Source organism: Drosophila willistoni, chromosome 3R (assembly GCF_018902025.1).
Source record: "Drosophila willistoni isolate 14030-0811.24 chromosome 3R, UCI_dwil_1.1, whole genome shotgun sequence".
Classification (NCBI taxonomy): domain Eukaryota; kingdom Metazoa; phylum Arthropoda; class Insecta; order Diptera; family Drosophilidae; genus Drosophila; species Drosophila willistoni.
Genome location: NC_061086.1, coordinates 22,378,004 through 22,592,256, shown reverse-complemented (window position 1 = coordinate 22,592,256; position 214,253 = coordinate 22,378,004). Strand labels below are relative to the sequence as shown.

General features: G+C 37.3%; 27 protein-coding genes and 1 long non-coding RNA gene across 54 annotated transcripts; 15 read left to right on the top strand and 13 right to left on the bottom strand.

The window, feature by feature from the left end:
- Positions 1-1,750: 1,750 nt before the first annotated feature.
- On the top strand, positions 1,751-18,965 carry LOC6647036 (probable serine/threonine-protein kinase tsuA). 2 transcript variants are annotated; one of them, XM_023178393.2, is made up of 6 exons: positions 1,751-1,952; positions 14,871-15,050; positions 15,117-15,628; positions 15,702-15,924; positions 15,983-16,181; positions 16,254-18,965. In XM_023178393.2, the coding sequence occupies exons 1-6, from the start codon at positions 1,808-1,810 to the stop codon at positions 18,631-18,633; spliced, it is 3,639 nt and encodes a 1,212-aa protein (XP_023034161.1). In that variant the 5' UTR covers positions 1,751-1,807; the 3' UTR covers positions 18,634-18,965. The 2 variants fall into 2 exon arrangements, with proteins under 2 accessions (XP_023034161.1, XP_023034162.1); XM_023178394.2 differs by lacking the exon at positions 1,751-1,952 and adding an exon at positions 7,740-8,387.
- Positions 18,966-23,509: 4,544 nt separating this feature from the next.
- Positions 23,510-28,234, bottom strand: LOC6647037 (chloride channel protein 2). Its single transcript, XM_002070265.4, has 12 exons — positions 27,946-28,234; positions 27,057-27,164; positions 26,822-26,987; positions 26,633-26,761; positions 26,336-26,469; positions 26,112-26,268; positions 25,802-26,012; positions 25,629-25,730; positions 25,327-25,561; positions 24,272-25,264; positions 23,970-24,209; positions 23,510-23,899 (listed from the first exon to the last, which is right to left on the bottom strand). The coding sequence occupies exons 1-12, from the start codon at positions 28,084-28,086 to the stop codon at positions 23,657-23,659; spliced, it is 2,859 nt and encodes a 952-aa protein (XP_002070301.2). The 5' UTR covers positions 28,087-28,234; the 3' UTR covers positions 23,510-23,656.
- A 3,281-nt stretch (positions 28,235-31,515) lies between these two features.
- LOC6647038 (chloride channel protein 2) lies at positions 31,516-57,487 on the bottom strand. 9 transcript variants are annotated; one of them, XM_023178373.2, is made up of 17 exons: positions 57,148-57,487; positions 48,444-49,371; positions 38,218-38,325; positions 37,619-37,784; positions 37,421-37,549; positions 36,896-37,029; positions 36,643-36,799; positions 36,360-36,570; positions 35,100-35,201; positions 34,804-35,038; positions 33,623-34,744; positions 33,481-33,525; positions 33,346-33,390; positions 32,572-32,907; positions 32,466-32,495; positions 32,124-32,357; positions 31,517-32,039 (listed from the first exon to the last, which is right to left on the bottom strand). In XM_023178373.2, the coding sequence occupies exons 2-17, from the start codon at positions 48,660-48,662 to the stop codon at positions 31,749-31,751; spliced, it is 3,564 nt and encodes a 1,187-aa protein (XP_023034141.1). In that variant the 5' UTR covers positions 48,663-49,371; positions 57,148-57,487; the 3' UTR covers positions 31,517-31,748. The 9 variants fall into 9 exon arrangements, with proteins under 9 accessions (XP_023034139.1, XP_023034140.1, XP_023034141.1 ...); XM_023178371.2 differs by lacking the exons at positions 48,444-49,371; positions 57,148-57,487 and adding an exon at positions 42,090-42,446 and having other exon boundaries at positions 31,516-32,039; XM_023178372.2 differs by lacking the exons at positions 48,444-49,371; positions 57,148-57,487 and adding an exon at positions 39,513-39,802 and having other exon boundaries at positions 31,516-32,039.
- Positions 36,134-36,849, top strand: LOC124462119. 4 transcript variants are annotated; one of them, XR_006955393.1, is made up of 3 exons: positions 36,134-36,196; positions 36,369-36,574; positions 36,652-36,849. It is a non-coding gene; the product is annotated as an uncharacterized LOC124462119 (long non-coding RNA). The 4 variants fall into 4 exon arrangements; XR_006955390.1 differs by lacking the exon at positions 36,134-36,196 and adding an exon at positions 36,217-36,278; XR_006955392.1 differs by lacking the exon at positions 36,134-36,196 and adding an exon at positions 36,227-36,286.
- Positions 51,137-52,364, top strand: LOC111519178 (trypsin-1-like). Of its 6 annotated transcripts, none has more exons than XM_047013558.1 (3): positions 51,137-51,586; positions 51,658-51,899; positions 52,009-52,364. In XM_047013558.1, the coding sequence occupies exons 1-3, from the start codon at positions 51,204-51,206 to the stop codon at positions 52,347-52,349; spliced, it is 966 nt and encodes a 321-aa protein (XP_046869514.1). In that variant the 5' UTR covers positions 51,137-51,203; the 3' UTR covers positions 52,350-52,364. The 6 variants fall into 6 exon arrangements, with proteins under 6 accessions (XP_046869514.1, XP_023034347.2, XP_046869512.1 ...); XM_023178579.2 differs by having other exon boundaries at positions 51,658-51,940; positions 52,005-52,364; XM_047013556.1 differs by having other exon boundaries at positions 51,658-51,944.
- Positions 57,488-61,028: 3,541 nt separating the features above from the next.
- Positions 61,029-65,197, bottom strand: LOC26529089 (heterogeneous nuclear ribonucleoprotein H3). The gene is made up of 7 exons (XM_023178848.2): positions 65,176-65,197; positions 64,533-64,927; positions 64,338-64,469; positions 63,494-63,638; positions 62,745-62,896; positions 61,876-62,681; positions 61,029-61,811 (listed from the first exon to the last, which is right to left on the bottom strand). The coding sequence occupies exons 2-7, from the start codon at positions 64,915-64,917 to the stop codon at positions 61,503-61,505; spliced, it is 1,929 nt and encodes a 642-aa protein (XP_023034616.1). The 5' UTR covers positions 64,918-64,927; positions 65,176-65,197; the 3' UTR covers positions 61,029-61,502.
- A 922-nt stretch (positions 65,198-66,119) lies between these two features.
- Positions 66,120-100,097, top strand: LOC6647304 (dynein axonemal heavy chain 5). Of its 6 annotated transcripts, XM_023178435.2 has the most exons (33): positions 66,120-66,230; positions 67,155-67,292; positions 67,355-68,410; positions 71,588-71,798; positions 71,870-72,738; positions 72,816-72,935; positions 72,995-73,151; positions 73,250-73,304; positions 75,206-75,339; positions 75,413-75,615; positions 75,675-75,971; positions 76,035-76,488; positions 79,303-79,502; positions 79,567-81,441; positions 81,550-81,722; positions 83,347-83,502; positions 83,595-83,805; positions 85,994-86,380; positions 86,450-87,035; positions 87,094-87,327; positions 87,474-87,545; positions 87,866-90,543; positions 90,605-90,853; positions 90,923-92,660; positions 92,713-92,767; positions 92,835-92,932; positions 92,987-93,279; positions 93,377-93,869; positions 95,148-95,494; positions 97,106-97,201; positions 97,308-97,364; positions 97,924-98,056; positions 99,492-100,097. In XM_023178435.2, the coding sequence occupies exons 1-33, from the start codon at positions 66,120-66,122 to the stop codon at positions 99,743-99,745; spliced, it is 14,190 nt and encodes a 4,729-aa protein (XP_023034203.1). In that variant the 3' UTR covers positions 99,746-100,097. The 6 variants fall into 6 exon arrangements, with proteins under 6 accessions (XP_023034203.1, XP_015032893.1, XP_023034200.1 ...); XM_015177407.3 differs by lacking the exon at positions 87,474-87,545; XM_023178432.2 differs by lacking the exon at positions 66,120-66,230 and having other exon boundaries at positions 67,109-67,292.
- LOC111519163 lies at positions 68,444-69,962 on the bottom strand. The gene is made up of 4 exons (XM_023178436.2): positions 69,789-69,962; positions 69,228-69,356; positions 68,876-69,165; positions 68,444-68,817 (listed from the first exon to the last, which is right to left on the bottom strand). Exons 1-4 carry the CDS (start codon positions 69,805-69,807, stop codon positions 68,482-68,484), a joined length of 774 nt encoding a protein of 257 aa, XP_023034204.1. The 5' UTR covers positions 69,808-69,962; the 3' UTR covers positions 68,444-68,481.
- A 1,338-nt stretch (positions 100,098-101,435) lies between the features above and the next one.
- Positions 101,436-114,912, bottom strand: LOC6647402. Its single transcript, XM_002070272.4, has 5 exons — positions 114,801-114,912; positions 114,327-114,464; positions 110,925-111,093; positions 106,139-106,264; positions 101,436-102,683 (listed from the first exon to the last, which is right to left on the bottom strand). Exons 3-5 carry the CDS (start codon positions 111,090-111,092, stop codon positions 102,066-102,068), a joined length of 912 nt encoding a protein of 303 aa, XP_002070308.1. The 5' UTR covers position 111,093; positions 114,327-114,464; positions 114,801-114,912; the 3' UTR covers positions 101,436-102,065.
- On the top strand, positions 103,447-104,212 carry LOC111519187 (early nodulin-75-like). Its single transcript, XM_023178624.2, has 2 exons — positions 103,447-103,710; positions 103,771-104,212. The coding sequence occupies exons 1-2, from the start codon at positions 103,455-103,457 to the stop codon at positions 104,103-104,105; spliced, it is 591 nt and encodes a 196-aa protein (XP_023034392.1). The 5' UTR covers positions 103,447-103,454; the 3' UTR covers positions 104,106-104,212.
- On the top strand, positions 107,227-108,521 carry LOC6647404 (proteoglycan 4). The gene has a single exon (XM_002070274.4). It carries the CDS (start codon positions 107,242-107,244, stop codon positions 108,352-108,354), a length of 1,113 nt encoding a protein of 370 aa, XP_002070310.1. The 5' UTR covers positions 107,227-107,241; the 3' UTR covers positions 108,355-108,521.
- Positions 114,913-118,502: 3,590 nt separating the features above from the next.
- LOC6647405 (polycomb protein Scm) lies at positions 118,503-122,296 on the top strand. Its single transcript, XM_002070275.4, has 4 exons — positions 118,503-119,482; positions 119,550-120,467; positions 120,529-121,617; positions 121,681-122,296. Exons 1-4 carry the CDS (start codon positions 118,967-118,969, stop codon positions 121,816-121,818), a joined length of 2,661 nt encoding a protein of 886 aa, XP_002070311.1. The 5' UTR covers positions 118,503-118,966; the 3' UTR covers positions 121,819-122,296.
- Positions 122,297-129,590: 7,294 nt separating this feature from the next.
- On the bottom strand, positions 129,591-142,902 carry LOC6647407. Its single transcript, XM_002070277.4, has 8 exons — positions 142,638-142,902; positions 133,761-134,556; positions 133,392-133,645; positions 132,054-132,635; positions 131,746-131,990; positions 131,504-131,676; positions 130,742-130,865; positions 129,591-130,052 (listed from the first exon to the last, which is right to left on the bottom strand). Exons 2-8 carry the CDS (start codon positions 134,306-134,308, stop codon positions 129,921-129,923), a joined length of 2,058 nt encoding a protein of 685 aa, XP_002070313.2. The 5' UTR covers positions 134,309-134,556; positions 142,638-142,902; the 3' UTR covers positions 129,591-129,920.
- On the top strand, positions 136,580-137,503 carry LOC6647408. The gene is made up of 2 exons (XM_002070278.4): positions 136,580-136,645; positions 136,708-137,503. Exon 2 carries the CDS (start codon positions 136,708-136,710, stop codon positions 137,368-137,370), a length of 663 nt encoding a protein of 220 aa, XP_002070314.2. The 5' UTR covers positions 136,580-136,645; the 3' UTR covers positions 137,371-137,503.
- An 11,056-nt stretch (positions 142,903-153,958) lies between the features above and the next one.
- On the bottom strand, positions 153,959-154,615 carry LOC6647409. The gene has a single exon (XM_002070279.3). The coding sequence runs from the start codon at positions 154,613-154,615 to the stop codon at positions 153,959-153,961; it is 657 nt and encodes a 218-aa protein (XP_002070315.2).
- An 8,656-nt stretch (positions 154,616-163,271) lies between these two features.
- Positions 163,272-169,519, bottom strand: LOC111519184. Of its 2 annotated transcripts, none has more exons than XM_047013553.1 (8): positions 169,348-169,519; positions 169,185-169,195; positions 169,078-169,120; positions 168,949-169,016; positions 168,864-168,891; positions 168,561-168,794; positions 163,693-163,883; positions 163,272-163,623 (listed from the first exon to the last, which is right to left on the bottom strand). In XM_047013553.1, the coding sequence occupies exons 1-8, from the start codon at positions 169,361-169,363 to the stop codon at positions 163,549-163,551; spliced, it is 666 nt and encodes a 221-aa protein (XP_046869509.1). In that variant the 5' UTR covers positions 169,364-169,519; the 3' UTR covers positions 163,272-163,548. The 2 variants fall into 2 exon arrangements, with proteins under 2 accessions (XP_046869509.1, XP_023034364.2); XM_023178596.2 differs by having other exon boundaries at positions 168,949-169,013.
- LOC124462117 (transcription initiation factor TFIID subunit 15) lies at positions 165,481-167,176 on the bottom strand. Its single transcript, XM_047013552.1, has 2 exons — positions 167,022-167,176; positions 165,481-166,940 (listed from the first exon to the last, which is right to left on the bottom strand). Exons 1-2 carry the CDS (start codon positions 167,042-167,044, stop codon positions 165,743-165,745), a joined length of 1,221 nt encoding a protein of 406 aa, XP_046869508.1. The 5' UTR covers positions 167,045-167,176; the 3' UTR covers positions 165,481-165,742.
- A 4,507-nt stretch (positions 169,520-174,026) lies between the features above and the next one.
- LOC6647132 (protein Fer3) lies at positions 174,027-174,777 on the top strand. Its single transcript, XM_047009401.1, has 2 exons — positions 174,027-174,162; positions 174,220-174,777. Exons 1-2 carry the CDS (start codon positions 174,027-174,029, stop codon positions 174,678-174,680), a joined length of 597 nt encoding a protein of 198 aa, XP_046865357.1. The 3' UTR covers positions 174,681-174,777.
- A 2,050-nt stretch (positions 174,778-176,827) lies between these two features.
- Positions 176,828-178,355, top strand: LOC6647133. The gene is made up of 4 exons (XM_002070283.4): positions 176,828-177,063; positions 177,128-177,615; positions 177,678-178,032; positions 178,104-178,355. The coding sequence occupies exons 1-4, from the start codon at positions 176,883-176,885 to the stop codon at positions 178,253-178,255; spliced, it is 1,176 nt and encodes a 391-aa protein (XP_002070319.1). The 5' UTR covers positions 176,828-176,882; the 3' UTR covers positions 178,256-178,355.
- Positions 178,356-179,350: 995 nt separating this feature from the next.
- On the top strand, positions 179,351-185,801 carry LOC6647135. Its single transcript, XM_047010481.1, has 10 exons — positions 179,351-179,571; positions 179,625-180,112; positions 180,170-180,727; positions 182,276-182,690; positions 183,018-183,532; positions 183,592-184,151; positions 184,213-184,445; positions 184,504-184,994; positions 185,068-185,434; positions 185,497-185,801. The coding sequence occupies exons 1-10, from the start codon at positions 179,379-179,381 to the stop codon at positions 185,712-185,714; spliced, it is 4,038 nt and encodes a 1,345-aa protein (XP_046866437.1). The 5' UTR covers positions 179,351-179,378; the 3' UTR covers positions 185,715-185,801.
- A 279-nt stretch (positions 185,802-186,080) lies between these two features.
- Positions 186,081-187,470, bottom strand: LOC6647136 (heme oxygenase 1). Its single transcript, XM_002070286.4, has 3 exons — positions 187,217-187,470; positions 186,619-187,139; positions 186,081-186,557 (listed from the first exon to the last, which is right to left on the bottom strand). The coding sequence occupies exons 1-3, from the start codon at positions 187,362-187,364 to the stop codon at positions 186,330-186,332; spliced, it is 897 nt and encodes a 298-aa protein (XP_002070322.1). The 5' UTR covers positions 187,365-187,470; the 3' UTR covers positions 186,081-186,329.
- Positions 187,471-187,732: 262 nt separating this feature from the next.
- LOC6647137 (transcription initiation factor TFIID subunit 12) lies at positions 187,733-189,000 on the top strand. Of its 2 annotated transcripts, XM_015177408.3 has the most exons (3): positions 187,733-187,809; positions 188,201-188,408; positions 188,473-189,000. In XM_015177408.3, exons 2-3 carry the CDS (start codon positions 188,238-188,240, stop codon positions 188,791-188,793), a joined length of 492 nt encoding a protein of 163 aa, XP_015032894.1. In that variant the 5' UTR covers positions 187,733-187,809; positions 188,201-188,237; the 3' UTR covers positions 188,794-189,000. The 2 variants fall into 2 exon arrangements, with proteins under 2 accessions (XP_015032894.1, XP_002070323.1); XM_002070287.4 differs by lacking the exon at positions 187,733-187,809 and having other exon boundaries at positions 187,816-188,408.
- A 10-nt stretch (positions 189,001-189,010) lies between these two features.
- Positions 189,011-189,851, top strand: LOC6647138 (general odorant-binding protein 68). The gene is made up of 4 exons (XM_002070288.4): positions 189,011-189,228; positions 189,284-189,388; positions 189,445-189,601; positions 189,664-189,851. The coding sequence occupies exons 1-4, from the start codon at positions 189,124-189,126 to the stop codon at positions 189,849-189,851; spliced, it is 555 nt and encodes a 184-aa protein (XP_002070324.1). The 5' UTR covers positions 189,011-189,123.
- A 30-nt stretch (positions 189,852-189,881) lies between these two features.
- Positions 189,882-190,980, bottom strand: LOC6647139 (acylpyruvase FAHD1, mitochondrial). Of its 2 annotated transcripts, none has more exons than XM_002070289.3 (5): positions 190,866-190,980; positions 190,676-190,787; positions 190,513-190,609; positions 190,303-190,453; positions 189,882-190,240 (listed from the first exon to the last, which is right to left on the bottom strand). In XM_002070289.3, coding segments are annotated over exons 1-5 (699 nt in total). In that variant the 5' UTR covers positions 190,867-190,980; the 3' UTR covers positions 189,882-189,902. The 2 variants fall into 2 exon arrangements, with proteins under 2 accessions (XP_002070325.2, XP_023034465.1); XM_023178697.2 differs by having other exon boundaries at positions 190,085-190,240; positions 190,307-190,453; positions 190,866-190,977.
- Positions 190,981-191,483: 503 nt separating this feature from the next.
- LOC6647591 (transcriptional regulator ATRX homolog) lies at positions 191,484-196,843 on the top strand. Of its 2 annotated transcripts, none has more exons than XM_023178312.2 (3): positions 191,484-191,665; positions 192,105-195,166; positions 195,231-196,843. In XM_023178312.2, the coding sequence occupies exons 2-3, from the start codon at positions 192,157-192,159 to the stop codon at positions 196,346-196,348; spliced, it is 4,128 nt and encodes a 1,375-aa protein (XP_023034080.1). In that variant the 5' UTR covers positions 191,484-191,665; positions 192,105-192,156; the 3' UTR covers positions 196,349-196,843. The 2 variants fall into 2 exon arrangements, with proteins under 2 accessions (XP_023034080.1, XP_023034081.1); XM_023178313.2 differs by lacking the exon at positions 191,484-191,665 and adding an exon at positions 191,715-191,865.
- A 319-nt stretch (positions 196,844-197,162) lies between these two features.
- LOC6647592 (mediator of RNA polymerase II transcription subunit 28) lies at positions 197,163-197,851 on the bottom strand. Its single transcript, XM_002070291.4, has one exon. It carries the CDS (start codon positions 197,792-197,794, stop codon positions 197,258-197,260), a length of 537 nt encoding a protein of 178 aa, XP_002070327.1. The 5' UTR covers positions 197,795-197,851; the 3' UTR covers positions 197,163-197,257.
- A 103-nt stretch (positions 197,852-197,954) lies between these two features.
- On the top strand, positions 197,955-199,140 carry LOC6647593. Its single transcript, XM_002070292.3, has one exon. It carries the CDS (start codon positions 197,978-197,980, stop codon positions 199,109-199,111), a length of 1,134 nt encoding a protein of 377 aa, XP_002070328.3. The 5' UTR covers positions 197,955-197,977; the 3' UTR covers positions 199,112-199,140.
- A 22-nt stretch (positions 199,141-199,162) lies between these two features.
- On the bottom strand, positions 199,163-201,408 carry LOC6647594 (vacuolar protein sorting-associated protein 33B). The gene is made up of 3 exons (XM_002070293.4): positions 201,234-201,408; positions 201,070-201,170; positions 199,163-201,013 (listed from the first exon to the last, which is right to left on the bottom strand). The coding sequence occupies exons 1-3, from the start codon at positions 201,282-201,284 to the stop codon at positions 199,207-199,209; spliced, it is 1,959 nt and encodes a 652-aa protein (XP_002070329.3). The 5' UTR covers positions 201,285-201,408; the 3' UTR covers positions 199,163-199,206.
- Positions 201,409-214,253: the final 12,845 nt, after the last annotated feature.

The window sequence follows — 214,253 nt, the reverse complement described above, 5'->3', positions numbered from 1 at the left end:
GATGGTGTGATTACTGTTTAGGCGAATATTCAATTTTTTATGGCGAATGTTCAATGACGATGTTGCTTTTGTTGCAAGAAGTTCGGTGAGGTTCGATATATCGTCATCGAAAAATTCCCATCGACTTATCGCACTCCATCGGTGCCATCGATAATATCGACGGTTCCATCGATAATATCGACGGTGCCATCGACGGATTTCCCAGCTCTATTGCCCACCTATCGATGGTTTTCCCATCTCTACTGAGAGGCGTTTGTGCTCTTTCTATCTCTTGTCGTTCTCTTTTGGTCGACGGACTTACTCTTTTGCTGCATGTTCGACTCGATGGTCGGAGTCTGACTCCTTTGTCGGAGTCTGACTCTTTTGCTCGACACGATGGTCGGAGTTTGACTCTTTTACCTGATGTTGGTACTATTTTTCACGAGATTTACTCTTTTGTTCGAAGTTGGCGACTCTTTTGCATGAACTGCGCTCTTTTGTTGCATGTTGGACAGACATGCAGTGCTGGCAAAATTTCGTTGCATCAAAACGCTAAATCAGCCTTTGAAAAAAGCTAGAGCTAAAAAATATTTTGTATGATTTTCATTGGTCCCTATCTTTCTGAACAATTTTGTAAAAAAAGCATATGTAAAATGACGTTCAAAGTTGTATTAGCCGTACTATTTCTTTGCTTCGTTTTGACCATATTCATTTGACTAAAACCCTTTTGCTCGCGCTTTCAAAATTGTGAAACTGAAATTAACATTTAGTTTCGCTTATCGATGTTTTTTTGGCATTCAAATGAAAAAATACATACTATACTATGTATACTATTCGTAAAAATACACGAAGTTACTAGATATTTCAAAATATAAAGTAAAGTTAGTTTTTTCAGAAAAATAGCTATATTGGCAGCACTGCAGACATGACAACATGTTGGACAGAGCCACTGGCTATAAATAGACCCGCCGTTTTTTTTTTTTTTTCTGTCGGAAATCATCTGCGAAGAAAAATGGATCGGTAGCTGAAAGATATTGGAAAAAGCGAAAAACGCAAAGAAAACGGCTTTTGTCCGCTATTTCAGCGATTTTTTTTGTGTTGTAACCAGCAGAAAAATTATTAACAACAACTAAGCAATAGAAGCAACAACAACATCAGTAACACCACCCATCAGCAATTTTGCAATAAGAATATCTGCACTATAATAACAACCACAGCAACCAGACTCACACAGCCAAGCCTGAAGAGAGCGATACACCTACACACATATATATATATATGTAGATTTAAAAGAAAAGGTGAAACGCAGTCAAAAGGAATAAATCCAGATTAGATTTTTTGTTAGTTTTTTCGCCTATGTGATGAGAAATCCAAGCAGCAGCAGCAACAGCAACAACAACAACCATTCGACCATAAACCGACCGACGGCAGCAGCGCAGCCAAAAAAGTGAATGAAATTAGCCCAAAAAAATAAGAAACAAATGAAAAGCGAAAAAATAAAAAGCAACAACCATTCTCTGCTCTGCTTCGCAATTTGCATACTGTCCGACCCGAGAACACCTACACATACAGTAAGCACTGCAATAGAAGAACACCAACTTAAATTACAACAACTAAAACTTGGCAATTGGATTTAACGCAGAAGAAGGCGAAACACACACACAACTAAGAAAACCAAAAAAAAAAGAAAAAGAAGAAGAAAATAGCAGCCACCATTTTGAATGAGCGCAGGCAAAGAGCGAGAGAGACCAGCAAGACCCAGCGAGAGCAGCAGCAGCAGGCATTTCTTGTTGTCAGCACAGCAGCTGCTGCAGCAGAGGAGTTTAACATGACTTCGCTGCGACGCGGCAGAGATGTTAGTAATGGTAACAACAACAACCATCATGCTAGCAGCGGCTCTGGGGATAGCGGCGTAGGCGGCAGCGGCGTTTCCTGCAGCAATACGGACAACAGCTGCAGTCAGAGTCAATCAGGTGAGTGTGTATGTGTGTTTAAGTGAATGTGTTGAATATCAAGTTTATCCTACACTCTTTCTCTCTGTCTCTCTCTATCTCTTATTGTGTGTGCTCTCTTGTTGATTTTTAGTTTCTTAATTTTAAAGCTGTACAAAAGTCAATTTGTTTGGAAAGTTCTCGGCAGCTGCCGCAAACACAAAAGCACACACACATACATACGTATTCTTCAACCCCCTTTTGTCAACTTAACCCTTTAAGCTGTTAACCTCATTTCCTAACAAATTTATTTAGCATATGTGTTTGAATTTCGATCACCTGACTGATTTAACTAGAAACTTCTTTTCGGATTTCCGTTATGATTTTAAGCCCAAAGTGCATTGTACTTGCCACTATGCTACATACATATGTATGTATTTATGTAAATGCAAATGCAAATGTGTGTGTGTGTTTGTGATTGTATGTTCAAATGTATTTTTAGTGGCAAAGCAAACAGCTGAGCAACATTCTGCCTACTGCAGCAGCAGCACCTAGAATGCAAAAGGTCTTTGACATTATGAAATACATTAGATATTCACAGCTACTGTGAAAACTTAGTTGGACGGACAGCAACTGTTGATACAAAATTTGCGACTCAATTATCTAAGGGTATCTTATTCTAATTCGCCATTATTGTTTGTCCACGTCAGCAATATTATCAGATGTTAGGCATAATTTCCTCTTTTCCTATCACCCACTTTTTTGTGGCGTGTTGTTACCGTTATATGTATGTATGTATGTATATGTAATTATCGATCCCATCGATGAACACGTGTTGTTGTGTTGTTGCATTTCATCAACTTTCTAACAATACTATTGCATCACAAGTCAATTGATATATACATAATATACATGTATATACATATATAATAAAATGTCATCTCTGTGGTATGGGAAATTGTAAGTGATATTGTTTATTATAATAAAAAAAAAAACAAAGGAAATACTTTAACTCATACATATGAACATGTATGTACATATGTGTAATTTTTGTTAGACTAAGCATTTGCAATGAAAATAGACAAAGGCATACACATACATACATATATACTCAGTTATTTATTTATTTACAAACGTCTCCAATAACTGTAAATACAATTGACAAATGTGCACAAATAATTGTTCTAATAACAAGTTTATAAAAACTGCTGACACATCTGTTAGGTGAAAATGATAATATTTTCGCCTTAAATTATGTATAGATAAGCCGCAAGTATTCAATTTTCTACTCTTATTGTCACGATCATGTTCACAGAATTTACAAGTCAAAAATTCCTTACGCAAAGCTCGATTAAAAACACCATCAATATCCGTTTAATAGGAAGAAATAAGGTTTACTCTCTCTCCCTCTTTCTCTCTCTCTCTTCCTTTTTCTACCGTTAAAAACTTTTCCCTCACAAAAAAATACACAAAATAAACGTTCTTTAAATTGCCAAATTTTATCTGATGAATGACTTTTATGATATGTTTTGTTGTTGACTAAATTGAGGTCGCATATGTTACAAATACCCTCACATGTTTTGACACCATAAAAATAAAATTTGTTTAGTTAAAAAGTCCACCAAATATCAAATGATCTTCTTTAAATTAGACATGATGCTGTAATATAAGTTAAAGACTTGAAATCGTCCTTAAAAATTAGAATATTATCATCTCTTGTGGTATGAATTGCCCCACATAATAAAAAAAAATGTTTGTTAAGTCCTTTTTTTGTTCAATTTGGATATAAAAGCAAATTGATAAAAGTGTCTGTATAATTTATTAGAAATTGTTTTGGAATTCAATTATTTCTAGAATATTCTTTAATCGTACTCATTGGTTTGGTTCGATTGTTGTTGTCTATTATTTATCTTTTAATAACCCCTTTGTCAGTGGCAACAAGCAGCTGGCCCAAAGCTGATATACCCAGTAACTATATGTGATGAAAGGTATATACAAATTCTTGTAAAATAAGGATGATTATATTGGATAATTATACGATTTTGCACTTATTTAAAGTTGTTGGTTGCCTTTGCCTTGTGAGTAAAGTAAACTTTTACTTTAATTAGTGATAGGGTATTATGCAATCGACCCTTTAAGTTAATTAACAAAAATTTCTTATCTACATACAATGGTGGACGAGTTTTCGTTTGAGTAGTGGGTTGTTGCTGCTGTTGTTGTTGTTGGGGCTCTTGCTCTCTAGATATAGATACAATTTTTGTTGAAAATGTTAATGGGCAAACAGCTGCTGCTGCTGGTGTGCTGCCCAGACCCAGAAAAAACTTTCCCCAGAAAATGTCGAAGACGTCGCAGGCAAAACGTAGACAGGCGTGAAATGATATATTGGTGGGATGAATGTACTAAGTAAATTTATATGTATATCTATGTATATGTCTGCTGAACTGTTTGTTGTTGTTGTTGCTGTGCGCGACCAAGCTTATTTCCGGAATTGACAAATTGATGAAATCCATTTGCATGTGCAAGCGAGATAGCTAGCTACTATCTGTAGTTCCAAAGTTGTTGAATGTGTCAGAGCTATAAAAAAAAAACAAAAACAAAAATAATTAAATTCACAAAAATGATTCACTCATAGTCGTGCAGCAACTACAACAAAAACAGCAGCAGCAACAGATCGATACAAGTTGTTTAAACAAAAGCCAATGGCAAAGCTAGAAACTGCAACACACAACAGCAGTGGGGGCAACCTTGATGACGTTTATTGCACTTTGGTTGAGGCGCTTTGCTTGCAACTAAAAAACAAAAAAAGAAAGAAAATAGAACGCCAAAGTTGACAGCGACTGCAACGTCAGCAGAGACTGCAACAGAGAGACGACAGCGACTGCAACTGCAACCGAGCGCAGTGCATGATGATGATAATAGCAATATTTAACAGCAAAAACAACAAGAAACAAAAAAAAAAAAAACGATAAAAAGCACGTTTACTGAGGTGAATGTTTAAATTGAACTTCAGCGGGTGTGTGTTGGGGGGAGGGAGGCAGGCAGTGAGAGGGGGTGATCAATATATTTCGCCAGCAATTTGCAGCTGTCGCTTGACTGCACGCGCCAGTCGGGCCAAAAAAAGAAAATGGGGGCGTCATGATGCTAATAATTTATTTTGAAATTTTTCGCAAAAAAAAAAAGAGTTTAAAAAGAGAAAGAAAGAGAGCGATAGATGCATGTACAGATTGCGTATGAGTCTGTGTGTGTGTGTGTGTGGTGTTCCTGTTATTTTGATGTGACAAGAGCCCACGGGCTACATTGTGGGTGGTTCACTTGGCTAATTGCCACTCCGCGTTGGTCAACTGAATGAGCCCAGAGGCTGAGAGATAGCAAAAGAGAGAGAGAGAGAGTGAGCAAGATGTCAGTGCTGTTGGCTACGTCAGCAATTGAGCCCTCCCCCTCACCTCCACTCCTCTAAATGATGAGTGTTTGTCATGTAGACATGCAGGCTAACCTCAAAGCACAGTGGTTCCTAATATGCTTAAATTTAAAATTACAAGAAAAACGAAAACAAAATGAATAAAATTTATGTTTTGGCCCAGTAGTCCTTGGGTTATTTTATATTTTTCCTGAAGGTTTTCATAAACAAAACTAATCCTAATCTGGAGGACATTTGATGACTGTGTTTGTGTGCGTACGTGCCCAGCGTCATGTACGTTTGTAGTTACATCTCTGCAGCGCATGCTTTCCATCTCTTTTTCACCCGCATAAATATGTATGTTTATGTAAATGTTTAACAGAGGGCCAGGCCAATAAAGTTGTTTGTTTTCTACTTTTATTGCATATGGCAACTCTGTTAGTGCATATGTATGCGTGTGTGTGTGTCCATACAGTTAAACAATTTGTTAATCTTAATTGTTGTTGCTGTTTTTTTGTTGTGCCCTTTTTTTCATAGTTGTTTGTTTTCGCAGACAATTCGCGCATATCAGGCGATTTTACAAACACATACATATGCACACACATACATTTATAATGCACACGTATGTACATGTGAGAGTATGTGTTTGCTAACCTCGATTTTTTCTCTTGTCAGCTGTCCCCCCCGCCTCCAACAAAAGCACTTCAGCCATACGGCCTACGTGATAATTTGCATGTGTGTGTGTGTACGTGTTTGTTTCTCCCTCACACGTTCATATCGACTCTGAGAGAGAGAGCGAGAGAGTATCTTACGAATGTCGTTGTGTTGGAGTATGAACTAAAGGGGGGCCACTCTCGCTCTATTGCTCGCTCTCTCTCTCTCTCTCTACATATGCTGCTGACTCTCTTATGCTGTGTTGCGTGCGTGGTCATACCGGTCTTTTTATTTTTCAATGCGCAGCCATGACTGTGTTTTTTTCCCTTTTGCCTGCTCCACCCCCCCGCTTTTTACTTGACAAAGGGGGGCGGCCACCACTTGTCGCTTTTGTTGTTATTTTTGTTTTGGGCTACACATCAGCAGCAGAGTAGCGACAAAGCGGCTGTTTGTCGCCCAGCTGGTTTGCTTGCAGGCTTGAGGCTTTCTCTGTTTCTTTCTCTCTTTTTGTTGTGCTGGGGGATCCTACTCTCTCTCTCCCTCAGTATTTGGCTCTCTTTTCAGGCTAAGCTAAAAAACAAAAACAAACAACAAGAAAACAACGTGTTCGTTCTGTGATTATGTCAGTCCGAGTCTCTGTTATCGCCTATTCCCCTACACTCCTCCACCATCTCTCCTTTTCACACTCATCAACATTTTGCCAGTTGTTGTTTTTGGCAAACCCATTCCTATGTAATTGTATGCATGTGTAAGTGTGCTGTCTGTCTTTCTATCGGTGTGTGTGTAGAATCATTTTTAATAGAACGCAATTTAAATTCGTTAAACTTTAATAGCAGTTGCCAAATTTCACTTGTTTGTGCAGACTTTTGCTGATATTAATTGAATCAAATTGATTGTAAAGAAGGAAAAACTTTCCTATAACCCATATAAAGGTTCTAGTTATAAATAATATGTAATTGATATAATGAAAATACATACATATATATGGATGATATTTTTTGTTTGAAGTGATAAGCAAGATGCATTATCTTGATTATGGCTGGACACGATATTAGTATGCTGTATACAGACGTATACTTAATTTTAGGACAAATGAATTTACTTTTGCCCCTGCTTAATTTATTTCAATTGCAGGGTATAATTTGTTCTGATATCAGATTTGCTATTTGCGAAACCGGCTTTTTTGAGTATCCAATAAATTTTTCTGTCGTTTCCGCTTTTGTTTTTAATAATTGTAATAAAATTAAATTCTCATCAATATTTGCATTTGCATTTATTGTGTACTGAAACAGTCACGTAAGCCCTCAACAGGGCAATTACGCACAAACATTTTATGTTACGTTTTGCTTTACGTGTCCATAATTTGCCGCCCGCGCTCCATCTTCTGCTCCTCTGCTCCAACTTTGCTCTTACTTTGCACATAGCGAAGAGCGTGAGCCGGGGCCCAACATAAATTCATTATTACAACGTCATGGCGGGGTGACCCCCCCAACCATACCAAAAATACCACCCTAACATATCGTAAGAGATACATAGCGACAGAGAGAGAGAGCAAGTTTCCGCTCTTATTCTCTAATGCGGCTCTTCTCTCACACTCGCATAGCTCTCAATTTTTGTTGACTATGTATGTAGTTTGTCTTTTGGGGCTGCTGCTGCTGCTGCTGGGGCCACGGCATGCCTGAGGTTTGTTTCTTTCCTCGTTTGCGCCGAGCGACGACGGTCCGCTATTAAATTTTTTGTCCGTGTTTTATTTTCTTAATTTCTTATTTTGTAAAGTTTATTCCAAAAAATCAAAAATTAACTATCGAAAAATTTCCAATCTCGGTACCGTTTTAATATACATATTTACCCCGCCGATCGCCTGCCCATATTATATGCAATTATTACCAAAACTACAACAACAACTACTAGTCGTCGGCTCTCCACCACCCTCCATTTAATGCAAATTTGCCTTTTCCGCGTGTTTTTCTTTTAATCGAAGTGGAGGAGGAGGAGGAGGAAAAGTCATGAAAGCATGTGGTCCGGTCGATTCTGCCCATTCTGCGTATTAACTTAAACATTTAGTGAAAATTGGTTTAATAATAGCCAAGAACAAGAACACAACTAGAGAAGTACAGCAACAACAACAACAACAATAACAGCGGCAGCCATCAGCAGCGGGAGCATACAACATACGTATAGAAGATATACTCTTGGGGAAGCAGTTTTATCTACGCATTGCAGAAACAGAAAAAAAAAACCAAAAAAACAACGTGTCGGCGGAACGGAACCGAGCCGAGCCGCGAACCGGGCGTGTGTGTTTGTTATTTGTGTGTTTGTTGTTATTGCTTAGACAAATTGCGTTTTGGCTAAAAAAGCGAATACACCACACAACACACTCACTCACTCACACGCACACATAGGCAAATACAGAGCAAACATGTTGGGTAAATAAATTTCTACTAATACTTTAACAAATCACTCTCAATCTCTTGCTTGTGTGTATGTCTATGTGAGAATAGATTCAAAATGCCGGTTTTTTATTTTTTTGCTATTTGTTATTGTTATTACACATACGTACGTATGTATGTATGTATATTTCCTATTCTCTCAGGTGGTGGTTGCGGGGGGAGGGGATATGCATACATATGCATTAGAAGTAGAAAACGATAAAATGTCTAAACGAACGGTAGATTTTTGCAATTCCAATTAGTAGAACTCAAACACACACAAAAAGAAACCTCCAGCAAACACAGTTTTTATTGTCTTCAATGTGCAAGGACTTTGATGTACTCTTTAATAGGAAATTGCGTTGTAGCTAAAACAACATACGAAGGATATAAAAGGTACAAACAAGGAGAGGGGAGAGAGCAAAGCAATCTCTGTTTGCTCTCTCTCTCTCCATCTCTTTGACGTTGCAGCTGTCACTTAAAGAACCCTTGCACCTGACCCATCTCACAGGCAGAAGCTTTGTGACCTTGAGAGGCTTTGCCGGGAGGCCTAGTAAGCAGCAGCAACACACTCATACATACACACACATGCATTTATGTATAATATAATTATGCATTTTGTGTGTTTGCCATCATTTTGCGGCATTAATGTCTTTCTTTCTCCCCTTTTATCGCTAGTTTTATTCAAGTTTTGCTTTTACAATTTTATTCGGCGGCGCAATAATTTTTGCTTCTGCTTCTTTACAACAAAACAACTCTGAGAGACCTCTCATACATACATACATACATGCATATGTATGCTTTTGTTTGAGCTGTTTGTGTGTGTGTGTGCTGCTTGTGAAGTAATATCGCCAAAATGTAAGAGCGAGCAAAATTTACTCTTAAAAGACTGGCGCTCATCGCTCTTTTACGTCAAAGCAGCAGCAGCTCCCCATCTGTATCCCTCTCTCTCTCTCTTTGTAACCTCAAACAAGAAGAAAAAAAAACCGCATGTTTTTCTTTTCTTTCATTCACACATTTCCTTCTTTCGTTTTTCGTATTACTGCTTTTTACACGCTTTCAATTTTAATTAAATTTAATACAAATTTGCTAAAAAGACTTTGTTTTTGTCGCTTTTACTGTGTTTACCATCTTATCTGGGACGTTTGACGGGTTCTTTTCTTCTTCTCTTCTTTCTATTCAACTTTAATATTGATAATACTTTTTTTTGTTTTTGTTTTACGGCCTTCTACCTACCATCTGTGTGTGTATTATGATAACAATGTTTCTTTGACTTTGTTTTGTTAAAGTTAAAAAAAATACTATACTATTTCAATGTTTCAATTCGCCAACTATTTGAGTTCATTCGTTTTGGCCAAAAGTTTTATAGTCTATTGATATTTTATCACAATATCAAAATTTACTAAGAAATATCAATTTTTTGTATTAACTAACTTTATGAACTAAACCTATTTTTATAACATTTGTATTGATATATGTACGTACTATAATTGTCTGGATATTTGGATTAGTTATAGAAATGACGCTGTAGTCGATGTTTAAGTTGGTTTCCTCAAGGTTATTCTTTTGTTGTTCAAGTTTGTTGTTTATAGATTTGATAATGTTTCTAATTTGATTGTTGTTTTGTTATCGCCTTTCGGTTGGTTCCTTTTTTTTTTTAATACTTGATAAGAACTTTCTGCTTCTTTCATTTTCTTAGTTTCGCTTTCGTTAAAAAAAAAAGAAAGATTAAAAAAAATCTATATATATCATTTAGACTCAACAAGTTTGTCAAGAGTTTGGGGTTTGCAACATGTCTACGAGTTATAGATCAGCAATATATAATTTATGTAATATGTATTTATATACATATAATTTGACTAGCTTATTTATTTGCAATGTAAATTTTATAAAAAAAGTAACAAAGTTGGTTCCTCTAAACTTTAAACATTTGATTTCATGTTTAATTGTTAATAGTAGATAAAATTGTGCAAAAACTGACCTTACCTAACCTTACTTAAGTAGTTGCGGGGGGTTTCCTTGCAATTTTTGAATTCAACCAATCTGATGAACTACTATCTACTACTATGTACATATGCATGTTGATTGAGTTGTATGAAAGCTTTAAGACTTTAAATAAATAAAGTGTTATTTCTATATTTAGATTTTCGAACTCCATATACACTTTATATATAGCCATTCTTTCTTTCACTTCATTTAAGAAGTGATGAGACCTATTTTTTTCCATAGTTTGTTTAGTTTTTGGCCTTGTGGTAGGGCCAGAAAGTTGTTTATCCAATTGTGACATAGAATTAGAGCAAAACAAATATGTTTATTGTGGAGAGAAAAAATGGAATTTATAGCAGTAAATATTAATGCAGTGACTGACGGAACACTATTTAACACATTCACTTTTCCCCTGTCTCGGTGTCTATACTTCCTGTTCTTTAATTTTGTTGATATTTTTATTATTATACCTATCAACTACATAAATGTATGTATATGTATAGTGTAAATATTTGCAAAAATTAAACGGCTGACTGACTTTGTTGTGTTGACCATTTAAGGTAGTTGCTGTTGTTTTTGTTTGTGCCTTGTCAGTGTCAGTTAAACCAAAAGTATATACATCTACATATACCTATATATAATTAAATTCAAGTTTTTGTTTACTTGAGAAAACAAAAATGCTTTAGAACTTAAATAAGTTCTCTACGGCGCAATAGCAGCAATTCGCAATGGGGCAACAAATTAAATCGATCGATCGTCAGCCGGCCGGCAAAACTTGGAAATTACTAGATACACACAGAGACACACACACACGCGTGTGGGGCCTGTTGTTTGTGAGTGGATAAAATAGTTCGCCATAGTTTTGCTATACCCTATGCATAGGTTAATTGGGTTATATTGTGGCACCAGAAAGTTCAAGTATTTCCAGTAAAAATTTCTCGATAATTGCAATTCCATTTCGTTTTCCATATTAGAAGGTAATTTCCATTCGCGTCACTGTCATCTTGAGAGAGTAAAAACTTATTATTTTCCAGCTTTGCTAAGGTTTCTGTTTGTTTGGAATGAACAGATCACACCGCATTGGGTAATGGGGTGTAACCAGAGATTAAAGCCAAAATGTGGCAACTTTAGCAGGCGGCCTCCTACCTACCGCCCCGCTCTCTAACCAAGTAAAAAAAACACTTTTGCCCCATTCACTTAATCGCTGGTTCTCTCTCATCATCTATTCTTGTCAACACAATGTTATAGACCAAAGAGGTTAAAGGTGAAAATAAGCTGATGAAATGAGCACTAAACTTGTTTGTTTGCATTGTCGTCATTATCATAATCAAGGGAAGGAGGGATTGGGATTTCAAAGGGAGTGCTGATCAGGTGATGATGCAAATAAAGACAATTTGTAATATTAAAAGATTTCTTTTTTATATTTATGTCTTTTTGTCACACCCATTTCCCTTAAGCAATTAATCATAATTAGATCGTTTTGGTGAAATAAACAAAATGATTTTGCACAAAATTTGTTTAATACTAAAATGCGCAAAAGCTGACACGAGAGGCGCCAAAATAAGAACAACAACAACAAAGAGGACAAACATTCAAAAATAAAATTCTGTTTATTTTTTCTGTTTCATTCTTTGTTTCTCTCAAAAAAAAAAAAAAACAAAAAACAGTCGATTTACGTAATTGATAAGAATGAAAAACTGATGGCTGACTGGTCGACGACGCGCCACCTTCTCATTTAAATAGGCCAAATTTAAATTTAGATAACAAAGCAACAACAAGCAACAAAAGAAGGTGCAAAGAGGAAGGAGGAGGAGAGGTCGGAAGGTGGTGATGCGTATTGCCGGCATTTATTGCATTGGCAGACAAGAATCTTGGGCGCGCGATGATGCCAAAATTTTCATCCATCAAAGATGTGGGCGGGCAGGCGGCACAACCACCGAATGACGTCTGTTCGCATGGGTTTAAACCACACACAGTATGAGTGCTTTGAGTATGTGTGTGTGTGTGTGGGGAAATGTTCATCCGGAACTAAGAAAATCCCCTTCTCATATATAAAAATTGAAATAATGAAAACTTGTCTAAATGTTTACAAAAATTTTGTGTTTATAGTTAAAAGAAGAATTTCTTCATTCGAAAGTTTATAGAGAACACACACACATATATATATATGTATATGTATGTATATACTGCGTATCAGCAGATTTATGTGTGTATATTTTCACAATTCCAAATCCAAAAAGGGAAAGGGAAATAAGACTTTTTCAATGGAAACTTTTGTCATTTGATTGAAGGACTCTTTTGGCTTAAACCTTATGTTTTTCCGACTGTTTCTCTCTTCTTCTGACAACATCTTTTAATTATAAATAACAAACTGAAGAAAGAGTTTAACAAAGTTGGAGTTTCTTACTCTTATAGTTCCTATGTTCTTTTGCATTGTGTTTGTGTAGAGTTTATTTTATTATTATTCGATTAGTTGACTTTAGCAAAAGGGCAATTACCTCGCTGAAAGTCCAGTCAACCATCGAGCGAGCCGCCAACCAACATATGCAACGATGCATGGCATCAACATTAGATTCTATAAACTCCACCGATACTCCTCCATCACCACACAACCACTCACCCTCTTGGCCGCTCAACTATCTAATCAAGAAACCACTCAACTATATAGTTGCGGCGGCGATCGTGCGTTCGCTTCTTGTGGGCTTCTATTGACTGATTACGCGCCTTGTAGAATATTTGCACAAAAAAGGGGGCCAGCTAGACCGACCAGTCCAGCCGATCGCCTCTTAAAAGTCCAATATGATTTGCTATAAATAGATTGAATGACCAACCAATCGACCGACAGAGCGACTGACATGTCGTTAGGCCTTCTTAGTGGATGTGTTTTATGACAACAATTAAAGATACACACGCCGATCGGACGGCCAGAAGGAGGGGGAGGAAGGTCTTACACACATTCCACTCAATTCGGCCTACCACATCGTATTCTTTTTTCTCCTCCACCTCCATCTCCTCCCCCTCCTCCACTCATTCCTTTGTATATGCATAAGTTTTGCATATAATTTATTTTTACATATTTTATACTTATTTACTGTTTTTTTTTTGCCTTTCTTGTTTACGACACGCGATTTGCTTTCTACGCAGTTGGTGCAAAAAAAAGTCTCTTAATAATAATAAAAAAAAATTATTATTAACGATAAATATGTGTAAACATTTGCTCTGTTTGCTTTTGCTACATTTGTTGTTGCTGTCGCAGCTGATAATAGTTTGTTGAATTAACATTTATCATAGGCATATGAAAAAATGTCTGTTGCCAAAAGTTGCCAAAAAAAAAAAAGGAAAAGAGTTTAACAACAAACAAAAGACTTGTGAGATTAGACAACCAGCTGGGTTTTTTTTTTATTAGTCAGGCTATTCTTCCTTTAGAAATTGTCATTGCAACTAAATCTTTTTATTAACTTCTTTAGTTTCTTGTTAAAAACTGATTTTTAGCATTTTTTGCCTCAAAAAGTCCTTTTAAATGTCGTGTCTTTAGAAGAAGGAACAGAAGAAGACGCAAAGTATTTCAAGTCTTAACCCCAAATGAATTATGAAATATTTTCATACACTTTGTTATTCCAGTCTAAATCGCAATACGTTAATATATTAGTTTCCAATTCTGATGAAGTCCTTCAGGGCAGTATTTCCTATTCTTCCTAATAAGTAAAAAAAAAAAAAATAAATGAAATTGTTTCTAAATTTTACTTTAAATTTACCCTTCTATCTGAGAATATTGATAATGTTTTAGTCTCATTTTTATGATTTTGTATAATGCATTGTGTAATAAATATAATTGGTTTGGTTTGTAAACATTTACTTAACCTTTTGTTTACATTTCAATATGTATTATTAATGACGATGCCACCGAAACGTTATTATTTTCTCATTTTAATCCCCTTCTTTTCAGTAATGTTTGAAATTGTCTCTACCATTTCATTATTAATCAGCATATTTCAATTTTTATTTGAAATTTCATCATAGATGGTAAAAATTAAGTTAAGATCCTCTCAGAGAGTAAAACACAAAGATAAAGAGCATGTGGAAATGACTCAATTACTGGTCTCTGGTCACAAATTTCGAGCAGATGGGAGAGAAAAGAAAAGGGAGGGAGGGGATTCATTTTTAACTATTTCCGTGGTTGATTTCTAGTTTAGTTGGCTTTCAAACGTTGTCCAAGACGGTGGCATTTTTTCTGCATTTTTTGGGCCAACTTTTCTGAATAAATTTCATCACTTCCTATTGCAATTTCATCAGATATTTTCTATATGCAATGTGTTTTCTGTAGGTTTTGTGCTGTGTGAGAAGAGAGAGAGAGAGAAAGAGAGAAAGATTGAGAATGAAACTGAGAACTTTTTCTTTTTGTGATTATTGTTTTTTTTTTAGTTTAGTTTAATTCCCAAATTACGAAATCAAAATTAATGAAAATTCAATTTTATGTTTCAATTGCATTTGCAGACGGTCAGAATGAGCTGACGCGCTATAGCAGCGAGGATGTGTCGGGTAATGAGTCAAGTGAAGCGCCCAACATGACCGAAGTGGAACGCCAGGCGGAGCTTAATCGGCACAAGGAAGAGATGCAGAAGAAGCGACGCAAGAAACGTATAAGCTCCTCGTTGCATTCCTCAACGTTTCAGGGTAAGTTATCTCTTAATCCCAATCGTTTGTTCGTTTTTTGGTTAATCAAAGATCTCTTTTAATTAGAACTGTATAAGCTCACTGGCGAAATACTTGGCGAGGGAGCATACGCTTCGGTTCAAACTTGCGTTAACATTTACACCGATCTGGAATATGCTGTGAAGGTTATCGATAAGATACCGGGACATGCGCGTGCGCGTGTCTTTCGGGAAGTGGAGACATTCCATCACTGTCAGGGACATCCGGGCATCTTGCAATTAATCGAATTCTTCGAGGATGATGAGAAATTCTATTTGGTGTTTGAGAAAATCAATGGAGGACCACTATTGACCCGCATCCAGGAGCATATTTGTTTCTCCGAGCATGAGGCGGCGCAGATTATTAAGGAAATTGCCTCCGGATTGGATTTCCTGCATAAGAAGGGCATTGCTCATCGTGATCTCAAGCCGGAGAATATATTATGTGTGAAAACGGACTCTCTGTGTCCGATTAAAATTTGTGATTTTGATTTGGGTTCGGGTATTAAGTTCACCACGGATATCTCGTCGCCAGCAGCCACGCCCCAATTATTAACACCAGTGAGTAGTCGTAGTTGGAAAAATTAAAATAAAATCTAAAATCGTAATTAATTTATCTATCTTATTTTTATAGGTGGGCAGTGCCGAGTTTATGGCTCCCGAAGTAGTCGATTTATTTGTAGGTGAAGCCAACTATTATGATAAGCGTTGCGATTTATGGTCTCTGGGTGTTATTGCCTATATTCTGCTTTGTGGTTATCCACCATTTTCGGGCAACTGTGGCGAAGATTGCGGCTGGAATCGCGGTGAGAATTGTCGCACCTGCCAGGAGTTGCTCTTTGAGTCCATTCAAGAGGGTAAGTCCAAGTCAAAATGCTGACAACTATGACTCTATAATTTGTATTTGTTGTTTAGGACGTTTTTCATTTCCGGAAGCGGAATGGCATGATGTTAGCGATGAGGCCAAAGATTTGATATGCCGTCTGCTGGTCAAGCAGGCATCGACTCGTCTCAGTGCCGAGGCTGTTTTGAAGCATAAATGGATAATTATGTGCGAAAAAGATCAGGCAGCCGGACGCCAAAAGGTCCTACGTACCCCTGGCAACATACGCCGGTAAGTCATAAAATATTACTGGACTTCTGAACTCTATGATTTGTATTAATTATTATTTTTTGTTTCTTTTAGCAATCATCAATCGGCCAGGGAAATTTCACAGTTTGCCGAATCCGCCATGGCGGTGGATCGTGTAATTTTACAGCACTTTTCTTTGCATTATGATTACATGAAGGAGCGTCCGAATATCTATCAGCCATCGCAGGCCTACATGGACGCGTATAGTGATGAGAACTATAATCCCAAGCCGCCGGCTCAGTACACGCGTAATCGATCCAACCAGCTGAGACATCCAGCAGGAGCATCTGCTCATTACTCCTCCTCGGCGACATATGGAGGACGTTTGTCAGCCGCACAGCAAAATCATCGGCACAGCAATCCGGTTAGTCGTCATTCCTCTAAGAATGCCTCACGAAATGGCTCATCGGCCATATATCCGATCAGTGGTGGATTCAAGACTCTTAATATCCATGAGGAGGATGATGATGATGAGGCTTTGGAGGCATTTGGCCGTTTGGATGATGATGATGATGAGTGGGCACAGACAACGCGACGATTTGAACAGGAACGAGAGCAGCAGCTGCAAAGAAGGCACAGCATTAGCGAAGAGGATGAGGAGGAGGATGAGCATGAGCAGCAGCTTGAGGTGGATGAGGCATATGAAGAGGAGGGGGAGAGAAAGGACTATCAGCACCAAAAGCATTATTGGCGTGAGCTAGATAAGGATGAAGGCGATGATTATTTATATGAGCAACAACAGCAGCGTGTTGATGACATTGCCGAAGAAGATGAGGAGGATGAGAGGGAGGAGGAGGAGAAGAAGAATGAGAAGTCTCATTTTGATCATTATGAAGATTATGATGATGTGTATGAGAAAGAAGATCTTATTATTGATAATATGAATAAATCGAAGCAAAACGAATTTGCTAAAATAATAACAACAACAACAATTGTGCGCAAAGATGCGCATGAGGAGGATGAAGAGAAGCAAGAGCAAGATAATGTTGATGGAGCCATTGAGCAGAGACCATCATCAAGTGATATTAGTGCTACTACAATCACCAACAACAACAACAACACCAAGCCAACACCAGTTACAACTACAACACACACCAACAACATCAGCAGCAACAGTAGCAGCAGCAGCAACAACGTAAAGAACAGCAGCAGCGATTATAATAACGATAACGATAACGATGATGACAAGGATAACGATAATGATGATGATGATGATGATAATGATACAGATGTTAAACTATTGGATAGTATTAGTGATTTAAATGAAAAGCTACCTGAAATTTATGAGACTGCAAATATTGTTGTCAACTCAGCGGCGGCAGTGCAACCAGCAGCAGCAACAACAACAGCAGCAGCGACAGCAGCAGCATCAGCACCAGCAACATGCCCACCAACCGATAACGATAACAAACAAAATGATAATATGAAAGCGCCAACGATGACTACTGCAGCTGAGAAGACAACAATGCGAACGACTTTTGGCAAACAACAGCAGCAACAGCAACAGCAACAAAAGCAGCAGCAGGATAACTGCAGCAACAACAAGACCCAGCGCAATGTTTACTTCCCCTTAAATGCATATCAAAACGACGATGATGCCGACATTGATGAGGAGGAAGAGTATGAGGAAGACGATGACTATGATGATGATGAAGAAGAGGAGGAGGAGGAAGAGGGCGGTGGTAAAGCTATACCCGTATTCAAGCAACCATTGCCAGCCATTTGTAATGCTTACACACGCAAACAGCGTCAACGGCAACAACAACGCTATATTGTGCCACAAAATGGAATGATGGGACAGCGACAGACCGAAAATTGGCGGTATCGTAGCCACCATTCGGAGCAACAGCAACCAACCGACGGATATCGCAAGTATCGTCCACCATTCAATACTGGAGGAGGCGGTGGCCATCATGGCAATCAGCAGCGCAACTATTTGGGAAGCTTCTCCCACAGTGGCGGTGCAGCTGGCTATAAGGTAACACTACCACCACCAGCAGCACTAAAAGTTGCCCCAGCACCAGTGCTGATGCCGCCACCAGCACCGCCAAGGCGTCACAATAGTGCCGGAAGCAGCAGCAGTGGCAGTGGCGGATCACCGCCCTCTGATGAGCAGTCCACCGCCACAGAGATACGTAATTGGCGGCAGGATTGTGTCGTTCCACCCATGCGCAATCAACAACAACATCAGCAGCAGCAGCAGCAACTTTACTCCAAACGTTCGTATCAGCAACAACAGCCAAGAATTGGCAGTGGACGATTCATGCACTCGACGGTTGCCCAACAGATGTTGATTGAGGAGCCGCGCATCGGTTTATCGCCACCAAGCGAGAGTTTGCTACTGCAGCGTCGAATGCGTCAACAGCAGCGTCATCCAGGTGGTGTCGGCAACGATCTGAACGAATATTGTGAGCCGGCAACAGCAAGTGGCTAAGCAGGCGACAACGACGACGATAATATAAACATTGCGCCCTTCTCATTTCCCGTCTCCTCCCATACAACATTGTGCAACAGTTTATTTGTTTTTTTTTGTTTACTAAATCCGTTTAACCAGATTACTTTAAATTCCGTGGCAAAAGAAAGAAAATGACGGACAAACAAAAAAAAAAAGAAATCTGTTTTTCCTTTTGTAATTTCAATTGAATTTACCTAAAACGTAAACGTCTTTTCTGCAACATCCAAAAATCCAATCGAAACCAAACAGTCGTTCGATAAAACAACAACAACAACTACAAAAAAATAATAAACTTTTTTTATAAAAAAGAATCAAACACAATTTGTAATTAAAAAATATTGCGCTATCATTTTTATTATGAAAAATAAAACAAACAAAAAAAAAAAATCAAGGAATACATACAAAACAACAAAAAAGAAACAAGTTTTTAAGCAAACAAAACAATTTGCATAGATTATTATTATACATGATATATTATTATTACAACAATTTCATCTGCTTTTTGGTTGAATTATTATTATATATATATATATATATATAATATGTATATATATATATATGTAAATGTAAAATCATCAAATGAAACATAAGAACAACAAAGACAAAACAAAAAATGATAAGAAAATCAATTGTAAAGTACCTATTTGTTGGCATCCGCTGCTATATACATATATAGGTTATCATTCATTTGATGATCAAATTGTTGCATATATTATATATTTTTCTTGTTTTCCATATCAATACCAAAAAACAAAAAAATGAAAGAAAAAAAAAACAACAACTGTTAGGCAAAAAATACAAAAAAACGAAATCTGTTGAAATTTGTTTGAAAGTAAAGAAAATCTTATTTCCTTTATGGTTATTTTTTTACAACTTTGTTTCCAAAATTTCGATAAACCAAAATTGTAAAAACAATTGCAAAAATGATTTTTTTTGTTAGAGAAAATGAGAAACAAGATAGAAAGACAGCAAAAGAGAGAGAGAGAGAGAGAGAGAGAGAGAGGGAGGAGGGAAATCAGTTGGGTCTGCCAAATAGAATGATGATGGCCCAAATTTACTCTTTACACACACACTTTACACACACACTTTACATATAAAAATTTTCTCCAGTTAGCGAGGCTTTATTTCTAAGATATTTTCTTAAAAATTTCCAAAAAAGTATATTTTATAAATTTTCTTGTCTTTCTGCTCTTGTGTTTAAGCATTCTCATATTGAATTTTCTCTTTAAACAATTTCTAAAATCCATTTTTATACACAACAACAACAACCAATCAGCGAAAGAGAATTCATGAGTTAACTTTAGGTATTAAGTATTTAGTTAACAATTAAAAGGGAATTATGTACAGATTTAGTGCTTAGATAGGCTGGCATTATCAATTTATGCACCACCACCTCCTGGATCCCTTGATATTGAAGCTAAATATTATCTACCTAAAAGTTTATCCATTACATATGTCTACTATATACACACACACACACACATACATGCATACATGACATTTGCTCAACAGTTTTCCGCTGGGCGTTACATACACAGAAAGAAAGAAGAACTATCTATATATGTATAAAAACAACAAACAAATGTGTTAATTACAACAAAAACTAATACTAATAATATAAAAAAAGAAATATAATAAAAAAAAAAACAAAAAAAATGTGATATAAAAACTAAATGTAAAAAACGAAAAAGAAAAAAAAATGCACCTGAAGATAAACTATCAACTTGAGAAGCGCTGTGCCATCATTAATAACAACAACAACAACAACAACCAATCAACTAACTACGTAAACTACAGTGTATAGTAGTAGCCAGAGACCAAGACCAAAACGCAGCTAATTTCGGCAAGCCGAATTTTTTCCTATACCCTTGCAAAAATGATCAAGAAAATATCAGTCCGACAGAAACTTTTAAGAAGTTTTTCATATTGTGATGGAAAAATGAAATTCCGTATACCAATTTAAAATTCCAATTCCTTCAGACATCTTCAACAATTCCCAATTGCCTTCTGTTCTCTGCAATGGTATATATAAGACTTTTCATGGGAAAACTATTTATTTCCATTTCCCTTTTTCCATCTATTTCTTTTTTGCAATTCTCTTTTCGTTTATGCTCGCCGCCTCCTCTCAAGAAAATCAATGTCAGAATGCTTTACGCCTCAAAACTAAAAAAAAACAAAACAAAAAAAAATATACTACAAATACTTCCACAACAAATTGAAACGTAATGATCATTCATAAATATTCACAGAACATAATCATTGAAGATTATTATTTTCAATTACGGAAACAATATTATATTTTTTTCCTAAAGAAAAACTCTAATAACAAAAACCATTTGCCATTTTTTTGTTGTTTAAAATTAGTTTAAACAATTTCCAATGAAAATGTGTCCTTAAACTCTTTTTTGATTCAATATGATTAAGAGATTTTTTTATTTGTTTTGGAACTTGGCTTAAAAATTCAGTTTTTAGTGAATAAGACACGACAAACATTTCTTTTCAATTTAAGCATTCAAACAATTACCAAAAGGAAAACAACAACAATAATAATTACAGCGCCCACACATTGAAACAAAAAAAAATGTAATTATTTTGCGATGATTCCTAAAAATTAAAAATAAAATTGACAAAGAATACAATCAAATTTGCATTCAACTGGAACTGGAGAATAATCAGTTAAAAGCTCTTAGGTTTTTTTTCTTTAAATGATAAAACGAAGAGCAAAAAAAAAAAAAAATAAAAAAATAATAAAAATTAATAAACAGCAAACAACAAATGAAAAACTGTGAGAAATGTTTCGCAACGAAACAAAAAATTTATTTAACTAAGGCAAGTTCAACAAGCAGCTCTCCAACAACAACAATTAACACACAGATACACACACACACAAACACATACACATCTAAATACTATTACTACTACTATTACTTATACTACTTAAGATATAAGTCAAAACTTTAATTTTTACTATTTTCGCAAAACAAAATGTCCGTTAAGATGAAAAAAAAAAAAAAAACAATGATTCGTTGAGTTTAAAAAACATTTGCCAAGCGGCGCTGCATGAAAGTGTGTGAAAGAGGAAATTAAATAAAGGAGACTCAGAAAATAAAGAACGAATGTGCGAGAATGAATGAATTTTAAAACAAAAACAAAAAAAAAAAATGAAAATACAATAAAAAAAAAGAAACCCCCCCCAGACAAAAGCAAAATCCAAGTAAAAAGTTTGTATGAGAAATTGTTTTTAAGTTATCACAAAACGAGAAAAAAAAATTAAAGAAGAAAAAAACAAGGAAAAAGCAAACGATGTGGAGTAGAAGATATTGTTTTATACATAAAAAAGAAAAAACGAAAGAAAAAAAAAGTCAATAAAAATGCAAAATATACGAAAAATGTTAAAGAAAATTTGGTTTTCATTTCCGGGTATTCGATAAATATTGGCATGTGTCAAGGTGTAAACTCGTGGCCGAGATACTTTTGGCAACAACTCGTCAATATCTAAAGTAGAAAGCATTTTGACCAAGCTGTAAGATATGTTTGATTTTGACAACAAATGATTAATCGCCTGATAAAAAAACGTTAACAAAATTCAAACTGCAGTCATTTTGATTGAAACTTCCCGGAAGCTAAAAGAACTAAGGAGGAGGAAGAAGGAACAAAGGAATTCCCAAAATATCTCTTGAGAGGAGTGAAACCCATTTTAAGCAATTTCTGGCCAACAAAGATAGAATCATAATAATTACATTTGTTTTTCGAGGTTAAAGGAAAACCCTTGTAAAGGGTATTCTAATCATTGTCAGATGTTTGTAACGCAGAGAAGTTGTTGTTTCCGGCCCAAAACCCAAGTGGTTAAAGCGATGAGCGACTTTGAAAATTTCTGAGTAGGAATATTAACATATATAAGTCTTCTTAAAGAAGGCACCTGTGAGATACTTTTCATAGTATAGGAAAATTTGCCGAAACACACCAAAAACATTTGGAAAACAAAACTTTATAGAGCCAAATTAATGGAAGAAATTAAACGATTTTGTTCACTGAATGCAGAAAAAGCGTTCTAATTCAGGATGTAATGAAAATAATATGAAAACTGTCGAAACAGCAGGACAAAGTATTTGCAATTCATTCAATTATGTACACTTATGTTTTCCAACATTACATATTATAAAATTAAATTCCGCTTTGAATTAGATATTGTGGCATATTTTATTTTTAGAATTTTGCATGGAAATATATTCTGAAAGTTGCCCACGAGGTGGAAGAATAAGAGAGTTGAAAGATATTCTCTAGTGATTTCAATATTTTATACCATATTTTACCGTAAAAGTAAATCGTTATATTGCTATATTTCTTTTCTCCCGTCAATATTCAAAAGAGAATCAAAGCAAAAGGCTAAGCCAGAGGATCAAAGCCGTTGCCCACATGAGAATAATGAAATCCATTCTAACAAACATCAGGTCGGCTCTATTGAATGCCCCTTCCGAAGACAGATGAATGGCTGTTATGGCAGCCCTAAAATTATGTGATTTACCCAGACATTTGGTAATCAACTTCTCTGTAAAATTCCAACGATAGTTCACACAACTAATTGAGGTTGCATAATGATACAATTTTGTTATATTCTGATAGATATCACCATATTCATTCAGGTAGAACCAATCCAGATTAAGTAGATGACTTTCGCCTAGGGTTATGAAATATGTATCGGTATTATTCTCTACATTGAAAATGGCATAGGAAAAATCGGCATAATGGCCATAGCCAATTGTTGGTAGTGAATCGCAGATATCCCTTTGGCATTTACCACGACAAAAGAGTTTTAGAAATTTCTCACCAAAATTGCGGCATACTACATTTAGACCCATTTAAATAATTGACAGCAAATGCATGACGTCCTTTGATCTGAATATATATTTCGAATAAAAATAATCGTTAGATAGACGATATTATTGAGTCCAGCTCTACAAATTTCTCTTAACTTTTAACTTAAAGTCTAACTTAATTTTAGTCATTTTGCATTTTGTTTAGCAGAACTCTCTTCAAGGGCTTCAATTAGACCGACTTTAACTTCGGTTACGGTTGGATGAATGGCGAAATCCTCATCGCTGGTTGGGTGATCATCTAGCAAAGGTTTCACCTCAGCCGATTGCGAAATATCGAGTGGTTCCAAATTCTGCTCTTGTTGTTGTTGCTGTTGTTGTTCCTCTTCATTGAAATTTTGATTGTTCAGATCTTCGATAGTTTTACGTAGCTACAGCAATTAAAAGGGATTAAAATTAAAAAAAGTTAGTCAAAATTATTGCTATTAAAGTTCTTCTTACCTCTTTGAGACTAACCACGCCCACAAGGCGTCCAATTTTCGTTACATATGCATGATTGACGCCCATCATGGAGAAAAGTGAATGCACCTTAAGCAAAGAAGTACGTTCGACCAATTGAAAGGGCGACGGATCAATCCGAATGCCAACGCGTGAATGACTAAAGTTAATCAATTGGGCCATTTGTTCGGCTTCCCAATGTTGTTGTGCCTCTGGTGACATATCCACCACACGATCAGCTGGCTAAAATATTATAAGAAATCATATTCTCACTCATATGACTACGAATCTTTATTCTGACTTACCAAATGCACTCGTTTGCCATAGTTTTCACCCGATTCCACATCATTGTCCAGTTCTGAGGACTTTTTGAATATTGACTGTAAGGCAGAACGTAGACGAGATTCGGAATTACTATTATTCGATAAATAGCCCGATGTGCTAGGACTTTGGGGACTACTTTGATTATCCGTTTTCAAATTCAATGAATTTGTCTTCTTAAGAATAGGTTTACTTGAATCTATTAGCTCGGCACGTTTATTGGCTGGCAACATGGCCTCATTGGCTCTCTGACGTAATGCCAATACATCCGATGCTGTTGGGGTCACCTCGAATCTTGAGTGACGACGTTCTTGCTCCAATTGCTCATCATTGTGATGCCATTGCTCGGCCACTTCCAGGCGCCTGTCACGTCCAATATGTCGCTCAATCAATTTAATTAGTTCACTACGCTGAACAGAACCCAAAAGTATCATATTATCGGGACTATCAACCAATGGCAGGGAACGCAACATTTTGTTAGCTTTAAGCAAATCCTTAAGTCTCTGATATGAGATGCCATGCCAAATGTATTTCACTTCTCGCACCATGAAATCCTCGACATACTTGACATAGGAATCTTCCGAACCAATGGACAGTAAATCGGGCAAATATGGCAACTTCTTGATCATTATAACACTCTCGTACATGGATGGCTGAAGCCAAGAAGCCACCGCATTGGCAATAAGTACAGCCAATAATACTGGCACCACAAAAGCAATTTGGCCCGTAATCTCAAAGACAACCACAGCCACGGAAATTGAATGTGTTACCGAACCAGAAAATGCAGCAGCACCCACAATGGCATAGGCTCCAGGCATAATGGCTGAAACGCAGCCACCGCCATACCGGATGCCCTGTGGAAAAGACCAGGCCACAAATTCACCCACCAGGCGACCGAAACCACTGCCAATCTTAAGTGCTGGAATGAACATACCGTGCGGCACGGCCATGGTCGAGGCAATGATCGAGAAAAAGAACTACAAAGAAAACCCCATTTCAATTTCAATGAGCAAAACGAATAAAATGAACTAAAACTCACATGGAAAAGTGTATAACAGGTGAGATTTACAAAAACACTTGAGTATTTTGTCGACCAATGGGATACTATTTCAGCCTGTTTCAAGCTGAGATCAGCTGAAGTCCAAGTGAAATTACTAAATAGATCCGATAGTTGTTCATCCGAACTGAGTTGACCACCAAGAAATTGTCCCGTGCCCAAGGGAAAGGTCAGAGTTGAAATGATGAGTGCTATAAAACCGGGATATATAAACCGACTAGACCCAAAAAAGTTAAAAAGAAAAGGGTTAAGACAAAATACATACATTTGGTTAGGGTACTTACTTCTTTTGTAGAAACATATTTAAAGTTTTGCTAGAACGCATGAAGAGCACATAATGACGATGGACCCAGACGAAAGCAGCTCCCATCAGGCCACAAAGTACTCTGTAAATGTAAGAGGAAACCATCTACCTAAATACAAAGCCGAGACATGGCAAAACTATTTACAATCCTACCCCGTTAAGCCAAAGAACATCAATTCCTGAGTATCATAGGGAAACTCTGTTGTTATCGTCGTGGGAAAGAGAGCATGAACCGTCTCCTGACTCTGAAACCAAACGGCCAAAAGCCGAACAAATGAAGCACCAACCACACAAGCAAAAAAACCACGCCAATAATTGCGTACAGCAAAATATGTAGTAGTCACTTCAATGCTAAATAAAACAGCTAATGACAGAAATTGATGGTAAATGAATTTGATTGTTGATAGTTACAGTTAAGAGCGTGGCCAGGTATGGTCAAGGGAGAACTTTTTTTCATACTAACCTCCAATTGGGGCAGCAAAACAGGCACCCAGACCCAAGGCACAGGCAGCGGCCAGCATTTCCGAATTACGTGACTCATTCTCATAGATGCCACGGAATGGTGTAGCCATTTTGCTTAGCAATTGAGCTACTATGCTGGCAATATGCACGAACGGTCCCTAAAGTTGGCAAGAAATACGAAATCGAGACAAGCTTAAGAAAAACAAATACATCACAGAAACTTACCTCTTTGCCCAAAGGCATGCCACTGCCTAGGACGGCTGTTAGGCCAACAACCTTGGCCACAAGTGTCTTAAATGTAAGAAAATCCTTAATAAGAACACCACGCAAAATGGTTTTCATTTCCGGTATGCCAGATCCTACGAAAATGCATTAAATTGTAAGTTATTATACATCTAGAGATGTGAAAGTTGCCCCCTGAAGCATGCAACAGGTTGCCTCAAAGTAACTTTTGTTTATATTTATAATTTAGGAGGCGAAATTCCCTAGATTTAATATGCTTTTAGAAATTAACTAACTTACCTCCGCTTTGCGGTGCCACCAAATAGACAAAACCAGCGGCAAATAGTATTAGGCAAATGGGCAAGGATATCCAAGCTAGATACTGAATATAGGGATCAGAACTCACATCTCTATAGAGCCAGAAGCGAGCTAAGAAAAAGGAACAATAAATGCAAATTTTTTTAATTTCTGCAGCGAATTTCTTATTACCTTTTAGACAAATATTAATACTCTCATCAATGGCAAATGCTAGAAAGGCCATTATGATGCCCAAAATTGTTAGAAATATCCAATCCTTGCCAAGATGATTGGAACATTTTTGCCATAGCCATGTTGTGAATCTCCTAAAATGTGATGGTTGATAGCCCAGCAATTCCTTAAGGAATAGAAAACAATCAAAAGCATTTAATTATCTCGGTATTCTCTCCTCTCCCTCACTTATTACCTTACTCCTCTGTTTATCCTCCTGTTTGCGTAACTTGGCCAATTGTCTCAATTTTCTTGCCTCTTCGCCAGCGAATTCTTGCAAATCCTTAGAGTAACGTCCATACATCTGAATCATAGATTCTCTTGCATTAAGTATTGTAATTTTTATTATATTTATGCTAATTTCTTTGACAAACTTAGTCACACTTTAGATTTATTTTGATGGCTTTCAATATAATCCAGAGTTTATCACAGCATGTTTGTCACATGTCTTACACCCAGACAGATGAGAGACACAAGAGGACAGGTACGCAGGTGGTATTAAAAATTAACATATTTAGACACTCGTTCAATCCGTGTCACCTTACCCATTGCAAAAAAAAATAAAAAAAAAACCCTGAACTTGGTATACCAAAACCAAAAAAAAAGTATAATCGAAAGAAAAGAATTGTAAACAAAAATCTGATGCTAATTGACTTTAATTAACGCAAACTTTCCGGAAAATGTGTCTAATCGACATGTGATCGTTTTCATTTTAGGTGAGAATGAAATTGTTTTTTTTTTTAGCTTTATCAAAAAATTAATTAAATTAAATTGTATAAAAAAAATTATTTCGAATTGGGCAATTTCGTCATAAATTAGAGCTTATTGTTAAGAGATGATTGTGAGTTGTTGGTTAACAATATTATAGTGTTATTTAAAAGTTATTTAAGAGCTAACCCATTTAATATAAAAAGGCTTATTAACAATTTGCAATTCATATTTAAATTAATTTGAATTAATTTGATTAGTCAGAAGCTTTGACCATATTCGCATTTGGGTTTGTGTCTTGGCTGAGCTTCTCTTGGGGAAACCTCAATTCGAACACTTCAAACACAAAGAATTCTTAATATTCGCTCAATACTTACTAGAGTATGGGTATATCCTAAACCCTCATCAGGCTGATTGCCTGATTCCTGATGGTTATCCTTGCCATTTGGCTGCGCTGATTGTATGCGAGGCCGCAACGCAGACGACGATGAGGACGAGACAATAGGCTCAGATTCCATGTCCTTGTATTACGAGAGAACTAATGGATCGAACCGAGCACAGACGCCGCTGTTACCCCACTGATTGTTAAATTTAATGCCAATGTAGCCAAAGCCGGTGTCAATCAGTCGCCAACGCAGTCACGGCATCTGCCGCTGTTGACGTTGTCACAAAAACCCAGGTGATAACTGGCAGATAAAGTCCACTATTATATGTACCCCCAACCCTCCTCCCTGTGTGTGTGTGTGTGTGTGTATGCCTTTCATAATGTCGCATGGTAGAGCAATTAACAATTTGGCTAACGATCAAGGCAGTTCATTCTGCATCTATTTACGCCAACAATAAATTAGAATATGCAAAAATACTATAAGTACGATCAAAGGCCATGAATATGAATTTGCCCCAAGTGAGCCAGTATCCTGTTTATTATCGAGAGCATTTTTTATATATTCTTCAGCTTCTGGATAATTCAACGCTGTGTACATTGCCTCTGGCTCAGCCGTGCCCTTGCATTCCGCCACCAATTCTTCAGTCATATGGAATCTATATGGCAGACAGCCCATATATATGATTTTTTCGATTAGCTTACCAGAGGCAGCCACCAACGTTTTTTGTGATGATATTTTCACTTCATCGGAATGTAATACAGCACTATTGCCAAAGGAAATAAAAAACTTCTTCATATCTATATGGAAGATAGTATAATTCTGATTTTCCATTGACAAATAACTATTGTATCTATGTAATATCGTTTTTGAAAGAAGACCACTGCACAATTTCGTCCAAACTTCATCGATCACTGCATTGCAGGACTGCGTATAAAGTTCGTAAATATTATAACTCATAACGTATAAATTAAATCACGAAAAACCAAATCTATGTAATACTTAAGAATTTGTGAATGTGAAAGCAAACAATGAATATTCAAAGTTTGAACCCCAGACTACTTGGACTAACAAAATATATCCATAATACACACATATGCAGTGGTAGTCGGTTACCGCAAGAGTGCTTTTGAGAGTTTCTTTCAGAAAAATGATTAAAGATGAAGTGTCAAAACTAATAGGCATCTTTCATGTGGTTGTCTATTGCCCCAATCAGTAGCCCAAGCATCCAATTACCAATGTTTTCCATCCTCTAGGGTTCGCAAAGAATTGTTAATTGGGGAGTTAAATTTCTTAGGTACTTTACTAGAGCTGTGGTCATCCAGGCACAGTCAGGATTTGCACCCAAATATATTATATTAACTAGATGAATAGTACAAATTTATTTAGTTCCAGAGCCGCCAAGGAAATGTTTGACAATTTCTTTCACCGGATGATTTGAACCAGTGAAGACGACGAAAGGGACTGCAGCGAATAGGTGAAGCTGCTCAAGGGAAATGTGGAAACTTGAGAAAAGCTAAGCTTATCTCAGGCGCTAAGATTCTCGAGTAAAGATGCAGAAGGCCAGAGGTAATCACCACAGCATCCGCTACGGCCATTAAACTACGAGCTCTCCAAGAGGGCAAGAACTATAATAGACACCCTGCAGAGACACTACTAGTACTGGCAATCCGAAAAAAAACATTTAAAACACATTCTGAGCACAGGATAATCATTTTCTTTAGATTTTACGCTTGGTTCCGGAGGGAAAAACAAAACGCAACTGCACTGTGGGTTTGTGTGTTACGATCTAGGCAGTTTATTCCGCATCTATTTACGCCAGCAATGAATGAGAATATACAAAAATACTATAATGATGATCAAAGGCCATGAATAAAAGTTCATCGAAGAGTTTGAAGAAGCACCGGTTCCAGCCTGTTGCAAAGCATCTGCAAACTTGATCTGCTTTTCTGCTTCCGGAAAATTGATCGCTGTGTACATTGCCTCTGGCTCAGCCGTGCCCTTGCATTCCGCCACCAATTCTTCAGTCATATGGAATCTATATGGTAGGCACACCATATACTTGATTTTTTCGATTAGTTTATCGGAGCCATCCATTAACGTTTTTTGTGACGATATTTTCACTGCTTCGGCATTTAATAAAGTACTGTTTCCTATGGTAAGAAGAAACTTCTTCATATCTATATGGAAAATAGTATAATTTTGCATTGCTAATGTTAATGGACTGTGATATCGCATATCGATCTTTTCTGGAATAAGACCACTGCATAATTTTATAAACTTTTCACCGATCACTGCATTGCAGGTCTTCGTATAAAGCTGATACTTATTATAAGACATTAGAAAATTTTGTGAAGAAAAACCAAATCTAATAATTTGTGATGTTATTTGTTTCAGAAGTGAAAATTGAATGTGGCAATACGTTCAAAAGCAAACAATCAATTTTCGGGCGATGAAATTCAGACTACTTGGATCAAAAAATATATACTTAGGTATAATACATAATTCAGTAGTGTACCGTTATATGGAGGTGTTACCAAGAGAATTTCTTTCCGAAGATCGCTAAAGATTAATAGACAAGACGAATTATAACCAGAAGTCCGAGGATAACTTCGACTAGCCGTCAAAGTAGAAAAACATTTTATCTAAAAAGTCGAACGTTTGCGAAAGAACTGCCTACCATCTTAGCATAGGAAAAAATTATGTTATTGATCGAAGTCACTGTTTTCGACCAATCGTTCCTATGTGAGCTATATGATATATTCACCCGATCTTGATCGAATTTGGCATAGTCGTTTATAGGTACAAAAAACTCACCAATATTAAATATCACGACACTAGCCATTTGTCATTTGTATGGGAGCTATATGATACATCGGTCCAATCCGGCTGAATCCGAGACATAGAACCCGTACGTACATACATGCAAATATTAAAAACCAGTAGCTCTTACGGTCTAGGAGGAGTTTGTGTTGATTCAGACGGACGGACATGGCTATATGAACTTGCCTAGTTCTGCTGATCAAGAATATATATACACCTTATATGGTCGTTTATATGGCGTTGCACACTTCTGACGAAAATTAATAAACCCTTTTGCCCCTTTTGCTCTTTTTATAAAAAGTAAGGGTGTTCCCGTGTATGATTACAAATATGACTCTAAAAAGAGTTAAAACTTAAAATAAAGGATCATATCTAACAAATCAAGAGAAGTCGTGTCTAATAAAGCAGTCATTTATGATCAAAAAAATGAGGTCATTTAAAACTACTTTAATCAGAAAGAGCACTCGAACAAGATTCGTTTATTATCTAAAATTGTATAAGATGGTATAAATGAACGGCTAACAATATTTTTTTTGATATCTCAATATTATTTTCGATTATAACGTAATTGAGCAGAGTTCGTTTCCTTGTGAATTAGTTTCAAGACTTTTCTGGCTACATATGATACTTACCCCGCAAGGAGATGACCGTTTTTGTATTCATTTTTATATTAAATATACATATAGACTGTCATTCTTTTCATATATATCTTATAATTTTTGTAATTCGCATTTAGTTGCAACTTAAAATATAGATCACGATATCTTTGACTTTTAGGCACTAACGAGATGTATGTATATATATATATATATTTATATGTAGATAGGTAGATATATAGATAGATAGAACTATATAAATACACAACAATTTGATTTTCTAATTATGAATTAGCTTAAAATCATTAAAAACTTATTTTAATTATTGATCATTTTTTAAATTAATGTAATTACAGCTTTTATCCCTTCGAAATGAATTTATAATTTCTCTTTTTGTGTGTCTATTGTTGTTGTCTCTAGCGGCAATGACGGCGTCTTTTCGATGGACTTGGAAATGGATTCCATTTCAATGTCCGAACAATTATCTGAATTCGATAGAGCTGAGTCCATTGAGGTAATGGTCATGTCGACAGCTTTATCACTTCCCCCAATCGATGTTGGTGATAACAGAGGTTTCTCAACAGTTGGCTTGGCATCAAGATCCTCGACTTCATCTCGATTTGGAGGCACAAAACTATTACTATTAATATCTTCGATGGCCTTGCGTAACTGCAGAATAACGGAATAGCATAAAAATAACATTTTTTAGATATTTGCGACTTGAAAAAGATTTATATCCACTTTATTATTTACCTCTTTGAGACCCACCACACCCACAAGTCTGCCAATTTTCGTCACATAGGCATGATTAATGCCCACCATTGAAAATAGTGAATGCACTTTCAGGATGGATGTGCGTTCAACCAGTTGAAAGGGTGAGGGATCTATGTGAACTTGAGCTTTTTCCAGGTCAATCGGTTTCATCATCTCTTCCATTTCCCATTTCTTTTGATCCTCGTGTGACATATCTATGACACGTTCTCTAGGCTATGAAAAAAACAAAATATAGAAATAACCATTAATTGTAATTTTAAATAAATTTTAGTAAATGTAGATCTAGTATTTTAAATATATATACATATTATGTATACATACCAACTGTACAGATTTCTTAACTTTGCTTGACTTTATAAGAAAATTAGTATAAAGAAAAAATTTTCACGTTTTTGTTTTAGTATAGTTTTGATTTTTCTATTCTTACCTCATCGCTTGTATTTTCAGTTATATTATCCTCATTTTCACATTTAACAGATTTCTCATCGATATCCTCTATCGTATAACCCAAAGTTTCACTTTCTATATTATTGCTCAACTTATCTTGCATGTCCATATCCAGTGTATAGCTATTATTTGGTGAATTATTCACCTTGACTTCATTAGCAAATTGAATTTTTCTTGTTTTTTTCTGCTCAATTCTATTGATATCGGAAACTTTATTCGATTTACATTTTATACTGGCAGTAGTTGGTTGGTCCAAGTTTTGTTCAATGTATTTGAAAGAATCTTTATTTTCCGTTTCTAAAATATTTTTTATATCCTTCTCGAGCGGCGTGTATTTGAATAAGAATAATTTAGAATTAAAGTTAAGCATCTAACGTGAATGACTCTTTTGTTTGATATTTCTATATACATATGTATGCATGTATATGAGAGATCTAGAATAATAAAAATGGAGTTCTAGAAAATGTTCAGAAAGCTTAGAGAACACGAAATTGACACACCGAATACTAATGAATTTCATTCTAATTGTAGTTGGGGAAAAAATGGAGGAAATTCTCACCTAAAATATGCAAGAGTATTGCAATTGTTTATAAACAATCTTTGTATAGAGAATTAATTTTTTGCTTTCAGAACGTCTTAGAAGTCTTAATTTGCTATAAAAAGCCACTATTTTACACTATTGCATACTTTAAGGCGCAAATGGGCCCAACAAATACGATTTTGGTATTAATGGGCTTCTCTAACATAGTCATACCTTTTGAACTGTGGTATCGCTTCCTTTTGTATTAGGATTTACTTGCTTGCAAATATGGAATAAAGTTAATCACAAAAACCATGAAATAAATGGATATACATAGATGAAATATTGATATCAATGGATTATACTTACCAGCATTATCTGATCGGTCACAAAATCCCAATTGTTAAGTGCTTGCTTATATATAACAAAAAAGTTGACACAAACATATATTTCTATAACAAACCTTCCCATTTCACTAAAACTAAATTAATGCTTGACTACCAGTACTTACCAGTTGAACCTTTTTGGATATGCCCGGAGTGCTAGGAGCACGCTGCACCTGCACTTCATTATTGCTGGCAGCTGGGGAAATTGTTATCGATCCTGTCTCTGGATCAGGTTGAACATCCTGAAGAGTTGTTGACTTCTTAAATATGGCCTCGAAGGCAGAGCGTATACGGAATTCTGAATTGCCGGTGATTGTGGTGTACGGCGTAAGGCTGGGACTGTGCGGTGAGGCTGAGGTTGGAGCATAGGTCTTTAAATTGAATGAATTGGTTTTCTTGAGAATGGATTTGCGCGGAGCCAGAGAGCTGTTCATAGTCTCGGCTCGTTTTTTCGGTGGCAGCATCTCATCGTTGGCAATCTGACGTAAGCTAAGTATATCCGGAGCCGGCAATACCTCAAAGCGTGAGGGTCGACGCATTTTCAGTTGCTCTTCTACCTTGGCAGCGGCCGCCACCTGTTCCTCTTCGTGAGCACGTTGTTCAGCCTCCTTTTGCCATTTTTGTGCCACATCCATGCGTTTCTCACGACCAATATGCTTCTCGATCATTTTGATTAACTCATAACGTTGTACAGATCCCAAAAGAATCATATTATCGGGACTATCTACCAGCGGAAGTGATCGCAGTGTCTTATTGATCTTTAGAACCTCTTTCAGTTTTTGATAGGAGATGCCATGCCAAATGTATTTCACCTCTCGCACCATGAAATCCTCCACAAATATGCTATACATTCCGGAACTAGATGGCAATAAGTCGGGCAGGTATGGCAACTTCTTAATCAGTATAATACTGTCATAAATGGAGGGCTGCAGCAGAGCGGCCACGGCATTGGCCACCAATACGGCAATCATAACGGGCACCACATGTGTGATCTGACCAGTCATTTCGAAGATGATCACAGCCACGGAAACGGTGTGCGTTACTGACCCAGAGAAGGCAGCCGCACCCACAACGGCATAACCGCCGGGCATAATGGGTGACAGTCGACCACCATAGCGTACTCCATGGGGAAATGTTACGGCCATAAATTCACCCACTAGGCGACCAAAACCGGCACCGATCTTAAAAACTGGAATAAACATTCCCGATGGCACAGGAATCGTCGAGGCAATAATGGAGAACATAAACTGAATTTAAATTTAAAATTAGTCATGTGAAGGCATTAAAAAGAAATAATTCTAAATACCGTAAAAAGCGTGTAGATAACAAGATTGCTAAAGACACTCGTATAGCCGGTCATCCAATTGGTTACCACAGCAGCCTGCTCCACGGTCAGATCATCGCGGGACCAGGTGAAATTGCTAAACAACTGCGTCACTTGCTCATGAGTGCTCAGTTCGCCGGCCAAAAATTGGCCGGTGCCCAATGGAAACGAAATGCTGGATACTAAAAGTGCCAGAAATCCAGGATATAGAAAGCGACTGAGCGCAAGGAAAAGAAACTTTAGTATGTCATTGGTTTGGCAGGAATTAACTGGCTTACTTCTTTTGCAGGAACTTGTTCATGCGTTTGTTGGAACGCATAAATAGTACGTAGCGACGATGTACCCAAACATAGGAGGCGCCACCTAGGCCGCAGACAAAACTAAAAATAAAGAATATAAAAAATAATTATCTTCAATTGTGGAATTTAAATTTTGCAAAAGTCGTTGTTTTTTAAATATTCTTATATAATCCGAACAAATTTTAATAGCAAGAAATAAAACATACCAACATGCAATGTACATATATACGTACATATATCGAATTTATTTGGAAACAAGTTATTATTGTTTATTTTTGAAAAAAATTAAAATTTTAAAAATTATTTTTGTATTTCATTTAAATTTGTGTAATTATTTTCATTATAATGAATAATATTAGTTTAACTGGTACGCTATGCGTATACGCAGTTTTGTAATATCTCAATATATCCTGATCCTAATTCCCAATGATAATTATGAAGAAGATTAGGAAAACTTTGCATTCGTAGCTGCTGGCGCAGTCGATACCAAGCTAAAGACTCTTATCTGCCTATGCAAAGCAGAGAGAACCAAAGAGAGAGAAAGATAACGGCTTGTCGTCTTCGCCGGCAAGTTAAAGTTTTTTTCCCACGCCTTAAATGTTCTTAGCTTTGGTAAATATATTTATGTATTTCTACAAAAAGGTTTTTAAAATTATCTTTTAAATGGTTACATATATTTGCTTTCACTTTCGTTTCGTATTACGTTTCACCATCATAAATAGGCAGTGCAAGAAGAGCGGGAACAAAAACTTAAACCGCATGCGCGTGTATGTGTAAGTGACATCGTGAGAGTGATCAATCTCCCATTTTTTTCGCTGCCTGGACCTCTGCCACGGTGATCGATGTAAAAAAAAATAGGCAAAAAGAACAGATAGGCAGAGGGAGAACAATGAGTCTGGTGCGCGTGGGTGTGAGTCAGCGAGAGAGAGAGAGAGCGAGAGAGCGGTCAAGCTCCATTTTATGTTGTTTTGTTTTTAATGTGCACGTGTGTACGTGAAATGCTAGCCAAGCAAGCTGGTGAAAGCAAAATAAAGATGGATGAAGAGAAACCACATTTACATAGCTGTAATAGTACAGTAAGCTGGCTTTTTCTGATCTTTTTCCTTTTTATTTTTAATCAAATTATATCAAATGTTTTGATATCGGCATCAAAACTGGGTATAAAGGTATAAAATTGGTAATAAGCTTTTGAAAACTGTTTCTTTTTTTTTTTTTTTTGGTTTTCTTTAATGCACTCACCCAATTAAGGCAAAGACAAACAGCTCCTGCGGATCGAAGGGAAACTCGGTGGTGAAATTCGTAAGAAATAGAGCTCGCACAGTGTCGGCATTTTGAAACCAAACGGCCAGTAGACGAAATACTGTGGCTCCGCATACAGCCGCAAAGAAACCACGCCAATAATTGCGTACAGCAAAATATGTTGTGGTTACCTCAATGCTGAAAAGGACACCTAAGTATATAGGATATAATTAAGCCAGGCATTAATCGTGTGTGTGTTAACCATTTAAACCAATCTACTTACCGCCAACAGGTGCCGCAAAACAGGCACCAACGCCAACAGCACAGGCAGCCGCTAACATTTCCGAATTGCGCGACTCATTCTCATAGATGCCTTGGAATGATGTGACAAGTTTACTTAATAATTGTGCTACAATACTTGCTATGTGTACGAAAGGACCCTAAGATACAGGATGCAATTGATGATATACATTTTAGATTTTCCAATCGATATTGTTTACTTCTTTTTTTGGTTTTCTTTCAATTTTTATACTTACTTCCTTTCCTAATGGCATACCGCTGCCCAGAGTTGCCGTCAAACCAATTACCTTGGCCACTAATGTCTTAAATGTGAGATACTCTTTCAATTGAACGCCACGCAATATGGTCTTCATTTCAGGTATACCGGAACCTACACACACACGCACACACACACATACACAGTATTGTTAAAAGTTTTAATTGGTTAGAGCATTTGACATAAAAGACATTGCATAAGCAAAAATCGTTTGAGACAGCTACCAGTTAGTTAGTGCAGTGGTACTATCAATTTTTTCTTTAATAACTGTTTTAAACTCTATAACATTTTATTATTGTATTCCATTCTTCGACAAAGTCCAAACAAATTCAGGCTAACATGTATTTTTATTGCCCTATTGAACCATAGAAGTAAAGTAAGTAAGTAAAAAAATTCCATTCAAGAGTTTGGAAAATCCAACAAATAAAATATTTATAAAAAATTTGATAATACCAAGCACAACTACACTGGGTTTATATAGCTCAATTCTACAATGATAACTTACCGATACTTTGCGGTGCGATGAGATGTACAAAACCGGCTGAGAATAGGATTAAACAGACCGGTAATGATACCCAAGCAATGTACTGGATAAATGGCTGAGATGTTAGATCGCGATATAGCCAAATTCGGGCTAAAAAGGAAGGAAGTGTCAATAAAAGAAAAATCAATTTCCGTTTCTCTCTCTCTCTCTCTCCCTTACCATTTGTGCAAACTGCAATTCCTCTGTCCATGATAAATGAGAGTAGAGCCATTATTATGCCCAACAGGGCCAAAAAGACCCAATCCTCGCCCAGACGGGCCAATGTATGACGCCATATCCATGATGAGATGCGTTTCACTCGCGTTGTTTGTTTGCCTAGCAGTTCCTGAAAATATTTCCCAGCACTGCTGCTTTATAATCCGCTGCCGTTCAACATTATCATCATAATCAATGATGGGGGGGGGGGACACTATATACTATATATGAATGTATGTACATATGTAGCTACTTTTCAGCTGTTTCAATACGATGTGAGAGGATTGACAGTGGGATCTTTGCCAAAAAAAGCAAAAACAAAACAAAAATCTATTGTACTATGCACTAAGGAAGGCACTGACAAGGCAAGCTCTCATAAATTTGGTTGTCAAGTGAATTGTATTGAAAATATGTATATAAGAGTTTTTCATATACCTTAAATATTTAGGTTTTTGATTTTCTCATTATGTTTTGAAGCATGGCAAATAGATTATCATCACATGATTACAATTAAATTTTTCACATTTTTTCACCTGTCTTAGTGGTATTTTTCTGGTTCTTACCTTATTCCTTTGTTTATCCTCTTGCTTTCGTCGCTTTTCAAGTAATTTGAGTTTTCTGGCTTCATCTTTAGCGAATTCTCCTAGATCTTTGGTATATCGACCATACATCTGAGAAGAAAATATAATTGAATAATATATTAGGATTTATAAAACACTCGAGCATAAAAAATGTTGGCTGCTTCACTTAGTTTCCTATAGATTACTAAATATTTTTGGACTGACAAGTTAGCATTGGCCAGAGAACAAAAAACAATGTCTTATACTTTGTCTTCTACTACACAAAATATATTTATATATATACATAGAAAAAAACAAAAAAATATTACACTCATCGTTTCAAAAAAACAAATTTGCTCTTGCCAGAAAATTTTTCGTCATAGAGCGTTTTGGTTATTTGTTGTTAGGAAATTCCCAAGATCAATAGGAAATTAGATCGAAATTATGTTTACCCTGGCTGATATAATCATTCATTACCAATCGATTAATTAATATGATTAAGATAAAAACTAAGCGATGCATTGAAAGTTGAAAGGAAAGGACCCATATGAAATGTAACAAAATTAAGTTAAATTAAGATTGTCTAAGGTCAGGAATATTGAAAAATGTTTCAGGACACTACTAGAAAATAAAACCCAAAAAAAGGGTAAGCTTTTAGATGATTATTTTGCTATTGCGAGAGGGAAATAGGACAACTTATTATGTTGAACTAATCAAGAAGGTTTGTTATATAGAGCAGCGGCGGAAATAAGTAAATTTTAGGGGAAAACCAGGCTAGGAGATCATAATTTCTCTTATTTTGCCCTTAGTAGATCAGTCACTAACATAGTTTCCTACTATATAAAGTTATTCCTCCTATGCCTCTTTAGTTTCTATTTGGAATATATTTATTTTAAAAGACCATAAGTCACGTACTTATTCAAATATATGTACGCTATTCCAATAATTTTCCATTTTGATATATTTATTTTCGTTAATTAAAAAATAAAATTACAAATTTTATATGATTTGATAAAAATGCATAATTATTTTTGTTACAATGTCACAAATATTTCAACAGTTGCAAAAGTTTGCGCCTAAACTAAGGTTCCTCATCTACAAGAACATGCCATGGTCAAAGCAAAGAAACTGATATATACATAAAGAAAAATAAATGAAAATTTATGGTAACAAGCAAAGCAAAAGAAGGAAACGAATACATAGAGAAACGAGAAAGAGCAGACAAAAGGTTAGATAGGTTTTCTTGGTGAAGGTTTTAAGGTAATAGTAGAAAGGTTTTTTGTTTGCCAATATCTTACATAGTAGAAAGCCTCGATTTCAATCTCAATTTGATTCTTATCATCGTTGGCTTCAATATCAACGCTCGCCTTGCGATTGTGCTCCTTCTGCTTGGCAATTGCCTCATCCCAACGCAATCGGACCGGAGTCGATGGTATTTTGTGGGCACGCTGTTCTTCACGTAGATATTCCTCACGATTGATTAGCAATTCCGGTTCGAAGGCATATTCACGAATGTACTCATCCCGGTGGGTGTGACTGTTGTTGAACATGAATGAATTGAAGTGAACCTTAACTGTTTAACAGTATCTTAACACACAATATTGAGATATGTTCACTTTCTAAAGACACAAAATATTTATTTAAACGCGTCTTTCGATCAAATCAGTCACATAAATCTGTATTGCGGCCTTTGACATGCCTGCGGCTGCTGCAGTTGGCCGTATTTGAATTTCTATGTTGCATTTTGTTGGCCAATTATTTTTAGTTTTCAGTTTTCTGTTTGCATTCTATATAGTTGATTTTACATGTGCCACGGTCGCTGCCCTTGAATTTAGTTGATGTCGTTGTTCTTGATATAGCTGCTGGTCCGTCAGGGCATAGATTATTGTAAAATTCATTGCAACATTTCATTAGATATATTTTTTCACAATTTTGATTGGATTTTTACATTGAGTTCATGTATTTTGTTGTATGATGTGTCTTTTTCTGTTTTTATTTATTGATTTTCAAACATCTCTGTCCGTCCGTTCGAGAGAATGCCTTCGATTTTTTGTTGGTCTTATGTTTGCGAAAATCGTTTTCAAACTAAAACTGTAAAATGGCTTTGACGATGAGCTTTTCTTCTTTGCCGTGTGTGGAAAATTATTGAAATTTTCTTTACCTCTCTTTCTCTCTTTTTCTCTCAATGTCCGTTTGTCTAGACAGGGTAACCAGCTGTGCCAAAATTTCAATAATAAAGTATCGAAATTTTTTTTGAAAACCAGAAAAAAACGAGCCAAGCAAAGTAAACAAAGCCATCCAAAAAAAAATTATTCAAATTTTTTCGTTTACTTTTTCAGTGTTTTTTTTTTGTTTTGTGGATATTTCAAAATCAATTTGAATGAATGTTCTATCTGCTCTAAAGGGGGTAATTAAAGTTGAGTGTTTCAACATAAGAATTTAAGATTTAAATTGCAATAAATTAGATTTGAATGGATTTCGTTTGCTGAGTATTCCAAGTGGGGGCAAAAAGATATTGAAAATGAACTAGCTAATAAATTGTATTTCTCAATATTTTGATTCTTCTGGTTGGCCTTTGGTCACCCTATACCATTATACTATTTACCTTTTTTGCAATGAAATAATTTGTCTAACTTATAATAAACACTAAACACTATGCATTATAATCCGATTAAAAATAGCAAAATGTTTTTTGCTTGTCTTCACATATAGTATATATATATATATATATATATATATATATATATATTGCTTTTACAAAGACCCAGACCCAGACCCAGACCCAGACACATACAAGAACAAAAACAGATCCGACCCAGATGTGATGCATAAAGACAAGAAATACATGAGAATGGTCAATAGAGGAAAATGTTAACATTTTAAAAGTTAAGTACTATGAAAAGTAAATGCTCTATGCTAAGATAAAAAAAGGTATTACATTTTTAAAAGACCAAATCATCGGGCTAACTTCTATCAAGCCGAAATCCATATACCCTTGCAGATATTAATATTCCTCTTGACCTTTTAAAAATTGTGAAAGTCATGAACTTTTTACCAAAAATGTTAAATTTATGTTATAGAATTAGTTAATGATATCATTTGGTAAGGCATTTTATTTAATATTTGTATGACTGATTTGTGATAAAGTCTTCTAATATTGATGAAAACTTGCAAAATGAGTTTTGTAATAATTGAAATCAAACAAATATTATTTTTTACACCCATCGTTCGTATATATGATAAAGTCATACGATCTTGATGAAATTTGTGACAGTCAAAATAAATACATTAAATATATTATTTATAAAATCACTATTTTTAACCAATTGTTCCTATAAACTGTATAATATAGTTGAATCCAAAACATATAAGAAATTTCAGCACTATAGCTTTATAGCAGTCTAGGATTAATCCGGACAAAAGGACGAATATGACTATATAAAATGGTCGTGCAGATCAAGAATTTTTATACTTTATTTAATCTGAAATGCTTCCTTTTAAGCGTTGCAGTTCTTATAGCCAAAATACTCTTTTTGCTGGGGTATAACATAAGTCAATGTCTTAATGATATAGTGTCTACGTTTGTTCAGATAGCGATTTGTATTATAAAGATAACTATATTGACTTTAAAGCGTCACCAATTTGAACGTGATACAATATAAATCAGAAATATTTTGGGAAAACTTCTTTCGGGGGCCCATAAGAAATGCAATTCTTTTGAGACTTTATAATTTGAGTGCCTAACAAAAAACATTTATAAGCGTCAGATAGACGTCTATAAAGATAAGAAATATAGATTCTCAAAACGTTCTTATCGGTAGGGAAAGTTTTTTTTGGTTTGAGATTATGAAAAACATTTTGATTTGATTGCTTACTAGTGTATCGATATATCCAAATGGATCCTCATCATCCGATGAGTCCGAATCACGTCCATTTTCCGATGCTGGCGGTGGACATGGATAGAAGGCTTGCGATTTGACTTTCGGATGCCGTTGGGCATGCCGGAGTTCCTCCTCCATAGTCATGGACATGGACATATTACTGGCCCGTCGCCTACGCAACTGACAAATGAACTTCTCGAAATCAGCCCACTCCGAGTCGACCAGCTCGACATTCTCTTCGCCAAACTCTTCATCGCGATTACGTTCACGATTATCGTCCCGATCGCGACCACGGTCACGATCACGATCGCGATCCCGATTGCCAAAGTACACCATACTTGATATATAGATTCTTAATTGGTTTTTAATGATAGATTATGTCGAGTGGAATGCGTCACTTGGCAGTTATTTCCATGGCTAGTAACGCAAAATCTATATAGACTATATAGATTTTGTTTCTTTTTTTCGGTATCTTAATTATGCAATTGAGTTAATTAAGTGTTTCCCGTCTTTGTCTTTGTTTCAAGTCTGGTGACGTTGACGGTGACGTTGACGTTTGGCGATTGCTTCTGTTCTGTTTTGTATCTGCGAGATACTTTTTCGTTGGGGCATGCGAACTGCACAAAGTTTTGAGCTCAACTGAAATAGTAGTGCCATGTACATAGGCCGATATCGTCTTGTTTAAGCTCAAGATTTTCATTAAATTTAACCCACAAATACATATGAAAATATTAGTCAAGTCAGAGTCTCAAGTATTATACATACATAGCACACATATATGTATATATGTATATCCATCGCCTCTCGAGCGGTCAAAGTTTATGTGTGTAAAAAACATCAATAGAATTTCATAAATTTAATAATTTGCCGCCTGATCTAGATCAAAAGTGAAAATACTCAATGCACTGTGGGGCAATTATAATTTGCCAAGCTAACGCATTTAGGAACTGGATATTTTATTCATTATAAACTATTTTGCCACACTGTGGCAAATCACTTAAGCTCACTCAGAGTGAGCGTAGTCATCATCAACATCATCATCACCATCATCTTGCTTTAAATCTTTTCAAGTGTGTGGATTATGGACATGGGTCACATGTCGTCTTCAAGCGGCATTTCTCACATTCAGATATACCTAAAGTATATAGATACTACGTAAGAAGAGATTTATATATGCATAAATATCTGCTTATATATGTTAAAGTGTCGTGCAAAGTTTAGCTCTGAATTGAATTGTTCCATTTAAGCTTTCAGCTGGGGCGACAGTCCCTGAGACCATCCATTCAGGTAAATGCAAACGGGGTGAATACACTGTGACAAAGCTAGAAAATATATTCCCACCTATTAATTGTCCACTTGCTGAAGATTTCTCACAGTGCATGGGTTTTATGTATATGAAGATAAAGTGCCTTACAATTGATTAGCCTGTCATTTTCATTAGCCTAAATGAATAGATTTTCGTCATGGCTAAGAATCTATGACGATAAAGGAGTAAAAACTACTTTAAAATTATTTCTTTAAATTCTTGACAACTATTTTCATTCACACAAAAAATATTTTTGGAAATTTTATTTGCAATAGAATCGGTTTTCTTGAACAATCATGGAGTTGTTAGAAAATTGCTTTAAACCGCTTTTATAAAAACCTCTAAACAGAGTCTTTTTAATACTATCAGAAGAAGACTAGTTTAAATTTATCTGTGGGCTTAAGGAAAATATTATAAAACAGTCAGAAAATACATAAGTTTGCTAGAAATATTAAAAAATTACGGAAGAAGCTAATGATAGAAAGAGATGGGAGATCTATTAAAATGCTAGTTAGAAGTCCTTAAATTTTTATCTAACTTCAAACTAATCTTCAAAGTGAAATTCAAATTACTTTCTGTTGACGTAGGTACCATCAAAATGTGTTCAAAATTAATAGTGATATAAAACGACTTTCGAATTGAAGGACTGGGAACTATTAACGAATTTTTCTCGCAGTTTTTGACACTTGTAAAGCAGTATTTTCCGATTGTGACAGTCAAATTGTATGTTTCCATAGATTTTATATACATGGGTCTAGCCAGAGCCGATGCGATAAATTTAAGATATAACTTGTAAACTCCCTTTTTCGGTCCTTTTTCAGGTCCTTTAGACATGTCATAAAACGATATATTTGTTATAAGTAAAACGACAAATTATAGCATTTTTATACCCACCCAATTGAATCCATAAGGGGTATTCTAATCAACATTCTCATTCGCATATATAAATTAAGAGAGCGCTATCAAAAGAGAGAGAGAGACAGAGGTTCACTCTCTGTCTCGATGTGAGTGATAGACAAAGCTGGTGAGTGGACAAAAAAAAAGCTTTGACAAGCTAAATGTGAGAATTAACTTGCTGTTAGTTAACATTTTGCACTGCTTAAACATTATCATTATCACTGTTAAAATGGGCAACATTCATAGCTGTTAACCCTTTTACCATATCCTATCATACATCATTAATCATACGAACTGATGCCAATCATTTTCTTTAACAGTTTCAAAATAATATCCTTATAAACGACAAATGTTGTACACACCTTATGTCCATTTTTATGCATATTCACAACGTTATCGATGTTTTCGATTTATATTTTTATTTTAGAAATTAGCAAGTTGGCGACAAAACAACGCGATCAAGACAAAAACTTTACTCTAACTGAGCTTCACAGCATCGGATAATACCCAGTTCCCCTCAAAAAACAAAAAATTCAGAAAGAAACCTAACCAAGATAAAGGCGTTAACAACACCTTACGACCGCCCAACTGTGCGAAATTCCACAAAGGGTAAGACAACAAAACAAAACAAAATTAATTAAAAATAATACTCTATTGAAAATCAGTGTGCAAATAACGCATTGCTTTCATATCTAGAACAGAATCCCATAAAGATCTACTAAGTAAATAGAGCGATTATGCTTTTTTTTTTGGAATTGAATTGAATTGAATCTGAATTACGTTTACAAGCCGCTAAGCAGACGGTAGGCCATAATAAAACCCATTGTTAATTGTATTAAACAATAAATTGAGAGCCATAAACATTCATAATCAATGAATGGGGGCGAACGAATTGAAATTGCCTTTGGCAGTTAAGTGGAAAATCAAAACGATTTGGAAAGGGGGAGTGGTAATACACACACACGCACACACTCACGCCTAAATATATGCCTTAAAAGGCTTATCAGTTGGAGCACCCAGTGGTAAATCAAAAATGATGGATGATGATGATGATTGGGTTTTCATATACACACAGGTGATACGATCAGTATAAAGCAATTGGCTTTTCGATAACAACTGTTAAACAGATCTGGAATCAAATATTGACTTTCTCTGTGTCTGTGTGTGTGTGTGTGCGTGTGCGTGAACTGGATTGTGCCGTAGGTGTTAATTATAAAATGCCTTCAACTCGTTTCTTTGTTCATTTTTCGGTTTTGAGTGGATATAACTGGCCTAATTTAATGCTGAAATGTCGTTTCATTTTGGGTTACTTTAAGGACACTTAGAAAAAAACTATTGAGCTTGTAATGAATGTCATCAAATTACCATAGTACAAAATACTTTTATTGAATAAAATAGCTTACCTACTTCTGTTTATAATTACGTCTTGCTATCAAAACTCGGGGACGGTTTAGTAGAAATGTTCGTAGAACAGTGTTTAACCTCCAAACAAATTTCAAAAGCGATGGGCTTGGTTGACGAAGCAATGGAGAATTTTGATATAAAACGATCCTGACAATGACAGAAGTTTTAAGGTATCCCAGGCGGTAGCTGCAAACATCAACTGCTACCAAGAAATTTATTTAAATTTACAAAAAAAAGTTATTCACCAAACTCTGGACAAATTTTTGGTGAACGAAGCCACTAAAAACTCATAAAGATAAAATAATTGAATAGGTTCTTTTGATTTAATGGAAGCAGTTTTTTTTTAATGAATGAATGCAATAACATTTTTGTTTTTAAATGTTTACTTTGTTCAAATTTTCATTCTAGAAATTAGTATTTTCATAGCCCGGGAACCTATCTTTGATCTTTCCATGGTTGCCTATAGAAAATCTTAATTCACTTTGCGTCGTGTTTTTTTGGAACGTATCCCCAACGCAAAGCGAGGTCTAGGTGTATTAAGTCATCGTAGATTTTAAATATATCTCTTATTGTTTAAAATAAATGCCAGTCCCTTAAAACTTCAGTTCAGCTGTCGCTAAATTTCCGTTAACGAAAAAAAAAACTCAAAATAAAAAATATTTAGTCTGCTAAATACACATACATATGTCACATGACCGGGAAATTCAACATTGTTGATGTTGGCCTTCAATTCAAGCAGTTGTCGGCATGGCTCAAAAGCAAAAGACCAGCTGATCCTCCAAGTTAATGACACCCACCCAAGCCAAAAGAAGTACAAAATATCGGGAACATAGCTTAAATTATTTGTATTTGTAAACCAAAGAATTAAAACTTAATGCAAAACGAACAATTGAATATCAATTGTGGATTTTCCCCCACTTACTTAATAACAAATTGCCAACGTTATCTACAATTATACATATGCAAACAAATTATGGTTTTATGGCATTTTCCGTTCTAAAATGAAAAAGTGGCAATCAATCAAATTAAAATCAACAAAATGGTGATTACAAATTTCTCTCGAATTCCTTAAAGAGGGCCCTCTGAGAGGGAACCTTGTGCTGAACATGATCTTGAAATACCATGTGAAATAACAAAAAAAAACAAAATAATTTCTGTGTAAATATTTGGCATAAGAATCACTTGAGAAGCATATGACAAAGGTAAATTGTCGCATCTTATCTACAGATGTGGGGCGCACACTTCTGGAATTTTTGGACAAACAAGTTATAAACCCCAAAAGAGAACCGCAAAAACGATGATCCATAAAGGTCGTGCAACTTCAAAAGCGGCAAAAATAATAACAGAATCAAAATTAAATTCACATTATCTTTATCTATTAGTTCGTCTGTGGCGCCCTGGCCAAATGACGCAAATTTGAATAAACATGAAAGAGAATTTAATTATGTCCGAGAGAGATATCTACTACAGGGTAGACTATCTTAAATTTAAACCTCGACACATACATATACACAAATGAATGAGAAATAGCTACCGGTAATGGAGACACAGCTAAACAAACACCAAAAGACACACAAACATCAGACGAGTGGAGAGTGGGCGTTGGGGGAGGGACGGCAGCCGGTCAAAGCCGGTTGTCTGCTTCGATGACACATCGACTCGAAATCACATAAATACTTACAAACATTCATACATATGTACATATATGTAAATCTCCACAGCATTCATGAGGGGGATTCCCTTGTAAAACGAAATTCCCCAAATTTGTATACATATACATATCTCAATTAATTAATTGACGTCTAACCATGTGATAAGCATGCTGAACAGGTGTTGCAATTTTAAGAGACGAAATGATACCCTATAAAATGTTGGCTATTTATAATTCTTTGGTAGCATCTTCGACAATGATATTTTTATTATTATTCTTGATTATTATAGATAACTTGTTGAAACTAAAAGCGAAGCCAAAAGATTATGCTTTTGCAAAGTATTTAAGATCCATGAATCCATAGGGCTATACTACTAGAACCAGTTGGGAATTACAAGCAGATGAACCAACAAAAAGCAAAAAAAATGGTAAACAGCTTCTGCGTAGAGCTTTGTTACAAGAACTACTCATCAATATTTCATTACTAGAACTAGTTGCCAACTGCAAATGCTTTCTACAAGCATTGAATAAAAGGTATCATGGGCATGAATAAGATATACAAACCAGACAGACTAACCACACCACACCCGTCGAATAGGCCAATATTTGCGGCTTACAGGGCGACAACTATGTATGAATGGGGGGCAATACATAGGCGATGTAAATCATGTGCACAACTGATGCATTTATATATATGTATATGTATGTATATAAAAAAGTGAAGTCTGTCTTGTTGTGGTGCGGTGGGTCATGTGATAGTCAGAGAGTATTAGATGAAAACCACTAGAAAAATATCCAAATGTTTGTTTTATAATAAAAAATCTAAACTGACAGGCCATAAATCTGAACCACATTTAAATATAATTATATTGTCTATATATTTTAAACAAATTTTTATAATTTATTTACTCTATAATAAATCTGTTTACCTAGTTAGATATTTGTAGTGTGTGTTGTTTGTACACGCTTTGTTTTTCATTTCATTTGTCGGCAAACACTAGAAAACCTTGCAATGAGATAAACTTTCTTTATCTTGTTGTTGCCGTGAGTTTGGGTTTGGGCGTAAAAGACACTTGAAGGACTTACTTACCAGTGTGTGTGTATAGCCCAGGCCCTCCTCGATGTCTCCTCCTCCGCCATGATATGGATGATGTGACTGCTGACCCAGACCCATATTGATACGCAATGAAGAGGCATTGGAATATGTTCGAACTGGATGATTATTATTATTCATTTGCTGTATCATTGGCGTTGTGGCCGCTGGCACAATTAGCAGGGCCTCCGTTTGTCCGTTTTTGTTTAATTTCATTTTGCAAGTAATTAAATATTTACGTAGATAACACAAAATAAATGAAATTGCTATTTAATTGCACTTCAATTTATGATTTTTGTAAATAATTTTCGCGCGCGCACTCTCACTTTTCCGCATTGGCGTGCGAATGCAACTTGCGGATGTCAGTCACATGCGTGATGAAAGCGAATTCCTGGAGTGAATCTCTCTTATATTTATTACTTTTTTTCTTTTTTTTTATGCGTGCATTAAATTCAATTAGCTGCACTTTAGTGGGCACCCGATTCAAACCAAGACGAGTCACAACCGACTTCCTTTACACCGACTATGCAAATGTACAGCAGATATCACATCTGAGAACCAAGGGCTGCCTCTGCCTCCGCCTCCGGTCTTCGGACTTCGTCTCCGTCTTTCGTTATAAAGAAATGATTATTCAAGTTGTTGATGATTGCGATAGTGTGAAGCGTCTATGTCGGATAGAGGTAAGTGTACTACATGTGTACATTTCAAGTGCCTCACTTGACTGCCGTGCGAAAGCTTAATTAACAGGAGCAATAACAACCAAATGTATCACAGTATTTCATTATCTGGTTATCTATGCGCGCTCGTTTTTGGCCCAATGCCGAATGGGAATTATCACCTTAATTTTTGGCCAATAGTAGAATAGACTGTGAAACTAATTATCCCGTTTTCGCTACGACAGCTCAATTAGCTGTTCTATGCCGATCTGAAATGGAATGCAACAAATATAAGTAAGTACAAATGTATATAATAAGAATGCATAGAATTATTGTAGATATACATATATACATACATACTATGTAGCTATATATAATTGCTTATTATTATTATAATTTTTATGAATTTTATCAGTTAATTAATTAATGCCCCACCTACACATAAGTGTATTGAATTTGTTTACTCGGTATATAATATAACATACATATATAGAGGGAATAGTCATTCTAATCGTAAAATGGAAGTCTATGCATGAGTAATTATTATTAATTATAGCAGTACTCAACAAAATATTGGGTTATGAGTAAGCTCAAAAGTATAAAGAACTATGTGATACAAAAGTAATATAATATACATAAAACCTTAATAGCTATATATACATACAATTAGAATTCTTTTTACTCCTATTTAAAAGTCTAATTATGTTTTTAAGTAATTGGAAAGTGGCAAAACTCGCAGGACTAATTAAAATTTAGAATCAATCACCAAAGCACATTTTTAATAGAAGCAAATGCTACATAATGGACAAAAAAAAAAAAAAAAACAATACAAAATCTTGTCTTAACCTACAGAAAGGGATTTAGATCCCTTTAAAGCTAATTGAAACAATTCGAAATAACAGTTGGAAAATTGCTAAAATGCTCCAAATATTATCAGATCATAAGTCCTAAGGCCAGAAAACTCGATCAAACAATAGCAATTCGAAAAAAATACATATATTCCTGGAATAAAGCTATGTTTGGTCCAAATAAATCTTACTTGGCATTAACGATGTTCAACTTGCTTGCTTCGATGCTTATATCTCATACATATATCTTCTTTTGGAGAAGAGAAATATCAAAACAGAACTATAATGGATTCTGCCTACATGAGAGGTTGAAACCTTTAAAAATCCAACTTTAGTTGATAAAGCAATATTTAAGAATACGTTACCCAACATCTTAAGCAAAATTTCCCAAGGGCGCTTTATAATTGGCTTAAAAAATGTTTTTCAAAACTATTAAACCATCCTGGGTAATCGTTAACGGACCATTTGTTCTAAATCTAAATGTCCACTAACAACACCTCAATAAAATTGAGTGGCTTGACAAAAAAATGATATTAATAAAAGACTACCAAATTAGACTGTATTTAAAGTTTTTTGATTAGTTTTTCGGTACCCCAGTTTAAATGTACACAAATTAAAAATAAAAACATCCCAAAATACTATTTTGTTTTGAATAAGAGTTAATCTTACAGCCGCTGATCAGCACTATAGTTGGTGCTAAAGTCTAATTTGAGCAAGCCATTAGTTTAAAGAAAATTATTAAGAAATGCGGTAAAACTCAAATCCAATGGTAGCCAACGGATTTCGATCGAGGATCCACGCCAGAAGCAGGAGTTGCTCCTGTGCTGAAAATGCCAATCATTTAATCAAACCGTATAATGGTCAAATTCGGAATCAGATTCTGAGCTCGCCACTCCATCCTGTCCCCTTGGTCAGCCAAACAGCGCTGTTTGCAAGGAAAACCTACTTACATATCCAAGTAAGTGCCATTTACTGGTTACTTTAAGGATCGATGACAGGGCAGCCTCTTGCGACATCATTGAGCAAGCTTAAGCCAAGTAACAAGCAATAAGTTTTAGAGGATAATAAAACGCGTCGTCCATTTCGGCATAAATTGCATAAGTACTGCGATGCACAGCCAAATTGACAAATTGATCGGCGTTCCCCACAGGCTGCTCTATACCTGGTTAGTCAAAGTTGTAAAGGGCTTAGATTTGCTAATCAATCACTAATTTTCGACACGATAACATCAAATATATAATGTTCAAGCGAGAATGTATTTATCCAAATTTTTCGTAAGCTTTATTTTGCTATTGCAATTGAGTATCAATTCGATTGCTGTCCAATGGAACAATGAAAATAATGACTTTAAAAATAAAACGGAATTGTCTTTGGTGGAACTGAAACCCTTTAAAAGCACATCTTTGACGAGCTACAAAACATTAGATCGAAGGCAAGGCAAACGAAATGCCACAGAGGATGATGATTTTGAATTTCTTATCTCTGGTGGCTATAGGCCAGAAAGTAATCCTTTGAGTAAATTCCTGGTATCCATTCGCACGACAAAGGAACAGATGTCATTTGGTGATAATCATTATTGCGGTGGTTCCATTATCTCAAGAAAGGCCATACTAACAGTGGCCCATTGTATTGTTTTGTAATATCGAATAGAACCATAGATCGGTTTTTTCTTCCATTTATCTAGGTGTTTTTTTTCTTTTTTTTTAGTCCAAGTGGCAAAGTACGAAATCCCGAATCAATACTAATTGTGGCCGGAACGCCACGTCGTCTCTTGCGCACTGAGAATACTCAGGTTATGGCTGTGGACGAGGTTATACCACATCCAGATTTCAGCCAAATAAATAATATACTTAAAAATGATGTTGGTATTATGAAGCTAAAGCATAAACTAAAACTTGACGAGGAATTTGTGGACATTGTACCATTGGCAGATACAGAACCAAAAACTGGTACGAAATGCACTGTTCTTGGTTGGGGGGACGTTTTTCGCGTGGGTATAGAATGATCTCCTGTCCAAGCGAATAACTAAACTAACATAAATTGTATTCCGCCAGAAAGGTCCTATGCCCGATGAAGTTCTTAATGGCGATGTTAATATTTTAGCTGAATGGGAATGCAAATACCAAGGGATTTCAAAAGGTGGCATATGCGCGGGAAATCGCGATTCAGAGACAGATTCGCGTGAAGGCGATTCAGGAGGACCAATGATCTGTAATAACAAACAAGTAGGCATTGTGTCTGGAGGAGGAGAATCCAAATCCTACGATCCTTCCATTTATTCAGACGTCTATTATTATCGCAAATGGATTGCCCAGAATGGGGCGAACTATATCAGCCGATCGATCTATAAGCTAATGCTGTTGCTTTTGGCAATTATTAAGCTGGCAATAAATACATAGTTAAAGCTTTAAAAATGTAGTTATAAAAAAAACTTCGCTACCACGGGGGTGTGGCAAAAAATTCAACAAAAAAACTTTAAATTTGCACACTACTCAATTCTATGGTATGCGAACTATAATCCTTGAATGGCACAATTATTTTTCTCAATACACTGCACATTCTGAAACGACATAATTTTGCGCGGAGATATGTCGTTCCGCAGATCACCGGCGATGATATGTCGTTTTACAACGACATATGTCGCTATGCCGCAGAAATATGGGTCTTATAAGCAATCAAGCACGAAGGCGGATGTGGGCATGGCTAAACTTTTAAAACAATAAATATCTGATGGGTTTAGCTGTTGTTTGTTTCAACTAAATCCTGGGGCGAAAAGAGGCTTACCAAACTAGGTGTTCATACGAAAAGACGAACATTGCTATATCGACTCAGCTGTTGATGCAGATTAGGAAAATACACATATGTATATATAGTTTTCCTTCTGCCTGTTACATACATTTTGACGACTTGAATATACCATTTCCTCCTTTGTTTATTTGGGTAGAAATTTTCTTAATCACCCTTCTATGTAACCGTCCACCATTGCTCCCACATTTCTCCCACTGTATGTGTAGGTATACATTTTTTTGATCCAAGTAGTTTGGAGCTCACACCCTGAATATTCATTGTATTTTTGTTTAACGTACTGCCACATTCAGTATTCACTTCTGATACAAATAATATCACAAATTATTAAGTATTACATTCATTTGATTTTTTTAAGTATATTAAATTTATACCAATGGTGGAAGTTCATTTCAAACTTTTTTCGAAAGCCTGCAGTGAAGTGCGCGGTGAAATTTGGAAGAAATTATGCACTGGTGTTTTTTCAAAACGGATGCTCCTTAGATATCAGGAAGGCTTAGCTAAAGTAGGTCAAAAATATGCTATTTTCCATATAGATATGAAGAAGTTTCTTATATCTTTTGGAAAAAGTAATTTATTAAATATCGATGAAGTGAAAATATATTCAACATCTACGAATAATTCGTTGGTGGATCGCTCTAATAAACTAATCGAAGAAATCGTATATATGGGCTGTCTACCATATAGATTCCATATGACTGAAGAATTGGTGGCGGAATGCAAGGGAACGGCTGAGCCAGAGTCCATATTCACTGTGCTATATTATCCGGAAGCTGTTTTGACAAATTTCTCGGTTAAGCCCGAAAAACATAAATCATTTTCCGAAAACTCTTCGAACATGATAAACTTTTATTCATGGCCTTTGATCATCCTTATAGTATTTTTGTATATTCTTATTCATTGTTGGCGTAAATAGAGGCGAAGCTTACAGAGTGATGGATATACAAATGGATGTGAACCTAAATCAATGAAGTCGAGTATCTTTCAACTGTTTAAAGTGTGGGGAAGTGATAAAGCTCTCGACATTGCATGACATTGAAACGGAATCCATTTCCAAGTCCATCGAGAAGACGCTGTCAACAACAATGGGCACCCAAAAATAGAAATTATGAATTCATATGAAACAAAAATAAATAATTGAACTAAGTTTTGAACAGTTTAAGCTAATTCATAATTAGAAATTTAGAAATTAATGTGTAGGTAACCAGAAAAGATTTGAAACTAATTTAAAGAAAATTTGAAAATTTAATTTGAAGAAAAAGAATTCCGCTCATTTTCGTTATGATAAAAAATGACTCTTTGAGCCGAGAGGATATCAGCCAGATATTAATGCGCATCGTAAGCAGTTAAATGGAAAAGTTTCAAAAAATTTCTTTTCTAAAACAATCCCAAAACAAATGTCTATACAGACATAAGATGATGAACTTTGTTTTGTTTGCTAATTATACTATTCATAAATCTATAAATTTCCAAGTGATAGCACTGTTGCTGCTAGTTAGTACTAAAGGGAGTGAAAATTAGTAGAATTTCCCCTCTGAAATTGGTCTAATTTCCATATCGAACGATTTTCCTTCCAACTCGGCCAAATTCCTCCATCAAACTAATAAGCTAGATACTAATAGAAATACATACATAATTCTTTATTGCTAAGCTTTTGCTAGTCAGTGTAAAATCTATTAGTGTTATAATCTGATCAATCGTCTTAGTTTTAGTTTCATGTGTTTGTGTTTTGCAATATGTTTTGATTTTATTCATTTATCTTTAGGTTTTTTTTTTTTTCAAAATATATAAGAATTGTTTTTTTTTTGTGTCGATTGTTATTAACCGCTTCCGACTATATACGCGATTAGACCTTATCAACAGAGAGCTGACACTGAAAACGTAACACAAATGCTTAACCCAGAGGCAGTGGCTGCTATTCCCTGTGCCCCAAGTGCCTTAAGACGGAATAATTTATGCTTTTATGATTATTATTATTTATAAACACCTTTACCTATACATTTAACTAACTTTAGATTTTAGCCAGAGAAGATTTATTATATTATTTTAATCTTTGGTCAGAATTATGGCGCCGGGGTTCGCTGGGAAATTTATGAGCTTTGCCATTTCTAAAGAATTGAAAACGCGAAAGGAATTCCCTCAATTTTTTTTCGCTTAATGAAATTTTCTATGAATATTACAATGAGTATTTAAATCAGGCCAAAAGCGGTTTAAGCGGGTTTTGGTTTATTTTCTCCGATCATCCATCCGTCCGTTTGCCCGTCCAATACTGATAATGAGAGATTCGAGACGCCAATTCAGATTTTTTTCGCATTTTTTTTTTTCGTTTTATTTTGGAGTTCATATTATACATAAGTATGAGACGGCGTTCGACTTTTGTTTATATACTTGCCCTATATAGTATATATAAACGAATTCTCGATTTTAATTAATTTTTATTATTATTCGCTCATAAATGAGCATTTATATATATATGTACATACATAAGTATATATCATAACGGACGAAAAACGATAATTAAATTTTGAGACGCATGTTTTAACTTAAGTTTTGCTTCACTTGAGTTTTAGATACTTGAAATTTTCAAAAAATATAAGAAAAATACAATAGTTTTGAAGTATTTATTAGGGAATGAGTACCGGGCTATTTTTCCACTTGTTGTATTGAAAAAAACCTCTTCAACTAGCTCAGTAAAATGATTTTATTTGCAGTATTAACTGTTATAGTATGCCAGTTTATACTGGTATGATCAGGTAAACATTTATATACATACTTATGTATGTGGTTACATATATATATATATTTATATGTATGTATCTATAACTTAACAAATTCTGTGCACTCTTTTCATGATACCCTATAATATTGATTTAATTAACCATAACGTATACGCACAGTGTAACGGCTAAGCTATTGACACTCGGAATAAGATATAAATTGATATTATAAATGATAATGAAAATTAAAGAATTATATACTTTAAGCAGGTCTAGCGGACAGTGTGTTTTGTTTTGTCTGTTTTTAAACATTAACTCTTATCGTACTTACTACCAAGTACGTTAATAAAGAATTTGTTTAGTAATTTGTTGGTTATTGAGTTTTATTGAGGCCGTAAGTGATTTTTTTACAGGTTAATTTTAAACAAATATTGTCGGCTGGTCAAATGTTTAGCACTTTGTTTCTAAGATTTTTAATCTGAGACGAAGTTTTAGATCTATGAATTCAAGTTGTTAAGTTAATCCCAACATTAATAAACACATTTTTTTGTAACTTTTTGGGTACTTTCGCCTGACGATATTTTACTACACATATTTATACTAAAATACATTTTTATTCAAATATGGATAAAACTGAATCGAATTTCCCGTCGAATGATACATACTTTGGTAATATACGATAAAAAATTTAATGATTTTGAAGCCAATTTTTTTCCTCTTTACGCAAAATGCATATGAAAGCCATTTAACCCACAGTTAGAACGTCTAAATTTATATAGAACAAGTTTGATCTTAACTCGATTATGAAACTTTACACAATCCAACTTCAAAATCGCAATTGGAACCGAGACGATGCTTTTATCCCAAAAATTCTGGGTTTTTGTTGCCATATTTGGAATATTTAACCAATTTTTTTTAATATCAAACATTTGTAAGCTTTACAATTAAAATAATTTGACTTTGCTTTTGGTTTTTTTGTGACATTTCCGCCTTTCCGAACTAGTCCCGAAACCCAAACTTGTAGACTTAGAGCAAATCCGTTGTTAAATATTGCACAAGTTATTAAAAAAAGAGTAAAACAAAAAGATTTGTTTCAAATCCGACATTCCAAGCATTTTTGATTTATAACTTTAAGTTCTATTTGGGACTTGGATTACTTGACATTCAACTTGTTTATTTATTAGACACTTTTGTTGATTAATTTTCACAATTATATCCATTGTGTATACCCGTTTATTAACAGCAGACTACAGGGTATAGACCAAAAATAAAAATAAAAAAACCATTATCCAGCAAAAATACAAAGCTTGCCAAAAAAAATAAATATACGACACTTTGCCAAAATTGCTTTCGGTAGGTATTACAATGTTGTTACTGTTTTTTTTCCTTTTTTTCTTTACAATGATTACAGGTGTACTCGTATGTAAAGTAGATACAATTTAAGTTAATTTCACTCACTGAAATTGTTGTTGCATGTTTGATCAATTTTGTATTTTTTGTTTTTCGTTTTTTCAAATTGTAATTACACAAAACTAATTTACTCATTTGGAAAATCAATTAGATTCGCAACAGAAAGCACTTCAATATAATAAAAAAAAAAACAATGAGAACAAACAAGAAACGTTTCACACCGATCCCCCATTCATTTAATTCCTCTTCTTCTGCCGCTTCTCACCTTTTTGTTTGGGGACAGCTTTTGCGGTAGTTGAATCACTGTCTGTCCACCTGTCTGTCTGTTCACCTGCCGCCGCTTGGCCTCTGCTGGTTGCTCACACTTTGAGCGCGTGTTTTTATTTTGCTGGGGATCGCCGGTGGTTGTTATTTATGATTGATTCGTATTTGATTGATGACGTTGACGAAATGACGAAAATATCGATTTATATATTTATATTAATTTTGGTTTCTGTTTTTTTTTTTTGCATTTTATCACGGATCGTTGTGGAGGCTAGGTATTCTTTTTAAAGTTAATTGGCAACGGGTACTCCCGGTCCGTCCGTTCAGTTCCGTTGTCAACGCGGCCGCTTCGCGTTCCGTTCTGTCATTGACTGGCAGCGTATATTCTCGCCAGGCAGGTTGATGTTTGGTTGGTTTTGGTATTGGTATTGACTGGGGCTTGCTGCTTATCACCTTCGGTCAGCGACAGCTTCGCTCCACAGTTGATGACGTCGCGACGTATGTACGTCTATAACGGTAGCCATCGGTAGGGTATTGCCGATCAGCTGATTGGATTTATTATCAAAAAAAATTTGCATTGCGTTTGCCATCCAAAAACCTTTTAACCCAACAAAATACTTGGATGAATTTGTCAATCTATATGCTTATCTCGTTGTTTGATTTTTATAGACCTTCAATTTATATAAAAAATCACAAACAAATTCAATGAAAAGAAAGTGGAGATTTCTATATACATATAGCCATATGATGGTACTTCAGTTTGGCATACATTTCCAATTGAAAATAATTATTTTTTTATTTTTTTTTGTAGAATCTTCACCCGACACCTTCACGCTTGTTGCGTAAAATTTAAACAATTTATGACTTTTCCGTGGTTTCATAATAGATACAATAAATTTTTACGTGCCAATTTGAATCATTAGCACATTTCGTTCATCATTATACACAACAAAATACATGTGATGATGAGACAGGTATAAACAATATCTTCTATGCATTTAGAGAATTTTTCCTTACATTTGTTATATAAATGTAAATGGCTGGAAATTTTGATTATTAATTTGTATACTCTTGCAATGAAACCAAAAGTTTGCATATCTACGATATTTTTATTAATAACTTGTATGTAAGCAAATGTTTTGCCTATGTACAGGTCCAAATTTGCTAAGAGTGTTGATCTATGGGCAGCTTTATTATGGCTGTCTTTCTCCCTCTCTCACTAAAACACTGTACAATGTTCTCTATCTTATTTTCTCCTACGTTAAAACTTGTGAATTTATGTGTCTATCTGTTTTTGTTACAACGCGTTTCAAATTACAACAATCCCAAAAAAAGTAAAAAAATAGAAAATTTCCATTTCATTTAAGTAAAATTTTTTGCCCCTCAAAAGTATATGCCTATATTGCCCTTACTGCAAATTCAGGTATACCTACGTATCTATATAAAGAGTCAATATATTGTTTATATCCTCTATGTGTATTCCTTATCTGAATATATCTTCTTCAAAGTAAACTGTTTTACCAAATTGACATTTGCGAATATAAAGCATGGTGATTGTTGAAGTTTTTTGCATGAACCTGAATACAGGGAGACTAATACTTAGTCAAATTCAATCAGATGTCTCTTTGTTGTCTGGATTTCTATTTTTAAATTGTCATTGAAATGTGTAACACTAAATTTTGACTTCATGTCGGTCTGTTTTCGTTACTGAGGCGTTTTTAAACGTTATGGATTTGAAAAGTAAAATATTTCTAAGATAATGACTTAAAGGCTAACAAGGAAAAGCAAGCTAAGGGGACAATCTATTAGGAAACGAAGGCAAAGGAGAATTTTCATTTCGATTGTCACGAAAACAGAATCAAAACAGTTTGAAAATGATTTTTTTTAGGGTAATAATGTAAAATAAAGAGAGATATCAAGGTTTATTAGACTGATTAACAAATACAGAGTTTAATTAAAGGAATTTTTGATTAATATGAACAATAAATTTGCATTATTAGTATTCGAAATAAAGATTTAGCTAAACTAATTATTACATTTTTTCACAGACATATGCAGGTACTACAAACATTTTTTGTTTTGTTTTCCCATTCAGTTGAGAGATAATGATATTTTTTATTTGATTTATACGCTTATTGTTGTTATTTTTGGATATTTTTCTCGTGTCGTGAGTTAAAAATTTTCTGAAATAAATAGACCCAAGTGATTAGCGCAATTGATACAATTTCGCTCATTCATTTATCGAAACTCGACAAAAAAAAAACTCCTACGAATGTAAATTTATTATGTACACGCCCTGTATGTCGGTCCGTCTGGCCGAATGTCTGGCTGTACGTGCGTCTGAAGGGTGTGCAAATGTGAAAATCGTAAAGAAATTTACCATTATTGTTCATACAATATAAAAGTATCTTTACGTGTGTTGATAATTTATGACGGGGATAAGAGTAGAGAAGAGAAGAGAAGAGAGACAAGGTCCCATGACACCTGCAAAACGAAGAGATTCTTTAGGTTTTTTGTCAGATGTTTATCTATTTTTGGCTATTTCATACATTTTATTGGCATAATTATATGGAATTATTGTGGAAAAACTCAAGAAAAAATTTATTGACAAGTCAAATGCTTATCTTTTGTCATACAAAAAATAAACGACGCAGAAAGAGATACAAATGTGTCTTGACAGAAAGTGAAATGTTAGAGGCCTGTCAATGGATGTTCTTACTGGAAATATATATAGCATATATATGTACATATAGTACTTTGCTATACGATATTGACACTGTCGATTTATGTAATCATAAATTGAACAATAAGTTTACACTAATTTGTCAAACAAACGCAAAAGTTATAAATAACTATTGGGAAAACAAACGATAATTACAATAGAATTTAAAAGATCTCGTAATATAAATAGACAAAAATAAGTAGTCAATTGCATAAATATATAAGTACGATAGAGAATGTTGATAATATCTAACCCTTTGCTTAGCTGCGATTTTTTAGTTTATTAATTTACTTACTTTTTAATTCGAATCGAAAAAGATTTATATTTATTGCTTTAAATAAATATAATAAATTTTCAATTCAATAAAAATGTAATATAATTTCCTTATTATTGTTCTTTGCTAAATAGAAATTGTGATTGTATTGAAATTCGTTTAGTCAAAGTTATAAATATTTTGAATGTATTCGCTGATAAATACTGTGAACTTTTTGATTTTTATCTTGATTGTTTTAAGATTGTTAGGACAGTATTTAAAAAACATTTATCCGAAACTCTAATAGTCCATATGAGAATTGTATAACAAAGTTCTAGTTGCTAACTTTTTTCCAAGTGATGAAAGTTTTTGCCTTGTTCTCATTTTCATGCACCATTTGGTGGTCAATCAAAAAGGTGTCATTTCTCACAGACCCTCTCTATGTGGAATTGGAATGAGTACGAAAAGGTTTCACACTTCATACAACTAACAAAAACATTCACACATACATATATACATTAAATATTCAATAATCTTCTAAAATTCTTTATATAAATTAAAGGCATTACAACGCATTTAAGTGGAAGCCGTGTCAGCCTGTCACCTTTCAAAAGCTATTTAGTTAACTAGAACACCCAAGAAGAAAACAATAACAAAAAAAAAAAACTGTGCTTAGAATGTGTACAATTGCAACAATGATAATTGCGATAGATAATAACAGTGTATGTCAGTATTTTGTTGGCCAAGTCCAGGGCTAGTCGACAACAGTTCCGCATTTTTAGTATACATATATTGTAATTATCTAGCTAGTTTATCATTGTTATGGTAAATGTTTGCCAAATGCAGCTGTTTAATGTTGATTCTGATCTACTCTCTAACATTATCTGCCCCAACCAAGATCGTTTCATTTTTTATCGGTTTACGTTCTTTATTTTGCCGTAGTGAGTTTACAGATTGTATTTGTGTGTGTAGGTTTTTTCTTCTCATATTTGTGTGTCATCTCAAAAGTTTTTTCTGCCGAAAAATGCTTAAAATTAATTTTACAATTGCTCAACTTATGTATTAAGATTGAAGTTCATGTTAAAGGAGATGCGCGAGGGGTGTTTTACTTTTTGCTCTTAAATAAAATATGTTATCTGGTTAAATACCATAAGTATTAAGCGAGTGGGGGGAAAATCTACCCAGCAGTTGTCCAAATTGGTTTTTTTTAGTAGACTTCAATGCGCAGTAGTTGATGATGGGTCCTACAATTGGATGGAGGAGGATTCCATGGTGTGCGAGTGTGTGTGTGGGGGGTATGTGGTATTACTTATGAAATACTTTCTTTTACATTTTAATATCAAAATGTAAGGAATTGTTACTGTGCCATGGAAGAGTCATCTTAAATGCGGCGTGAAAAGTTACCACCGCCGCCTCCATTGTTGCCACCGAAATTACCGCCTCCATTGTTGCCAAAGTTGCCGCCACCGCCATTGCCATCACCACCATTGCCTCCGCCAGAATTAATGCCACCTCGCGATTTGCCATCGTAAAAGAGTTCGATGTAACGCGAGCCCATCTGCTCTCGATGGCGTTTCATGGCCAGCTGGGAATCTTCATAGGTATCGAAATAGGCATCAGCAGTGCCGCTGTGCAAGCCCTTTTTATTGTAATTGATGCGCACATTGGCTGGCCTAATTGGCTCAAAGAACTAGAAGGAAAGTGAAATCAGTTAGAACAAGCGATATGGGGGATAATGGAGGATTCGAGCTTACCTTGAAGACATCGTTTTCGAATGAAGTATAGGGCAGGCCGCGCATGTGTATGGTATAATACTCAATATCATTGCCACGACCTCCTCCAATGGGACCAAAATTACCACCACCCATATTGGAGTTGTAGTTGTTGCCATTATTGAAGCCACCACCGCCTCCACCGACACCACCACCACCATTGTTGCCAAAGTTTCCACCACCAAAGTTGCCACTGTTATTGCGACCACCTCCAATGGGGCCAAAGTTGCCACCACCAGATCCAGAGCCAAAGTTGTTGCCCGAATTGTTATCATTGAAACCACCGCCTCCTCCTACATTGTTACCGCCAAAGTTGGAGTTGCCATTATTGAAGCCACCTCCACCATTGTTGCCACCGAAATTGGAGCCACTGTTATTGAAGCCACCGCCTCCTCCACCATTGTTGTTACCGAAATTGGAACCACCACCGCTGCCAGATGAACCGAAATTGTTGCCATTATTGAAGCCACCGCCTCCACTGCCTGGTGATCCAAAGTTTCCGCTGTTGCTGTAGCCACCACCACCACCGCCATTGTTGCCACCTCCTCCAGCGCTGTTGCCAAAATTGCCGAAATTGCTGGGACCCGAATTTTGGCCACCACCATTACCACCGCCGCCATAGTTGCCGCCTCCAAAGTTGCCACCGCCATTGTTGCCACCATTACCGCCACCACCGCCGCCTCCTCCAGAGTTGTTGCCGAAATTGCCCGAGTTCATCAAACTGGGTAAATTATTAAAGCCCAACATGTTGTTGGCACCAACGCCAAAGTTGTTGTTGTTGCCCCAATCTAGAAATCGGAAACAGAGAGACGTGAATAAAAGACTTATTTCGAATGGTATTTAGAACTTACCATTGCGTCCACCGCCGAAATCATTGCCACCACGATTGGCGCCACGATCGCGTATATCATAGGGTCCAGGGCGTCCACCCATGCCGCCAGGTCCACCGCCGCCAGTAGCACGTTTCATCTCAGCAATCGAGCTGCGGAATATTTCAATGTACCTAAACGGGGGAAAAGAGATATTTGACAGATAAAATTCATGGCCATAATAAATCCTGAACAAAGCTATGGTGGTCTTTGGTGGTGTTGGCTTTATTTATTTATTTTTTTTTCATATATCTATAATGTTTTTGCTTGTATTTTTTATTATTTTCTTTTTTATTTTTGTGGGTTAAAATTGGTTAGCAAGTCAAAACAACAAATGCAAAATCATGAGGCATATATACATATATATTTAGAATATAAGAGAGTCCAAGACTTCTGATCAATAACAATCAAATGACTAACGACTCTCTCCAACTCTCTCTGGGATTAGGTTAATATTATTGATGCGCGTGTTCATTTTCACCATGGTCAAACCAAAAACTCAAGCACCCAACCAGACCCATAGCCTAATTGCTCATTAACTGAAAGAGGAGTTAGGATTATTCTATATTTTTTTGTTTTAATTTAAATTTTTGTTTTGCTTCTTTTTTTTTTTGTTTTGTTTTTATATCTGCAAAAAGGTTTTACCATTTTTTTATGTTGTTTTGCTGTTGTTGTAGATATATATGATTGATGATATTGTTGTGTTTTCTTTTTCAAAGAAGGAGACCCACCTGTGCCCAATTTTTTCCCGATTTCGGCCCAAGGCTTGCTCAGTGTCATCCTGGCTTTCGAACTGAACAAAAGCTTCCCCAGTTGCACGACCCCTTCTGTCCGTAACAAAAAGTATGCCCTCCCGATCCGTTTTGATTTCCAACCCTGCCCAATGACGATAACCAACAAAGATTTATACATATATATATAGATATTTCTGTTTTGGTTTTTTGTTTTTTTCAAATAAATTGAATATATAAACTATTTAAAAAGTCAAATTTAAAGCATAGAGAGATAAATAGATGATAGAGATAGTGAGAGAGATATAGAAAGTAAAATATGTATGTAAAGAAAACAGTTTTTGATAGTTTAACGAGCTCGTTTCGAATTCAACTCGTATTTCCAATCAAAAATTTAAATACCAACCACAAACGAAAAGGAAATACGTATTAATTACTACCAAAACTAAAGTTTTGATTGGGATTGAAAACAATTTCGACAATCAAAGTATATACTTATTATTTTTCTGTCCCAATCATATTTCGATTCCACAAGGATAGGGGAACCGCAAGATGATGGATTTTATGGTTGGTTAGTGTTAAAAAATAGTTTTTGATGATGACAATGACATAACATGTTTTTTGCTCCCTGCCAAGCCTTTCCGAGGCCCAAGGATAGAAAAACAAATAGGAAGATAAAACTATAAACCAGTGGGCACCCCATGACGAATCTGTGGGGGGTCCTGGGATCTCTGTATGTGTGTGTGTGTTGGTTCTAACAATCAATCTCACACTCGAGGAAAATCTCAAAAAACTAATTCGCATGCACAATTTCCCTCATTTCGTCAACGACGAGGAAACTCACCAGTGAAAAACTCTTCAATCTGTTGCTCCGTCACGGCATAGGGCAGACCGCGTAGCTTCACTACAAAGGCATTGGCATGACCGCCAATCTTTCGCATGGCTTCTTTGGCTTCTTTTGGCGTGGCGGTAAAAACTAAATGACAAGTCTAATGTAAGCAAATCTCTACGATTAAATTTTCCTATTGCTAACACTTACCTTCAATGTAACGATGACCCATGCTGGCTTTGTTTAACTTGCGTGCCTCTTCGACATCTTCCTGGCTGGCCACTTCAACATAAGCTTCGCCAGTATTTTTGCCATCCACACGACTGGTAACCAGATGAATGCCCTGCGATCCATTTGTCACATTTACATTTTCAAGAAAATCAAGAATCTCCTTATGGGTAGCCGACCACGGCAAACCACGGAGTCTTATAAATTTGGGACTTTCGCCGACATTTTCGATTTTCACTCGCGCACCATCATCGCCAATGTTGTCGTATTGATCGTCTTCATCCTGCTGGTTGCTGTCGTCATTGTAGTTGTCGTCATCGCCATTGTTTTGCTGGCCATAATTGTATTGGACATCAGCGTTTGCCATTTGATTGAAACTGTGCGTGGGAGTCATAAAAAAATGAACAGAAACGTCGTTATTAGCCACTACATGTGGGTGAATTTATTGTTGTTGCTTTTGTTTCCCAGCCGGCCGCATTTTTTTTGCAATCGCCATTTTGATTTTTTTTTTTTTTGCCCCTTGAAGACTTTGTGGTGCGTATGATGCGACTCTTAGGCGCACACCCACACAAGTCGCATTAGCAACAATATTAGCACCGATTTGCACAAATAATTATATACTTGCCTATATTTTTGCACGTTTTGAATTTAAAAACTTCTGTCTGTAACTCTCTCTGTCTCTCTCTGTTTTTGTCAACACTTTTTTCACGGGTTTTTTTTTTGGGCACGCGATAGGCAGTAACATCGATTAAAAATATCGATAGTACCATCTACTATTTTTGCAGCCCTACATTGTACGGTGGCGCCTATTGCCACAAAAGTATCGAGTATGCATAGAGGGCGCCACTTAAAATGACTCGCGTTGTTAGAGACGGGAGAAAGTAACGATAATAGCCCAGTGCTTGGGCTGAGTCGAAGTGCTAAGGGCTGTGTCGAAGTGCTAATAAGTATGGAGGTAGGGCATCGTGGCGGGCTTTCGTATTTTAAAGCATTTCAGCTCTAGTTATTAATGTTGTTATTTATTAGTGTTATATCAATAATGCAATTTAATCAAATATCTTAGATACTTGCCAAATTGTCGAAGAATTCGAAACATTTAAGTTCAAAAACATCTTGATTGCCTTCAATTTAGTTTCCAAACAGAAAATTAAAATTTCATCGGCAAACTAACTCTTTCGTTTACCTTAATTAATTTTATAAGCTGAATCACTAAAATATATGTAAATTGAACAAGTTGGCAGGTCTTTTATTTCTTTAAACAGGTGGTTCCCCTAATAACTAGAATGCGCATGCATTGCAAGTGATCACATGTTGCTATTTGCGCCCAAAATAACAACACAATTTACTGAAAAAGGGTTATAAGGCGAAACGCGGGAAAATATAAATAAATATGTTGCTGCGCAACCATTGTTTGTTCAATAAATAACCATAATCAGAAACTATTTCGCAGTTTGCAACTTAAGTCTGCGGAGTTAATACCTAGTAAATGTTTAATTCTTGTTTTTACAAATAAAGTAAATACATTTTTGTGGTGAATTTTTGAGTTTTATATCACAATCGGTTGTCAGAATGTTTGTACAGAAAAAGAAACTGGTCGAACATGTCCTGGCAATGCGTGCCGAAGGCAGTGGCAGTAGCGATGAAGATGAAGAAGAGGAGGACGAGGGAGACATATTGCAGGTGCTGCCCGTCAAAAATGTCCCCTTCCAAAGGGCTCATTGTATAGTTCCAAATCAAAATGCAACATTATTATTATAAATAATTATGGCTTTAGTAAAGCAAAGTTAGTTAAGAGTAAATGTTGTTACATACATATTTATATCCGTAGCTCCCCTCAAGTACCCGTTGTTGGCTCAATATTTACCATAATATTATGCAATCGCAATTGTGATGTAAAGCAAATAGAAATAAGCCTAAAGAAAATTGTATAATCATTTTACTAATCCATATCTTGTAATTTCGTTTTAGCTGAGCAAAATCAAAAACAAATACACTTTATATAACTATTAAATTCTATATAAATACATATGTAGATAGATACGCCCTATTTATAGAGTAAACAATCAATAATTGTTTATCATAAATTTCAAGACTTTTGTATTTTGAATTTAATTTTTCTATACCCTTTCTCACCATCAATTGTCGTTTTGTCTTTTTTATTGTAGCCGCACACGTAATACTCTTCAATATGGTAAAGTTGTTGTAGTTGTAAATGTAGAAATCTAGTGCAATAATTTTTATATATACATTTTTGTTTATTTGCAAAACTTAGCATACATTTTTAGATATACATATTGTGCTTGATTCTTTTGATTTTTGTGTGCTTTGAGAATGAGACTTGGATATTTTTGAAACTAATCAATTTTTGGTCTTTCCCTGTTTTTGAATTTTGGAAACAAAAACCAACAAAAAAACAAAAAAAAAATGTATTTGCACCCAAAACAAAACCAAAAAAAAATCAATAATTTTTGCTCCGATTATGTAAAAAATAATTCTCTTCGGGTGACCACGAAAAAACGGTTACGAATATCAAATATTCTATAATACATAAATTGCAAAAATAAAAAAAAAAAAATTGGTCAAATGGACCCGGACGAAGCGCAGCGACGACGCGAAGAATGCGAACGCAAGGCACGCAGGGGGGAGATGGATCCCCGGCTGGAGTTCACATTCCAGCTACTGATCGATGCCACACAATTGCCGAGACATCAGCTCATGGATTACATATTCGAAGGGGATATGGTATGGGGGTCATAGGCCATGGATGGATAATCTAATCTCATGTCATGTTTTTTCCCCCGTAGCTCGATGAGATCAATCAACTCTTTCTGCCCAATATGAAGAACAAGCTCTTGTGGTTCTATCAGGAGGTAGATGAGCCAGAACCCACCCAGGTGGCAGATGCCAATAAACCGGGACCCTCACGTACGGGCATGGCATCGAGCAGCTCAAAGACACCACAAGGTGGTGCTTCGCCCAGTGGGTTGCAGCCACCGAAGCACAAGAAACTCTTTCTAACCGATGGCTGGACTTGCGCCTTCACCGGCGTTTGTATCTATATCTTTCGTGTGAATACATCGAAGCAATTGCCCGAAGAGGGTTTCCAAAAGGATTTGTATTGCGGTGTCATCGATGCCAAGAACATTGGCCTGGTCACCTCGATTGAACGTATTGTGGAATTCGTTTTCATGCAGGCCTTGGCCTTTCCCAGTCTCGAAACGGATGAGGAGGATGTCAGTTGTGGCCTCATCAAGGGGCAACTGTTGCCCGGCTTGCGTTCGTTTTGCAGTGCTTTACGTGTCTGCGAACAGGTCTGCGATCATTACAATGTCTTTGCCGATGGGTGTGACATGTTTGAGAAAATCGATCTGGTCGATGAGGTCAAGGATATGTCCAAGAATCAAGAGTTTTGCACACAACTCGAAGAGCGTGTCAACAATTGGACAAAGGGCATATTGAAAATCCTGGGCGAGAGTGAACAGTTGCGCAAGGAGAATGATCATAGTGGGCCGCAGGATGAATTGGAATACTGGAAGAAACGTGGTGCCCAATTCTCACAGCTGCTGGCCCATTTGCAGGATAAAGAAGTGCAGTTCACTTTGCATTGTCTCTTCTTGGCTGGTTCGCGTATTATGCGTCAGTGGAAGGAAACCGATCGCAAGATTACATTCTGCTACAATGAGGCCAGAGATAATTCGAAATTTATTCAAGCCATGGAGACATGTTGCCATTCCTTATATCTCGATGATCCGGTCAGCATGAAAGAGTCCATACTGAGTCTATTGCAAACGGTGCGGCTGATCTACAGTGTTTCTCAGTTCTATAATACATCCGAAAGAACCTCAGCGTTGATGGTAAAGGTAAGTCAAGGAAAACACACACCACATCACTTTTTACGAGTATTTTCAGTTTTAGTTCTAAGTAAGAGTATTTAACAATTCAATTTCATTTTTTTGGTTTGATCTAATTGATGCTTGAGTCGCCGTTTTGTATTGAAATAACCATTATGAAGCATGCCCCGGGGATTGGCTGGTCCCTTACGTGGCACATAATATGTGTCCAGATGTTCGTTGGGAAATATTTCAACCAATTGCTGGGCAAGATTGAGAAAACCATCTGGCGGCATTTGTATATTTTGCTCAATGATGGCATTCGAAATGGCCTGGACACAGAAACGTCTACTATGACCATCTAGATAGTTATTTTTCTCATAGAAACGTTTGCCTTGTTGTCCTTCAGGAGATTTCATAAGAATATCCGCAATATTCTACAAAGAAAACTTGGTTGAAATGCCATCATGAGTAATCGTTATCTTTTTCTCTTACCAAGTGTTGCCATTCCGTTTCAGTTTCACTTAAATCTTTTAGATCATCCTCTTCTATTTCGTCTGCTTCGGTTTCGCTTAGAATTGCTTCGGTATCCGTATCCTCGAACTCTTCTTTAATCACAGGTGAAAAATTAAACAATGATGTACTGCTTATGACTTTAGTTGGTCCTTGGGTCTTCCATTTTTCCAATTGACTGCGAAATATGGCACGTGGTCCGACTTTGGGTATAAGCTCTCGGATCTCTGCTGCATTCAGACATCTAAGTGCCTCCTCATTGATTTCCTCCTCTATTTTGTGCATGAGCTATTTTAGTAGTTTCTTTCTTTTTCCCTTACTACGCGATACTGACCTTGAAATTTCTGACAAAGCTGCTTCAGATTCCAGGATATTAACAAGTCAATTACCTTTTTGACCTCATCACTAGGATGTTGTGGTTGTGCTTGTTGTTGAGTCTCCACACGGAAGAGTTCATTGTCCACTGTTGAAGGGACAAATGGAATAATAAAACATTAGAATTTGTTTGCCCAATCGAGCATATTTAATCTTAATTGAAAGTCGCTCATTCTTTAATATTTGCTGGGGCTTATCAATTTAATATTTGTTTTCTTGTCTTGTTATCATTTTGAAATCCGTCATAAATAAATAATAATAACAATAAATAGCCATACACAATAGCCGCTTGACAAGTTCAGAGATAAACTCATACAAATATTTGTGGCAATGTTTTACCATGACAGCTACCATTTCCCTTCCCCCTCCATGGCCCCAACCAACGCGACTTAAAGGCCCTTCAGGCGTCTTCCAAATTGTGTCGAACACAGAAGTGCGCATGTCTCTAAGCTCCCAGCAATTGAATCGAATATGTATACAGAAAAATGTATTTTTATAATATTTAAATTATTTCACTCACTCGGACGGCAAGTGTACATAGTTGTTGCTATTTTTTGATTTCCTCTAGCTACAACTGGGGCCAGCCCTTTTAAAGCAATTGAATTTAATTTTAATCAGGCAGACGATAATGCACTCCCGACAGCGACGACGAATCAACCACGACAACGGCAACTACAATGACCACGACAATGGGGGAGAATTCTTGTTGTCGCTCTTGCTCTCATTCTGCCGTGGCTATGGGCTCTCTTAGTGCCTCCAGAAGAGATTAGCTGTGCCTAGAGTTGTCAGACTTCTTATACCGAACATAAACTTTGCCATCGATTTTCATGCGAGTGATGATAAAGGGGGGTGGATTCGTTGGTTGCTTGGTTCCTCATTTCGCTTGTGAGACAGCTGCATCCATTATACATATTCTCTTGTACTTTGCGAAGCCGTTATATGTACATATTTTGTTCTTTTTTGCTCATCGATCTTTGTGACGTTTATGCCGATTTAGAGTTTGCGTATTTTATTATGCTCCTGTGATGGAAATTTTGGATTGAGATATTAAAATTCATTGATTTTTTAGAAACTCTTGGAATCTTTAGGACTCTGCTTTATGTGACTACGAAATTTGCATTAATTTTATGTCTTTTTGAAGCTCTATAGTTTTTTCATAATGGAATTTGTTGTCTTTTCAATTATACTACTTACTGATTTTTAATAATTTTTGCGTGCCCAAAATGAGTAGTTTAGAGTAACGACTTTAGGATTATTTCAAAATTTTAATCCATAGATTTTGACAACTTAAAAAATGTATAATATTTCTGTTTGGCATTGACATATAACAATTCTTAAAAAAAGGCTCAATATTTAGTTTCTAAGTGTTAGTTTTTTTAGTTTAGTTTTTTCATAATGGAATTTGTTGTCTTTTCAATTATACTACTTACTGATTTTTAATAATTTTTGCGTGCCCAAAATGAGTAGTTTAGAGTAACGACTTTAGGATTATTTCAAAATTTTAATCCATAGATTTTGACAACTTAAAAAATGTATAATATTTCTGTTTGGCATTGACATATAACAATTCTTAAAAAAAGGCTCAATATTTAGTTTCTAAAGTATTATTGGCCTTAATCATGACATCTATTATAAATTTTATTCCTGAAAAGTCTTCAAAATTTTATAACAAAAATAAATACTTACACATATCATTCGTTTTTAGAAGCTGTTTTGATTGGATGTTGGAAATGGATTGAATTAGATATGTTTCGAATGATATATCAGGCATTTTAAAGAAATATTTAATATCATGAAAAGTCTACTGTTGATCTACTAATGATTGTTACTAAATAATTAACCATAGATAATTCAAAAAAAAAGATAATTAAAAACTAACGGCTACTAACCAATATACATATTTTTAAATTGATAAGAATAATATACATTATATAGATATTTTATGATGTTTCTCTTTTCATTTAACACTCAATCATTATAAATCTGCAGCTTACTGATCTCCAAAGAATTTCCTTTTAACATTTTCAAACCTCATGTTTAAAATGTTAAATTTAAATTTAATTGCTTAACTACCACATTTCAATTGATTTTAAACTAAGTAAAACCATGCAAAGTCAACTGCTCTTTACATCATTTCTTATCTGGTCTGGACTTATCTTATTTGTAGTTATCAAGATTTGACTATGTAGTTTTTTTTTTTATTATGGGTGTCAAGTAACTGTGCTAAGACTAACACATTGGAGGCAATTGCTTCTTATCTCCGATCTGTGGTCTCTCTTAAATGTAGATAAACTATTTTCTCTTTCTCTTTTGCGGTAGATTACCAATCAAATGATTGAAACCTGCAAATCCTATATCACTTGTCGCTGCAAGGAGACCATTTGGTCACAGGATCGTAATCTGATACGTACAAAACTGAGTAATTGCATCAAGTTGAATCACATTTACCATGAAACCTATTACACGGTGAGGGAGCAGCCATTTCTGCCCAATCAGACGCCATTTGGTTTCTCGGAGAACTTTGTTTTTGGTAATTTAAAGAGATTATTTAAAGATTGATGTCATTTTAATGCTTTTCTGATGTTTTTCAATGTAATGCAGGTAAATTTGATACATTCTGCGAACGCCTCTCGAAAATTATTAGCATGTTTAATTTGATTGACGATTACAATCATTTGTTTGAACGTCGTCTGGAGGGACTTTTGTTGGGCGAAGCTTTGGAAGATGCCTCCAATCATTTTGAGGAGGCCAAAAAGGAGGTTACCTCAAAGAAATATGATTATCTGGATCATCGGAATTCCGATTTTAATGATGATTTCGAGAGATTTATACATAAAACCGATTCCCTCAAGGATACCATAGCCACATTGATTGAAAGAGATTTTGATACGGTTTGGGAGACACCGCAATGCATACGATTTCTGGTGCGCTTCGAGAAGGTCAGCGAGAAAATCCCTCTGACCAAAATGGATGAGAAATATACACGAATTCTGCGCTATGTGGAAAAGGAAGTGGATCGCATATTGAAGACCTTTCGCAAGCAACGTGATGATCCGCCTTTGGCTAGAAATTTTCCACCAATTGCTGGTCGAATACATTGGTGTCGCGCCTTGAGTTTGCATCTTGCCGAACTAATGGATGCAGTGATGGACCATGCAGTATTGAGCACTCTACCCATGGCCAAGGATCTGGATGTACGTTTTCATAATGTCCTTGGTATCCTCAAGGAGTATGAGGATGAAATTGTTTCCATATGGTTGGATCAGGATGTCAGTGTGGCGGATGCTTGCTTGCTGCAACCGTTGCTGTGTCTACAGGGAGATCGATTATTTGTTAATTTGCATCCAACTATTCCGTTACTCATCAGAGAAGCCAAGATGCTGGCCAAGCTGCACATTGAGTTGCCCATTGTGGCTGCCACACTGATGAGTCGCCAGCAATACTTCATTACCATACAGGATTCCTTGAATGTTCGTCCATCCTATCTCACTCTCTGTCTGTCTCTTTCACTTTCTTTAGTCTTGGCAATCTTTTTGTGTCCTTGCAGTGCCTTATCAAAATGTTCCTGTCAACGGTGCGTACCGTCAAGCTAGAGGTGCGTCCTTTGTTCTTGCCCCAGTTAGTTCGTTTGACAGCCATGCTGAAGCCCGGTCTTCATACCATAAATGTGAGTGAAGTCAAGTCTCCTTACCGTGCATTAATTTGACTTGCCTCTCTTCCAATCAGTGGACTAACCAAAACTGGACAGACTTCTATGAACGCTGCAAGCAGGCCATTGAAACCTTTGAGGTTCTGGTTGCTCGCGTTCACGACATCTATTCCAATCGCATACTCAATGTTCTTATGTGGATGCAGGATGTGTCCTTGCAGATATTGCCACAAGGTAGGTCTATCTCCCTCTCTCTTGACTTTTATCCCATGTTTAATTTTATGCACTTGAAAAACTTTTCACATTTGTTTTTTTTTTTATTTCTGGGGCAGACGATGAAATTTGGACCGTTGATGAGTTTCTAGAACGTAGCGAAGAGGCTTGCCGGTGAGTGAAAATCCATACATACACACACACATACCCACACACATACACACACTCTTCTCACTCCATTTCTCGGTCTGTCACCTGAATGTGGCATGTGGTTGTAAAATTCATTTAAAATTTGGAGCCCCCAGCAGTTGGTAAGAAGTGGTTGTGGGGATATACATACATACATGTGGAGTGTATGTGTGTGTGGGTGTGAGAGAGGGTGTGTGTAGGTGAAATTTTTGTTTCACAGTTTTTGTGATTTATTGAATTTATCATTTTAACGTAAAGTTGAATATATCTTTATAAATTATTTGTCAGCTTCTAGACAAATTGTGTGTCAACTTTCAGCTTTTTTATGACCCCTTTGTGAATTTAAGCAATTATTTGTTTCAATTGCCAGGTCAAGGTCTCATTGAAATAGATTTAAACATAAAAAGAATTCACTATTTTATTTATTTTTAAAAAGGTTAAAGTGCTTATACCTGGCATGAACTTATTTGTTTACTTTTATTGTTTATTTATTTATTAATATACAATATCAAAATTTGCTAATAATCTCTTTAAACGAATTCATTTTGTTTATTTATTTACAATGTTAGAGTAATTATCAATATTACACTTAAACAAAAGAGTGGGACCAGTAGACTACTAGGTCTTCAAATTGAAAAATGTATTAAAAGTTCCTACTGAAAAGTTTAAACAAGTTGGAAACGATTGACAAAAGATGAGGTTGACTGAGAGTGTAACATTTGTGGTTGATTTATTAACATTAAATACATAGAGACTCAGTTTGAAAAATGTATTTAAATTGCAGAAGAACTCGGTTAAGTTACAGCAACTAATTGGTGATTAAAGAGTGTATAACAAATAGTTATGTATGTATATGTCGTGATATTCGATTAATGATTGTCGTTTTTCTCATTTGTAGTATTTTTAGGTTCACTTGTTTTTGATTATAGATTAGGTGACAGATCATAGCTGCTATATGGTTATAAAAGACAGCCCCATTTAATAGAAAAGTCGTGCTGAAATAGAACTTAGGGGATTTGTAATTTGTTTAACAGCAATCTACTTGAAAAGGGAAAAGTCTATGTAAAAAAGTCTCTGGGAAAGTAAAATTGATAAGTAGTTTCCAAAAATAAAGTTAAAAAATGGAAAATGATAATCTTCACTTGACATATAAATTGTCACACAATCCAAAATTTACATAGACCAATTGAAATGATTTTTATCGTTAAAATTCTTCAGATAGGTTACATAGGATAGTTAAATAATAACTTAGTAGCTGTAAGTTAGATTGCCTTAATTTTGCAGCTCCTAATCAGATAAATATAAAAACTTAAAACAAAATCTATGTAGTCTGATTGAAATAATTGCCCGCTTATAGAAAAGATAAAGATAATTCAATGGCCTTAATCTGAACAACCAAAATGACTTAGACTTTTCTTAAACGAAATATTTATCAATTTAGACACTTTTTTATCTTGGCATTGTTCATTATGAATCTAGAGTCATTTTTTAAAATTTGGCCATTGATGACTCTGAAAAAATTAAATAAGATACAGAATTCTTTAGAATTGGTGGAATTTGTAATAAAAGTCAGTTTAGGTACCCATTTAATAAAGTAAGTCTTGAACATTTTTGAAAAGTTAGCAAAATAAAAACTTATTTTTAAAGATTGCAAAATCAAACTATTGAATCAGATACCAAATTTAGACTTTGACTTGCAGCAAACACTTTCAGTTTGTTTCTTTAAAAATACAAAAAAAATGTCAAGTCAGCAGTAGATGAAAGAGCTAAGAGCTTTTTGTTTAATCAAGCAATTGGGTGAATTTTGTTTTCGTTTACCTTTGCCCACGTACCGTCTTACCCCTTAATTGTGAATGCACCGAATTGGAAACCATTCCATTTTGTAGTAAAGCGGCAATCGAACTCAATCGCAAAAGCCAAATGGTCTCTGAGGCAGTGGAGGAGGTTTTGAATTTGGTGGATAAGGCGACAGAGACATTTAAGGAGATAGCTGGCGACGATGTGGTCACCTTATTCGATGGTAAGTGTGAGACTGAGCGGGGACATAAGGGTGGGGAGTCTAATGAATGTAAATGTAAATGTTTGGCCGACAGCCACGCCAAAGGGGGACCAACCACCTGCCGGTTCAGCTGGACGCAAGCCAGATGATAATGCTGGAGCAGGTGGTCCTAGTACTAGTGGCGGCGGCGGTGGTGGAGGGGGTGGCCAGCAACAGGATTGGAGCATATTATGGTCATGCTTTGAGAATCCCCTAACACTGCTATCGACCACAGAGAGTTTGCCCAAGGGCATGCAGGTGAGTAAAGATGAGGCTAACAGGAGAGGACTGTTACTCAAAGGTGTCTACGTTTCCAGGATATGGTGTGCAATGCTGTAGTAGAAATGCGACGCTATTATAGCCGCAAGATTATTGATGTTCTCATCAAGGTAATACGGGCCGCTCTTGACACCCTGCGACGACGCTTTATTGCCGATGAGCAGGACAAGTCAACAAAGAAGCCGATCTTTGCGCTGAACGCGCAGCTGCTGATACCCAATGTGGTGATCAAGCCGAGTCTGGACGAGCTGCAGGACATATTGGTCACGGCGGGCAAGAACATCACGGGCATTGCGAAGGGCGTGGCTCAGTGGAGCAGCGGCAAAGAACCGCCGGTGCGTACCGCCCCACTCAATAGCTTCGCAATGTTCTCCAAAATCTTGTCTTACCAACCGCAGCAAGTTTCGATGACGGTGACGCAGCCGCGTGTAGGGCGCAATCACATGGAGATGGCCGCCGCCGGCGGCGCAAAGAATCGGCGCCGAAAGATTTACTGTCTGGCTTCCGAGGAGCGGCCGCAGATGCCACATATGCTTAAAAGTTTCTACTCAGCCATTATGGACAACAAGGAGGTGGCCAAGGCTGTCAACCAGTTGTCCAGTTGCACCAAGAACGTCAAGCCCGAGATTCAGACCTACATTAAGCGTTGGAAGCCCTATCACTTCCTCTGGAAGAATGAGCGCACCACCCGACAACTCATGGAATTTGGGCTCCAGGAATTTGAAACGACCCTGCGCTGTCTGGCCGATCTGGACGCCAATCTCCTCATCGAACCAGATATGGAGGTATTTGGACAATGTGTGGCAGTCTACAATGAAAGGCTCAAGTATGGTTTGGCCATCGAGATCAAATGTAAGTATGTAGCAAAGACGGAACGAGAGGCGTCTTTGAGACTAGTTGGGGTCACTTTCGGGCACTTTTGCAATGGGCTTCCAACACAAACATAAATTTTTAATGCTTTTATTGAAGTCAAGATTAGACAGTTTTCAGATTTTTAGTGCAGCGACAATTTACGTAGCTTAGCGAGAACTTTCTTTGGTGGAGCTGGAGGAAGCTCACCGGACTCGGCAGAGTTTTCTTCGCTGGATCGTGGTGGAGGTGGGGGAGGAGGAATCTTTTCGGGAGCATCTTCACCAGATTCCTGGCTGGCAGGTGGTGGAGGAGGACGAGCACCTCCCTTCTTGACCAAAATCTGCTTAACTTGTTGACGGCTTAATGATCCCAAACGGCCGGTGGAACTGACCAGGAAAGCGGCATCAACAGAGTCCTCTTCGCTGGATCGTGGTGGAGGTGGGGGAGGAGGAATCTTCTCGGGAGCATCTTCACCAGATTCTTGGCTGCTCGGTGGAGGTGGGGGAGGAGGAATCTTCTCAGGGGCATCTTCACCAGATTCCTGGCTGGCAGGTGGTGGAGGAGGACGAGCACCTCCCTTCTTGGCCAAAATCTGCTTAACTTGTTGACGGCTCAATGATCCCAAACGGCCGGTGGAACTGACCAGGAAAGCGGCATCAACAGAGTCCTCTTCGCTGGATCGTGGTGGAGGTGGGGGAGGAGGAATCTTCTCGGGGGCATCTTCCCCAGATTCCTGGCTGGCAGGTGGTGGTGGAGGAGGAGGTGGTAATTCGCCAGATGGAGCTTCTACCTCTCCACTTTGCGGAGGTGGTGGTGGGGGAGCACCCTTCCTTGCCAGTATCTTTTGGCGAAGAACAGACTCCAAATCTTTGTTGATTTGGGGCTTGGCAGCGGCCACAACCAGCAAGGTTGCCAGGAGAATTAGGGTAATGGATTTCATTTCGTTTACTGAACCTGTTTCAGTAGTAACTGATGACAATAGAGAACTCTTGGGCTCTTTTATACCATGACCAGGTCAACAATTAAAGGTAATTGTTAGAGCTATCAGTCCGTTTATTATCAAGCTACTTAAAACAGAAGCAATTCTAGTCCACATCTTATCAGTAGGGAATTTCCATGCAAAAGTCTGCAAGCTACAAATTAACTAAATAGGTAAACCAAGTAGAATGACTAGCGCAATGTCATTCAAATATTTTTAAGAATGACAGGTGAATATATCCTGATCATACATTAAAATCATCTTAAATATGATTTGTATGTTGAGTTCATCAAAAAGACTTTTAACTTTTGCCTTATTTTTATCTGAAGAAATATTTGCTAACTCATTAGTAATCATAAGTTTTCTTTTTGCTTGAAATGTCGACATATAAAAACCTCATTTGTTGGGTTGTATCTTTCGATTAGATATTTTAAACAAATAAATTAAGTGCATAAACAAATAACAATTGTGAAAATCCCCCATAAATTATAAACACTCCAGAATAGTATAGTCTTATCTTGATCAATTGCACTTTTCAACTTTTTAGGGAAAATCACAATTTAGAGGAAATTGCGATAAGATAATACAGTTCCAACTTGATCTGTTAGCTTAGACATGACGATAAAGGTTTTTGTATAAAAAGTCTAGTAGGAAGCAAAGTGTCATCAGTTTTCGATTCGTCAACAACAATGAAATCCCTTACCCTAATTCTCCTGGCAACCTTGCTGGTTGTGGCTGCTGCCAAGCCCCAAATCAACAAAGATTTGGAGTCTGTTCTTCGCCAAAAGATACTGGCAAGGAAGGGTGCTACCCCACCACCACCTCCGCAAAGTGGAGAGGTAGAAGCTCCATCTGGCGAACTACCACGCCCTCCTCCAGCACCACCTGCCAGCCAGGAATCTGGTGAAGATGCCCCCGAGAAGATTCCTCCTCCTCCACCTCCACCACGATCCAGCGAAGAGGACTCTGTTGATGCCGCGTTCCTGGTCGGTTCGACCGGCCGTTTGGGATCATTGAGCCGTCAACAAGTTAAGCAGATTTTGGCCAAGAAGGGAGGTGCTCGTCCTCCTCCACCACCAGCCAGCCAAGAATCTGGTGAAGATGCTCCCGAGAAGATTCCTCCTCCCCCACCTCCACCACGATCCAGCGAAGAGGACTCTATTGATGCCGCTTTCCTGGTCAGTTCCACCGGCCGTTTGGGATCATTGAGCCGTCAACAAGTTAAGCAGATTTTGGCCAAGAAGGGAGGTGCTCGTCCTCCTCCACCACCTTCCAGCCAGGAATCTGGTGAAGATGCCTCCGAGAAGATTCCTCCTCCCCCACCTCCACCACGATCCAGCGAAGAGGACTCAACTTAGTCCGGTGAGCTTCCTAAAGATTCACCAAAGAAAATCCTCGCTAAGCTGCGTAAATTGGCTTTGAGCCCAATCCGACTTTAATAAAAGCAATTAAAAATACACAACTTTCGCTACATTATGGCCCCTGCCCCATTTATTTTTGCCAATTTATGCTGCTGGAGCATTCGGAGAACATAAATTTGAGGCCTACGCGAATTGTTTCCTTTACACAAATAAGCAGCTCTTCAAATTTATTGGATTCCAATTAGGTAATCAAATTTGCCTAACCGAATTAGCCGGGCAGAGGCTGCCCAAAAATAAAATGATTAGCCCGACAGACAGTGGGCCAGAATGTGATGGGTGTGTGTGTGTGTATGTGTGAATGAATTAGCCGGAGGTCGGAACTGGCTTTGATTAATGACATCGATTGGCGACCGGTGGCGGGTGGCATGGGGAAAGGGTATATGTGAACACCTTCCGGTGAATTTCTATTTTCAGCCTGCAACCACAAAATCGGAATGGCCATGAAGAAGAAGTATAAGAAGGAGATGGACTATGTATATGCCGTAATCAATGAGATGGATCGTAAACTGGACAGGCCCATTCGTGACCTGGACGATGTACGTATGATAATGGAGACTCTTGGAAAGATTCGAGAACAGGAAGTGGACATGGAGTTGCGAATTGATCCCATAGAGGTGGGAAGAGTCGTTTGCTTAAAAATTTTCTTATTCTTCAGCTTTAAACTATATATATTTCTAGGAAGCCTTTAATGTGCTTACACGCTATGAAGTACAAGTCGAACGGGAACAATTCGATTTGGTGGACAATTTGAGGGCCACTTTCCAGAATCTGTTGGCCGGAGCGCTGCAGGCGCAGGTTAAACTGCTGGACATGCAGCCAGCATTCCAAGATGATTTACGCAACAATTTGGACAACTTCAAGCAGGACAAGATCTCGTATGTTACGGAATATCGCACAGCGGGTCCCATGCAGGCGGGTCTGACACCACGCGAGGCCTCCGACCGGCTAATACTATTCCAGAATCGTTTTGAGGGCATGTGGCGACGCTTGCAAACGTATCAGAGCGGCGAGGAACTTTTCGGTCTGCCACAAACTGACTACCCTGAGTTGGGCCAGATTCGGAAGGAACTGAATCTACTGCAGAAGCTATATAAGCTCTACAACGATGTGATCGATCGCGTGAGCAGTTACTACGATATACCGTGGAACGAGGTGGACATTGAAGAGATTAACAACGAGCTGATGGAGTTCCAGAATCGTTGTCGAAAGCTACCCAAAGGCCTTAAGGAATGGCCTGCGTTCCATGCGCTCAAGAAGACGATCGACGATTTCAATGACATGTGCCCGCTCCTGGAGTTGATGGCGAATAAAGCCATGAAGCCACGCCATTGGCAACGGATCATGGACGTTACTCGCTACATCTTTGAATTTGATTCCGAGGGTTTCTCGCTCAAGAACATTTTGGAGGCGCCGCTGCTCAAGCATAAGGAGGATATAGAGGATATCTGTATTAGTGCCATGAAGGAGAAGGACATTGAGGCGAAGCTAAAACAAGTCACCAACGAATGGTCCGTTCACGAGCTGCAATTCATGAGTTTCAACAATCGTGGTGAATTATTACTACGTGGCGATACCACAGCCGAAACCATTGGCCAACTGGAGGATAGTTTAATGGTCTTGGGTTCCCTACTATCGAATCGCTATAATGCACCATTCCGTAAACAAATCCAACAATGGGTCTACGATCTATCCAATTCGAATGAGATACTGGAACGTTGGCTGCTAGTGCAGAATATGTGGGTCTATTTGGAGGCCGTGTTTGTGGGTGGCGATATTGCGAAGCAACTGCCTAAGGAGGCGAAAAGGTTTTCGAAAATCGACAAATCGTGGCAGAAGATCATGCAACGGGCCCACGAGACTCCCGGTGTTGTGGCCTGTTGTGTGGGCGATGACCTGCTTAAACAATTGCTACCTCATTTACAGGAGCAATTGGAGATTTGTCAGAAATCCTTGAGTGGTTATCTGGAGCGCAAGCGCATGATGTTTCCACGTTTCTTCTTTGTGTCAGATCCCGCCCTGCTCGAGATTCTGGGTCAAGCTTCCGATTCGCATACCATACAAAACCACCTCCTCAATATATTCGATAACACCAAGAGTGTTAAATTCCATGATGTTGAATATAATAAAATGCTATCAATAATGAGTAGCGAAGGTGAAATGATCCAATTGGATCGAGCCATCCGGGCTGAGGGTTCGGTGGAGACATGGTTAACACAATTGCTGGTAACAGCTCAACAATCGTTGCATTCGATAATACGCAATGCGTATGCAACAATTAATGATCCAAATTTCACACTTTTAAGTTTCCTCGAAAAGGTGCCGGCGCAAATTGGTTTACTTGGCATACAAATGGTTTGGACACGTGATGCCGAAATGGCTCTAATGCGGGCCCGTCACGAACGTAAAGTTATGTCCGAGACGAATAATAAATTTCTCGAGATGCTCAACACTCTGATCGATCAGACAACACGTAATCTATCCAAACGGGAGAGAACTAATTTCGAAACATTGATTACCATTCATGTGCATCAACGTGATATCTTTGATATTTTGGTGGGTGACCAGCCAACAGAACAACTGAGCTCCCTTTTCATCTCAGTCGAATTCTGAATGGTTTAACTAATCTATAAAACAATATTAATTTCTTTTCATTTCTTTTAGTGTCGCATGAACATAAAATCGGCCAATGATTTTGAATGGCTTAAACAGTGTCGTTTCTATTTCAAAGAGGATCTGGATAAGACATGGATTTCCGTCACCGATGTCACATTTACGTATCAAAATGAATATCTTGGCTGTACAGACCGTTTGGTTATTACCCCTCTAACAGATCGGTTAGTGAATTGTGATTTAGTTTTCAATTTCAACTTTCCAGAACTTGCAAACACAAATTGTGTTAAAAAAAAGAAAGAAAAGAAAACCAAATTGTTGCTCAAATTCTAGAAAGTTTGCGGGTTTTGGTTAGTTTGGGCTTGTTCTGACCAAAAATTCATATTGCTCCCTTTTGCCAAAACTTTCCAACCGCATGTCCTTTTCATGACACAAAGCCTCTCCCCTAATAGACAATTTAATGTGATGTAGGCGAAACAATGTTTACTAGTTGCCATTTAAAGACAAAGAGAAAGTTTTCTCATTGTCAAACTACAGTGAAGGCCATTGGAGTTAATAAATAGAGTGAATCCTAGCCAAAGGACTTTTAAATATATGTAAAAGCATTTATATAGTTTTAACTTCTTTTAATTTCATCATCCAATTAGAAGTTGTAAAGTTCTCATGAAACCCAACTAAACAATTTAACTTTTAAAACAGAATCAAAATTTTTACAAATTCTTTAAAGAAATTATTCTTAAAGATATGAGCTACCGAAACATTTGCAGATTTTTTAAAATTTCCAATTAAAAACACTTAAATCCTTATGAATTTCCTGAAAATTTTTGAATATAGCCAGTCAGTCTTGTGACCAGATGAAATAGAAGGGATTATAACAAAATATTTAAGCTAGGATGAGAAAATTTGCATTACAATATCTCAAAATTATCTTAAATTGGGGAAATCTGAATTAAAGTTAGAAAACTACCACATGGCTGCCACTGTATAACTCTCTTTGTATTTTCAACATATATAGACAAATATATATCTATATATTCTTGATTTATTTTTAGTCTAGGAATTTCTAAGAAAATATTGGCATACCTACATGTTTGCTTTTGTTTCAATTGTTGTTGTTGTTGTTTTTCTAACATTCCGATTGGCACGTGTTTGTAGAAACTTTTGGCCGGAGCAGCAGCAGCAATTGAACTTCATTTTAGAGTCCAAAATATTTCATATGGGTGGAAGACGCTTGGTTGTATGGTTGGAGGCTATATAAACAAAAGCCCAGCTTCGGCATTTAACATTGCCATTGGTATAATGTCTGAGAACAAATGCTTTTGCAGCACTTTAACAAGTTAAAAGTCGATAAATGACAGCATGGAATCCTTTTTATGGTGCCGCAACCAACCAAACGAATGCCAAGCCGACGCCTACAGCCTACAGTTGACATGCCCACAAAGATAAATTTCACTTAGCGGAATATAAATAAAGTTTTGACAGCAACACGTTGCCGTTGTCGTTGCCATTTGCCTTTACGGAAGCTGTGAAGTGGCACATATTCAACAGAGAAGCCCATCCAGAGGCATTTCTTTATTGCCCCAGCTTTTGGAGATGCCATTTGCCTTCAACTAACACGTCAGTGTAAATTTGTTGGCTTTATATTTTGAGCAAAGGGAATTGCTAAAATTTTTCCGGGGCGATGACATTTATTAAACTGATGACAAGCTTCGGCTGGGTCATCAGGGCGTATGCATAATATTTCCATCAGGCCATGAGCCTGTCTCTCGTGGGCGGATGTGGCTACAAAATGGCTACTATTAATATTCTCCGCCTTGCATTTTAAATGCAATTATTATATTCTTTTAGCTGCTATATAACTTTGGCTCAGGCTCTTACTTTATCGATGGGCGGTGCTCCATGCGGACCAGCTGGCACTGGTAAAACAGAAACGGTCAAGGATATGGGCAAGACTTTGGCCAAGTATGTTGTCGTTTTTAATTGCTCCGATCAAATGGATTACCGGTATGACTCCTTTGCCCTTTTGACTACTTTTACATTCGATTCACGTCTTTGCATCGTTCATATTGATATTGTCTTTTCACCTTCTGCAACAGGGGACTGGGACGCATCTACAAGGGACTTGCCCAGTCTGGCAGCTGGGGATGCTTCGATGAGTTCAATCGCATTGAGTTGCCTGTTTTATCGGTGGCTGCCCAACAAGTTGCCGTTGTTCTAACCGCCAAGAAGGAGAAGAAAAAGACATTCCTATTCACAGATGGCGATACCATTGAAATGAATCCAGAATTTGGAATTTTCATAACCATGGTATGTATATACATATATATAACGGAGAGACACTCAAGTGACTTTCAATTAGTTCTATAAAAACCTTAGCTACCTAGCTAAGTAAGTAAGTACTAACATCGTAACGTATATATTGTCGTTGCCTTTTTCTTTTACAAATTATTTGCATAATTCAACTAGTTGTACGCGCAATTTGCCTTTATGCTAGAACTTAATTCTATAAATTGCTTAACGAAATTTTTGCCAAAGGGCACATTATATGAAAAATGTATATGGCAAATATGTATGTAAAAGAGAAAGGTCATGGTTACAGTTTTTTTTTGCTTTTGTTGTTGTTGACCTACCTTAACTTCCTTGAGACTGAAATCATTAAAAGTTTCATATTATTTGATATGTTATTCCAACTTTACTTTACTTGTTAAATTCCTTGCTACTAAAAAACTACTTTGGAAAAAACTACTACCCTGGAATTGCTATTCACTCTCTTAAATTTACTAAAAATATGCGAGTTTTTTTGTTCATGTCGATTAAAATAAACAAAATAATCATTATTTGCAGTGCATTGTTAAATATTTGTCGTCTTACCATTCTTTGACATTCAAGCCCAGAGGCTTTTAGCGGAAATTCGTTATATTATTCAATTACTTTTATATTTTTTTTTGTGTTTGCAATATATATATTTATATATAAACTTTTGGTATACATATGTTAAAAAGCCATGTCGTCAATCTGTGTTCGCCCATTAATCGTTATAAAAGAAACAGAAAAAAAACACACACACACACAGTAAAAAAGTGACAGCGAATGGCGCTTAATGCACACACACACATATATACACACACACACAATACCATGTTATTAGTCATGTAAAATTTGGCTCAACCCAAGCCATAATAAAAGTGACAGTAAGGCTGTGTGTGAGAGTATGTGTGCTATATATTTACATACTCACCAACAAGCTTCACATATAGCTTCATACACAGACAGGGAGACAGCTCCAACAGACTGAGGGACAGATGGGACACACCCACAGAGGCAGAGGCTTCTTGTGTATTTACATTTTTGGCGGCTACCATGAGTCGATTAATGTGACTGCCACATGGTTACCCACACAAGATCCTATCTGGCATATTCAAAATGTGATTATTGTACGCTTTTAAGCCCAGAATCCTTTTCCCAACGAACAGAAAATTGTAGAGTTGCGCATTTTAATTACAAGTGACGCCAACTATCATTGGATAATGCGATTAAAGACAACATAGTCAGAGGAGGATGGTTAGATGGCTAGTCTGTTATGTAATGCTCTTAATTATTGCTACCAACTCCAGCAACTAGCAACTAGCCACTATGGCTAGTATTTTTCCACTGGGCGTATACGCAATTTCAATTTTATTTCCAATTATTTGACTCTTCGATGTGAAGTCTGGGAAATTTCATTTTAATGAAACATTATGTCATACTGAAATGTTTTGTGTGTGTTTTCGTTTCACTTTATTGGCCAAATCCTTTGTTGCGGTGCTACATACAAACCAACATAGGTAAACGGGTTAAATGGAGTGGACTGGCTAAAAAGTAAACAAACGAGCGCTTAGTCTGGCTAACGGTTTCCTAGCTACTACTTATACAATATTTACATTTGGATTAATGGTCGAAACGTATCGATCGAACGAATTTTTAACACTTTTCATGGCATATCAAATGACCAGTTAAAGCAAAAGTAAGACTTGCCAATTGAACTATATATCTTTTAGTCAAAATGGTAGCACAAAAAAATTGAAGTGAATTAGAATTCAATTTGAATACTCTTAGCATCCACTTTCCCTCACCTCCTCTCACTATCATTCTCTGACATGACTGACAGAAACGGATGCATAGGTAGCTACAATATGATAAATCAATTTTTGATACATATATGATAAACTTGTATCGATGGCTGCAAGTCATGTGTGAAACGATGCATCACCTAAAATAAAGCTAAAGTCAAGGCTAACCAAGCTAACCATGTGAAGGATACAAAACTTGTGCTCCCTTTTGCACAGAGATGAAAATGTTTTCTGCATTTACCTTTTACAATATTTATATACCCACATTTAGTATTTGCTCGCAACAAATAAAAAAGTATACAGCAAACTGAACTGGGGTTAACTGTGAAATGTTTACTCACCTACCCACTGACCCTTCTCTCGTTTGTTTTTTTTTTTTTATACAGAATCCTGGTTATGCGGGTCGTAAGGAATTGCCAGAGAATTTAAAAATACAATTCCGTACAGTGGCCATGATGGTGCCCGATAGACAGATTATTATCCGTGTCAAGTTGGCAAGTTGCGGTTTCTTAGAGAACATCACATTGGCCCGTAAATTCTATACATTGTACAAACTATGCGAGGAGCAATTGACCAAACAGGTGCACTATGACTTTGGATTGCGTAACATACTCTCGGTTCTACGTACTCTGGGGGCAGCCAAGCGTCGCAATTCAAAGGATACAGAAAGTACGATAGTTATGCGAGTGTTGCGCGACATGAATCTATCTAAATTGATAGATGATGATGAGCCACTTTTCATGTCACTAGTATCCGATTTGTTTCCCAATCAGGTGAGTGGGCGAGTGGCAGTGGTAGCGGCAGCATTTTTCTATTTAATTGATTTCCTCCCGCTACGACAGACGCTTGAGAAGACCAATTACCCAGAGCTAGAGGCGGCCATTGCTCAGCAGACAGATGAGGCAAGTTTAATTTACCATCCACCATGGGTGCTAAAGCTTATTCAACTATATGAAACACAAAATGTGCGACATGGCATCATGACTCTGGGCCCCAGTGGTGCAGGTAAAACCACTTGTATACACACACTGATGAAAGCCATGACCCAAATGGGTGACAATCATCGCGAGATGCGTATGAATCCCAAGGCCATAACAGCAGCACAGATGTTTGGACGTCTGGATGTGGCCACCAATGATTGGACTGATGGCATATTCTCGGCCCTCTGGCGGAAAACTCTCAAACTGAAGCCAGGCGAGCATGTTTGGCTAGTATTAGATGGACCAGTGGATAGCATTTGGATAGAGAATCTAAATTCCGTGCTAGATGACAACAAAACATTGACTTTGGCCAATGGTGATCGCCTAACGATGGCTCCATCAGTGAAAATTATCTTTGAGCCGCACAACATTGACAATGCCTCGCCAGCCACAGTGTCGCGCAATGGCATGGTCTACATGAGCTCCTCCGGCCTGGATTCTCGACCAAGTAAGCACTGCCTGACACTCACCCGGGGGGGAGTTGATTATCCTTTTGCTTTTTGCAGTTGTTCAAGCTTGGCTAAAGAATCGTGCTCCCGGCGAGAAATCAACCTTTTCGGATTTATTCGATCAAACCTTTGTCGAGGTCTACAATTGGGGTGTCCAAATGGTGAAACTTCAAATGCCCGTGCTACAGTGTAATATTGTGCAACAGATGTTGTTTATTCTGGAGGGTCTTATACCACCCAAGAAGGAAGATGAGCAGGCCGTTAGCATGTCGAGCAAGGAGAGTCAGGATGGTAAGTCTTTTGCAATATTATTGCAAATATCAAAAATTCTCCATTCGGTGCTAGCGGTTTGCAGACGTGCAGTCAAGACCACAATTTAAATCAAAACAAACCAAAAAAAAAAGAAAACACAAACAAAATTATTAAAACTTTTGCAGCGGCAAAGCGTTTAGAGCATCAAAAACAAATCGAAGAATTGCGACGGCAATCGATTGGCAGTCAGATTGTCGGTAAAGTATTCATTTAAGTGATCAATAATTAGCCTAAAATTAAACAAACTAAAATTGTTCTCGTAGAGCTAACAACTGTCTAGCCCAAGTTCTTAATTCAAGTGCTTCTGTGTGTGTGTATGTGTGTCTGTCTTTGTATTAGATACTAACCCAATTTGTGATTGTCCTTTATGTCCTAGTTAACAAAAGTAATCCTAATCCTAAATCTAGCTAAATGTTTTGTCCATTGTTTTTGCATTTGTTGCATTTTATGTTGTGTGTTGTGTTTGTGTTGACATTTAATTTACTAATCTCTTTGACTCCTTTCACTAATCATCTAGAGGATCTGCCTGACGAGACAGTCGTGGAGGAAAAAGAGGATACTTGCACTCCAGAGCACTTGCACCGCTTGTATATATTCGCGCTCGCCTGGGGTCTGGGCGGTTACCTCTCTACCGGCGATCGCGTTAAAATGAATCTCTTTGTGAAGGAATCGTTTCCGGAATTGGACTATCCAAAGGGTAGTGCCCATGAGAATACAATATTTGACTTCTTCGTTTCTCCAACGGGCGTGTGGCAGTCGTGGAAGACGCTCGTCACACCCTACATGTATCCGGAGCTTTCCACACCAGACTATCTAAGCATTTTGGTGCCCATTGTGGATAATGTGCGTATCGATTATCTAATTGGCACCATTGCCAATCAGGAACGCGCCGTAATGCTTATCGGCGAACAGGGCACCGGGAAAACAGTCATCATGAAGAATTTCATGAAGAAAATGAACGTTGAGACGTATATGGGCCGATCCTTTAATTTCTCTTCAGCAACCAGTCCATATCAATTTCAACGCACAATCGAAAGCTATGTTGAGAAGCGCGTTGGTGTGACATTTGGTCCACCCGGTGGTCGCAAAATGATTGTATTTATTGATGACATTAATTTGCCCGAGATCAATGAGTGGGGCGATCAGATAACCAACGAGATTGTGCGACAATCAATGGACATGAAGGGCTTTTATAGCTTGGAGAAGCCTGGTGATTTTACCACAATTGTGGATGTGGCATATGTGGCAGCAATGGGTTTGCCCGGTGGCGGAAGGAATGATATTCCGTCACGTTTGAAACGTCAATTCTGCGTCTTCAACTGTAATATACCCGACAATGACTCCATTGATAAAATCTTCCGCGTTATCGGTGAGGGTCATTACAATGCCAAACGTGGCTTTGTGCCCGAAATTCGTAGCTTAATCAAGAAGCTAATCGTCGTGACACGGCATTTGTGGCAGCGTACACGCGAGAAACTATTGCCTACGCCGGCCAAATTCCACTATGTATTCAGTCTACGCGATTTATCGCGCATCTGGCAGGGCATGGTTGGCACCTTATCCACAGTGATCACCTCGGAGAGCGTCCTCATGGCATTGTGGAAGCATGAGTGTACGCGTGTGTTTGCCGATCGTTTTACCACATTCCAGGACAAGGAGTGGTTCGGCTCAGAGCTGGCATGTCTTGTGCGCGAGGAATTGGGTGAATCCCATTCCCAGATGATTATACCGAATCCGGTATTCGTCGATTTTATGCGCGATGCCCCCGAGCCGACTGGCGAGGAGGGGGAGGATACCGATATGGAATTGCCGAAAGTCTACGAACCGGTTAACTCTCATGAAGTACTACGCGAGCGTCTCGTCATGTTCCTTGCCCAATTTAATGAAATGGTGAGGGGCTCTGGAATGGATTTGGTTTTCTTCCCAGATGCAATGTTGCATTTAGTGAAGATCTCCCGCATCATTCGGCATCCGAGAGGATCGGTCATGCTTGTCGGGGTCGGCGGTTCTGGAAAACAGTCGCTTACGAAATTGGCATCGTTTATAGCTGGCTACAAGACATTCCAAATTGCGTTGACGCGTTCTTACAATGTGGCCAATTTTCTGGAGGACCTAAAGCTGCTCTATCGTACCTGCGGCGTGCAAGGCAAGGGCACAACCTTCCTCTTTACTGACTTGGATATCAAGGAGGAGGGTTTCCTCGAGTATCTAAATAATATACTCTCGAGCGGCGTCATTTCAAATTTATTCTCGCGCGATGAGCAGGCCGAAATCGTGCAAGAGTTGACGCCGGTCATGAAGCGCGAAAATCAACGCAAAACAACGACCCCGGAAAGTGTGATGGACTTCTTTTTGGCACGCACCTGTACGAACCTGCACGTGGCATTCTGCTTTTCACCAGTGGGAGAGACGTTCCGGTCTCGGGTGCAACGCTTTCCCGCCTTGGTCTCCGGATGCACCATCGACTGGCTGCACCCGTGGCCCAAGGATGCCTTGGTCTCGGTTGCCAGACACTTCCTCAGTAACTTCGAAATTGAGTGTACGCCGGCCGTTAAGGATGAGCTGGTTAATGCTCTTGGCTCCATTCAGGATATTGTCGCTGAAACGTCACAGGAGTATTTCCAACGTTTCCGTCGCGCCACGCACGTTACACCCAAATCTTATCTGAACTTTATTGCCGGCTACAAGAACATTTATCAAATGAAGCAGCAAGAGCTGCGCGACGGTGTGGAGAAGATGGATACGGGATTGGAGAAACTGAAAGAGGCCTCCGCCTCGGTTGAGATTCTCAAGAAAGATCTTGTCGTCATGGAGGAAGAGCTTGTCGAGGCCTCCAAAAACGCCGAGTCCGTGTTAGTTGAGGTGACCGAGCGTGCAATGCAAGCGGAGATTGTCAAGAATCAGGTACTTATCGTCAAAGACAAGGCAGAGGCTCTTGTCGCATGTATAGCGCAAGAGAAGGCCCTTGCCGAAGAGAAACTGGAAGCGGCCAAACCGGCACTCGAAGAGGCTGAGAATGCTCTAAATACCATCAAACCGGCTCACATAGCCACAGTGCGTAAGTTGGGAAGACCACCGCATCTTATCATGCGGATTATGGATTGCGTCTTGATTCTGTTCAAGCGTAAACTTCATCCCTGTATACCCGATTCGGGTACACCTTGTCCCAAGCCCTCGTGGCAAGAATCCCTCAAGGTATGTATTCCTCGTCACACGAATGATTTGGTCCTTCGAATCTCTCGATGTTTCTTTGCAGATGATGGCCAGTGCCACGTTTTTGCTGCAGTTGCAGAATTATCCCAAGGATACCATCAACGATGAAATGATTGATCTGCTGCAGCCCTACTTTCGCATGGAAGACTATAATATGGATATGGCACGACGTGTTTGCGGTGACGTTGCCGGTTTATTATCCTGGACCAAAGCCATGTCCTTCTTTCACAGTGTCAACAAAGAAGTCCTACCTTTAAAGGCCAATCTAACATTGCAAGAGGCCCGTCTTAAGGTAAGTCTTACGCAACGGGTAGGCATCTACGTAGTTAAGGTGGATCTGCTTCTCCATTTGAATCATTAGCTTGCCATGGACGATCTTGCTGGAGCTGAGGAACAACTGCGAGAACGTGAAGATGCTTTGCAGGCGGTCAAAGATCAATATGACAAGGCCTTGGGTGAGAAGCAACGCTTGATGGACGCTGCCAATGTTTGTCTACGTAAGATGACAGCAGCCACCGCTCTAATCAATGGCCTTTCGGATGAGAAGCATCGTTGGACAAGTCAGAGCAAGGAATTTAAAATACAATTGGGCAAACTGGTGGGCGATGTTTTATTGGCCACAGGATTTCTATCTTACTGCGGTCCCTACAATCAAGAGTTCCGAGCAAATCTCATCAAGACTTGGATGGGCATACTCAAGCAAAAGAATATACCATTCACCACTGGCCTGAACATCATTAATATGCTTGTGGACTCATCGACTGTGTCGGAATGGACTCTGCAAGGATTGCCCAATGACGAATTGTCTGTGCAGAATGCTTTAATAGCCACCAAATCCAGTAGCTATCCATTGCTGGTTGATCCTCAGACACAGGGCAAGATATGGATCAAGTGTAAAGAGGATCGCAATGAGCTGCAAATCACTTCGCTCAATCATAAATACTTTCGTACCCATCTGGAGGACTCCCTATCGCTGGGTAGGCCTCTGTTAATCGAAGATGTGGGCATTGATCTAGATCCGGTTATTGATAATGTGCTGGAGAAGAATTTCATTAAATCTGGCAGCATTGAAAAGGTCCTGGTCGGCGATAAAGAATGCGATGTGATGCCTGGCTTTATGCTGTACATCACCACAAAGTTACCCAACCCGGCTTTCAGTCCTGAGGTTAGTGCCAAGACATCGATTATTGATTTTACGGTCACAATGCGCGGCCTGGAAGATCAGCTGCTGGGCCGAGTCATACTGATGGAGAAATCCGACTTGGAGGCTGAGCGAGTGGCCCTCTTTGAGACGGTTATGCAGAATCAACGCAACATGAAAGAACTCGAAGCAAATCTCCTTCTCCGTCTTAGCTCATCTCAGGGATCTCTTGTGGATGATGAGGCGTTAATTGAAGTGTTGCGTGTGACCAAGACAACGGCTGAGGAAGTGAATCAGAAACTGAAAATATCAGAAGTCACTGAACGTAAGATAATGAAGGCACGTGAGGAATTCCGTGCTGTGGCCAAACGAGGTTCGATTCTATACTTTTTGATAGTGGAAATGAGCAATGTGAATGCCATGTATCAAAATTCTCTCAAGCAATTCCTGGTGATCTTCAATAATTCCATTACAAAATCTGCAAAATCTAGCGTAACTGAAGAACGCATCAATATAATTCTACGGTATCTTACCTACGAGGTTTACAAGTTCACCAATCGCAGTTTATATGAGCGACATAAGCAACTCTTTACCTTGATGTTGGCCATTAAAATTGATTATTACAATGGAAATATTAGCCATGAGGAGTTCTTGTCCTTTATTAAGGGCGGCGCATCATTGGATCTGAATGCTGTGACACCGAAACCATTCCGTTGGATTCTGGATATCACCTGGCTCAATTTGGTGGAGATTAGCAAACTGGATACTTTCTCTACAGTTCTGCAAGTAATTGAACTCAATGAGCGTGAATGGCGCTTCTGGTATGAGTGTGAGAAACCCGAAAATGAGGAAATCCCATGTGGCTACAATGCAATTTTAGATGGTTTTCGTAAACTATTGCTAATACGATCCTGGTGTCCAGATCGTACTATATCACAGGCCAAAAAGTATATAGAAGGTAAGTATTTCGAATCATTATGAGAATTGTTTCTTTTACCATCTTTTTATAGAGTCTCTGGGAACTGAATATAGTGAAATGCAAATTTTGGATTTGGAGGAAATGTGGTAAGTATACATATACACTTCAAAAATCCATTTACAGAAACTTGAGAAAAATTGTTCTGTTCTTCAGGCTGGAGTCGGAGCCAAGAACTCCTTTTGTTTGCTTGCTTTCCATTGGCTCAGATCCAACAACACAAATTGGAGCTTTGGCCAAACAGAAGGATATTAGTAAGTAACTAATCGATCATTGAGAAAATTAAGACTAATTAAATTTGATTTTAGCTCTGAAATGTGTTTCCATGGGACAGGGACAGGAATATCATGCACGTAAAATGATCATGGAATCGATGGCTTGTGGCGGTTGGGTACTCTTGCAAAATGTTCATCTCTCTTTGCCATTTTGCTCAGAGGTAATTGATATGCTGGTGGAGACAGAACAAATTGACGAATCGTTCCGTATGTGGGTAACCACCGAGCCACATACCGAGTTTCCCATTGGCTTGCTGCAAATGGCTCTCAAGTTTACTAACGAGCCGCCTCAAGGTATAAGAGCCAGCTTGAAGCGTAGTTACCAGGTGAGTGAGAGTCCTGCTTTTGGCTCGGTTGTGGTAAATAATTAATTTTCAATCTTTGTCGTTGTCCATGTTGCTGTTGCTGTTGCTGCCGCCTTAGTCATTCACCCAGGACTTTCTTGACTATACATCGGCCTCACAGTGGCCACCATTACTCTATACGGTGGCATTTTTGCACACAATCGTTCAAGAGCGTCGCAAATTTGGACCACTTGGCTGGAATATACCCTATGAATTCAATCAAGCTGATTTCGCTGCTAGTGTACAATTCATACAGAATCATCTCGATGAAATGGATCCCAAAAAGGGCGTCTCGTGGCAGACATTAGTCTATATGATTGGTGAAGTGCAATATGGCGGACGGGTGACGGATGACTTTGACAAGCGATTGCTTACCACATTCACATCGGTGTGGTTTTGTGAGCAGCTGCTGTCCAATGCCTTTGAATTCTACAAGGGCTACAAAGTGCCGATAACCAAGAGTCTGCAGGGCTTTATCGATTACATTAACAGCCTGCCAGCCTACGATACGCCCGAAGTGTTTGGCTTGCATTCGAATGCTGACATCACGTATCAGATTAATTCAGCCAAGGGTGAGTACACACGCACACGAAAGAAGAGGGATGCCAGTTTAATGTTTGGCTATTCGATTAGTGTTCTATCCCCTGTCCCTACCCCTGCCCCTACCCCTGCCCCTACCCCCCTATCACTCACCAACCAAACTTAAATGGGAGACAACAAATATGCAATTATACTTTCAAATGCCAACTCTTCAATTGATGAAATTTACACAATGTGTGGCCACTTCTAAAGAGGGACCATTCATGTTCAATTTGGCCCTCGAGGGTGCCATCAATTACCTGTATAATGCATATACTAGATTCTGATTGCGTCAGCGAGCACACGAAAAAAACCAAATGGTAGACATAAATTACACAATACACGCAAATTTATGTAAAGCTCTATTGCATATTCAATTTGCACTTTACAGGTGCGTATGTGTGTGTGTGTGTGAGTGAGTGTTTGAAAGGAATAATGGAATAAATTTTAATGTGGTTTCTGTGGTCTCCCATCCAGAGTGGGCGGGAGAGGGTAAAAGAAAAACAAAAAAGAAACCAATCAGCGGCCACTCTGGCCAATTAGCACATTACCATTGTCGTCATCGTCATCGACATTGGCATTGAAGTTTATATTTACATTTCATAGCGCAGACAAAGCGGAGCCATATTCAAAAAGCCTTTACCATATTCTGTCTCTATGTTTATCCTTCTTATACTCCAGACTCATTGGGAAAAGTGTATATAAGTTGAGTGGAACTGTTGATCTAGTCTGTCTAGGCACGTCCGTCTGTCCATCGATCCTTCTGTCTGTATTAAGAACTCTAAGATCTCGTATGATATCAAGTTTGTTTCTTGAAGAGAAAAAAGAGACGAGTTATACATAAAAGCGGTGGCCGAAGTCGAAATATGAAACAGATTTGCATTAAGCAATTGCAGAATTTATTTTATTAAATGTCAATAGAACTTTTGCAATATCTTGTGACTTAATATTTCCCCAAGAGGCAAACTTTACTTAAAAATAATGCTTTAGCTACAGAAGAACAAATGTTCCTTCATAATTTTTTAGAAATTATGTTTTTCTGTAGCTAAAATATAGCATACTTTTTAGAGCACATTTACATTATTTTGCATTCCCAAGTTTACCAATTAAAGCAACATTTGGTTTTGGAAAGAATAAACGAAATGACATGAAGGCAATTAAGTATATGAATATTCTTATATGAATCTTAAGTAGCTTAGTTCAAGATATACCAAAAGTCGGACCGACGACTTTCTTACTTACTTTCTGTGTTTCTTTCGTAAAATCTCTAGGCATACTGGATACCATACTCAGCGTACAGCCCAAAGAAGGCGGCGGCGGTGGCGGTGAGACAAGAGAGAGTATTGTCTATCAACTGGCCGATGACATGCTCCGTAAACTGCCCGCCCAGTACAATGCCTACGAGGTGCGAGAGAATCTGACACGCATGGGCATCCTGTTGCCCATGAACATATTTCTGAGGCAGGAAATCGATCGCATGCAACGGGTAATTAAGCGTGTTCATACCTGCCTCTGTGATCTGAAACTGGCGATTGATGGTACCATCGTAATGAGTCCAGCACTCAAGGAGTCACTGGATGCCATGTATGATGCTCGTATACCGGAGACCTGGATGAAGGTACATACATATGTCCAAAAAAATGTTGAAACTCATTATATGGCCGGCGTGCCGACCTTTAAGCTACAAAACGTGAATAGATTTTATGGTCTCCTGCTGTCTCTCAGGTGCCTGCTGAGCTTTTATTTTATGTGGGTACACACCACCACATACTTATTTACACTTTGTGGCCACGTTCACTGTGCCGTTGGCACAAACTAATCTCAACGTTCACCAGAGTTTCTCCATTTGCGTAGGCGGTGCGTGTGGTTTTCGTGTTTTTTTTCTCTCTTGTTTTTTTTTTTATTGTCTCACGAGGTTTTTATCGGCTGGCAAACAAATTTAGCCCGAATATTGTGAACAAAGCGGCGGCAGCTCCTACAACACTCCAGTCCTCCTCCTCCTCTTTCTCCCCCCCTATATCTACTCTCAGGTGGTTAGGTCAGACGAAGGAGGTGCTTGGGCGCGAAGAGAAATTATGAGGCCGCTTTCAATTGCCGCTTATAAAAATTTGATTGATTTTGCAGGCCTTTTACTCTCCATCGGGGTCATTTTTATTTATGCGTGTAAACGTTTAACGCCTGAAAGCATCTTTTCCTCTTTGTGCCACAATGTGGGAGAGAATTACTCGAAACATTTTTACAAAAGGCCGAGAAGACCTTTGCTTGGGGTTAAGTTAATAAACTTTTTTGGGTGTATAAAAGGTAAAACACAAATTAATGTTAAATAAATCATCCTAATGAGCTCTGGATTCAATCAATAGACGCCTCAAAGATTTTATGGCCAACAAAATTAATTGGTTACCACAAAAACAAAGAAAAAGAGAGAGTCTAATGAGTAACATTTCAGTTTAACTTCATAGTCCCAAGTGTACACCTGTTTTTGCTAAGAATCACACAACAAAAATAACATGGAAAAATCTAAAAAATCTATTAACAAAAAAACTACAAACTCATTAAACTTGGCCAAGTCGCGTATGAATAAAAAGTTAAAGGTTTTGGGCCTGGTGCATGCGACAATTGTCAATCGTGAATATGGTTTCATGAAGGCAAATAACAGGGGAACACCATTTCCGCAACCTCGAGAGCCAGTGGATGCTAATTTACTAAATGCCCGGCTAAAGGAAGCTGAGCTGACTAACAATCTAAGACCATCAGTTGTCGATATTCCGTTAGATATCAATTCAAGCAGCACATCAAGTGAGCCGGAAGTACCGAGAAATTCCGTGGCACAATCAGTTGAACGTATATCCTCAAATCTACCATTTGAATTGAAGCGTAAACTATTCGATGAGGCCGAATATACAATTGCCTCGGGCAAGAAACTAAGCGAAATACGCCCTCCGATAAATGACGAGGCAAATGTACATTTTAAACCCTTTAAGCTGGATTCACAATTTTATGCCATCAATGAAATGGAAGCCTTTTGTCGAAAAAGAAATATAAAGCTAGCCAAAGGCTCTTTTAACTAGTCAGCTTGGTCAAACAAAAAAAAAATATATATATAAAATATAAACAACAACAAAAAAATTCCCAGTATTTGCCTTATTTTTTTGAATTTTTATTTTTATTTGGTCTTTAAATCTCCATGTTGTGATAATGTTTGTTTTGGTCTTGCCAATGTCACTTGCAGATATCCTGGGAGTCGACTACACTTGGCTTTTGGTATACAGAATTGCTGGAGCGTAACGGACAATTTCGTACCTGGATATCAACGGATCGTCCAAAGGTAAAAAAAAAGAAGACGACACAACTACCTTTTGCACACTAATTGCTTAATATTTTGTTGGATGCTACTAAACTCTTTTGCTGTAATTTGTCAAACCGACAACCAGGTATTCTGGATGACAGGTTTCTTTAATCCGCAGGGCTTTCTGACCGCCATGCGGCAGGTGAGTAAAAAGCTATAGAGATAACACCTGAGCGGGAGGGAAAAACAAAATCCCAATAAAAAAAGCAAAAGGTAAAACAACAAAGAAATTGTTTTCGCTTAACCCACAAAGACTTTTGGGTATAATATTTGCATGTGAGAGACAACGTCTGTGTGATGGATGAATATTTAAGCAAAAAAGGGCAACACTTCCTGGAAATACACATAGACAACACAGACCAAAGAATTTGGCTTCCAAAAAATGTTTCTTGATTTTTAATTGGATTCCATAAGAATAAATAATAACATATTAAATCGACACCTTTTTACACTTTAAGCAAACACTTTTAATTACACTTAAACTGATGTCCTTGCACATTTTCCTTCTTGCATATAAAAGAGTTGCATATTGATATTTTATATTTATGCATTCGCTTTGGGTTATTCACACGTTTGTTCACTTGACGTTTTTTTACATGTTGGTGGTTTGCTGTGCGGCTCACTTGAACCCCACCATCTACGGTTCAATTCTCTTTGTCGTCATCATTACCCGTTGCGTCCTGGTACGTAACGATTGTCAGGAGGTAACGCGAGCTCACAAAGGTTGGGCTCTCGACTCGGTTGTGCTGCAGAATCAAATAACACGCTACAACAGGGAGGATATCACCGAGTATCCCACGGAGGGAGTATATGTGCATGGTCTATTTCTCGAAGGTAAGAGAGAGGCGAGCTCACAAGTGTTGACTGAAACCTGTCCCATTGTCAGTTACAAGTTCCCAAGTTCCCTCAAAACTGCAGCCATTCCCATGCACTTCTCATGGATGAGTGTCGAGTGCTCTGAGTTTGTACTTTCTTTTCCCTTTTTTTTATTACTATTATTTCTGCTTTTCTGTTTTTTTTATTTATTTTATATAGGTATATATACCTATTATTTTTTATTATTCTTACGACCTATTCGTAACGTGGTTAGTGCTTTATGTGTGAATTTATTGAGTAGTCTCTCTCTCATCTTCACGGTTCGTTTCGTGTCCTTTTGTGTTGCCACTGTAAATGGGTTTCCGTCTATTTACTTATTCTTCCTCTATTTCTCTGTTTGCACTCGTTGGCACATGTCGTTGTCGTTTGCTTTGTTGTGTTTTAAATTAAACAACAACAAAAACCAAAACTTTAATATACTACTTCCGAAGTTATAGTTCCGCCCACAGTTCTAGGCCCAATTAACAATCAAGTGGTATGACATGAATTCTATGGAAAACCCACTTCAAAGCTGATTAACTAACCGGTTAGTCGAACTTTAAAGGTTATTATTACCTGGCACTGCGTAGTATTCGCTGTGGGAGACCATGAAAATGATAAGGCGATTGCTGCTTATCTTATTGATAGTTTCTAATGGAGCAAAATAATTCAATGACTTGCTGATCTTATCCGATTTGTATAAAGCAATTATCAATTTCTTTCGTTAAGCACATATGCTTGTACATACATAAAGGATGGGGTTTTTTTTTTTTTGGTTCCATTACGTGACCCAATCACCAAATGTGAACAGCAGTAAAAGAGAGCAAAACAAAACAAAAAAAAAAGAAAGAAAAAAATTGAATATTCCCATAAATGCAAATGCTTTTCATACTCAATCCCTGACCTAACAACACACACACACACACACTCACATGTATACGAAATTTGCATAAATCGAATGAGACTTTGGTGAATAACACTCCGACACGTCCCTAACACACGGTTATCCTTGTGCGAGGATACGCCTACACACAAACAAACCAAATCTGGCCGAACAAAGGTGTCCATAAAGTAGGAATAAGTTGTGGCCTTCACATCGTACATTTCCCTTATTTCACTCTTTTCCTCACTCTCCATTAAATACAATAATTTTACCTTAGGCGATAAGATAATCAACATGGCGTATGTGTGGTCTGTGTGTGTGTGTGTGTGTGTGCGGGAGGACATTTTCTAGGATGGAGCGTAAAATAAGTCCTATTAACAACAAATTGTGGGCTGACCCGCCCCCACACACACACATTTACACACACACACAGCAATTCCAATGCGGCTTGCGGCTGGGCAATTAAGATTGCCTTGTCGATTTAAATTCAAGTTTTAATTCAACTTTTCCTGTTGGTATTTGTTTCGTCAGGTGCCTCGTTGGATCGTCGTAGCGGCAAACTGATTGAATCGAGAATGAAAGTGCTTTATGAACAAATGCCAGTTATTTATATCTATGCCATCAACACAACGGCCGGCAAGGATCCAAAATTGTATGAATGCCCAATCTATCGTAAGCCCCAACGCACTGACTTGAAGTACGTTGGCTCAATTGACTTTGAGACCGATTTCAATCCCAAACACTGGACACTGCGCGGCGTGGCCCTGCTCTGTGACATCAAGTGAAGTGGAAAACGACAAGGAAGTGATGGCTGTCATTGTCTCGACTGTCGGACTGCCGGACTGTCGGACTGTCTTCTGCTGGTCATTATATACGTGTACGTGTTTTTTTGGGTTCTGTGATAATTATCGGTTTAACGACGACAAAAATTTCCTTCTCTGTTTTTGTTGTTGTTTGTTTGTTTGTTGGCAATTTGTTAAGAACTCTTGTAACAAGCCCGCAAGTACACCAAAAATTTATTAATTAAGCCCTCAAGTTAAGTAAACTTGATGCTTGCACAAGAAACGATGGACCATTAAACCATAAATTAGTTGTTATTTGTGTTTCCTTAGACTTTTTAAACACTTTTTAGAATTGTTGAATAAAAACCATTTAGAGTAGACCTAGTCAAGAGAGTTTGTTTGTTTCAAAAAAGTGACGTAATGGTAAGTCAGAATTAGTCCAAAAAGCAACAAATTTGTATTTAATAATAAGCGTTAATTTAGAGTAAACAGCAAGCTGAAAAAGTTTGTTTGTTTGTTTTTGTCCAAGTTAACAGAAATAGAAGACTACCTTTTAAAGTTGGCAAAGAAAATGTAAGCAATAGTTGAATGCCATTTCAATAATTTAGGTTTTCTTTATTCTTCAATTTTTTGTGTGGGTTTTGTTGGTTTTTTTTTCCTTATCGTTTTTGGGGTTTTTAATAAATACATATACATACATATATAATTTTTATATATATATATAATTTCCATTTCAATTTATTTCGTTTTTCCTTTTTTTTTTTTTGCTTGGAATTTTGAGAAAATGTTTTTATTTACATACACATATAGAGAAATTAATTAATTCGTTTTGTACGTGTCACTGTCAGTGTGTGTGTGTGTGAGTGTGTCTGTGTGTGTGTGTAATTCACTCGATTCTTTGTCAATATATAACATAAGATATACGTATGGTGCCAATTATTTATGTATATATATATTATTTAGTAATAGTTTGCACAAGTGAAAGCATAGCTCATCATCTACCTTTAAAATCGTTAGTTAGTTAGTTAGTTAATTAGTCGTATTTAAATGATTTGTAATCATTTCTTGTGTCTTCAACATGTTTTTAAAAATGTTTCTTTTTTTACTTAAAAGTTTATAATATTAGTATGTAAAACATAACAAAACAGAACAAAGTTTTGAACAATTTAAAATGGAATTTGTTTTGTTTTCTTTTTGAGCATCTCTTACAGAACATTTTTTTCCATTAATTTTTGCAACAAAATAAAAAACGCAATTCCGCCCGCGGATATCTATGTAAATGTGTGTCATTGTGTGTGTGTGTGTGTGTGTATTTGCATATTTGTTATCAACGAAATCCGATTCAACCAGATGATAAACCAAAGTGAAGGCTTAAACAAAAACAAAACCTGTTGCCATAATGACCTTATGCAATGAATATTAATTACCAATATATATATATATATATATATGCAAAGGTGTAAGTTAGCTCATTAAAAATCTGCAATTGATTGGATACATTATACAATAAGTACATACACACACATTCATTGTAATTTCACTGTAATTTGTTTTATAATCTTTTTTTGTTTGCATCGCTTTCTTCTTATTAAAACTACATATAATTTTGTTCAATCAACATCATTTAGGCTATTAAACAAATGCAATTTATTTATAATTTTTTTTTGGGTTTTTTTTTGTTCTTTTTGCTGTTGCTATTCGATAAATATATGTATATATATAGTATATATATATGTAATTTGAGTAAAGTACCAGAAATGCCCCACTCCAACTGATTTGGGAATGCTTTTTTCGTTTCATTTCGAACTGAGAGAGAGGTAGCATGAATCAATCTTGTTGCATACGTACATACATACATACATAAGTTAGTTAGTTTGTTTAGTTTAGTTAGTTGGTTAGTCATAGATATCAATAAAATACAATACAAATATTTCGCTTGCTAGAGGAAGAGTATGATGGAGCAAGGTTAAATTAGGAAAAGGTTAATCTATAATCGTTTAACTGTGCTATATAATCTTTTTGTCATTCGGAGGGCTTTATTTTTGGAGTCGGAATCGGAATTGGTATCGTTCGAGAGGGATGAATGGGAGAGGGGGTTAGGTGAGCGGATGGGATGGGGTGGGCTTGGTGGGTGGGTCTTGTGCACACACAACATGCCTGTCTTAGAGCCAGCCATTTTAGGAACCGTCAATATACATTGCTAACTGTCGTCTATTACCTCTATCCTGTCTGGTCTGTCTGTCATTCTGCCTGCCTGCCTGCCAGTCTGTCTGTCTGTCTGTCTGCCTGACTAGTAGGCTACCTTGGTGCATTTGTAGCAAACTTAATTAGCATAATGGTGATGTTTGTGCTGTCCGTAGAGTAAGCGCCAGGGCAAATGTCGCGATACAACATTTGCATTGTCTTCATTGTCGGCAATGTCATTTGGTTCTTCATTGGCCCAGTTAAGGTTGTCCTCCAACTCGGCTAGTACCCGATCCTGTTCCTGCTCCTGCTCTGTCTGTGACTCCACATCCATATTGTTGGCAACAGCATTGCCTGTTGCGCTTTGGCCATGCCCATTTTCATGATTTGTTTCATTTGCAATTTCATTTCCGTTTGACTGATGCTTGGCCAAGACGTTTAGGGACTTTTGCTGTGCTGATGTTGCTTCTGCTTCTGACTCTTGTTCGGCTGCTGTTATGGTTCTCGGTCTTGGTTGAGATTGTGCCCGCTGCAGAAAATCAAAAAACCGTGACGACGACGGCGACAACAATGATGAGGACGACGACGGGAAAACGGGTGAGGACAACGAGGGTTCGGAGGACTGTGACAAGCTCCACAGTTGACTGGGGAAATGTTGCAGCTGTTGCTCTCGCATTGAATCCAGCTGGTAGCTTCGCCTGGGCTCAACGAACACTCGTTTACCAACGTTCTTTAGTATGGCGCGATTCAATTCAACCTGAGGAGAGGTAGAAGAGAGAAGAAAGAAAAAATAACAGAAATGGTTGACATTAAAAGGGAAATGAGTGAAAGGAAATGTTATGAGTATGCACTCTAACCCTAAGGGGAATGAATCTGTTTCAGCTCGTGTGGCATCCATGGAGCAAAGCACACATTTAGTTTAAATGGCATAAATATTTTATTTTTCTCTCACACTGTAAATTTGATTTATGGGTTTTCATTTTTGTGCTTTTTAATTGAATTTTTAACTTGCCAGATGAGTTTCCCTCTAACTAAATAATGTAAATTGTCTCCCATTCTGCCCTGCATAAAGCGTTCATCCTAAACTTATGCAATGAAAAATATAACATTTTATGATGTTGACAAAACGCTTTATCAATTCCCTCAAAGTGCACTGTGCTCGAGGAGAATGGCACAATAATAAATACATACGTAGTAAAAAAACCAAAGCACATAATCATTTAACCAATTAGTTAATGAGTGCATGACGTTTTTTCCTTGCCGTGTCTAATAGGCAGATAAGAGAACGAATGTTTAGTCACTTCTGGGAAGATCCCAAGATATACAGTAGGTATGGCCACTTTCTAGTCAAGCAGGCAATGAGTGATAAGATAGCACTTTCAATGGGTGAAATTGTTTTGGGCATGTGAAAATATCACACCTAAGTCATGCGGAAGTGTTTTCATTATTGGATTGACATTTGGCTATAAAAAGCAAAGCAAAACCTGTGATTATTATCAGTTACGATTTAGATCTTAACAACATAACGATGAAATCAATAGAAATTGCTGTGGTTGCAGCCATCTTGGCTGTTTTAGTGGTTTGCACAGGAGCCAGACCTCAAAGTGAGAGCCGACAGATCCTAATCCTGAGATCTGGTCACAGTGACATTATCTACAAAAGACCAGATCAAGAGTCTCCATTGTGGCCTAAGGAGGAAGAGCAAGAACGTCCAAGCCCACCAGAAAGCTCAACTGAAAGTGCCGAGGAGTCTAAGCCATCAGAGAATGAAGATCAATCTAATGGTTAGTTTTGAAAATTTTCTAATATCTTAGTGTTTGCCAATAAAGTGAAAAAATTTACAGAGAAATCAAATGAAAGCGGTTCTGGATCTGAAGACGAATCGGATGAATCCAAATCATCTAGCAGCCAAGAAAATTCTGTAGAGGAATCGAACGAACATCAGCGACCTCCCCATGGCCAACGTCCCTCTCATGGCCAGCGCCCTCCTCATGGCCAGCGGCCCCCACATGGACAGCGTCCACCACATGGCCATCGTCCACCCCACCGGCCACCACATCGTCCAACTCCTCCACCAGAAGACGACAGCACCACCATTGAGCCCGAGGATTCAACAACTATCGAGCCCGAGGACTCAACAACCATTGAGCCTGAGGATTCGACTACCCTTGAAGCTTAGAGATGACCTAACAGTTCCTAACTAATACCTAAAACGATTTTGAATACAATAACAAAGCCATATTTTACATAGCAGTGTGTATTATGTGGTGCAGAAAAAACTGTAAACGACTCATTTTATTTAGCTGTTCAACTCGGTTCGTTTCCCCATTTATTGAACTGAATTATTTAAATGCATCAGACCATCGTCGTGCATCAATTTATCAAATTCGAATCCCTTTGACAAATCAATACATGTCACATTTGTACAGTCCTGGACTTATAGTTGGAGCGGGTTGCAGCACTTACCCATGGGCTTGATTATTAAATTAGTAACATTTTTCAAAATATGAAAGAATGCTAACTCAAGGGAGCCATTATCAGTAAATTCGGCTATTCCTGCACTTCTTCTTCCCTTACTCTCATAATTACATACTCTGCTCCAACAACTTCTTCTTCAGCCTCTCTTACTATCTCTCGCCCAACTGCTTGCTATGCTACCTCTTCCACTCTTGCGCTCTTTCATCCAGTCTTGATTAACCTCTTGTTATGAACGTTCGTTGCTGCTAAGGTAATGATAAATAGTTGGTTTTGCGTCGTGAATTCATAAGTCCTTGAATTTATCTTTCAAATGGTTAAAAATCGGTTTGGTTTTTTAAAAATTGCATAAACAAGAGAAAGAGATTCAGAAAATATTTGCCGACGCTGCCCTCACCTCTGCCTCGGTCAACGTCGTTTCGCGTCGGATTAACATAATAATAGGCAACACAAAGAGAGAGAAAGCTATGAAAGCTGCGGGAATAAATGAGAGCGATCGAGTTCCGTTTTTTCGCTGCCTGGACCTCTGCCGCGTTCGTCTTCACATGCACACAATGAGAGAGGAAATAACAGAGCGCATGCGTGTGTGAGTGAGTGAGTTAGTGGTGATCATTGTTTATTTTTTTTAATGTGCATGCAAACAGAACAAAGGAAGAAGAAAGCAAACTTAAATTAGCTGTAAAAGGTGAGGTAAATAGGTTTTTATGTACATATTTTTAAATCTTATTTTTGGGCAAACAAATAAATAAGATAAATGTAAGTATTTAAATTAGATGAAAGAACAGCTAGTTATATTTGGGGGCGGTCAGGGCAAGTGCCGTCGGCGAAAATCTACGATCGAAAGTGTTTTTCATTACCAATTTTGTCAAGGGAGTTTAAGGCATAAAAAAACATTAGACTTTTCCACACTACCTAGGGGGCCACTTTTCGCGAATCCGTCCCTGCACTTGTAAATTGAGCACACAAATTTGCTTAACCATCCAACCAACACCCACTGTCACTCCCTCTGCTACAACTCCATATGAAAGTACCCCCCAAAGGCAAATCGTTTGAATTCCTGGCATTAAATCGTTTGATTTTCTTTTCCCCCCATTTTTTTGCTGTTGTGTTTTTGTGTTTTTCTGTTTGCTGGTTCTGATGTGTCCTTCGTATCCATTTTAAAGGTAACCAAATAAATTCGCTTCGTTACGATGGAGGAAAACATTTTTGTTACGCATACGCAGCGTTGGTTGCTAAGCCTTTCTCTGGATATCATTTTGGCCGGCGGCTTAGGCACTTTAAGCCTTTTTCTGTAGCCTCTTATCTTATGTTTGTTGGTGTTGTTTTTACTCTTTGTATTGTCTACCTGTGTGGGTAGTCTGTCAGTCATCGAATAGCAAGCGATAAAAGAATAGATGGTTACCCAAAATGACCTTGCCTCTGAATTGTATTCTATTTCCATAAAACAACATTTCGTTGTTGTTCTTTTGGACGAGAATTAAAAAAGTTTACGCAAGTCATTCTGTTATCGTGTTTTCTTATTTTCCACTTTTCAGTCAACTATTTCTCATTTACCTTTCTAATTTCTTTTGATTACCACTCACACAATTCAGACTTCAGTACGCAGTACACCAAATTGCACTTTTTGCGTTTTGTTTATCTTGCGACTTGAGGAAAAAGTTTTTCCTCTCTACTTTTTAGCTTATTAAAAATACCAAGATGGTCAACGGGATTTTCATTTGATTCTAAGCCACTTACCTGCCGTGTATTCTCCTTCATTTGCCTACGCGCTATTTCCAGGAGCAGCCGTTGACGCAACACATCCAAGGGATTGACAATGGAGAGCGACGGTTTGTTGCGCTTGGCCCACAGTAAATAATCATCCTGGCGCAAAAAGAAACAGAAAATCATTTGCAATTCACTTAAAAGTTTTCATCTCTTGGTACAAGTAAGGAATGGAAAAGTTTTAACAAAATTTCCCTTTAGTTAGAAAATAGGAAAATCAAAACATATATGCAAATTTTCAAAGGTTTATGTTAATAAAAACAAAAACGCAAATAAGAACTGGTAAATCGTTTTGAAAATCAAATATTTTGAATGATTAAACACTCGAATTGCTTAATTACAAAGTATTTTCTATAATTTATAATTCATTGGTGGAGAAAAATATGCTGAAATGGATTTCTAATTACACATTTCGAACGCTTGTCAGAAATCTTATCGTAATTGGAATATTTGTCACATTGTTTTTCGTTCTTGTTTTTACTGCCGTTTTTTGTGTTTCTAATAATAAATATTTACAATATGTCGAACATTTAGCAAAATCGATAACGAATGTTTTGTTGTAATCGACTTTAGATTTGATATGATGGGAATTTTCCAAGTGACTCTATGAGTCATTCTATCAAGATAACATGATCTTTGGAGTGAAGGGGCTTTTCCCCCACTTTACTTTAAGTCGTGCCATAAACAGAGATTTCTACCAGACATTGAAAAACAAAATAAGAAAGCATCAACCTTTCTATGGAAACCTTAACGATTCGTAGAACATTCAGATAAACATTAAACCTTTTATGACCATTATGGTATTTAATCGTCAACAGAATCTACGTTTTTTAAGAACCTTAAAAAAATATAAAAAAACAAGCAAAAATTTCACTTTTGTTTTTGTTTTTATACGTGGGGGCTATCAGACAGAGTACTTTTCCGTTATCTAATCGTTAATGGTCTATTGCCATAGTGTCTGGTTGTGGCGATTGTGAGTTTGCTTGGGCCTATCTACATATATCTCTTCTGGTTTTTATATATAAGCAAGTGTCCGGTTCGATTTTCAGTTAGTATACAACGAACTACGAAACAGAATGAAGGTTCTAACGATAGCAGCATTCGCGATTTTATTGGCAGTGGTTTCTGCCAGGCCGAACGGTGCTTGGAGAGGCAATAACGGCGGTGGCTGGAATGGCAATGGCAACGGCTGGAATAATAATGGAAATGGTGGCAATTGGAATGGCAATGGAAACAATGGTAACTGGAATGGCAATGGAAACGGCGGCAACTGGAATGGCAATGGAAACGGCGGCCACTGGAATGGCAATGAAGGTGGCTGGAATAACGGACATAATCATGGCCATGGAAATGGTGGACATCATGGCAATGGAGGTCATGGAAATGGTGGAAATCATGGAAATAATCATGGAAATCGCCCACCCCCACCTCCACCACCACCAACAACCACTGTATTGCCCGATGAAACTACTCAGGATGATGTGATTTGGACAACCGATAAGCCTATTGAAGTTCCAACAACCTCCCAGCCTGAACTTCCTGAGGATTCTACCACACAGGCACCTGAAGAGCCAGCAGAGTCTTCTACACAAGCACCTGAAGAGCCAGAGGATTCCACGACTCAGGCACCCGAAGAGCCAGCTGAGTCCTCAACACAAGCACCTGAAGAGCCAGAGGATTCCACGACTCAGGCACCCGAAGAGCCAGCTGAGTCCTCAACACAAGCACCTGAAGAGCCAGAGGATTCCACGACTCAGGCACCCGAGGAGCCAGCAGAGTCTTCTACACAAACACCTGAAGAGCCAGAGGATTCCACGACTCAGGCACCCGAAGAGCCAGCTGAGTCCTCAACACAAGTTCCTGAAGAGCCAGAGGATTCCACGACTCAGGCACCTGAAGAGCCAGCAGAGTCCTCAACACAAGCACCTGAAGAGCCAGAGGATTCGACGACTCAGGCACCCGAGGAGCCAGCAGAGTCTTCTACACAAGCACCTGAAGAGCCAGAGGATTCGACGACTCAGGCACCCGAAGAGCCAGCAGAGTCTTCTACACAAGAGCCAGAAGATTCTACAACACAGGTATCTGAAGATTCTACAACAGAAGCTTCCGGAGAGCCAGAAGATTCAACAACTGCCGTCGATGCAGAGTCCACCACAGAGGCCGAAGAGGGTAGTGGTTCCACAGTCTAAATCGAAGTGATACACTTTTCGCATTGGAGCCAATAATTTTCCACATTAAATCTTTGAAAGCTTTATGCAAATCATGAATTTCATTATTTAAGTGATTTGGTGTTATGTTAAGTATGTAGTTGGTTTTTACTTTAATTATATAAGCATATACCTACATGTACCTACAATCGAATTGTTTTCTATACGCAATCAGTTATCAAATACGGTTTCTTTATCTGCTCAAGTGGTCTTAAGAGTCCTTCAACTGCAAGACCGAGACACTCACGGGAAATTTTCGGATTATAAATTTCCGATTTTTGATTTCGATAAAATGGCGACGTCATTAAGGCGAGTCGCCTTTAGATTTCTTTGCATTTGACTTTTACGTGATGGGCGCCATCCAATCGAGATTGAATAACAATTCGATTCGTCATATTTTTTCGATCGATTGATAAAATTTTGCAAATAATAATGGAAATTTTGCTATATCTGCGATAAGATAAAAACCATTTCTGTTTCTGCTCATTTGTGGCACACATTATAGTCCCATTACACGCAAATTTGAGTCTCAATTGACGTAATGATTAGGTTGCACTTCCAATTCGAAGTGGGTAAAAAGCGCTCTTCATGTTTCGAGTACCTGGTATTTCCTCTAGATGACTCAATAAGTGGTTTATGAAGACATAAGGTCTTATGCCTCCTTGTTTTTGGGAGTCTTGGCACCAGTTTCTTTTAGAATCATTAATAGACTCTGAAATTAGTTGCAAAATAATCCTCTCTACTCAATTAAATGGTAATGTTTCCGATTCTAATTGGAATCAATTAGAACTGAAATCTGACAAAAGGTCAAAAGTTTGTGTTGTGTCTAATCTTATCGCTAATCCAATTGTTGTTTTAGCTGCTTTACACGAAAACGTGGACCGAGCAAATGAAAACCCCGAACTATATTTTAAATTACAATTTTTTAATGAAATAATATAAATTTCTAAGGTTTGTCTATTCCATTTTTCCAATATTATCTAATATCTCAGAAACGACAGCTAGCTTTAAGCTAAATATAATAATAAAAGAAATGAAATTAATTAAGTAAATAATGTTTGCATGATTTTCAATTGAATTAACTTAAATACATTTTAACCCTTTGGGTGGAATGTTACTAGAAGGCTCAAATAGTTGAAACTGAAATGAATAGTTTTTCATGAACTTTACGCATAAGTTTCAATCTAGCGGAAAATTCTTTGCCACGGCAAACTTTTGCCTTGCCTTTGCCAGCGAGCTTGAGGGTAAAGTCAGTTTGGCTTGTTAACAAAATATTAAACACAAAAAAATATGAAATATTAAAGGTCAGGATAAGGCAAACTTTTTGACTAGCTACTGATCATTCTACTCTGATTACTACCTATAACTTATTGGATCAATTTAGTCTTTTGTTGTGCTACGACACGCATCTTCTTTTTCTTTTCTTGCTTTCTTTTTTTGGTGCAAAGTTTGTGTTGGTCATGTCCGTAAAATTAAGGTACAACTTTTTTGTTTTGTTTATTTGTTTTTGTTGTTGTGGTTCTTCTAGCTGTCCAATGCAAATAAACAAAGGAAACACACACACACACTCACACATATTCCGTTGTTTTCGGTCTAATGAAGCATATGCAATTGAGGCTTAAATAAAAACTTCTAGCCAACCATCCGCAATCTCATCCCAGCCAAATTTGCCCTTGCCCACTTGTTTCCATGTTGTGTGGCCAAAAAGCAAAATCCATTTTTAAACTCTGACTAAATTGTTTGTACAATGGACGGACGACTAACAGTCTCTAGTTGTGGTCAATAGGCACGCTTCAAGTGCCTCGTTCAATGATTAGATTATGTTTGTAAAAAAATATTTTGTATAAGTATATAGAAAATTTATTTTTCCCTCTCAGAGAGAAAGTGAAACTGAATAGATTTTACTGATATCACCGGAAATTTTGATTTCCGAAGAACCTCGCAAACGCTTCATAGAAAAGCAAATAAGAAATTTTTGCGATTAGATAAAGAACTAACAGCATTTAATTAATTGGAGTTGTCTCTCCACAGACCAGTGGCGGATTTACACAAATTGAAGGCCATGGAGTTAATGGCAAAACTGTTAGAGAATTGCAACTAAGTCAGGCAAAATTCTCATTTTCAGTCTTTGCAATTAAAAGATTTTGATTTGATAAGCCATTAAAATACACCCTTGCCCCGTTTTTAGGGTAAATACGCCACTGACGCAGACACTGAAATTCAGTTCTATGGCATGAATGTGGAATTATTCTTATTATTAATATTAATTATAAGTAAGCTGAACACGTATTGAATAGCTAAACAACAAAAGAGGCTGCTTTTGTTGCGTTGATTGCCAGCAGACAAAAGATGCCTCTAGTGCGACTGCGATGAACTCTGGTTAATTAAAGTGTTTGCCAGTAGCCCAGGAGGTCAATTCTGGCTGAGACCGCAGAAGGTCAGTAAACGAAACTCAATAATTGAATCTGAATGGGCATAAAAATTGCACCAACTGTTGCAGAAAACCACAAACCAAAAAGGGAACTGCATCTAAAATTTGTCAGATCACGCACCTGTATGGCCTGTGCATCATCCAGGTAGTCCAGAGGATATCCGTTGTTGTTGTTTCCACTGCCACTGGCGCCTCCTCCTCCTCCTCCTCGTTGTGCGGTACAAACGAGTCTTGTGGCGCACAATAAAGTTAATATAACCGGACAAAACCACGCTGTGGCTTTCATCATTCTGTGAAAATGAGAAAAAAAGAGACAAAAGTGACGATAAAACAGAATTGTGGCAAAAATTTGTGGATGAGCTGTTTGATTAACAGACCAGAGATGATGCAGATACTTTGCAATGCAAAATTGTTGAAATATCATAAAAAAAAATACACACACACACATGAACATGAGCGTAAAGAGAACATCAACTCTTCCGCCCTCGTTTTAAAAAACTGCCACTGACATGGCAGACACACGAACTTTAGATTCAATTCATCAACTTCATATATGAAAAGATCATATGCATACCTTCCACCTAACTTGTAATCAAGTGCCTCTTGCAGACTTTGACTTTACGAAATGTTTTCTGACAGCTAACCAGGTGAAAAATGCTTCAAAAAAAAAAAAAAGTCCACTTCTTTCTGCTCTCATAATTTATGTCATGCATGACCTAAACTCTGACTTCCATTCCATCCTCGAAATATAAAACACGGCAAAGAAGATAAGAATACGAAACTGCTGACACAATGATTTATCGTTATCAAACGTTATGTGTGTTATGTCCAAGAAAGGGGGCAAAAATATTCGGATTATATGAAGGAAAGGATATGAGAGTGACCGAAACGCTAGTCACACAGTCAGTCAGACAATTTCCTTTCGAACTGTTAACAGGAAACAGAACAGAGCCAAATGGCTAAAAGCAAAAATCTATGATTAGGCTAATAATAGAACGAGTTCAGGCCTATACAGAGGCCGACTAACGAGTTTAAGATGCCATTACCAATGGCCCAATGTCAATGGCTCTTTTTTTTTCATTCCTTTTTGGTTCACTCGATTGAAATGGGGGAAATGTGGGTGAATGAAATTGATTTCTGGCATTGCTCTCATAGTTATATCATCTCTTTTGATTTTGATTAGCCTTTAACAAGATCTCTCTCACACACACGCACACTCTTTCTCATTCTGGCAAAAGTAATTTGCATGATGCCCTTTATGTGAATAAATTGTGTATGAAAGTTTAAGTGAAATATTGTATTATCAGGTGCTTATGCTTTGCATTGACATTTATTTATTGTGTGTATTATGAAATTTAATGGATGGAAAAAAAGTTTTATATTAAATTTACCCTCATCTTTTGTACCAAAAACTTTAACAAAACTTCAACTTTTCATACATTTCGTTTTAGGTTCGTGAGTGCCAAATATGTTTTCGGATGTGTGTGTGTGTGTGTTTGTGCGTGTGTGCGTGTGAGTGTGTGTAGGTTGCATTATGCTAAAACTATTTCAAATTGGTAATGGATTCATCATCATCGGAAAACTAAACTTTTCCCGCAAATGCAACAACGAAATTCGATTAGACTTTATGCGAAATTTTCTGTGTGTGATGAAGTAAAATATAATTAAAGTAAGCTTTTTTGTATGGTCAACATGACGTATGAGCAATAAATTCTATGCCTAACTTAATATTGCTGCATACTTTCGAGGGCTGTTGCCAAATAAAATGCCCTCTACTTGTTATTGATTTTGAGAAGAAAATCACAAACGTCGAGTCCATCTAGACTTGAATATAGTACTTATATATCATTGTCACAAGTTTCTCTAACTTGAAGGGGCATCAACATTTGGGTTTCTTTTTTTCGAGGACCTGTCAACTGTCTGTATTAAGAGCAAATCTCTCTCTAGGTAAGTGTACATATTTCTACTTTTATTTCATTGCTTCCAGTGTTCATGGTATGCGTTCTAACTACTTTTGATGGCGCTTTCACACGCATAAGTAACTGTGAAAATGGCAGCAGCATTTCGGCATCACCTGTCATATTTATGCCATTTTGTTGAGGCAAAAGGATTTCCATTGGCAGCTGCAGACAGGAAAAAAAAGAACCGTTGAGACAAATGAAATATATTTGGAAATGTTGCAGTCGAAATTCCATTTGCCGGTGAAATGAACATTGAAATTACATAATTACATAGCATTATGACCTATTACTATTTATATTTATTGCTCGAAATTATTAAATTCCAACATTTGAAGTTAAATAAATAACTCAGTAAGAAGAAGGTGGGAACTGCCCTGCCCCACTGCGAATGGAATAGCAAAGAAAAAGACAATGAAAAACAGAAAAATCACCAAATAAAAATCCAAAAGTCCATGCAGGAATTGTGATGTGTGCCTGCAGCAATTGGCGGTCCCTTTTATCTCCTATCAACAATCTAAGAAGCAAAAAAAAGTGCCTATTGTCTATTTGCATTTAAGATAAATATGCCTACACACACACAGGCACACACACACGCCCACCCACTCTTAGACACACACACGTATGCAAATGTTGACTAACTAAACTCATAGGGGAAAGGGAGACTTTCTTCAATGAATAAATGTTGTGTGATTCTTATTCGATTTTTGTGTTCTTTAGGGGATTTAAGTGGAAATTAATGGCGGCAGCCTAAATGGAATTTTATGAGGTTAACGACGTCATGGCGGCTTTTGCTACTTTCTTTTTTGTTTCCTCAGCGATTATAGCCAAATCCAAAAGTTTTGTTTGCAGTCTATTAAATTACACAAAATAAAACACTATGTTACCTGAAACGGCTAACTAAAAGAGGGGGATGAGATAGAGACAGAGAGTGTGAGAAATAGAAAGAGAGAGCGAGATAATGTGGGTGTTTGTGTTAGTAACTAAAGTGTCAAATGCACTAAAAGGAAAACTAATTAGCTTTAAAAAACTATTTTGCTCATCTTGCGTCATATTGAAAAAATATCTATCAAAGCATTTCTTCTTCTCAAGAATTTCAAGTAGATGTGAATGGAAACTCAAATTAAAATGGGAAACTTTAATCCATTTGGTTTACTTTACGCTTGCTTTCTTTTCCAAATGGATTCTAGTTGGATAAATAATGAGTGGAGCCACGGGGAATTTGTCGTAATTGTTATTATTTCTCTGTTTTCCCACAAGAACAAACAAAAAATACTCTATAAATGAGCAAATGTTACGTTACAAATTGGCTTCAATTTAATTAAAGGGTTGAATCAAGTTGATTAATTGTGGCAATTGAAACGAGTTAAGTTATCGAGAATGTCCTGAATCTACCTGCCGAAAAGTATGCTTTAAAATATTGAAACCATTCGTCTACTAGGTAAATTTTGTGTTCGTTGCTCGTTAAATACTGAAATTAAAATATGTATAGCATACTTTTGGGCAGGCGAATACAGGATATTTGCGAATAATATAATTTGCTTTTCTAGATTCTTCCCACTTACCAGTTATAACAGTTATCGCGTTAATTCAAAAGGAAAAATAATCCAAAAAATTTCAATGCAAATTTTCGATTCAAAAGTTGTTGTATTCTCCCCCGTTTAACGATGAAATTCACACATAAAAACGAATAAGAATACACCCTGTAAACAAATGGTAATTGGCCTTAATTTCTTTTGATCTTTAACACTGGCAAAAATATATATATTTATGGCTTTTTTGACGAATTTTGCGGTCGGTCGGATTGTAAAATTGACGGGGAGTTTTTCTGTGTGGTTTTTTGTTGCTTTTTAATGTTCTCACGCACGTTTAGCAAATTTAAATATTTTATAACGCTTTGCGTTTTTTAACGATGTGAAGTAATGAATCGAGACAGAGAGATACAAAAAATTGATAATCGCGCGAATTGTTTCGAACAATTTGAGGCGCGTATTCACATAAAAAATTATATGATAAATTCAAAACTGAAGATTTTATACTTTTTGCGATTCGTTGGTTGTCGTTTCTAGTTGTCTAGTCTCCTGGTTGGTTGCTTGGTTGGTTGGTTGGTTGGTTGTCTGTTGGTTGTCGAACGCAACAGGCTGACGACGGGCGAAGAACTCAGAGCATCGAGCAGACGTTGCGTGTTTTTATATTGCCAAAACACGAAGCAAAAGCGGCACGAAGCCAACTTTGGCCAAAAACCGAAAGGACTAAACCGATGCCGATTACGGGAGGGTCAGGAAACGCAAGTCGACAGTAGCAGAAGCAAAGCGTTGTTTGTTGGCTTGCAACAACTTTTCTTATGAATGAAAAACGTGCGGCACGCATTTGCCGTGGGTGCTGCTGTGTTTGGAGTTTGAGTGGCTTGAGAAACGTTGTCAAATCTTGGCCAGCAATTGCTCACACACGCACACACGATGGATTTTAAAAACTGTAGGCAAATTACTTCTTTTACCCCACACGCAGGCGCCTTTTGGTTTTTGTGTGTGTGTGTGTGTGTGTATGTAGTGTCAGCTCGCTAACGATATTATTTCATACGACATTGTAATTATCGAAAACTCAATTTATAATTAATGAGTTCTCATTTGCACATTAATTGTTTGCTTTAAAGTTAATGTCAGCAACATGATGTCAAAGGTGTTAACACCTTTTGGCAGGTGCGGCTGGCTGGCTGGCTGGCTGATGGCCTGGCATTTCTCTTGCATTCAAGTGTGAAATTGCTCGCCATTCATCTATCAAACAAGCTCAGTGGGTGGTAGGAGGCGATTCCTGGTTTCCCTGCAGGCGGTAATACAAATGTATTGAATGTATGCATACATATACATTTGTTTGCTCACATAAGTGCATGTGTGTGTGTGTGTGTATGTGTGTGTTCTATCTAAATTGGAAAACCTGAAATCCTCGATGAGTGTTTGCCATTTGACCCTTGTTCTGTTCCACCACAAGTGTTGGCATCACTTAAATCTTGAATAAATGTGTGCTTGTGTGTGTTCCGTTTGTGTGTGTGTGTGACTTACACATTTCACCCATACCATGTTTTCTATCCATCAATTTTTTATTGGTTTTGGATTGGTTGATAGGAACATGCTTGATTTAACCTTTGCCTCGAATAATTCTCAACAGCAGCAAACACCAGAAGTGTCCGCCCAGCTCAAACCCCTTGCTATGCCTGTTGCACGAGGACTTTTAATCGCTGTCAACGTGTGTGTGTGTGTGTGTGTGGTTGTGTGTCAGTGTCATGGTTGTAATTAAACACGTGGGCCCACAACGCAACCATTTTACTCATTCAACATCCTTTCCTACTGTGCCTTATGGCTGATTGAAATCTGTCAAAATGTTGCTGATGGCATGATATGGAGGCGAAAACCAAAAAGGGAAACTTTCATTTAAGTCTCCCTATTTGGTGGGTCTCCTTAGAGCTCGGCATAGCCAAACACAATATACATACATATATTCCCATTAATGTGTGGGTGTTATTTATAGCCTTGTGTGTTACAATTATCTGATGTCGTAAAATCAGATGCCCATCTGTAATTGAGTTCAAAGTGCTTAGAGAAGAGGAAGCAATCTATCCCTCTCCTTCTCTCTGTCTCTCTCTGTTTTCTATCTCACTCTTTCCGTAGCTGGTTTAGGCAAATGATTTATTTAAAGACAAATTTCCTATGTAGAAATTGCATATTCTTGGGTTGAAAAACCAATTTTGCATCTCAAAAGGATTGCCAGGACGTTCATTGGCACTCCCACACACACACACACGAAATCAAAACCAAACAAAACTAAAGCATACTTCTAGGCACTTACATTGGCATTAAGAGCATCGTCTCATCATTAACACTGCATTTAATCCCTAACACTTGAGCTGACAAAGATAAACTCATTAACATGTTGATTAAAATTCCCAGCAAAGTTCAGACAGGCCGCTCTCAAGAGCAAGAGAGAGAGAGAGAGAGAGAGAAAGCAAAGGAGAGTGAAACAGAGTGAGAGAAATCTTTTGTTTGATTTGCGTAATAAGTCAATGACTCAACTCCTGCCTAAGAGTCCTGGGGACCGATGATTTCTAATTGCGCATCGTCAATTTGACAGGCGAATAAACGGTTAACGGTAAATGGTAGCTTCTATTCAATCAATTATGCATGCTGATGATGGGGCCCAAAGGGCATCACCCCCCCACCTCATCACATCACATCACATCATCATCTTGGCTGGTGTCGATTAAATCAAGCAATTTAATAATTTACGAGCCAAAAACCTCGCCTAGTTCATGATGATTAGGAAAGTTTACTGAGCGTTTGCTGACCTGTTGCCGGGATTAGCTAGTAGATAGTTTGATCCTCAAATTGTGGTCTGATTTTCCGCTCAATTTACCATCAGCACAGGTAAATCTGCTGCAGGTAAATAATCTCCTTTTTGTAAGTTAACTAATTTCATTACTCTCATAATTTTTGAGCGGATCACAAGCCCCACAAGTGGATTAAATTACAGAGCCAACGCTACAAAAGCTAGAGACAAAATCAAAGAAAACTTTTTGTTTAGAAGGGGAAAAAGTTTTCCTTTTTCGGTAAACTTTCTTAACCAACCAATGACAGTAATAATTATGTGTCCAAACTGAATGAAATGAGAGGCAGTGGCGTAACGGCATCAGTATCTGGATTATTTTCTCTAGAAATTATTGTGGGCAAACTTTTTATTCACATTCACTCAAATTTATTTGTGCATTCTTTCGTTCTAGTCGTGGGTAGTAAAATATGACTGACAGTAGCCTGAACCAGGATGCACAGATGGATGAATGGATGGACAGATGGATGAATGAATGGACAAAAAGTGTGAGGCATAATATTTCATGACACTTGGACCGAGATCATAGTAGTAGTTTCATCTCTGGATGCAGATTTTGGCGTTGATTTGTTGTTGGCAGCGATTAAAAGTGCGACACCGGCCACGCCCACTCGAAAGCAGTGAACATTCGTCAACTGTTTGCACCGCTGTTGGTTGGTCGGCACAAAATTTGATTTATGAGTGCAAAGCTATGCCAGGAAATAACGCATGAAAATCAATATATGTATACATATATATAGATGGAAAGAGGTGGTCGGTTGGTCAGATTAACACAGCGGGAGGAGTAGTGGGGGGCAAATGGCAAGGGAGTAACCCGTTTACTTTGCCTAATCGCATTATTTGGCTAATTTGTGTAGATGGGCTGTGCATTTAATTTGGTTTGCATTAACGAAAGTAGGTCATAGGTCTCTTTCCAGTTTTGGCCTTTTCATATGTCACCCGCCTGTGAGATAGACTTTTTTTAATTATTTATTGATAATAATTCAACAGGATTACCTAAAAAGCGAAAAAAATTGATTAAATGTAATATATAAAAATATCTTGTATTTAAATAGCAACGGCCGTTAGTGCTCGGTGGCGCCATCTAACGGATTTCTTTTTTGACAGTGGTTCGAAACAAAATCTTTGACACTACTTGGGTAGTAATGGATTTTCCATCAAAGATATTTGAAATAGGCTAAGGCTTTTTAATTTTACTACTTGTGTATATATTTACTATATATATATATTTAAAATCTAAACAGTCTTTAATGCAGTCCTAAGGGTCGCCGATTTCGATAGTATTATCGATAACAATCCCTGCAACTATCGATAGCAACATCGATAGTCGCACACATGCATTCAACACATCACTAGAAAAACAAATATGGCGGAACGCAAAAATTAACAAAAAAAAAAGTGTTTTTAAAACTAAAGTGATTAATATTGCAAAAAAAGTTTGATGCCCAATAAAATTAATAAAGTACAAATAATAAAATAAAAAAACGTACAAAATGCGCCAATTGTATAGCAAGCGAACCAATCTAAGCCGTGATTGTGCTTGAATTTCCCGTGTGTGTGTACGTGCCAGTTTGTTTGTGTGTGTGTTTGCTCACGAGCCGCAATGCGATTTGCGCACCAATTCTTATTACGTGACCTCGAGAACGCCGCTAAGGCTAAAACAAAGTGGATTATTGAAAATAGAAACAAACGCAAATAAATAAATAACCACAAGGCATCAGTGAGAAATATTGTAAATTTTTAGGAATAAAGTGAGACAATAGTGCGGGAAATTCATAGAAAGAGGTAGAGAGAGAGTGTGAGTGAGTAGGTTGGTTGTCCTCCAAACATGTCCGGAGGACGCGATAGCAGCGCCAGTAGCGGCAGCAATGGAAACTCAACAACAACTGCCACATCTCCAGGAGCATCTACGCAGCAGCAGCGGCAACGCGGTCGTCCGGCAAAGCGGGCAACATGCACATGGTGCGGCGAGGGTAAATTGCCGCTCCAATATGTCCTGCCCACGCATTCCGGCAAAAAGGAATTCTGCTCCGAGACATGTATAGCCGAGTTCCGTAAGGCGTACAGCAAGGGGGCGTGTACGCAATGCGACAATGTTATACGAGAAGGAGCACCGGATAAGGCATTTTGTTCGATGATGTGTATGAACAAGCATCAGAAGAAAAATGGCTCAACGAGAGGTCATGGCCATGGAGCAGGTGGCACCGGTAGTGCTGGAGCGGGTAGCGGTAAAGGAGTGACTGCGGAGGGTGAGCGCAAATTGCTGAGCAGTGGAGCGCCCGCCCCAACGGGACCCTTTCAGTATGAGAGTTTTCATGTCTTTGATTGGATTGCTTACTTAGAGGTAAGCTAAATGTTTTAAGTGAGAAGTTTTAGTCCCAAATTAACAATTTTCTTAATTTTGTTCCTAGGAAACTGGCAGTGAGGCTGCTCCTGCAGAATGCTTTAAACAGGCTCTCAATCCTCCAATCAATGACTTTAAGATTGGGATGAAACTGGAAGCTTTAGATCCGCGTAATGTCACCTCCACTTGTATAGCCACTGTGGTTGGTGTGTTGGGCTCAAGATTACGCCTGCGTCTCGATGGCAGCGACTCACAAAATGATTTCTGGCGTCTTGTTGACTCAACGGAAATCCATGCCATCGGGCATTGTGAGAAGAATGGAGGAATGCTGCAACCCCCGTTGGGCTTCCGGATGAATGCTTCCAGCTGGCCGGGCTATTTATGTAAGATTCTCAACAATGCCATGGTAGCACCTGAGGAAATCTTCCAGCCAGAGCCACAGACACCTGCAGAGAATCTGTTCAAGGTGGGACAGAAACTAGAGGCTGTGGATAAAAAGAATCCTCAGTTGATATGCTGTGCCACCGTCGATGCCATCAAGGATGACCAGATCCATGTGACCTTCGATGGTTGGCGTGGAGCATTTGATTATTGGTGCAATTATAGATCCCGAGATATCTTCCCAGCTGGCTGGTGTGCCCGAAGTTGTCATCCCATGCAACCGCCTGGCCACAAATCCCGCATGGATTCGGGTGCCAATAAACAGCGTTGTCCACGTCCCCGTTATACGGTGGTGGCTGAAGCTGATGCCATGGTTCCTGCCTCACCGGTGACGGCGCATTTCCATCCCAATTGCAAGGGTGGACCCTTTATCAATAGCTCTAAATTGCCCTCAATGGTCACGGGGCCGACACATCAGACGCTGGCCAAGCTCTGCCTGCAGGAAGTGCTGGCAGCGAGCACGGATAATCAACAGTTGTCGAAATTGCTTTTTGCCCTGGAGGGTGATGTGCATATTGTTACGGCGGCTGGAAAGAATTTCACTGTGAGTATCAGCTTTCCGTCTCTTAGTGGTTCTTTAATTTTGACTTTTATTTTTCTGGCAGGTGAAAATTCCTTCGCCACTGCGCATGAAGGATGATGAGAGTCTGGCGCAGTTTATTGAGACACTGTGCACCACATGCCGGGCATGTGCGAATCTCATCTCGCTGGTCCCTGAGACGGAGGAATGCAAAAAATGTGCCCAAAGTCGAAAACGTCAGCTAAATACATCTCAAGCCACGCCACCATCCTCGCCCATATTGTCCGATAAGCGGAGTAGACAATCGAAATCGGCAACACCCACTCCAACATCATCGCCGGAGAAGCCATTGATTGTTAAGCAAGAGATGGGCACAGCTAAATCTCCGGCAGAGATAAAAAATAATAAAAGCAATGGCAAGGATGCCCTAAATCAGAATCACAATAACAACAATAGCAACAACAATAATAATAATAATCATAATCATAATAACACCAGCACGAGCAGCAGCAGCAGCAATGAAAGCGGAGAGGCTAGTCCCAAAATGACTATCAAACAGGAACCCAATGGCCTGGCATCAGCATCTGCCACCACGACGCAGGCATTGCGGAAGGTGCGATTCCAGCATCATAACAACAACATCAACAATAGCAATGGAACTCAAGAGTCAAGCCCAAGCAGTAGTAATGTGCCCTCACCGTCGTCTTCCTCCTCCTCATCAACATCGTCCAGCACCAACAGCAGCAACTTGGCCGGTGGCACAGCCAACACCAATTCGATTGGCAAATACATGGCTCCGTTGGTGGCTGAAGTTCATCCGGAGCAAGCGAATGCCAAGTCCTCGAATAACTATTACAAATCACCCACGACTCTCTCATCCAGCGCTTCGTTGCCCACATCGGTGTCGACGCCGTTTAGTGCCTCACAAACGGCAGCTAAGGCAGCCACTGCACCGGCGGCAGCGTCCACGGCGGCAGCTGCCAAAACGTATGCTGGTGCTGGAACGACAGCAATTACTACTACCACCTCACCCCATGCACCGAACACACCGACATCTGCGACATCGACGCATTTGCGATCACAGCCCATCGATTGGTCCATTGAGGAAGTTATCCAATATATCGAAAGCAATGACAATTCGTTGGCTGTGCACGGAGATCTCTTTCGGAAGCATGTGAGTATGAAAAATCATTTAATCGAATGCCTCAAACTAATCTCGATCACTTAATCTTCTTAGGAAATTGATGGGAAAGCTTTACTATTACTCAACTCAGAGATGATGATGAAGTACATGGGCCTTAAACTGGGACCAGCCTTAAAAATCTGCAATCTAGTTAATAAAGTCAACGGGCGACGAAATAATCTGGCATTGTAAAAAACAAAAAAGCAACAAATTGGTAAAGACAAATTGTCCCAAGACGATTCGAGATGCATGATGATGAAGATAATGAAGAGTGTTAACAAATTAGTACCTCCTTAAAAAAAAAAACAAACAAAAAACGTAACAAATTACAATGATTAAAAAAAATTAATAAAAATTATGCATAGAGAGAATCTGTTGACAGAATAATAGAGAAGAGAGACATGATAAGAAGAAGCACCTACAAAACTATAATTTTACATAATTTAAAATCTTTCACAAATCGAAAACATTCTAATGCGAATAATGTCAAACATGCACGCGCCTAAACACAACCAACAAACAAACAAACACATAAAACTCGATGGACTCCCGGAAATGAAAACAAACAAACAAAATGACACTTGAAGAAATTCCCGCATATTCGAAATATCAGTCTTTCATATAACAAAAGGAAAAAGAAAAACACGAAAACTAAATCTAAACTATATATATAAACATTTACATATGCATAAATATTTATTACACAACAAAAACCAACTACCACACACACACATACATTCAACACACACGCACACCACAAACACACATACACACATTGGGCACCAAATTCTTGAACTGGAAAATTTTTCAAAAAAAAAAAAAAATTGTACATAATTTTACATATAATTTTGTAATTATGTATTAATTGCGTTTCTTACTATTACAATGTTTGCTTAATTTTAGCAATTTTAGTTTACTAAGATAAAAATAAACAACAAAAAACAAAAAAAAGAAGCAAAAACGGCAACAAATTTGGAGAGAAAAATTGTATAATTTGATTAAATAGATATAGAACTAAGAGTAATTAGAATGGATTTACGAAATTTTACATCTTAAACATATACAAACTATATAAGCTTTACACTTACACACACACACACACACTCTCAGACTTGAACTCACACACACTCACTCACTCATGTAAATTAAAACATATAAAAAATATATATATATCTATATATATATATAAAAAACAGTTACAATGAAAACTTGAATGCAATATTTCTCATTTTATTTATTTACAATACACAAATAATTATACGAAAATGAAAATCTTGCTACATACACTCACACACATATATTAAAGAAACATATAGATTACAACAACAATACAAAAGCAAACTGTATGCATTATAACAAATACAAATACAAAAAAGAAAAAAAAACATTTAAAAAACAAGATAAATTCATTTGTTAAAACATTTAAGTTGTTTTTTGGTTTGGCCAATGCGCGTGTTAATAACTTTAAGTCAAACATTGTAAATTCTCAGAAAATAATGTTAAAGTTTATTAATCGCACACACGCACACACACACAGACACATACAACTCTCATGACGTATACTAGCAAGAAAAAACCGATATATACAGAAACTTTCGGATGGACACAGGTAAATTTATAGACTCATAATAATCATAAACGAAAAAAAAAAAAAATAAAGATACAATTTAGTGGAAAATTAAATTACTTGAGACACAAAAATGAAAAATCATCATAATCATCCCCTAACTTTCGGCTAACTTTTATAGAAAAAAAATATATAGTGAAAAAAATACATTAACAAAAAAAAATTGCATACAATTCTAGAAAAAGTCACATTGATTATAAATAAATTATTGAAATAAGCATAGAAAAAAAAACCCCAAATGATTATTATGACGACAAAGACAACTCACACTCATTAATCCACACTCACTACATACACGCTAGTTCAAGAACACTTTGAATCCGATGAATTTAGTTTTCCTTTCGTTGTTTTTGAATTTTGCCATTCAACTTGATGACTAGTTACTAAGTGCATAGTTATTTAATTCATCTAATGTTATGTATGTATAGAAAATAAAGATTAATATACTTACATATAAAGAGTAAAGAGTGTCAGTTCAGTCTCGATATCCAAGTAGGCCAAGTGAAATATTTACATTAAAAGAAAATGTCCCTGTCCAACGATCTGTGGTTGAATTGTAGTATATCGTCAATAGATGGCACTTCCGTTAGTCGTCATAATTATTCCCTTGATGTGGCCATGGGTGCACCTCGTGTGAGTCCAATTGGAGTCCAAAGAAGTGGCGTAAAAGTCCATGCCTATAACAGCCTAGAGAATCAATTCCAAAGGAATGCACTTCCTCCTATACCAACATTCGGACTCTTTGATGATTTCTATGCCCAAGCCATGTCACTGGATTATTTACAACAGCAACGACAAGAAGCTGCTAAAATGCCTTCCAATCCGGAGTGTCCATCCAATGCTTGCACCTGGAACAGTCGTTGGATCAGTGTCGATGGCTTTCCTCCGCATATGGGAGAAAAAATCCTCCATTATTTCTTTACCTTGGGTCCTGTGTGTGATAAATGTGACTCAGACGATGGCAAATGCTTTTATTTGTGTTATGCCAACAACTTGGATTGCATACGTGCTCAGATGCAAGCTGCATCTTTGCCTCGCAGCCTAAAAGTGAACGTCAAACATTGGAAAGATGATCCACCAATTGTCCAAGGTAAAGACCGTCCGTGCAATTTGACTGGCGTTTTCCCACAGAAGGCAGTCTATCAACATTGGGGACGGGATATAATGGACCTGAAGAAGCGCTATAATTCCTATATATACGATTAATAGCGGGTTTGCAAATTTCTCGATGTGGTCTCTCGATTTTAAATTATTGCGTCATTTTTGTTTTTTTTGGATATCTTAAACTAAACTCTAATAAATTTAACTAATATCTTGCAAGGACTAAATCAAATTTTAACCTTTTAGTTGTAATAGGCGTAAGGAGGCTTTTTCAACCTTAAAAGGTATATATATTTTTGATCAGCATGAGTAAAGGTATAGATGATTTCGTATCGAGTGTAATATACTTTGCAAAAATGGTTTTAGAATTGGCAAATAATTATTAAAAGATTGCGAATTGCCTTTAAGGCTCTCAATGATTTGTTTCAGCTACATGCTAAGCCCAATTAACTTAAAATTCTTTATACTTCACAACAATAATGTTATTAGTTCTTCTTAGGTTTAGTTAACCAATTTAAGCTCAACTTCAGGCTAAGATTCGTAGATATGGTAAAATTCATTGACTAAATGCAAATTTGTTTACCACCTACTTTTTACCTTATGCCCCTCTGTGGTCATTGGGTATTAGGAACTATTTCCTGCTACTTTCTTTCTGTTGTGCTAAAAGTTTTCTTTCTAAACAAAAATTTGCATATTGAAATCAACTGAGAAAGGTAAAAAGTTTATCAACAAAACAGGAAATCCCATTGAAAGTAATTGCAACAACATCAACATGTTTTAGCAAGTTGGGGGCAAAGTAAATAGAGATTTGTAGAGTTTTCGATTTTGTTTATTTTTTCTTCTCAAGTCCACACAATCCGTCAAACTTAGCTCCCTTTGCATTGCATTTTGTCTCGCCGGTGACAATTTACATGGGGATGATGCTGACAGCTTAAAAGGAGGTAAACAACATTTCCGCTCCGCAATCCTTTTGCCCTTAAATCCCATCTCATTCGGATACCTACATAATGCCATCACCAATCCAATTCCTAGTCCCAATGGCGACCAACCACTGACTGGTTTTGCATTCACAATTTGCGGTCATCATGAAGCTTGTCTGTGTCTGTGTGTCTGTCGCTCCGAGGTTTGATTTGGATTTTATTGGATTTGAGCGATCATCGTTCAATTTATAGACTCGGAATGACATTTTTTTACTGCTGCCCAAGAGCAGCAGGAGAAAAAGCTGAAGTTGTTTTGCCATTTTATGTATTTGATTTGTATAAAAAAGCGGAAACAAATTGGAATTTTTGTTTTGCCATGCAAATTGTTTGCCATTATTTGATGGGTGAGAGAGAGAGAGAGGGAGAGGAACCAGAGAGTTTTTAGCAAACTTTTGTCCTTTTGTTTTGAGGTTTAATCACTTGAACCAGTAAAACTAATCCATTGTAGATCAACTTTTTACGAACATTTTGCGGACAAAGTTAATGAAGCTGCTTTGTTCGTTCGTTCAACTGCGGAAATCAAAAATGCGCACAACTACACACACACACACACACTCTCACACCCACCCACACTCCCCCACATACATGTATGCAAAATGTCACCAACGTTGCCGTCTAGACATGGGTCTGGGGGTCCATGAAGTCCATTGGAGCCTGGAGTCGTATAACAATCCTTTTGTGCTTGGATTCCTCGATGTCAGCTGTATCAATATTGTTACAGTTCATTTTGTTTGCCCTCCACAAATAAAGCATTTTATGCAGTTTCCCGACCCAGTGAGAGAGTTCATCCGCATGCCAACTGTTTGCCCACAGGCTATTGGGTGATTTGAGTGGGCATTGACCATTGGATTGGCATTGGCAAAGCAAGCTTCTTTCCTTCCATGCTCTGCGGTAGAAACTTCAATCAACTTTGCATCTACGGCAGTTGCAACTTTAAGTGCTTTAGTTTGTTCATTTATGGCAGACCAGCACGGTCGAGCCAATGCCAGAGACAAAACAGATAACAATTAAAGCTATTAAAAGAAAATTTCTAATCGTTTCAGATAGTTTAAATTTGTTTTTATGAAATTTGATTTGATATTTAGAACTTTTTAATCAAACTTTGGTATTCATCAAATTAAAACTATAATAATTGACTATTCTTAATAATGATATTGTTTATGTACGTGGAATGTTTTTATTTGAAACTTTTTTTGATAATAATCATCATATCATAATCATAACAAAGAGTTTTGAAACAAATTGCTTAACATAAGAAACAAGATTTGGATGCCGATCCAATTCAAATTTTAGAAATACTAAATAAGATGTACTCCCTGGATGCAGATATAAAAAGTACCTGGAAAGCTGAATGAATACTGAATGAATGAAGATTTTATAATCAACAAATAGACTGTTACTGCATAAGTTTAAGAGTTTCTTTTAAAAAGCAACTTTAAAAACCCTAAAGTTCCCAAAAGTCAATGTAAAAAAAGCTTTACTTTTATTTTTTAAGGCTTTTAAATTGCGAAAAAAATCATTTGTCATCTTCCAGTTAAGGGTATCCGCTTTATGATCTTATCACAAATGTTTCTTTTAGTTGGCAAAACTAAGAGGGGGAAAAAAAACTAAACTAAACCAGCTACAGGAAAGAAATTGGACAAATGCGAAAGAAATTTGTGCGCGTGAAACTGTGCGAAAAAGTTGGTTTCGCCTGCCCTACCGAGTCATAAATAAATAAAATTCTGCTTTTACAAATGCATGTGTATAGGTATGTAGGTGTTTATGGGTGTGTGTGTGTGTGTGTGTGTGTGTTTATGTGCGTGAGAGTTAGACATTTTTTGTCGTTTTCATAAAACTTTTAAATGAATTACTTAAGATGTCAGTTGGCTAAGCTATTTGCTCGTTCTTTGCCTCGATAAATTTTCTTTATAAATGAAAAGTGTATGGCAAGGTCGGTGTGTCGAAACTCTTCTTTATTTTTTTTTTACAAGATTTACGTTTTGTAATTCACTAAAGAGTTTGCAGTTCGCAAGGCAAAAGGTGCAAGTCAAAAGTGCAACACGTTGCGCCACACTAAAAAGGAAAACCGCGTGAATTATGTCAGGGAATTGTCAAAAGAAAGTATTAATTTATAAAAACTAATAGAAAATTTTCACATTTTTGTGCTGTCAAAACCTGCTACATAAATGAGTTATATAAAATTCTATGGCAAGTAGAGTAAAATGGGTCTTTAACCCGTCTTCCACCTCCCCCCTCCCTTGGCAAACTTTAACTGCAACTGCAACTAATTGGATTTTTTCTACACTGCCATGTTAGTCGAATATAAAAACACAAACTCGTAGACTTGACTAAGGATATATTTTTCCTATCTACTTAATTATGTTTGTATCTAGACAGCGGCAATTCGAGCAAGTCCTCATTCTTTATATGTGAAAGCCACAAAAGTTTTAAGTGCCCATGTCATCTAAGGGGACGGGCGGTGCGGTTATCCATCATCCTTGCCATCTGTCCTCCTTGCTACGAAGGCAGTTCAGTTCAATGCACCGCGATGATGTGAGTAGGAAATTATTAAGTCACAATAGGCAACAGCTTGATAGACATTCTGTGCGAATAGAAAATTTATTTGATGTCGCCAGGATGGTTGCTTCACTTGCACCTGCACATGGCCTGCCTGGCCTGGCGGAGATGTCTCCTGCAAAAAAAAGGATGCGACAGGAAATTCATCAATGTCTTCTCATCACCCCGCATCCCCAATGTGGCGGCAACATTTGCTGCTTTTCTGCCTTCTTTTTTTTTATCTCCTCTGAGTACTTTAAATTGCCTAGCAAAGCAAAGCAACGAAAGAGGATGGCCTGACTTGGCTGCTGAGGATTTATTTACAGGCCGGAGACAGCAAGCAAAACCAGGCAAACGGAAGTTAAGCAACTGTGGTATTTTTCTGTTCCTTTTTTTTGTTGTGCTTTATTTTTCTTCTATCTGCAGTCGAGAGGAAATTATGAAATTTAGTGAGAGTTGCTGTTTCTGGTCTCAGTTTTTGGTATTTTCTCATTTTTCCATTTGCTTTGTGCAATCTGTTTGCCATTAAATTCTGATGCAAACTCATACACATGGAGAGTGAAGCATTTTTGCCTTAATTGCATCAAAATATTCTCATTCTGGTTAGGTTAACTACTAACTAAAATGGGACCTTTTTCCTAGTTTCTCTCATTTTGGCACTTGTCAGTGACACTTGGGCCAGCATGGTGAAGTGAAATTAACAAGTTGATCCTTTTTTGCAAATCAGTCAAGCGCAGCCAAAAGAAAAAGTGACTGCCAAGTGAACGAAACTGAAACCCCTCCCCAAAGGAAGCAGCTGCCATCGTTACTAACCTTACGCTCAGATCCGAACGTCCTCTTCTCTTCTGCCACACTTGGCTAGCCATGGAAGTGGGTCCTTTTTTTTTGTTGTCTATTTGGCAACTAAACAAAATGCAAATTCACATACCCATATCCACATTAGGGCCAGAAATGAGCTTAGCCAGGCGTAAGAGAAATTCATATCAAAATAAATATATTTTGATTTTGAAAAAAGTGAAATCATGTTGCATGCAACAAAATGTTTATTTATTCAGTATATACTTAACTGCGTTAAATAAATTTCTCCACAATCATGGTATGTTCTATGTGTTTAAAAAATAAACAATGCAGGAAATATTGTACCAACACTTTGGATGTTTTCTGTTGAGGCTAAAATAAGCTAACTTTTCCGTTGCTAAACACCTTTGAGAATATTTTTCAATAGGTAAATGTTTTTGCATAGCCAACAAATTCAAAAGGCTTTAATTTTGGAATCTAAACTCGCAAATTTATGTAATAGAACTTAATCATCATTAGGCAAAGCCATAAAGGTAAAGCGAAACTATCAATAGAAAATAGGTCATAATCGTGAAAATTTTCATTTCAATAATTTGATGAGACACTCAATGTGGCCAAAAACAGGTTTAAATCAAACGAATGGATTCTGTTTTAAGCTTTACCTCTTTCCCAAATTGCAAAATAAACAAATTCAGCATTTATGCTTATAAATAATTAAGTTATGGTTTTATTATTTGATTTATCCATTTTCATTTTTGCTTGTTGTGTTTCCACCTAATATTAAATTGCACAGTGCTGGCAATTTATGTCAAATGTCTGTTTTTTGTTTGTGTTTTTTTATAATTTTGCATTTATAATTATTGTTTTATGTCAAATTAACTTAATTGTTACAATTGTTAATGCAAAATCATGCCATGCGCTTTTACAATACAATACGTATTAATTTTTATGCCTTTTATAGGAATTTACAATACACCAAATGCGTTGCTAGGAGACATGAATCACATCATTATATACATATATATATATATATACGTATATGTATATTTGTATATGTGTTTGTATGAAGATAGATTCTACATTGGCTTATGTTAAAACTAAATGCATAATTTGATCGAAAAATTTGCATTTCAGATTTGCATTTGTTCATTCAAATATGGAATGCAATCATTTCGATTACCATTTTCATTTGCATTTCATTTGATTTTTGTTTTTGGTTTATATATTATTTTGGCTTAGTCCTCCTCCCCTCAATTGCCACCATAGTCCTCGATGAATGTGTCTATGATGTAGCGTTTTACTTCATTGATTGATGTTCGTTTATTGCTGCATTGCAGCCGTTCCTGATGCTCAGGCAGGACCAACAATTGTTGCAGTTCCCCCTGGGTAAACAATTGTAAATAAAAGAGAGAGAAAAAAAAGGAGAAAGAGGAGAAAAGAGAAAATTTCCATTAAAACATTAAATACAATTGACAATACAATTGGTCAACCTGGCGTATACGTTATCAGTAACAAAACAGAAAGCAGTGCATAACGTATACGCAGCTTTGTATTTACAGTTATTGCTTTTAAAATACTCAATTATTTGTCAATGTAAAAAGGGAAGTTTATCGCAAAAGAATGCTAAAATATGTCAACAAAAGTCTCTTTTTTCAAATATTTCAATGCAATTCAGAAAACTTGTTTTTCATATTAAATTGACAATTAATAAATATGATTTTAAATAATAAATATTTACATTGCTCTCTAATATGGTCTAAAATCAAGCAGAATTAAAGTTGAATTATGCCCAAAAAAGTATGCTACAAAAAGTATATTACTCGAAACTCAGTAAAAAACAGAAAAAAAAAACATAAATTAAATTAAACATGATTAAACTGGAGACTAAGTATGTTAAAATATATGTTTATTTATCTACAATAAAACATAATCCATTAGTTTTATTCCTAGAGCTCCAAATGTTCACAAAAATTGTTTTGTACTTATTTTTTACGTAGTTTTTTCTTAAATTGTAATTACAAGTTTTGTTTGTTTTTGAGGTTTCTGTGATCAAATTTGTCCCAATACTCACATTAAAGCCACGTCCAATTTCAACATCAGCATCCATGGGCAGCGTATACAGTCGCTTGGAGACAACGAAACTGTTTGTCCACAAGCAATCGACATAAATCGATATGAAATCGCCATTTTGTATGCTATATTTGTGAGGACAGAAAAGGCAAAGCACAAAATGACAACCAAGAGTCACAAATAATTAAAATACAAACAACTATCCACATACACACACACACACACACACACACACGCACACACATTCTTGTATATGTATATGTATTGGCAATGGCAACCATGTCGAAGGGCCGATGACAAATGGCGCTCACTTGAACTAAGTGTCAATTTGGCAGTGTGTTGTCGCCAAACAAAAACCGGAAAAAAGCGCCCAAAAAAAGCCTTCAACATGTGCGTGTGAGTGTAAGAGTCTGTTTGTGTGTGTGTGTGTGAGTGCGTGCTATTTGCATGTGTGTCAAGTGTTTCGCCTGTGTGCGATTCATGGCCCACGCACACAAACATTTATGCTAATAAATTGAAAATGCAAATAAAACGAAAGTGTCGATGATGGCCATCAGCCCCACAGGCCCCACTCACACACAGACAAGCTCAGAGATACATACACACAACACACACATTGACAGATACACGCACTCTACCATGAACACACTCATCTCTGATTGCCAATCAACAGAGACGGTCGATGAATGCGCTCCTTTCACTTTGAATCTTCCCCCCATGTCTCCTTTCACCCAGCGGGGTGTCTTGCTCACTGTTCTCTCACCTGATGGCCACTTGATGCCAGCGATAATCATATAAATTGAATTTCACCGGCAACATTTCCGTTGTATTGTCGCGTTCCAGATACAAACGTAGACCATCCTTACATGCCTCCAGATATAGATTGTGTGTGGCATTGCGTATTGAAAATATGATGGCCGTATTTTTTGTGTCATTCTGTGTCCACGAAATAAATATATCAAAAGATTGAAAAATTAAATCAATATCGAAAAATCACTTGGTTACCTTTGATCTTAAAGTGATCATTAAAGTGAAATTAAGAGTATTTCTCCAGCTGCGCATATAACCCATATTCGAGGGGGTCGATGACAGTGGCAGAGCTCCATTACTGCTGGACTGTTGTGCTGTGGATGTCGTTGTGGTGGTGATCACATCTTGCATCTCTCCGGCCAAAAATGATGATGGCTCACTGGTTAGTTCCTCAATCTGTGGCAATTTCTTATAGAATTTCAACAGATCACTAATATCATCTGTGTGTAGAGAAACAATAATAAAAAATAAATAGTCCATCTCGTTTTTTAATGCAAACTCACCGCTGCATTCGAAGCTGTTGCAGTTCCGCTGCTCGATGTTATAGCCCTCACAAAGGAGCGTGGACAATGCCACACTTTTGGCTGATTTGCGCTTTTTCTTCTGATGATTATATGCACGTTGCGTTCTCCTGGAATAACCATCTGATGAGTCTGCTGGCCCTACGGCTTCAGAGCTGGCAATGCCATCATCATTACGTGCACTCGTTACAAAGCTGACACTTTCGGCTGTTGCCTGTTCATTAACGTTGCTTGTTGCTTTTCCAACAACTGTCGCTGCAGTTGTCATAGTCTCCGGCTGCCGCTGCTGCTCATTTTTCTCATCATCGTGGGATGGCACTTCATTATTAACAGCATTGACTGCGACGGCGACGGCCAGGCCATCATTATTTGCCTCGTCAGCTTTAGTCATCTCCAGCTTCCATTCCTCCTCTTCCTCCTCCTCATCGACCTCATCGTTAGCTAGATTGATATTCATGTTGATGTCCACAAGTGGATTGTCCAGTAGGCAACGGCGGAATCTCTGTTGCACACCCTTACCGCAGGTGACGCTGCATAATGTAAAGTCACTCCAGTCATCCCAACCTGCGGGATAAAGTTAGGGAGACAGAGAGAGAGAGAGAGAGAGTAATAACAATTTCAGCGATTCCAAAGAGTATATGAAAGTGGGAATGCAAAGGTCCTAGATTCCATTTTTTCCAACATAAATTTTGTATCTCTATTTTTTTTCTTTTATGCCTCTTTTGGTTCTCTGAGCCACGCCTTGCTGTGGCAAAAGGCCTCTCATGTTTTGCTGGTTGCCACAATTTGTTGCGGATTCTTGACACAAAAGTCAAGTGTTACTTCCCTCGAGTGCTGCAGCAGCAGCAGCTCAGCAGACATGGCCGACTGGGCCTCTGTATCCGCCCACACTTTTCACATTTGCCTCGTCATCGGAAAAAAAATTCTTAGGTTTTTTTTTATAGTTTTTGTCTAGCCTAGTTGGATGGATGTTTTGTTGAGTAATTTTTGTTGGTTATCAATCTCTATCAAAGATTAATCTCTCACAAAGTCAAGAACCAGCAACACGAAGAGGCCCTTAAATGAACTCGACCATAAATGCAAAATGAGACTTGAAATTTTAGTTGTTTGGTCAGCACTTTTGGCCTAGCACAGGCCAATTAACACTGATTGGCCAACGAAAACTAGGCAAGTTGGTCCATACAAAACATCCGGCGGAATGGGCGATTTGTTCAACAATGCAGCAACTAACAAACGAAATGCGATTAGCCCACACAGGATGCCAGAGAGGAAGTTGAGAGGAAGCATGAGATAGGAGGATGTGAAAGTGGAGAGACTTACCCAAATGCTTCCAGATATGATTCTCGAATTGCGGGGTCCAGCGATGCAGGCCATTGATGCTGATGTGAAGCACATCCTTGTCTGTTGCGGCCATGGGAAGTGGCAACGGTCGTTGCAATTGCCCCGCAGTAAAGAGGGCAGCAGCAGAGGGCGAGGCAGGCAACAATTTGCCAAAAGCAATTAATTCCGTGGGCAGCATTTTCAGCATATTAGCATCGAAACATCCCAGCGGTTGTAACGTGGCATTCAGTTGGCTAAAAGCAAAAACAGAAAAAAAAAACGGGTAACAGGACACCAGAGAAAGCGGGGAGAGAAAACAGGGAAAGTTGAGCATGTTATACGAGTCAGCATAAAAAAGTAAAGACTTACCCTTCATACTGATAGGTTGTGCTGCCCTCTCTCCTGGCATTGCCATTGCCACTACTATGCTCTGACCCACTGGCAAAGGGCACACCACCACCGCCCATGCCACCGCCAAGTGTTGATGGTCCTTCGCCAGGACCACCATTTTCACCTCCATTGGCCATTTTCAACAGCGAGGCACCCTTGTATATCGTTTCCGGTGTTAATGTTATTAAAATTGTGGCCAACGGCGAAACTGAAGCTGACGCAGCGGCAGCCTCCAACTCGTCATCGGTGAATATGCGAGCCCCAAGTGCCTTGACAATCACAGGACTTGTCCGTATCAGCTCTGCAATGCCTTTGTGTGCACAACGTCGACGATCTTTTGATGTTGGAGCAGCTGTTGTGGTTGTCGCTACCAGCAGCAATGCCAGCAGCAATAGCGACAACAGCATCCAAAGGTTGGACAAATGGCCATGGGAATGGGAATGGAAATGGATCCATGGACCACCATCATGTCGATGGCAACGTCTCTTGGCGTAGTTCATCTCTGATGCACTCGATGTGACAGCCATGAGCAGGCACAGTGACCTTACACACAGATAAATATATATATATATATACTTTTATCTCTATGATTGCACTAACGAATCTTGCTCAGGTTGGCATCGCAGTTTTATCGCTGCGGTGGCTTCAATTTACTTTCGCTAAAAGTCACGTTCCACTTCCGTTGATTCCTTTATGGAGGACACCGTTGTCCTCCGCACTGGGCACTTAAAATGCGAACGCGTTGACATTCATTTCTATGCAGAGCAAAAGGAAGCTAGAAAAAAAAGACAAGTTAACGATGGAAATAGTAGATAAGGGCAAAGGAAAAAAAAACGAGATTTCATTTCAAAAAATAAATGGCATAAATTTGGTGATTTATTGTACGTAACAGAAAGAGAAAAGTATAGATAAGGTTGTTCAGTTTCTTGGACATTTTAAAGCTTCTTTCGATAATATCTATTTGATTGGTCATAGTATTTATTGCTCCTACCGATTGATGCATTCCATTTAAATAGGCTCTCTTGGTTGGTCAGAATGTGGGCCAACCCACTTGGTCATTGGTATTCTCCCCACCATTGCCATGAACCATGTTTAATGTTTCAGTAGGTATGCAATTTATTGCAGCCATTTCCAATGGACCGAGAGGCTGACTGAATGCCTGTGTGTGTGTGTGTGTGTGTGTGTTTGTATCTTAACCCGCTCTCAATCCATATAAAAAAATAATTAAAATCCAGGGCCATTCGTATGGTATTCAAGATATTTGCTTTGGCCAGCGTAAATCTGACCCCATAGCCAGAGATGAGAGTAGAGAAAAGGATCACCATCAAAGTCAATGCATTTCGCATGTATGTATGTACATATATATGTATATCCTGTTGCAGGAAAATAAATATCAGGATTAAATATTTTTGCAATGAGTTGGTAAGCAAGCAAAAGTGCTCCCAAAAGAAACAGACAGAGAGATAGAGAGAGAGAGGTGAACTGGCAACAAAATCCACAACATAAACGTATAATCAAATAGAAATTTTTACGCACATCCTCAGCCCTTGGAACTCAACAACTGGCAACGGCTGCTAAAATGGCAACCCAAAAGCTTCTGTTGTCCAAAGTTGAAACAATAATAGAAAAGCAAAACATTTTCCGAGATAAATGTTGCAACTCCTACTCGTGTTGCTTTCCCCTTCACATCCCCCCGTTCGTCCGTTTCCACCCATTTCTTTTTGTCTATCTATGTATGTATATTGCTGTCCCTGTCAGTGGCAACAAAGTTACGACTGAAAATGAAATCGTTGTGCAATGCGAATGTGTGCACATCCTGAGTGTGTTTCTCCACGGATATGGTGAGTGGGAGGGGGGGAGGGTTATATCGAGGGAACCTGGTTGGAGTTATGTTTAAAACCATAAAAATGCAACCGGGCTTACTTCAAATTGAGCTCCCTATTGTTTTTATGACTGGGCGATGGTCCGCATACCGTTGGACAAGTCATCCCTAGATGCTAGCCAAGCTAAGCCGACCCCGAATGTATCTGAGATGGTTGTTTCCATCATTCAATTTCTATTCACACACACACACACACACACAGCGGTGGGCCAACAGGCCATCAGTGTAATTGTTATTATTCGTTTTTGTTTTTTTGTTTTACCTTACTCCTTTTACTAGTTTCCTTCATGCTCTATTTTTTTTTTTGTACTCGTTTTTGTTTATTGCCAGTTGCAACATGGAAGTTTTGCAAATTGGCAAAGTTATTTTGCCCTGTGACAATCTGTTAAAAGCTTTTGAATTTCAAATGAAGTTGGGCATAGACACTGGCAAGGTAAGGGGACTTGAAGGTTATACGGAATCTATAACCTGTTAAGATTGTCTTTTTCTCTTTTCAACCATTCAATTAGTCAATACTCGTATGTTGGTCCTTTCATTGACCAGGCCAAGATGTGTGTAATTCTTCCTTAAATGCTTGCCTCAATAAAAGTTCATTTAATTGGCTTAAAGATAGCATTTATTCTATATCCTTTTAAATGCAGCTTAGGTAAAAGTTTCTTTAAACCATTTAACAGATGCATTTACCTCTCCCTCTCTGTCTCATTTTCATTACAAGAATAAACAAGTGGAATGAAAAAATTACAGTTTGGGTAATTAAATAATTACTAACCACTCAATTCCACACTTATTACCTTTTTCTTGGATGTCAAATATATTTGTTGAAAAATAAATATACCTAAATTAACTTTGCCATACATATACATATATAACACATACATGTATACATTTGTATAAAATAATAAAAAAAAAGAGCAAAAATATATTGGTTAGAAAATAATTAAAAAAAAACAATAAAAAATATCCCTGAAACCACACTTAATTGGTATGAATAAATGGCATATGAATATTGAATAATTATTTACTTTCAATTTGGTTTCACAACAGATGAGAATGAATGCCTATTTTGCCCAGTCTTCAAGGGAGAGCAAAATGTCTGAGGTCAAACGGCGTTCAAAGGCTTTCAAAATATCGAAAAGAAGAGCAACAGGATTTCCCAGGCGTCTAGGCTATGATCAGCAGAATATACAAAACACATCGCATATACCGGCAGCACAGCGATCTTATGGCCTAATCAAAACCAGCAAGACAATGACACCGTTTCCCATGAAATCACCCAAGCTGGATGAAACTCATTTACGTCTGCGCCTCCAGGCTGAAAAGATAAAACGAGGCTCCAAGACACCATCCGAAGATGCGTCGACAAGAGTTTCCATCCATTACGTTAAACCCGAGAGTCCAGTTTTCACGCCCAGTGATAGTGGCATCGAAGGTGAAATATATGTTGAGCAAAGGCATTCATCGACGAGGTCTTCTGTCGATCTCCCCTTCGAGCTGCGCCGTCGACTCTTCGACGAGGGGGAGTATACCATAGCCAAAGGCAAGAAAATGGGCGAAAGTGTAATGAATCATGAACTGGCACGATGGATGAACTTTCAAAGCTGTAATCCATTGCAAAAGACACCCGGATCATATTTCGGATATTTCTATGATTTGGAGAAAGTATGCCGTAAATTAAACATCAAGATGGCTAAAGGCTTTGAACTCTAAATACAGATTAAATAACACTTTCTGAGCATTGCAATATATGTAGTATGTAATTTAAATTTTCTCCCCAAAGTGTTTTGTCATGATCATAATATTCGGGGAATAAATCTCCCAAGCATAAAGATATTTCATTCAAGTTCATTAACACTAGAATTTCTTCCTATTATTATCACACATACATTTATATAAATATATTTTTGTCAAATCAGTTTGATGTGGGTAAAAAAAGAGTCCAATGACCTGCAACAAAAAAGGAAAGGAACAAAAAATTCAAGCCATATTTCACAATTGAATGAAATGAAACCCCTAAAAATAAAATTGATTTCATTTTATTTTTTTCTCTCATCCCCAAAATAACAAACTGACACTTCAAACTGATGTAGGGGAGTGACAATGGTCAGAGGCAGGGAGATGAAGAGAGAGAGAGAGAGAGAATAAAAGGGCAGAAATTGAAAATGAGCTGCCATTATGGCATATAAATTGAAGGCCAGTTGAATGTCATGTGGAGTTTGAGCCATTTTCGTTAGCGATGTTGTCGACATGATTGAATATCAAAAGGCAGTTGCCAAAACGCAAATCTCTGGCATGTTTTCACTCCCTACCCGTTGCCGGTTTCCTCTGTCTGTCTGTCTGCGGCATTTCGCCTACATTTTTTAACAAGTGCGACTCTCTAAGGACTCGTAAAACTGATAGCTTGTCCCATCACTACATGCCAGCCTCCATGCCACATTCTTAGAGGCAAGTTCACAAGGCTCAGCACGTTTTCGTTAACTTCTACAAGTGGCACGCGGGTTGAGTTTCGAGGTTGTTTTCTCTTTTTTTTATTTGTGCGTCCAGGGTTTCGGGTCCATGAGGAAGGCAAATTTTCTGCGTAAAACAGCAAAAATATTTTGTGCACAAATTATGCCTTAAATGCCAGGATCCAAGTAAGTCCCAAGCCCATTCTCATTCTCATTCCCATTCCCATCCCGACAGCACAGACACAGAAACAGACTTGAAAGTGCTTGCGCCTCAGTTACACACGCAGACACAATTATCCTTATTCGTCCTGCCTCTTCACTTCCTGTCCCCCCACGCTCTCTCTTGCTCTCTTTCTCTGAGAATAACTGTCGCCTTTTATCTGCACGAATGATTAAGCCCGAAATGTTTTAAAATTAATTTTATAGTGTCGTTGGCATCCGGTCGTATACGTAATCTGCCTCAACCATTATTCCGGATTATGCCAAATGATACACGCACACACTCGACTGTGTCCTTTAATAGTTTAATCTGCTGATGCGGTTTCTCTTTTGCTTCTCTCTGTTTGTGTGTGTGTGTGTGTGTTCTTTTTCCTTCTGCCATTTGTCGTTTTGTATTTGTATGCAGAAATAAAATTCCATCAAATTGCTACTTGAACTGCCATATGTTGCGGGAAGCCAAAAAGGAATGTAGAAAAAAGGCAAACCATCTCTCGTAGAGATTACACACACACAGAGGAAGGAGAAAGTGAAAGGGAGAGAGGAATAACGTCCTACCACTAGTTGATAGGAGCCAGTGAAATGTCCTTTTTTTTATTGTATTTTGTTTCTCGTGCTGTTGCTCATTCGCAGCTCTTGTAGCCTCCGGGTTACATACATACCGCCTCACAATATGTAAATTATTTTGCACCCAAGACAATTGAGAGACCAACTTTTTGTGTGCCATGGAACACAAAAGAGAAATTCCAGCTGTTGAGGCACGCGCTGCACACAACACATATTAACCACCCAGACACACCCACAAATACACCCACTTTGGCTATATTAAATTCCAATTCCGATTTTATTGATTTAATAATACCAACACTTCTTCTCCGCATCATCATCATCATCATGGTTGGCTGGTCTTTTTCTTTTCTCTCACTTAGTAAGTAGTTAGGGCATCGTGCTATGCATGACAATGAAGCCAGAAGGAAGACTGTTTAGTTAAAATCTATGTACATTAGTTGAAAGAAAACGATGAAGCAATTAACTTGAACAAAATCAAGCACAATTAACCACAGACTTGACTCATCTACTTAGTTCAAACAAAACAAGAAATTGTATAAACAGCCAACCAAAGATATTTCAATTTTCGGCATTTGAATTATGCAAACTCATTTTCAGACTAAAGTGAATTTATTGCCACACACACCACTTGAACAAAGAGAAATAATAAAAGGAAATGGCTTGGGATATACCCTGTAAAAAGTAGAAAAATATACCCGCTATTATAAATTCACAGAGCGAATTTAAATAATTTTAAGAGACTATGCACTAAATATACCTTACAGACTCTTACATATAATACAAACAACCTTTAGTATACTCGTGTTAACATATTGTTACAGGGTATTGAAAAGGAAAAAAACAAAGCCAAGAGGTTGCCAGGTCCATTAACGTAATGGCAAGAGAAGGGCGGGGTGCAGACGGATTCGGATGTGGATGTGGGATAAGGCAAAATTTATGCGCACAATTAATTTTAAAATTCAAAATCCCTCACTCTATATCAGAGTTGAGCAAACGCAAAGCAGAGCAGAGATGGTAACAAGGTCAAACAAGAAGGAAATGGAATTTATCTTGTACCTGCCAGTCAATTATTGATACAAAGGCCCAGGCAATTAATTAAAATCCAAGCGGATTATTTGCCTTTGCCTGTGCACTTGTTTACTAATTGGCTCTAATTCTGGCTCTGTTGAAGGCAAAACAAAATCTTTCTGATTAAACCTGACAAAACCTCTACAAATACTTAGCGACGAAATCTTGGCATCTGATTAACAACTCGCGCATAATTGTAAATGTTAACTCTTAAGTGGGCCTCCGCCCACATTCGCATTTAATGAGGAGGATTACAAACGCCAACTTTATAGTCGGAACTTTCGAGGTTAACGTTTCGCCTTTTGCGTTGGCTTTGAGAATTGCCGCATTGCCCTTCCCATAACTGATTACTGTTTGCCTTTGCCAGCTATCTACTTCACAGTGCTTCACTGTGCAATTTGTAATTATAATGCCACTTAGTGGCAAGAGCATTTCACCCGATGTTAATACCAAACAGTAGCGGATGTTTTGGTCAAACTGGGCCAAACATATTAAACTTTTGCTTTTGGGTTTATGTTTATAAGAGAAGTTTACTAAGAATCTGTGACACTTTTCAACTGACTACTTGGAGAATCAATATTATTATCGTTAAAATAATTAACGTTAATAAAAATAAACCATTTTTAAAAGAGAAAACTTTATTGACAGAATCACATGATCTGGCTACATGATCTTGTGATGATTCCTCGGAATAAATAAACCTAACACCCAAACTCTTGCATGTAACAAACTTTATTTAACTTTTATTTAGTATTAACTTTCTTCATTTCAAAGTAAAGTTTTAAGATACTGTACGAAAGTTATTTAGAAGTTAAAATAACTGTTTCAATTCAGTTATAAAATAAATTTTTTATTAAAATCTTGTAAAGATATGAAAGGAATTCAAAGTAGTTATTGTCTTAGTTTCTAGATGAAAAACTTAAAAAATTAAGTTCAATTGATCCAAAAATCGATTCATTTCCGTTTATTTAATCGAGATTTTACTAGTTTTTATACTATTTTATATAAATGTATACTTGGCACTAATTAAATTCATTTTAGTTTAAATGTATTCGTTTTGAAGTTAGTGAATTCATGCAGTTGTCCATTATACACCTGATTAACTTTTAGTTATTGCTAAACAATTTAGACAATTTTAGAAACTAGCTATTAGAATTTGCCCTACATATGAAAACTTTGATTGTTGCCCAAAGTTGGCCGGAAGTTGTGCTATTTGGCATGCCAATTTGGTTGTTGGCCAACAAGTTTAGCTAATGTTTCGCTCGTTCCCTTACCTGTTTCGCCCTTTAATTACCCCATTCCGACCCTGTTCAATGTTCATAAATTATGAACATTATCGCTAAGCGCATTTAACTTGAAAATTACCATAGATCAGAATACCATGATGCTGATGCTAAAACCCATGCATGGATCCAAGCAGGATGTGGGTATATGAAGAGAAAACACATTACCCATTATCTGTAGCATTATTTTTATTACATTCCGGCTAAAACACACACACACATAGACACATAGTCCCCAATGAAGGCGACAGATAGACATTTATGCATGCTGACATAGAAATAACCGCAGATATTTTTATGCTGTCGCAGCAAAAAGTTGGTCTATGATAAAAGAAAGAGAGGGACTGAGACTGCACATTAACCAATGGGTATGTAAATGCCGGTTAGACATCGCACAAGCCCCACATTATAGGTTCTACTCTCCATTGAGACAGACGCTTTGTCTGTCTGGGTCACATTAACCCATTTTGGGGTGAACAAAGAGAGGAGCAAGGAAAAAAAAGATGCCAGTAGTTGCCAACGGCCATTAACAATGCAATTTTGTAACAATATGAAATTGTGGCTGTGAAATGGCTCAAAGCTACAGCTTCTTGGTTTACTACCATATTCAATTATGCACAATGCCACAATGCCGCAAACACACTGGCAGACACATCGCACAGAGATAGAAACACACACACACACATACAGAAACCCATAAGGTCCTTTGCTAAGCCATAGAAAGAGAGTTGCTCTCTGGCTCATATATGTGTATAAATGTGGGAACATAAATCAATTTAAAAATAAACTATATGGAAGGTCGCATTACTAAAGCCATGTTATTCTCCACTCTAACAAAAAGAGAAGGATATTAGCAATTCCAAAGGATAAATTACTTAGGAGTTTCAATTGAAAAAAATATTTATTCTGCTTTTGCACTATTTAATTTGACAGTTTAAATTCTTTTCATTTAATTTAAATTCATTAAAACTAACAAAAATTTCTTTAAATTTTAATTGTGTGATGAAGATATAAGATAATCATTGTTAAGATCAAAGATCAATATGTCATTTTTTGGATGATATTATTATCTTAGGCAAAATGTAAAAGAAATGCAGATCGACTAATCTAATTCGCCAATGTTTTCTAAATGAGCTGTTTATATGGAATTATATATTTTATTTAAAATTGAATGCTTTAATGGTAAAATTAAAAAAATTCGAAAACCCTTCAATTACTTAAAAGGTCAATAAGAAGAATCTTATCTGGAGAAATGGAATAGAATTTCGATTTATCAATATTATATTTAATACTCTTTTTTGTGTCATTTTAAAGGGCTTCTCTTTCTTTGTGATTAAATATGTAATGTCGAAACTCATGACTTTAGTTTATTTGTTAGTCAACAGCTACTTACGATTTAATATTATTTTTGGCTTTATTTTCACTGTGTCTTTTAGATATCCATCACAATAAATTTTCGCACAAAACTTCGTACGGCATGTATAAATTACATTTGTCCAAGTGTCAAGTATGAAACACTAAATTATTACCCTGTTTATGGTAAGTCTCTTATTTTGCTTTTACTCTTTCCTTCTCTTGAAATTCACTAACAATAAGACACAGACACATAAAACACATTTACTTGAATGCTTAAACACTGAGAGACTCTGAAATTAAACTTGAAAATAAAATTTAATTTAATTTAATCAACATTTTGCAAAAAGACAAAGGTTCACATTTTTTGTACAGTAAATTGTTTATTTTTCATCTCAAAGTTTTAATTAAATTCCTTTGGCATATTTTTAGTTAGTAATCTATTTATTTATTTTACTTTTTGTTGGCATAAATTATACAATTAATTGTAACAAGTTACGCAAAAGCAATTAAAGATAAAAGGCAAAAAGGTTTGAAGGGACGCACAAAGAAAGCAACAAAAATTAAATAGAAACACACAAAAAGCAATTAGATAAAAGTTGTTTTGAGTTTGCGGTCAATCACTTTATTTTAGTTTATTTAATTGCCACTTTTTTGTTGTTGGTAGATTATAGTTTAATAGTCTAACCGCAAATTGAGGAATTTGCTAATTTCAACTAGTTAGTCGATGGCTAAAAAGGTTTTAATTGAACAACTCTAAATTAAGTTTATGTCTGCGAGTTTCAAAGTTTTAAATTTAAAAATGTTTTCCCACACACACACACGCACACAATTGACACTGTTTGAATGCTTGTTACCGTGAAAGGGTCGCGTATTAAACTGCTTGTCTGCGATTTTGGACTATGACTTTTATACTTGTAATATAAATTCGTTTGTCCTGTGGGTGTCCTGCGCCGGCGCGGATAAAAACTGAGCCGGCTGTGTTGCTGCTGTTCCTTGTTGTTAGAGTTGTTGCTGTTGGTGTGGGTGTTGCTGTTGCTCGTTTCGCAGTTCGTTGCATTTGTTTACATGAGGACAGCTGAGACAGTTGGGGGCACCAACAAAAACAAAAAGAAACCAAAAAAAAAAAGAAAAAAAAACATTCACACACACAGTTGTTGCTGGCACTTGGCATGTCAAGCCAATGTTAAGAATCTACCATCATATGAGGGTGCACATCTGTCCGCGTGTGTGTGTGTGTGTGGTGTGTGTGTGCGTATTTGCTGGTATTACATTGAAGTTTTAATTGAATTGCGGGCTACAAGTTTTTAACTGCATTCCGAGGAGCCCTGAGAATTCGCATACTTTGCTAACCACAAAAGAGGTGTGAGAAAAATACAAGTTTCTTCTTTCCCTCACCAGGCGTCACCTTAACTCAGACGCGTATACAAGAACTTTTCAGCTTGAAAGTTTTCCCTCACATTTCTTTTTTGCTTATTCATTTACTTGTGAGTTTTTGTTGCTCTACGCCCTCTTGCTGGTCTTAAAATGCAGTTAACAAAATGTTGAAGCAACACGCATACGCAACGTTGTACACTTTGTAGGAAGCAACGCCTGCAAGTAGGCAACAACATTTTCATTTGCCTTGAACTCAATGGGCTTGTGTGTGTGTCTATGTATGTATATGTGTGCCATTGTGTTTCATGTTGAATCTGTGCCGAACACCTGTTGTTACTGTTGTTGTGGTTCTTACAGCCACCTAGATCTACTTATACTTTTTGTTTATTTTATTTAATTTTTTTTGTTCTCTCTTTTTTGTATTTTTCTGGTTTCTCCTTAAACTTTGTTGATTCCGTTTTGTTTTTGGCTTTCGGCGTTCTTCTAGCTCTTCTGGCTGGCATTATTGTTTGCCTGCTGTTCACGTAGCGCCTTTTGTTTTGTGTCTATTATGTATTTTTGTATTCTCTTGGAAACAAGCTCGTTTGGATCTTTGGCTGGGCTATGTTTTGATTTATTGCGGTTTGGTTAACTGCAAGCACAAACTTTATTTTAATCCCAATACCTTGCGGGAAAAGTTTTGTTGCGCAATGTCTGTTGTCTGGATTGGGTTAGCAACGAACCAAAGAAGATTATACTCAATGGCAGTTTCATAAAGACCTTGTGCTAAAAGTACTTACCTACCTACAATTTCAATTTAATTTATGAATTCATTCACAAAAAATAATTAAAGTAGATAGAGATACCTGCCTGTTTGTTCGGTGCTCTCCTTGGAACTTCTCTTTCAGTTCCTCAATCTCAAGATAAATCAAACGAAAAGTCATGAGTCAAAGACAGCAAAGGCAAATAAAGATGGCAAAAACGTATATGCAAGTCATTGAGAAAAAACTTCAATTGAAGTGAGTAAGATGAATGTGAGGTAGCAACTTGGCAAAAAGTCATTAACTGTGCTTGTGTGTGTGTGTGTAAGAGAGATACGATATATGATATATATGATTGTAGCTTCTTTAAAGACCCAATCACGATCCCATAGACCCTCAACCACTCATCATTTATGCCCTTTATCTAGCTTAAACAGTTGTCCAGTGTTAACCCACTTAGAACAATTTAAGCACTGTGTGCCAATTTCACACCCACCCAATCAAATGATTCCCCGCTGAAGCTAATTACAATTACGGCCTATGATGAGTGCCAAAAATGGGAGCCGGCAAGAGGCAACGAGGATTAGACAAAGCAATCGACTCACTCATTCAGCTTGTTGCCGACCAACAAAACATAGCCATGCATATTTTATTTCTCGTAAACCAGAATTGTTGGCAAAATGCCGGCTCCGGGGCTTTCTCCTCTGCCGCTCTGCCACAGATTCGTTTGCCGTTTTGCAAATGTAACTTAATTTCGTTGGTCGATGGTCGTGGCCAAAAACCATTCTGGGGGAAACAAACACAATTTTGACACCACCCCAGTCAGACCAGTTACAAGTAGGTACATATGGCCTGGCGTTTTCATTAGAACTCAATTAATGGAGCATGATCTTAATGGGTTTTCAACAACAGAAGCAGAACCAGACCTCAATCGCGACCGAATGTCGGTGGGTCGATGGGTCGGATGGGTCAGATGGAGCGGCCTCTGTCCTTTGGCCAGTGAGGCGTACCGACACATGCCCGTTTGCTAAGTGCGCCAAATCAGCAAAACTCTAATTGGAGGCGGATGCCGGGAGTCCATTGTGAGTTGCTCTATGCTATGGCCGATGGTTGCCTAGAAATACATTTGATCCCTTCCCCAACTGAAAAAAAGAAAAGCATACTAACAAAAAAATGCCAAAAATCTATCGGCCCTGCTTTTGTATCTGCTCTTTGCCTTCTCTCATGGTTTGTTGGACGTTTTTTCTTTTTTTTTTTTGGTTGTTTTGTTTCACGTTTTTTGTGTGAGCGATGTGCGGTGAGTGCGGTAAACGTTTTCGTTGCAATTAAGTGGAGGCAGCCGCCAATGAAGCAAAGAGTACAAAAATGGCCAAAAAGGGGCCGATGAATTGTGTAACAAACCAGATCTAGAGTTCGCTTTGAACTCCATGATGATAATGTATTTAAAGGGCTTGAACAGGTATTCAAATCTATTCTACTAAAGCTAAATTAAAACTTCATTGATGGCAAAACGATATAATGCCATAACGGAAAGAAATATTTAAATATTTATTCTGGCAATTCGTGCGCAAAATTTTCAATACCTATCAAGGTGCTTAGCTCGCCAACGCACACCTGTCCTCTGGCTCTATCTATCTCATGGTCTCTTGCTCTCACTCTCCCTCTCCCTCTCTCTCTGTGGAATAAAAAAAAAGCAACGAAGAAAATGCGACACAAAACAGCGGCTGAATGGTGGCCCGGCGGCCTCCGAGGTAAACGAGGCTAATATTTCAGCAACTCGAATAGCGTGAAGCAATTGCTTTCCGGTTATTGTGTGTGCATGAGTATTTACGGGCGAATTTGTTATTGCCGTAACCATGGGCTGTGCCGTGCCGTTGCCGTGCTTTCGATATGGAGCATCTGGCAGCCGATGAAATACAATTTTAAACATGCATTTGCCAAAAGGGAATTGTGCCTGGTTGTTTTGTGCTTGTGTATCCTATATAACTGCTTCTCCTTCCTCTCAGAGGGGAGTAAATTGGCGGCTCCTGGTGAGGATTTGCTCTGTCTGGCTTATATGAATCCATGTTTTGTCTGCCACCATCGTTCTGGTTAGATACTTTTATGCAATAATCTTATCGGTACGTCATTGATGCCGTCCTACAACAGAGACGACAAAGGAGCGAGTGGAGACTCAAGTGAAAACAGTTTATCAGAGTTTTTGATTGATTTTTATATGGAACTTTAAGCAGTAAATAAGGTAAAGATTTACGCTTACAAATACTGCAAATTCCTCTCATTTTTTATGCAATAAATTAAGTTGCTTGTGAAAAGTTTGTAAGAAATACTTGAAATGTTTTATGCTTTAAGTAAACCTTGACTAAATGTGTTTACAATTGAACACTTACGAAAGTTAAGACATTCTCAGACATTTCAATGTCTTGTGAAACTATCAAATAAGTACAAAAAAAATACAAATTCGTTTCAATGCAATGTAAAAAAAATCATGGTAAAATAAAGCCAACATTTTATAGAAAAATATTTATTTACCCATAGATTTAGCTCACCTGTTTAGACATTAAATCCAAAGCAGCTTTTCAAAATTGTCCCCTAACATTCCTTAAATTTTTGCCATAGCAAATACTCCCCTACAACATGTAACATAAAAATTTTATGCTTTTATTAAGTATGCTACAACAAAAGAGAGAAGAAATAAGAAACACAAGCAACTTGCTTAGCTGATGTCTTAACCAAGTTAAATTTAATTTCCCATACATTCTTTCCTATTAATGACAAATTCGTTGCTTGGTAGCATAGAATTTTTATTTTTATTTTGAAGGAGTCACAGAGTAAACCATTCAATGTTGTTTTTGTATGCTCTTGTGCTTTTGTGTTTTCACCCAGTCAAGTTAATGAGATTTATTACCCAGAGATTGTAAAAATATTTTCATCATAACATACATACAATAAAACACGAAAAGCAACAACAAAACAAGCGAAACAAGCAATTTAATTTTTAATTTTCCAAATGAATGCGCTCAAATTAGGCTCATTATTGTTAAAGATTATCTCAGTGACAGTGAACAGAAGCAGAAACAGCAGCAGCAGCAGCACGTGAACAAGTTCCGGAGATAAGAAGTCTTTAAAGCACTTTAAATTGATACACGCAAACAACAACAACAACAACAAAAAAATTCTGCCAATGCTATTACCGCTGCCGATGCCTTTCAATTGTGGGTCTAGTTGAATTTTATCGCTTTACAAGCCGTTGAACAGAGTCTCCATTATAGAGAATGGAGAGACCAGCCCCACATACACACACACCACACACACCCCACACACCACACACACTCCACACATCTGTATATAGGTAAGTATATCTGTTTTTCCCTTACTTCTGTCAGGACTTTACACTTGACCAATTTTCAATTACCCTATAGACTTTTACTAAACGTATTGTTGTGCTTTCCAAATTTTGCTTCAAACTTTAGTTTTTCTTTCTTTTTTTTTCAGAAGGCCTGGGTAAGTCCATTAGAGGCTACGAAAAAAGAAGGTATGAGTAGCTAGTTAGTTGCTGACATTACTGGCTATGCCTTCTTATGGCCCCTAAAAATGGCATAACAAATGATGTTTAGTTCTGTGCTCGATGATGCAGAAAAGAAGTGGGCCTCACCTCCCTCCTAAATGAGAGAGAGAGTGAGAGCAAAATAAAAAACATGATGAGTGTGGAAATGGAATTCTTTGGCTATGGCTTTCGGCTTCAACTTAACCTTTGGCACTACAACTCTGTGGTAAACGTTGCTCATTTGCCCTGATAATTTATTTTCGCATATTAATTTTCCTTGACTTGGACATGGCCCACCCAGAGGCTGGCTGGCTGGCAGGGAGCAAAAATTTGTGATAAATGAGCAGAGCTTAACTGCTCGAGGATTTGCATGGCCATAGCCGCGGCCCGCGGGTATCAGCAGCAACAGCAACAGCATCCACAAATTATTATCCTGCGTGTGCGTGTGTGTATGTGTGTGTGTGTGTTTAAAGATATACCAAAATATATGTACAAGGATGTGATATGTGTATATGTATGTTAACATTTAATTGCTTTTAGCGTTAAAGGAGCACTGCACGTTTTGGGGCATAAAAATTAATGTGTCAGAGGCAGGAAAAAGCGGCTTACAAAAGTGTTGAATTTATCAAGCTTAGACTAGCATATCATAATTAATAGATACGTCTAGAGTTGCGATTAAGTGAGAGACTAGGCAAGTTGTCAAATACAATAATCCATATATTTCTTTTATTTGGGGCAAACACAAAAATAAATGGAATCCTTAATGCATGCTTTTCCTTCCAGTCTAAAATACCAAACTTAAGACCTGTTTTCACTTTCGATTTCAAGTCAAATAACAAAGATTGCTTTTTCGACAGTATAGTGAAAGAAAGGGAATGCAAGAGCTTGTGCTGCTTCGATTGAAGGTTTTACATTTCACTCTAAATTGAAGAAACGGAATGGAATTGTTTTTGATTTACGACTGCAAAGGATTTGGAAACGAAATCAGGTGTGAATACTATTTTTTGACAATAATAAAATGTGGAATAACTATTTTTATGAACCAAATTTCTTTAATTCGTTTAAAGAAAGCTCTTAAATAAAAAAGGAGTTGATTGGATTAAAATTAAGAAGGGAGGAAGCAACTTAAACTCTTCAAAAGAATGGAATTTTATCTTACTGAAAATTGAGTTGAATGATTTATTAAAAATTTCTTTAATTTCTATGTTGTTTTTGTGAATGTCGTTCTTATTGTGGTATTATCCTTATATCCATTATTAAAACTTGCACTCGACTGCACTAATTATCTCCAAATAAAGTAGAAATTTCTGGAATGCATTTTACTTGTCATTCTTTCATGATCTATCCCAGTTACTCTACGTCTTAATCTTTAACCACGTTTGAAATAGTTGCCACCTTCTTTTGTCAGTCTTTTTTCTTCCTTCTTTTTTTTGGAATATGAAGGCATTCTGTCACGCAAATGTCTTTCGCTTCATGCCCACCAACCAAAGAGTGAGGAGCCCAGGCCTGGATGCTCGTATCTCTATGGTGCGGGCTGTTGGTTGTGCTTATTTATTTCCCTCATCTTCAATATTCGCGCTATTGACGTCAAGAGACTTACAACTTACATATTTGTGCATGGTTTTCTCGCTTATTGGAAAATTCTTTAGCCATCAAAGAGAAAGAAGGGAGAGAAGCTGGTAAAATGACAGCGGAAATTGTGGAAAAGTGCAGGCTGCAGTTAATGCTGTTGCCTTCGTTCTCTTTTGTACTGCCTTTTGCTGGCAGCCAGCGGAACGTGAAAACATGAAAATTATATCATCAATATCATAATGATAAATATGTACAAGAAATGTTGATAAATAGCAAAACATTAATAAATAGGTACAAGAGCTTGAAAAATCAATGACTGACAATGACTAAATGGCAATCATTTAATGAGGCAAAAGTTTCATAGAGTCTTTTTATTTTCTCCATTCCTTTTTTTTCACCATTTGCCATTTGTAATTTGGTTTATGGTGCGACACATTAGCGTAAAATGCGTCAAATAATTTAACGATGCAAAGCAACAAACTTTGGCATCCTCGCGGGAGGCCATTCATTTGCAATCATTTGGCAGGTCGTGACTTTAGACTTTTCTCGCTTCTTGTTTTTTTTTTCTTTTTTAGTCTGTGCTCTTTTTCTCACTGCTGCCAAACCGGAAGAAGTTGCCAACCGCTTCGCCAACTGGCAGACAATGTCGTTTTTGGGAATTTTAACATTTCAACTTGGCACATTTGTGCGAATTATTCAAATTCTTGTCATTGCCAAGGCGCGCTTGCAGAACAACAAAAGAAAAAAGGCAAATGAGAGTATAAAAATAGGAGAGACAGAAACGGAAAAAAACCAGATGGGTAGAATTGCCAAAGATTTATGTCACACTCACACACAAACAACAGAGTTTCAGTTTTTTTATTCTTTCGGGTAGCAACAAAGTTAAAAAGTGCAAATAAAATGTTTGCTCACATTTTTGTAATTTCACCGAAAATAGCGCGTTTATTGTCAGCGCATGTTTGGCCCCCACACACACACACACACACACACACACACAAGGACTCAGTCATCGCCTCGCCTCTGGATTGTTAAAATTCAGAACAGCCAAGCTGCTCGAGGAATTCGTATTCCTTTCTTCCATATATATATATTGTAATATGTGCTTGTCGCCTGCAGTGTGTTCTTTTGCCTTCTCAAACTCCTCTTGTTTTGTCTCACGCTGAATAATTAATATTGCGCATACGACGTGTTGTCGTGCTGCCTCTCATACCAAAGACTTGAGAGGTTCAGGACACACTTTATTATGCTAATCAGAGAGAGAAAGAGAAGGCAGCTGTTGACAATTTGAATATGCAATTTCAGCTAAAAATATATTATATATATGCATTACCTGTGTATGTATTTATGTACACCTATTTAAGGGAAATACTTGACTGTCACTTGATTTTGCTGCCACATAAATCAAAGACCACAAAAGTTACGAAAATTCAAATGAGGCACATCGTCATCATCATCGTCAGACGACATCAAAACATAGTCAACGCCCTCAGCCAAACAACAATCAGCGACAGCTAATTTGTCAAACGTTTCAATTGAAGTTGTAACATTTTGTCATTACATCAATGCTATACAAATGGGAGAGGGTGGAGAGGGGGATTATAGCTTAAGAACTACTTCGTCATGCATGTAAATTGCCATGTATTGGCTGTGCAAAATGGCAAATGGCAAACTATAGATAGAATGACGATGACAACAAGTTTCAACCTTTCCTTCAATTTGAGACATTTGGCAATTGATGATGCGGTTGCCAACAAAGTGCAGTTGGATAGCTCGATTGAAAGTGAATGAATGGTGCTTGATTCATAAAATATATATACGATGTGAAATATTCCATCAAGTGGCTTACAAATAAGCTTTAAAAACTTTTGTTCTTTAAGCGTATTTTATATTATGCGGCAACAGCTTGCATGGCACTTAATATTGCTTAATTTCCAACAATTAATTGACAGCTTACAATTTACAATTGTTTATTGAATGCGGGCAGAAAAATATATGTATTTCCTTTAATCAATTCGTAAGCTGTTGCCTCATTTCTTTAAAGCTCAACTCACTTTATTGTGTGCTTACCCTTACCTCTTATCCTCTGCACTCTCTGTGGCCATCTGTCTGTACCTTCACTTGGCTGTGGTTCAAGAAACTCACAAGTGACACTTGCACGAAAGATAAATGCGAACCTAACTTTTGCCATCAAATGTTGCCAATCGTCGTCGTCGTTGGTAGTTGGTCGTAGTTTTGTGTCCTCTTTGCTTTGCTGCAGTTTCTGGCCATCACCTCCCACTGCACCGCACCGGAGCTACCCACCTATGCTCGAGGGTAGTTCAAGTCCAAGTCAGGTTGAGCACAAAACTCAGCCTTAGCTCTGTGTATGTGTGTGTGTTTGTAAAGTGTTCGACAAAGTCCGAGGAGAGCCAAAAAGGCCAGAACCAGAACTAGCAAGAGAATTCGAGTTCAAGTCACACTAAGGCCGAGGAAGTCACATTTACTTACTGATTTATGTGCGCTTCCGTTTTCAGGGTTTTATCTGTTGAGTTTTTTGGCGTAATCATTTCAAGTCAAAATGTTTTCAAAAGGGCCAGAGCCATGTGTACACATACATACATACATACTTAGCTGGGGCAAATGGGCAGCAATCCGAGAAACGTTGATAAATGACAGGCAAGTTTATCTTTTACGTCTGCCCATAAATTTCACACTACAAAATTGCAGATCTTTGACAGGAGTGGAGAGAAGCAAGAAAGCAGGCAGCAGAGATACGAATAGGACAATGGCCAAAAGTGTTTGTCGTATTTAAATTTGTATTTAGTGTCCGACAAAGGGTGAAGCATCATCATCATCGTCATCATTATCAGCAGCACATTTAAATCACACACTAGATACAGGAAATCTATGATATGTAGGAAATGCCTTGTAGAATTAATGACAAACGATTGTAGCTAAAGTAAAAAAACAAGAGTAATGGGATTTTAACCAAATGAAATGCAATGCTAATGTTATGTCTGATGTTTTTCCATTTGAGTTAATTCATTATCTCACTGTTTCTTTTTTGTTGGCCCCGCAGGTTGTGCATAGTACATTTCCAAATTATTTAAAACGAACAGGACTCATGCACACAGAATAGCCGCCAGATACACGGAAATTAAAGACAAATGTTCCCATTCTAGATCCAAACAATTTTATAAAGTTATCATAATGTTATTTTTGCATGAATATAACATTTTAGTTATAATAATTTGGAAAGCCCTTTCTCTCCCGCCTTTGTTAGCTAATTAATATTTAACTCATTTGATGGTCTGAAATTAAATTTAGCTGGAAGTCCTGTCCAACTTCCGTTTTTACCCAGAATGTGTGTGAATATAATAATTACAAGTGAAATTTTATGGCAATGCAAACCACACAATGGTCGATTACGTGTCATGGCCACAAAATATTAACTCCATTAACAGTCAGCAGCAGAAAAGAGTGAGGGAGAGAAAGAGAGAGAGAGAGGGAGAGGGAGAGGGAGAGAGTGTTTTTCTACGTGTTCTGATTAACCTTTAAGGTTAAAGGTGTTTGGTGAGATAAATAAATTTGTATTAGTGGCATGTATTAATGGCTTCAAATATACATATATACATAGATATAATTCATATAAATTATATTTGGTATTTAAATTTAACTGAATTAAGCAGAGGAATGAAACAGTTGTGTCTCTCCCCCCTCACTAACCGCTCTCTCGTAATAATTTCACACATCACGCATACGCAACGTATATTTCGCATACATTGTGTTGCGTATTTGTGTGACTCTCTCCCTTTGTGTGAGTGTGTGTGTATGTTTGTTTGGGTGTTTCGTATGTTTAATTACAACTGATGCTGATTGGGTATGCAGATCATGCTGACAACGTGTGCGAAAACTAATTAAAATGTTTATCAACTTTGTAATTGTCACACCTGCTTGTACGTGATTGCAGTTTATGTTGTGCGCCCCCAAAAAAAATTGTCTTACACAAAGTTTTAGATAGGCTTTAGTTAGTTAAACACATAGAAAAACTAACTAACTAACTAACATTCGCTACGTGCACACATCACATTCACTTATTGTCACCAAACTTAATGAAATCATTGTATAACAATCAATCAGGTTTCATTTTCATTTATTCACTTTCATTATAATACTAATCAGATCCATGGGTGATTTTGAACACTTTTTGGCATAGGCTGCATTACAATCACCACCACGTTTGCCATAATGTTCAGACTCTTGATATTCACCATCCATTCGATGCGTTAGTTTGTCATTCGAACTCGATGGAGTTAATATTATGTGTAGAATCTCGCCAAGTAAACCGCTTTCATGGCTCAAGGGAACAGCTGCATGTTCACAAATCACTCGTAGCAAGCAACTCCGTCCGGGTAGTCCCATATTGTCCAATATCATCTCAATGCCACGATAAATAATCCAACGATATATGGCACCATAGTCAAACTGCTCATTTCCATTTATCTCCTTCTCTCTGGCCGATACGGTCATCGGTTTGAGATAGACGCGCGTGATCTCTGTAGAATTGGTGGGCAGAAAGTATTCTGCTTTCAGCACATAGCCAGAGGTAACTGATTCGAAATGTAAACCATCAACAGGTATACCGATACCGCCAATAAATTGTACACGTGTCGGTGTGGTGGGCGGAAAGATAAGCGATCTACTAAAGCGTTTCAGGTGACTATTGCTACTGTAACTGCTGGAAGCCGTAGCAGAAGACAGTAGAAACCATAGCCAAAGAGCTAAGCCAGCAAATGTTCGATCCATTTGGTTGAAGAACTAAACAAGAACTGGGGGCTTAAGAATTTTCACACCTCCAATGAAGCTCAATTCCCTCTAAACAGAAGTCAACTCACTTTCTTTCTTCAAACTTGCGGCTTCTCGGTTTGTTTACTTTCATTTAAAATTCAGTTCAATTAGCACTCAAGTGAGAAGTGCCCTGATCTAGTTAAATCAAAATTAGTCGTTAACTAAAGACCATAAAAACATTTAATACATGTGACAAAAGAAGAATTGAAGCATGAATAAAGAACCTTTTTTTTAGAAGAGAGAATAGCAAGGTAAAGGGAACTCTAATAGACTTTATAGGAATGAAGTATGAGGCTTTAGTTTTAAATTCTGTATACCAAAAGTAACGATCACTAAATAAACAACGTAAACTCTAATAGACTTTATAGGAATGAAGTATGAGGCTTTAGTTTTAAATTCTGTATACCAAAAGTAACGATCACTAAATAAACAACGTAAACTACCATTAAAAAGCTAATGTCTTCGCTTTCTTGGAACATTAAATGCAGATATTAAATTACGAAAGACAGTTTTGGTTTTATTTTTTCCGCATTCATCTGATATCTTTTATTTGATTCTCTTTTGTAATCATCTTTGCTCAAATAACTTGCTTAAGTTACCAGTTCCTATTCTCTTATTCAATAAATAGCTAGAGTCATGCCGCATCATTCCACCTACCCGAACAGAAGCTGAGGAGTAAAATTTAACTCTAGCTTCACTTGAATGTCAGCCATTTTATATGTGCACTTTTCCCTTTGGCCTCATCCCTTCATCTCCTTTCATTTCATTTTTTTTCTGTTCATTTTCATTTTCATTCTTGCTGCTTGCTCTCTAATCTTCTACTCAAAGTCCTGTTCATGCCCATGCCCAGGCTCATCCTGCATTTCCTTTGGCTCTGCTCTGATGTTGCTGTTGTTGCCACGGATGCTGCTGCTGCTGGTGCAACAGCAATTCACTTAACTTACTCAAGTCGTTGATGGCATAACTTCCGCTACTGCTTTTTTTTCTAGTCGCTTTCCATCTCCCGCTGCCACCCGCTGAGACCGAGCCATGTGAGACTGAGATGTGAGCTTAGTGTCTTAATGCCAATCCTTGCACACATAGATTTTATACAATTTCTGCTGAACTCCTTTGGTTCCTATGCAGTTGTACGTTTTATTTACCAGTCGCCTCTGACTGAGACATTGTAAATCACCTAGTTTTCCTTTGAATGTGAAATAATGTTTACCGTTTGGCAGCAGAATAACAGATTTATTCTCATTATTTTATTCTGTGACAAATCAAAGCTCACTTAAAATAATTTATTTACCTTCGTTTTTATATTAATTAAATGAATGAAAGACACTTTTCCTTTTTTTTTAATTTAAAAAATAAATAAAACGTACAAGGCGAAATTGGGAAAAACTTTTTGCACAATGCACCACACGACGACGCAAGCCACATCAAACAACAATTGGAAGTTTTCGCTTGCAACACGCTTATGGAACTTGCCGCAATGAGTGCTTGCAACTTGAGGACAAAGATTTTATGGGGCTCGTTAAAAGCCGCAAAGTTCATGCTGAGTGCAAAAGTGGGAAAAATGAAACCCTCTGAACATTTCACAGCGGGAGCTTGCAGGGCTTTCTCGATAAAGATATGAGACAGAATATGTAAATTTTTTGGAAAGTTGGTTAACTTATCAAATCAATTAAAGTTGACAAACATTTGGCTAACATACGAGTCTGTCCTGTCTCTAGGCCCTATCTCCGTCACATCATGGACTAATTAACCACAAAGCATTTTTAAGTGTTCGAAACGTTTAAGCCACTTGGCATACGTGTCGTATGCTTAATAACTATAGCAGAGAGCAGCACTGTCGTGCAACAACTTGACCTCATAGAAATTAGCCTCGTTAGCGAACTCAAGAAGCGTAAATCCTTTTGGGTAAAGCAACTCAACCTCATCTCCATCTGTCTTACTTATGCTTAACTATTCGGTTAAAGGAGACGGACATGACGTCGGTTGGAACGGTGAGGTTTGGATGAAGGTAATGAGTTAAATTATTATGCAAACGACATTCCTCCTCATATCTTGGTATGCAAATGTCTGTGCTGCAAACATAAACAACACAACACACATACACACACACACACTCAAAATCCAGGACGGGGACAGAGGAACCGAAAAGAGTTGCAAAAATATAAATGAGATCAGTGCAAGAGAAAGGTTTCTTTCCTTCACTCACTTCAAAGTGACAGAAATGCATTTTAAAGACCATAATTTGCATCATTTGATGTGTTCAAATTGCAAACAATAATTGGCTAGTTGCCCCAAATGCAAGTACATTTGGTTGGTTTGGTTCATTGACTCTCAATTATAATAGATACACATAAATAGAGAAAGAATTGAACCAAAAAAGAGGAGACAAAAATAACGATACATTGAACAGGTGCGCTTGACAAATGATTGGCCATTGATAAAATGGACATGAATGCATCCGAAAAATCAATAAGTACCTACAATATATAAATGTGTTCAAAATAAATAACCCACTGAGCACACACACAGGAGAGAGAGGCCAATTATTTTCGTTCAAGCAATGTAAGTCTGGAAGACAACAACAAAGGACCTTCTGTACGAGACATGACTCTGGGCAGACACAGTGGAAATTATTCTACTAACTTACGAATACCTCACGGCTTAGATGAATTCTTTGAATTAAGCTTAGTACATTTTTAAAGCATCTTATGAACAGAACAGGTTAGTTTTTATGTTAGATTTAAGAGTTGAGATGCGATAAAAAAGTATTTAATGTAGTTAAATTTTGACTATTATTCCAATAGACAAAAATAATTTTTAGATTAAATAATTTCAAATGTCATTTAATTCTTTAACAAGTTGGTCAACAAAATGTTAAAAATACGGGAAAATGTTATTTAAAAGTCACTATTCTAAAGAAATGCATATAATTTTTATTCTTCTTTGAAAGGGACACATTTCTTATTTTTTAGGTGGGTCTAAGACTAGAAACACTTTTAATATTGGGTTCACCTATTCTTTAAAGTTATAAGCTTAAAATGAACTTCATAATATATAGACAAATTTCATGCTTCGATTAAATATTTCATAACAAAATTTATACCTGATTAATATTGGCTTGAAGATTAAGCTTATTTCAAAAGAAATTCAAGTACTTATAGCTAACAGCATTCAATATTAGATACAATAACATTTTGTGTCCAAAACAAATAAGTGAAATCAATTTACAAAGTACAAACAATTTGACCCAAAAATTTCAATCTAATTATGCATGGTCACTATGCGGGTCACTTTTGCCGAAAATTCAAATAAACAAAAGCCTTATATGCAAAAATGAAAACAAAAAGAATACAGAGGAAAGAACAAAAAGGTTCAGTTGAAACACACGTGTCTATCCGGAGTGTGTGTGCGTGTGTGTGGAAGGGAATTGACAATTGTGAGCCAAAGAGACAAAGAGTGAAAGTGGATTGAAGTGGCAATCAAATAATGTTAGGCCTTTCGACCTTTTCCAAATGAGATCAAACTAAAAGACCAAACAAAACCGAAAAGCAACTGCCGGCAGTATTAAAATATTTAAAATACACCAATGTATACCCCATTGAGGAGAGTGTGTGTGTGCTTGTTTGTTGTGTTTATATGTGTGGGTGGGGGTACATAAAGAACAGCTGTGTCCAAGAGAACGGAAAGGATACTAGGGCAATGAAAGGTACCCTTAACTTGGCTTTACCGTGTTTAATTGAGTTTGAAATAGCTGCCAGATTTTTTTTCTCCCCTCCCGCCATTCTCCCGCCTAGTTTGTGTGAGGCCAAACAAAATTGGCTTAGTTTTAAGTGTATGCCACCCCGCTGAGGGTGTGTGTGTGTGTGTGTGTGTGAATGAGTGTGTCCAAGGTTCCGGTTTTACGCACTTTTCTGACATTTTGCTGGCCCAGACAGAAACTTAATTAAGGCTCAGTCGCAAGCCTCGCTTCGGGTGGTTAAGCAAATGAATTTGTTTCTGATTCTCAGTTAACATTTTGTGGCATCATAAATGTTGAAGAAATCGCTTCAATTGGCATTTTCGAATTGCAATTTACGATTGTATCTTAAATGAATATGTATACAATATTTAAGAATATATAAAAGCCTTTATCATTGAATTTTATGCCACAATCCTTTTTATATACGTTTTTTTTTTTTTTTTGCTTTAGTAAATTCATTTATTTCAATTGTTGTTGAAGCATCCGCCTCCATGAGCTGCCACAGATGCCGCCGTTGCCGTTGCTTTTGCCCCCGACAAAGACCGTAATCTCTACTCACTATACGACGTAATAAGCAGTTTTTTATGCAGGGCACACTGTGTGTGTGTGTTTGTGTGTGACTGTGTGTGACTGTGTGTGTGTGAGCGGAGTTTTTTATTGTTTCCGGCCGCATTCCAGCGGCGCTTTCGACAGCAACAGTGGGACCAATGCAGTTAGAAAAACTGTCAAAAATATTTAACTTTATTTTCCATAATAGAAATGATTTCAATGTTTTTTAAATTTTCATCAAAACTTAAGTATTAGCCAGTCAAAACTGTAGTTACAAAATAAAAACAAAAATAGTTGGACTCTAATGCTGTAAGCTTTGCCAATCTGTTTTTGGCTTCATTTGGTTGTGATTCGCAACTAGTTTTATCGTTGAAGATATGATATGGAACTAAAAATAAACACTTACACCCAAGATTTCACCCTACTGAAACTGTTATGCCTAATTATGTTAACTCTTTACATTTATACTCTAGACCTTAACCACCATATTTAACTCCCATTTCTTGCCCATTTCTAACCCAATTGTCGGAATCGCTGAGGGCGTGTCTCTGTCTGCATAGCTTGTGCAACTTTCAAAACGGGGCCAAAGTTTTGTCTACATTCGTTTCATTTTATAACCCAAAACAACTGCAACAACAACAACAACAGCAACAGCAACCAAATACGTATAATAAATAAAACAAAACAAAAGTTTTTCAACTTTTTGCCGCCTTTTTTGTTTAGCATTTGAATGGCATCGTTATCACAGAGACAGAGAATGAGAGTGAAAGAGAGATAGACGAATATTGAGTAAAAGAGACAAAATTCGCTAGTCTCTTGACTTATTTTTACGAGTGTCTGCCAAATGGGCGGCAAGTCAGTTACGCCCACCACAGCCGCACCCAACAGGCTGGCGCCTCACTTAAACCAAAAAAAAAAAAAAAGAATTTACTTACAAAGTACTTATTTGCCTATTTTAAAAGCCACTTCGTATAAATAGCAACAACAATCCAAAAGTGAAAGAGGGCCCGAAAAAGAACTGACATTGCCGTTGGCTTAAAGCAAAGGCAAAATGTAATAAAATTAGTCCTCAACTAAAAAAAGAATGCAGCTGTATAAACAAATACCTGATAAAGATGGTGAAAGAACCCTTTTTTGATATGCCAAACTAATTTCTTGTTGCCTAACCCAAAACAATTGCTGCAGGCCCTAGACCCAAATCGCTACAAAACTCTCTCTCTTTCTCTCCCTTTTAGCTGGAAATTAGCATAAAATGTTTTCACATTGAGACAATCAAGGAAATTCTCTTTCCCCTACCCTCAAGTTGGACATTTTTTATGAAATTTTATTATTATGTTTTGCATAATTTGCTATTTGAAGTTCTTCTAGCCAAAACTCTGCTTACTTTAAGGACTTTTGTGAAAACTGCCAACACATTCAATATTAAGACAGCACCCCAGAGACTGAAGGGATTGGCACTTTTTATTTTATATCTATTAAAATGGCTAACTAAAGGATACACACAGATTCAGCTCGAATGCGACAATTAATTCTAGTGAATTATGACCACACAAAAGCTGAAAATAGCGCTAATGTGATGACCAAAAAACACGAACAGCTGTCAGTGCAGCAGCAGCGGAAACGAAAGGACAGGACATATCTAGGACCTACCATCTTTTGGTGGTTTGTGGCGAAACATTTTTCGGTTCTAATGCAGCGAAATAGAGAAATGGAGGGACAACTCCCTGGCGTGTCATTTGCAATATGACAGTTTCATGCAGAATAACAACACACACATAGATACACACACACACATTTACAGCCTCGCCGGCTAGTCATCATGTGATGGAAATCTAAGCCTCATATCTTAACTCTCCACTAACACCATTGCTGGGCCATATAGACATATAATTTATGGCCAAACATTTCAACATTTCACAGGGCTCCCTCAAAACTATTGTTTCAATGTGTGTGGAAAAGTGCATAAAACAAAATGCAAAAGTCGCGAGTTTCCTTAACTAGAAATGGTAAAATTAAAAGGCACCGACTAAACTATATTCTAACTATTTTCACAATACTACATTATTTCTTTTAGTATTTTATTTATGAGTTTGCAATCAGCACCAGGCCATTGGTATTCTAAATTTTTGATTTCGTTACCAAAAGGTAAAAGTAAAAGGTAGGTCAAATTTATGACTCAATTTCTATAGTCCACGTTGTAAAACGCCAAGTAAGTGGTTTTCCTTTTGGACCAATATTGATCTGTATCAGGGATAGCACATTTACATAGATCCCTTTAAATACCAGAGTTCCGTACGAACCAAAAAACATTTTTAGATCTACGCACAAGTTTGTGTTGAAATTTCTAGAGAATGTAAATAATGTAAGTGCATGGATTTATAAATCAGAAGCTGTTACAAGACAGCTGGGATCAGTAATAGCCAGTTAACTGGGTTTATCTTTAAGTTGAACTGGGTTATACTAAAAATGAGGGACATATGATAAGTGTATAAGTGAATAAATTATAAAAAATTAAGAGTAACTTTTTAGCCCTATGATTTAATTACCATCTGCTAAAATTAAAGAAAACTTCTTGGAGTCATTAAAATAAGGTATAAAGATCTTGAATCAAGTTAGGCGTTTGGTTATGACTCGAAAAATAAATATATTTTTTTGAAAAATAAATTTGTAAATTACTAAAGGTGTAATTCTGCTAAGTTTGATTAAAATTAGAAACTTGTATCGTTTCTTTATTTTTGTTATTAGTAGCATGTCTAATTCCACTCATTGTCAGAGCTTAAAAATATAACAAACAAAGGGGCATTCTTTAAGCGCCCATAAAAAAATTTTTATTAAATCCGGCACCTCCTTTGGGAGATATATAATAGAGGCCTTAAAACTATATAAAGATAAAGATTCCGCCCCCAAAATTAATAAACTCTCTTTTGCAAGAGTATAAAAACAAAAAAGAGTACAATGAACTGTCGCAGAATACTTCGTCATTGTGTGTATATGTTTGTATACGTATATGTATGCTTGGGTGTGTGTGTGTATGTGAGTGAAGTTGAGTGGATTTTAGTGAAAGAAATGTCTGCGAATTGTCCTGGCTGAAAAAAGCACAAAAAGGCGGAAAAACGAAAAAGCGTTGATGTTGATGTTATTGTTTTTTTTCCTTACATATTTCGACCACAGATGTTCTACAAACAAAAGGAGGGGGGAAAGGGATATGGAATAAGTACTTTTTGACACAGAAATTCTACAAAAAAAAGTCCATCTCATACTTGGAACACACATGCAAAGTCTATGGAATAAAGAAGTCATGCTCAATCATCAATTTTTAAAGCAATATTTTGTTTTGTTTTCTTTTTTTTTTTTTTGTATACTTTTTCGTTTATATTAACTTGTTTCTTGTGTGTATGAAGTTATGTATTGATGTGTATATATATTTATAAAGGAAACTCGACCAAGTCAAACTTGGCTTGTTAAAACTTTTTGGCCATACCAAATTCAAGGCCCTGGTTAAGGCGAATATTTTGAGCCAAACAAAAGGCTTCCATCTCTTTAAAATGACGTAGCGATTGCGATTTATTTGAGGTAAGGGTAAAGTTGGAATAATTACCAGCTGAGCCGCCCAAACGTTGACGGCTATTTGCCAACAAGACATCGATATCAACGTCGGAATGATGAAAGGAATCGCCTAATTTGCGACCCTTGCAAATTGTGAATTCGGCCAAATCAAATAACTTACGACGCTCCTCAAATGATGTCATCTTAGGTTCACCCGGATCCAGTAAATTGGATATACTGCATTCATTGTTCGTATCAGATATCGATTCAATTTCTTCACCATCATCATCCGATGATTTTACTTTTGATTTTAATTTGCTGGCAACTGCCAGACGTGCCGTCAATATTCCGGAATCAAGGGGATCGGCACATCTTGGATATGGAGTTCCGGTATGGCTGGTTTTCATAAATCCATAGGTTCGAAATGCTGTCAATCGGTTTCTAATCGCAACACTGCTCCGCAAGAAACACGTACGTTTTGGGAACATTTGCTTAACCTTCCTCTGCTTATTATTGGTTGGACTAACCGTTAGAATAGACATTGTTTTTTTGGTCGATTCCATATATATATATATAGTTATTTTTTTTTTTATATTTTATTTTATTTTATAAAAATTGTATATTTTGTTGTCGTGTTGTTGTTGTATTCAGTTTTTTTTTTGTGTAAACTATAAATTTAAAGTACAAATTTCTGCTTGATTACAATATATTGACATGCTGTGGGATTATGTAGCAATTAATTGGCAATTCCGTTCAAGTGGCGTATACTTAATGCGATTATTATTTCAATGGAAATTATTCTTTCATTTTAATGATGCATAATTCGTGATAATTAAATTGTTCTTGTTCAATGTGAAAAGTTGTGTGGTAATTGAAAGTGAACGATATCAAATGGAAACGGAAACTAGTGAAAAATCATGTAAAACTATACATGTATGTATGTATTTGTTGAATTTGAAGGCAAACAGGAGTTTCAAATGGCCCCAACTGGTTTCTGAACTGCATCTTATATGCTCGGCCATTTTTACCCACGGGCGTTGTCGGAGATTTAAAACGCATCCTATTTTATGGGTCCTTCCTGAGCCATGGAAAGTTTTCTAACCTTTGTACGACGGTTGGAAAACCAGGCCTTGATCTGCAACAAATAAAACATTCAATTACTACCTTATATATGCATTGTTTTGATGCTTATAGTTAAACTTACCTGACGATCAGTTAGCTGCAATTTCTCAGCCAACTGTTGACACTTTTCTGGGGTCAAATACATATTTGATTTGAACTCAAGATCCATCTCTGAGACTTGATATTCGGAATGGTTTTTACGACCTACAGGCTTTCTAGGAGTAACACTGCTAGGAGTGCTAGGACAGCTAACCAATGGACCTTCAGTAATAGCTAAAGAAGATTAAAAAGAGTATTAGTTCAATAATTGTTATGGCACTTGCTAATGAAAAAATAACGAAAGATATGTTAATTTTAGCCTTTAAATTTGTAAAAATAATCAACAAAACGGAATTTGTAAAAGGTTCCATTAAAATATACCTCAACTTTGCAACTTTTGGTATTAGAAAACAAGTTATTTAGTCCAAGTCTTCAGACCCCAGTTCCTTTGCTACAACCATGAATGCATCGCATTCCCATCTTTGTTCTCATTGTTGGACAGGAAGATATTGAACTGAACCGCATTCAGAGTTTATGGCACCCGCAGTTTAAAACTTTTTCATTCAATTCAGTTAAGTTGATTTTCGCTTTACTTTCGCATTTTGTTGCTGCTTTTTGTTGTCTTGCCGGTGCCTGTGCCTCCCTTTCTACCTGGATTGTTGACCTGGCTTTCTTCTGTTACACTTTGGTATAGACGAAAGACCTTCGTCCTGGTCCTGGACTCGGTCATGAAGCGCAGTCGTTCTGGCTAATGGTGTTTATTGCATTTTACTCTCCTGCTGGCACTTAAAGCGGCATCCCCAACAGATGGCACCGATGAAGGGATTGGTGGGTTGAAGGCATTGAAGTGTGACACTGTTGCGCACACACACACACACACACAACAAGCTGAGATGGGGACAGGAGGGCTGCGGCTAACTGCAGGTACAGCTACGCAAATATCCTGCAGGCGAGAACAAGAGCCGACTTTCAAGACCAAGTCCATCCAGCAGCAGCTGCCAACTTCGGCCGTGTGGAAGAAAGTGCAACAGCTACAAACTCTCTTTCCCTTTCCCCTTTTCAGCCACAACTGCAAGTCCGGGTGCGGGTGTGCCAGGCAAATGCACAACGCGCTAGCTAGGGCAAGATTTGGCTCCTACTGCAAACTTTGATTAAATCACACAACAAACTGAGCAAGTTTACCAAGAAGCGAAAAGGGGGTAGTGTGGGGGGTAAAAAGGTTCATGCTGCCAGCGGTTTGTGTGGGACAGATTCAAGTGGTTGGCCACAGGGCCACTGACTGCAGTTAACTTCAATGCGAAAAATGTGAGGGAGAAAAGTAAAGGCAAGTAAATAAATTCATTAAACGATTAGAATTCAGAGTCGTTTCTTTTTCTGTGCTGGAGCTTAAATATTCAGTTATCTGAATTAGGGATTAAGTAGATTAATGTGGCAGTGGCCCGTGCCAGGTGCCAGTCAACATTGTTTTAACCACAACTAACTTAATATCTGCAAACTAATGAAGTCGTATAAAAAAATAATTAGCAATAGCAACAACTAGAATTAAGTGCCATTTAAATACATACCAAAGTGATATTGATTCTTAGAAATTAATAAGTGTAGAACAACATAGAACACTTATGAATCTCTCCTAAATAATGTTTGGCATCCTTCATTTAAACCAAAATCTCTGCTGTGCGAGGCATTGAACACATTATAAAGTACTTTCACTTCACTAATTAATGCACAACCTGCAACTATCCTTGAAACTTGGCCATGTCGGCCACATTAGTCTGCAATTTATGAAATGTTTCTATGATTTGGAAGTTTAACTAATTACACAAGGTACAAGTAACTTGACTTGAGAGGTAATACTCTCTTTATACATTTATTCTGTTTGGAAAGTTATTAATGTGTGAATATATGAAATCGTCATTTATTGTAAATGGATTCACTTCACAAAGAATTTGGATATTCTTTCCACTGATGATGCATACGGATTTGGCTTGCCTGTGAGAACGCCAAACCGTTGCCAATCTGTATTGATACTTGATGACTATGACTTGCATATAACACTTGTAAATTTTGAATACACTCAGTGTATTGGACCCTCCCTAATCACTGCCAAGCTTTAATTCCCATTTGTCCGATCGGGGTGGGGTTACGGGTTTTGGCGTATCAACAGCCTTGGGAGCATGACAACGATTACATCTCTGACGATACCAGAAATTCTTATTGAAACAGTAGCAGCATTCCCAGTCGGTCTTATGTATACGCCAACGGCGAGCCACCCTCATGAAAGATGGTGAACCACTGAAAAGGGGTTCGGCTGCATACTCCGATTTGCTGGCCTTGCAACGATTGCAATTGGAGCGCCAAACAAAATTGCTGTTGCGGCAGGACATGCAATACCAATTGTCACGAGCCGGTCTCCATTTACGGGGTCGCCGTGGACGATTCTGCTGCTGCCGATCCTGTTGATGTTCCCGATTGTTCGATGGAGCGAACTCTCGAGGATATCTATAGCGGATGCCACGACCCTTGCGCGTTGATAGATATGCCGGTAAAACAGTTATAGTTACGCCCATAAACCTCCTGCCGTTCAGGCATCTAATGGCCATTTCCGCCATAAAGGGATTTATATATGTAATGGTCGCCTCACCCTTGGATCGTCCAGTTATCTTATTCTTGTACACAAAAATCCTTGGTTTACTCGCATGGTCGACAGCGATCATTCCCACGGAACTAAAGAACATGAGAATATCATTTTTCGTCACACTCAGACGCATGCCCAGCACAAAGATCGTCTCTGGTTCCAGTTCGAATCGCTCTTGCCCGAGCATAATGAACGGGACACCATCAACGGACGGAAATATATTTGGATTCATACGTGTCGGCTCCTCTGTCAAACTCCTGGCCAATAACATACTGAAGCTCATGGATATGCCAGTCTGTTGTCGATGATATTGTTGTTGTCGCTGTTCACCAATATCCATCGATGGCTGAACCACATTTCTGTTCATTTCGGCTAACCCGAAACGACTTGACCTCGAGCTCAATATCATGGTTGAAGATGCCGCCATGGTTGTGGCCGTTGCCATTGTGGCCACACTGTGGCGTCTACCCACATCACGATGTCCACCAATGCCGCCAACGCCGCCTTCTTCAGTTTCGTTCTGGTCTAGCCCTTGACCTTGAACTCTGCCGAATCCACAGTAGCTGCTTCTGCCCAATAACAATGGACCACGCGCATCTCCGCTGCCATCCTCGAACCTATATATGTCGCCAAAAGAACCGAAAGCACTAGCCGAACTGTTTAAATAATTTGGATGTAGATAAATTTGGTTTTGATGAATTCCGAAAAAATTTTGCGTGTAAAAAGGATTAGCATACATTATATTAACCGGGAAGTCCATGATGTGTAAAAGCCGTAGAAAATAAAAAAAAAAATGTATGCCTTTTTTGAATCTGTGTGTTTTTGTACTACTAGTGAAACCTACACGAACTGAATCCTATTGAATACTAAAAACGAATTGACTAACTACCCTGAACGCATGTACTACCTTGAAAAATCTGAGTGACATTTAAAATCTTTGATATTGTGATACACTAGAAAAATATGAAATTTAAACATAAAGTAAAAGGGTGTTTGCCTTTAAAAATTTACAAAAAAATGTATTAATATATAAATTTGAAAAGTTCTTTTGGTAAGCAATATATATATTTGTTCACTTTCATCCATTTTGCATGAATTATGTAAACTTTCCTTTAGATAAATTGACTATATTTTCTCTGTACTTAAAAACTAAAAAACAACAAAAACAAAAATCCTCTCTTATTTGCCATTTTGCGCTTTAGTGCCTACTTATGCAAGTTCGCTTTAGCGCAAAGTGGAAAGTTGAGAGGAAAATTGATTCATAATTTTTGTGCATTTTCCCTGTAATCAGCAAAGTTTTCAGTATAAAATGAGCTGAATATAAATAATCGATAAGGTTAATAATTTCATAAGTAGAGATAAGACTGCTTGCAAAAATCATCAGAAAATTTAACAAAAGGAATCACTTTTCACAACAAAACAGAAATTGTATGGAGTAATCACAAAAGTTGGTGATATATATAAAATTTAAGTCATTTCTATATAAATTACAATAAAATTGAATGTATGGAAGTAATTTAAAGTCAGTTTCTTTCTTTAGTCCCTAAAATAATGAAATTTTTGAAAAAGCTTTTTTAAGTGATATAAACAAAATAAACAAAATTGTGAGGGGTTTTACTTAGATTCATTCAACACTCTGTAAATAAGAGCTGTCAGCATATTTCTCTTTTTATTTATCAGTTGTGGCAGACAGAACCGCAATCCGTTGCCATTTTCTATAGAGGGAAATTGTGGCGGGTTGTTTACTATACAACAAAAAATAGGAAAAAAAGGAGTGCATATGTAGTAACTGCCACGAAATCGATACGATATCAACATGGTAGCCAATTGGAAGGTATACTGTCTCTCTCATCACCTACTTCAACTTGATTCCTTTCTTCGATGGATGTGCTCTACTGGAGGAAATACAAAACCGTTGTAAGCTTCTCAATATCAAATACATATTGTAGTTGTGGAAAGGGGCGGAGGGATTGCTCTGTGTGTGTGCCACAATGCGATACAATTTAGATTTAGATGCTTTGTCTGATTTATTTGTATTGAACGTGTGGGCGTGTTGCCGACGTCTAAGTCGTGATTGTCAACGTGTCTGAATCTGAGTCCTAATGCTGTCTGCCGAAAGGTGCTTCAAAATTCGATAATCTGTTTGGCAGCAGCAGCGTCTTTAAGTTGTCTTTGCCTTTAATGGGCATTAGTTTTCATCAAATAAACTCAAATTATATATACATATATGCAGATAAACCAAATGAAATACATACACAGGAAAAAATTGAACTCACCATAGCAATTTTCAAGTGGACCATCATCTAAATTTGCAATATAAAAGTCAATTAGAAGCTGTGGAGCATATTTTTTCATATCAGGTTGGGTCACAACTTCCTCGACTTCGCCAAATTGAACAAGAAATACCAATTGTCGATTACGTGGAAAACCACATATAATCCTATCCGCCTTAAGGTTGCGAGTAAATCCATTTTTTTCGACTATTGGACCAAATACGTCAAAATTCTTTTCTACAAAACATCATTATATTGCATTATTTTGTGTACAAAAAATGTATTTCAAGATTAAGAAACATTTACCCCAAGCACTGCGAGCCGCTGAAGAAATCTGAAAAAACAATTTAAAGAATTTGAAGTCTTTTAATTGGACAATTTAGTTACATACATTTTTTTCTTGTGGTGTCAAGTTTTGAGTTGATTCGGACGTTTGTGGTGGTTGGGGAACTAAATCTGCTAAGATAAATAAAGGAATAAATACATTTATTTAAGACACCTCAAGGTAAGTTTAACTTACCGGCAGCTTTTCCATTCTGAAGTGTCCCAGTTGGACGTCTTTGCTGTAAGAAGTTAATGTATGAATTTTAAATGTGGCTAAATACTTACACACATATTTTAGATTACCTTGGGTTGAGCTGTAATAAAAAAAAAAGAAGAAATCGCAAAACATGTGTTAAATTGCTGAGCGACGCCACGCTGTCTGCCACGCCAGACAAATACATTCACATACATACATACATATGTATTCACTTAAATGTTAAAAAAGTTTATTAAATAAAGGACATACCACCTGTTTTATTCATTTCAATTAGGAAATATATACAAATTAGTTATTAGATACTGTAACTTTATAAAAACACAAATTAAACTTGTAAAAAAAAACACTTTTATAATTCCTTAAAAATGTGCAAAGTGCAAGTCTAAGGTGTAAGTGCTGCCCATCAGTTGGAGCTTATGACAATTATGGGCAACGCTGGCAATCTGTGGTACGGCAACCTCTGGTAAATAAAGAAGTGTCATTTGCGGTATTAGAGCGGAGAAGAAGATTATAAAATCTTTAATATTAAGCGATAATTCGGGTATATCAATTTTAATGAGCTGAAACGATCCAACATAAAAATAATACGATTCTTGAGGTTATTCTTCAAGTCTCCAAGTAAATAGTGAAAGGTATATTCAAAATGAAAATTGTAGAAGGAATTTTTTAAGGTTGGGGAAAAAAGTGTTTGGATAATGACAATATTAGCAATATGACTAAAAACATTTGAAAAGTTACTAACTATATTTGAAGAAGTAAATATCTGAATTACAGCCAATTCGATCAAAAGCATTTGAAAAATGAGAGAAAGGAGATATTTTTACTCCCTTTAAACAAATTATAAAAACCAAAAAAATTAAAAACTAAAATAACATATTTCATTTTAGTAGTTGGCTGTCATAATTTTGTCGCCTCAGCTTCTTACGCTGATCAGGAATATATATAATATACATAACATCTGAGCAATTTTATAATATTCTTTATGAAAGTGAAACTCAACAAATAAATAAATGGCTGATAAAGCAAACTCATTCATTAGTTTGTATATAAATCAGTAATACTCAGAATATATGCCGATTAATTATATTTTCTATTAAAATACACATACATGTGTATATTATAACATCAATTTAATATTGACTACATTGAAATCCAATACAAAATGTGTTTAAATGGAAACCATAAACTAATTAAACATGATAAGTCGTTTTATTTCCTATCAATATGGATTTCACATAAATTTTATATAACTACGCATACATACATATGCCTGTATGTACATATGTATGTATGTATATATTGTCGTTATGTTAACAGTTAATCAAGATTCCAAAATTTGTGCTCCTTTTGCGTAATTTATCACAATTAAATGCTTATTTCAGATTATCGATATTGATGAGCAAGATGCATATACAAACATAATTCAAACTCCTCACATATCTCAAACGAAGCCGTTTGCTAATTAAATTTTGCCTCGCTATGAGGCAGAGAGTGCAAATTGGACATCAATTCCATAGAATTCCGATTTGGATTATCTCTGATTTGTGTCAAAGACTTGCACTAGTTTGCTGCTTTTGTTGTTGTTTTCTCATTAGGTTGCCTTCTGCATTTGCAGCTGATTGTGAAATGCAAAATTGCACCGAGTTTACCTGGTTGAATGAATGACTTTGACTGACTGACAAGCTGCTACACACCCGCCCACACGCGACTCATTTCCGCTTTTGTCTTTTGCCAATTATAGGGCAAGTCAAACTTTTTTCTGTTTTTTACTGCGCAACAATTTCCCTAAGAGACAATTTGCTTGGCATTTTCAATTTTGATGAGTCGAGGAGTTAAAAGTTTGTCTTATCCATCTCTCTTGTTAGACAGTTGATTTTTAATTTTAAAGTGAAGCTTTAAAAGAATGAACTTCAATTGTGCTACGACCGCATTGTGGACCACATTTATATATGTATATATGTATGTCCTATCCATTATGATTTTTGAAAACTGATTGCCTGGTGCTGTCTTACTTCATCCGTCAGCCAAGCCAAAGGAACCGAACCGTACCCAAGCCCAGAACCCAACTCTGTTGACAGGACACTTTTACGGCACACAATAAAAGCAAGCTGACCTAATGAGCTTCATGCCACAGAGACGCCAAAAAAGAAATTGACACGCCGCTGTGGCGTTTTATTTAATTGTGCCAACAAACCAGAGGACGAGAGGGTCCTTTCTAATGAAGAAGCCTCCCCAAACGGCTGTCCTGAAATGAGGGCGCTAATGTCGATAAGGTCATACGGGGCGTGGCATGCCTGCCTCGTAAAGAGAAGCGGACGCTATAAAAGGGAATGGCGTGCGAAGCACAGTTGTCGCCATTTCTCGCTTATCAGAGCAAAAGCAGAGCGCATCTTGTTCATGATATTTATAAATACGTTCTTCTTATATATATGCCTGAACTACAGGGCATATTTCATGGAGCTTTCGACTGGCAGTTGACTTTTGTTGTTATTTTTTGTGTGGCAAATTAATTTTTGGTCTACTTGGAAGTTACCACATTGTGGGAGTTAATGTGGTAGCTCATTAGCGAAATAATTGACTACTAATTAACTAGAGACTGATAAACCCGAATCAAGCAGATTCCAAATTGATTTCAAATGACATTCGTTTACTCCTACTCCATTAAGTCAAATATCTAGTTCTTAAAATTATATGAATCATCAATCAAATAATATGAATATTAAGTATATTTGTCAGAGGAAGCAGGAGCCATTAACTGAGTAAGCGATTCCCAATCCATAAGACATCCTTAGTCCTCCATTCCTCTATTCCATTAACTAGAAGAAAACCAGGTTTGAGATGACAAATTTTAGGCCATAACTAAGTCCATAGTAACACCTAAACACTTCACCAATTGGCCTTAAAACTCCAATGGTTTAGCGCTTTCTTCTCAGTATTTCTCTGCTTCAATCCCAAACATATGCCAGACGAAGGTAATATACAATTTTTCATATTTATGTCATAAATAAAATGCATTTGGCTGGAAAATTAAGAAGTTTCAGTAGCAGCAGCACCAACAACAACAGTCGCAACAGTACAAATTTATTCATATTTTTCCTATGTTCTGCTTTGCTATATCAACCAGGCTTACATACATACATAAAGGCACATAAATCTTGTCTTGCCCAGTACTTTTCCAGACGCAGACACAAACAAATCGTCTTAGACACTTATTATAATGCTCTTTGCAATAAGGTATATATGTACATTTCATTTAATACTTGGCAAATTTCCTCAATAGAATATAAATATAAATGACTAAATCAGGTGTTACATATAATCTAAACATATTACATATATAATAATATAATTGGTAAACTTTTCTCAAGGGTATAAAAAAAACGTTGTTCCTGGATAAGTCATAATCTCTACGAATTTTGATTTTGCTTTTTCTACAAAACAAAATCAAAAGATTATTAAGCAGAAGTTTTCTCGTTTGTATTTGGTTTATTTTCTTCTTCTTTTTTTATTTTAATGGCGCGTTAAATGGAGTTTCAAATGGAAAACTAAGAAAATGTTGTAGAACAAGTTGTGTATGATTTATTTTTTAAATATGTATATTCCATTGAAATTCGATGTTGATGCTAAGCAGCAAGTGATGCCATGATTTTGACAACCAAGTAACCCAAGTCACACTTCATATCCAATTTGGCGCTTATTGACACAATGAAGTGCTTTCAACTTTATTCAATCTGCAAGCAATTTATACACGAGGGCAAAAAAAAGAAAAGCAACACAAAATTAAAAAAAAAATATTATAACCAAGAAATACTGAACCAATCAATTTTTTTCTTATTTTTTTGTCTTTTAAGATTGTTAAGGATAATTCTGTTGAAAAAAAGAAACTATGCATAATAAAATCTAATGGCTAAGACACAGTAGCATATTCTTAGAGTCATCTGAAGATGTTCCAAAGAGTAATCTGTTGTTGACTGATGCAAATATTATCCGCGCCGGCGCATTGAGCTCTCTAAGAGAACGCATATCCAAGTGCTTGAAGAGAAAGTCCTTTCAAAAACAAAACAAAGACATGCAACAGATAGAATTTCTAAGAAATGAAGGCCAAACAAAAATGTTAGAAAATTCAATTGTAAATATTCTGGAAAAGAAAAAAAAAAGATTAAAAGATGGAGAGATTCTATGTTAATTATTTTCTAACACATTTTTTAAAATATAATACAAATCAAGCAAAATATCTTACAAAATAAAATACTATAAGAATTTCTAAAAGTCTTCTAACACTAAGTATTCGACATACATCTAACTTTAGATTATCTTAGCCCAAACTAACTTTAAAATATGATTTAGTTTTACCCAAGCTTAACTCCATTGACTATACGAAAGCTTTGTCTAGACAAGGTAACAACCAAAAGCTAAAGCTACTAAAGAGAAAGCTTTCAAAGTGGGTGGTTCTTAAAGGTTCAGGGATGGCTAATGTTAATGAAAGGATCTAAAATGAAATGGATGCTACTTGGCTTTTAATAGGAAGCTAAATTTAGGTACTTTTTGTTAAAAAATTCAATTGGGTATCTTTCTCTTCTTATTTTCTATAATTATAAAATTTTGAAAGATTTTAACATAATCAACATAATCACAATCTCTGCTGAGCAATTTCCTGCCAGACGCTGTCTTCTCTAACTGCAGGGTGGTTGCAATTTTCGAATTGGGACAACCAATCAGATGGCTTCAAACTGTTGCCAATCCAAAATGGCCTCCTCCGTTTCATATGACGGGGTGGAAAATCCAATAAGCCTAACTAGAAAGAGGAACACCGAGCTAATTTGAAAGCAGAAGTTGCAATCAGAATTTATTACAATTCAGTCTTCCAAGTAGAAAGGACCCAAGGTCTAGCTATCATCACAAATACCAATCTTCAGAGTTAGATAAATATGCAGCACCCAAGCGAGCAACCAACATATATGCCAGAGGTTCCATTCCAACCATTATGGGGCCAAGAGGCACCTCCGCCACCTCCCATTGTGCCCTATCAAGAGCTCATTGCTGGTTTTCCTTGCAGCGATTTATGTAAGTTTCTTTGTCTTTCACTCAAGAATTGGACTAATTGTTGCTGAATTTCTTTAGCCTTGTGGCAACGATCTCAGGTGGCTCCAATGGTGCCCCAACGTCCCAGCACAAATGGACGCTCCCATGGCAGTTCATCCAGCTCCTCGAAAAAAACACGACGCCGTGTGGCTTCCATGGCTCAGCGAAGAGCTGCCAATATACGTGAACGCCGTCGAATGTTCAACCTAAACGAAGCCTTCGATAAACTACGCCGCAAGGTACCTACCTTTGCCTATGAGAAGCGTCTATCCCGCATCGAGACTTTGCGTCTGGCCATTACCTATATTGGTTTCATGGCGGAGCTGCTTAGTGGCACACCTTCAAACTCCCACAAATCTCGCTCCGATATGTATGGCGGCATCAATGGACATCACCAAACGACGGCACCACTACCTCCGCCCATTCATCCGCATCATTTGCATCCGGCAGCTGCATATCAACGGGATTTCGCATCCCCCTACAATCACAGTTTGTCTTGAAATCAAGAGAAATTTTTGGCTGTAGATGATTTTGACACGGAGGAGTGATATTGTTTCATTTGTTTTGTTATAATTAAATAAGAGGACTTGGATTAGATTACCGTAAAGTAAGAACTTTATGTGATTTAAAACATATATAATTAAAATGGTTGCTCTGTTTTTGAAAAGAATATAAAATTCAATGCTTAAAAAAAATTAAAACAATTCATAGAAGAACTTGTTACATTTTTGTTTATATTATTGAGAATGTTTGAATGATTTCGCATAACTATTTTTATCATATTGTTGAAATAGCACAAAACATTTACATTATAATGTCAAGAGTTTTTCTGACTCTTTTCATCAAGATTTTAAACTGGTTAGTAATTCAAAAGGAATTTAAAAGGTTTCCAGACTTTTTATTGATTCTTGAATAGAAATCATCCATCTAATCCGATAAAGCCCGGTCCTCTGAGTTTATTAAGATTTCGAACAATTTATTTCTTTAAAATTGAATTATTCGAAAAGTTAGATCGAAGTAATGAGAGTAATAATAGAATGATTATTTAGTCTTTTTCGTGAATTCAGGATAATTAATTATACAATATCACATAATATATTAGAAATAAGAGGTATTACTTATTAATTTTAATAATTCCTTCTCATTCCTGATCAATCTTGTGGAAATGTTCATCATTAGGCTAGCTTCTGCTTTATAATTTTTGGGAAATCATTTTAAATTGCCCAAATTAAACCATGGACCGTGAAATAATCCACCAAAATCCACCTGATAATTCGAGTCCGCGTAATAGTGACTGCAACGGGTAGGAACCGCACTTGTTTCAGTTCTTAACTAGCATATCCACTGATTGCTCATCCATTCCTGATTTGTCTGAGAATCTTTGCAGCTGATGGAAGGGACACCACATGTTGATGTCCACAATGAAGTCAGATTTCCTACCTAGTTACAAAAACTATAGAAAGGTTGTTACACAAAATGTGACAACGTAAACAAAGCGTAAAATTATTATTAATAAATTAATGTGGCAGAGGAAGGTAGGAGGGGATGTTCAGATGCGATTCAATAGCAATTGCAACAACCCCAGTTCGGAATCAGAATCCCAAAACACTTGTAACACTCGAAGAGGGATTGTCCCTTGTCTGACTCTAAATACCAAGGAATTTTTGCGTTGAACGCCCATTTTCAACAGATTAGTATTCCCTTTTTTATGTAGAGCAAATTAATTCTGCAGAGGGCTGACTTTTAAAAGGGGGAAGAACCAACCCTCCCTCCCTTGTATGCTCTGTTTTTTTCCTGTCTGTGGCAATATGTTTTGATGAATTTGTGACACTTCATGCCGCATTAAGTCCAAAGTCTTCTAAGGGTTGCATCTGGTTAGCCTTTTGACTTATGTGTTATTTTCTGTTATGAAGTGCGTTCACGTGTTGGTGATTAAACTATTTGTAAATCTCTCAAGATTTTGATCTGAAAAATCTAAATACAATGCTTTTTTAGCTACCTGTGGTGTGAGAAAGTTTAAAAAAATGTAACAATTTCCTTATAGAAAATGAGATAAGTTCTGCGTTCTAACGTTAGTTTCATTAATCTGTTAACGATTATTATCATCCCTTAGTGTCCTGATCCTATTCTGTTTCGCCATGTCAAATCGCTATGACAAATTAATTGAATTTTCGCTTTGCAGACATTTTTGGGCAATTTTTCGCCAAAAATATTCGACTCTTTTTGTTTATTAGAGCAAAAATGCAATAAGCATTAGATCATGATAGATGGGAGCTTAAGTGATGCTAACAGATGTTGATGATTTGATTTGGTTTATTAGAAATACTTTGATTTGCTGAAGGTTATAGACTAAAGATTTCAATCAAAACTCTCTAGATGATCCCTACACTTATTGTTAGTTTATTTCATTGATATTTTGACGGACACTTCCTTTTCAATAATGAAATCACCAAAGTTTTGCCAATCATATCTCGCTTGTTTGCCAGACTCTGTAAATTTGGAATTGTGCGACTACTTACTTGCACTTTTTGGTTCATTTCACCTTATCGATTCTTGTTTACGCACTCATTATCGGTCGTGTATTGGCGATAATAGAAAATTCCTATAAACATTGGTTGATTGGCAAAGCGAAAATCTTAGAGCCAAACCTCAAGCCAGTATACTGGCAACTGGGAAACTTGCAACGAGAAAGAGGAGAGAAAATGTCGAGGCCAACTTTTGTGAGTCAAGTGTCTACTGATCCGTTTGTACCAGCCTGGTTGGATCAAAAGGAACTCGAACGTGTGATTATTCAAGATCTGCCCGAATTCCAAAAGATTGAGAGCATAAGCAGTAGATCCGAGCAATCGGCATTACGAGTGCTAGTTCAAGCCAAATTAAGATGTAAGTTTTGCAGCAAAGGCAAAAATATGAAGCTAGAAATCTAAATATATCCCTTTTTCCTTAGCAAACGGTGTCCGTACCCTTAACTACCTGGTCAAGTCTCCAGCTGTTTCCAAGGCCGATGAACTCATTTTACCCTTTGAGAAGAACTTTAAGGTGGAGTTTCTTATGTACGATAAGATATTGCCAGCTCTGGAAGAGCTCTACAAGGATGTGGGCAAGAATATTGTGTTCACACCCTATCGAACTAGTTTGCAGTCCAGCAACTGTCTTTACTTGGAATATTTGCAATCTAAGGGTTATAGATTGGCCAATCAACCGAATGGTCTGGCCCAACCTGCCATAGAGATTGTGCTATCAAAACTAGCAGCATATCATGCAGCAACAGCGCGTTATCTAGAAGCCAACCCCGCTCAGATAAGGGAATTGCCAAAGCTTGAAAAGAAACCGAAATCATCGAATGATAAGGTTGAAAAATTGAAAAGCTTATTGCAAACCAAATTTCATGAGAGCTTGCGATCGAATAATGTAAGGGAATATGAGGATAAAGTGGTAAGTGACATCAAAAAGAGGTCTTGTATACAAGTAAACATTTGAAAATATTACTTTTTCAGAAATCCTATCAAAAATCTCTTAATGAAAATAATGACTTGTTGGACTTCAAATCCTCATTTAATGTCATTCTTAATGGATCCTGTTGGCCAAACAATTTGCTATATAATGGCGATGCTTTTGGCCATTTTAAGGAGATACTTTTCATTGATTTTCATTACTCAAAGTATGGGCCAGCTGTGTATGATCTATTGAATTTGCTATTGACAGCTCCTGCTGAGAAATCGAGGTATTTTGATGCCAATGTGAAATACTACCACGATCAGCTGATTGACAACTTGAAAGCTCTCAAGTTTCGTGGCAAATTGCCCACACTGACCGAATTGCAATTGGATTTATTGAAATTTGGACATTGGGGTAGGTTTAATCAAATTTAATAGAAATGTATTGCACTCCATTTATATATTTATCATTATTTGTTTTTATAGCCTTTGAGGTTTCAACTGAAATACTGCCAATAGTTCTATCTGAATTCCATACCAATGACATCGATGAGTTATTCAAGAGTTCAAAATTCTCTCAAGAGATACAGGAACTTTTACCTTGGCTCGAGAATCGTGGATACTTTGAGGAAGATTGAGCACGCAAATAAATGCACAAATCATTATCAGACAAATAATTAATGTTTATATATTCACTATAGTTTATGGTGATAATTCGAAATGTTTGCTGAGCTAACAATAAAACATCAATATAAATATATTATTTTAAATAGAACCTTTGGCAATGACAAGCTGAGATAAGACTAGAAATTACTAGACCTGGTTTTTTTTTAATTACTAACTAATCATCGGAAAAATGAAGCACCCAGACAATCTGTCAATATGCAAATATAAAAAAAACCAAACGAATTTTTTATACTCTTTTGCACGTGCTCAGAACTATAACACAGAACGACAAAACTCAGACACAAAGAGTAAACTTTTCTACTATAAATATGAGTCGCTGAATTCGAATCCAACATACAAACATTTAGTCCTAAAATGAAAGCATATAAGGTGCGGATTTTTGGCTATTTTCGAGGTATAAATTTGTTTAATTCGGTCAAAAAAGGATTGACACTAGAGACAATCTGATCATTCTGTCCATCATCCCTTAGAATAGTGTAGTCCGGTCTCTGGATCTGGGGATCGACTCATTTTTGTCGACCTGTGTAATTGGCCGACAACAAAATCCGGTTTTAAACTATAACGTAGAAGACTCGTTTCCTGAGAGAATATCTCAAACGCCGATTTATCATTTATTTAAAAAATTATTACCCTTGTCACGATTAACTAAAGTGAACAAGTGGAGGATCATTTAAACGTGATGCCCCCTAACAAGATCCAATGGCTTGTGGAATAAAAATTGTCAAGTCAAACATAAGACAGCATAAAATTTTTGTGCAAAATCTTGCTGATCTGAACATTTATTGTTTAGTCATGCTTAGAGAGACGATAGTTATACTCTACCCAGGCAAACCATTATCTACCTCAAGTGATTGGCACGCTTTGAACTCAGTGTGAGCTTTTTGTCCAAGCATTTTTTTGTTTATTAACAACAACAGATGAAATCAAATTGAAAGCTTTATAAGCGTAAGCTTTGCAAAATGTTGTTAAACAAGAGGCAAAATGAATTCATATAAAAGACAGACATTAGAACAGATTGCACAGAGTTTTTTTTCGAGACGCCACAAACACGTTAAACCAACCAAAAAAAAAATTATGGTCAAGGCAAACGAAAGTGTTTTAGAGCCAGTGCCAAACTGGTTGGAGCAAGAACTATTTGTTAAGGTTTTACAACAAGATTTTAAAGAATTTGGTCGTATTAAAGAATTTAAAGTAGAGCCAACATCTGGCAAAGGGGAGAACTATACAACTCTATTGCTTCGGGTGAAAATAACATTTGAACTGAAAGGTAAAAACCTCTTTTCCAGCCTTAGAACTATTATGTAATTCATCTTCTCTTAGATGGCAGCCAAAAGAACACTTCTTATATGGTAAAAGTGTTGCCCACAGCCCAATCCATACGTGATATGGTCGGCGACTGGAAGGTTTTCGATAAGGAGAACAATAGCTATGCCAATTATGTGCCAGAATTCGAGAAAATGTATCGTGAGGCTAACAAAACAGTTACCTTTGGACCTAAACATTATACTTTTGCAAAGAAAGTGGAGGAACCCGTTGTTGTCCTAGAAGATCTAGGCCCTAGAGGTTTTAAGAACGTTAGCCGTCAAATCGGTTTCGATATAATACACGCCAAAGCGGCTCTCGAGAAATTAGCCCAGTTCCATGCCGCTTCTGCAGTGCGTTATGAGACCAAGGGACCCTTTTTGGATCTCTACGATCGTAATCTTTGCAGCAAGATAGACCAATTTGAAGAATTTCGCGACACTCAAGCTAATTGCTTGATAAAGGCTTTACCACTTTACGAGTTGGCATATTTGGCCCCGATATTGGTAAGTTATAAAACTGACTGCAGAATATTTTTATATATTAAACGTTCGTTCTTTTAGAAATCGTACAGCAAAGAGGCTCCCGATATGTTCCAGGCCTATGCCCCTAGATATGAAAATGAATTCCGAGTGCTTAACCATGGCGATGCCTGGTGTAATAATTTTATGTTCCAATACGATGATGCTGGTCAATTAAAGGAGACATATTTTGTCGATCTACAAATGAGTCGTTATAGTTCGCCCGCTCAAGATTTACTCTATATGATTCTATCATCGATTGATATCGATTTGAAACTAACAAAATTCGATTATTTCATACAATTCTATCATGAGAAATTGACCGAAAATCTTCAATTGTTAAAGTATCCCAAACCTTTGCCCACCCTTAGGGCGCTACATCAGGATATTATCAAACACGGTGAATGGATATATCCAATCGTATCGGTTCTGCTGCCAGTTTGTCTCACCGATAGTAATGATAAAGCCAATATGGATACTCTTATGAATCAGGAGGCTGATGGTAATCAATTTCGAAATGTGATATTTGAAAACCCGAGAATTGTTAAGAACCTAAAGGCAATTCTACCCTGGGCCTACAATCGCGGTGCTTTTGAACAAAGATAATAAACTGATACAGAAAAGCTTTAGGTGTGCTTTTTGTGATAATAATAAAACTAATAAAAAAAGAATTTTGTACGGTGTACATACATACACAAACATATACTTAAATATATTTATAGTTTGTTGATAAGTTCTAATGCATGTTGTGGGGTTTATTATAAAGTTGATAAGATCTATTGTACAAAAAAAAAGGAAAACAAACAAAAATCAGTTCGTTGACTTCATACTCTGATTGTTGGAATTTACAAGTTTTTTTTTTTTTTAATATATGCAAGAAAGATAGTTTTTACTAACTCAGTAATTAAATATTTAAACAAAAGCACCCAGTGTTCATTTTGGCGACACTTTTTTTGGATTTCACACATTTTGTGATATAATGAAAGTTCAGATCCATTTATCAAAGATTTACGAAAAAACAAGGATTTTAAACCTCTACAAAACATTCAATTTTTCCAAACTGTAAAATAGGGTTAAGAAAAAATCCATAAAAATCTCATACTTTTTGCCAAAGAGTGCTAGATATTTTTCGACATCCTGTTCAACTTTTTACCTACGTCTCTGCCATAAAAGACATACCTATTGTTGTTATCAAAAAGCAGTGGCGTAGATCAAATAGTTTTCGTAGATAACTCTAATAGGAATCTTGAGATTGAATTTGAAGAGGGCTGAATGAAGAATTAGTCGATCCTCCAACTAACTAGGAAAATTTAAATGACAATCCAATAAATGGAAAGATTACAAAAAGTTGTAATTCTTTTAGAAAAACTTGAACTAGGTCTGATTTTCGACTTTCTTTGTTTACCTTAATATTCATTCAAATCTATAATATATATTTGAATGTATCTTATATAGAAGATGGACTCTTAACGGTTGGTATTAACGGTATGGACAGAATAGGGCAGCTGACCACAGGGTCAGGTTATACAGATAACACTCTCACAAATGTGATAAGTCAAATGAAAAAAGAACACAATTTTAGGCATTTACATATAGAACTATCATTCAAATAACTAATCAAATCAAATGGGCGTATCATCTATCTTATCATTAAAAGATAAGGTAATCTCTTAAGACTTATTATTAGATTAACTAAACAACTGTGGGTGGGCTTAGATTAGCTAGAACTTGATAATTACTATGTTTAGGCAAACAATCTTAATTTTAAGACACGCGCCCCTTATCAAACCTTAAGTAAGCCGATTTCCACAATGGGACCTAGGATTTCATAATCGTGATTCAGCAAATGGGACTTGTTGCTTGTAATTCTGACTAGTTAAATATTTTCATGTTATAAACTTCGATCAATCTACATAAACATTTTTAGTTAACTACGTATATGTGTACGTATGTTTGAAGGTGCAAACCGAAGCCTGATAAAAGAAAGAAATTATAAAACACTTATCAATTCTGTGCTTTTTTTTATTTTTTATTTTGTTTTTACTGTTAACGGTGGGGCAGGCGCCAATTAAGTAAGCTAGTGATTTAGATGGTATAAATAGCAAAGTGATTTCGTGAACGGTTTTCAGTTTGAAACTATACGCGCAGTTGTACGGTCACGTATTATCTATCAAATTTGTCGGTTCGCTACGGCAAGAATATATCAAAATGGGTTCCCGTAGTTCCAAGCCAAAGAGAAGCTATAATGTTCAACCTGTTGGACAGAGGACCTCCTCGGCCACAACTATCGATGTGCAAGATAAGCCGGAGGTTAAGACCACACCCAGTCCCAGTCCAAGTCCCGCACCCACTTCAGCCACAGCTGGAAAACCCCCCGCAGCAGTTGAAATAGATACTAAATTGGTTCCAGTATGGTTAAATGAGTCGCAATTTGTTGATATTCTCAAAGCGAATGTGCCTCAATTCTCAAAAATTCGAAGCTTTACAGTGAAGCCCGCTATGGGGGCTGGAGAGAACTATGCAACGTTAATGCTGAGAGTAACTATCGACGTCGAGCTTACGGGTAAAGTACTCGATGCAAATAGTATAAGTAAATTTTTGTTGTCAGATCACTGATGTCACTTCCATAGTGCGCCATGGCTTGCCCTTGACCAATTGTATCTATAATTGCTTTATAACTATATTGATTGCCAGATATGTACCTACGGTTTATATATAGCTCATTTATTTTGGGTTATTTCACCATACTCCAGCAATAATTGGCATAGCAAAACAAAACATTGCTAAAGCACTTCTCTGATAAGTTTAGCGACAATGGGTGACAGCAGTTATTGATCGATCAAATATTTGGTTAAAGCTAAAGCTTATACACCTCTTGATATTCTCTTAGATAAACAGACGAAAAATGTTTCCTACATGATGAAAGTTGCCCACGACTCACCAGAGATGCAACAAATGCTTCAATTAGCCAACTTTTTTGTCTCGGAAAATGCCGCCTATACGGAAGTTTTACCCAAACTTGATGAACTCTACAAGAGTAAAGGCATCGATATTAAATTTGCTCCTTCTGCCTACAAATTGGATGCAAGCGAAGAACCTAAACTGGCAAATACTGTGGTCATGTACGATCTGGGTCAAGATGGTTACGGCAATCTAAATCGTTTGGAATGCCTGGACCTTGACCAGACCAAATTTGCGTTGCGTAAGTTGGCCCAATTTCATGCTGCAGGCGCCAGATTCGTTGAAGTGCATGGACTATACTGTGATATGTTCCTTTATGGCATGTTTGGAACCAACAAGGAACTCGGTAAAATGTTTATGGAACAATTTATGGGACCTTTGTTTAAACTGTTCCTCAAAAATCTATCTACCTATAAGGATGGTGAAAAATATAGACAGAAATTCGTAAGTTTAGTAATCAAATGATTTTGAGTTAACTTTAAACGTCAACATTTTTTTTGCAGGAGAAATTCTTTTCAGAATTAGGCACGGAAATATTCAATTTAATTGAATATAATCCTGATGAGTTCAATGTACTTAATCATGGAGACTGCTGGTTGAATAATCTACTATTCAAAAAGGGACCCAATCAAGAGCTCCTCGATATGATATTTGTGGATTTCCAAAATCCCAAATATGGTTCACCAGCTCAGGATTTGTTGTATTTCATATTCACGTCAGTGAAAATTGAACACAAGCTAAAAGACTTTGATTTTTTGATTCGTTACTACTACGAACAGTTGGTGGAACAACTGAATGTCCTGGGCTATGAGGGAAGGCAACCATCATTAAGGGAATTGCACATGCAATTGTATAAATATGGAACCTGGGCAGTAACCGCCTCGTTTATGGTCCTTCCGGTGGTCATACTAGATCCCAATTCAGCAGCAACTATGGAAAACTTTATTGGCGATTCGGAAGCTGGTGATAAGTTTAAAAATCTATTATACTCAAATCCACGTTATCGTGAACAAATCGAACAAATAATGCCTTGGCTTGACAATCGCGGTCTCCTGAAAGTATAGTGAGTAAAAGAGAAAACACTGAAAAATTGATTTCCAAGAGCCTATTTTCGTTAACTACAGTGAAGCGCCCGTGAAGATTGACCCGATACTAACGGTCGATGAAAAGTCTATTAACGTCCCTGACTCTGATAAGATTTTCGACTGGTTAAATGTTAGCGATTTTGGTGAAATAGTTGCAAGCACTGAGCCCACATTCGATAAGATTGTGAGTGGTACGTCAGAGTTGGCCACCAAACCAGGTGATAACTATGCCTCTATACTGCTCAAAGTGGATATCGATGTGCAACTGAAGGGTAAGAGATAATTCCATTTAATATAAACACAAATTTTACTTGATTATTCCCTTTATAGACAACAGTTTGAAAACAAAGTCGTACATTGTAAAGGTGAATCCAAATCACGCAATAGATTTTTCGGCCTTTAATCTCTTCCCCAAAGAGATTGAGGTCTATGCCAACTATGTAACCGCTTTTGAGAAGTTGTACACAGATGCTGGCCAACCAGTTCAATTTAGTCCCCGTTCATATAGGCTCCAAAAGAAAGATGTCCAGGTGGAATATTTGATTTTGGATAATCTAAAGTCAGTCGGTTTTAAAATGTGTGATCGCATGAAAGGCATGGACTTGGAGCACACCAAACAAACATTAAAGAAACTGGCCCAATGGCATGCTGCTTCCCTCAAGTACAAGGAATTAAACGGTCCCTATCCAGAGAAATTCAATAATGGCATATTCTCTGAGCAAACCGCTCCAATATTTAAGGCAATGCTGGCTCCTAGTAAGAAAACCTTTATCGAAACAGTAAGCCAATTTGAAGGCATCAATGAATTCAAGGACAAAGTGGTAAGTCCCCTCTCTCCGTCTCTTCACTAACTTTCTCATAAACCTTCCATTAATATATTTAAAACTCTTTTAGGATAATCTTTTCGAGGTGTATGTAGAGTCTATTATAGAGGATGCTAAGATCGACGATAATGACTTCAATGTGCTGAATCATGGCGATGCTTGGATAAACAATATCATGTTCCAATATCACAATGATGGCCAGATCAAGGAAACCTATTTGCTTGACCATCAGGTTGGCAAATATGGCAGTCCCGCCCAAGATCTTTACTATTTCCTTATGAGCTCCACGCAATTGGATATTAAAGTGGAGAAATTTGATTATTTCATTAGATGGTATCATGAAAATCTAGTGGAGAGTGCAAAGCTACTAAACTACAATGGTTTTGTGCCCACTCTCAAGGAGCTGCAAATCATCCTACTAAAGCATCCCATTTTCGGTAGGTCACCTATAATAATAGAGGAAATGGAAACACAATTCAATGTCTATTTATGTTTTTAGGTCCTGGCACTGTTTGCAGTACATTGACCATATGCCTGGCCGAGACAAATGAAGACTTTAAGCCCGATTTACTTATGTCAGACTCGCCTGCGGCAGAGGCATTACGAAAGACTACATACGGGAATGAAAGATATAAGGCACATTTTGAACTGGTGATGCCTTGGTTGAATAAGCGTGGCTTATTAGATGCTGACAATTTCGCAAAACTTCAAAGTTAAATAGTTATAATAATTATATGAAAATTATGTGGTGTATACCTCAATTAACAATACGAATTTAAAAATTTCCTTATATTTAAAGTGTAATTTCAAATGTTTTGGAAGCAGTTCCGATTATTCATTTTATTTGCCTGGCCAAAACAAACAAGAATCTTAAGCCCGATAGATGCAACAACAAAAAATATAAGGCACATTTTGATCTGAAGAGACCTTGGTCGAGTAGGCGTGGCTATCAATTGGCTGGCAATTTCTAAATAGCTTAAAAGGAGAGTTTGTGGCTTTAGTTTAAAAAGTCCAAAAAGTCTAAAAAGATAATATGCATTGTTTAAAGTCAGGTCCAACCAATATCAGCATAAACAACAGAAATTTACAATATGAAACTCCATTATATTTATGCTAAAATTTCAAATGTTTACAGGTTTTTGGCAAAAACTATCGCTAAATCTTTGGAAACTTCATGCTAGATCGATTAGATTTTAAATCATTATTGTTTTGGTTAATTAACGCCAAAGCGTCATAACATTTTCATCTTTTGTTCAGAATTTCTGTTTGTTTTTCAACACTAAAACTATAAAATTTATGCTTAATTACGACCAAAGTCATGCAGAACAAAGTTTACTTGATGACCAGCTTAATGGCCAAGTAAATACTCGAGATTAATATAGCAGCCATTGCCAATTTTCTTAAATTGGCCCGATTCACGCCCTTGACTGTACGTACAACCTCCAGATTTAAGCGGAAAACATTGCGACTTTCCTCAATGAAGGCAGCGCGCAAGTCATCATCGAAAGCTCCATATTGACTATTGAAAACACGTCTCAATTTCGACTTCAATACATTGATCTGAAAGAAGAAAAGAGTAATAGAAGATGGAAAAGAGTGGAGATGTATTAGCTACACTTACTTTTTCCGGAAAGAATGTGGCCTCACAGCCAGGTGGGCAAATGGTCACCTGTGCTGGCATTGGTCGAGCTTGTAGATCATCCTCGTCTATTACACCATCACCAGATGCTGCGGCAGCGGCTGCCTTTGCTGTGGCCTTGGCTGCATCTTCTTCGGCCTGTTTTTGCTCTTCCTCCTTGCCTTTGGGAAAAATCCATAATCTACGCGCAATCATTCGTTTCTTCTGCAACATTTGTCCGCCTGACATCAAAGCCATATACATTTGGTACGCATAGGCAAAAAGAAGCAACTCATTTTTGGCAGCCACCTCCTCTAAATGTGCCAAATATTTTACAACGGCAGGCCGTGGCTCATAAGAGTCCTTCCATTTGGCGCCATAGAAATAAGCAAAATCGCGCTCAAATGCCTCTGTCCTGTACAATTCCTTGGGTAGGAGGCGCTCCGGTAAATGAGTCTCGAAGAATTTGTACATTTCATAAAAAGCCAAGAGACCATCATACCACACTTCGTCATCTGAAAGAGCTGCAAAGGATTCCGTCATAAACGTAAATTATTCATCATTAGAATGGCATAATACTAATACGGTGGTATTTTCTTACCAATGGCGAACTTTGCATTGATTAAAACATCAGTTAAGTTGTGGACGTCTTTGGTGGCTTTTCGCAATTCTCGAGTAAACTTCATATCCACATAATCTTCATCGCCCACACTCGCTGCAGCTGCTGTTGTTGCCTCGTCCGTTGACATTTTTGTTTTGCGCAGTTTCTTTGGAATTAATTAGCACAAAGAGAAAATACAATTACGTGATAAAAAAAAAGCTGATGCCGACGACTCCTTTGTTTTGAAAATAATCATAGAGATGGGCGCGAACCTGGCAGTGACGGGCCGATAGTCGTGACTGTGAATTTAGTATTAATCGGTAATGATGGTATTACGAATCGGCAGTATATTTTGGAAAACGCGTGAGTAAAACGCTAGCGTTTTAAAAACGCGTGAGTAAACCGCTCGAACATGTGAGTAAACCGCTCGAACATGTTCGAGTTCGCGAGTAATGTGTTGATATATCGACATCGAAAAATTTCCATCGATTTATCGCACTCCATCGATAATATAATATCGATGGTGCCATCGATCGTTTTCCCAGCTCTATTGTTGAATGCAGCCAATTTTTTAAAACAAATTTGTATAAAATGTAAGGAATTCGTGGTGAAAGCGACTAGAGATCCCAAGTATTTGTTTTAAGATGTTATGGGTGAAATTAACACAACTCAATTATGTGATTAACAACAATTATTTTATTTTCATTGTGCTTGCACACACACAGACACACGCACTGAACGCACGAACACACACACACGCACACTTACTACAATCAACAACTAATTGCAACAGACAGTAACAATACTTGCAACAACTGCACTTTGGCTTTGGTTTACATTACTTAATTTTTCCCCATTTCACCTGGCACCTACTCGCTTCCCTCTCCTATGCCTTGTCCCCTGCTAACGAAAATCTAACAGCAAGTAAAACCAAAAGCAAACCCAAAAAAAAACAATGTCGGATCTCTTTACCACTTTTGATAGCAACGGCGACGCCGAGCACTACCAGCACAATCCAAATATGGCATCGCCCTCACAGCACAGTCCCATGACCAACAACAGCAATTCGTCCTCACAAAATGGTGGCACATCTTCTGCTCCGACTGGATCAGGATCGATGCCAGGTGGTGGTGGTGCTAACAAGTCAACGATATCCAATCACACAAATCCCACAGGTGCCGAAAATACACCCGTAAGAACTGTCATCGGCCTGATATTAAAATTGTTTCGTAATCACCATTATCCTTCTTTTGTAGATGCTGACCAAACCCCGTCTTACCGAGTTGGTTCGCGAAGTGGATACGACCACCCAACTGGATGAGGATGTAGAGGAATTATTGCTGCAGATCATTGATGATTTTGTTGAGGATACAGTGAAATCGACCAGCGCATTTGCCCGTCATCGCAAATCCAACAAGATTGAAGTGCGAGATGTGCAATTGCATTTCGAGCGAAAGTATAATATGTGGATTCCTGGCTTTGGCACTGACGAACTGCGGCCGTATAAGCGAGCTGCTGTCACGGAGGCCCACAAACAGCGTCTGGCATTGATCAGGAAGACAATTAAAAAGTACTAGGGACTAGTTTGTAGAATATATCACAAATATTCAATGTGGGTTCTGTATTTAATTTAACTTAAAGTAAAACAATCAGTTAGAATTTATCTATAATTTAAACATATTCGACATTGTAAACGATTGGCAACATTTCTCTATATCTTGATATGGAAATTTCGAGTTTTAAGCAAAAGTTCAAATCCATAAAATAAACATAGTTTTTAATTACTTTCGTTCGTAGCCGGCTTTATGCCACATTAACTTTTCTAATTTGAATAAATATCACAATAATTTGCTCATCAAGTCCTCATATAAATAAGAGATTTTAGCATTCAATTCAAAGCAGTCAAAATGTATTTAAAATTGAACCACTTCTGTCTACTTTTGATGCCGGTTTCAATCCTTGGCTCGGCTTTTAATTACACCAACTGTGATCAAGCTAAGCAGCCGAAATTTGTAAGAATAATACAAGAGCACAATATAGTAGACTTAATTAAAGAATTTCTTCTAGTTGAGCTCTTGCTGTCATGTGCAATGGCATGATAAGACCAGCGATTCTTGTCGCAAGTCCTTGCTTAAGGAGAAGGCACAATTGGACAAAGTAGAGCTCCATGCGGTAAGAAAAACAGATTCCAAATACGAATCCTTTTTTCATCTATTTTTCAATTGCAGTGCATGGCCGAGTGTGTTTTCAAGATCAGCGGCTATTTCCTGACCAATGGATCAATAAATGTGGAAGCCATACAAAGGAACTATCAGCAGCAATATAAAAACGATTCTACCATGTCACAACTGATAAGCAAGAGCCTTAACATATGTGCGGACTACGGTATAATATTTTTAAATTTGATCTGTTCTTTTTCTATTCACCACAAATTGCTTATCAAACAGCTCGGAAGCGCTCCGAACAATTCCAGTGGATGAGCTCCAAGGGTCAGTGTGATTATTTGCCAGCCACATTAATGGCCTGCATAATGGAGCAGGTATACGAGAATTGCCCCGCATCTAGATGGAAAATTTCCAATGAATGTCAAGCCATGCGTAAATATCTCTTGGCTTGCGATGATGTGAGGAGTTAAATGTTAGAGAGAAGGGGAAAAAATTAAATATTGCATTAATCTCATGTTTGTTTATTCGGCACACACTTGGAATTTCATGGTGGCCAAATCGGCCATGCCACATTCAATGACATCGCCTGCCTTAAAGGCATCAGAGCCATTGGGAGTTCCAGTCAATATTAGATCATTGGGTTCCAGGGTCATATATTGCGAGACATAGGAAATAATAGCTGGCACTTTAAAGATCAAATCCGCAGTGCATCCTTTCTGTTTCACCTCTCCGTTGACCTTAAGCCATAGTGACAAATTGTGGGCATCTTTTACATTATCGAATGGTATGAATTTCGAGACAGGAGTGGAGGTATCAAAGCCTTTCCCCAGAGTCCATGGAGAACCAGCCGCTCGAGCGGCTGTATAGAATAGAATACAAATGATTAATTGAAATTAAGTTAAATGGGGAAATTATTTCTACTAACAAGATTGCATTGGGCAGTAAGGTCAAGAGCTAAGCAATAGCCGGCCACATATTTCATGGCTTCCGCTTCGGAAACATTCTTGCATTGCTTGCCAATCACAACTCCAAGCTCCACTTCGTAGGCGACTTTGGTGAAAACTTTTGGCAACTGCAAATAATCGAGTTCAGATCGATGGTGACATTATAAATGGAGAAGCCTAAGCTCACCACAATTGGATGACCCTCTTGCAGATACGATGTGGTCGGCTTAAGGAACACCAATGGAGCTGTTGGAACCGCCACATTTCTGGCCTTGACCACATCCCTACAACGATCAATATAGGAATATGTATATCGGATAATGGTGGATTCACAGGACGTTATCTTTTACATGTAATTCAGTGCCACGCCCACAATCTTTTTGCCATCGTTGATAAAATTGGTCAAGTTCTGATTGTTTTGGCAGGACATCCGGAATAGAAGACGAGCGTTGAGGCGCACCACTGGAATTGAAGTCGGAAGAACAAATGAATTGTATATTATGAAACAAGATCATTTAGCCGAATGGCAATGGGACTTACTTGCGTCAATAATAAAAGCGTTGATTACTTTTTCGTTGGTCAAGGTTATCTGAAAAAAAGAGAGAGGGAGAGACCGTGCCCCTAACACTATCACCCCCTGTCAATAAATTAACAATAAATAATATATTAAATAACAACAGAAAAGCAGTGTGGCCAACTCTTCAAAGATTCAAAAAAGCTATTAAGGAAGAATTTAAAAACAAATCTATGTAATAAGCTATTAGTTGTTCAAATTGAAGATCTAATTAACAGAGAAATAACAAATATTGATTAGAAACTTAAGTCGTTAACCACCTACAAAAATTTCAATCCCTTTGAATCGGCGCCAAGCAGATGCTGTGGATCATGAGATACAGAGTTGCCAGATAAGTAGGAAATCATAAGGTACTGCTCAGAGACTTGTGACGGTTATTCACTATCGGTTTACATAAAAACCAAATGTCATATTAGAGGTATTTGACTTACAGATAAATAATTATAATTTATTTTTGCAAATCTTATATTAATTTTATAGCTCTATTTAAGTTAATATTGCGATTGTTACTTTTACACCAAGTGCTAGTGGTGTGTTTAATTCACTACGACAAATCACAGTTAACGAACTATCGCCCATCTCTACATAATATATACATAAAAATCATTTGCGGCGGCTTTTCGCTTGTATTTGTACAATTTTTTTGTGCAAAATAAATTATTAACAAAAAGCGAGAAAGGGGAGAAATGCAGGCGTCGACTGACTGCATTATATTAACATAAACTCTGTTCAAATGATAGAGAAGCTACTCCTCCCGGCTTAGCAAGTGAGTGAGGAGTTCTTTTCGTTTTTTTTTTTTTTTGCAAATCAAGTCGAATTAATTTCCATTATTTAGAGAATTATAGTTTTAAAAAAAAACATCAATTGTGAGAATTTCTTGAATGTGAAACAAATTGCAAAATACACAGACAACAGCGAATCTATGTGTAATAGTGTTTAAACTATAATATGATTGTTATTGTTGCTGTAAGTGTTGTAGCCGACGCTAGAAAAAAAAAAGAAAACGAATATGTGGATGAAAAAAGCGGAAAGAAAAGAAAACCGAACTGAAGAGAAAAAGAGAACGACAAAAAAAGCAAGAAGCTGAATAAGAACAAGCATAGCGCGGCAAAAGAAGCGTAGCATAGTTTTTTTTTCGTTTTTTTTTTCCTCGGTCTTTTATTGTTGTTGTTGTTGTTCATAATGAAGTCAACTATTTCTTTCAGATCTTCTCACCATCTACAACCAGCAACAGTCCAGACACACACTCGGTCACCTATGGGAGAGGATAAGTCGGACTCCCGTGAGACAATTGCTGCAACTTCATACACTCAAGATTCCTCCTCCGATTCTGTATCGGAATCAGGCATCAGCAAAAAGAATATCAAACCCAAAATTCTAACCAATGATAATGATTGCAATGCAAAATCGCCTATCAAATCAGACGCAGGCAATAAGCGCCATAAGGAAAATCGTTCAACCAATGGCATAATAACCACTGCGCCCACGCCCACAAACAAGGAAAAGCCTACATTTAATATACGAATTGTGCCGTTAGAGAACTTGTTGGCGAATCCGCAGGAAAATCACAAGAAATCTGTTGCTAGTGTTTCTCCACAATCCACAATAGAATTAAGTGATAGCGACGAAGACGTTTCTAGCCAGGCTCAGCAGACAGACCCGAATGTCCACAAGGTCAAGCAAATAATCGAGGCATCCAACTCGGCATCATCATCGCTCACATCACCATCATCATCCTCGTCGTCGTCCTCTAGCACCTCGTCGTCTGCCTCTGCCTCCGCCTCTACCAACTCAAAGCAGACGCGAAATTCTGTTAGGCAATCTCCTGCCGTTAAGGAATCATCAAAAAAACAGAACACACGTTCCTTGCGCAATAGAAATAATCCAAAGTTATATATAGAGGAGGAATCATCCTCTCAAGAAGATTCTACAGATACTGAAAGCTCTTTGCCTATAAGGAAAGAAAAGGAGCAGGCATCCTCAAGAGAAAACAATCGAACGTATCCCACACTTAAGCGTTGTGCGGTACGTTTACAGCGCGTAAAGTTGCCCCTGACCTCTGAACCGCCTGCTGCTCCCATTACAAAAAAAAATAAACGACAAAGAATGAGTTCGGATGTTGAGGAAGAGGCTGCCTCCACATCGGCAGCCAAACGTCAGCGACGACCCAAAAACCAAGATGAGGAATCTGAATATGATACACCACAAGAAGAAGAAGAACATTTGGTAGAAACTGATGATGATGATGATGATGATGATGATGATAATGAGAAGGATAAAAACGGTGAAGATCAGGATGATGATGAGGATGAGGAGCAGAAAAATGATTCAAGTGACAGTGAGGTGATGCCACAGCGTAAACGTCGTAGTTTTAATTCAAAGCGCAAGACCAATGGAGATAATGATTCCAATGCAGGCTCCTCCGACTTCGACCCCGATGCAGAGAAGAAGCAAAAGTCAAACAGCAACAGTTCCAAGAAGAAGCGACGACGCATTAAAAGGAATTCCAGTGGGGACAGTGCCGACGATGGCGACGATGACAAAAACAAGAACAAACGCAAACACATACGAAAGATCATCAAGACAAAAGATCTGGATGTTAGCACCAAGGAGGCGGCCAAAGAGGAGGATGATCGTCGCAAACGTATCGAAGAGCGACAAAAGCTATATAATCGTATATTTGAGAAATCCGAGAATGTGGAAATATCAGAGCTCATACTTGACTTTGATGAGGATTCAAAACGGGCTCTGTTGCAGGTGGATAAGGGTCTGCTAAAGAAACTGAAGCCACATCAGGTGGCTGGTGTGAAATTCATGTGGGATGCATGCTTCGAGACTCTAAAGGATACGGAAGAGAAACCCGGCTCGGGTTGTATATTGGCCCATTGCATGGGTCTGGGTAAGACCCTGCAAGTGGTAACCCTAACGCACACTCTGCTAATTAATACTCGACGAACCGGCATCGAGCGGGTGTTGGTAATCACTCCGCTGAGTACGGTAAACAATTGGGCGCGAGAATTCGTGCATTGGATGAATTTTGCGAATCGCAAGGACATCGAGGTCTATGACATTAGTCGCTACAAGGATAAGCCCACGAGAATCTTCAAGTTAAATGAATGGTACGAAGAGGGAGGCGTCTGCATTCTCGGTTACGATATGTATCGCATTCTGGCCAACGAAAAGGCCAAGGGAGTGCGAAAGAAGCAGCGGGAACAACTGCAACAGGCCCTGGTGGAACCTGGTCCCGATTTGGTGGTCTGCGATGAAGGTCATCTGCTGAAGAATGAGAAGACCTCGATCAGCAAGGCAGTCACCAGGATGAGAACCAAACGGCGCATTGTTCTTACGGGCACACCGCTGCAAAATAATCTCAAGGAATACTATTGCATGATTCAGTTTGTTAAGCCCAATCTGCTGGGCACCTACAAGGAGTATATGAATCGTTTCGTTAACCCCATCAGCAATGGCCAATATACGGACTCGACGGAGCGCGATTTGCGTCTGATGAAGCATCGTTCCCATATACTTCATACCCTGCTCGAGGGTTGCATTCAGCGCAGGGATTATTCCGTGTTGGCTCCATATCTACCACCCAAGCATGAGTATGTCATCTATACCACATTGTCGGAGTTGCAGCAGCAACTCTATGGCTACTATATGACCACGCATCGGGATCAAAGTAGCTCGGATATATGTGGCAAAGGGGCACGGCTATTTCAGGATTTTCAAGATCTGCGACGCATCTGGACGCATCCAATGAATCTGCGAGTGAACAGCGACAATGTCATTGCCAAGCGTTTGCTTAGCAATGACGATTCCGACATAGAGGGTTTCATCTGTGATGAGTCCGAGGAAGAGGCTGTGGCCTCCAATTCATCAGACAGCGATGAATCATTTAAATCGGATGCCAGCATGCCCGGCGGCATGCCCGGAGTCAGCGGTGGTGGCAAAGTGAAGAAACGCAAGACACGCAACGGTGTGCGCTCGGGTCTGGTGGACTCCGATTCGGATGTGGAGTACACGGGCATTGGCTCGACGCCAGTGCAAAAGGATGATCCATCCGAATGGTGGAAACCCTTCGTGGAGGAGCGCGAATTGAATAATGTGAATCATTCCCCCAAGCTATTGATCCTCTTGCGTCTGCTGCAACAGTGCGAGGCCATTGGTGATAAGTTATTGGTCTTCTCACAGTCTCTGCAATCGCTCGATGTCATCGAACATTTTCTCTCGCTGGTGGATAGCAATACCAAGGGCTATGACTTTGAGGGTAAGCTGGATGATCTATTTTCTATCACAGAGGTTTTTTTCATGTGTTTTCCTTTCGATCGCAGGCGATGTTGGCAACTTCAAGGGCTGCTGGACACCCGGCGAGGATTATTTCCGACTCGATGGCTCCTGCAGCGTGGAACAGCGCGAAGCCATGTGCAAGAAATTCAACAATGCCGCCAATCTAAAGGCGCGCCTATTTCTCATCTCGACACGTGCCGGCGGCTTGGGCATCAATTTGGTTGCAGCGAATCGTGTGGTTATTTTCGATGTCTCGTGGAATCCCTCACACGATACGCAAAGTATTTTCCGTGTGTATCGTTTCGGGCAGATAAAACCATGTTATATATACCGTTTAATTGCCATGGGAACTATGGAACAGAAGGTCTATGAGCGTCAAGTGGCCAAGCTGGCTACGGCCAAGCGTGTCATCGATGAGCAGCAGATATCCCGACACTACAATCAAACGGATCTCATGGAACTGTATACGTACGAATTGAAGCCAAGTGTCGAACGTGAGATGCCACTTTTGCCTAAGGATCGGCTATTTGCCGAAATCCTAACGGAGCATGAGTCACTAATATTCAAGTACCATGAGCATGACTCGCTGCTGGAGCAGGAAGAGCATGAGAATCTAACCGAGGAGGAACGTAAATCGGCCTGGGCCGAATACGAGGCGGAAAAAACGCGCACAGTTCAAGCATCGCAGTATATGAGCTATGACCGCAATGCCTTTGGAAATCAAGTGGTGGGCCAATTTGGTAATGCCTCTGGCAGTGTGACCTCCAATAAAATCTTTGGCTTCCGTTCGGATATATTGCTGCAGCTGCTTAACATGAAGATATCCAAAGATCATCCGGAATTGACACAAAATCAGGTCATTCAACTGGTGCCCAGCTATCTGCAGCAATTGTATAACGAGATGAACAATGGGGATCCCACCATGTACAAGGATTTGTTGAATCTCCACTCGAATATTGTGCATCCGAGCGGCATGTATATGAATCCCTTGCTATATGCCAATCAGAATCCCTCGGCGGCTGGGTATAATCAAGGCAGCGGAAGTGCCCTACAGCCCGGAGCAGTTGGAGGAGGAGCAGTTATTCAGCCCAATGCCAATGTCGCCGGCGCCGCTGCTACTCCACCTGGTTTCGAGGCGGACAAGGTATACGAGATTGACTAGACGACCAGAAACTCCTCCTTTCCTACATCATCCACATTTATCATCGAAGGATAAGAAATTCTTATATACATATATATATATATATTTTTATTTGTATCGGTTAGTTAATTCGCGATCCCAATCCACAAAAGTGAAAATATTGTTTCAATTATTTTGTTTATGTCTAAAAGCAAGGAAGAGAACTATCCAGATTGTTATCCAATTTGATTGACAATTTCTCTAAACACACACATTGTAATTGTATTTAATTTAAACTGATTAATCGGTTAATAAGTTTTTAACAACTCTACAGAATAATTTATATATTATACACTTGATTTTGTTCTCCAAATATTAGAATTTTAAAGAAAACTGTTTGAATTCATTTATCGAATGTCAGTCAAATTGGTTAATCTAACTTACTAATACATATATTTAACAGGATATATCTGGTTCTTAGCCTTGTTATAAATTATGATATAATATAGCCAAGCATAAGTTTATATAGTTTCTATATATATTATCATCTTAATTAAGTTGAAAACTGTCCTACATAAAAAATTGTCTTTAGACCTATGAATTAGAAATATATATATAGATCGAATAGCTATATATATATATATATATTAATGTGTGAATTAATTTCCCAAAAATTCACAGAAACATTAATTGATTAATTAAACACGCAGCAACAGCAAAAGTAACAAACAATAAATGGCACACAGAATACAGAATTTGGAAATCCAAAAAAAAAACCAAGTAAAAACCCAATTTTTCTGGTGGGGATTGTTTTTAACCCACTAACCATTTCCACCCGCTATCAATTAACTTCGAATTTGACATATAGATATTGTTTATTGTAACTATAATTAGAGACATTTACATGCTAAGGGAAAGGAGGAATACGGGAAGAGTTGTGAAATGGTGCTATCATTTGGGCGGCAGTTTGCCCATCATGCGGAGTTGCTGCATCTGCTGGGCTTGCAGCAATTGTTGCTGACTTGGTGACATGCCACCTGGTGGCATGCCCGGCCCCATCATGCCTGGCCGTGGTCCACCCTGTGGCATAATGGGTCCACCTGGTATCTGCATAATCGAAGGCGAGGGACGACTATGGCCGCCCTGCTGTATGTCGGAGAGGCAGGCTTTCCATTCTTCCAAGCGATTGTAGTGCTTCTGGAGCAGAGCATCCTTGCGCTGGATCTCGTGGTGTAAGTCCTGATTCTCGTCCTTGATAAGCATATGCGGTTTAAGAGTGGACACCAGGAAGCGTTTCTGCAGGAAAAAGGCTTCCATTTGTCGGGCAACATCGATGAAACGATTTGTGGTCTTCTGGACTTCTAGCTCGATTTCTTCTTTATTGGTACCCGAATTCGGTTCCTGTTTGGTGAGCGACAGAAGGCACAATTGAAATGCCTCCTCAAATTCGTCCATTAGGTTTCCACTGCCGGCTTCGTTGCTGGACATGATTTAGGTAATTTGTGGAGAAGTACAACAACCAAATTGAAAGAAACAATTGGACAGTGTGACCGTTTGACAAAGAACCGAATACGGAGTTGCCATATGCCGAAAAAAGGCCAAATTTCAAGCTGAGTGCCGCTAAAAAACCAACACTACGCACACTTGTTATTTAATTTTAAATTGTGCATCATGTCCGGAATGCGAGTGTGGTTTCTACGTCAATTGCACACAACCGGATGTCTTTATGGACGACGTGCTCCACGACGAGCCAATCCTGGCTTGGCCTATCAACTGGAACAGCTTCAGGAACAGCAGCAGCACCAACAACAAAAGCAAGGAACGCTCGCCAATAAAGCTCGAGAGGATTTCGGCGAACTGGAATCGGACTTTATGAATGTCCATCACACCCAGCGCCAGCATGAGTTGCAATTGCAACAACAACGCGATCGTGTGCGTCAGTTTATGATAAAGCATAAATATTTTCGTGATGCCAAATTACCCAATCTTCTGTTGCATGCGGAAAAAGAGCAAATGCGTCTCCTTCATGAGCGTGATCCAGATGAATGGACCATTGAGCGTTTGGCAGAAAGTTTCCCCGCCACTCCAGATGTGGTGGAAAAGGTATTGCGTGCCAAATGGCGACCAAGAAGTTTGCAAAGGATTCGCACACACGACGAGAGTGTCATGAGGAATTGGCAACAGTTGAGATCAGGCCAACATACCGATATGAATATTCCTCCCGCCCTGTTGGAACATTTGCAAAAGTTTGCCGAACGACGACCCAAGGACTTAAAGCAATTCCAGTTAGATGATTGGCCCACCCGCATGAAATTGCCTGATCCTCAGGTTCGGGAATTTCGTAAACTCTTAGGTAGTAGTTCGGAGATGAAGCCGAATCCACCGCAGTTGGAGGCAGGAAAAAACCGTTCCAATCCAACGCCATCAAACTCTGCTCCTGATGAAGAGGAAACATATTTGCTCGGTAAAATAGAAAATAAACGCAAAATGCGTTTACAGGATCTCAAGAAACTGCAATTGGTTCCCGCCAAAGCAAGTCCAGAAGAGAATCCACCTCTGGCTAACCCTCAAGGCACTGGCATTTTGCCCAGTTTCACCCAGAAGTTCGAACGCAGCGAAATTGTCATTAGCCAGGCAGATCAGAGACGTTACGAAATGACCAGAGTGAAGGATCGCATCGCTATACCAAAAAAATTACAGAGACCAGGAGCCACCTATCGTGTTGAGGATGCCTACTACGATGATGATGGAGAGTTTCTCTATCGTGTGCCAGGCATGACTCAAGGCGGAGGAGGCAATAGGTAACTAGCTATATATTTTTTATCTGAATAAAGATTCTTTTAAAGATTTTTAATCTGATTAAAGATTCTTCTTTTATTTACACAAAGTGAGTAGATGACTTAATGCTTAAAGGCGGCTGCAATTAGATCGCTGCCCGCCATTAAATTATCCGTGCCCACAGTTATGGTAGCTCCCGTCAATTTGGCAACCAAATCACAGGCTGCAATCTCCGCGTAGTTGGCTCCACCTACAATGAATACAAAAATCTTTCTCTGTGTTATGGGGAATTGATCTTGATCAGTGGCACTTGTCTTGAGATGTGCCGCATACGTTTTGGGCGTGAATGAGGTATCATTTGGAAGGTGTAACTGAAACCCCTCAATCATGGCCAACTTGGTGGCCAACTCATCAGCATTTTGGGTTTTCAATAAAATCGAGCACAATTGGGCCACCAAAGGGATGTAGGTGCCATTAAAGACGAAACTGGGACACGATTGCTGTGACGCAGAGGACGTCGCATTGGAGGAGCGTGCGGCTGACGCACCGCTTGGACTACCCTCTGGCTGATTATCAGCAAAAGAAGTCAAGAGACGCAAACGATTGGCATTCGCCTGGAATTCGGTTTGTTGGAATTTGGGCAATGGCAATTGCGACAATAGTTTCGTCGATGCCGCCTTCTTCTCGGCAAGCAATTGCGGCAAGAGACCCGCTCTGGCCAATTGCTGAAACACTGGCAATTCTCGATGACCAAACATATTGCAATAGTTGCGCCCAAATGTCTGTAGCTCCTCGGGACTAATGCCAGCACAGAGATACAGAAGGCACAGTAATCGTAGGGTATTATAACGTTGTCCATCGGTGGTCAGCAGCTCATCAATTTCGGTCAGCAAACGTTTTCGTGACACATTATTGAGTATATCCTCTTCGAGGGTCTGCAATCTACGGAAATTTCCCAACATTTGAATGACCACCTCACTGGCATTTAAATGCCTTAAAACCTTGGCTTTCAGCTCCGTCAACTTGGGCAATTTACGGGCCACATAATCATGCATTTCATCCAGCTGCATGTCGTTTAGTTTCTGCAGTTCTAGGCCCAATGCCTTGACTTGTCCTCGGATTAGGCTGCTAACCTGTGCGAAATGCTTATAGCGATTATCGCCATAAATCTCATCGCTGTCGGAATTGAGTTTAATGGAACTGCTTTGAGCGGCACCTTTTCGCTCTTCCTTTTCCTCACGACGCTGTCCCTGCAGCAGGGAAATTCGTTGAGTGCTGATTTTATTATGAGATTTATCAATTGTTATCTCTCCTGCCCGCTGGTGGAACACCTCAAGCAAGAGGCCAGCATAAATGGCCGGCGTTAGCAAACTTGAAGGATAATCTTTATCCCTGTCCAATATTAACCATGCCCCATAGTCCATTGAGGACGGATGCCGGCTAGCATTTCCCAATAATTTCAGCATTTCCAATAAGCGTTCCGAGTGTGAGCCGTAACTGAGGATCATTGATGGTTGACCACAGATCATTTGCAATAGCCGTAGACTTTGGGCTACGGCTGGCAGAGATGAGGTATTTCCATGCAGGTACAAACACTCGTAGAGATTCGGCAATTCCAGACTGAGCACACCCTCATCCAGATAGATAAAATCCCAATTATAATGATGCAATTGAACGAGACCCCAAAGGCCATTTTGCTCGAGCAGCGTTTGAAAGTAGGTAAAACAGCTGGGCACACAAATGATGTGATACATCTTCATGGCCAGATCTGGTGTCTGCTGATCTGCCTCCGTTAGAGTTTGCATCTGTTTCATTAACGTTTGAAATGTGCCCAACTGACTGCGAATCATATAGATGTGAACATGATCCCCTTGACGGGGTAATATCTGTTTGGCATCATGTTTGTAGATTCTCTGGATTCCCTTTAGCCTGTCCAAAAAATAGAGACGAAATGATTATATGTCAATCGAATCAGTTGTACTTACTTTAGCCAGGAGGCGGAACAAACATGTTCCAGGGATTTAATGAGCGGAGGCTCGAGTATCAGGTCTTTTCGGCCGGGTATGGAGCATAAGATCGCCTGCAACTGCAATTGAAAGAGTGAATTTTGCATTAAAACAAAATAAATATAATAATAGAGTCAGCTTACTTTCTCCTGGGCGACCAATTGAAATCCTTGCAATTTCTTGTCCAATTCCATTAAGTTGCCAAAATGTAGCAGTTCACTACGAAACTATCGATATGTTTTAGGTGCGTTCCCAAAAAGCACAAGCTGTGATCTTTTTTTTTTAAGAAATTGTTCGAGTGTGTTGGTTTAAAAGGCTTAAAAATGTTATCGCCTTTTTGATATTCATTGAATTGACGAGTTTTAAAAGTTTGCTATTTTAAACAAATTAAATATTATTTGCGCATATCTGTCTATTGTAAGTGACTCTCGCCAGTAACGTAAACAAAAAACAGCTGACCAGCTGTTCGATAGCTATCATAATAAATCAAAAGGAGACTGATGAACAATTAACAATAAATGCAAGAAAAATTTAACAAAGCATTCAACATAAATAGAAAAAATGTAATTAGGCAATACATAAATTAAATTTTGAAATACGTGGTTTTTCAAAAATGTAATCGACAAATAGTAGTTTACACAGTTGGTCAATAATATCTTCGCATATCTCTAATATTTTCGTTCATTGGAGAAGAAAGTTGTTCTAATGCAATTTTTAAATGCATTTTTAAAATGTTGTGTTTCAATTCAATAAGTATTTTGAAAAAATGTACAAAATTACACACGTCCGAAAATACTATTAACCAACTATATATAGCGGGAAACTCGGCAACAAATACAGGTTCCAAGCAGTGCTGCCAGAATCTTTAAAGCTAAAATTGATACATTTGGGAAGAAAAGTAGCAGTAATAGCTAAATTGCTAAACTTGCAGCACTGGTTCCAAGTTCAAAATAGTGGCTATGGCTGTTTTTCATAGCTTGTTAATTTTCAAAGTAGCTAGACTTGCTATTAAATAGCCGAATTGGTAGCACTGGTAGCTGTTGTTGTTTAGTGCTGTTATGTTTTTTGATGTAAGCGGATGTGTCGCGGATTTTCGTTTGTGTGCGGGAAATTTGTAAGCGCGTCTCTCGTTCGTAATTTTATAAAATTGATTGTGTTTATTAAAGGGTAACGTGAAATAAATTTAGTAATAGTTTTGGCATCAATGGAGCAACAATAATTATTATATCGAAATCGACAAATGAAAAGCTAAAACGGCGCTAAAAGGCAAGGCGAATGGTAGAAAGAGGCCAACACAAAACAAAAACAAACGCCCGGAAAGGTAGTGCATAATAACAAAAACCAAACAAATATTTAAAATCTGAAGAAAAAGTTGACGAAAACCAAAAGAAAATTGTTTTATGTGAAAATTAAATAAATAGAAATTAATAAATTGAAAAAGAAAGATGATTTTCCAGCCGTCGACGACAAGAGTGTGATTTGTTTTCACCGCCAGTGTATTCTCCATGTGTGTGTGTGTGTGTTTTTGAGTTGTCTTCCACCTTCTGTGTGTGCGTGTGTGTGTGTGTACCCTCCAGTACCAAATGTCCCCGGTCGACAATGTCGCCGCATCGTCGACTATACCGCCGTCGGCAGAATTTAATTCTGCCGGCGTCGACAAGCAAAGACCAGCCGACGGTGCCCGAACTATCCAATGTGGTCGTCGAAACACTTCGTCGTTCGAAAAGAATTGAGCAAACACAATTTCTTGAAAAAAATTGACACAAAAAAAAAAAGGCAGGAATAGGAAAAATGCAGCATCAAATAATATTTATTTTCATGACGGCTTTTCCATACCCTTGTTACTTATGGATGAGGGAAAAATTTGAACATTATTACCATATACATATTATTTTTATATATACATAATTTGTCAATAACTTGTTACTTATAAATTGATCATTAAATAAGCATGTTCTTTTGATGCGAAACATATGTAAATTTTACATAATTTTACATGCATCGTCGGTTATGGCCAAGCATACTCTGTGTTTTCGGCACGCGACAAGAAGGAAGACAAAAAGAACAAAGTTAAAACGGGGCATTGCATTGTTGTTTTTATTTACCATTTCGGCACGCGTCGCTATGTAATTTTCGTTTCTCTTTGCATTTGATTTAGAATTGCGTACAAGACAGTTGTCAAAGATTACAGTGAGAAAGATTACAGTGAAAATATTTAAATTATTAAAAATTTATAAAGGTAAGTTTGCATGGATTTCAAAATAAATCAAATGAAGTTTAATGAAAATAAATTGTAACAATAGAAGTGACAAATTTTAATTTTTTATGTTGCAGAGGGTATTATAAAATTGATCAGATGTTTGTAACGCACAGAAGGAGACGTTTCCGACCATATGGAGTATATATATTCTTGATCTGCATGACAAGACGAGTTCGAATCCGTCTGTCCGACTGTCTGTCTGGATCAACAGCTTATTGTAATTAAATAAAATTAGTTAAAAATTAAGAATAAATATATAAATAAATATAAATAAAAAATATAATATAATAAATTGCTGTGAAATAAAAATTTAATAAATGAATAAATTAATCAAAAGAACATTTGTATTTTGTTTTTTATTTTTGTATGGACAACACTATCGACATTCAACGCAATTGTCGATGGAACGTCCTCTGAAGCGCATGCAAAGAAAATCCATCGATCAACGGTCGACATTCAACGCAATTGTCGATGGAACGTCCTCTGACGCGCATGCAAAGAAAATCCATCGATCAACGGTCGACATTCAAAGCAAATGTCGCTGGAACGTCCTCTGACACGAACGCAAATAAGACCTGCCGACGTACCGTCGACGTTCAGAGGAAATTTCTTTGCAAATGTCCCTCAAAACATTTTCGAAAAACCATCCGCGGACATACCGTCGACGTTGTCGCTCAGTTGTCCCGATTGTCCTTATTGCTAGGTCATCTAATGTTAAATGTCGCCGCAACTTAAATGAGCGTGTCGCCGCTATGTCCCCCAAGACAGCGGACATGTCCCCGCAAACTCGACGGAGAGTCTCCGCAGACGCGTACTGCAGGGTAGATAAGCAGGCAAGCATGTGTTTGTGATTTTAATGTTGTTGTTGCATTGCCCGTTTTGCAAAATAACGAAACCAATTTAAAAAAAAAATCCAACAAAAATCATTTAGAATTCCAGCATAAACAAATGGCAAATGCTATTTGCAGTTAAAACTTAACCCCCAGGTAAGCTTCAATAGGTGCGAGTGAATCAGTGTTATATGTTCATATGTATGTAGATGTTAAAATTAGCAACAAAAAATTTTGCGTATTGCGGTCGCCCCCGAAATAAATAAAAAATTTTTTAGCTACACACACACAACTAAATTACTCGAGTGAGAGCTCAATGTTGCTGCTGTTGTTGTTATTGCTATAGCTGCAGCTTGTTGCATGCAACGGCAATGCACGTTTTCTTTTGCATTTTTTGTTTTATGTTTTGCTGCCTCTTTCTCTTCTTCTGTTTCTTGTTGCATTTTTTGTTTTGTCACTTATTACACTGTACAACAGATGTTTTTTCGAGTCCCGATTAAGCATAATGTTTGTAATTATCAAAAACTTGTTCTTATTCCCAGTATTATTAAATATTTAAACTGAAATTGTTTAATATTTCATGTGTGAAGAATCTTTCAAATCGCGTTTTTTTAGCCCAAAAAGACGAAATTGTCAAAAACTATTTTTATGTTTTAAATATTTGATTGTGCATGTAAAATTATATTTAGCAGTTCTCGGCATATACTTTAACTTTGTTTCAAGAAGAAGACTTTACTTGGTTCTATAATTCAATAAACTATTGTATTTTGATTGCAAATTATGATTAAAAGTATTTTTTCAATAACTTGTAAAAGTTTTTTAGGTTGAATAATAACTTAAAAAAACTGTTTGTTAGTTAAAACATGATGTATATCTTAATAAGATAATATTTGAAAAATGTGAAAAGGTAATAAGAATATTTTTCAGCTTGACTAACCCTTAAAACTCTCAAGAAATAAAAAAAAAGATCCTTGATCCTGCCCCTAAAATATCCCATTTCTATTACGCGATTCGAGTAATTTCTATTTGCTATCATCTAAAAGAGTCAATGACTCGAATGTTGTTGTATAGTGTTATTTTATACTTTTATATTTCTTATCCGCTCTCTTTGTTTCTCTTTTTCATATCTATCTCACTCTATCTGTTTGAGTTTGTTTGTTATACCGGTTTCTGCTCACAATATTGTTGTTGTTGTTGTTGCTGCACAGGTAGTTGGTTCTTCTATATGTATGTATATATGTATGTGTAGTTTACCTTAGATTTCTTTTCTTTGCGCTTCTGTGATTAGATTCCTTCTCTTTACTTAATTATGCTTTATTTGTTTTATCTCATCGTTGTTGTTGTTGTGCTTTTTATTTAAGCGACCTTCTACCATCGTCTTCTTATTCGTCGTCATCTTAAGATTTTTCACATAGAAACCAGATTCTACTTTTTTGTTTCTGGCTAAAACAATATTTTAATACCATGTATTTATGTATATTTGCAAAAGGTATATTAATATGTAGGCTACGGCTAAAATAAGTCAGAGATTTCCAGTTCAATTAGCCAAAAGAGTTTTCATTATCATTTCCTTTTTTAGTTCCGTCGGTACAAACATCGGTATTTAGTCAACTTTAGTTTCTTTTTGAAACATATCTATAACATTTTTTAGAACGCTTTTAGATAACTATATAGAACCTAATTGAGATACATATTAGATCTTCCTTTCACAAGTTCGTATAGATTTCTTTAAATATGTTTGTAATATACATTGAAGAGAAATGATTATGAATTTGTTTTGTTTACATACAATTTACTAATTAATGAAATGATTATAATAAATGTTATTTAATTATAATATTATGAATACTATATGTAATATTATTACGCGGTATTTCTAACTCGAATACTTATTTTTTATGGCACTTTATTTCGTTGCTCTTTGGTTTGTGCGTATTTCACTAAAATTTATTATTATTTTTGCTTCTCCTCTATTTAATTTGTTGTTTTAAAGATTCATGTGTGTGTCTTTGGCTTTGTGTTGTCAAGGCAGTTTAATTTGAAAGAATTAAATAAATATAAAAAAAGAAATAAATGATGGGCAAAGCCTTCTAATTTATGTCAAAATTTTAGAAAGGTTTAGAAAGACAAATCCCAATAAAAAACCAGAGGGACGGGGCTAACTTTGACCGCGTCAAAGTTTGTATACCCTTGCAAGTTTTTTGTTAACTCTTTCCTTTTCAAAGTGGAAAAACGTTTTATCTAAAAAGGCTAATGTTTGCGAAAGAATGGCCAACAATCTTAGCATAGGAAATAACGAAGATATTGATCAAAGTCACTGTTTTCCACCGATCGTTCCTATGGGAGCTATGTGATATAGTAACCCGATATTTATCAAATTCGGCACAGTCATTAACAGATATACTAAACTAACAAATATTTAATTTGAAAGCAATCGCGTCAAAAGTAACGAAGTTATTGACAAAAGTCACTGTTTTCGAAAGATCGTTCCTATGGGAGCTATATGATATAGTCACCCGATCTTGATCAAATTTGGCATAGTCGTTTATACGTATAATTTACTCACCAATATTAAATTTCACGACAATAGCTCAAAAAATAACGAAGTTATTGAGAAAAGTCACTGTTCGTGACTTTGGCGTTTGTATGGGAGCTATATGATATAGTGATCCGATCCGGCTGAATCCGAGATATACAACGCCTGCAGTATATACAAGCCTACATGCAAAATTTCAGCGCTGTAGCTCTTACTCTAGGAGGAGTTTGCGTTGATCCAGACGGACGGACAGACGGACAGACGGACGGACGGACGGACGGACGGACATGGCTATTTGAACTCGTCTCGTCGTGCTGAGCAAGAATATATATACTTTATATGGTCGGAGATGCTTCCTTCTATGCGTTGCACACTTTTGACCAAAATTAATATACCCTTTTTGCAAGGGTATAAAAACAGTTTGTTTATTTTAAGTAGGCAGTATAATGGAAAGGTTCTAAGAATTTATTAATTTGCCATTTGTTTGTATTGATTTACCTTTTATATATTGCAATTCTTTAAAGATTTTTAAACGATATCTCTGATAGATTTTGGTCAAGATGTGGTTAAACATTTAAAAGACTTTGGAACTGAGTTTATATTAAATTAAACTTCAAATAATTCTAATATGTTTTTCCTTCGATGAATTTACTTAATTTTAGTTCAAAATTACTTTAAATTTGCTTTTGCCTTATAAATAAATTCTTTAAAATCCTTTATTGGCTTACAAACTTGTAGCTATTGATTATTTTGTTTATGCTTTGTTTATTTGTTAATTAATTCACGCGCATAAAAATTGACTCTCATTACAATAATTATATAATAATAAACAATCTTTTGTGGGTTGCAAATTGTATGTCAAAAAGAAAAGCCACTTTTTTTGTTTTATTTGCCTTCATAAAGCTATACAAATAAAAGTAAATGAAAGCTAGATAATAATAAGGTACGACCATATATCTAAAGGTAGATATCTACAATCTGGAACTATCTTTTATTTGCCAAGTAAAGAATTGATAAAACACAAAAATGTTTACCCTTCAGACTGATTTGCAAGAAAAAACGACATGTGCAAATATCTATACGTATGTATGTATATATACAATTCTGAATTCAAATTGCATTTCGGACAACCTTCAACTCTGTTTAAACTCATTCCCATAAATGATATCAATTAATATCGCAACGCTGCATGGAAGTAAAGTGATGAATGCGGATAAGTAGATGTTGGGAAACGAATTGCGATGGAAGAGGAGGATGGGGATGAGAATGAGGAGGAGGTTGAGCAGGAGCAATTGCAGACCCCCAACTGACATCATCATCATCATCATCCTCATCAACATCATGAGCAAAGCCGCTTGTTTTCTCAATAAGTTCCTCAATCTAATACGTTCCATGCTAATTTATTGACATTTAAATAAATAAACAAAAAAAATGTAGAAAAAAAAGAATAAATATACATAACGTGCAATTTTTTTTTGGTTTTTGTTTGATTTTCAAGTAAGAAAATGTTTCGGCAACCTTTTTCCTTCTCTTTCGTTTTCTTTCATTCTGCCCGATATGCTACTTTGATTGTAGGCGTGTGAAATTCTCGTTTGTTTGAGGTCTGTGTTATTTTATAAATTTTTTTTTTTGGGCATCATTTCAGTCTCTCCCTTCCTCTCTCTCTCTCTGTCTCTCTCTCTCTCTCTGTCTCTCTCTCTCTCTCTCTCTCTCTCTCTCTCTCTATCTTTCTCTCTTTCTCTCTCTCTCTCTCTCTCTCTCTCTGTCTCTCTCTACACCCATCAAATTCAATTAGCAAATGTATTTTTGTATAAAAGTTTTGTAAATATTTGCCGAATTTCTTTACGCCAAACTAAAAGTATACAAAAAAAAAAGCACAAAATTTCACAATTTAAACACATTTTGTTAGTTCCCAATATCGAACTGATTTCATCTCAATCTATATTGATGGAATAATGGTTTTTAACTTTTCGTTGTAAACTATTGAAAGTGGTTTGTTTAATATTAAATTGTTTAAATAAAAACTGTCAAATGTGACAGAAAAATTGTGTGGGTTTTTGAAGCTAACTTTGAATTATTTTCTACTATAAATAATTTAATACATTTTAAAATGAATTATATTTATTTTATTTTAATCTTCAAAAAAACTATCTACATAATTTAAATTTTACATTGAATAAAAAACAAAAGAATAGAATAATAGAAGTTGTAATTATATTTTTCTCCAACTGGAAACGATTCTCTATGAATTTTGTCTGTAAAAATTATTTTTTCAATTAAAATTAATATGTATACATAGTTTTTCAATTAACATTTGGTAAAAATTAATAAAATTATGCCTTAATTTCGCTTTTAAAAACCGAAACAGAACCCAAACAGATCTTAGTAAAGAACCGATTCCAGAATAAACAACATTCCTTTTGTTTACTTGTTTCTACTCAATTTTTGTATAGGAAATATAAAACGCCAGGCAAAAATATGTTGTGTAGTGTAATTGATGTTTGCCATGACCAAACGGTAGGTCAAACATATATCAATTTAGGGTTTATAGATAAAAAATTCAGGGAACTTTATCATTTATGGGGTTTTTATTTTGTGTAATTTCCGTAATTTTATCAAACAAATTACTTAATATGTATATTTTTTATATATTTGTTTCATATTCTGCACTCTTTATGGCCATTTCAATTATAACGTATACGCCATTTTACATACCAAAATACGAATGGCCGTTTTTTTTTTCGTGCAGTTGCTTCCTCTTTGCCCTCTCTGCATTTGGATTAATCGAATTTTCATATCAAAGCAAAATTTTTCTGTTGGCCCTATAAAGCTGCACACATACATATATGATTAATTACTTTTGACATGGTAAGCCCTCAACAAAGCTTGCCACAAAAACATGCACGCACTCACACAGACACGCACACACACACACACAATCACATTGATAAGTTAACAAGTTGCGGATACAATTTTCCATGTTCGTTTGTAGTATCTGAGATATTTCTTTGATAGTTTTTCTGGTTTTTCAGTTCTGCTCTGTTTCTAATTGAAAATACAACGATGAAGAGTTAGTCTTTGGGCCTTTTTCTCCCTCTCCCTCTCTCTATCTCTCTCCTCTCCTTGCCAACTCTTTTTCTATTTCTGTGGCAATCTTTTGTGGTCGGGGTTTATTGGCTATGGATTGGTGCTGCAAACGACCTGCAACACTTGCAACAACTGAAACACACACACACACACACAGAATGTGACTGAGTTTCGTAAACCATAAATGTGCTTGCCTTTGCCATTTTTTTTTTCTTCTTTTTCGTCGTTGTTATTTATTTTTTTTCCGGGTCAAGGTTGACAGAGCGCAGCGAAATGCTTTTATTTATATAAAATAGTTTTCCCCCCTTCGCACCAGTTCCACCCCTGCACCATCACTCCATGCACTCATATGTCTTGCCATTTTAAGCCAGTTGCCAAAAAAAAAAGAAGAGAATATATAAAGTAAGTACAAAGTAAAGTAAAGTAGGAAAGCAAAAGAAGCAAATATTAACTATGACATTTATGACACACTTTCTTGTACAAACGTCTCTCTGGCGGAGCCAAAAACTAGCAACCAAAGTTTCCTCAAAAACTGTAAGAACAATTTATTGTCACGTGCCCAAAAGTACATCATCTAAACACATAGACAAACATATACTATATATATATATTTATATATTAAGGTGGTTCATATATCCTTGCCAAAAAAAGATGACTTTAAGAAAGAATTTCAGCTTAAAATGTTTCTTCTTAGAACATTTTAAGAAAAATTGACGACTATTTTTAAAACATTTCATAATTTGTTAACTTGAAAAGTTTTTGAGACTTGTTTAGTTAGTCTAAGACTTTATTTTTAAATATCTGAAGCACCCTTTTATATATACATATGTTTATTTACTTATATATAGAGTTTGAAACTTTGGCAAGAAAAATAATACAACAATATTATCAACTTTTTGGCAGTTAGAAAAACAAGACGAAAAATATAAGAAGAAAATAAAACAAGTAAGTGAACTCGACTTGTTCACCCATCAAAGCAAATGCCATAAATTTTGGTGATTTCACATAAATTTTCCTTGTATTCTCCAACATTTTCCAAACAACCCTCAAATTTTTCCCTAGCTCCTCCTACCCCACCCTCGCAGGATCCCTAGCCCTTTCCATGTTACGCATATTTCAGACTCAATCCATTGTTCATATTTGCATATGAAATCATGTGTTAAAATGCACAGAAGAAGCTTTTGCAAAATTTTGTCTATGTGTGTGCAACATTTTGTTGCAAACATTTTCGATTTGATGACATTGCAAGGCAAGGTGCTGAAAGTGAAGGTTTTGTTGTTGCTGTTGTTGTTGTTGGGGTTGCAGCCGATTGGCAAACATACAAATAGTTTTTTGATTTTATGCTTCAACGAAATTGTATGCATAGTTTTCCATAAATACATAAATCAAACAATTTTTTTATTTTGATTTTTGGCCAAATGTCAAACTTTTCTGTCATTGTTGGCTTTTGTGCAATTTCCAAGAAATGCTTTTAAGCAGAGCATAGATAAATAGTGTCCCATCAAAAAGTCAGCAGTTTTTTTTCATAAATTCTAAGGGCTAAAAATGTGGTCTAAATTAATGAATTTGTTAACGGAAAGGGAAGAAAATGTGAAGAAGAAATGGTCAAAACGTTGTTGATGCATTTAATTTCCGATAAATCATATTAAGATGAGGACTTAATCTAATCTTCACATCTCTTTTAAACTCAAATAGTATATAGTCAAAAAAAAAAAGAAGAACTTTTATTTTGCTTACCAAGTGATTGGAGAAAAAAGTTCCACGAAGCATTTATCAATAAAATTCTTTAATAATAGTAACGAAATAATAATAATTAATGTTTTGATTGTTTTGTATTATAGTTAAATTTCAATTGTATATTCCTAAAATATATAATGTATTTGCAAAGTCCATAACATGATGAGCCAATTGGCGAACGAATTGGACCCAATGGTGTCTCTTCTTTGTGTATTTTTGATATTCCATAAATTCTTGGGGAGCTCGCAGTAGTTGTCGTTATTTTGTTCTTATCAATTTTTGAAATAAAACCTATTTTGTAGTGTTTGTTTACCAGATTGTTGTTCTTTGTCTGTTATCTTGTTTTCTGAGAATTCTGTAAGTGTTTAGATCTAATAGTATGTCCATTATTTTATGGTCATAATCAGTCTTTTTCATTGCTAATATCAAGATATCGTAATGTCGTTCAACAACTTATAATTATATATATATAAATATGCCTCAAATTCTCAAATTTCTTAACAATTAATAGACAAAATGTTCAACCTAATAAGAGCCAACAGACTAAGTGCTAAAGTATAAGATATATAATTCTTCTTAAGACTCAATTCTAATTTTATAAAGGTTTATATGATCATTGCCTAAAAAAAAACTTGATTGGAAACTATTTTTGTTGTTTGCCCCTTAGCCTAGCCCCTTATGAATTCTCAATCGAATTAAAATTGTGAGCTAATTTAATGGTAGATTTTGTTTATGCAAAACAGTCTGTGCCATTTAATTTAACCAGTTTGGAAATGGTTGATGATTTTGCTTGGTCTTTCGTATCGTTTTTAACCTGTGTCTAAGGCTTGGGTTTCCTTTGCCCCCCCTCCATCATTTTACTTCTCTGTCTCTCCGTAAGCCAAAACACGCACGCGACGACATTCACAAAAGAAACTCAAGTTCGGTTTAAAGGGAGGGATTTTGTTCACATCTCTCTGTCAGAGTTGAGGTCGTGAAATTACGTTTCTCTGGTTGTTTCTTTCTCCCATTTCGTAGCAATCTAAACTTTGTGCCCTCCGATTTCTCACCTTTTTTTTGAGCAATTTTAAAGACAGCGGCGGCGGAGGCGGCGGCGGCGTCGACGGCATCGGCTTCCTTTCCTTAACCTGAGAACGTGACATGAATGGCAAATACCGCCGTATTGAGATGCCTCTTTTCATTGTTTGGTTAACACAAGAAACAAAAAAAACAACAAAAAGAGAAGAAAAACGAAAGAAAAACGGAACCAACTAGTACCAACTAGTTAAGTTAGCTGTTAGAAAGTGCCCACATACATACATATTGAGGAGTCTTTGAGGGAATACTCTTTGCCCATTGCACTTTGACTCAGCGAATTTCTTTTGTCTCATCTTCTTTTTGCCCTCGCGTAGTTGCAAGGAAAGTTGCGCCTCGCCTTGGCGATGAAGTGGGGAGTGGATGGCAACTGTTAATCCAAATTACCGGATATTGCAGATTTTGTGCTTCTTACGCTCCAATTGATGTGTGGAGCTCTGATGAGCTTTCCTTTCGTCTTTTTTTTTTTTTTGCTCTTGTGTTTCTGTTTTCGTTTGAAGTTGAACTTTAACTACTCAGAGTAGCCCAAGGGTGCTACGGGGGAGAATGACTGATGGTGGTTGATGCTTCCCGGATGTAACATATTATTGATTATTTTCAAGTGAGGGTTTCCCAATAATGATCTATAACTCAAGACCTTTGAGAAATAAACATCAGCAACTTGATAAACTCATGGTATTTGATAAGCGATCGCTGGAATTGTTACGAATGTTTATATACTACATACATATACATATGCATTAGGTGAATGTTGTATTTGACGCATGGTAACAATTGCTTATTTATATATTTACACGTTTATTTGCGCTTGTCTTTTCTTATTATTGGACACGTGCCAAAACATTTACTACGCCCCAGGCAGGGAGAGTCTCAGCTAGTCCAGTCCCCTAGTCAGTCCCAGTCCCAGTGCCAGTCATTCAGTCAGTCATACGTCATTTCCCATGCTATATGTAATAATCTTATTCTCTTTTTCTTCGCTTGTCTCTCTCTTAGTTTGTTTTGTAAATAAAGAGAGAAGAGACAATCCAGAGGAGATTTCTCCGTTTTGTCAGTATTTTTGTAGCAAAATATGCGTGAGTCATTACATTTCTAGTGAAATGATGGCAATGAGTTAACTCTCTGAGCATGATGAGAATGCAAAATGATTTTCGCTTTTGGTTAATTAGGAATTTACAAATAACAACGCACAGAATGTTAAAAATGTAATAAATTAATGTTGATCGCATAATAAAAAGAAAAAAAAAACCATTGAAGCGTAATTTATAATGTCAAAGGACATATTAAAGAAACAACTTATGTATCTAAATGAGAGCAAAAAAAAAATAAAAAGTACAACGAAAATACGATAAAATTAGGGCTAATGAATCTATATTCAACCACAAATGTAAAAAAAGGTAAGAAAAGACATTTGGGTCATGAAAAGTCTATAGTTTTGGAATTTCCAATCCTTTTTCAATTACTTGTGCCAACTCATTTCAAATTGCAATTGTCTGTTAGTTTAAACAAAGGCTGCAATTAGCCATCGAAAAGTAATTTACACAATTAAGCAAAACTTTTAAAAAAGTTATCCAAAAGTTTCTTTTTGATTGAATTTATTATAATAGCTCACTTTTTGGGCCTAAATGAGAAATTAGTTCAC

What these genes read in the sequence shown, in the direction of transcription:
- LOC6647036 (XM_023178393.2), top strand. Translation starts at nt 1,808, where the DNA reads ATGACTTCGCTGCGACGCGGCAGAGATGTTAGTAATGGTAACAACAAC. An exon ending in CTGCAGTCAGAGTCAATCAG is followed by an intron (nt 1,953 to 14,870) that starts GTGAGTGTGTAT and finishes TTGCATTTGCAG; the next exon opens with ACGGTCAGAATGAGCTGACG. An exon ending in GCATTCCTCAACGTTTCAGG is followed by an intron (nt 15,051 to 15,116) that starts GTAAGTTATCTC and finishes TCTTTTAATTAG; the next exon opens with AACTGTATAAGCTCACTGGC.
- LOC6647037 (XM_002070265.4), bottom strand. Translation starts at nt 28,086, where the DNA reads ATGGAATCTGAGCCTATTGTCTCGTCCTCATCGTCGTCTGCGTTGCGG. An exon ending in TATTAATATTTGTCTAAAAG is followed by an intron (nt 26,762 to 26,821) that starts GTAATAAGAAAT and finishes CCTTTTTCTTAG; the next exon opens with CTCGCTTCTGGCTCTATAGA. An exon ending in ATGGCAAACGAGTGCATTTG is followed by an intron (nt 24,210 to 24,271) that starts GTAAGTCAGAAT and finishes ATAATATTTTAG; the next exon opens with CCAGCTGATCGTGTGGTGGA.
- LOC6647038 (XM_023178371.2), bottom strand. Translation starts at nt 42,431, where the DNA reads ATGGTGTACTTTGGCAATCGGGATCGCGATCGTGATCGTGACCGTGGT. An exon ending in TTGGATATATCGATACACTA is followed by an intron (nt 38,326 to 42,089) that starts GTAAGCAATCAA and finishes TTTTCTTCTCAG; the next exon opens with ATGTATGGTCGATATACCAA. An exon ending in AATTGCAGTTTGCACAAATG is followed by an intron (nt 37,550 to 37,618) that starts GTAAGGGAGAGA and finishes CTTCCTTTTTAG; the next exon opens with CCCGAATTTGGCTATATCGC.
- LOC111519178 (XM_023178579.2), top strand. Translation starts at nt 51,204, where the DNA reads ATGTATTTATCCAAATTTTTCGTAAGCTTTATTTTGCTATTGCAATTG. An exon ending in GTGGCCCATTGTATTGTTTT is followed by an intron (nt 51,587 to 51,657) that starts GTAATATCGAAT and finishes CTTTTTTTTTAG; the next exon opens with TCCAAGTGGCAAAGTACGAA. An exon ending in GTTGGGGGGACGTTTTTCGC is followed by an intron (nt 51,941 to 52,004) that starts GTGGGTATAGAA and finishes GTATTCCGCCAG; the next exon opens with AAAGGTCCTATGCCCGATGA.
- LOC26529089 (XM_023178848.2), bottom strand. Translation starts at nt 64,917, where the DNA reads ATGGCAAACGCTGATGTCCAATACAATTATGGCCAGCAAAACAATGGC. An exon ending in GGGTCATCGTTACATTGAAG is followed by an intron (nt 64,470 to 64,532) that starts GTAAGTGTTAGC and finishes CTTGTCATTTAG; the next exon opens with TTTTTACCGCCACGCCAAAA. An exon ending in TCGAAAACGATGTCTTCAAG is followed by an intron (nt 61,812 to 61,875) that starts GTAAGCTCGAAT and finishes CTTTCCTTCTAG; the next exon opens with TTCTTTGAGCCAATTAGGCC.
- LOC6647304 (XM_023178435.2), top strand. Translation starts at nt 66,120, where the DNA reads ATGTTTGTACAGAAAAAGAAACTGGTCGAACATGTCCTGGCAATGCGT. An exon ending in ATTACCCCTCTAACAGATCG is followed by an intron (nt 81,723 to 83,346) that starts GTTAGTGAATTG and finishes ATATTCTTTTAG; the next exon opens with CTGCTATATAACTTTGGCTC. An exon ending in TTGGATTTGGAGGAAATGTG is followed by an intron (nt 92,768 to 92,834) that starts GTAAGTATACAT and finishes TCTGTTCTTCAG; the next exon opens with GCTGGAGTCGGAGCCAAGAA.
- LOC111519163 (XM_023178436.2), bottom strand. An exon ending in GCTTTGTCAGAAATTTCAAG is followed by an intron (nt 69,166 to 69,227) that starts GTCAGTATCGCG and finishes TGCACAAAATAG; the next exon opens with AGGAGGAAATCAATGAGGAG. An exon ending in AAACGGAATGGCAACACTTG is followed by an intron (nt 68,818 to 68,875) that starts GTAAGAGAAAAA and finishes TTTTCTTTGTAG; the next exon opens with AATATTGCGGATATTCTTAT.
- LOC111519187 (XM_023178624.2), top strand. Translation starts at nt 103,455, where the DNA reads ATGAAATCAATAGAAATTGCTGTGGTTGCAGCCATCTTGGCTGTTTTA. An exon ending in GAATGAAGATCAATCTAATG is followed by an intron (nt 103,711 to 103,770) that starts GTTAGTTTTGAA and finishes AAAAATTTACAG; the next exon opens with AGAAATCAAATGAAAGCGGT.
- LOC6647404 (XM_002070274.4), top strand. Translation starts at nt 107,242, where the DNA reads ATGAAGGTTCTAACGATAGCAGCATTCGCGATTTTATTGGCAGTGGTT.
- LOC6647402 (XM_002070272.4), bottom strand. Translation starts at nt 111,092, where the DNA reads ATGATGAAAGCCACAGCGTGGTTTTGTCCGGTTATATTAACTTTATTG. An exon ending in ATGATGCACAGGCCATACAG is followed by an intron (nt 106,265 to 110,924) that starts GTGCGTGATCTG and finishes TTTTTGCGCCAG; the next exon opens with GATGATTATTTACTGTGGGC. An exon ending in TGAAGGAGAATACACGGCAG is followed by an intron (nt 102,684 to 106,138) that starts GTAAGTGGCTTA and finishes ACCTCTCCTCAG; the next exon opens with GTTGAATTGAATCGCGCCAT.
- LOC6647405 (XM_002070275.4), top strand. Translation starts at nt 118,967, where the DNA reads ATGTCCGGAGGACGCGATAGCAGCGCCAGTAGCGGCAGCAATGGAAAC. An exon ending in CGGCTGGAAAGAATTTCACT is followed by an intron (nt 120,468 to 120,528) that starts GTGAGTATCAGC and finishes TTTTTCTGGCAG; the next exon opens with GTGAAAATTCCTTCGCCACT. An exon ending in GAGATCTCTTTCGGAAGCAT is followed by an intron (nt 121,618 to 121,680) that starts GTGAGTATGAAA and finishes TAATCTTCTTAG; the next exon opens with GAAATTGATGGGAAAGCTTT.
- LOC6647407 (XM_002070277.4), bottom strand. Translation starts at nt 134,308, where the DNA reads ATGGCTGTCACATCGAGTGCATCAGAGATGAACTACGCCAAGAGACGT. An exon ending in ACAACCTATCAGTATGAAGG is followed by an intron (nt 133,646 to 133,760) that starts GTAAGTCTTTAC and finishes TTTTGCTTTTAG; the next exon opens with CCAACTGAATGCCACGTTAC. An exon ending in AAATTGGACGTGGCTTTAAT is followed by an intron (nt 130,053 to 130,741) that starts GTGAGTATTGGG and finishes TTGTTTACCCAG; the next exon opens with GGGGAACTGCAACAATTGTT.
- LOC6647408 (XM_002070278.4), top strand. Translation starts at nt 136,708, where the DNA reads ATGAGAATGAATGCCTATTTTGCCCAGTCTTCAAGGGAGAGCAAAATG.
- LOC6647409 (XM_002070279.3), bottom strand. Translation starts at nt 154,615, where the DNA reads ATGGATCGAACATTTGCTGGCTTAGCTCTTTGGCTATGGTTTCTACTG.
- LOC124462117 (XM_047013552.1), bottom strand. Translation starts at nt 167,044, where the DNA reads ATGGACTTCCCGGTTAATATAAT. An exon ending in GACTTCCCGGTTAATATAAT is followed by an intron (nt 166,941 to 167,021) that starts GTATGCTAATCC and finishes TTATTTAAACAG; the next exon opens with TTCGGCTAGTGCTTTCGGTT.
- LOC111519184 (XM_047013553.1), bottom strand. An exon ending in TCAGAATGGAAAAGCTGCCG is followed by an intron (nt 169,017 to 169,077) that starts GTAAGTTAAACT and finishes TATTTATCTTAG; the next exon opens with CAGATTTAGTTCCCCAACCA. An exon ending in TCCACTTGAAAATTGCTATG is followed by an intron (nt 163,884 to 168,560) that starts GTGAGTTCAATT and finishes AATCTTCTTTAG; the next exon opens with CTATTACTGAAGGTCCATTG.
- LOC6647132 (XM_047009401.1), top strand. Translation starts at nt 174,027, where the DNA reads ATGCAGCACCCAAGCGAGCAACCAACATATATGCCAGAGGTTCCATTC. An exon ending in TTTTCCTTGCAGCGATTTAT is followed by an intron (nt 174,163 to 174,219) that starts GTAAGTTTCTTT and finishes GAATTTCTTTAG; the next exon opens with CCTTGTGGCAACGATCTCAG.
- LOC6647133 (XM_002070283.4), top strand. Translation starts at nt 176,883, where the DNA reads ATGTCGAGGCCAACTTTTGTGAGTCAAGTGTCTACTGATCCGTTTGTA. An exon ending in AGTTCAAGCCAAATTAAGAT is followed by an intron (nt 177,064 to 177,127) that starts GTAAGTTTTGCA and finishes CTTTTTCCTTAG; the next exon opens with CAAACGGTGTCCGTACCCTT. An exon ending in ATTGAAATTTGGACATTGGG is followed by an intron (nt 178,033 to 178,103) that starts GTAGGTTTAATC and finishes TTGTTTTTATAG; the next exon opens with CCTTTGAGGTTTCAACTGAA.
- LOC6647135 (XM_047010481.1), top strand. Translation starts at nt 179,379, where the DNA reads ATGGTCAAGGCAAACGAAAGTGTTTTAGAGCCAGTGCCAAACTGGTTG. An exon ending in CATATTTGGCCCCGATATTG is followed by an intron (nt 180,113 to 180,169) that starts GTAAGTTATAAA and finishes TCGTTCTTTTAG; the next exon opens with AAATCGTACAGCAAAGAGGC. An exon ending in ATGAATTCAAGGACAAAGTG is followed by an intron (nt 184,995 to 185,067) that starts GTAAGTCCCCTC and finishes AAACTCTTTTAG; the next exon opens with GATAATCTTTTCGAGGTGTA.
- LOC6647136 (XM_002070286.4), bottom strand. Translation starts at nt 187,364, where the DNA reads ATGTCAACGGACGAGGCAACAACAGCAGCTGCAGCGAGTGTGGGCGAT. An exon ending in CAATGCAAAGTTCGCCATTG is followed by an intron (nt 187,140 to 187,216) that starts GTAAGAAAATAC and finishes AATCCTTTGCAG; the next exon opens with CTCTTTCAGATGACGAAGTG. An exon ending in CCACATTCTTTCCGGAAAAA is followed by an intron (nt 186,558 to 186,618) that starts GTAAGTGTAGCT and finishes TTCTTCTTTCAG; the next exon opens with ATCAATGTATTGAAGTCGAA.
- LOC6647137 (XM_002070287.4), top strand. Translation starts at nt 188,172, where the DNA reads ATGTCGGATCTCTTTACCACTTTTGATAGCAACGGCGACGCCGAGCAC. An exon ending in CAGGTGCCGAAAATACACCC is followed by an intron (nt 188,409 to 188,472) that starts GTAAGAACTGTC and finishes CTTCTTTTGTAG; the next exon opens with ATGCTGACCAAACCCCGTCT.
- LOC6647138 (XM_002070288.4), top strand. Translation starts at nt 189,124, where the DNA reads ATGTATTTAAAATTGAACCACTTCTGTCTACTTTTGATGCCGGTTTCA. An exon ending in AAGCTAAGCAGCCGAAATTT is followed by an intron (nt 189,229 to 189,283) that starts GTAAGAATAATA and finishes AATTTCTTCTAG; the next exon opens with TTGAGCTCTTGCTGTCATGT. An exon ending in TAACATATGTGCGGACTACG is followed by an intron (nt 189,602 to 189,663) that starts GTATAATATTTT and finishes CTTATCAAACAG; the next exon opens with CTCGGAAGCGCTCCGAACAA.
- LOC6647139 (XM_002070289.3), bottom strand. An exon ending in GGCGTGGCACTGAATTACAT is followed by an intron (nt 190,610 to 190,675) that starts GTAAAAGATAAC and finishes TGATCGTTGTAG; the next exon opens with GGATGTGGTCAAGGCCAGAA. An exon ending in TGCCCAATGCAATCTTGTTA is followed by an intron (nt 190,241 to 190,302) that starts GTAGAAATAATT and finishes TATTCTATACAG; the next exon opens with CCGCTCGAGCGGCTGGTTCT.
- LOC6647591 (XM_023178312.2), top strand. Translation starts at nt 192,157, where the DNA reads ATGGGAGAGGATAAGTCGGACTCCCGTGAGACAATTGCTGCAACTTCA. An exon ending in CAAGGGCTATGACTTTGAGG is followed by an intron (nt 195,167 to 195,230) that starts GTAAGCTGGATG and finishes TTTCGATCGCAG; the next exon opens with GCGATGTTGGCAACTTCAAG.
- LOC6647592 (XM_002070291.4), bottom strand. Translation starts at nt 197,794, where the DNA reads ATGTCCAGCAACGAAGCCGGCAGTGGAAACCTAATGGACGAATTTGAG.
- LOC6647593 (XM_002070292.3), top strand. Translation starts at nt 197,978, where the DNA reads ATGTCCGGAATGCGAGTGTGGTTTCTACGTCAATTGCACACAACCGGA.
- LOC6647594 (XM_002070293.4), bottom strand. Translation starts at nt 201,284, where the DNA reads ATGGAATTGGACAAGAAATTGCAAGGATTTCAATTGGTCGCCCAGGAG. An exon ending in AATTGGTCGCCCAGGAGAAA is followed by an intron (nt 201,171 to 201,233) that starts GTAAGCTGACTC and finishes TTTCAATTGCAG; the next exon opens with TTGCAGGCGATCTTATGCTC. An exon ending in TGTTCCGCCTCCTGGCTAAA is followed by an intron (nt 201,014 to 201,069) that starts GTAAGTACAACT and finishes TTTTTTGGACAG; the next exon opens with GCTAAAGGGAATCCAGAGAA.